Genomic DNA, 212,882 nt, shown 5'->3' with positions numbered 1-212,882 from the left:
TATTCGGGATTCATAAATATTAATACCTACGTTGCACGTCCAACAAACAAATTCTATCTGATATTCTGATCGAGGCGCTGCTGGGGACAAGTACAATAATGAATTGTTGTGTAGATAAAAAAAAATATAAATATATATTATATATTTAGGCAAAGCGACAAAGTGCTATTGAAAACCAATACGAGGTCGTTATTTCTTGAAACAAAAACATCCCTGGTATACATAAATATATTAAGAGGCTTAACGGTTGTTTATCTTAACCATATATTTAACTAGAAAATATTATATATATACATTATACACACAACATAATTGTTTTGTTGAATAGTATTTTCTCTTTAGTGTTGACAACACATGTATGCCAAGTACTTTTATGTTAGTACAACAGTGTGTAAACGTGAATATCATGTGTTAAGATGTTTTTTTATTTAAATTGTGTACTCCATGAATGGGCTAAATGAAATAATTGAATATGATATTACTGTATTAATATTTTGAAACTGAGACATGTTTATGTGATTTAAAGTAATAACATCTGCTGGTTGCTACCGGAACATCAAATGAAAAGTGCGTTTTTATTTAAATTTTTAATTATAAACGAGGTATCCAATTAAATTTATATTTTTATTTATAGTATTGTAAAATTAATGACAAACGTGGTTATACAGTATAACTTCGGTTAAATTAAACATTTTAATTTTTAAATTATTTTATGAGATATTTATAAAAATGAGAATCATACAATCATACAAGTTTATCTGTAGGTATACCTATTTTGTTTAGTAATAACATTATGAACTCCAGATATCAAGGATAGTTAAATAGGTAAAAATTTTGTAACTATATGAGGAAATGAAATAATTTTGTTACAGTTGGTGATTGTTATTGTCAATTAACTTAACTTAATAACATAGGTGTACCTACCTAGTGTAGTAGTGTAAAAAAGGATTGCTTATCATAAATAATTTTAGAAATTTAACCTTTGTATTCGTCCTTGTTTCTTACATTCTGGATTTAAAATTTTATGATCGCAATTTATAACTGTTAACAGTTTGGAATTATAATGTTACCAATAAATAACAATTAAAAACTCGAGAAATGCAATCTAATTAGATTAATTAATTAATTAACGGCGTAAACTTACTTTATTTGTGAGACAACTTACTGTAAAATATAATTGCCACATTTGACCATTTACCTCGAACAGACTTAGGATAACTTATAGTTATATTATTCCACGTATATAATAGTACTTAGTAGAAATTATATGAAGTTCAGTACTTTAATATAAATAACCCGTTCAATAGAATTTCATTACAATTGTTTTTAAATCCTGTACCCTTTATGCATATTTGCAACAAAAAAAGTCTTATTTAACTGAAAGTAAGAATGTATTTTATTTTAAATTAAATTTATAAAGGTTCTAAAATTCAAGCAAGATTCAAGTCACAAGTTTGAGTTTGTGAAAATTGTAATTTGAACTTTATTAATGTAATTGTCTCAGTACCTAATGATTCGAATCTATGGAAATCATTCACTGAGATAAGAGAATCAATTAGAAAAAATCTACAAGCCACACAAGTTTCAGCAGACATTGTAGGTATGTATGTAATGAACTAACGACGTACGTAACGTTCTTTCAATTTGTTGTTGTAATTCTGTACAATTAATTAGAAAAAAATATACTCAAATATCTTCATTCATATTTAGAGTAATATTAATTAATTACTTTAAATATATCTATTTATTTATTTAATATGTATATAATACCATGACCTCGTGGTTAAATACGTAATCAACAACTATATGGGACTGCAGCATCTCCGTTATTTTAGTATCCTCATTCTTCATGAACGAATCACTTATAAGGCACATCAAGTAACGTACTAAATTATAATGGATCTATACTCAAAAGGTAGATTGTTATATTCCACTATAGTTCACTTTAGTAATAGTTCGTCATGAATAATCGAATAAGACCGGTTTTAAAATTTAACGATATACGTAATAACATAAAGGTACATGAAATCTAATTTTTAGCCATATACTACCTATTACCTTTAGTGTGAATGTAATATGTATGAGAGGCATGTCTGTAAATCTGTAATAGAAATATTCAATAATGTACAGGATATTATGTTTTATTTTCCATTGATATTATTATTGCCTTATAAATCATTGTTAGTAGGGTATGTGATTCGTATTTTTAGATTTATTATCCATAACATTTTTTACTGGAGAATTCGAATGTAAAATGTATATTTGTATTTTGCACCCGTGTAATGACTACCCATCAAAATTTCATATTATTTGCATAAAACTTATCCAGCATTCAATGGCCAGTGGGTAGTGACCATTTCGAATTCTGTCATATAACTATTGTAAGCGAATGAGAAATATTATTTTACTAACTATTTTGTAAAAAAAAAACCTAACGTACCTAGTTAATTAAAATTATGTTTTTATGTATTATTTATCGTTGTAATCGTATGTTTTTCTTTACTGTTGGTACCTTCAACATTTCAAATTGTTCGTATGTATAATTGTATAATGTATTGATATGTAAATACTTTGATAATTTGATCTGCATTACGATACTAAAATATGAATAAATTATATATGCCACAGGGGTTTTAAAAACGTAAAAGTATTTAAAATGTACGTATTGGATATTCTATATATTATAGACATAATATTATAGTAATATACTTATATAATAGCTGTATGAAATAATATGATTAGAAAATATTTGATGTATTGGTCGGTTAAAACCGTTAACAATATTCTAATATATGTATGTATTACAATGATTTTGTTCAACAACTCAATTACAAGTATGAAATTACTTTATACAAAATAAATACAATTATGATGAACATGAACAAAAATTATTTTCAGGCATTCAATGTGGACATAATAATATATACAAGATCTCACGGATGATGGGAATAACATGTGTGTGTTGACGCCATTTGGGCACCAATGTTTACGTCACGGCTCAAAAGTCAGTTTACACTATTATTAAATGCACATTTTGTGTACATTATAATAAACCGTAATTATACTATCTATGACTATGGTTGTCAAGTGACCGTGCAAAAGTCCTTAAACATACATATTATTGTTTTGTTAGGAAGGTAGATAAAATAGTATTTGATATATTTCGATGGATTAAACGCTGAACTTGTGGTATTCATATTAGTTTAGTGATTATTGTATAATTATAATACAAATACTGCTAGATTTATTTATAGTAACAAAATTCATAATAAATTAATAACCAGAGGAAATAATTCATTAGTATAATTAGACATAATATTTGTATATAATATTTGTTTTAAGTATAGGTTATCTCTTCAACTCTCTCAGAACGAAATAAATACCTATTACATTGGAATCTACCTGTAACATGTGAAATTTTAAATAACCGTCAATCTTCAGATGCCTGAATATCAATTATTTAAGTTGGTTTCGCATTATTGTTGTTGGGTTTAATCTAATATAATATGTACTATAGCATGGACATTGAATTTGGAATAGTTTGAAAATATGACTGGTTTTCTTTTCTCGAAAATGATTGCATAAAATCCTTGGGTATAATTTATCAAACCTAATATTTAGAGTCTGCAGGCTCAAGCTCTTATTATAATTTGAAAACTGATTGAATTATTTGAATTCACATATCCAAGTATTTTAGTAACATAATCTTTTTTTACTTTTGCTTCGGTATCTTTTTTAAAAGTAATCATATAATCAAATTTCAAATTATAAGTGTATATGTTTTTTACAAGTATAAATTGATTTCTTACTTGCTGTAGTAATTTATCTCAAGAAAATATTTTTGTAATAGTTTTGAATAATTTAATGCGCATCATAATATCTAATAAAATTAAGCCTACCTACATCATAACTATTATCATGAGTATTTACATTTTATGCTATTTAATATATCATTTGGATAATTGTAATACTTATTATATTATTTTGAAAAATTCATTTTTTTTATCGAAGTATATTTGGTAAAATATTTACTGTTATTACCAATCTACTATGAAAAGAATATGAATACAGATAATTAAACCTAGTAATAAAGATAGCTAGTATTGAATATACTTATTCAAGGCTTAAGTTCCATTCATGATATTATTGATTATTGCACTAAATGTTTAACAAAGAAAGCTGATTTCCAATGGCTTTCAGTTAACCTTTAGCCTAATGACAGTTTGACTTCATCATGTTGATCCGACATGCATTAAAAGTCATACAACAATTCCTCATTACCCTGAAGAACACATTTTATTTGTACATCAATCCGGATTGATAAACACTACATCGAACATCAAACGATGGTTATCGGATCAACTAAAAATGTACCGGCGTCTCTTAGAAGTTGGACATAATATAAGAAAACTACCCGATGTTTATTGTTTTTGGTAATTTAATTTCTGCTCAAGTCAATCACTATTCGTTGTTGGGCTCAAGAACTGTTATACTAGATCTTTTAGTTTGATAAATCCGACGATTATCTGTATTAAACAATCTATTAAAATGCCTAACAAGATGAAAACCTTGGTTTATTGAGAACGGTTTACAAATCGTCGTATGCAAAACAAAAACATTTTATTATAGTATATTATAAGCACGTAATTGGAAGCTGCACTCCGTATAAAATATACTGTTGAATATATTAAATAACTATACAAATCGTTGTGAATCAAAATCATTTTATGAAGTTAAAAAGTATAGACGTATAAATACCTACGAATTATAATTATTTACTTTATATATTATAAAGGATAAGAAAAATGTAATAGACAATATATTGAGATTTAGTAGGTACCTATGTTTTCGATTGGAATATGATAGGTAATATTTTCATGAATGATGTATCTATATTTTTATTAGACATTTATTCGTGTAGGTACACGTTCAAAACGCATAGGTGTAATTTAATTGAATTATCTACATAACTGGCGGTATGATTGTGCTATTTATAGTGGATATCAATGCAATAATAAAAAAATCGTTTTTTAATAGTTATAATATTTTGTATTGTATCTTTTTCATTATGTTTTGTTCAAACAAAAAATAAACGATCTATAATATTTAGTTACTGATGTCTGAAAGATTTCCGTTAGTGAAAGATTCAATGTTTATAATTTAATTTGATTATTCGCTTGGACTTCATTGATCAATACCAATACACATTTTATATTAGATTTTTTTTTTTAAATTTTTATAATCAGTAGTCATTATACGCAGGATATAATTACTAAACAAATATATATGTATATTCATTTGGTAATCTTTTATAATGCTAGACACTTGTAAATTAAACGTTTGATGAACGTTTGAATAAAATATTCTATATAATATTTCAACAATTTTTGCCATAGATATTAACTTAATAATGTATTATTGATTTATTATTATTTTATAGCAATAAGTGTTAATAATAGAGTACAAATAATTTTGTAATGGTAATTCAACTACAAACTTGAATTATGTAGACAAATTAAGTCAAGGACATAAATCAATTAATGTGTTTTTTACTATAAATAAAAAGGCATAGAAACTAATTTATAGAGACATTATATCGTCTGTATTTAATATATTATGATTAATAATAAATGTATAAATAATCGATATGTAATATGTATATTCATAAATATTAAATACGTATATATATATTGTTGATAAGTTATTAAAAAAAAAATTAGGATGTGTAGACAACTACGACTGGAGCAATTTTAAATTTCTGTTGCTATACTTTATGTCTATAGTCTATTTATATTTATAAAAAGTAAGCATATATTTATATTAGGTATGTAACTTTTTTATTATAAAATATTTATCTACAGTCACAGACAAGACTTCCATTAAGGTAACAAAGTACCTCTGTACTACGTTTCTATAGCAGAGCAGTAAAAATATAACGGTGCTAAAGAACAAAATAATATCATGTACCCATGTTGTTTTTTTTTTTTTTTTTTATCGATATACTTTTTTAAGTCACTGTATAAAATATATGCACAACAAACATTTTTCAGCATTTGTGCACAAAAAAAATGGTCTAAAAAATGTTAGCTCATTATTCATAATATACTTATCCGTTATAGGTATTGTATAAAACTACGAAAAAACATAATATAGTATACACCGAAATATACCATGTAGGTACATATGGTGAAGTATGTGTGTTTGTTTAATTCAACTACTTTGTTTAGAATACATAGTCACATCACCGTTCGTGACCAATGCATTTAAATTATTACAAAGAGTCATAAAATCTATAAGTTGTTTTTAGCTATTAAAATAATGTATCTTGATATACCTGCATATATTTTTATGGTCATAACTCATAAAGAACCCACTCAAGATAGTGATTTCATACAGTTGGCTGAATATACATGTTGTACCTATATGATCCAAGAGTATGTTTTCAAACAGTAATAATTAACTTAGAAAAAAAAAATGACCCGAGATCGTTATGACTCAAATTTCGTCCGTACACCCGTGTGTGATTATAATGATTACGTCTTTATTAACGAGGCGGGTAAACGATAATTAATAACTTTTCAGAAAAAATTAAACACTTGATATCTACCTACCTAATTAAATGTCGCATTCGTTATGACCGAGCTCATACTTTTATTAAACGATTTGATCATTATTGCACGAGATATTATAAACGTAGGAACCTAATATTAATAGTAAAACTAGTCTAACGACTACGAATATTTTAGTAATGAGTGTATATAATTGGGGTGCGATCGTCGTAATGTAAACTCATACTGCAATGTTGAGTACCTATACCTTGGTATAACTGTTAGGTATGTCTTCTTGGTATGTAGGCAGAAGGGCGTCGGCAGGGCACATATTTATACTATTGCCTACATGTACCTACCGTGTTTATACTTGGTGACGACATTTTTTTCCCAAGTTGAAATACGAAATAATATGTTTGTTGAATAACGAGTACATTGAAATTGAAGAAACGAGTGTATAATAAACGAACATTAAACGAGAATTATATTGTACAATTAAAACGCGGACACTGGTTATTTTCATGAAACTGTCTCCATTACTTATCTCGGTTTATCATTATTCATTATGTACATACACGCAAACATGACCGCTTATAGTAAGTTGTATGTATACTGTACAATGGTATACTATTTCATTCGCACACAAATTGTAAGGAATTGTGATATTCACGGTTATGAGTCTATTATATTTCAAGTGTATAAAAAAAGTTTGCACAAATCGTGATAACCGCGAATCGCGATAATAGTTGAAATTTATATCGCCGATTAAATGCATCTTTATATTATAACATTTATTATGAAAACGTATTTTTTTTTTAAACATTTTATGTTTAAGAAGTAAAGTTATAACATATTATGATAAAAATAATATGGTAGGAATATTATGTTAAATAGGTACATATATACCTACTTTAAAACAATATTAACAATACTTACAAAGTTTAAAAGTTTAAATATTTTCCTAATTGTATTATTTCTTTATAAATAATTGACGTTATGCATATTATAAGACATTAAAACCATAATAAGCTGTTTAGATGAAATGTTCAAAATGTTTAAGTTTGCTATCGTTTTAATATGCTTATATAAAATAACAAGCACGATGAGCATAGTACTTTTTATTAGCATATTATGCCAAGTTCTGGTATATATATATATGCTTATTTTGCCAGTCGAGCCTAAAGTGAAATATATAAATATAAGTAACAAAAAATAATTATGGTAAGAATAATATTATTTCTTAATGAAATGCAATATTTATGTTCGAAATATGTCTGACTAAAATTTTAAGAATGGATGCATAAATAATAGGTTCGTGTTATACAAAGTACTAAATAGACTGTATTGAGCTGAACTACAAGAAAAATCAAATATAGGTGTCTATAGTTAGGTACCTAGTAGAAGTATAAAATCAGATACCATATTATAATAAAATATTGAATTAACACTTACACTTAATACCAGTGTAAAACACAGTATAGTTTATTTGTCTACAGAATTTTTTTTAAAATTAATAATGTAATAAACGAAAATACATTGCTAGTCGGATATTTATGATATTTATTATAGGTATATGAACTACAAAAACCTAAATACATTTTATAATGTATTAAAATAAACTTAAAAAAAAAAAATTGATTACATTGTTTTATTTATTACTAAACCTAATTATGTGTATTTTTGAGTTACACTATTTCACCATTAATATATGTATATATAAATATATAATGAAATATATTATTTATAATATTAAATGTTTGTGTTGTTTTACAATTTTATTATTATTGGTTGGACATTTCTAGGCATTTAATATGTATAATGTATATTATAATTTCCAGGAAAACAAAATAATCATTACTATTATCATTCAAATTGAATGTAGGTAATAAAATATACATTAACGATTATTATTATAATTAAATATTTTAAGTATTAAAAGAAATTAAAAATTAAAATGTTTACTGTAAGAAGTAATGAAATATACTAATTATTTGATATGTACAAAAGTATGTTAAAATGTTAATAGGAGGAAAATAAATAAATGCTCATTGAATGGTGTTACTTAGGTACACATAAAAATATTGTACGTATATATTATGAATTTTTTTACATTAATTGGAAACCAACAATGAAATTTTCTTTTTACTTCTTGGAATTAGATTATTAGAAACAAAATAACAGACCTTCAAATACATTTATAATATGTAAAAACATTTAGAATAAAGAATGAATATAAAAGTAGACAGTTCTTTAGATAAGAATTACTATGGAAGCGACTAAATGCACGTTGTGGAATGATGGCATGATGCAGTTTTGTCTTTGTAATATAATATCGAAACCGGAGTTCTTTATAGTACCCGCGTTTCCTGTTTCAGATTTTGGGTGCTACAAAAAAAATAAAAAATAAAAAATAAAGAGTGTATCGTGCATTATTGGTGCTCGAATTTCAAATCAGAAAATTAAACTATTATAGGTGTCTTTGTGTGCATAATAATAATTAATTTATAATTCATAGATAATTTATAAGCAACTGATACCAGATGTGATGATAGATTATTGTTGTATTTTATAGATACCATCATAGGTTGATATTTTGCTAATACTGTACAGTGTACTTACAACTACTAATAATAAGATGCCCATTGATTAAAAGTTATATTATGAATACGAATTGTTACTAAGATATTCGAAACATACTCATAATAATATAATGTATATAATAATTATCTGTGATTGAAATGTTGGTTTATAAATTATATATCCTTTGATTCTGGTGCTGTACATGAAACACGCGTGGATTTTCTTGTTTATAGGTATAATATATTTATAATATACTCTTGCATGGGTGTCTCATCTAAATAACATAGATACGGTCGCTTATAACGGCTATAAAATAATATACATATTGACAGGTCCACTCAAATACTACGGTCACCATATAATAACCGATTGGCTTTTTAAAAAGGTATATAAGTACTGTATAAATAAACTTGTAGTGTCTGGGAATTTTTTTAACTAACGTAAACTTTGCTAACACTTCAAAATATGATTCAATGGTGTTATAAACATTTAACGCCTAATAAAATATTTAATAAATCTATATAAACCCACAGTTTACGACTTTAAGTGGTAGATGACTAGTTATTTTAAAAATAATAAATTTCGGATTTGACTAAAATTTGGGAAAATTGCATTTAAAATATTTGTATATCGTATAAAATGAATACATTTTTTGATAACGGTCTATTTAAATTGATTGTATTCAAAATCATTTAAAGTTGAAAATCGTACAACTGCAGTTATTGATTTTTACAAAATAAATTCAAATTGTGGGTCAAATCCATTTTACTAATATACTCATATATATAAATATTTATTTTTATTGATACAAAAATCTATTTATAGTTAGATATAAAAAATATTTTTATAATTATTTGGAAAAAGCGAGTTCTCATCACAAACAATAAAACTATGAAATTTATTTATATGTATTTTAATACTATATGGTCGTATAATATATATTATAAACCTACCACTAAAATTAATTTTAATGAATAATTATAATTCATTACACCGTGTGATTGAATAAGTAGTACCTAAATATATATATACATATATATATATATATATTATGACAGTTATTTATAGTGAAGTATTTAATAAATAATTAAGTACTAAAATATAACTTCATGAGTAGCTAATTCTAATAATATTAAATTTTATAATTTCAATTTTAGGAATAGAAAATATGATATAGTTATAATATAGGTAAGTACATATTATATACTTAAAGAATTAAATTTCTTTATAAATACTAAGAGTTTAAAAGTGCGTTAGGACGTTAGGTATCCATTACTTTTAAACTCATAGTATCTATTTATTAAGAAATTGTTTGTGACGAGAACTTGCTTATTCCATAGAATTATAAAAATATTTCTGATATCTTACTATAAATAGAATTTTTATCAATAGAAGTAAATATTTATAGGTAGGTATTAGTATATTTATTTTATAAAATGGATTTACATCACAATATGAATTTATTTTGTCAAAAATCAATAACCGAAATCGTACAGTTTTCAACTTAATATGATTTTGAATACAATCAATGTAAATAGTCCGTTAAAATTAAATTTAAAATAAATGTATTCATTTTATACGATATACAAACATTTTAATTGCAATTTTACTAATATTTAGTTATAACCGAAATTTATTTATTTTGGCAGGTACAGTAAATAAAGTATTTTCTGTTTTCAAAGTTCATACAGTTAAAGAAAACGATAATAAAATCACTGTACTCATATTCTACGAGTATTCAAGTTTTAACCATAAACACTGATTAGATTATATTTATTTAATATTTTTGATAATCGATTTTAATGACGTATAGAAATCAAAACAGCAAGAGTTTTAAATCATTGTCGATTTTCTTATTGAAGTTAAACTTTAACGATAAAGTCTAAACGACAACGGCTGTGCGCATGTATACATCTTATATAATATTATAATAATAATCTGTATGAAGTAGACATAGGTATTGTAAGAAGACGCGAAGTAGAAAATCAATCGACACGTATTATAAACATTGTATACCTACTCATTTAGTGTGCGAGTCGGTTTCGTTTGAAATTTTTACACACGCACACATTTAATGTTATTTTCAGCATTTCGAATCAACCATGTGTGACGGCGGCGGATGGAGAAAATAAAGCACAAGGAGTTAAGCTTACCGACCAGGTTTTGATAACCACTGGATTCGAAAAGAGCAGGTGGTTGTCGTTGAGCACGGCGTCCGCTTGGCAGCGCAACGTACGACGCCCAAGGGAAGAAAGGAACCAGTCCGCGTACCGAACGAGAGCAGTTCCTCAGTTTTTAACTCGTTTTCGTGTGTTTTTCGGATTTTTTTTTCAATTTTTCACTGCTGTAGTGCTCGACATCGTCTCAAGCTAAATTTCTGCGAAAACTGTGATAAATTCTGACCGATAATTTGTCGATCCATCCGGTGTCCTTTGCCCCCATCCCGCGGCGTACGAATACGGCATCGGTATGTTTCATGGCGGTCCGACCGTCTGCCAGTTTCAAATAATCCGTCGTGTCGTGCGCTCCGTGTAGTTGTCTGAGCCGCATTTACATTTTTTATTTTTTTTTATATAATTATTAGTAATAATACAATTTGATTTGATTTTTAATCCGAACCGTTCGTGTGTTTATAAATAAATAAATATATTTTGTATTATTTCTGTTCCGTCGGCCGGCTGCGTATTATTGTTGTTCGTGTGCGAAAAAAAGTGCGTGCGAGACGGACGGTGATCATGTGTTCTATCGAGTTCGGATAAATCTCATAGGATTTTTTTTTAATTGTTAATTTTTAATTATACCTCGTATTGGTGCGCCGATTACGACGTTATTCGACAAGTGATACGACGAACCATGAGGAGAAGAAATCCAGGCCGGACTTTCGTCGGTACGTGTTTACTATTGGCGTTCTGGACGTTAGCTGCGGGACCCGATGGAGCATCAGGTAATTAATAAAAAAATAAAAGAACAATAATATCACTAGATGTAATAAGTATATTTTAAGAAAAATGAATTTGAATCAGTCATTTGCTCTCGATTAAAATAATTCGTGAGACCGTGTAGGTTATGCAAGTTTATTGTGTAACATTTGACCATAAATCCGTCGTTTACCTGGACTGACCTGGACTTGGTATTCCTTGTCCCTATTGTCATTGAATGGTTTCCTGCTGTTATGGGTTCAATCTCGAATAGTCGAACCTTTATTTTGATGTTTCTTCCAAGCATTATATAATATTTTCATCGTGTGTATTGTATAACACTTTTTCAATTTCATTTATCAAAAATGTTACCACCTAAATTCTTACGTGGGCGTTTGGGAAATGAAAATATTGATAATTATAAATAAACGTATTTTTCTATAGTTGTTAATATTCCAAATTTCAATTTAACGTAATTTTCGGAGACCGGAACGGCAAATGTTTGTGAACGCGTTATGCAACTTGCGACTTTTGACCTTAGAGATTTGAACGCTGGATTTTAGACGTTTCCGGTGGTGGATTTGACAAAAAATACGTCCACCATAACTTTTAGAATATTACGAGACATGCCGTCGCGAGTTTAGACCGTTATCAGATTGAAATTTGGACTGGGTTATTGGCGTCGCAAAGACGCAAACGCTATCGCTATACCGTTTGTGTTTGTTGACATTTTCGGCGTGTAGGAATAATAACAATACCTAGCCAAAAGTTAATGTCAATAAATGCGTATTATTCGGTTTAAAACGATTATCGTCCAATATAATACCTACGTTTAATAATATTATTATAATATGCAGTCTTTGATCAACAAATCGCCTGTGTGACATCAGCCTCGACGTGCGCGTCGTTATATCGATCATCTTTGGGCAGACCGTGTGTGGTGCACCTTTAATATCATCATTATCCAGCTGGACCATAACGCAACCCAAAAAAAAAATATATATATATAATACATAATAACTTCTAGGACTCGGGTGTTCCCAAAATGTGCGCTAACGACGCGAACTTTTCAACGCATACCTACTGACTCGGTGCGCGAAATCTTTGGCAGCGCGGTTGACAAACCGTTTTACGACTACAACGATAATAATATTATTATAAATTTTACAATGAACCGTGACCACTCGGCGTTGGCGTCTGTATAACATCGGCTATTTAAATTGGTTCATTGGCTTTAAATTAGTGTGCGGTCGTTGGTAAATTGCACGCCAGACCAAACACACACACTCCAGTCCGCGTAACATTGTTATCGTCCAATTAGCGTTTATTATTATGCGTCTCGTCGGACGCGCGCTGAGCGGTATTAATGTACATTATATTGTATAAAAGGTTCCATATTATTTGATATCAGTGATATTACGTTTGTTTACACGGCCGATCCGATCGGGGACACCTAACCGGCGACAAATCTCATCGCAAACGACTCGACCGAATGGAGGTTTTAAACCGTCTGACATCATCCATGCGTCGCAATATAATATTTTGGCCGCGGATATTTCGATTCGTATAATATCGTAAAAATATCATAATAATACAATATTATTAATATGCCTATTGGATATTCGTGAATCGAGTGCACTGTGCTCGTGTCGACGCATTGTATCGTGTACGGTCGCACGCACGCACGATGGTATAATAATTATTAATAATCATATCGACTCGCGCCCGCATTAGAAATTCGCGTTTTGCTGTTGGGGCCCAGCCGTAACGGTTTTTCGGCCTCCCCCTTACTGCACACCGGCCGAGTGTGCTCGTGTCTGGAACGCTCCGGTCGGCGGGGCGCTGCAGTGCTTTGGGTATCCCTGTCCGCCGTCACCGCGGCCGGGTGAATGTTGTCGTCACGGTCGGTCGGGGCGCCCGAAAAACCCTCACGCGCCGCGCACACACAAAACAACCCCTACCCGCCGCCGCCTTCGTCGAGCCGCCCGTCCGTCGGAACATCTGCGCGACGGCGACGACGAACTCCTCTTTCCCTCTGTTCCTCTCCCTTCCTCACCGCAGCTCTCTCCGCGTTTTTCACTACTCCGTCCGGTATGTGTGCCGTAACCGCCGCCAACCGGGTATGAAGTTGCAGCTGTTTCGTATTATGTATATACACTGTATTTTTCGGGCGTCCGCCCTACACGCGTTCGGCAAACAAGTGGCCTCATGCGGAGCGCCGCAAAAACACAGGACACGAGACCCAACCGAAAATCGGGAGTCCCGAGCTAGTCGGTTCGATCGGTCGGCCGAGACGTCTTTTACAATCTATATGATAGTATTATATTATCATACGTCGTTTAAATGAGGATAATACAATCATATAATGTTATCATTGTGATAGGTAGACCAAAAAATTGCCACGAAAATGTCATCGCGTTTGTGGAACGGAAAAATACATAGTGTAGTGGCGGTGGTTGGTGGTGGTTTAAGAAGACGTGCGCGCTCGTGACCATGCAATTTTTTTAATTTATCGTATATCAAAAACAAAACGAGTACGCTGTGATCGGCGGACGAATGCGATGACAACGTCAAATTAACTCGTCTGAGGACCCAATTTTCCGCGTTTTAGTCTATTACCTCTATGACCTAGCCACCAATCTCGTGCATGTTATACGTCTCTGTAACCCGGACATCCAGTCGCGGATGTCAGCGATTTTGAGTTAAAAATATAATTGATTCCCAGCCGTAGACGTCAACAGTTTTATAATCGCGTAATATGCCTTATTTTCATTACCGCCGTTCAAACAGATAAAAGCCGATTAGAACTGAATCATTTCAGATTATTTTTATATTCCCTGTTTACACAACGCATTTTTGCCTGTATTATGTGTGTTGTAACTTGCGAGAAAGCAGAGCAAAGACATACCTTGTGACCGACGATTTAAAAAAAAAAAAATAAGAAGAAAAAAAAATCACTTGATATAAAATGACATAATGATATAGGTATTAAAATAATCTATACGAACAAACAAATTTTACTTTGGGTTACGAATTGAATGGTTTGATTTTGTTCTCACGAAGTTGTTACTAATTATTAGAGATTTGAAATAATTATTAATTCAGTTTTTTGAATTTACTTAGTTATTTATTCTATTACTTACGTCTACTTCTTTTTAATTAATTGTACGAGTATAATGTACGCACATAATATTATGTTAATATTATGTCGTTCCCATGTACGAAGTTGTTGATAAATAAATGAAAAAATCAAATAATTGTGTACCTATGTTAGAATTATATAAGGTACCTACTTACTTAATATTTTTATTTTACATTTCCCTAGGGTTAATTGTTTAATTCAGCATATTATTTTAATAGTTGGTGGTTAAAGATTAATCATTCTTATGTTGTATTATAAATTATTATAGGTTGATTAATTAGGGCGAAAACGTGTTTACGATACTGAATTTTTTCAATAATTTAATTACCATAAAAATAGATCAGATAAAAACTACAAATCACAATATTTTTTTTTACAAATCTCTTCGTGTGTGTTCTCTTGGAGACTTAATTTGCCATTAGGTAGATACTCATTAGTACTTATTTGATAACAGCTTTATTAGAGATGAAATCATTGTGTCTCTTAATTAATAATCCGTATTAAGATAATGATTATGTAGATATTCCTACGTATAAACGTATTGCACGGCTCGGCGGCATAAAAACCTGTTAGGAAAACATTAATAAAATATAGGTTCTGCGTACTGTTTATTGTATTATAGGCATACAGTATTCATTTTGTTACAGGACGTAGCCGTTGAACTAAAGTACACAGTTTTTACTTTTTATCTACTTAGTGAATTGTCCAAACACAATTAAATGTTTCATTCTGCAGTGAATATCGGACGTTTATGATTTTGGTAGTTTTTGCTTTTTTGAATTTTTATACAAATTGAGTCAATGACCTTTAGACCATTAACACCTACTCGTCACTCGTGTGTTTTAATTTCTAAATGATATCAATGATCGTTTTCAATTAACATTATTGTGTTATTGTCTATCAATCCGTACTAATTACGTTAATTGTTGTTTATAGTCGGAACGTGTTTTTCAAAGACAATATTTACGTTTAAAATTTAAATCTGTACAATATATCAAAAACACATAATAGGTACATACAATACGTGGGTAAAATGATATTCCAGTTGTACATCGATATATTATACATCGATGATATACATTATAAATTATAATATAATATGTTATTGCACTTCAGTATACAGTGAATAATGATGTAATTTAATCAAATACCTGTCGATCTAATACGTCTTCATCATATTATTTAGGAATTATTTTTTTAATGTCTCAAAACCGATTAATGGTCCTATAAATGTATAAAAATTAGCGTCGTATATTGGTTGTTTCGATATTTCGTCGATGAATGTGACGACGGATGAGCACGTGTGAGCCCAATGTGTCGTCGTCGTCGGCGGCGGCGAACAACAGGTAGTAATAGCCAAGGTTTTCGGTGGTCTCCTCGTAGCCGTGTACGTAATATACCTACGCGTCTTCCATCCGCCATGTTGCCAGTCCCGCTCGTATATTACATATTATACATATATAAGTGTGTATAATAATACTGTATTGTATTATTATGCGGTCACATCGGTACGTATACATACACTGACACACAAGTTCAATTCAATCCGGTCGGTTATTGCATGGCGGCCGTGTGTTCAACACAACAATACTATACATAATGTATAAAGATAGACTGTATGTGTATATATATATATGTGTGTGTGTGTGCGTGTGTCTGAATGTAGCCTCTGATTTTTATTTTTTAATTTCTTATTTTTATATACTATTAATGTTTATAAAACTGCACTATGTGTGTGTAGTTCGATGGTGGTTCATCAACAGCGCAATAAAACTAATAACGGTAGATAATATATATATAGATATATATATATATACACGTATAAAGAAAAAACTAAGATAATAAAGTACCACCGTGTATCTGTGTGTAATGATTATTGCGCTTGGGAGCATTGTTTGGACTTGGTGAATTGAATTGCGACCGGGCAATGATTCTTTGTCTTTTCACTCTTCTATAATAGTATACGTATGTGTATATTACTGCATGTAATATATATATATATATATTTGAGCAACTCGTTTTTATTTCATTCTATTAAGCCGCTGTCGCCGCTGCCACCGCCGCCTTGATGATATCATGGACAGTTGCCTAGCTGTTGGCGAATTAACGATCGCTTAATGGAATACTTCCTGCCCGGGCCTGGACCGGATGAGTTCATCATTTAGTCGAGCGCGGGTTCACTATATGATCGCGCGACACAATTTAATTTTCTTCCTTTTTTAAAAATTTTTATTCTGAGCTCGTGCTTACCCAAACACGCAACATGAATGTTGTCAATACAAATATACAATGACCCATTTTCGATAGATTTAGGTCAAAAATCACCGGTCTTCGTATGAAGTACCAATACCATTATTTACAGACACCCTGATACATGGTTTCTCACGATATTGCTCACCCTTTCTTGGAACATAACCAATTCGTTCCATGACGACCCATCATAAATAATATGCCCTCTTGAAATGCATTTTCACGCGTTCGTGGTATAAAGTTTTACAACCCTTTGCTTTTACATGCTGAGTGAGTGTGTCTATTTTAAAAGAAATCGTCGGTCAAACAGGAATTTTTAAGAACCATGTGTGTACATAATGTATTTAATATTTTGACTTAAAATAATAATCAAGGTGTTGTTTGACCGCAGAGAGGTGTGTCCCGGAATGTCCTCGTTTTTTTTAACGCTGAATAAACAAAACTCAATATGGTCTTTCAGAGAAATATGCTAATTCAGAATATATATATATATATAAATAAATATACACATATCTGTGTACACACACACAAAACGATGTCCAATATTTATTTTAATTATTATTTTTATTTTTAGGGTCTACCGGGATCGTGTCATGCTCGCCAAACCCATGTCTTCACGGAGGTACTTGTTATATGAAAAAGACCGGAGAATACGCTTGCAAGTGAGTACAGAAAAGAACAACAATTAGTTTTTAAACGTCAAGTCCCCATTGTTTTATGTGCTTACCATTTACCAATGTTCGTGCATGAATACTAGCTGAGATTGCTCATCAATTTGGCTTGAGAGTATACGAAAATCGTTTCATGGTTAATTATCGATTGTAAAAACAATTCAAATAACCGAAAAAAAAAACAGTCATTGACCGAACGTGTTTAAAAAAAATATACTTTATTTAAATTTTAGTTTATTTAAATATAGTTAAAAGCGAGGGCTGGACAAATATACCATTCAATTGGTTTTTGGGAATTATCGTGATTGCTTTTGATTGAAAATACCGTTGAGTTTTATAGCGTCGATCTAATATAATATATATATTTTTATATTGGAGTAACTAATCCAAGCTCTTTACGATGGTGTTTTAACATAATGTTATGTGATTTGCTTTTGTAACGCGATCTGATAGTTGTTAATTTCTTATCATTTTACTATCGTTAAGTACCCATGTTAAAATATATAATTATGGTTTCTTTTAAAATGTTTGAAGATAATTTTGATTAGGTATTTAAATTTTTTTTTTATAAATTATTTATATTTATGTTAAAGCCAGATGTGAATAAATATAAGTATATTATAATACTATCTTATTCGTATATGTTCCATGATGTCCAATCAAACTTCAGTAATTTACCGGGTACCAGTAGATATATATTGGAATGCGACCATTCATACGTTCTAATGTATTCTTTTATGGGTATAGAATTTAATGTTCAACAAATGTTATCATTATTTTTCAATTATTTGATATTAAGTTATTTGAATAGTTTGATGCCTGACGATTCGGTTAAATTAAAATTAAATTAAAATTATCTATTGTTTGGTCTGCTTCAAGAAGGAAGAAGGTGTATATAATTTACCATAAACATTAAACATCATATAAATCGGTCTGCAATTACTGAAAAAAATAGTTTGAATATAATCCATTCAAGACGATTCATTGTACTTATATGTTTAGGATTTCATTGATTTTCATGGGATCAAATAAATCGATTGATATTAATATAATAATTTCTATGTAATAAATTTGTTGTAGAGCACTTCGGTAGTATTCATAATTATTGTAACGTCGATGGTGTATTTTGTTACTGTACGCAAGTTTTATAATATTTTAGAGCATATTTATTTGAACTAACGAAATTTAATTATCTGTGCATGTTGGCATTGTAATCTAAGTTGTGTGCAAGTAGGGTTTTTCATATGTATATACAGTATACCCATATAGTACATCATATTCGAAAAATAATATGTGTAATTTAAATGTATATATTATTTTCCACTTCTTTGTCTGTGCTGTGTTTTTTTAAAAATCACTCTGTATTATAACTAGAAATAAAAAAATGAGGTGAACTCGTTTTGTGGACGGTTTGCTTTCCTCCAGGATAATAATTACCGCCGTTCTATATATTATTATACCTATGTACACAACATACATATAGTACCGTGGACCGTGTCCAAAGTCCTACCAGGATCACTAAATCATCACGGCAACGGCGTGGGCGAGCAACCTTGAATTTTTGGTCGTAAAACGTGGTAGTGATCAGTAATCATCTATGGAGGAGATCGTTGACCAAAGATAATACAATTTGTCACGGACGCCGCAGAGTAAAACACACATAGTGCTCTTGTTTACATTGTCGGGCTGTGGCTTCGAACAAAAAGAAAACCTGGATAGAAATTTAAATCGATTATCTTGTGCATGTGTCTTCTAAAGTTAATCGAATATTTTTTTTATCCCTTGCATAACGCCATCGGTATGGGAAAATAATAATTATTGGTTTTTCATTGACGGTCGGAACTATTGGTAAGAAAAAACTTCTATTACTATACCAAACTATTTTACGTTATTCGTTCTTATAGTTTTTTTTTTTTTTGAAATTGGAAATTTTTACCGTCTTAAAATTCGATCAAACTTTATCGAGTACCTATTCCCAATGGGAAATACATGACGTCATCCGATAAATATCGGGCCTGACCAGAGGCGACTCCAGGAGTTTTATGATTGGCATTCTTTCGTGGGAGATGGAAATTACATTATGCACGGTGTATTGTGGGAGCTAATAGGTAACTCTAACAAAAAAGAAAGAAAGAAAAAATACGTCACATTTTTACTACTAATAACAGCGCTAACAACAACACGATTTACATTTTGGGATGCGTAGTGTGTGCGAGTCAAATCGGTAATGACAAAACTCATATGCATATACCCACCATGATAAATTTTATTAAAAAGATTCTCTCACAAGACAGTAATAATAAGTCGTGTAAGTTTTTCTACGTTCTTCAACCCGACGTTTTATTGTCCTCGAAATCAATCTGGTGTAATCCGAACAGTGGCGTCTTACTGTAGCGTAGGGTCGGCCTTAATTGCAGCCCGTGCCTTTTGTTGACTTGTTAACGACATCGTATTCACAACAGCTATATGTTAGCGTATATATACTGTACAAGGTGTATAGCTGTTCCTATAAAAATATAAATCTTCAGTTTTTAGATTTTGTTATTTTATTTTTGTACATTTTTAATTATTACCGGCGAATTTTATGAGTAATAATGAGTTAAATACAAAATGGCAACGATTGGATATGTTATGTTATTATTATTATTATTATTTTTAATTTTGCTGCGGGGCTTTTCTTGAAGAGAAAGGGCACGGTCCGTGCGGTTCCCACGGAGAGCAGTCGGCCATAGTACCTGGTCAGGTGAACAGCAGCAGCAGCTACGCGCGCACAGCCTTCCGGGGGCTCTTCAGAAATGACTATGTACAGCGTTGCCATTCGTATTGTTTCAAATGCAATGCAATCTCGAATAATTAAGGTAGAAAAAAAAAGTCGATTTGACATTTTGCTAATACCTGTCAACATTTTCTGGCGCAATCAAATTGTAATATACTCAAAGTAGTATTTTAGTATTTGGAGGTTTAAAAACACATTTATATTTTTTGCTATAAAACTGGTTTTTTTTTACTAAAAACGATTGCGTGGATATAAAAATAAATGTACACCATGTCTGTGTCAATAGAATTTATGTTTATCGAATTAATGCGTACTTTCTGAAATATCTAGTTATTAAAAAATATATGGTTATTTGGGCACTTAATTAAGAAATAAAACTTTAATGTTTCTATAATATGAGAAGTTTTAGTTTGCGATTGAAATAAAATTGTCTAGGATATTAATTTATCATTTTAATACATCGATGAAGTTGTATCATCGATTATCTCTTTTTATAACGGATAGCACTACGCCAAGTCATCGGACCTTTAAAAATCGGTTGACATACGGTATGAAAAAGGGGCATTAGATTACGAGCGTTTGCGTGCTGGAATAAATGTGAGGGTTTTGGAACAATTGAAGTCTCTGAGCCGTAGCTCCCCTCCTGTGTATACTCCCCGGGGTTGATTCAACGATAAAAAATGATCACCGCCCTCGTGCACCATACACACCATTTGGCACTCAAACCCTACTGTGAAACCAGTTTTTTATACGTTTTCTAAAAGAACATTTGTAAAAAAAAAAGTATTCGAATTTGTACAAAGTATTTCGTTTACATAAAGTATAGATTGTTACTTATAAATGCGATGTGTATACCGAATTATCTCGATCCCGGACAAGTGCATTATACATAAACGAGTTGCCGAGTTGCGTGTCTGTTAGTGTACATTGTGACAGCACTAGCAGTTATGGTTACTCTTGGGTCCCTACATAATATACGTAATGACTCATGTAATTATAGTTATGCTGGCGAATCCTCGTTTACAACATGTAAACCGGCCGACTGGACGGAAGCGGACTGTGTAATTTTTCAAGAACCGACGAAACACTAGATTTCTACATATAAATATTTACATTTATAATTAATGTTACTATTTAATTAGCTAATTATATGGGTGGGAGGCGTCGGTCTCCGGGACAATAGAGATTCTATTTATTGTTATTATTATTATTATTATTTTACATGTTATAATCTGTAGTACCGTTGTTTGATTGGAGGCTATAACACGTCTTTTAGATTTTATGTTATAACAAAGTACAAACATATTTATTATTTGTAGTAAACCAAAAATATCATAGTATGCGAGACGCGTGAGATGTTCATTGTATCTGTCGCGTGTGTATATGTGTGCGTGTGTGTAGTAATATTTATTGTCACATACAAATATACAATGTGCGAGATTTTGGGTAGATCGACATCGTCTAGGTCCACTCTCCCCACCGTTTTTTTTTTACTGATGAAAGGGTGCAGTTTAACGTGCAACGTACGCCCTCAAGTACAAACCATCTGGTCACGGTTAACCGAGTATGTTTCGAAGTAATTAAGCTTGGTATTGTATTGCAGGACACGATGAGGTGACATATCCTAAAATGCATGCATATATTTTCAAATAAATATCCCAACTGTGACGGTTGTCTGTGTGTATGTGATTGAAAAAAAGAAGGTTTTAGGCAGGTGTATAATATATATAGGAGCGATACTGTATAAACGTCAGTAGAACAAAAACCATTACGAAGAGATTTCGGCGGCCCCTATAATTTCGGAAGGTAGTCCATTTCGCCAGAAGAATTATGATTGTATATGTATCCGTTAGAGGTCCTGTCATCCCGGTACCGCCTACTCCTACTCCGGGTTCGGAGCAACGTGCCACTTAAAATGAGCCTGATAGGAGGGGCGGATAGCTAAGAAGAAGAAGGAAAAAAAATAGAAACCACTTAAGAGCGGTTTGGCTCCGGGCGAAAACCGAGCCGACCCGGCAATTTGGTCGGCGTGGCCATTACCCCGCGCGGGAGAACCGGAGCGGTCCACACGCGTCTTTTTATGTGGTTGCCCTTACTCATCCCCGTCTTATCCGTCTGTAAAATCATTGGAACGTGACGTTATGGATAACTTTTGTTTGTCTTCGTAATAGCTAGGAAATACCACTTGAACCACTATGACAACGGTGCCGAAATGTTTTAACTTTCCAAATCAGTAAGTGCATCATATTGACCCATCAGAAATTTGTCTGTATATCACGATAATAATAATGTGGCGACTGCGTAGTCTGGTTTTGATTTATAAGATTTAGTAAGACTACGGATTTTTTTGCTGACCAATTGATTTTGTGAACTGAAATAACTTACATCATTCGTGCACCGTATATTAACGTTATCTGTAATTAATTTTGTAAATAATACATAACAAGAGTGTATTTTATCAATAAAAAAATATTCTTAGATTGTTACAAACAAACCAATAAAACGAATGTTGCAGTACGGAATGCTTAGCAAAATAAAAATATAAAAAACATTTGTTTTGAAGCATATATCCAATTTGCCAATGTATATTTATTTCAAATATTTATACCGATTGTTTATTTTATTTTATTTTCGTTTATTAACTATTCGATATGTAATCCAGTTTGATTCAAAACATTACGTCCCCATATGTGACACATCTAGATTTATCGGCAAGTTCTTTCTCACGGTCGGCCCAACAGATGGCGAAATTGTTGTATCCATCATACGAAATCCCTACCGCGTGTATTACAATCATATAGAGACATATGACGTTTTAGGCATACATAATATATAATGTGTATTACATATACAAGTATACGAAGAGGGGATATACTCTCGTGTTAAGTGACTTCTAACGACACTCTTGGCTGTATGATAAGTGGGGTTTGTTGTTTTTTCACGTTTTAAAAAATGTACGTTATAGTCGTAATAAATCCGGAGTGAGACATAACACACGAGAGCGCTTATGACCTCTCGCCAGATTACAAGAAAACAAGTACTCGTTGTTATTATTTTTTAAAGTTATTACTCTTTATGTCCCAGACTAGCCGACACGAACGTGCTGGAAGGCTAACCTGCAACATATCGAAAACGTTGAGCTGATTTTGTATAGACTCGCGATGGAGATTATATCATGCGCCCTTCTTTTAGGGTTTATTTAGTACGGAAGCGTGTAACAAATTAGTTCGAAAAACGGGTAAAAAACAAAATATATAGATATATAGACTTCGATTAATATTTTGTTTACTAATATTCCTTTCAAAATGTTTAGAAATCCATTTTACATTTTAGTTAGATTATTATTGTTCAGTTATAATAACGTTATGCATATAATCTAAATTCTTCGCACGGTCACAACTCGTAGTGTCCTTAGCGACCAATAGCTGCACGTACAATAATGTTTCGTATGCACACGGCGTGTTTGGTTTTTATTTTTTATTTAATATTTTTTTTTATTTTTGGGTATCACTGAACAAAGGATTTTTGCGTAGGATGCACACTAAAAGATATGTACGCAATTTTTTTTGTTGGTAGTTTTGTGCTTAGTCCATCATCACATTCTAAGATTTCCATTAGACAGCCATGGTCAGCAACAATATTGATTTATGCATAGCATCGATCCTTTAAATTATGCTGTGTCAAGCGTAATGTATTATAACCAAGAAAGGGTAGGACAATGAAGGCGCGGGCCCATTGTTTTACTTAAACAAATGGTTTTTGTGATGACCGAATTCTAAAGGGACAACATATTAAGTTACAAAATAAAAATGTAAATTGATCCTTAAGAAAATTTTAGTTATATAAACGTATACTTATTTAATTATCTAGGTATAAGTATTAATAACATGTTTTTAACTATAAGGTTGAATATTAGGTGTTGGTAAATTAATTAACATATAGTTGCAATATAATTGGTTTTTTAATGTTTACTTATATATTGCTGATCAGTGATTATGATGGCACATTTTATTGGCAGAATAAATAATTTTCGAATAAGTCGAATCAACACATTTGAAATTTTAATAATTTTAATTATGCTAAAAGAAAACATTTTATCATAACAACTGTCCCATTTTTCACAGTTATAACTGTTATAAATATAGTTATAGTTTATAAATTATATTAATGTTTTTTTCAAAATCATCAAGCTTAAATCAATTGTTTATGTAATAGATTTTATTGCGTAGGTTCAAAATAATAAATATTTTTACATACAATATCAATTAATAATATGCAAATATTAATTATTATATATTTTATACATGAATAAGTCAATAGTATCTTATATTATTATTTGCAGTTTAACTGATTAGTCGGCGATTTAAAATATATTTAAATTCTCAGAAATTATTTCATTATTTTATTAGCATATAGTTGTTTGTTTTATATACCTAATGAAGTAATGATTATTTGATTACCATTCTAGTTTATATTTTAAGGAGGTATTCTGCTCTTTGACCATTTGTTTAGCTGTTACTTATTATTACGTCGTTTTATTTATTTTCAGTCAGTATTATTATTTAAAGTTGGTTAATAATTATTATGATTTTTGTATTCAAATATTATTTATAGCTTGGTGTGTGTGTTATTCAAAATTAAATTTTTAATAAATAGGGTTACAGTTTTTGATTAAAAGTAAATCTTTAAATAAGACACGAGGCAGATGGGTAACTGAGGTTACATAGACCATTCGGGTAAATCGTTAGAGTAATTTGGATGAATATAATAAAAGGGGTTTTGTATTGGGTTATTCTTCAAGTCATTAATTTCCAGCTTCGACTTTAACTACTGCCGTCTTTTGTCCGGGAAACGCATAGCTACAATTTTTACTGTTTTTTTTTCATTTGCGTGTGGCCGCTTTGGTGGTGGCGCTTAAAAGCATTGATATTAACAAAAATATCTTTTTATATTATATTTTATATTCATTATCCCCAGGGGCCATCTAGAGGCATTAATCATTTGGTTGTCGTCATTACAAGTTTATTGAAATCGACTGTTGCGCGCGCGCTTCTAACGTCTATAACGCGGCAGCAACCCGACGGGACACGAACCGGTTTTTTATGATTTAAGTTTCAGATGGGTTGCTGGAGAATAAAAATTATCTTGTTTTGTCACCACCGGTAAGTCACTCGGACGGGTTTAATAAATCGTGCGGATTTTCTTTCGGGACGACATTCATAAATTCATAATGTTTATGAATACGTAATTGCGCTCAAAGGTAAAAAAAAAACATGGCCATCCACGAAATAAATGATTTTTATCAACTTGTATCGTATTATTTATATACGATGTTCTCAAAACACCGGGACATCGTTGTATGTTCGTAGGAATAAACATTGATGACCGTGCCTGATTTTGGCAGAAAAATATTATTTCCTAAATGACCACAGTTCACATACTCAGACGATTTAGTGTTGATTTTTTACCCGCATTTGTCATACAAGACCTGTATAGTGTGTATACTATATTATGTGTCTGTGTATGTACATTCACACGGGGTTTTTTTCTACCCAGTTTTTACATGTAATAAACGAATGCATGTGTTCGGCACATGTGATCGTTTAAATGTTTAAGGATTACATTTATTTTATTGCATGGGAAGAGTTAAAAAAAAAAGTAATAGTAATAATAGTAAAGTCGCTGAGAAAACAATGACTCGTATTTCAAAAGTCCGTTCTATTATTATTTCAATATCTAATCCGTCAGCAGCGATAACCGCTGCTTTCACGTCCCAAGTAGACGTCCATTGTGTATAGGCTACCATACACGTCCAAGAATTATGATGTACACTGTCCGTCTTCTAACCTCTGTGGATCGTTGTTCTACTACACACGACGCGTTTATACCAATTCGATAGGATATATAATATATATTATTCTATTTTACTGGCCGTATAACACTCGAACCGTGACGGTTTTTTCTACGTCGAGTGTAGACTGTACAGACTCGATAGTCCAACACACACAGTGTTTACATTGTGATCGTCTTGACATTGGAATTCTGTTGCGTCATCATTGCCATGTCCGATCGATCGCCGCCGCACGCCGGTGTCGCTCCAGATGATAATTTATCCGAAGTGTATTTAGGTATTATATACGCGTATAATATAGGGGTCGTATTAAAGTAACCGGTCTATCTTCACCCTTTTTGGTATTACCGAGCACCACGCATGTATTGCACAGCCCTTTTGAGGTTTTTGAGATTGAGAAGGGGTGAGCTGCAGAAACGGCAGCTGTTTTGCATTTTAACGGAAAAGCAAGACGGCCGCCACGTAGCGATAAAATATGGTTGATCTTCAATATTCGGCCGACCAATTCCGCGTGTCCTACTCATATAGTCATATGTAATGACACTATTATGAAAAGTCGAGACCAATGATCCATATCGATCATCACGATTCGTTGATTTGCCCGAGATCCTTTTTATTCTTCTATATATCTGTCGTGGGCTATAGAAAAAGAGAAAGTAATACTGTAGGAGTGCAGTTCTTTCTTCATTTCAAATCTGTATATCTAAGTGTGCTATCATCAGGTCTTCGCACGTCTGTGTTTTGGGTGTGATGCTAGGCTTATGAAATCCTGCGTATAGTAAACACATTTCCTATATTCTTTAACGTTGTAAAATATGCGATTGTATATTATGATATATTAATACGGCTATGTAGTTATGTTTTATATTTAAATGATTTATTGGTAAAACAAGAAACGTATAAATCGATGAAATATTGTGATATTTAAACGTAATATCACTTGGACTAATAAAAATATGAATGTATTATTATACTTATAATTAATGGTCAACAATCAATTTCGTCTTCGATAATTATGTAATTATTATTAATTGTGGTTATGATGATTGTTTTACAAAATAATTGATTTGTAAGTAAGGTATATAATATTAATATGCTGCGTTAGAATGTTATATCATCTGGTTATAAATACTATAAATATGTATTTATAATCAATGGTTAAAATAATATTTGATTGGTAAAGGCCATTATTTACAATTTCAAACTAAACATATTTTAATCGACAATGTTTGTATAAATAAATTAACTTTTAAGCTCTTATATTTTCTGTAGGTATATGTATGTTGGTATTGTTAAATATGGATTTATATTATTTACAATAACATATACGTCAGTCATTTATTTGAGTGATTGACTACCTAATACCTATTGCTATTAAAATATCATATTCATGCCGTTTAAAAACGTGTTTAATACCGAAAATAAATTATTGTTTTGAGAATATTATATGCATTGCAAATATAAAATAAATCTGTTAAAAAAATAACCCTATATAAACTTTAGGCCCAATGTCGCCACTTGTTGATCGAGCAATATTACAGTTTTGTAATATATTATCGTGTTGCCGATGGTGTTTGGTGACAACTGGTTTTCTTCTTCTCGCATTACCGACGATGTACTGAATATATAACGAAGGTTGTCCTTTCAAATCCGATATCTTCTGGTCGAATAAATACGAACCTTTTGGTTTTTTATCGTCTCCCGCCGGCATTATTCCTTTGTAACGTTTCTGTTTTTTCGTTCATGATTTTTTTTCAACACTCCAGTAAACAAATTTTTGAATATCGTATATCAATGCGTGATTTTGCATATAGTACATGTAAGGGGAGGGCTTCATAATGATAATAATAATAATCCTACGATTGTACTATATAATATGTACACACATATTTATCTGCGGGATTATTATTTGTATTTCGGACGGTCCATTGTTTGTCACCGAGATGAAAAAAATAAACATTAAAATGCATACCTATCGGTTACTCATAGTTTTCTGCACATTTTCAGATGTCGAGCATTTGCCTTCAGGCGGACATGACTCTATAGTCTTTGTCGGAGATTGTTTTGAAATAAGAAAAAACTCGATTTTCCCTTCTTCCACAATATCCATTAACCACTGTTCGCAGACAATAATTATTATCTGGCATTCCATTTTTCTTTCTTTAAACCGGCAGCTCGATAAAAGAAAACAACACCGTGCAATTGTTCCGGAATTTCAATCATTTGAACGATTACAAAACGTTATCCTTCTAGCCGTAAATTGGTGGTGATATTCGTTTTATTCTCAATATATACATTTGAAGCATAAACTGTGTCATAATGTATAAATGCTTTGATGAACTTTAGTGGCAATACTCTGAGATTTATATAATATTATTACACTTATGTCTTATTCATTATTTTAGTCTTGACAAGTAACGTCCGTTTTTATACGCTATGTGTTGTTGAATCGTATTCAAATCGGTCAATTATATTTTTCTTATAAACTGTTTGATGAAAAATAAAATGAACACTTGTTATTATTTACATAAGTACACCTATAAATTTATCTGATTAAAAAAATAGTAAGAAATACGTGTAGACGTATTATACTGTTTGGGATATGAACTATAATAACAGTTTGTACAGTGATTCGTTTTAAATTCGAGGGTTTACTTATAATGAATGAGTATGGTAAAGCGTTCAATATCTTTATTAAAACCGAACGAATAAACAACTTCGGTGGGTTTGCAGCGGGAGAAAATGACAGATGTTTGGTAATAAACGCGTCTTGCTTCTTTATAATATATATGAAACCTCCACCCCCCGGGTTTTTATATCAGATCGAGAACAACGACCAATAGGGTCTTTTACAATATGGGTAGGTACACGCACGAAATCTCCTGTAGGTTAGGTATATGTGTACCTATATGCTCAGAATTCGATCCCACCATAATATTATACACCGTACGCGTATTGTGTGCAGTAACGACGATGGCGTATGATATTATCATATTATATACATCATGGTTGTGACAAAACTCGTTGCTCGTCGTCCTGCTTGGTTCCTTATGGACAAAACTCGGCAGTCTGCTGCAACGTCGACGAATATTAATATCAATAACATCAGTACATAAATATTATTATTATTATGATCGAGAAAAAACTCGGCCGTTTCTCCGCATGTATAACGTCTGAAGAACGATTCGTTCTGTATATTATGATGATAATAATAATAATATCATATAGCTTCCAGTCAGACCGCTCTGGTCTCGCGTATAACGATAATAATGATAATAGTGCAGAGAGATGATTACGAGAACGCTCAGGGTTGGTATAGGAAAATGATCGGTTAGCCGCCGTGGCCCGTAATAATATAGCGTGGCGCACACGGTCCGTGGACGAACGTGGCTCGGTGGAGGCGGCAGATCGGCCGGTCTCCTCCGGGGGCGCACGTTCGACCGGCGGGACCCTTCTCGTCCTGTTATTATCGTTCCGCGCGGTAACCGACGGTACACGGACGCGCGGACGACCCCTGTGTGCACGAGACCGCGCCGCGCGCCGATTCGCCGGACCGCGGGGCGCGCCGACCGTCGCCGGCATTATAATGCTCGCGTACGCGTAAACGTATATTATTATTGTTATTATTATCATTATTATCGCCATCATTCGCGACGCAAAACTCTCCGGAAACGCGTATATTATTATTATTATTATATTTGCACACGACGTGCATAATGTGCATAAGGTATAACCTGTGCGAAGACCACGGTCGTACCGTTTATATATTATTATTATTATTATTGTCGCTTATCAACCGGCGAGCATCTGTCACGCGAGAGTATTTGTCACGACGCAACGCGCGCTGCACCGCTCTGTACGCGCTCGCGGTACCTACGCCGCCGCCGCCGCCGGTTAATTAATTAATTGGCCATGTAAATGCAATTACACACGCGGTGGCTGATTGTTGTATGCCTAATGAGCCAGCACGACGACCGCGATGTCTAGATAGTGTGTCGTTTTCCGCCGCGCCGCCGAAGTGCAATACCGAAACTCCTGTAATAATAATAATAATAATAATAATAATATGCATTATACAATAACCCACTGCATCGCGCCGAACCTACAGATATATTATGTACCTATAACATTATGCCGTACTGCAACGGTGTTGTATACCTAATAGTATATGATATTATATAGTAAAATCTTATGATGGTGTCACAATAGAGCACTATCATTGTGTATACCTATATGTATACAATAATATTATTTATGAAAATAATAGTAATAATAATAAACCTACATTATATACTGTACACGCGGTGGCCTGTGGACATATTTTTTTTTACCTGTGCGTGCGTATAAACGTAAAAGACGTCAACGAACCGGAGGCGTGTATACTATATTATATTATATCCATAGCAGAAGAATGCTAATAATAATAGTGGCAGCGGTACAATACCGGGAGCCCGAAGGTCTCTCTTGGATTGCCGCCGTCGCCGCCGCCGCCGCCGTCCGGGTACTTTGACCTAGCGCGGGCTAGAGATGTACACGGCGCGCGCTGTCTCTTTCCCATTTTACGAATGGCTCGCGCTTGCTCTACCGTCGGCCACGCCCACCACCCGTAATTTTTCGCTCGCCGGCCGTCCCCCTGTCCCCTCCAATACCTAATTGGCGACTGTGGTTAATTTTAATTTTTTGGCATTCGGATAAAATTGGCGGTTTAATAATATTATGACGAACTGTGCAGTACATCATAATATTATTATGATAAACTGCATGTCTGCATCATCACTGCTCATTATACAATGTTATGCGCTTTACCGGCAACACACGTTTGGAAATGACGGTTATGTGCTATTATTTGTACGTAGCTGCCCATAGGGAATATTATGCGCACTGCGATCGCTGCTATAGATAGTTGTACATCGTACGCATCATAGAGAGACATGTGGTCGAAATATTACCGACCGTTTTATCCGTTAACACACGAACTGTGACAGTCGCTCTTTGTTTTGAAGCGGGCTACATCGTCAGCACGCGCTCCAGTCGGTCGAGTTTAATAATGACATTTGACCATATGCGCTTCTGCACCAACGGCCTGACTGTTGGTGGTGGTTGTGTATGGGTATCTACTCCCAGCAGCATGTTTATGGGAATCCTTATTGCCTGTATAAACTCATCACGCGTTTGATATGTACTGTTTTCGATAATATTTTTTAACAACGCAACGTCGAATTAAAAAAAAATCAACAACGGTGCACGCCGAGTCTATTGAAATTCACTGCAAATATTCGTCATAAATCTATAATGAAGGTTTTGTTTATTTAACACACGGCAATGCCTGCATGATGTGATGTATGCTACAACAGATAGGTGTATTATACGCGCACTCGTTCGTGCGTGATGAATAATATATGACGGGTAAAATGGCATATTATAAAAATAAAAAACGAGCGGCTAAACACATGCGAAACATGCACTGGGCACGGCGTACGATTGCGGCATTTTGAATGTGCACAAAGATCGCTAAACGAGTAACGACTATTATATTATTATATTATGTACACGGCACTCTGTCGATAATTCGCGACGACTTAGGAGGAGAGACTATATTCACTGCCGAGGGACAGTACACACGGATTCCGGTTTTCGTAACCGTGCAGCAGCAGCAGCAGCAGAATTACGATTATGCATATTATGTTTGTGTAGGTAAAATAATCATACGGGCGCGTATTTTGCATATTGCAGCCGAGCTCTATGGGATTTACGGTATTCGTCCGTGTGGGGTGATTTAATGTCCTCATACGCAAATATATATACCGTGCATGTGTGCGTGTAACAAATTGGCGTCGTACACGCTCGTCGCTCGTACGTCGTCGTCTCGTATATTGTGTACCTACGTATATAATAATATACGTTTATTGCGCGGCACCTATGATATGGGCTATGGGTATGCGCAAGTCATTTCGTATGCAGAGGGCGTCCGGTTGTCGTCGAGACTGGGCAGAACTATCAGTGACGTCTCTGGCCACGACCATGTATGTATAATATATAATAATATGTTCATGATAGTATGTGTGAGTGTTTGGATCAATGATGTTTATGTATATTATTTAAATACTTGCACAAAGACTGAAAGACAACGCGTCGGAATTGATTATCGGAGAACGCGAATTCTCGTCAGCGGACACTTCTTTCGCGTCGTTAATTTATTAGAAGTCATGGCCGGACACGACGCCGTCGATCTGGAACTAATGTCACATATATATAATATTGCCGAACGGGGGTTGTCCGACGATTGCGTAAAACTTTAAAATACAATAATATGGTGTTTGTATACTTTTGTATAGTAATTTATAGTATAGTAATATTCTATGGTCAATTCAAAATGTGTGTAGGTATATATAATATGTAATATAAGTTAGGTACAATAAAATAAATAGATACGTCGTATCGTATATTTAAATCGACAGGTGCCAGACTAATATATGCTGCATACACCATAAATATTGTATTATTTATAATATATAAATCGTACCTGTGTACTGTTATTGACCGATCATTATTATTATTGGAATGTTTCTTGTTTTACATGGCGGCGCCCTATGCATATATATATTGTACATTCATACATAGGTATTACTATTATATTAACCCGTGCTTCGTAGTCGTTGTCGTAGTGTCATAAAATAATAACAGGTGGTGCACGGGTGAGGCGCGATAGAAAAAAAAAAACTATACACAGATGGATTGTGTTTTGATATCGTGCCGACTGCCGACAACGATGAGTGTGCGTTTAAGTCTCCGGCCGTTGTCGAAACGGGTTCAAAACCGAGCACAATAATTTTTCTTTACTGCGAGTTGGACGTGCGCTCGCTCTCGCCCTGGCTCGCGCGCGGAAGAAGGATGTGGAGGAGGAGTGAGGTGAAAATATAAAAATCATATATATAATATCGTTTGTTGTTAAAATATTAGGCTCGGCATCATTAGGCCGTTTCGTTCGACCGTCGGCCGTCGTCTCTATTCCATCGTATTTCTCTTCACGGTCGGTGAAACAATCCATTAACGCGCGAGCCACCGCGCGGTAATCCGACCCGCAGGCACAGGTTTGACGACAAAACGAGAATGGAAAAGAGAGGAATAAATAATATATTAGTTACCTACGAGACCGCCCGAAGGCTAATGGACAAAACAGTCAGCCTGCAGTATGCTTTCGTTGTGGATTTTGTGTTTAACGACACAACGGAAATGAATTCGTTTTCGTCGCGTCGGCAGTATACCGTGCCATAGACACCAGCTACCAGGTACCATACTGTTCATCATCGTATGCTATACCAACTATGTATCCCTATCGTATACTGCCGAGGATAAATGTTTCTGTTATATCGTTTTTCTCACTGCAGATGATCCCATCATAAATATACCATCGTTTGATTGTTGCAATCTATACATTATGTACACGTATATGCAATATATTATAAATTATTGTATTATAGGACGTGTATAATATACACGATATACTAAATTGTTTCGAAATCCTACTTTGACCCGGAACGATGAAGAATTTAGGTTCTTTTACATTTACCATGTGTAATACTTGTGGGTGTAGAACGTGAAGTATTAAAAAACCTCGGTTGTCGGGTATATACGGCGCGTGAGGGTTGTATGTGTGTGTGTTGCGCAAACCCTCACGAACCCATATAACGATGCGTCGCGATTATAATAATAATAATAACAAGACAGAAAGAGAGGGAGTGCGAGAGCGAGAGAACGCGCAAGCCGCCCGCAGGTGATCCACCGCGTGTATATACAACATTATATATACGAGGAGGTAGACGCGGTGAGGTTCTCTGCGGCGGTGGCGGCCGTGGAACCGGTCGACCGAATCCGAATATTATGGTCGGAGATACGATCTGGTTTTTTGTTCTAAACAATATTTCCAGTGGTCTTCGCCTCGCCCTGCGCCGCCGCCGCGTATAATATTTTATTTATCTCGGCATCTCGTGACCGCTCCTTGTCTACGACGCTCGCGCGCGCGCTCACTCACACACGTACACACGCACACGACCGACCGGGTATAAGAACGTGCTCCGGGCGGCCGATATATACGTGTGTAATGCACACACACACCCGCGCGCGATTGGATATTGTGTATTATATTATTTTGTAGTAGTATATCTCCACCACACGCGTGGTTGATATAGGTACCGCATATACCGTATTATAAATTATAATATATTGTATTATTGTATACGCTATCGATGTTCCTGCTGTCGTAAACATAACAATAATATCGATATAATAATATTTATACGCGATATGTCTGTACTGTGGAGTTTTCTGCAGCGTTTACCAAAAGTATAAACATTTGAGAGCGACCTCATCTCATGTTAGGACTTAAAGTAACGAGTAGGTTACCTATATTAGAATTGAAAACCTAATTTGCGTATTGTGAATATGATGGGACTTCAAGGGACTCTAAACGGTATATAGCTATTTTAACGAAAAATGCATTTTGCCCACGGCTGATCGTGAAAGCCCATATCGTATTTCGGGGGGGGGGGGGGGAGGGGTAGCGACGTCGATACATTCCTCACAAGTGTAATCATGGTATAACGAACAATTTGAGATGAAGCGAGTTAGCTACCGTGGTTATGGCTTAATGGCATTACCTATATATACTTGCTTTTGGATAAACGAAACGCACCGGAAAACGAACTAAAATAATAAATGCATCGTATAAATATTATATTCATTACACAACCGATTTTAACGTGTTTTCGTCCTGTTTGCAGCTGTACTGGACTGTTCGTCGGACCTTACTGTCAATGGAAAAATCCCTGTCACACTGGACCAGTGCCCCGGTGCCAAAACTCCGGGACATGCGCCGTCACGCAAGTGTCGCCTCACTCGCAGCCCGGATTCTCGTGCCAGTGTCCGCTGGGATTCACCGCGTCCCTATGCGAGATACCCATATCGAACGCGTGCGATTCAAAACCATGCCAAAACGGCGGCACGTGTTGGCTGCACAACATCAAGGAACATCGGTGCAACTGCGCCCCCGGGTTTACAGGTATGCATAACACAAGAACGTGTCATAAATCAACTATTTGAAATAGGTTAGTCATATAGTCATAGTGCGGCCTAGTCGGATCGCAGTATGACAATCGTCATGCGACATCGCTTCCGTCCTCGGACGACGGGAATGATCTGACGAGAAGTATATTATTACAACATACGAATTTTAGTTCGATCGATGCTTATTGGCAGGCTTATCCGTCATAATGCAAGGGTGCGTAAAGGGGTGGACCCGAGGTACTCCGATCCGCCCAGAAATACCGTTATATCCCATATTATTACACGTCATCATCACCCGACTTCTATTATACCTATATAGATCTCAAGTCACTTTTTGTCGAAGTCACCATATAGATTATAGATGTTTCGACTATCCAAGGCTATAATTCTATATATAATATTGTGATAGAGGTAATATAATATAGGTCCCTATATACGGTTATAGACGTTATATAGGAAACGAAGATCGTCGAACCGGGCTTGGATAATCGTATTGTCGACTCGTAAGGGGAAAAACAATAAAAATAATAGCAATGTAATATATAGCAGAGAAAAAAAAACATTCCGTGAACACGGCTTTTTTCCTCCCGATAAACTCGCACCGTATAACGCGGCGGCAGTGGTATCTATCTCTGTTTGAATATATGTATATATATATATATATATATATATATTATATTTCTATATATATATATATATATCACTATACATGTATATAATAGAGTATATATGTCGTGTGCAACGTTTTATTGCGTGGCGGCGACGAGCTAACAAATTGTACGTGTTCATACAACGTCGTTACGCCTCCTTCGCCGTCGTCGTCACCGTGTTATACCGTCGGTCATTTTTCTCGGTTATTTCTATTATATTACCTTTACAAAACCGCTTGCGCACAACGATTATTCTTTTTTTTCTACTAGCTAGCTATTATTTTTATATGTGCTTAACCGCCGTCATCTCTGGAGTTCCGGCGTAATCGATTTCCACGACACTACGTGTTGTGCGCCGCATTTACTGGTCGCGAAAACACATTTTGCATTTACGTTGTGCCGCTCTCTTTGCGGGTCAACCCTTACAGGAGTGGTGATGGTGGTGGGGAGGTGGGGTTAACCACGTATATTTTAAGCAAACGATAATGGATGACGTATTCGACGAATGTGTGATGCGCAATGTGCATATATGTGTGCACTTGTGGTGGTTACCTAACGTCTGATGTTGACCCTATACTACGACACGAGTATAGATATAGTAGGTAGGCATATTATAGGTTTAATATGTTAATGAGCGATAACCGACCGCGTTCGCTTGGCGCATCCTCTTTACCCGTTCTGAGATTTGTTAACAGTTTGACGATGTGTATAACATTGTCTGCCTACTTTCTCTACACGACACGAAATATAAATATATTAATAAACTGTCCATATTTTTATAACGTTCGTTGTTTATGAAAACCGAGTTCAAGCCATTATTCTGGTACTGCATAAACGGATAGAAATCAAACACATCATATAACGAGTATATCACACAACTATACTATATGTAGGTTATATATACTAGCTCTAAATCATGCAATGTCTTTGAAGACAGATAAATAATTAATATTAATTTAAGTTAATAAACGATGTTCTCGAATATTTTACAAAAAATATTGTTGTATATAATTCAAAATTCTATTCTTTTGCAGACTTCTCGTTTCCATTATTTAAACCTATTTTTGTCTAGACGTATTGACAATAATCATAGTCATAATTAATGTTGAGTTTTCTCTAGAAAACAGTTACAAATAAAGAAGTGTGTAATATACATATGTATAGTAATTAATTAATTAATTCGAAATTAGACATTCTGTGTCAATTGGTTTATCTCACCATTAAAATAATTTGTATATTCCTATATTATTATGGACATTGACCAGTTTTATCCAAATGGTTGTTTTTAAGTTTTCGATATAACTGCGTGAATTTCACATACTTAACTGAATCGTGTAAGATTTCTTTAAGTGTTAACCTTTTGAATGACATTCGATTAACGCATTTGATGATTTTTTGTGTCATAGGACCTAATTGTGAGTTGGAGGATCATTGCGCTTCGGGACCGTGCAAGAACGGAGCAGAATGTACCTCTAAAGACGATTCTTACGAGTGCACGTGCGCCCCAGGGTTCACGGGCACAACATGTTCCGAAGACATTGAGGAATGTTCAACAACCGAACCCTGCGTGCACGGACAATGCATCAACACACATGGATCGTATGCGTAAGTATATTGTAATAATTATGTATTATATTGTTCTCGAAAACTAGTTATTATTTTTTATGCCCGTGGTTTCGTCGCGCTGTGACACCGAATACACCGCACAGCCGCACGGGTGATATGATTAACTAACGTTTTTTGAAAATAAAATATTAGGCACAGTAGGTAGTGTATGCACCTAAGAAGAGTGCATAGATAATAATATTATATAATAAATATTGTCGCTGTAGTTTATGTATATTACATCCAGTTGTTATTATTAAACCGACGACGAGATAGACGATAACCTCTGTCGTCCGGTACATTTGGGTGGATAACGTTAATTAGAGTCAAAAACCCCTCGCAAATAAAAAAAAACCGGCTTATAAGAATTCCTAGTATATTATAATATGTTTATTCGAGTAGGAACATTCAAATCAAAAATGATGAAAAACTTGTAGACGAAAAAACATTCTGGTCGTGTATATGCATATGCATACGCATGTGTTTGTGTGTGTGTGTGTGCGTGAGTGTGAGTGCGTGCGCATATAAAAAAAATTCAACGCACGCAAACCGACGGTCCATAATTTTTAAGTCGTCCGCGGACGTGTAATTATTTCTTTTCCGTAGGCGTTCTTGACCATATAACTGCATAATGATCCACGCGAGCTAGTTTTTATTTTTTCCTCCCCCGTTTCTCTGAAAACAATATTTATGTACATATATATAATGTTATTATATACAATATGCATCATACCTCGTGCACAAGGAAAAACATCATATTTTATATTTTACAACGTTTAAAGTAGCGTACACAACAGCTTCACTGACGTGTGTACGCGAATCGCCTGCAGGAAATCCGAGTATATTTTTAACGCTCCGACCAATAATAATATACATATAATAATAAAATATATTAAAAACGATAGAGCACGCGATATTGTCTAGACTTCGGTCATCTAATCTTTTACACGGACGCGTTTCGGTTCACTGGTCACTCACATGCACAAACACACACATATATAATATATATAGTTTAAAGTGTATACAGTTCTTGCAAAATTCCAGTGTTGTTGGGAAACTGATGTTTTTGGCGTATTTGTGTGCTAAGGTTTCACTAAATCAGGCCATAGGTTACGTCTGTACCGTTTTTGAAAAAAATATAGCAAAATACTTAGAGAAAAAAACACATATAGCAGGACATTGTCGTGGGACAATTATAGCAGTGTATACTGTTTACAATATATAGTGTAATATATTATGTTTCTGTGTGTGTGTATTATTTTTATTTTAAATTTTTGTTTACTTTGTTTGTCATACCAAATGATAAGAAATAGCCGCCCACGCCAAATTCGTACACAATACTACACAACTGTTGTTTGTGTGCAAAAACGAGCGATAATTTTTTTGAATTTTTTATACTATTTCGTTTTTCGGTTCACACGATTTTTTAGCTAGGAACAACCATTCAGTGCGACTATACACAATTGGCCCATTGTCTCGGGACCATGTTGTTCTATCATAAAATACGCAAAAAAAACACAGTTTACCAACAATAAACTCGCCTCTCCGTTAAAATAAAAAAAATGCATTATAAATACAGAGTTTTGTGGAGGCGTTAAAAGTATTTACGTAGTAATAATTATACTCTATTATTAGGCACTATTAATTGTTCGTAATTTTTTTGTTGGGAAAAACTAGATGTATCTATCTACAATATTCTACATGTAATAACTACAATATGTTAAGAATTCCTAATTTTATGTTCTATTGTTACTTGAATAAATTACATTACAACAAACTATAATATGAATTAAATCATCCTTTAATCTGATTTAAATTTCACTAAAAGTAATAAGTGGGTACTTAAGTTTGGTATTTAAAAATAAATACTTCATCATATCGTTAGTATAATGATGTTTTATGGTATAGGTTGTAAACATTTTATAGCAATTACAATGTTATTAGTTTTGATCCAATAATAAAAAAGTTCTGTATTTATTATGCCATTTACCCGTACTGTTGAAATAATATATACATGATGATATATATATATATTTAATGCAAATACATTATATGGTCTTGGGTTCGCAACTGACGCGTTATAAAGTGATAAATCGGCTAGAAGTCTGCGTAAAATGAATTATTGTTTATGAAGTGTAATGTATGTATTAAACACAACTTTAACTTGTATTTCTGGTTTCAGGTGTATTTGCGAACCAGGTTACACGGGAAAAAACTGCGAGATGGTATACGTCCCGTGCGACCCGTCGCCGTGTATGAACAACGGCAGGTGTATGCAGATCGACGATCTCAATTACGAGTGCAAGTGCAAGTCGGGTACGATCATTTATCCTAGTAATACATAATATAATTTATAAATGTCTGTTTATTCGACCAAAATACGTAACACAATTAAGTACGGCCTGATCTTCTGAAAACCAACTGGGTATTAGGTATCTCTGTATATAAATGATATTTATACCATCATGGGTCAGTCGACGGGGGTTCTTCTATTACTCGTGTTGAGATATACTCATGCACGCTCAATGGCCCCTAAATCTCGCCGGGAGTAAAATACGAGACGAACGTGCTTTGGATATACGTACCTACAGTGGACAATGTAAATAATAATATTGTTCAGACATCATCAGTGTACCAACCGATGTCAAATTATTTATCTATTTATAATGAATGAATGATATAACTACACGATGGGTGGGCGACTAACGAAACGAACAAATGAAGAAAAATTCACAATATCGATTATTGTCAATATCGACAAGTTTAGCCATTGCGCCGTTTTGTGATTTATTGACGTCCTAAATATTGATATGCCATGTGTGCGCAAGTGTACCTTTAGAGTTTCGCACGATGAGACCAAAATAACGATTGATATATTATAACGTTTTATCCGAATAGTTTCCGGCTGTAACGGTTGTATTTAATTTTTAATCGCCAATAATGTGGATATTTGTCGGAAGTTGTGTGTGGTTATGTTATCTCGGCGGTGAATGGGTTCGTGGGAAAATACTGGCTATCAGACGACAGTCCGCATGAGAATTAATAGTTGACGACGTTTTCGAGAGGTCGTTAGTATTGATTTTATGTTTAAAAACTTTTTTTAACCCACTCTTTCCAATAACTAGAACACGCGAGATTAACATTAAAAATCAATGTTGAAAAATATTCGCGCATTGACCGGTTTCGTCACCTGCGTCTGTACATTTGATATCCACCTTGGTGGTGACGTAGTTGGTGTGGGGGGGATGGGTGCATTTGGATCGTTGACCCCGAATTATATCATTATTATTATTATTATTATCAATCGACGTGTCGCCGGTTGAGTCAAAATGGAATATAAATCTCTGCAGGAATGAAAAATCGCCCGCGTGGGTGTTTTACAAAACAAATATTTCCCAGGGGCCAGAGACATCACAATTCCATAGTATACCGCGAGGAGAATAGGAATTCGAACAAAAAAACAAATTAAAAATGTAATTCATTTTCTCCATTTAGCGAGTACAAAGAAATGGTTTGTCGTCGGTATCATCATATTATCCGTAAACTATAAACATCCCGGGCTAAATTGCGTTACGTCGGTCACAATATAACGGCGTCGACCGTATATTTTGGTGCATTGTCGGACGAGATTAATGGTGTGTACTCGAGTTGTAAAAACAGTGGAGCGCGTCCGTCCGTCCGCGCAAAGTCGGCAGTGTTTGTTCAACTGCAAGCCCGCGTGATGTCGATCGAAATTTAATAATAATAATAATAATATGTATATATTATTTTTTCATTACAATCGATCACACATGCACACACACACATACACCCATGAATGCATTACAAGACCTCTCGTGTCCCGTCAATCGGACGACGACGACGACGACGACGACTGAGCGTTTTGACGGTTCGGGCGGTCTCGTACCTTTCAGCAACGCGTCTCGCCGCCTGTGTAACGCGCTGCAGCATCTCACGAGATCGTTCGCATAATATATAATATCGTTTCACATCTGTCGACGACGTTATTAAGTCGTTCGTATTATTTGTACCGCCCCACCGCCGCCCCTTTTGTCCGCCGTGTCAGAGCCCGCTAACGGATCGCTTTGGCCGCCGCGCATGGTATATACCTTCGCCTTGTGTATATATATATATATATAGGTGCCTTACCTTACGAACACGCGCCCGAGCCCTCGCCCATACACATTATAATATTATATCCGATTCGACTCGCCGCCGATCCGCCGAGTTTTTATCTCCGTAATCGTGACCGGAGAATAATAATAATAATATACATATCTGCGTACCTACATGTTATTATAATATACCTACGTTCGTAACTATTTTTTTTTTTTTTTTTAAATGCTCTCCGTCCGACACTCGTCTAACGGATCGTCTCGACGCCGCACGCATTTTTTTCGTCCGTTTCTATTGCGCCACAGTAGTCGCATTAATAATAATAATAATAATAATATATCTGTGTACATGACTTACGCACAGCCGCCGTCCGCATTTATGTATAATATTATATCAATTGATGTGTGGTGGGTCGACGGGCCCACACGAATGAGATTCGCTCGTGTGGAAAAAAAATCAAAACGAAATAATCTATCGGACGCGATTCCACCAGATAATGACGTTCGAATCGATTAAAGTACCGATTTTACGCTGTATCGGTCGTCCTGTCCGTCGCTCTATACGTACATAATATTATCATAATATCTAAAGCATAATATTTAATATAAAATGATAATATTTTACACTCGTCGGGACTCGCACACCGGTTTCTCGCCCACCTACGCGCCGACATGACGACAGTACGACACCAAGCAATGTTTGCGTGTCGACGCGCCGACCATATAGTTGTCGATCGATTTGATAATAATAATTATTATTACATGCATAATGAATTACATTTACCACGCCTCTGAATATTGTTTAGCGATCCATTACGCCGCTTCGTCGTTGTGGTTATACGTTATAATGCTGTCATCGATTCTGCGATACATATTATAGATACGGTGACCAGATATAAAAATCCAAAAAAAAAGTACATTTTAAAACTTAGGTCCTCCTCTGTCATAATTAACCAATGCGTGTAATTTTCTACCCATTTTGCCCATAGCTATTAGCGGCCATAGGTCATCTCCATTTATATAATTTGTTTTTTTATCTGATTACTCTATTTTTTTTCCTATTATCAACAATTAAAACTTATTATTTGAAATTATGTCAACTAATTTCGTGTGTGTCTAAGATGAAAATACTTTAAATTTAAGATTTTTTAAGTAAACTTAAACTAAAGTATAAATTATTTTTTAAAGGTAAAAATACCAAGTGCAAAATTTTCTAAAATTATCTTCAGTTATGTTAGTTATGTGGTTATGTTCAATGTTGTAAATTTCTAAATGGTGGTAATATCACTAATATCCATGACAATAAATAGTCACTATCACTGCTAAAACAAAACAGATAATAAATTGAATTAAAAATTAAAATTAAACATGCTACCAACTAGTGTTACCAACCAATAACAATGCTTTATGCCGAACCATAAAATATAAATTAATAATAAAATTATAAAAAAACAGTAAAAACACATAGACACGTATTAGCTTATAATGTGTGCTTAAATTTTTTTTTAAAAGTGTACAATTTCATGTACTTAACACTATTGTTAAAAAGAGTACTGTCCTGCGAAAAAGAGTACCTCGGGTCGTTTGTAATTTATTGATTATCTGAATCAATTTAACTGATCAGTCGAATTATCGAGTTTGTTTAACACATTTTTTTTTTTACTGATATTCCTTCACAGGTTTCCGTGGCAAAAACTGCGAAGAAAACATCGACGATTGTATACCGCACGCCTGCTTGAACGGTGGTTCGTGCGTGGACGGCGTGAACAGTTACACGTGCTCGTGCCCGGCCCAGTGGACAGGCGATTCGTGTGAGATGGACGTGGACGAGTGCGCCATGCGGCCCAGCGTCTGCCACAACGGTGCTACGTGTACCAATTCGCTGGGATCGTACAACTGCATTTGCGTAAACGGCTGGACCGGTCAAGACTGTTCGGTGAACATCGACGATTGCGCCGGGGCCGCCTGTTTCAACGGCGCCACTTGCATCGATCGGGTTGGCAGCTTCCACTGCCAGTGCACGTACGGCAAGACCGGTGAGTGACAATCATTTTGTAGATCGATCACCCGTCGTGTTTGTCATACGTTTCGAATGTATACAACAGCGGTAGCGGGTGATGGACAGTATATTATAGTATACCGGTGATGGTAACTATAAATTGTCTGCCAACAACACATAATTTTGCTCGATGACTAATCACGAAATGTTCGCATTTTTCGCAGGTCTCCTGTGCCACCTCGATGACGCGTGCACATCTAACCCGTGTCATACCGATGCCATATGTGACACAAGTCCGATCAACGGTTCGTACACTTGTTCGTGTGCTTCCGGCTACAAAGGAATCGATTGTTCCGAAGACATCAACGAATGCGAACAAGGTATGATAAAAAAAAAAAAAATATAAAAAATTAATAATAACGATAATAATAAAACCACGTAATATAATAAAATAATATAATACGAATCCTCCGCCGAAATCACAAGTTCCCACACTATCGCATTTCCACTACATAAAACCACACACCGCCGTCGTCTCTGTTGAGGGAGGATGGAGGCGAAAAGAACAGCTACCTCTTCTTCTACTCGTACTATTATTGTAATCCATACCGTCGTCACAGGGCTCTTCAAGTCTCTCTCTCTTTCTCTTTCTGCCTGTTTCTCTCGATCCCCTCCTGTCACCCGATCACGCTCGCTCTATCTCTCTCTCTATCTCTAACTCTCTCTTTTACTCCCCATTATCCAAGCCGTCGAACAATGGCCTACCGGCTTCCTGTTCCCATGGCGTGCGTGTTATTTGATTGTGGGGGATAAGGGGAAAGATTATCTCGGATAAGAGACCGGTAATTAAAATTGTTACGTACGGCCATCGCGTAACGCCAGCGGTTTTTCCAGCTATATGGTTGACACCGTTGACACTATACAGCGTTCGTATCTCCGGTGCGGTATAGCAGCCGTACAGGTAAACCTGCACAGACACGTGTACAACGTGTGTCCAAGTATATGTGCGTATAGTAGAAGACGGCGAACACGGTTTTAACCGGTCAGACTGATAATATTGGTGACCGTGTGGACATCGTTGCGATCTTTATCTCTGCACACATACGCGTACTATAGTCCGCACTTGCTCGTGTACACGATCCGTGTTTCCCTCGACGTTTCAGGGCCATTCCAACGTCCGGAAACAGGAAGGTTGAGTGTGTGTGTGTGCGTACCTTTGATGGTCCTGGAAGGAAGAGAGGGGGGCTGTCGGTGATTGACCGTACGGTCAGCGGTTAGGTTAGGTAACTGAGAAATAAAAAGAAAGAGAGAGAAAGAGAGTGGTATGGATACATAGTAATATGGTATACGGTCGGTGGATGGATTACACTTCGTGAAACGTTGTAATTAAGACGTAGTCATCTTTTTAAATTGTCAAGTGAACAAACAGCGGCGCGCACACGCCTCTGTTAACGAGTCAATTAAAAATTGTAATAGATTTTTGGCTGCCGCCGCCAGTGAGTTGGCGAGCGATTTTTCATCACTGTCTTGTTATACGTATAATATAATAACTCCTCTCTTCCACTACTATGGCAATGGCGATGGATCGCTTTCACACGTCACTATTGTGAATTGTACACCTCACCAAGTCATTAATAAAATAAAATGAAAATAATTTCTATTTTTTCTTTCAACAGGATCACCTTGTGAACATGACGGAGTTTGCGTCAACACTCCTGGATCGTTCGCCTGCAATTGCCCGCAGGGTTTCACAGGGCCACGGTGCGAGACCAACGTTAATGAGTGCGACTCTCATCCGTGCAAAAATGAAGGATCCTGCCTAGACGATCCTGGAACTTTTCGATGCGTTTGCATGCCAGGTAAGCGTTTGTTACAAACATTTGTAGCGTACCGTCTTGATTTTTTTCCTCCTGTTAAACATACTAGAGGTTGCGTCTCGGTCGAAAGGTCCTACTAAAAATACTTCTTATATTTATCGTCTTTTTAATTTATACATTTAGATAAAAACTAGTCTACGTAAACGGATAATTTCAGCAGATATTGTAAAATAATCATATTGTAACATACCGTACGCTGCTACTCTTTAATTCGCTTACGAAGCAAAAAACCTACCACCGTGCTGGAATTATAGTATTGTAACGTGACGGTTGAGTACACGAATGTATATAATAATAATATTTTTTATTTGATGAAGTGACAATTTTTGTCTTTGAACTATCTCAGTGATAATCTATGCAAACGTGATTTCGTGGAATTCTTTATTTATACGTCAGTGCGTTATAAGAACTGTTAACGAAAAAAAAAAAGTGATTCACGTTCCTGATTTACATAATATAATAGTTCAAAAATATATTCATATTTTACATAATGGTTTTAAAACCGATTAATATAGATTTAACAACGATTCCGCGTGGGAACAATAGTTAGTTATTAAATATATAATATATTTTAAATGTAATAGTTAATTTAGGAATTTCATAATTTACGGTTATTAGAAAATATAACATGTCTGTCGTATTACGCGTGTACCTATGTTTAGTAATTGCAGTTTTTCCGTGTATAGAGGTCGTTGTATTATGTTGGAATTATAGGCAGACGTCATGTGCTCGCTTAAAAATAATTAGGCGTTATACATATGCGTCGAAAACAATTTTTAATCCGCTGTCCGAGGAAATGTTATTATACTGTACGTAATAATTATCCAATAGCTAGTATAAATAAATTAAGTCACTGAAATTCCATCTGTGTAGTTGGAACTTTTACCAAGAAGGTACAGATAGAGTGAGTGACAGTTGACAGATTTATATTTATTGTGATTTGAGAGGGAGGGGGTATTTGCGTACGTCTGCAGAAAAAAAATTGATTTCGGGTTTCGGAAAGATTTTGTGTGGCGCAGAGAGATCATTCGCCGATCCTATAGGTTGTGCGGGCCTAGTTGTTTTTTAATTTTTGGTGTCTTAACTGTGCAAACCGTCCTCGGCGAGATAATGGCAAAAACTCAAGTCTCTCGTCTGGCTATTAATATTATTTCCCGTTTCGGTCGAGTAGCGACGTCCGTCACTCGGGTCGTGCCCGACTGCTTTTTCGCTCGCGTTTGTCGGCGGCGACGAGCAAACCAACCGGTACACACAAAAGCTCTGTCGACGGCTCTCTCTTTATCTTTCAGATCTCGCGTGATCTTGTATATACATGCACCGCAGATCTAACCGGCCAGATAAACACATCCCAACGGTCGTTCGCCCCACCGCAGCCGTAGACTTAAACACCGCCGTTTCATATTTTTTAAGCGCACAGAGGGGACAGAGGGTAAATATATACGTCGATCGTATCACGACCGTTTATTTTTAAAGTTCTGCAGAGGTGATGGTCTGTTTGTGCTGTCGAACTGTGTCTATATGTTTAGCCAAACAGATTTAGTGGCGTTCGCTACGACAAGTACTACAATCGATTACTATTATTATTTCGAGAAAAAAACGGGTACATTAAAACACATATTATAAGTGGCGACACACCAACACGGAATCGACGGCGGTCGTTGTCATCAGGTATTTGTTTCAAGATTTACGGTCCATTGTATATTGTGTACGCGTTTCAAATCGAACAGGCGGCGGCGGCGTGCTGATAAGAGGTCGGTGGAGATTCGAAGCGGACGACGTTTTCTCGTATAATTTACATGGGCTCCACGGCGGCGACCCAATCGTCGTACGAAGATTGCGATCGCTAATGGATAGTAAAGTTCTCCTTTATTGGCGTAATACCGGGTGCCTCATTAACCGGACAATAATAATATTATATATGGTCCCGCTCTCTATATTATCATCGTTCTCTCTCTTTATCTTTTCTCTCTATGGCCGTGGAGTATATAATAATAATATAGGGGCTTATCTTCTTGAAGAGCACCGTTGTCGTCGGTGTTGCTCCCGACGGGGGGGATACTTTTCCTCTAACTATACGAGAGCAGACGGTATCCCCCGCGAAATCCGTCGACTAAAAAAATGAAAAAACCACACTCTTGCCCGGAATGTACCGCATACAAATATTTATCTCTACAATACTTGTGGCGGTACGAAACTCCCGAGTGTATACACATGCATACACAATGCACCATTGTTCCGGGATCGCCGTTCGTTACGTATATTTTATATTGCTACGTAGTTATTTTATTATTATTATTATTATCATCGTTTTATTATTATTATTATTTTTTTTTACCTTCTCTTCTATGTTTCCTCTCCGCTTTATACCAGCACCGTGTTTCACGTTGACCCTAATCTATTATCGCTTTGTTGTTGTCCGTATAATATAATATACGTACAAAATCATCACGCCCACGCCACGGAATCGCGTTGTTGCTTCGTTGTATAGTGAGCTCTGTTAGGCGCGAACGCTCGCGCGACCGCTGCTAACGAACGCGCTTGTTACCGTTTATTGAATGTTATTGCTATAGTATGTGTGTGTATGTGAGAGCGATTGTAGGCAATGCCGATTATTGTCGATCGACCCGGCCGGAAACCGTTAACGGATTTTTTCGGAACGCAAAATTCGGTGCCGCACATTATAGCGCGCAATAAAAGCTTCTTTACCATCGAGCAACTCGTAATAATTCGCATGTGAAAGCACTGAAAGCATAATAATATTGTATTATAGGCTATAGCACCTATTATAAGCGCGCGAGTTTTATGGGTGACATAAAAAATATAATGGGACTTGTACGATCGGAGTATACACGATGCACCGCGTCGCGTTGTCGATAATGATTCCGGACGAATCGGTTTCCGTTTCGACAAACGTAACAATAAAAAACAAAATAACAATGTTAATACCTTTTAAGGTTCGTTATAAATTATACAGTTTGACGCCCGGGCACCTGCAGCAGCCAGATCGTAAATATTTTATCGTTCCGCAAACAACTATTTTGAGGGAATCGTGCTCGGTCTGTCCGCGCCCGTTTTCGGGTGCATTAAAAGCAAAACGGGTTTCGTGTGTACACGACGACGAAAATCTTTCCGTTTGTTGTGGCTGCGGAGTGTGGTGGTGCATGGTTATTCGTAGTATTTCAATAGTATTGCTGCAGTTGCATGTTCTTCGTTACCCGTGCGCGTGGAGGACGTCTTATAAATCATCGCTTAAACACCATCGCACCGGTTAATTCTATTAATTGTTTTTGGCGTGGTGGGTTATGTGTTTGACCGCGCTGCAGCACATTCATACAACGTCTGTAATATTATAATAACACGTGATCAGACATCGTCCTACGTTTCGTTCGATGATAATTTTGAATAATTTCGTTGTTACGAATCCCTCCTCGACAATGCAGCTGTGTACAGGTGTTATCATTTTTAGAAACGCCAAGCACGCCGTGTTGTGCGAACCGTCACCGTGCCCGCGGCAGTCGTTACGGTATATCACGAATCGTACTCTCCGCCCATCGGACGTAATATTATTATTATTCGTTTATCCGCAGCCGTTGCGTCGCCGTCCCTCTTGCGTGCACTGCTGAGCCAGGTTAGCGCTTCGTGTGACCGGCGGTGACGGCGGCTGGGCCGTGCGTGTGCAGCGATGGAATATCATTTGTATTGAGTTTTCACGACGACGGACGAGCGCGGCGCTAACGATTAGCCGCGTCCGGCAGAATAAATGTGTATGTTGGATGCGCGTGCGTGTGTCAGATCGCCAGTCCTTTCAGTATGCGACAATTGTCGTAAGTCCTGGTGGAAAGTACAAACTGGTCCGGTCCCGGGGGCCCGAGTGGATACACAATTCCTAAAAGGGTCGTGCATAGTGATGGCGCGGAAAGAAAACGACGCGAAATAATAAAAATAAATAACCATTACCAATCCAACCGGATTCCGATCGCTTTATATTATTTATCATTATTATTATTATTATTCCCGCTTCTATCGTTCTCTCGGCGCGTATATTATGTATTATTATATACCTAGGTATAATATTATATTCCTTACGGCTACGGCTATTCCAGTTAGTAGGTATAGATATATTATGTGGCCAGTTGTAAGTGAGTTCTACAAATCAAACGGGCGAATAAATCGACAGACATGAGGACGACAACGGTTGCGTGTTACATTACCTTTTACGCGCGCGCCGGACGGCCACGGCGTGATTGACACTCGGCCCGCGCGGAGTGGAGTAGAAGAAGAACAACTGGTCGCGCCGGTCGTCGACGACGCGCACACAATAATAATAATAATAATAATAATATACGTACCGGTTGCCTGAGTACATAATATTATATTATTATACGCGAGTCTACAACATTATCATGCGCGAGTTTACAACGCTGTAATATAATATATACATATTATATGTGTGTATGCTCTTATATACTCTTGCACACACACACGCACAAGTGGACATAATGTTATATACGTACTAGATACTCACGGACACTCGCGTACCCGTGTTGTTTGTATCTGATATATGCCATTATACGGTATGTATTAGTCGCACTATACGGTATCGAACGCATATTATATGATACGCAGGTAGTGTGTAGTATATTATAATATTCTTCTCGGGCGTTATATTATCATCGTCGTGTAGGCACTGCAGCGGATTCTGTATAATAAACGATCATAAATTTCAACGCGTCCGTCGAGACTAGACGGCCCGCGCGCAGGAATGATATAGGCGTTATTCACACTTCGTGCGGTTTCGCGGCGCGTATATCATTGGCGCGGGACGGCCGTTTACCCGTAAGTAACCACATACCAATAACCACGACGACGTACTCGCGGCCCCGCTGGACACGACCGGGACCGGGCGTCACGTCGGCGGCGGCGGCGCAAGACTACGGCGACACCTGCAGCTCCGGTCGTAAAATATGGAAACCGGCGCGAAATATAGACCGCGTGCCCCGTTTGTGTAATATTATTATTATCATACCGTATCTAGTCGTCGTCGTCGTCTTGTCTTCGCCGCGGGACCGTCGTATGTACCGCCTATAATATACAATATGACGATAATAATATTATGTGTAGATGCATAATATAAGACCGACGACTCGCTGTCCCGACATAATGTCTGAAATGCCATAACATTATGTTATGTGAATGTGTAGGTAAAAACAAATGTTTCGCCGAGTTTTCTGCACGACCGACTATGGCGTACAAAATATAATAATATTACGTACAATATTTTTCACACACACTCACATAAATACGCGTTTCAGACGTTGCCGTGTATCGATATTGTACTTACGTGACATTATATTACTCGCATATCGTGTAATAACGCGTGCGCGTGTAAGCGCAGTGTATGTGTGGGTACTGGGTACACGTCCCGAGGAGAGACATTACATCGGTTTACTCGGGTTTTTCGCCAACGCGCGGTTTCTCATATTATGCGACGCTGCCACCGCCGCCGCCGCGTTTCTTCTCCGTACAATATTATTATTATTATTGCTATTATGTTGTATTGTTTCACTGCGATTTAACTCGTATCTTATATTTTATTATCATGTATAATATATTGTGTTTTCTACTCGGAACCGCATTCGAGATAAGGTATCGGTGATTACTCGGCATCAGCTGCAGTCGTCGTACAGCGTTGTTTTCACGACTTGGCCTGTGCGCGACGTAAACATTGGCCTTTTATTTTATCGCAGTAACCAACGGTTGAAGTTATATTACTACATAAAATAAGCACATGTAGGTATATTGACAACGATATATGTGTTTAAAAATTGGCCGTAACGGAGACTTTTTGTCTTTGTCTCGGCAAACGGTCCCTAAAAAACGTTTCATAATATTGAAATTCATTAACGCTAAGCAGACTCGACGAAACGAATCGTAGGACTAGTTATTATATTTTGTTCCCACATTGTTTTATATTTAGCCAAATGTGTAGAAGGATTACATCCTTATATTTTTTTAACACTTTTACACTACCGTTAAAAAAAATGTACATAACCCAGTTTCAAATTGAACCCATTAAACGAACAGATGGCATCGGGCTTTAGTTCGGTATAGTGCAAAGACAGTTTCCTCTCTAAATCATTTTTTTAGTAACGCAAGTGAGACGGAAAGGAAAAAAATATATTTTCATTACATATGGTTGCAGAGTTAGGTTTTATAAATATTAACATCGGCTGTGTTTACTTGAAATGCGAAACAATAATTCACACACCCATCATGCACGTCATAATTATTAGTAAAATAAGTGCATACAGAATCACAAAATACAATAAATGTTATTATGTGCTTTTGACGTTGAATGTAATTAAAGATTACGATGTAAATGTATTTATGATTTGATTTCTAAACTATAAACAAGTTACTATTTCATAAAAACTGTGGTATTGAATTTCAGGTAGGTAATCTAAACACGAGGCATTCAAATATTTAATTATCCTCATACATATAATATGTATAATGCAATAACCAATCTATCGGGTTTCAATTAGATTTTTCCATTCTGTTCAAATCTTAATCATAGAATCGTAACATAAATATTTCATAAAAACATGGTATTAATTCAATATGAGTGAAATAAAATTATGCTTTATAATATACGACACAATTACCGTGGGATTATTTTTTTTATTTTGAATTTAAAACTGAAAGTTAATTTTTGTATTATAAATATTTTTTGTAGGTTTTATAATTAAATACTTTTTTATTAGGTAATGTCTTCATTAACACTGGCTTTATACCAAAACTATGTTAAATAAAATTTAATTGTCGTCTGATGAAAAATAATCATAAAAAAAACGTACAACTATAAACACTACTTATTATGTGATTGAATATTTCGCGTGTGAATAATCTTATCATACTGCATTTAATAGTCGGGTAAAAAATAATACAGTAAATAAAACTTCTGTTGTCACCAGCAGACAGCTTTGTAATTTTCTTCATTTGTCGTATTGAATAACGTTCGAATCGAAGGAAAACGTTGTAATAATTTGCTGGTCTTTATTGGATTTGGTATTGTTCTTGTGTACCAAAACCGGACTGAGGTCTCTCCGTGGACGTGCGCGTAACAAATAGTCCTTGTCGACCAAACCTGGAGACAGATGGTCTGTCGAGCGACAGTTCTGCGTCGGATAATTGATTTCGTTCCCGCGCGATTAAAAACCAGACCGTCAACCTTTAATTACCAAACGTGGAACTGGATCCTGTCGATTCCTTGGAATTATTCATTTCCCACACACACACCTGTTATACGCGCTCTCTCTATGCCGTATGATATGATATAATAGTATGTACGACGCGATGTGTGACCTGCATCTGTAATCTGGAACGCACATTTGCTGTAACTTTTTATTTCAGCCGTATTTCCCATGATAAAATAGATATCTAGTACGTACCTGAAATGACGCACGCAATACCATATAGCATTGTTTTAGGTGTAATAATATAACATTATAACTATATCACTAATAACGACGGTGATTTTACACAGGGTTTACCGGCACGCAATGTGAGGTTGACGTGGACGAGTGTGAAACGAACCCGTGCGAGAACGGCGGTGTTTGCACGGATATGATCAATGGGTACAAATGCTCGTGTCCGGCAGGGTTTTCCGGGCCGCGTTGCCAGATCAACATCGATGACTGCGTGAGCAGCCCTTGCAAGCACGGTGGCATATGTCATGACTCGATAGCTGGTTACCAGTGCGAATGTTCGCCGGGCTTCACGGGTTTCAACTGCGAAAATAACATAAACGACTGCCTGTCGAACCCGTGCAAGCATGGTGAATGCATCGACGGCCAGAACTCGTTCACGTGCTCCTGTCATCCGGGTTACACGGGACTTCTGTGCCAGGACCAACTGGATGAGTGTGCGTCCGCTCCTTGCCAACACGGTGGTACGTGTGAAGACCTAATCAATGGTTACCAGTGTCGTTGCCGAGCCGGCACATCCGGCCCGAACTGCGAGGTCAACATAAATGAGTGCGTGTCTAACCCCTGTCGGAACGGAGCGAAGTGCATCGACGGAATCAATAAGTATGATCATCTTATATAATTTTTGCCATCCAACGCTTTTATATGTACTGCTCATACTAACCTTATTTATTTCCATACAGGTATTCTTGTGACTGTCTGCCTGGCTTCACTGGTTTGCACTGCGAGATGAACGTGGACGAATGTGCTAGCAGTCCTTGCGCCAACGGTGGCACTTGCGTGGATCTGGTTGCTGGTTGGCGTTGCGAGTGTCCTCGTGGTTACTATGGGCCTCGGTGTTTGTCCGATATCGACGAATGTGCCAGCAACCCGTGTTCCCTGAATGCATTGCGCTGTGAGGACGGCCTCAACCAGTTTATATGCCACTGCAGGCCAGGTTACACTGGCAAACGTTGTGACATTGATATCGACGAGTGCAGTTCGAACCCATGTCAACACGGTGGAGTGTGCACAGACCGCGTAAATGGTTACACGTGCCAATGTAAGCCTGGGTATTCTGGTCATAACTGTGACGTAAACATCGACGACTGTGCCATTAATCCTTGCAAAAACGGAGGGTCATGCATCGACTTGGTGAACGCTTACAAGTGTGTCTGTCAACTACCATTCACTGGCTCAGAGTGCCAGAGCAGATTGGACCCATGTACGCCGAACAGGTGTCGCAACGGTGCTAAATGTTCGCCTTCTAGCAACTTTTTAGATTTTTCGTGTGAATGTTCTATTGGATGGAAAGGCCGTTTGTGTAACGAAGACGTAGACGAGTGTGCATTAACTGCACCTTGTCGCAACGGTGCCACTTGTCAGAACACTGACGGATCGTATAAATGCGCCTGTGCTCCTGGATTTCAGGGTCGTGATTGTGTAATTAACACCGACGAATGCGCTTCTTGTGAGTTTATTTACTATTTTTAAAGTTTTTACCTAGATGTACCAAGTTTTATTTTTCTAATCATAACTAATTTTTGATTTTAGCACCTTGCCAAAACGGAGCTACATGTCTGGATGGTATTGGCGATTATACTTGTATGTGTTCCGACGGGTTTTCTGGTCGTCACTGCGAAGTAGACATCGATGAATGTCTATCTCAACCTTGTTTGAATGGAGCCACTTGTAAACAATATGTGAATTCGTATACTTGCACGTGTCCTGTTGGATTTTCTGGCATGCACTGTCTAACTAACGATCAGGATTGTACTGATTCATCCTGTATGAATGGTGCCACTTGCGTCGATGGTATTAATAACTACACTTGTATATGTCCGACAGGGTGAGTAAAATTATTATTTTATTGCTATATACTTGCATATATATTTTTCAATTTATAATAACAATTTCGCTTGTCTTATGTAGGTATACTGGATTAAATTGTCAAACTAGAATAAATGAATGTGATTCGTCACCTTGCGAGAATAGCGGCACATGTCTCGATCATGGAAAGTATTATACATGTCATTGTGCGTATGGTTATACGGGTAAAAACTGCGAATCGTTGGTAGACTGGTGCAGTGGTGGTGGAGGCATACCACAGCCCTGTGAAAATGGAGCAACATGTAAACAAATTCAGAACTTATACCAGTGCGTTTGCCAACCTGGTTGGACGGGCAAAGTATGTGACGTAGAGATGGTGTCCTGTAACGATGCATCTTTGCGTAAAGGTGTTCGACGGGATGCTCTATGTCATAATGGTGGTGTTTGTGAAGACATTGGCAATAGTCATAGGTGCCATTGCGCCGATGGTTATTCCGGTAGCTATTGTACGAAAGAAATCAATGAATGTGATTCAGCACCTTGCCAAAATGGAGCAACGTGTAGAGATTTAGTTGCGGGATACGCTTGCCAGTGTCCACGTGGCTTCCAGGGCCAAAATTGCGAACTCAACGTCGACGACTGTCATCCCAACCCATGTCAAAACGGTGGAACATGTCGTGATTTAATCAATAGCTTTAGTTGTTCATGTCCACCAGGTACACTGGGTATTATTTGTGACATAAACATTGATGACTGTTCACCTGAAGCTTGTCATAATAACGGTACTTGTATTGATCGAGTTGGAGGATTTGATTGTCGTTGCCCAGCTGGATTTGTCGGTCACAGATGTGAAGGAGACATAAATGAATGTTTATCAAACCCTTGCGATCCATATGGAACATTGGACTGCGTTCAATTAGTTAACAATTTCCACTGCAACTGTCGTGCTGGATATATGGGAAGACATTGTGAAACTAAAGTTAACTTCTGCGAGAGCAGTCCATGCCAAAATGGTGGTGTATGTTCTCAAGTGGAAGGCGGTCATACGTGCGTATGTCCAAAAGAGTTTTCTGGAAGGAATTGTGAATTCTTTGGTGTAGATTGTGACTCAAGTCCTTGCCAGGGCGATGGTGTATGTCACTCACTAGAACATGGAGGATATCAATGTGAATGTCCTCCAGGCACGGCAGGTATTCACTGTGAAGTCGATAGTTACAATGAATGTGAAAGTAATCCGTGCGAGCATGATGGTACTTGTCAAAATAAACTTGGGGACTACGCGTGTTTCTGTCCAACATACTGGTCAGGAAAAAATTGTAATATTTATGATTCCAAGTTTAAAGGAGGTCTAGGAAAATTCCCATCTAAAGGCATTATGACAAAAAAGGATTACGATTGGGAACGAGAGCTGGCTGCTTGTGTAACTAACGGATGTGCTGCTAAGTCTCAAGATAACAGATGCCATCAAGAATGTAACACAGCTGCCTGTGACTTTGATGGTGGTGATTGCTCTCTTGGATTGAACCCTTGGAGGAATTGTACTACAACCAAAAACTGCTGGCAAGTTTTTGCTGATGGACGCTGTGACGTGGAGTGTAATACACCTGAATGTTTGTACGACGGTAGAGATTGTGAAAGAACTCTAATGCCTTGCAAGTAAGTATTTTATATTAAGATGATGATTTGTATGTTTAATTAATACATTATACTAATATACTATTTTTATTTATTTTAGTCCGATCTATGACGCATATTGTCAAAGTCATTATGCTAATGGACATTGTGATTATGGATGTAATAATGCTGAATGTAATTGGGATGGTTTGGATTGTGAAAGAGAACCACCTAAAATCGCTGAAGGTGCGATGCGTCTTATTTTACGAATGGACTATCATCAACTTTTGTCTAATTTAACTTCTTTCTTGCGAGAGGTAAGTGAAATCATTAAAATTATTTAAAAAAAATAATCATTTAACAAGTTTGACATGAAAATAATTTGTTTAGGTTGGTCGAGAGTTACGAGCTACAGTCCGAGTGAAACAAGATGAATTGACTGGGAAACAAATGATCTTCCCTGCGGAAAGTCCTCCTGGAGCTGTCGTGGTTTACTTAGAAATAGATAATAGGAAATGTGAGATAACTAGAGATGTTGAATGTTTCTCGAGTGGTACAGGGGTAAGCTAACTAGAAAAAAATCAATTTTAAGAGAGATTTTACTAATTACATGTATTAATTGTTTTAGGCTGCTGGATTTTTGGCCGCTTCAGCCGCTAGTCATGCGCTATCGACATCGTTTCCTATTTACAGGGCAGAAGGTGTCGGTCCCGGAAGTCAAATTCCAATTGAACAACCTAGAAGTAGTACAGCGTTAGTGTTGACTGGCATGTTCTTGATACTAGTAGTTGGCCTAAGTCTTGGAGTTTTGATATCTACACATCGCAAGAAAGCGAATGGTATAACGTGGTTCCCAGAAGGATTCTTAAGGACTGGCAGTAACAGCAGTAGAACAAGTACACAAAGAAGAGTACCTGATGGACAAGAACTCCGAACGATGAAACAGAACAACATGACGTTGAGCTGTATGGACATGAATAGTGGTGTAATGACTATGGGAAGGGGTGCTGGTGCTTGGTCAGACGAAGACGCCGAGGGCGATATGCCACCAGCAAAACGACATAGACCAGCTCCAATATTATCACAACCTTTAGATAACCCTTACGATGATGTTTGGAGTCACTGTACTTTAAATTCTAACGATAATAAGGCAACTGTCATGTACACACCTCCATCTAGAGTAAGTTTATAAGAGTTTTTGATATTTAAAATGTATGTTACTAAACGGGGATTATTTATTTTTCATAGGAAACCGAAGTTAATGAAAGACTCCCTGGTGGGTTGACAAGACTGATGGATGTGACAGTAGCTGGTGGTGCTGGACTAGACACAAGCATTGATAATGAAGATGAAGGAGAACAAGATGCTACAACCAACATGATATCAGAGTTAGTTTCACAGGGTGCAGAGTTGAACGCTACGCTTGATAAGACTGGTGAAACTTCGTTGCATTTAGCCGCAAGATATGCCAGAGCAGATGCAGCCAAACGCTTGTTGGATATGGGTGCGGACGTTAACTTTCAAGACCACACTGGCCGGACACCATTGCATGCAGCTGTAGCCGCTGACGCAATGGGTGCTTTCCAAGTACGTTAATTTATATTAATTTTAGATACAAAAGAAAATTTATTGTAGGTAAAATAAAACAGTTTGATTAATGGTGTTTTTACTTTATATATAGATATTACTGAGAAACCGGTCGACAAATTTAAATGCGAGGATGCACGATGGAACGACACCGTTAATTTTAGCAGCCAGATTGGCCATTGAAGGAATGGTAGAAGACCTGATTCATGCTGACGCCGATATAAACATACCAGATAACAGTGGAAAAACGGCGTTGCATTGGGCGGCATCGGTCAACAATGTAGATGCAGTCAACATTTTGCTTGCCAACAACGCCAACAAAGATGCTCAAGACGACAAGGTAAAAATAAATTATTATTATTTTTATTAGAATTCAATCGGTTAATATGTTTTAGATCTTGCTGCCATTGAGCATAGGTTTTTAAATTTTTTTCTTAATGATACTTATACTTTATTTTGAATCCAGGATGAAACTCCGTTGTTCCTGGCGGCCAGAGAAGGCAGTTTTGAAGCATGCAAAGCGCTTCTGGATAATTTTGCGAACCGGGAGATCGCTGACCATATGGAACGGTTACCTAGGGACGTGGCCAGCGAACGGTTACACCACGACATTGTTAGACTGTTGGACTCGCACGTTGCTCACCCTAATTCCCAGACAATGGTGCCTGTCAACAACAACTTTATGAGTAAGTCGCAGCGAAACCGAGTCTCACGACCCTTAGTGCCACTACCCAAGAACACATCGACGACGATGACGAATACGACGACGCCGGCGACCGAGATTGACCTTGGGATGTGTTTGTTCACAGACTCGCAGCATATGATGTCCGCCCATTCAAACATAAACATACCCGGCATGAAGTTGAGCAATGGAGGCAGTGGTGGTGGCTCGACAAAGGGCAAGAAGAGATCGAAACCATCGAATCCGACGAGTCCTGCTGACTCAATGGACTCGAACCTTTCGTTGAAGCGAAAGGGTAGCGTCAAAAAACCACCTCCCCTGCCACCAACTTCAGCCATGTCATCCTCTGCGGCGGCACCTAGCAACAAAAAACCATTCGGGTTAGACGTGACGTGTGCCAGTGGTCCCAATAACATGGACCTGATGGCATTGGACGTGTCCAGGCTATATGGCGGTGGTGGCGGTGGTTTACCACAACAGCCACCTGCCTATGAGGAATGCCTGTCGCAGTTGCCATCCGCGTCACAGAGACCAATGGCCAACTACGGTGCGGCCATGCACCACCAACAGCATCAGCAGCAACAACAACAACAACAACAGCAGCAGCAGCAGCAACAACAGCAGCAGCAGCAACCCGACTACCGAGTCATTCATCAGCAGATGATGGGAATGCAGACGTCGTTCCAGGAACCGTCGCCGCCGCACAGTGTAGTAATGTCGCCGTCGCCAGGCAAGACACGACCATCGCTTCCCACGTCACCCACACACATGCAAGCGCTTCGACATGCCACCATGCAGGCAGTGGACCCGTTCAGCCAGTTCCATCATTTCTACGGCAGCGTTCAGCAGACGCCCCAATCGCTGCAGCTTCCCCAATCGCAGCATGTGCAGCAGTACCTGACACCCCCATCGGATGCGGCACCCGAGAGTTTCCCGACGCCGTCACCCGATTCTCCGTGGCATTGGTCCTCGTCCTCGCCCAATTCTAACTCAGACTGGTCAGAAGGCATATCGTCGCCGCCCAACAATAACAACAACAATAACGGTCACCCGAACAAAGTGTCTGATGCCGTTTACATTTAAAACAAGTTATGGGCGTGTCCAAGTCTTCATCCTTGTGCGTCTGTCACCTATCGTCACAGAGGTCCGAGCGAGTAAATATAACGTTGTTATTGTCATTTTACCTTGCGTTTGTCGTTTCGGTGCCATCGTCGACAGTATCGGCGACCGTCGTCACCAATACCAACCACATTAGATTACAATTATTATTATTTTTATTTTATTATTTTTATGTTTTGTGTTTATAACCTACGAATATGTTGAATCATTTTTTTCAATGTTTTTAAACAAATTCTCCCTTTTACCCTGTGTACATATATATGTATATTGTTTAAAGTACAGATTTTATTTATATACGCATATACATATTTTTATTGCTTTCGTGTACATTTTTATTTTTATTATGATTATTGACATCGAATACCATTCCTCTCCCCCACCCATTATTTATGTACCATAATGGCCATGGTGTCTACCAATTTTTATTATTATTATTATTATTTTATTATTATTATTATTATTATTATTATTATTATTATTATTATTATTATTATTATTGTTCTTTTTGAAATTAATTTGTCTCGTTGTCTTGTCGAGATATTGAAAACAATCTATCGAACAATCTTACAATAATCTACTAGACTTATTCGGTGGTTAATAAGCACAACGACAAGACTGCTAGGGATCTAAATGTATTTTTATTTTTATTTTTTGTACATAACATTTTGTATCATTCAGGGATTGTTCGTTCACGATCTCATCACATGACATTTTTTAATATTATTGTTATTGAAATATTATTGTAATTATTTTTTTCTCGTAATTTTATGTTGTGGACAAATAGATTAATTTAAAAATACATTGTTTATTTTTATTCATACAAAGTATACATAATACATGTAAATTTATTATATATATTATAAAATTCTGTATGTTACATATTTTAACAAATTAAAATAAAATCATTAGTCCTTTCCCTCAATTTTGTATTATTAACTTAGAAGAACTACTATATTATGGGTCTAATTTTTGTTCTGTGATTATAATTTAGCGAAATTCCCATTATTCCCTTTATTGAGTTTATACGTCTAAAACTAGGATTATTATAAAGTACTTTATATTATTATGATATAATATAAAGCAATATTTTAAAACTTAAAACAAATATATTGCAATTAAATTAAATCTCTATTTATTATTGATTAGTTTTTATCTCTAAAAATGTACTCGAGTAGTATTATAGTAGATATTTAATATCAACAGTCATATTATTCAATGATTAATACACATGAATTATTTTGGCACTTTCTTTACCTACTTAACTTACTGTGCCAGGTATGATACAAATATAAGAGCTTAAAAAGGTTTGGTTAGATCTGCGGAGAAAATTACAACTCACAAATGTGAGTGCATTTGTGTTGATACTATGTGTCCATTGTCATTTAGATATTTATAAGAATTTTTTAAGTTTTATGCTCACATACCTAAAATGGATTAATCCTTCGAAGATGTCAAGATGAGACAATTGTATACTTCTTCGCTTGTAGCCTGTATGGAATTGATTAAAATACATATTATACGATTTATTGTTAAATTTCACGGGTACTTAAATTTTATTTTTTATTCTATTTAAAATATAATGGCAGCTTATTCATGGATGCATACAAAAATAAATCATTAGATGGCCGTTTTTATACTATCTGTTTATACTATGATGTTGAAGATGATTGCCATTTATAATGCGCGCAATGTTTACATTTATTCTTATACATATTACATACTCATTACTTATATGTACATAATAAATTGTATCTTTGGATTGCTTTCTTGAAATGGCAGTCGACTTGCATTATTATCAGAAGTAGACCATTATGTAGTTGTATATATACCTACATTATATGAGTTTATTAGATGAACTATGTTATCTATTCGTCATAGATTGTAATTTGTAGCTATAATTTAGGATAGGATTCTTTCCTAGGTCTACCTAAAGCATGTGCTTTAATTTAATTTAATCATGATTTGATTTTTAAATACATATATATATATAAAAAAAAAAAAAAACTATATCAAAGATACAGTACCTATTAGGATCGTGTCAATGAAATATATTTTTATTACATTTTTATATTATTATATTAATTATATTTAATATATTTCAGTATGCCCATTACGATTCGCTGTGATTGAAAAAAAAATATACGTTTCGTACCAAAAGATGTAAAAATGATGCTTATTATCCATTAAATCTCAACAGTTTATATTTAACGTATTATAATTTGGTTTAGAGATTTATAGTGTTACATAATATTAAACTAATATTAAATAATATTCATAATATTTTGATAGACCACCATTAAAAATTTAAATATCACTCAAAAGACTGCCTTGGAATACCTAATAAATGTATTAATATATTATTATTGAATTGTTATTCACTAAGCATACTCAATACTCATTTTCTCTTGCATCGTTGCATCCTACAATATTACAATCCACATTTTTAAGAAGTATAAAAACCCATATAATGATTATGAGTTTCTATATTACCTTTAAAATACGAGTACCAAAAATAGTTTAATATTGAGTCTAGCACTTACTATACTCGGATATCAATTGATTATCTAATAACAATAATAATAATTAATATTTTCAGATCATCATACTTAATCTATCTTCTGAACTTCTGAACCTATTGTCATGGTTATCCTTAATACACCAAGTTTAAGAATTCAGATATTACTTGTTTGAATTTTTATTTATATAAATCCAAAATTTCAAAAATAAATAACGATAAAAAGCGCGTAGATTGTTTGGATAAAATAAGTTTGTATAACAACAGGATATTCCTTAAATTGTATAAGAAATCTGGATGTTTAAAAATCTCTTATGTCTTCAGGTAAACTTTAAAATTCCAAAAATTAAAATTTCAATAAATACATGGCTTTTATCACTAATACGTGGGTCGATAACTTCCGGGAATGTATATTGTATAAAGATAATATAATATGTTTAATGCAATCGGTATAGCTGAGTGGTATATGTGATTAAGGCTGCAGACGGAACGGACGTGAGGCTTCAACGAGAAGACGCCGTCGACCGGAAGTTGTCGTTGATACCGGAAATGATTATTTCCGATCATCAGTGTCGTTTCTATCTTAACCGGATATAATCGAGATAGACTTTTGTTTCGTTTTTATTTTTTCTATATTTTAAAATAATTTAGATAAATCGTATAACCATTAAAATTTTTTGGGAGGTGTCCTTATTGTGTAAGATTTAAAAATAATAGTGACGTTGCAAAGGATTGTGCAGGTATCCACTAAATGCTGATTATTCATACTTTAAACGATTATTCGCTTAAGTAATATTAATAAGAAATTTTTGATTAGTAGGTACCCAATATCGGCGATAATCAGTTAAACATAATATTATGTATAAATCAATATTTTTATACATGAATTTATGCGACAAATTTTAACGATATGCACATATATATTTCAGTTAATAATTACACAATGTGATGGAGTGAGCGGGAAGATATCTGTTTCAATAACGGAGCGTTATGATGATTTATTAGCTGAATGTATTATTGAATGAAGAGCATATCAATTAACACGTATATTAACATAGTCAATAAATTATGTATAATAATACAAACGAGGTTAAGTAAAAATATGCATAGAGGGGGGGGAATTCAGAATTTTTTGGGGATCTGACACTCTTAGCCTTTCACTACTTTATGGCTATAACGAAGAATATTGTTTTATAGCTATATAATTCGGGCATAGTCGTTTTCGACCGAAAACGTACCCTTCCCTCTTCGGCCGATTTACTTTTCGACCAAATTTATTTAAAAAAGACTGATTCCCTTTACGACCAAAAACAAAATGTTTTGTAAAATTATGGCAATTATAGAATTATGTAATTTTGACAAATTATTAAAAGTATGAGTTGGTATTGAATAGTACCAAGACATTTGAATTCGATTTGAAAAACCTTCAAAATTTAAATAAATGAAATAATAGGGATAATTTTTAGTGTGTGTGTAAAATTAATATCGTTTTGTAAATAACTTTGTCGCGAATTGTATTTTTACGAGTATTGTTATTTTACAACATTTTATGCAACTTATAAAAAACTATATGTATTATGTAGCAGCAATTATTTTATTTTTTTTACATATATTATATTATAAATTTTTGTTTTGGCCGAAAAGGGAATCAGGCATCTTTTTTAAATTTGGTCGAAAACGGTCTCGCCCTATAATTCATTGAGGTTAGGCGTTTTTAAGTCTTAACGAAGACTAAGATTTCTATATGATGGTAACTTATGGAATAATTTTCACAAGTAACTAGAATTCCAATTTCCAATTCAACATAATCAACATCATAGACAATGACTAAAATTTATCTGTTTTATGTTTTCTCCTATAAATTATATAGGTTTACCTTTAATGCCGTAATGGGATATTGTGATATATAAGAATAAGATTGGTATCACAAAATAATTGCTCAGGTATTAATGTACTTTAAGTATTTAAAAATCAATAACGTCTATCATTGCAGGTATATTATTGAAATAATTTCAAAAATAAAATTGACCCATTTACCGGGAAAATCGTTGTTTGTTTCAAATGAAAATATTGGTTTTTATTTTAAAATTGTATAGCCTAATCATGTATAGGCGTGCAGTCAATCAACTCTGTTAGCAATTGAATAGATTTTTTCCGTTGTTTCATACACAATCGGATTCATAGTATAATATGTCACTCGCGCGAGATCCCAACGAGCGACTTAAGTCTGTATAATATTACTTTATATGAACTGAAATACAACAGACGTCTGTTGAAACTCGTAATTTTAGGTATGGTAGGTAGGATGGTAAATTATAAATGTAGTAAAATCAGAATATATAATAATTGTGGCTGTAGAAAATCGATATAATTTAAGCATATTTCATAATATTGTATCATATTTTTTTTGTATTAGTACAGTTAATAAAATAAGAACAGGACCGGCTCTATCATTGCAGCGCCCATTGCAAATATTATTTCGACGCCCTTTACCCTCTTTTTAAACAAATAAACAGACAACCGCGCCCCCCCCTGATTTTGGCACCCCAGTGCAGCGCACTCGTCGATCGTATCTAAAGCCATGTGATGTATAACTAATCAGATTTAAAAATAAGAAAAATAACTTATTGTAATTTATTTTTGTTATTTTTATTATTTTTATTCGTGAGCATTTAATATTTACTTAAATATACAATATGTATCTACTTTTAATTTATAAATAATAAAAATAATCACCGACAGAATCAATAAATTATATATTAATTTATTTACCTTTCAAAATATTTAAATTTTAACTACAATATCATATTAATCCAAATTTTAATACATATTATGTGATATGTATATGCAAAGTTGCCCCTCTCCGATTTTGTTTGATTAATTCGTAAAATATGTAAATATTTTCCAAATTAATTGCAAATCGATTTTCAGAATACACGAGTAAGTATAACTGAAAACCATTACGGTGAGGGGGGGGGAGTTCATTACATTATGATTATACCGCAATGATATTATTTTCAACTTTAAGTCAATACACCATAATGTAGTATTCCATACAATTAAATTACTATTTTGGTCATACCTACAACTAATATAGGATAATATAAACAATAAAAATATGTTAACGAATATTTTGTTTATAACAGCGAGATGACTAAGCACGGTCAAACATTATACAGCTTGACGAATAGTTAATTTAATTTTTTTTATTATTTTATTAATAATCAACCAAAAATATGCATACTTATTCATAATAGCGTTTGTTTCTTGGTTTTATAATTTCACAAGAATCTATTATAATATACATCCCCGTTGGATTTAATTATACTGAGGCGTCTTGTTTGTGAGGGGTTATTTTAATTTTAATTTTCATAGTTTTTGAACAGATATCATCGAGCTCACGAACGTGCTGAGATCATTAGAAGTCATCATGTTTTTATTTTTATTATTGTTTTGAAATTTTCTTCTGGCTTTTGTGCGCGTACAAAAGCGTAGCACAGGAATCGTCGTTTGTTGTTAAAAAAAATATATATGTTAACATTTTGAGTTGATCTGAATACAACGTGTTTAATCACGTCGAAATTAAAACCCGTCCCGTGAGGCTGTAATATTTTATAATTATAGTAAATATATTTTTTATCTCTGCAGCAAAAGGTGAGATCAATACCGAATATATCAGTATAAACATTGCCAACCCATTTTTTAAGTTCATGTTAGAATAATTTTTACAATTTTATGTGGAATTAACAACGAAGTGAATCTACAAAATCAAAAACAACGCGTTCATTAATAAATACATTTATTATACAGGGTGTCCCAAAGAGATCTGACATTCTGACAAATGAAATAACTTTTGTTCTAATCAATATTTTTTAAAAATTTCTTTTAAATATAATCCATAGACACTTGCGCTACATTTTTAGAATACATTTTTTATTTTTTAATACTGAAAATAAAAAACTTAAAAATTGATAAATTTTTTTTCGAAATATCCAATATAGCCAATTTGTAAATTTGATTTTCAGTAAAATTAATATGGTAAAAACACTTATTTAAGTCAAAAGGCTGATTTTTTAAATTTTTTTTAAATATCAATATTTTCGTTAGGTAAATTATAGTAATTTATAGTTTATACATCATATATTATTAAAATAAATACAATAAAAAAAATAATTAGATTTTAACATGCACTTATTTAAAAATGTTCATATAAAATATTTTTAAAAAACTTTATTATTATTTGAAATTACAAGGTTTCTAACATAAACTAGATCGTAATTTACTTAACGAAAATATTGATATTTAAAAAAATTTTAAAAAATCAGCCATTTGACTTAAGTAAGTGTTTTTACCATATACATTTTTCTAAAAATCAGATATACAAATTGGCCATATTGAATATTTCGAAAAATATTTTTATCAATTTTTAAGTTTTTTATTTTCAGTATTAAAAAATAAAAAATGTATTCTAAAAATGTAGCACAAGCGTCTATGAATAATATTTAAAAGACATTTTTTTTAAATATCGATTAGAACAAAAGTTATTTCATTTGTCAGAATGTCAGATCTCTGTGGGACACCCTGTATATAATAATGTATTGTATTTCATTCAGACAATACAATTACAAACAATTGTACTAAATTGCGTACTGTTATAATATATTTATTCTGTCTGTACAACCTATCTCAACGTGATTGGATTTAATAAAACGTATACCGTCTATGCCTTCAAACTATCAGGAAAATTATCCATTGGACGGTGCGAGTGTAGTTTTATCTAGTTTTAAGCTAGATAGTTGATACAAATTATTAAAGACGAAAAGTTTATTTCTATTGTAACAAAAACAAACACGGTAGATATCCATAATAGGACCATATTTGTTCAATGCGTGTACTCTGTTTCAATCACGACATACTGATATAGGCATTGGATAATAATTCTTGTTTAATATTATGCGATTAATCTTTATGTGTGATGTAATAGATTTTTTAAATAATTTATCGTTGAAACGCTAACATTTAAAAATCATAATAATTTCCTTAGTATTGTTATAATTATTTAGTTATTGAACTCTAATTAACATTTTGTTAAATAAAATTATAAATATTTATTTATGAAAATGTTTTACCCCGGCTCGAAGCTGTTTAACATTAGTACAAACTTGGTATTCATACCCTGCAAGTCTCAATAATCATATTGAATAATGTTGGTTGGAATTTAAAACCCGTGATCCGATTGAACCGGAATTTTTCATGTACAGATTTAATAATACCGTGTGTTGTCATAATATTCCATAGTGATACAAATATACAATGTGCCTACTTTTTATGCCGTCTTACATGTTATGAAGTAGTCACTATTGCGGTCTTCACTTTGCTTAGCTCAGAATTGTTCTTCGAATGAGACGTTTGCTTTCAAATTTATTTTTCATTAGTGATCATTCCTTAAAGTGAGGCGAGGTCTTAAATCAAATCACGAGAATTACGCTTAAAGAAAAACCACGATTCTCTGAAATGTCAGGATATTCATATTACAAGTGTAGTAAAACGTAAAGAACGTGCTTGCGCAATTTATACGTATTTAGGTACCTTCTTTTCGTTTATATATACTATATTGCGCACACGGTCTGAATTACTATCCTCTTATATGTTTACATGCATACGCATGCGAGTGCATTTATTTTGCTTGTGTTTGGTCAAGCTTAATTAGAATATTATTATTTCACCCATCACGTAGAATCGGAATAGATGTCTGGAAAATGTCAAGGTTCACTAACCCCATTATTTATTTATTTTTAATGTATTATTTTGTTATTTTTATAAAATAATTAAATGTTTGATAAAAATAAATTGTTTTTTGTATTTGCGTTTTTATTCGTAACCATATTGTTTTTAAAATCAATATACCTATAATATCCACGGACACGCTGAATGTTTAAAACATAATTTGTGGTTTATAATTTTGTTTTACAAAAGTGCTCTACTTGTGTGCCTAAATCGATACATCTATTAGAATTTGTATTACATGTTATTAAAAGTCTACAAAATACAAAACAATGGATTTTGAAATTACTGAAAGAGAACTCATTCCTGTTTGGGAAGAAAGGTAAGTAGTATAATCGGCATATTATACTTAATTGTGTCCGAACGTTTAAAACTTCAATCCGAAGGAAATTATACACTTGTATAGTATAACATACGAGTATATTCTGTAACCTGTATAAAACATGAATTATAAAGCGTTTACTATTTTATTCATAAATCATTACATGGTGTGGTATTGTTTGCGAATAACAAAGAATTAACATTCAGAATAATATTTCAGTCCAGAAGTGTATTACGATCCTGTGATACTCGAGTTTGAGTTAAATAAGATCAAAAATGAATTCGCTGAACTTAAATACCAACACTCAGAACTTGCAGAAGAAAATAAACTATTAACAACAAAACTATTAACAAAGGAGAAAGAAAAAACAGATTTACAAAATTTATATAAAGTAGTTATTATTTATATATAAATATGAATATAGATATATTTAAATATTCATTTGAATACTACTTCTGAGAGTACCTATAGCCATAAACACCGTTATTTAGGTACTGTTTTAGCTACTTATTAACTACAAAGATTCTGTATTGATACAGTAGGTACTTTAATAATATTTCTTACGTATAATTGAAATTTTAAATCATGGTGATGGTGGCTAAGTTTGAAATATAATTCAGATGACATTATGACTCACTATCGATCTAACGAATAGTTGTTCCATTCAAACAAGTAGCTAAACTAAATTACTAAGCTGATTAGGTACTCAATACTCTGCTTCTCATTAAAAACAATTTAAATAAACAAAAATTATAATACTGTAAAAAAATATTTTGATTTTAAAGAATGTATAGCATATAAACATTTTGTTTTTCAAAAACATAAAGATTGTCTCAGGTGTAGCTATTATTTAGTTATATATTAATATATATATATTTATATATTTAGGAAAATGCAATCAAACTTCCAGATTGTCAATCAAAAGTTTTGGAATTAAATAAAGCCATTAATAAGTTAAACGTGGATAAAAAAAATTTATTAACGGCCAATAGCATTTCGAAAGAAAAGCGCGAAGAATTAGAAAAAAAATATAAAGAAGCTACCGATAGAAATACTGCTTTAATGGTAATAATATAACATAGTTTCTTCATATAAAATTATATTCAAGATAAGTATATTATGTTAAATAAATGATTATAGAATATAAACAGACAGCTTGAAAAGAATAACGCGAAATGTAAATTAGAAAAAAACCGAGAACTGAAGGATAAACTTCAAACAAAGGATGAATATGATAAAATAAAAGCTAAGAATGATGAAATTCAAGTAATTTTGATATTTTAAAAAGTAGAAAAATTATGAAATGTGTATGATTTTAGGCTGAAAATAAATCGTTGAAAGCTCAAATAAGTACTCATGTGGAGGAAATACGATCCAAAGAAGTTTTAGTTACAGGATTAACAAGAAACAATAAAATTCTGGTGTCTAAAATTGAAAATGCAGTGGTAAGTCAGATAACTTGTTGTATCCCAATTTTAAAATATCAAAAACATTATTTATTATTTTATTATGTTTGAAATATATTAAGCACATCATATTTCACAAACTAACGTTTACAGATAAAATTGAAAGATTCTGAAAAGCAAGTTATACTTCTGGAGAAAAAAATAAAAGCTATGAATAAAGAATGTTCAGAATCAATAATTAGATACTCAAGTCTACTTCACGAAAATAACAATTTAAAATCAAAATTGGTGATTATTTTATTTAAAATTTTAATTATTAAATATGAATGGAAAATAATTAACTGCTGACATTTTTATCTAGAATGACGTTGATGAATTAGCAATAACAGTTGATGAATTGAAAGCCAATGAACGTGGATTATACAGACAAATGAACATCTTTAAACGTTTAATATTGAAAGAGCAATTAGAAAATAAGAAATTAATCGAAATTGCTGTAATTAAAGAAAAAAAAAAAATTTAATATTTAGTTTTAGAACTTACTTATATGGCATAAAATATATAATAATATATTGTATTTTAGCAACAATTAGAGAAACAGAAAACAAAGTATATTTACACAGGAGAGGATATAACAATAATAAAGCGCAAATTAGAAGAATGTATGAAACAGAATCTTGATTTGTCAAAAAAATTCAGTAACCTCGATTGTCCTTTCGTAAGATATTATCCAAACAAGTTATTAGAAAGTAGAATTTATTATTTTATTAATTCATAAGGAATGTCTAGGTATATCAAGGCAAATGTATTAACCATCACATCCATTATCTAATTTTTCATTTTCTTTTAGTATCCCAGTGAGTAAGAGAGATGGATAGAGGTGTCGGATGGTAAAAAAAAGATATTATACTCTGTGTGTTTGGTAGTTAATACTCAATTTAGAACGCGCTGTTAATTAGTTTAAAGTATTTAAAATGTAATTTTTTGCTACTAAATTATCATCTAATATCTAAAAGTACTTTAAATACGTATAACTTATTAACCATTAATTCAGGAATAGATTTCCCTACATGGATTAATTTTATATAATTTTGTAATAACTTGAAATTATGTCAAAAAAATATATATGTGCGACATGCTTTTCGTCTTTTGAAATCGTTAGTGTTTATTGCTGAAAAAATCAAAACGAAGTTCGCAGTAGGTTATATTTGGTTATATCTACGTAATGTAAGTTCATAATTTTTAAACAAATCTATTTTTTGTATTTAACTTAATTCAAATGTATAAATTCATATACGAGTGTTTTAATCTTGTTATTTATTAATATTTTTATTTTATGAAGTTCACAGATTTAATTTAAAAGTAGCACAAAGTAAATATATTGCGTTTATGGTTTGATAAAAATGAATATATGCACTATATTTTATTTTAAAATACTTACTTTATTTAAACTAACCTAACTGTTATTTTGACAACTTTTAGTTGACTTTAAAATTCATATCAATCATGTAAACGATATATATGTATTTACGAGACACCCATAGAACAAACATCTAAATTAATTAAATTTTTTAAAACTACACTTATTATTGTTTCAAAAGTATACTTTTACACATTTTTTGTGATGGTTTCGACTCATCATCGCATGGTACCAACTATATAGTGTTAGTATTAAAATATGTGTGATCGACATATTTGGTTCACTATTGAGTTTTTCAATTAGGAGGTCATTTTTATTCGAGTATCTTTCTCATAATATAAATATAACATAGGTAGGTACTTAAAATGAAAATTGAAATTTAAGTATCATTAATACAAATTTTACTTTACAGTATCAGTCAAAATATGGTAAAGTTGAAGACAATGAACCGGTTATAAAATGTGGTAAGTTTTATAAAGTAACTCTACCTGTCTATTTTATCAACAATATTTATTAACTGGATTCGTAAACAACAATTAAAAATATTTAGGGCTGTAGCCCATAAGTGCAAAATACGACCCAAACGCAACCCAAAAGCGCAAATTAATTTTATAAAAAAAGTGTATTTTATTAAAACCATAAAGTAAAAAACATATAATTAAAATCATACATTGATTAATATACTATGCTATTTGTGATTATAAAATGTGTATTTAAATATAAAAATATATAAATAATTATAAAAATTGTATTTAATTTAATAGCAACAACTAATAGATGATTTGTTTAAGATCAATAAAAAAAAATAAAAGCGCTCGAATATTGCTGTATTTGCATATCATTTATTTTTGGCTTATTATATTATGCATTGATAAATAATATGAAAATATATTTAATGACTTTACATATCGTAGTAGTATATGTATATTATTTAACTTATTGTATTTTTAAACTATAATTTTAAGTGTGTATGTTTTGATTTTAAATCGATGGCTTTTTGGGTAAGGATTCAAAATAATATTTTTACAGTTTAAAATCTATCTATTTAAATTTAAAATAAACTTAGAATTATTTCCAATGCTAAAAATATACGAAAACTTATTAGTATTATATTATGTGCGTAAGTTGTGTATGTAACTATTTACATATTAAGTATTTTGAATGGTTTAATAATAGGAACTTATATGCATATTCTATGATTGTTGTGAGTTGTAGCGTTTTAAATGTTGGATTGATTTATTTTATTTATTTATTTTATTTTTTTATTTCAGGTTCAATAAAAGAAAAACATTATTTGGGTAAAATCTTTGCTTTAGAACAAGTGATCAAATCGTATAAGTGTTATTCTTATATCATTATACAATATACATCATGAAATACAATTAAATATAATATGCTATTTGTTTTGTTTAATAGATTACATTTAAAATATGAAAGGCAAGAGAAAAAACAGCTTCAATATCGAGGTGTAGTGATTAAAAGCATGTATGATGCAAAAAAAGCAGAAACTAAAGAAAAAGCGACGAAGGCATTGCTCGAAGAACAAAAATATCAAATAATATATGATAAACTAGAGGTCTTGTCTAAAGAGTCAAAAATTCAAAAACTAGAGGTAAAAGGATTGACAAATCATAGAAACTGTTAATAGTCAGAACAAATTTCTTGATTGATTTTTTATTGTAATCGTCTGAGAATGATTATATTAGTTACATCAAATCATTGTGTACTATCATGTGTTTTTTTAAATAGATTCAAAAAGAAAATTGTGATAATCAATGTAAATTACTAAATAGACAATCAGCTTTGCTCTGTAGACAATTAAGAAGAGATTATAAGCAAATAGAATCCATGAAAAAAAGCACGTATTACTTTGTCATTTAAACTTTAATCTATACTTCTATAGCATAATATAAGTGATGTGTGGATTATTGTTTATTTTTTTTTATTTTCCAGACACATTGAGAGCAAATAACATACTTGAAGACGTGGAACAAAAAAAAGAAGAATTACGAAATAAAACTGAACAGTTGCAGAAATTCAAGAGAATTATGAAAAAGCAATTAGATAATAATATTAAATGCCAAAAGTTTCAACAATCAGAAACAGACAAAATGAGGTCTTCTATTGAAAAGGTAAAACCTTTTTCTCAAAATAACATAGAGCTATTAACAAGATTATTAACTCACTAACGATTTCCGTATTTACTATCATTTTAATATCATTAAATTTTATTGAAAATAACTTTTTACTAAAAAATTATCTAAACAATATTATTCAAATAATTAGCAAATTAGAGGTCATACTTTAGTTTCAGACAAAAATCCATAAAATGCAAGAAGAGTTGAATAATGCTCAACAAAAAAACGTTGAATTGACAAACGCATTAGTGGAATTGAAGACTCAAAATGAATTTAAGAACAAAATTCAATTAAAAAATATTAACGACGCAAAAAGTGAAATTGAAAAATTGTCAATTAAAAACAAGACATTAGAGTAATTTGTAAAATTTATATTACACGCATGTTTGATATTGCTAATGATAGGAAGATGATTTCATATTATATTTTAAAAGCTATAATCAAGTAACAATTATTTGAATATCTATTTTTAGATTTGAAAACCGATGTCTTTCGAAGTTGAAGGAACAAAATAAACTATTACAATCCAGATTAATGACTGAAGAACGAAATTTAGCCCACCTTCAAAAGAAATTTGATAAACTGTACAACGAAAAAGAACATAAAATTAATTCAAAGAGGATATCTAATTATTTAAAAAAAATATAGGTTACAATTACCTACATTATAATTTGTAATGTCCAATGTGTGTTACAGATATATTGTAGTTTCAATGAAAATGCAAAGGCAATTGTCCATTTTTTCTTCAAGCAATACTTTCAATGGCCGGGTATATATTAAAAATAATTGAAGACCTTGGGGCAATAACCAGACATGTCCTTTTTTTATTTTTATTGAGAAAACAAAAAAAAAATTTAGAATTTAGGCAATTTAAACCTAACAAATCTACCATTTTTTTTTTTAAATTCTAAATGTTTTTTTTTGTTTTTTGAATAAAAAAAAAAAAGGACATGTCTGGTTATTGCCCTAAGGTCTTCAATTAAAGTTTTAAGAGTGACGATTATTTAATAAATAATACTCATACTAGAGCTAGTGGTAATGAGTTATTGATACCGGTATTTCAGTATTAAGGCTTATTACCGGTATGGAACGGTATGCCGGTTATTCGATATTTAAATATTTAATACAAAACCAAATTTATTAAGAAAAAAAAGAAAACATAATTAAATATCATTATCGCTTATTAATTTATTACGCTGTGTCACTATATTACAATAATTAAATAATTAAATAATTATTATTATTAAGCACTATAATTAAGGCTGACGGTATTTTTATTACATCAAAACACCGGTATACACTGGATTTAAATAAGTATATCGGTATATAACTGCTTGGATATTAAGGATTTTGAATGGTTTTAATGATATTATGCATATTCTATGATTGTTGTCACGTTTTAAATGTTGGATTAATTATTTATTTCAGGTTCAATAAAAGAAAGGTAGGTATGCTGAAAGGGAAATTAAATAATTTTTAATATATACCAGGTCATTGAAATTTTAAATTATTGCTTGAATAAAAAATAAGCGATTGACTTTGCATTTTAATTGGAAATATTATCTATCTGCGGTATATTATATATACATTGGACATTACAAATTATAATATAGGTAATTGAAACCTATTTTTTAAGTACTTACATATCCTCATTGAATTTATCTTTCGTTCTTTTCCGTTGTGTACATTTGTTTGTATAATCCACGTTCATTGGCTTTCAATTCTTCAACTGTTATTGCTAATTCATCAGCATCATTATAGGTGAAAATGTCTGCAGTTAATTATTTTCCGTACGTATTTAATAATTAAAATGTTAAATGTAAAATAATAACCAATTTTGATTTAAAATTTTTGTTTTCGTGAAATAGACTTGAGCATCTAAGTGTTGATCATGAACATTCTTTATTCATTGCTGACGACACCACATTATCACAAGAAAAAAAAGGGTAAAGAACTGATTGGCATCGTTATTGGCGAAATCGTTGATTTTAAATGGTACGGTAGTATAATAAAAATTTTAAATATAGATATGTATGTATATGTATATACCTACCGGAAAGATGACGCATTTTATTTTTTCACCGTATAAAAGTCTGAGCACACCTGGAGTCTAAAACAAATAAATAATCTTATCCTGAAATAATTGTCCTCATCTAAGAATGGCCACAGTGAAAACAAACTGCACATTTAGCTGTATAACACTTGGCACGTATAGTATGCGAAAATAGATTAAATTTTTTCTCGTTGTCGCTTTTTGTGTAATAAACACTAAAACTTATGAAAATGTCTCAGACTCTTGTTGTTGCTTGACGCTATATTACTGTTTTTTTTTTCAGACGTAATATTATTTTACGTTTTTCGAGTTATCTTGGCAATATCATGTAAAACCAACAGTTTTGTTTTACGTACATTCTCGTGTTAAAATATTACATACCATCTATGTTGAATATAACGATACAATGCATCTTATAGCCCATAGATGCTTCGTATTTGAGTTTGTGCAGAACTCAGTAATATTGACTGTAGAAATTCGTTGACTTTTTATTTCTTATAAAATGTATAAACCATTTTTTTTTTTGTACCTATAGCATGTCCTAAGAGACAACTGACTAGTTATCTTAGCTTGTTTAATTGGTCACTTTATTTTGAATAAATAACGAACAGGTAGCTACAGGTTCATTTTAATATAATTTATTGCAACAAAGTATTATTATAGAAGACAATATTATAATTTCCATTTTAAACCACTACAATATCTGATACTTCAATAGTATACGTCTTATATGTCTATTACATATACACTAATATAATATACGAGTATATATATATTATTTCGCATATTACACAATTATTACATAATTTTAAATAAATTACTTTAACATTAATTGGTCTTAGTATATAATATTATAGAGTTATATAAACACATAGTTTTACATACACATGTTGGATGTTGCGGTATTGAGTATATGGACTTAAGCGTACCCACGATATAAGAATATTTTATGCTTGGACGCGTTTTCCACATTCATCATAAAATTAATATTATTTTTTTTTCATGTATACAACTAATTTTTTGAATATTAATTTTATTTTTCAATTTTTTCTGACAGATTTCGGAATTATTGACAGAACCATTGAAGAAACTTATAAAATATTCTTATATTTTACAATTTACACGCGATATGCGTGTTACAAGTTACCTACAAGTTGCATTATGATCTGTATGTGAATAAACTGCATGAAGTATTATCTTTGGACATTTAATAATATGTTGCACTTACGTGAGTATTTTAATAATATGTATCCATATGTTATTTTGTAATTATATGTGAGTATATCAATACATTTGCGTTATTACTATATTATATAAAACTACTAGATATAGGTGACTTCTCTATTATAATATAGCCTGCAACGTATTACAATAAAGTTTAACGCCATAATATACTGTGTGCGGTTTGTTGTCATCTGTTATCACACATTACAGCCCTCCATATCGTACTACAGTCATGATTTATTCCAGATATTTAAATTAAAAATTCTTAACAGCCTAGAAATCCGGTAATCTCATTCGGCACAATGTAAATATTACCCATACGACTCATTGATAAGAATCAGTCGGCCATCTAGTTGTCTTATTATAACATATCTTTAATATTTTTTATATTATAATATATCATACAGGTGATTGCAGTGTAAAATATAATAACATTATGGTTTGGAATTTAACATTGTTTGCAGGATTAAATTTCTACCTCGAACGAATGAAATGAATATATTTTATTTTTTTGTTACCTAATGTTACTAATATACTATTGTAATACATTTAAAAAATCGTTTTCGTTGGTGCAAAAACATATTATTATTATTATTATTACATAAATTTATTAAATACAATCACTCGGAATAACGCCACAGGAGATTCAGGATTTCAATAAGTAAAATTTAATAATCATCAATTGAATAATGTGAATTATTATAAATAAAAATGAAATCAATCATCACAGCGGTAATGGTGACAATTTATTATATTTTAGTATAATCCTTTTATTATTACGTTGTTTATTGTAATCTTTAAAACTTTCACGCAATAACGAATGACGACGACGACGACGACGACCGTATCGCGGTGGTCCTACTGCAATAAATTAATGATTTTTCGGGTTGAACGCGATGTTCATTTTCTGTATTCATATTATAATCACAACATTATAATCGAAAAAGAAACGTGTGCCATATAATAGTATCATTAAAATGATTAACCCCGTTCGCGTCTTCACTCATCTCAGCGTGCAGCTTACAACTATTTCGATATAAGCCAATATTGTATTATAGTGTTATCAATATACCTATAGTGTATTGATTATTATGGTAACTAAGGGGTACATAATATAAAATCACTTTAACCGTATTTATATTAAATTTGTGTTGTATGATTAGTGTGACGTTTTTCGCGTGAATATACCTAATAATAATATGTATAATGTAAAATAAATATTTGGTGCTATGTCGACGTGATAACGAGTACCATATTGTATTTGAGTGTTTCGTAAAACGTAAAATGTCACCGGTGAATTATTAACGCACCAAATGGTGAACGCATTATACCACCTTTGCCTTAGAACGTCTGAGGATCTTCGTATCTTCGGAAGGAGAGTGTGACACGTTGAGACTTCTTGTACTTGCATTGAATATTGTTTTGTTGGAGTTTATTGGTTTTCACGTAAATATGCGTGACGTGATTTATTCTGACGTTATGACTATGTTGGCGGAGTTGTTTGGGAGAAAGGAAGATTGACGGGATTAGGTTAAGTATGCTGCGTGATCAATTTATGACACGAAATGAGTGGGGGGGGGGGGGGGGTAATCAAACACATGTCATGTGATCGCCGAAAGTAAGGGACGACAAAGAATATAATTCTTCAGCCAAGGACACACACTAAATATACGTCTACATAAGTAAAAATAAAAATGATAATAATAATATCGAAATAATTATAAAAATGACAACAATAAGATATAATAATAATAATAATAATAATAATTTAGTTATGACAATGCGAGTGTGGGGTCATTGAAATTACATCAACTCTGTGTACGCAGCAGACCGAGCGATGACGAACTCGTATTTAGGTGATCGTATAGTATAGGTATGCTTAAGTATGTGTATGGTGTATGTGTGTTTGTACATTTTCCATGTTAAGTGCGTACGCTGATCTCCTGTCTCTTCTTGCACCGTTGCCTGGCCAAATAGCACAGAGCTATCGTTATCAGTATGACGATGGCTATGCTCATGCCAATGCTGATCCATATGACTTCTTCATTGAAACCACCGGACGCGTGACCTGTGAAAAACACGTCAAACATATCTTAATAATATTATCTGGGTAAGTTACTTATAGCACGAAGTACAGAATTCGAATGACAGTGTCTCTCACTGCTGTTTTTAAACAAAAAATTAGGCCTTTATCAAATATCGGCTGATTATACCAGCAATCCAATAATACACCTACCCTAACTCTAAGACACCATATTTGGGATTTATTTTTTTGACTCTCCCAAATGTATATAATCCTATTAGTATTATTAACATTTAACAGATTTTTTTTTATTCGAGCCTGCGTATACTAAAAATTGGTTAAATTGTCTAACAGAAAGTAATAAAAGGTATAGTGACTTGTTTAAATAATTCGGTGAAATAAAGATTTAATGACGAAAACAAACGAGATAAGAGTTGTATATAATTTAAGATCATTATGTATTTATGTGGCTATAAAAGCTTGTTTTTTTTTCAATCGAAAACAGCGCTGTTTTATCATGAATTTTTAAGGAGATGATTTTTTATTGTTGATAATATTGTATGATATACCTAGGTGTAAGTAGTTTCTGAGTTATTAAAAGTCAAATCCCTACATAACATACTTTAAGGATTATGGTCCAAGATAATAAGTTTAGAAGGTATGATATGATTAAAGAATTAGAGTTAATATTAATGTAAATTTCTTAAGATTATTTTTTTTTATTGGAATAAAAGGCTTCAACATCCCATGTCATTAGCCTAAAAGTAATTATTATGCTAGTATCAAGAGTAGAGTTTTAAAATTTGATCAAATATTTAATTTGTGAGAAAAAAAAATTTTAATTAAAAAACAATATATATTGTTAAATAGGTAAGTTCTTGGAGTCAGGAAATTTAAAATCTAAAAGGTATGTTTATTAATTTATTGAATGAAACAAGAAACCATTTTTTATGATTAACAGATATAAGGATTGAAAATTCAAAACAAGGTTCCACGTAAGTTTAGTTAATTCTATGGCAAAAAAAAATCTAAAAACTATACAATCACTTTTTTTTTTATAGTTATTTATGTTCAAATTTGTATGAAACTAAATATTAAATATTCAAGAATAAAAATTTTAGTTACATTGTGGTAATTTAAAAATATTATTCATGAGTATTTGAAATTTCCAGAGTATACCTACTTTATATTCTAACTGTAATAGTTAATGTCGTTAATGACTTATATAAATACTTTATACATTATAATATATTTTATATACTATGAATGACCGAGTGAGTCGGATACATGATGAATCAGATTTGATTAATTTGGAATTTATTTTATGGATAGGTGCCTATTTTTTTTTTTGAAATAATAACAATAAAATTAACATGGGATAAAATATCCTAGATTGACAAAAAGTTTTCGCTCAGAATCGTTTTTCGTATATAATGATATTATATCAAAGAATTCAAATTAAATACCATCCATTACCATAGGCGCCATTTGGGGGGGGGGGTGCCGGGTGTACCTTGGCACCCCTATTTTTTTCTGTCTCTAATTGGCCTGGTTTAAAATTTAACATTGCACCTATAGGCAATGGCCTATGCTGCCTAAAAATTAAAATATATTATTTGTTATGAATACTTTAATACATAATATATAATATTGTATTATAAAATATAAATATATATTAAATTATTATTTTGTATGGAGGTAAACTAGGTAAAGCATATTATTATTTGTAGATGTGTATTATTGGTATGCATGATGATGGATATGCTTTTTTCGTTGGTAGGTATATTAAAAAATAGTTTATAGCTACGAATCGGTGTCTTACAAGCAAAAAATATAGTTGGTATGTATTCATTATTATAAAGAAAAAGTGGCCCGATGAAAAAAAAAATTGGCCTGCTAAAATTTTGGCACCCCTATGAAAAAACTCAAATGGCGCCACTGTCCATTACAGTAATCCACTTGTAACAGTTGTAACTTATTGTTTAGCAGAGAGACATCCACTTACTTGCTTTTTTTCAATCGAGATATTATAGTATTAAAACTAACAACAAAATTATCAATTATCTATTTCAAACATATTTTTTAAGCGTGCACACTATCTACATTCTACGTTTCTACGTATACTTTTATCGACCACTTACGCAAGATACAAGTATATCATGAGTTTTTATAACGATTGTGTTAAACTATGGAACATGATGTACCTACCTATTATTTGTGTTTTTCCCTAATTAGTAATAGTATCACCAACATTGTAAAATGTAAAAAAAAAAAAAAAAATAAGCGACCTGTGGAAAACTTTTTTATAGGCTAATTTTTTATAATAATTGCTGTAGAATGGTAATTAAAAAATGTAAAACAACGACGCGCCGTGTACTTAACGGACACGATAATATATTAGTAAATATTATATATTTACCGTCGCTAGATCCACCCGAATTGTGTACGCCGACACCTTTGCCGGCCACTCTTCCTCCGACCGGCATTATCGATTTCCAGAGGATGACCGCTGGCGCGTAACTTTTGAAAATCCCTACTGCGACCTTCCCCAGCCACCGCTGCCAGCGCCGAATGATTAATCCGTTATCTGAGGAATCAATAACAACAATAACTATGATAATAACAATTATAAAACTTAAAGTTAATAACATTTAAAAATAAAAACCGATAGATTGCACATTGTAACGGTGTATAATTAATTGTTTTATATTATATAGTACATAGGCAATGTATATATTATATTCCGAGCACCGTCGATTCATTTTCCATCAACGGAAATCTGTCTGTGCTAATATAATATAAATCGCACTCGAAGTATCAATATAGGAGTGATTAGGGTTCGGAAGTTATAGGAGCGTAAAACGGCAAAATGTGCATGCAAATATGCAAGAAAAAATTATAAAATATTCATGAAAAAATGTGAAATATGCAACAAAAAAAATGTATTTATTTATTAAAAGTGTGTTACTTATTTATACACGAAAAAAAATTCTAAAAACATATATTTAAAAAATTTTATTACTTAAAACTCTTATGTACAAAAAAAAAATAAGGCGCGTTACCAGTTGGCGTTTGAGATTTTATTGAACTGAAAAAATAGTTAAATAAATATATTTTCATTATTTTTGAAATACGAAATAAATATAACATGTTGAATAATTTCACGTTATTAGCGTTGTGTTATGTAACATTATTTAAAGTAAATTGGTTAAGAATTAAAAAAAAATTAATTTTTGTAGAAAATATTAAATATGCATACAAATATGCGAAAATCAATGAAAATCGATGAAGTATGTACTTTTTTCTAAAATTATCGAAACATGCAAAATATGCATTTTTAATTTTCAATTTTTAAACTCAACATTGTATAGCTCAGATTTCTAGCTTGATCTGCTATAATTCGACAGCATACAGAACAATTTGCAACTCCTATAACTTACGAACCCTAGTAATGATATAATATATTGTATTATGTATAATATTAGTATTGAACGTCCCTGATCTGATCTTTTTCCAACTTTACTATAAGTTATATAGTCATATTATATTCAATTTATTTTTTAGCACAAGGTCATAGGATTTTTGTACAGTAATATTAAATTGAGTTTCGACTTATATCCTAGGTATAAAATATTTAAACTTGGCTTTGAGAATGTGTCAGTATTACAATAATATGTATTTATTAAATAATAAATTGTGTTATATTTTTCAGATTATAACACTCTATTTTAGCTTCTACCTATTCTAATTTTAGGATGTGACCTTTTTCAGTGATGAGGTCTTATAAAATATATTACCATCCTGTTATATTATATACTATACATGTATACATAATATAAGTATAAAGTTAATTAAGTAAGTATTTAGTTGTTTTTGTAGTGATTGGATCCAAGGATTCAAATCAAAAGGTAAATTCAACATGAAACAGACTATACAATCATAATATAATACATCACATATTTAATCATAAACCTATGTTTAAGAATTCATTTTTAATTAAATAAAAGACAACTATCAATATAACACGATTCGCAGAATAGCAATCTTAGGTATTATTGGGTTCGTGATTTTGAATTTTTCAAATTTTATCAATTTTGAATATTGTTTAATCAGTAAGCATATTAGATTGACATAAAAAGCACGTGAATTGGTGGATGGGGTACACGTCTTATGGTATGATTATCATCTGTTTTTAAAAATAATTTTTTATATGTTTTTCCTTTTCGAGTGTGATGGTGCACTATCTATGCGATGTCACGTGAAATATATCCGTCACTGGTGATTTGTATGTACAACCGACCAGAGAGCGCTTTTCACATTGTTATTCAGTATATTTTTTTTATCCACCCATTATTATTACATCTGAGAGTATTGATGTATTAATTAATTTATAATACAATATTTTTAAAAATTGTTTGCCATTTCACTGTAGGTGCTTTTATTAGGTATACTTAATCACTAGTTACAATTTGCAATAACTGCCCCAGTGGAAATTCCTCGGATGCTTGAATAATACATTTATTAAAGGCAATAAAGTTTTATGCGTATAATTTTTATAATTTCTTCGTCAAGGTTTTTCAGCTAAAAAATGTTTTGAGTCATTTAAAAATATATTATTAATACCCATCAACGACAGCAAATCCCGGAAAAAAAAACCAACAAAAATAAAACCAAATTTTTTATATGATCTTAACATATTCCCCCAATTTCAACTATAAATCTTGACAAATTAAATGATTAACTTGTTAGACTTGTCTGATTACATATTATATTACTGAGTTACTTTTAATTTTTGAAAAAATAGTAAATCTACTGCGGGGAATTTATAAAACTAAAATCTAATTAATAATAATTTAAACCATTTTTTATATACATTGATCATAACTTATATCCTATCACATCATTTACTTATGCTCATTTGTATTTTCTCATAAAAAATATGTATCATTTATTTTATTTTTTATATAATAATATTATAGGTAGCATATTAAAACTTATACTATTAAGGCATATTATGTAATATTAATTATTAAATATTATAGATATGTATATTTTTTCTAAAACATGATTTATAAGAATAAATGATAAATGATTATAATACATTATAATAATTATTACTATAATATTATAAAACCTATAGCAGCTATATAAATCGGAGAAATAAATAAATATTTTTGTAATAAATAGGACAAAAAAATAATAATATATAATTGTATTATATTTAAATGTAGGTAGGCGTAATAAATTTATATAATTTATGATATTGATAGCAGAAAATAGATTATATTGTACATTGATTAAGTATACTTTTATTGGATCCTTAAATATCGATTTAGGTAATTTTTATCATTATAATGTTTTACACCGGTTTACCTGTAAATATTTTTAATACACTACCGATCGCTGATTGTATTGACAGTTAAATTGTGGACATTTTGTGTTTCAACGAAAACTGAAACTAAGTATATTTCAATATCTAATACTCATACAAACAGGCCTATAAGTCCTATAAGATCTATTGATATATATTATTTAAAAATACATCCGTATGGTTATACATCTTTTATTTAAATAATTGTTCTAACAAGGGACTCTATAATGCACATATATTTATCCACATATTATATAACTATACAAACTACTGGTCACGATGTATAATTAATTCATTAAGGCTTAAACTGAGCTAATGGATTTCCGGGAAGGTGGTTTTTTGACATTTACGTGAAACCATATTAAAGGCTTTTGCCGTGTGGAGAATTTCAATTAATATCAATATTATATTATCATACAAAAAATACCAGAAAATGAAAAAATAACGAATATCCAATACAGATTAAATGAAATGAAAAAAAAAATATATTCTTATCAGCTATCTAAACCAACAATTGTTCGAATAAATAAAAAAATATGATTATTCAAATGAATTCATTTATTTACATTATTTTTGAATATGTACTTATACGTGTACACTATATATTGCTCTTTGTATTTTTTTTCAGAAGTTGAATGTATTTTGTATTTTCAGTAGGAACCCAAGCTTGACTTATTTTATATCATGTATTTTGCCCATCTCTGAATAGTTGAATTATTTCGTCCCTGAGACGAATTTTTTACGTACTTATTATACGCACATAATACTCGACTATTGAATAGGTTCATCTCATCGTAAACCATTCTAAAGAAGTTCTATATACAATGTACTCTGCGTAGTTTCAGTTCAGAGCGATACCGAAAATCGCATCTAACATTATATACTTACTAGAAACTCAATAAATCGCGTCAATCTACACGCATCCCGAGTGACCCCGTTCCAAGTATAGTATAATATAATGGAAGATATAGGAATATCAGAATTTGATAAATTCACGGACTGCGGTGATTATATATTTTACTAACCAGAACGACGGCACCGAGAAAATGCCAAAAACACTAAATCACGTCTTATATTCCCAAAATGATTTATTTAGATTGAACGACCACTATTAAATTCACGCAGATAGTCAATGGTCAATATCATATAATGTACACATCAAGTAAACAGTATCACGTTCGTTCGTTCGGTCGACGTCATAATATCGAGTGGCTATACAAATATTGAATGTTCTGTAAATCTTGAACGTCTCAATATAATATCCTGCCGGCCCGCATATAGCTGGGTGTCGGTAACGTATTATAGATTATCCGCGGTACCAATAGAATCTATGCAGAGGACCACGAAAATAATTACCTACTTATAGTTTTAATGAACTATGTTATACTATACGATTTAGGTATGATAATATGTACCAAAGTTTGAGACAATTGTGTACAATACGGTTTTTAACTATGACTATAATAGTGTCGTGTTCAGATTTTGAAAAGAGTTGGGGATAGGTATATGTACTTCTTATTATCCTCAGATCGCGTAATTATATTGAATTAAATTGTTAATAATACGTGTCATTGCTTTTGTCATAATACAGGGTGATTTACGAGGCGTAAAACACTCATTATTTATAAAACCTATTTACTTTTTTCAAAATTTTAGATACACGCTGTTCTAAAATTAAATAAATTTTTAATATTACCACTGTCAACTTTTAATTTTTAAATGGCAACCTATATTAAAAATATCATAAATTAATAAAGGCTATTTTTTAAAATAAATGTTCACGTTTAAATTTTCATTTTTCGTCAATCCGCTGACGAGATATAGTCTCCCGAAGTTGGATGGTTTTGGGGTGATATATTGTATACAGAATGATCCATTTAAATGGGAACACTAATTATCTCGAAAAGTATTAAGTTCTTTTGAATTTTTTTACCTAAACTTTTTAGTTTATGTTTTCGTTAAATCGTATAATATTTTAATGTTTTTCACCCTTATATTTATTGGTGAAATCACCATAAACTTTTGATTTTTAAATGGCAAACTAAAATATCATGAATTAATAAAACCATTTTTTTTTTTCATAAATGTACGTGTTAATATTTTTATTTTTCACTTATTGATTTGTGAGATAAAACTTCTCAAAGTATTGGTGGTTTTTACTATTTTTTTCCAATAATTTTAAAGACCGGGAGCTAGTGATAAATTCAATATCGCTGAATCCAAGGTAACAAAATAAATAAAAATGTATTAATTAATTTACTCTTGTACTTTGAACCCTAATCATTTATTAAGTTTTGGGCTAATTGGGTAATTTAATTATATGTTACTATTTGAAAATCAAAAGTTGATAGTGGTTTCACCAATAAATATAAGGTTGAAAAAAACTAAAATATTATACGATTTAAAAAAAAACATAAACCTAAAAGTTAATACTTTTCGAGATAATTAGTGTACCCACTTAAATGGATCATGCTGTATATTATGAAAAAAATAGCCAAAATAAGGATAATTTGATACTCTCGTCTCCTCGTGACCGAGTCTCTGAAACTAACCATTGATCTTCACGGTATGACATATTAGGTAAGACCTATATATGAAATTACATTATATTAAAAAGTTATAAATTGTAGTATATTTGTGAAATACCTACATTTCAAAAGGTTATAACTTGTAATACAGTAAAGTTGAAATGCGTTGGCCCGATGAAACGAACCGCATAATAGTCTGTCGGTCTGACGGGTAGGGGACAAAGGCACCCATATTATACATAATATAGCACAATATCATATTATACCTTGGTAGGTATAATATGATATTGTACCAGTTGGTACTGGTATTTCGAATTTTTCGTTTCACTCGACAAGCAATAACCCACCGAAGTTTCTGCAGGTGACTGCTGTAAATGTTTCACACACGCGTGGAACCGCCTGATCCTTTTATTCTTTTGTTTGCGGATGGAATTTTTTTTTTCGTATCTCTCGACGACTCGTCGATCGTAAAAATAGCATGGGACACAGTGTGCGTGTTATTTACTGTATACTTCTGAATACCATACGATATGGATATATGAGCATACCTATGCATGATAAATAATGTGTTGAGTTCATAAAAACGACGGAATCGATATAATACAATTGTAGAACACCCACAGAAAATACTGTTTCAGAATGAATAGGAAAATAATATATAAATTATGGCTGGGACGGACGTCCGGATAGACAACGTTTTGCAGAAGGATTTACCCGCAAAACACGTAGACGATAAATGCATATACCTATATTATACGGAAGTAGCCACGTATCCAATTGAATTCGTTTCCTGAGGCGCATTGTGAAATGTAAATACTATATAAATAGCCGAATACCTATAGATATTACGCAGGTACCTACATTATTATAATTTATCGCATAATTTTTCATCAAGCTGGCGGAGAAAATTATTTTCATCGTCTCGTGTTGAATACTACGTTTTATGGCCAATGGCGTAGAAGTAGAAGACGCTACATCGGGCCATGGTTCGGACCGTTTTTAATATTATGCTGTTTGCCTGGAATGCGATATTTGTGAAAAATATTTTATATCGGCGCGTGATACCATGCACGTATTATAGTCTCAATACGTAACGCCTAACCTCCGGCCGGAACTGCTTTTGCACTTAAATGTTTGTCTACCTTATAGTTTAATCTCTTCGTCAACGCTGCTGTTGATGTAATCCAGCCGTGTAATACACCGCCTGTAGCCTTTATGTGTCCTATATTGGGATGGTCGTAGGGAATCTCGCAATTTAAACTAGATAAAAAAAACTGATGGGTAATGTCTCCATGATATTACAAACCGCATCAGATCAACTAGGATTTTATACAGTGTCAGTTACAAATATATACGCATCGAGTTGTGATTAATAAATAGTTTAAATCTCTATAGAACGTCGTGTGCCGATTTCTGTAAGACGTGAATTTAATACCTATTTTCGAGGCTCGTGAGATATTTTGGAATTATTGTCCAAGCAAATAGTTTTTTATTTTTAAAAAAAGAAAATCATTCAATATACTCGACAAAAATTGTGAGTGGTGTAAAAACAGTGTATTTTTTCTATATAAGACCGATTTTACTATTTTATATGTACCTATATATTATATACAAATACATGTATTACTGAAGGGTTCGTTAATATGATGCAGACAACCTGAAATAAATGAAAAATGTAACTTATGGTAAACGACGGGATTCACATATACATTTATACATTAGTATTATAGATGGTATAGGGATATAAGGTTGGTAGTATTGATTTCTCAGTCCCGTTATTTATCGCTTTCCGCAGTTTATTTTTTGTCACTGTTTAAGTTTTTGTTCGTCACTCACACAAACTATACCCTTGTGGGTTGTCCATCGTCCACTTTTATAGTTGACCATTAAAAATCACACCGGAAATGTTTCTGTAGGTTCTCTGCCTTAAATTCTTCTTGGTCCGCCGGTTATCGATGTCTAACATAAATATTGTATTTTCATTGAGATTTTCTTTCTTTCCGCTTTTTCGTCAACCCAACAAAAGGCATCCTATATTCCTATCTTAAGAATTCTCACCGCATACATATGTATTCGTCTAGAAACCAGCCAACATCCTATCTATATTATACTTGTTTCGACCACTTTGAGGTAAAAAATTCACATGACAGGCTTATTATAAATATAATATATAAGATCTAATAAACTAATAATTAACTGTAATTTTACCGTAATAACAAAAACAAATTAATATTTTTCTACAGATATTAATAATGGTTTCAAATCCAGCAAGATTATTTTATTAAATATTATTTTTATTGTTAAGAGATGATCTGTTAAATTTTTTTCCATGGAGAAATTTTTAATATTTGTAAAAATTAACAGATTGTGATATGGTTGACCATTTTTAAAAGTGAATGATCATTGTATCTTTTCTGATATTTATGACGTAATTTAAGTAAAGTATTCAACTGTGGCATGACCGAAAGTATCAGAATAGTGTGTGTGTTTGTTGTAATTAAGGACATCTTGTTTAACAATACCGATCTAACTACGGTTATGATACAACATCTCTAACTTTGTAAAACTTATAATTTAATTATTGTTTGTCGAAAATATATAGTGTGACATGTATACGAACATTGTAACTTACTACTCGAACAACTTAATTATTAAGTTCATAAGCGCATCTAATACGTACACTTTCCATTTTATGTTTACTTCGATCATCATCATACAACAATTTGTTTTACGACAGTTTAAATTTAATTTATTAGGATATTATATTAAATTCTTAGAACGACAAAACCACATCATACAATAAAATAACAACTTTATAATTATGAACGATGAAGATGTATATTTTCTCAAAATATATACACTAATCGCAAAAAATTGAATTGTGTACTTGTCCTATAAAAATATTATCATGATGATTTTATAACTATATAAAATATGAGATATGGAATCATAAATAACTCAGTATGTAGACATGTAACTATATAAATACCTATATTAGCAGTTTGATTCACATAAGGTGATAATATTTTCTCTGTAGATCACCAATTATGTGTTAATTAAGGCTCTGATATAAAATGCATAGAAAGTAAACCAATTTAGAACATATTTATGTAATTTTGTGTTAAGAGTTATGTGCAAATGTTATAGTTTTGATAACTGCAAAAAAAAAAACCTGTTACTTTGAACTTATTTTACAAAATTCTGTAATTTGTTATAGGTAAATATATACAAAAGAAATGATACATTTTTATGAATAGTTTAAATGCTCAAAAGCAATTAAACATTTTAATTCACATTATTTGTGTACAACACAGTGAAACTCCAATTCGGTAAGCGTTTCATGACATATTGTTTATTAATTCAGTATACGTTTTTAGAAATCATATTCAGAGTGATTTCCAGGAATTTCCACTATGAATATTCAATGCATAACACCCAATATAGCCTATGGCCGTCGCCGTTTATATATAGTTTCATAGGGTCAGTGAATAAAAACCAAAAAATAATCGTAGTTAGTCATAAATTGAACATTCAGTTCATGGATCATGGGCGTAGTGAAAAACAAAGGAAACCATAAAAGATTTTTAATTAGCACCTATAATAGATTTCATCAGAAATTTGATGTCTGCACTAATAATAATAAACCATAGTTCTATGTCGAGTTAAAATATTCTACCAAGGAAAAATGCTTAAACAGCGCGTACGAGGATTGTTTTGACTTTATCTATAAAATAATTAAAACAAAATTGAAAAATGATGAAAGAAAAATACCACAAATTGAATTTCTATCAATAGTTTGTAAATTATAGAGTACTTGTTAGTTTTTCTATAAGTTATAGTAAACTAAGTGTTCATAGAATAAGATAAAACACAAAACAAATAATTGCTATCCAAACTTTGAGTTTAAGTACAAAATGTATAAAGTTTATATTGTTTTTTTGTTTTAAAACATTTATTGATGTAAGCTATAGCGAAATGCCGATATTCCTATAAATAAATTATAATTTAGGTTATAATATTACTGCCATCAAAAGACAATAAATATTATATAGAATTAAAATCCATTAGTATTATGTATTTTTAATTTTTTTTTTTTTTTTTTTTTTTTTATTAAAAGAAACTGTAAACAATTAGCTTCGACAATTATGATTATAAATATTACATATGAAAGCAAGATTAACAACAAAAATAATATTACAGATAAATTAAATTTTTAAACCAGTCTGGTTGAAGAAGGATAAAAGTGAGGTAATAATTGGTACATTTGGTGAAGAGAGAATGGATTGAGTGTCGAGTTTGATATTAAAGGAGTGAATTAGGGTGAAGAGGGTATTGCGTTGGGGAACCAGAGAGGGACAGTGAAAAAGTATGTGTGAGATATCACAAATCATGGGATCGTGAACGTGGAACATACATAAAGGAGAGTCATTGAGAGAAAGTTTATAAGAGTGAGAAGGTAGTAAGGTGTGTCCAAATCTTAGACGTGAAAAAGAGGTAATTATTTTACGATTTAATTTGAGGTTGTGAAACCAAGGATGAGAGGGGATAGATGGTGAGATATTTTTGTACCAAGAGGCATAATTGGGGGCTAGATTGTTCCATTGGTTGCGCCATAAATTATAAATATGGTATTTTAATAAGGGACAAAAATCGGTCCAGGGAATTAGAGTTGGAGAAGGACAGCAGAACGAGGAGGTGGATTTTGCAATGGAGTCCGCTATTTCATTTCCTTTTATACCAGAATGGCCGGGCAATTTTTAATTTAAGCATTTTGTTCATATTAATAATTCTTTGTTAAATATCGATAGTAAGTTTAGATATGAGATATAATAATTTAGTATAAACTTTGTTATTTATTTTATGAAAATGTTTCTTGTTGTTTGACTTTAACAATAACTATTCAATATTTTTTATTTATTTCAGCCAAATCAATTACATTATTAATGAATACGCTGATGCGTATACTAACTGAGCTATAAGCTCATATCTGGTGTATAGAGTTCGTGGATATTATCATTTGTTGTATAGTGAAATACTTAAAAACTTAAAAATACTACTTCATTAATGAAATATAAAATAGTATATAGATATTTTAGAAACAAAATTAACATTAGTTTTACACAATATGGATAACATATAACGCTTAGGCATATTGACCTTTTTATAATTTCATTAATACACACATTCTCCTCAAATTCACTAACTATTTTAGTGATTGCCTTTTTTATTTTATTCTATTAATTATATCATTAATATTATTCAATTGAATTTTATATCAATTTTTTATTAGACTCTTTAATTTTTTGTTTATATTGTCGAATATAGTTTTCACCATGTAATTTGAAGTGTTTCTTGAACTTATTAAGAAATATATATATATATATGACGGTTTAATGTATGTCCCTGTTCTTTTGTCTATTATTTCTTCAGCATTAAGTGTGCGGTTTAGTATGAATTTTATCGACATATATATATATATATATTATTTTTAACAGATAATATATGTGTTTGTATGGGTATTTTAATGGTACAATAATAAACATATTATATTAAACCAATATATCAATACCTAACTACATATTACTACACATTTAATTCATACGACGGTTATATCGTATTTTGCTATTAATTGTTTTTGATTTTTGAACAATTGCAGCATTACATTAGAGAGAAGCAAATGTTGAAATATATCAAATGACGCTAAAAAATTGTTGATTTTATTTCTTAGGAATTAGAAATTATATTCTCCAGGGATAGAAGTGGCAGAAAAAGTTTGTTTTTCCAACGTTTTAGAAATTTGCTTGAAGATGCCCATGATACCAACAGCCATAATAGTAATAAGTGATATTTGCATTTGCGTTTTTATTTTGAAAATCCCAACTGCCATAAATTCAAAAGAACACAACATTTGTCATTTTATAATTTATGCGTTACGTGTAGACAATATGTTGTATTGTTGTTTTTACTTTTAATGCATTTCGTAGTTAAACTATACAACCAATATTATATTATCTTTCCAAAATTTATAATTCTAAAATACCTACTCTAAAACTAACAGTAGTGATTTTTAATGTATCGGGGTGTTGTTTTTGTCTATGTGCAAGTTATTGAAATATATTTACGATTTAAATATGGTAACTTGGGTATTTTATTTCAAAAGGTATTATGTATTATGTATTTATATAACAACCGATCATTACACCTTTGTGGTCAGATTTTCGTACGACTTAGGGGATTAATTATTTGAATAGGTATTTAGTGTTTGTGGATAATTTGATCTTCAGATTCTGTTAGTTTCATGATTGTAAATTTCTAACATTATCAAAATACAAATTATTTATACAAGTTGGTACAGTATAAATTATGAAATTATGCTTAAAAGACTTTGTAAGCTGTATAATGTATAAATACATATTATATTGACATTGTATACATATAATATGTATGCTATTTGTGATAACTACCTACATGCAGGTGACTACTCGAATTTGGGAGAATAATACATATTACTGGCCTACTTTGACATTTTAAGCCTCATCATTATTGCATAAACGATATAATTGTTAATTGGTTAAGTTATTGAAATATTGACATTCTTTATTCACACAACAACGTTGTTGATTTATTGTTAATTAATATTCTCGTGTTGCTTTTTTCTTCCTTTGGAAATTTGACTACCTACATCGAACAATTTCACTAATTAATATCCCCAGTATTATGATATTTAATACCTAATACCTATAGCATTTTATTTTAACAATATGCTCATGTTTCTTTTGTCTTTAAATATTTTTGTAAATTATTTAAATATTTGAAAAATAAAAATGCATTTTCATACACGCGTATGAATATTATGCAATTAATCATTCAGATAAAACCTGAAATATATGTATTCAAAAATAAAAATAAATTATATATTGAAGTTTAAAATTACAATATTATATTTATATATAGATTGTATATATATAGATATATATATATATTTAGTGCAATAATATGGTTGAAAGACGCATTATGTATAATCGTATAAATATAAATACAATATAACATTATAAATTCGAGAGTGTGCCAGCCTACCAAGACAGCCATTATTACCACAATAATAATTTAAACATCAAATTATAATCACCTATCAGTGTTATATAGTTTCTTTTGTTTATTATTGTCTGGGAGAATATGCTTTCTATGTTTCTAAATAACGGATACGAGTTAAGATACTTAATTTGAAAAGTAATTAAAATATTTGTTTGAAAATTCAGTGAAAAAATATTTGGGTACTTTCAAAAATATTTACAACTTACATAAAATGTATTTTTAAACTTTAAATTAAATGAACGGAGTTTTCAGAATTTTCTTGTTGTACATTATTAGGTAATTGCATAACATATCATGTTACATTGTCTAGTATGATTCAACCACAAAACTTACAGAAAGTTCAGTTTAGTATAAGTCACACGAAATCGATATTATTTTTATTCCGAGAAAGGACATTAGAAATGTTTATCTATTTATAAAGATATTTTCAATTTTTGTATAATATAAATGAGAGATATGATCTATGTTGCAATACCTATACTATACGATATTATGGAATTCAACTGATGGTTATGGTTAGTTAACCTAAAAGTTTAGATTTAGGATTATCTATAAATTTTGAAAGACCCACATATGAAAATAAATATTTTAACTATAAACTATAAGATTATATTTCATGATTTTTTTGGATATCAATATATGATTATTATTTGGTTTTAAATGCAATGAATTTAAATAGGAAATATATAAAATAAGAAAACAAAGTTATCTTAAAATTAGTATTTAATTTCAAATAAATAGATTTACTAGGTATTAACTATAAGCTTTGAAAATGTGTTTAAACATTACGTCCTAGTATATAAGTAGTTCAATAATATGATAATTAATTTTATTCACGTAAGTGTTTTGATACTTTAGATGCTAAATATTGTACATTTTATCAAAATTGCATTTTATTGGTGCCTAGTTACAAATTTTGGTTATATGGTTCCTGACAAAGTCAACAAAAATGGGAAGCAATGTAATATTAAACTTTTTTTAAATTAGATTTTTATGAATAAATTATAATCTTTTGTAAAACAAGAAAGTAGCTCATTGAAAATTAAAAATTATTATGTTACATTATTTCGTAAAAAATATATAAACTTAAATCATAATTGTTATTTAGCACTACCTTTTCGTAGAATATATTAGATTTATGTTTTAGGTATTGTTTGAATACACCGTCAATAAAGTCCCGAAATACACTTCTTTTTATAGGTGTGAAAAAATATGAGTATAAAACGTTATTGTTGATTTTTGTTGACTTAGTAGTCGCTGTAGACATATTACTGTTTGAACTGAAATAAAAAAGATGAAGATACAATCTAATAATATAAACATTTTGCAGCCATTTGATTTATCTCAAGCATAAATATTATGGTTTGTCAACTGTATTGGAAATATAAACTTAATCTTCTACTTAAATATAATTTTATATTTAAAAAAATAATTTAATGTTAATAAAATATTGACATTATTTTCATTTTTTTTCTCACAAAAAGCAAATTTGTATGGTCTCTTCTTACAAGTGAATCCACTTTCATTAATTAATTGTTATTAGTTTCTTGATGTACCCCGCGTAATATATCGTTTACATCTTCAAAAGAAAAACATTTAACAAGGTTTTCGATTAATATAAATTCTATGCGCGTATTAAACATATTATAGTATAAATGAAAATGCAAATATTTTTTACTAGTTATTTCAAATGAATTACTTTATTAATATTACAATTATTAAGGATAATAAAAATAATCATCTAACTTTAATATGAAATCACTGATAATTATGTAGTATACCTAACCGATAATAATCATATAATAGTGCATATAGGAAATAGTCAAATAGGTAGTGGGTGACACAAATATATTATTGAAAATCTTTACACTTTCATAACTGAATTGATTTACTATAGCTAGTAGTATATACTTTTTTGCGCACTATTACATTAAAATCTTATTTTTCATATTAACCTCATTTTATACGATTAGTAGGTACATTAAGGATTTAAATCCTATGCACCATGCCTTGATATAACAGTTACAATTATAAGATTGAGAAAATTATATTTACTAACGTATGTTAAAAATTAAAATACTAAACAAATAAATTTAACTAAAAACCGAAAATTACTTATATAAGTAGGTGTTTGAAAAATTTATAATTTATTCAAAAGATTACATAATATAAAACGAAGTATTAAAGATGAAAATACCCAAGAACATAATTAGCAGTAGCGTTTTATTTTACTTTTCTTAAGTAAATAATTATCAGCACTCGTTAAATTTTGTTATATGTATTTATAATCCACTTAATTTAATTTAATATGTTAAATTAAGGAATCAAAACGGAGTACTAATAAAAAATAATTGTTTTTTAAGCACTCGAATCGTAACTTACCTATATAATATTCTAATACTGTGTTTTTTTTTTAAATTATTATTATTAAACAACTATCCGCGGCGTCTATGGCCATTGGATGTAACAGTACATTATCTATTAGTATTGTGTGTGTTTTATTATTTTCTATCGACCATTATACTGTTCATTTCTATATAGTACCTAGCCACCTAGTACCATACTATTTGTAAACAATTATTTAATATTTAAATGTAGACCCAGACAGTACATTTTATTCGTTTGACAATTTTAACTTTGAGTTGTACCAAGTTTTACGTAAACCAATAAACCGTTTCTCGTTATACACACAGTTTTACAAAATAATATTTATGGTTTTTTACGATAAGATATGAAATTACTCTTGTCTTTAATTGTATTGATTTAAAATAATTGCATCCAGAATACAAATTTTTCAATTTCTTTTGTGGAGTAGTTTAATTTAACTTGTTCGTTTTATTCAAATGATCACAAAATTATATCACATATTTAATTGTAGTTTGAATTTGTATAATGCACAAATAATAATATAGTCAATGATTAAATTGTCATTACATTTTAGTATTTTAAATCTGTTGTGAGATTTCATGAATAATATTCATGCTCAATTTCCAGTATTTTTTCTGTTTTCTTCAGCACTTACGTTATATAATATATGATATACCATCGTGTTATATTATACAATCTACGCATGATTGATTATTATTTTTTACGGTGATACGTAACTCGTTTGGGGACTTGTCTTTTCGTACCTATACCTATACGTAAAAGGGACACGTTTGTTTTCTTTAATAAATTCAGTTTGAAGAGAAAAAAAACCTTTTGTAAAATATATGAAACTTTCACAGCTAGGGATCGGACTACGGTATCCAATCTGCCGATCCTATCATATTCAGACCGATTCGTTGCTATACGTAGGTTTAAAGTTTTCAACATTATATAGTAATAATATTATGACAATCTTCGACGTATCGGTGCAAAAATATGTATTGTAAAACTACGTGGATGTTACCAATATCTGATAACGTGCAAATTTTATCGTCCAGATTTACGTTGACCGATTTTGTGAAAGGAATATATTATACATAATATAATACTTCTAACTTCTAGTATTTTATCTTAGCGGTAGCTTCTACGTTTTGGTCATGTCCTATTGTCCAGTATCACTAAACAAATTGTCCTGGAAAAATTTTTTAATTTATGTGGATGAAAATTGCAATGCTGTAACGACATAATCTAACTTCTAAAAACTAAAATATTATAAATAAACAAATTTATTACTTTTAGAATATCGGTCTGATGTAATTTAAATTGGCTACACATACTAAAAGTTTTGTATAGTCAAACATTTGCTTATACTTATAAAAACATCGAATATTAAATTTTATTATAGAAGTTAAATGTTGTACACATTTGCGGGATACCAATCTTAAGATGCTTTTTTAAAATAAGTAATAACTTATCGTTAGCAATTAGGTCTCTTTTGAATGTGTAAGTGTTAAAAAAAATTCTGCTTCATATAATATTGTGTAGTTAAAAATAAGGAATAAAGATCATCATAAAAAAATAACAGCTTAAAAATAAAATTGATATTTAGGATTATTTTTGACATACGTTTTTAAAATTATGTAAGGAAATAAAAACAATGCTAAAAATACAAAAATTGAGCAAAAAAAAAAAGGTTTGTTGAAAGTCAATCAATATTGTAAAAATCATGATAATAATATCATAACATTTAGGTTAAAATATATGGGGGGGAGTTAGTTTTCTCACCATGGGTAACAGATCCTGGGCACATAGTAGGTATAAAACTCCTGAGCTGGGAAATGGGATATTCGTATAGGCGCAAGGCGCAACTAGAGGCCAAAAACTGGGGGTGCTAAAATTATGTATATGAAACAGGCCCATCGTCACATTCGTACATGGTAATATTGTTTTTCGCCACAAATTGCACTTTGACAGGACGGTCATATTATAACGTAAAAATATAATATTTAACAATATACTGCGTATAGACATATAGGTAAGCGAATACCATTATTGCGGTAAATTTATCGCAGTTGTCTATTCAAAAATATATCGATATCGTACGAGCTGCATCCTGCATCCGTTAGTTACATTTTTAGAACAAATAGCATAATATTTTTACATTGTTTCCGTGCATCGCCACAAATATTTTCTGACATTTGTTCAATAAAAATGTTATTTTTGTGTATTTAAATTTGAAAGCGAAATAAAGTTCCATTGGATTATATATTAATACACTATATCGAGTTTTGATTGAACTCAAAAATCGTCTTAATTTTGCCGAAAATTAATAGGTACCTTCTTACACAAATATTATTTGTTCTATTTTAAATTTTTGTTTATAAACTATTAAAAAATTTGAAAAATTGAATGTTGAAATGAATGTTAAGTTGAAATGTACAGGAACGTTTTATTTTATGTTAAAAAGTACATTTACCTAATATGAAATTCGCGTCAGTCGAATTCGTTTTAAATAACTTGATTTCACAATCGATTGGTAAAACAATTATGAGCGGAAATGGCATAATATGTACCTCATTCTCTCATTTCTAAGAATATTTTATATATTTTATATAATTTATTTATATTTTAAGTACTAACTTTTAGCAATTTATTTTTATATTTTTACTTTATATTGCAATAATTTTTTCGTTCAATATTTATTAATTGTCATCATATAAAATATAAATTATAATATCGTTGGCTATACGAGTATACATATGTAATTATTTTTTTTATCAAACTATAACTTAAAAATCAATATTGACATACTGATCTTAGAGTTTTTTTTTTTTTTTTGGTTATTATTGTGGTATGATAGCTTAAAATAATATTTTGAAAAGAATATAAAAATAATATTATTCGTAATGTTGAAAATCTTCAAGTGCCTACGTTAAACGCTTTTAAAATTTCAACAAAGTAACTAAAATCTTTATTTTTCGTTTACATATCTAATTTTTTCTATATTTGAAGTTAAGGTTTTTTTTAAAGTTTATATACACATGATAAGAATGTCATGCATCTGTGAAAGCACTAAAATCTGGTTGGGTAACCGCCGTTACCGATAAGTGTTAGTGAAGCTAATTCGTTGATTTATTTAGTCGATTCGGATTATCTTGAAGTTTGGAGTAGAGACGTTGTAGTAGATAATAGCAGTTTCGTTGATGGATGGTAATTTGAGATCGTCCTAAGAGTTAAATAATTATTTATGGATTAAAATATCTGACAGACACGTATGTGCTTTGAGAAAAATTATCTTGATTGTTTTATAGGAGAAAAATAATTTTTATGATTTGTTAGAGAATTCTGCAGGGGAGGAGCAGATGACTGATACCGATATAATGTTGAAAATCGATTTGTTCAGGTGAAAATACCCGTAAAATCGTAATTAGCTATGAATGGCTTCATCCGTTCTATATTATTATACCTACTGCAGTAGGTAGGCACATCATTAAAATTATGCGTATTGCTTGGAATATACTACATTAAAAAAAAATCCAATTATCATTAGCCCCACTATCGAATATTGATATTTCGGGTCGATACAACCTCTCCAGGGAAATACTCGACGTGTTGACTTTTGCTTTTGAGAATCGTTTGTAACAGGGCATTTCCCGCCGGGACACTCGAAACGAATAATTACATTTTTATCGACTCGTCCAAAACAGGGACGGTTATGGATGTTTCTACGAGGGAACACAATAGCAGTTCCTCACTTTAATTGTCCAAAAGCTTTTGCACATCTGACCTAGATGTGGAGCATACATAAGACCAGCGCGTTTGGGGGTGATTAATGGCTATGTACACACGAAAGAAAAAACAACATTTGACATGTTTATATCGTCAAGTGTTTCTAAAGAAATTTTGAGAAAAAAATAAATGCCGAATAAAATGTTGATATTTTATACATTAGTGACATTTAAAAATATTTTCGACCAAAGAAATTATATTCAATGCTTGATAATACTCGTTATAATGACATTTTATAAATTATAAATTTTCTAATAATTTTACATTTTGAGATTAATTTTTTTTCTGACACTTTTTCTAATAGAAAAAATGCTTGATTGTGTTTGAGATATATAGAAATATTTTATATTTTTGTTTTTCATAAACGTATTGATATCAATTGTTCACTAGTTACGACAAAATAATCATAGCACAAGATTCCGCATAAGTTTTAATAAAAACAACTAAAAATATTAAATATGCTATATCGCAATTTTGTCAAAATCTGTCATAGTAAAATAAAAAAATATTTAAAAACGCATGACATTTTTAATTTAAGACTTAAAAATGTCGTATAAGGTAGTACTACATAATATATAATTAATTCAAAACGATTTTAGTTATTTTATTGTAATTTATAACTGTGTTATTCGTGGGTAGGTACTTGAAAATTTTAACGTACATAATAAAATTATGCCTTATACACACAGTGAAATTTTCAAATGGAATGTCTTAGTGAAAATTATTGCAACATACTAAATTACTAGATAAGTAAATTAATCTTCTTCTTGTCATATCGGTCTTCATATTCCCTTCGCTTCCCAATAAGCCACAATTTGTATTGCTTTGTCTGGAATTTCAAGCGTCAAAAAATCTTCTTTCTACACTTAATCGGTAATAGTGGGCATACAAAAAGATGGTCTGTATCTTGCTCCCCACCACATTTGCATTTCCCATCCTCTTTCAGTCTTCATTTTTTTCATATTTCTCGCTGCCCTTCCACTTTCGATTCGTAATCTATTTAGTGTCTTCCATACCGACCATGGTAGATGGCATCCGGTTCGTAAGCTTTCCTTTGGATTCTTCCATGGCAGTGAATTATGCTCTTTCATTCATTGCTTCCATAAATCTATTCTTGTTGCTTCAGGCTTTTGCGAAAAGCTAATTGTTGTTTTCAACAAATTTTTTCTTGATTTGAGTCTGCTCCCCGTGGTTTTACCTCCATATAAAGAATGTCTCAAGTCTAATTCTTGTTTGGTTTTCTCTACCCTTACTGCCACCTCTTGACTTATATTAGGGGGTGCTATACTGCATAGTACTTGTACTTTCTGAACTTGTGTTGGTATCAGGCACTCCGTAATTAATCGCTTAGTTACATTTAGTGCCAAATTTACCTTTTTAAGTAAATTAATACTGTAGCAATTTAAATCAAAAGATAGTATACTGCTATCGTTGGGTGGCTTCTTCTCTCACGTTTTTCATGAAAAATAACTTATATCACATATTCACAATGTGCCCCAGCGCACACAGATTGTAAATTTATTTTGAAAATAAAATTTTAAAAAACCTTATAAAAGTTATGTAAATATATTACAAAATATATTAGTTATATTAACTGACAAATTTCTGTCGATCTGAATCGTTTTTTTTTTTATTCAATAATTTAATTTCGAAATTTGATTTATCACAAACACATAATTACAGTGATTCACTCGATGATGCTCTGTGCAGCAAAACAGTCACCTATATTACTGCTGTTTTTTTTTATCTTACGAGTAATTGAATAGTTAATGTAATTGCTAGATTCAGTATCACAGTATAATAATTATCACTGTATAATGCATATCATAAAATACGAGGCACGAGCCTATATTTACGTAGCTAATGGTATTTGATAATTACATAACCAAATAATTTAATTAATTTATAACAATTTATATTTTTTGTAAAAAACTTATAAAAAACATTCGGTTTTAATGCCTCATGAAACGGTATTAAAATTTATTTGTATGTGCAATTACATTGAATACAACTTGAGTACACTTTATTTCGTGTACCTACTTGATTTTGGTTAAACAAAATCTAATTGCAATTAGTGAATACAAGTTATTTGTTCTTCATTGTGTTATTTGTGCATTTTCTTATGAGTATAATATGTATGTATAGGTTCGTAATATGATATGAGAAAAAATGCAAACTGCCTAATGGCTGCAATTACACCAAGAAAACTTTGAAGGAATAATAAATTCGTAATCAACCGATTGTAACAAAAAACCAACTACAAACAAAATAAACCTTTGTATATGTGGGATAAACGCAGTTGGTAGTTAGGTATACAGTGCATTTGTAGAGACTTGACGAACTGCAAAAACGAAACGAGTAAACATACACGAATTTAAAAGTAAAATTTTTTGTAATAGTAGTTATAGAGCAGAAAACACAAATCGTGAAATCAACGAAACGGAAAAAAATATTGTGTATTTTAATAATTTGAATTTTAAATTACATCAGTACGTTACAACCCAAATGTATGATGTTAAAATATTATGCTGTAGAACATTATAGAATAATCGAAAATATATTATTATTATGATATTACTTATACGGCTATCACTATGCTAAAAATATAAATAAATGATAAAACTGTAGGATTTTCAAAAATATTATATCGATTTTGATGTATATGTTTTAACCAGTAATTTATTATAACTGTTTTTTATGACAAGAGCTATTCATAAATCCGAAATAATTATTCTCCTATACGATGAATGTTTTTTTTTTTTAATTTCATAATATACCACGTGTTAGAATTAAAATATCGAATTTCATTCATTGATGAGTATATTATGTACCATTTATGAACTCAACAGTTACACAAGAATATAGAATCCCCAAATGTTGTTTCCGCATTAACACCAACACTCTTATTCTAATCAGTAATTATTTATTATGCACAATGTATAAATATTCGTCTCATAAAGCTCATTATTGTAACATTGGCATTTGACTGTACTTATTCGTTATTTCAGTTTACATTTTAAGTGACAATTATATTTACACGATTTATCATAATATTATCATGCGATGACACTTAATATAATATCACAACTCTCACCTTCGTCGTCAAGATCGAAACATGAAAATTATGTATTCAAAAGTACGGCACACGTGTCCTAAATGAATTTACATCGCTTGTCAAATCGGATTGACATTATGTTATTATTATTATTATACGTACCTACATCGCTCTAGGTGCACTCGACGCTCCTCCGTTGGTTTCTGATGATCGTGATTACAACTATACCGCACACCCTCGTACTTAACGTCTTAAAACGTACAATATAGCTGGAGGGCAATAATTTAAATTTCAAATGCCACGACAGTTATTATACTTTAATGGAAATGCGAGTAATATCATATAACAATATGGGCACTCGATATATTCATATTTCGTATACGGTCGGTGGTAATATTATTATTCATCAGACTGCGGTTAATGTGTATTACACAGTTTTATTATCAATTATACTATCTATTCTTTATGCGTCTCGTCTTTACGTCGTCGTACCCGGGATCATTGTCTTCGTGTTTTTTACATATCATAGAAATCGGCACTGTCGTTTTTAACTTACACTTAATGTTCAGTTTAAAATTATTTCATTTTTGTTACGACTAAAACCGAACAGCGATTAGATACCATGCAAGAGTGTATGTTATGGGACGATCAAAATAAAATTATAAATTATATGAATTTAATAATGTAATATGTTTTTGAAAAATATGAAAATACTATATTTCGTCAGTATTTTTTACTATTTAGGCATTTTGAAATGTATGTCAAGGATAAGCTATTTATTTTGTTTAAAACCCATTTTGTCTAGGTGACTAGACGTAATAACGACTATTTATTATAGCTGGCGCGGATCCAAGGAGGTGGTGGAGGGAGCGAATTATGTGCGCCAAATCCCTAAAAATACGTACGTTTGTATTATGTATTATATGTATTTAATTTAATGGCTCCAATGTTTTCTTTTTTATATTTCTGAAAGCCAAGTGGTCAACATATTTTTTGTTACTTTTACGTATCATATTATAATTTAAGCACCTTAGTCGTTAGTATAAAGATAATTTTGTGTGTTATGATAATAATGATAGTATAGCATAATCGCATGAGAAAAATTGCGAATTATTTAACACCGTAATGTTATCAAACATGTGACCCGCCGCGTACTCATACGACCAGCCGAATATTATAATAGGTAGTTATATAATCATGTTTTATTTCTTCAAAACTAGAAAAAATATTAAAAATCAGAAAATTAATGAAAATAAAATTTTGAAACGTTGATATTTTCAGAAAAATAAACTCTACAAAATGACTATCTTTAATATCTTTAATTTTTTTTGGAAATAATTAAATAAAAAAATATATTTTTCACATTTTTACAAAACATTAAAATAAATTTAAAAATGTAATAATTGTAGTTCTTATCCCTGTGAGTCTTATTACAAAACTAGAAATTTAATATCTCTATTATTTCGTGAGATATCGCAATGGGTAAATCCTCGCGGGGCATCCTGTATATATCTATTTATAGGTTAAATTTGTTTAAAAGCAAAAAAGTTGAATATTATTTAAGTATACCTAACTGAATTTCATAATAGTTACAACTGCTTAGTGTAATAATTTAATTTACAATGTTTGACGTTAGCCACCCTCTCCACCCATCATACCATGATATTTTTTTATTTTATTATATTTTTGGTTACATTTTTAGTATTTTAAGTATTTACATTTTTTACATTAAATTAAATTGTACAATTCTGTTTTTTTTTTTTAAGAATAAAATTAAGTTTCTACATCCTGTGGGTTTGGTCCAAGTGCTTGACAGATTTGTTTGGAGATGTGAAATTGATTTCGATACTGGTTGTATTTTTGACATTCAATGATGATGTGGTTGACGGTTAAAAGTACGCTGCATACCATGATATTGTGGTATCATTATTATCTACCTATATCGTTAATCTTAAACGGTACCTGTAGATTAAAATTCTAAAGTAATTGTGTTAGGTTTTACATCGATTTGAGTATAATTTGTTTACAATTGAAGAATAATTTTCTGTTTTTATCAACTGACTGTATGCAAATTTAATAAGAGTTATTCCTCTAATAAGATTAAGAAAAAATAAAAAGAGAAAAAATGTATAATGAATGTATAGAAATACATAATATTAATATTAATTTATCGTTTGTTTTGTTATTTTGATTGTTAATTAAAATTGAAAATATTTTCAGATCTGATACGCTAGCTATTATCCTCAATGCACAAATTCGAATTAAACAATATAATATCATGGTCGTTCAAAGTTCAAAGTAGTATTAGGTACCATGCAATTGAAAAAATATATTTTGCATGAAACTCATATTATAACATTTTCAGTCGCCCAAAGTGTTAGACTATTTAGTTTTATGTTTAAATAACTATGAGTAAGTAATAATTGATATGAAACTACATCTATATATTATTTGAATTAAACGTTTGCTACTGAAACGTATTTAATTTAATATTCAGTAAAATTATTCGAGGTTTAATAATTGATCGACTTTTATAGTATTCTGCGTAGTACCTACCAGTATTGGTGACGATTTACGAGAACTGTAAAAAACACTTATAAATTATGTTATTCGTTTGAGCTTTCCTATTGTGGCATTAATAGAAAATGGTTTACAACACTTTTGTATAAACAGGTTTCCCGTGAACACGTAAATCGAAATGCTGCGATCGTCGGAGTTGGCGAGACAGACGAAATTCACTCGGAAACTCCTTTATACGTCTTTACGTATTCCCATAAAAACACGCTATTAGAGCAGATATTACGTCGTAGCAGGTATGAAATAATGTAATGGGTAATATGTGTTTTGCCGCGCCATAACAGATTTCCATCGATCTGTTAAAATAGCGATTTCGACATAGCAGGCTTCCCGTGAGTGTGGAAGCGTGTTCGGCGATCATCACCGAAATGTACAATAATATATATATATATATATATATATATTGGAATTCCGAGTAATTGAACCGTGTCCCGTTGCGTAAGTGTGTAGCGCACATACCTAGTATACATATAAGTATATAATTTATATAAAGTTATGGTAGGTATATTGGTATATACCGTATGGCTGACGGTTATTTATTTTTATTTTAAGATTTCCGCCCTGCAGAACGGCGTCGAGACGTTTCACGAGGTTATATCGCCGACAGCGGCGTGGAATTCGTATACAGACACAAAAAAACCCCAAAGGCCGACCACAGCCTTTATTGCTTTGGTCTAAATCGTATACTTACTTTATCGGTAGGTACCGTTTTGTTTTGGACAATGCAACGTATAATATATATAGTGTATTATAACGACGGTGGTCCTATATACAAATCCCTTTCAATCAATTTGGCAGGTCACGTCACGGCGTACATTATGCGGCGACGAGGGACTTCATCGAACAAAATGGCAGAATGTCGAGCCGTACGACCCAAACACAGAAAGGATATACTGTTCTGCGGCCGCCGGGTGAATGCATTTACTCGGATGTGCGTTAATGCGCGGTCCGATTGATAGGTACCACAGATAATGAGAATATTAAGGACATACCTAATTATACATATATGATATAAACAGCTGTAATATAAAGGCGAGTTATAAAAATAAAAATTTTCCTCTCAGCATCAACGGTCGAAATACGCAATAATTATTGCGAATAACGTGCCTACTCGTAGGTAGTGGTTGGTTACTTGGTGTGATGCTCATTCGTTCCCTTGACTATACCGGGATATCGCAAATATAACACGTGCAACATAAACATGAACATGTCAACATTATGCAGTCACTTATAAGTACAATAGGTACATTTGTGACTATTAAATGAATTCGCATTAGAGATTAAAAAATAAATAAAGATGTTAGTTTTCGTTTTTATTTTTATGTTTAGAAAAACAAAATACTCACGCAATTTTAGACGATAGACCACTCGAATCAATTAACAATTATTTTTAATCGAAAATTTTCGTCTAGCTATGTGTGCGACTTAACGAAATTTAATTTTAATACACACGTGGCTATAGTGGCCAACAATCGACAGATGTGAATAAATGCGTAAAATAAGTTCTAATGGCGACTTGATTATCGATTTTTACAAACAAAAAAACACCTGTGACACCTGTTGGTTTAGAACATAGTGCAAAAATGAATATTATAATATAATGTAAGACTACATATATATATGATGTATAAATTCTTACTCTATTGGTTTGGTTTGGTATTTGTTTAAAATTTCGTCTGACACTCAAGTGCAAATATCAATAAAGATTATAAAATATTATGTTACAGTTTACTTTAAAAATAGCATGCAAGTTAAATTGAGCAGCAGTCCTATTTATTTTTAATTGTGTACCTACAGGTATTGAATACTGAAACACAGTAAGTGAACAGTAAATGTACACCGTGTAAGCTGAATATAAAAAGTGTGCAGTCATAAAATATACGTAAAAATTTCCCAAAAAGTGATTATATTTTTATTACCTTTCTTCCCACATACTATGAAAAATTGACAAGTATGCAGAAAATAATATGCATAGATAAGATTTTATTTTTAAACAGCGGCTACTGCGTGAATTAATTAAATTGATATTATAGATTCTGACTTGGATATCTGAAATGTCTTCTCCGACAACCTAGTGACAATTACCCATAGTAAATTATGAGTATAATATTTGTATGGTATAAATAAGTCACGAATAGGATAGTTAAATATTTTGGTTCATGCAATAATGATTGCGTTGAATTAAAATAAATATTTTTTTCTAAAATATCAATAGATTTTATAGGAAATAAAGTTCACATAGGTACCTACTATTTTATTTTAGCCATGAAAAGGTAAATTGAATCCGTAGAAACTAATATTATTTTCCTGTACAATATTTTGTTCAAGTGTCTGAAATAATATATTGAAGTATTGTCGAAAACATTGTTTATGTTACAGCAGCTAGTAAAGTGAAATATATAACATTATAATATTATGATATTGACGGAGAAAATTTTATTTTTTACGCGAACAATTTTACTTGGGTCGTACAAGAGATGTTATTTATCATTATATATTTTTAACGTCAACTGCAAAATATAAACGCATATACTGTTCTATAAAAAAACCAATAACAATTATTCAAGTCGTTTTTTTCAATACTATAAAATATATTTTCCTCGTTGAATTTTGGTTATAGTAAATTGATTTAATTTACCGTGATTCAATCTAAGATATAAAAATCAGAATATTTTTCAGAGCTGTTATTTATATTGTTTATGAAATAAAATATTTTTATTGTAATAGATGGCTATAAAATATAGATACTTATTTTTTGACAGCTTTAATCGCTTTTTTAGTTTCATCAAAACAAGGAAAACAACATTTTGCATTAACAAAATTTAATAGGATTTTAAATTGAATTTCTAAAAGAAAATTTTAACGTCAGTTTTGACGATAGCGAACTTTTTGAGCGATGAAATATTATGATTTTTGAAATGAATAATACGTATAATAGTACCATAATTGAATATTTCACTGTTCTGCTGTACAAAGAGCTTTTAATTAAGCATATAATTCGTAAAACAAAGTGAAGATAAATTCGTTAGAGTAGGTACAATTTAATTACAATAAAATGATTAATCGTGTTTACGAATACTTAGTTTATGCAAATGCGCATTTTAGTGTTCGTTTTATATTATATTTGTTATAACTGTATTCGTTAACAATGTTTTTCATGATTTTATAAAAATAAGTTAATTTACAAATAAAAATGTCTCGTTTTTTAACTGTTTACCGCAAACGCGTGTATATATGTAGGTACCATTGCCCCAATATAGGTAGGTACCTACTAAGCTTTGTTAATTTTATTCCTCCGTTGACCAAATAATTAATTAAATCGTATGTAGTTGGCACACTGCAAAACAAATTATTCATTTAATTGTGTAGTGTTAACTGGTAAAAAACATGATACGTGGGTACAAAAACAGTTGATGCCCATAGCCCATACCTTTTAATTATCATGAAAAAACATTCCCTAAATCTCCAACTCAGTGTTGTTAGATCCTTTGAAGTCAAGATCAGATCTAACTAATCTGATTTACATTTTTCACAAATATTTTTGTTATTTTAGATTCCAAGCTGATACTACAATGATGTTTATTTTTTTGTGTACTGGATATCAGCTTTTGTATTAACTCTGAGAATAATTTCTAGTAATAAATCGGATCTGGTTGGTACATATTTGGGGGGGAGGGGGGAGAAAAATGGGAAAAACAGAAAAAATTTAATTTGCATTTTTTTTTTTGTATTTAAAAAATGAAAAGTTGTGTAAAAAATTTTTATCAATCATTTATATTCGCATTATCCATTTTTCAGCCTTTAATATTACTACAACGTTTAAATATGATGTATGTTTGACGAAACGGAAAACTGGTACGTTCTTTATAAATGTGGAATACTGGTACGATCCACAATAGTCATCGTTTCCCAAACTTAGATTTTAGAATAAGTTATGGATGGTTAACGCTTTAGAATTTTTACCCCTTAGTGAAGATGGAATGGCTTATTTATATACAACGACACTTGCAAAATTGTTACCATTACTAAATTATTTTGACGAAACTGATGTTAGTGGGAAGTCTATATATATATATTTTTATATTTTTTTTTTTGGAGGGAGAAGCAGGTGGCTACGCAGCCTCACCAAATTTCACCACTATTTGGTATGGTAACTCCGTATCCCCATCTGGCCCGACACCTCACAATACGCCTCTGCATCAGTTTAAGTACCTATTAAAATTAAGTATAACTGTAAAAAAATGTAAATCCAATTTATGTGTATAAAACATATGAAATCGTATTAAAAGATAGTTATAAAAAAAAATGCATTTAAATTAAATTTATATTAATTATTTTAATTAAAATTATCAATGAATTTACTAAGCTTTAGAGAACCGTAGTTAAATAAACTAATGAACCAAAATTACTGATAATTTTCCGATCAACAAAAAAAAAAAAAAAATTCAACAACATAATATAACACTGTATAATTTAAACAATCAAATATCCTTAGAAATATTATATTGTGACAGACTGTAATCACTATGTTTTTCACAAAGACAATGAAGTATTAAAAATAAATTACTGTGACCTAATTTATGACTAGGTACCTATACTTTATTAAACAGCAGAGTGACTTTCCTGGTTTTTACTATTAAACTAATGTGAGGACACATTTGAATGATTTTTTTACGACTTTCAGTTGAATATTGCAATATGTTAACAAAATAATTGAAAAGCAAAATGTGCGTTTTAATTTCCACATTCAATAAACATAGGAATACGCATTTACTTTAATTAAAAGCTTTCACTGCAGTTGCTGTGACAATTGGGAATAATTTTATTTTTCCGAAAAAAAGAGCAATTTTATTGAATTCCTCTAATAAGTTCCTTTCACGAAATTATAATATATCTTATACAGAAATTTCAATAACTATACATTATTATATTTTTAGTTCCAGTTTTTTTTTTTTTTTGAAATGCCGCCGCCGTGTAATTATTAAGAAAATATTATAATAAAATCTTTAATTTGTTACAAAAAATAATACAATATCTATGACGGTATATTAAAGGCAGAGTTGTACATTAAAAACAAAATAAGGTACTAATAGCCTACTGTATGATTTATATTGAAATCAAAAAATTTACATTAACATTGAAATTTTATCAGACATTATATTTTCATAACTATTATTAGATAGACCTATTATGTTTTCGTAAAAAAATGTGAGGTTTATTAATTATTATGGTATCATGATATTATGTAAATTAAATTTTCTTCGATCCTGAGTGATTGCTGGAGGAGCTTATGTTTTTTATGTGACAAGCAATAAAATTGGTAAAATAATATTATAATAATTATTTAATTATAGTGAAATCCAAAAATGAATACATAATATTTTGTTGCCTTAGTGTAGTGTAAACAGTCAACAAAACTTTGCATATCGCGGTGCTGTAAATATTTTATCTTAAATAAAATATGTGTACACATTATCGCTAAAGCAATATGCCGAGGCACACGACGGACTTGCAACAATTTAACGCATAACTTAATGTTTTATAGTTATTCAAACGAGGCATATTATTTGTTGTATAAAGCGCGGCGGCACGTTGTCGCGGGGAATTTTTACGACGAAAAATTTGAATAAAACTTTTAAAACGAAAACTGTTCAACGTTTTATTTTAGGCCGTTGAAGAATAATGTTGCTTCACAACATGAATATTTATAAAATGCTGGAAATTGATGTAGTCTTCGTTATCTTTATCGTCGTCGAATAGGTATTACGAATATTTAACTGTATACTTATACTTTTAATATACACTATACACGACGTCCACTGCAGCCTCTCATGACCGTTTTAAGGTCACGTCCTGTATATTATAATATATAGTCATAGTCACTTATGGAGTATTAGAAAAAATATAACTTTAAGTCGTATTATGTATTATTTGGGTACGATACTCCCTTGTCACAAGAACATTGATACTAATAAATATTTTTATTGTAATTTAATTAATAATAAATACTTATACTTTATAGTATATACCTATAATTTATTTTACATATTTTGTAGGCAATACGTTTATACATATTTCGTTATTTTTGATATTTCATAATAATTCCAATTTTTCCAATACCTATGTTTAGATAATTTTAATTTGTAAATCTATTAATAGATAACAATGTATTAATTAGTAGCTAAAGTATAGGAAGTGTTATGTATTTTTAATATTATGTATGTTTCTGGTAGTGTGATATCCGAAAAACCAATATAATGTGACGATCCGTAACACATGTTTTGCGTGGTATTAAGTGTTTGGTATGTCTTAAACAGTATTATATTTTAATTTGCAATAGTGCCCTAACTTCTTGTCTGTCTTAATTACCTAGAAAATTTTAATTTTCAACTAATATATATTTTATAAGTAGTTAAACATAAATTAAATAACATGTTATTTTGACGTATTTATTTCATATCATTTTAAGTCTATGATCATAATCCAAAATAATATATACACATTTTGGTTGTATAAATACACTAAAATCGAATTCCCTTGCCATAGTACTACAAATTACATGGAGTATGGCCGACTATAGGAAACAGACACACACAAAGCGGAAAGAACATAATATACAATAAAAGGATGAAACGAGTAGTAGTCGGCTAAGCGTTCGTCACGTCAAACCTTTTGTCATTAAAATATATCACTCATATGTGTGTGTACTGTGTGTCGTACGACCTACGTATAAAAACGTAGGTATACTTCAACAATAATAACAATAAAGTAGAAAAAAATCTTTTAGAGAATACAGTCCATAGTACATGTGTAAATATATCTAAGACGGTCGACTGAACATTATGTTATACTAGCGGTGGGGATGTTTTCGTAGAAGTGATTTTGAAGGAATAAAACGATCCCAGTGTCTCGAGTTCGTAACTTAAAACCAAAAGACTCGTAAACATGTTTAAGTTCGAAATATTACTCTCTCTCTAATGACGTGATTTATATTTTAAACTAAACCCGTTAAAATAATACCACACGCCTATACCCTTTGTTCGTGTGATAGGTATAATAATATCCGAACGACGCGACGGTTCATAATAATATTGAAAAGTACACGTGCCACTTGTTATCGCTGCCCGTCAAAGTGGAAATAAAATAATTAATGAATTCGGTGCACCCATAGGATCGATTTAAAAATAATTATATATGTATAAATTACAATAGATTTTCGATAAGTTTTATTTCCGAATTCAACATTGTAGGTCATACGTGAAATACATAACCATTGTAAATGGAATATCCTACCAGCCATGTCACACATACTCCAGTCTACATATCAATTACTGCACCGAACGCCTGATAAATCTATCTGAATTCAAATTTACATATTACAGATATATATATATATATATACAGAGCGATTCATTAAGCGTAATCACTCGTTTTTTCTTCGATAATACAGCTATTAAAAATCTGATTTGTGGAATTTTTAATATAATATATAATACTACAACCATATTTTCAAATTATTGAGATTTGTTGTAGCCTGTATATATACAATGAGTGTCCTTTAATGATACAAGCTCTTCTTTTACAAATAAGAACACTAGCTGTTTTCAACTGTAAATTATAGAGCGAATAATAATTTTTTTGAAAATGTTGACGCATCAGAATCAAAAAACGTACGAGTAGTTTTTGAGTCATTTAGCTATATTTTTTTATAAATATAATGTCCATATTATGGGTTTAAAAGATACGGGATTTATGCTGATTTAACAGTTTTAGTAATTGATAATTTTCCATCGATATTATCTATTTGTAAAAATAGCTTAAGTATAATTAAGAAACTACTCATTCGACTTATGAGGTAGGTATATCAAAATGTTCAAGGATATTATCCTTTAAATTATTTACAGTAAAAAAGAAAAAGAATCTCAATTGAAAAAAATAAGTTTGTATCACCACTTAAACTACATACAAAAAAATTCAGAAATTTTAAAATATTTAAGAATTCTAAAAATTTTAATCCGAATAAATTCATCATTAAAAGGGAAAAAATAAGAGTGAGCATACTTGGTGTATCATTCTTTGTATACATATAATGTATTATGTGTAATATGTCAATATGCGTATATATGTATATAACATGACATATATTTCTAGGTTAACGGTCAATATTATTATAAAAAATGTTTCTGGAAATTGAAAACTGAATTAAAATTGAGATTCGAAGTAAGAGATTTTTTCAAGATATATTCTAAAAAATTATTATTAAAAACTATAACTTTCAAGTTACCTAAAAACATCGTTGTTCAATATAGGTATGGTTGAATTCCAGTTTATAATTGTATAGATATAGGTCGTGATAACATTATGATCTGAAAAAGGTATACTTATTACTTACACAATAATAATGTTCGATGCGTTTAAAATAACTATAATTTAATTTACTTATTATTATTATTATACCTCCTATATCTGTTAATTTGTTTTGTTTCATTTTTCCAGATAGCAAATTATGATAACTTGTACGTGTACCCATATAATTTTTCGAATGATGAGTGTGAATATGAACACAGACCTCGCCCATACAACATTTATGTGACTGAATATGATGTTTATAATATTATTGGTACCTATAGGCTATATTTTAATAAAAATGATATTATCTGTTTATTCATATATTTATAGGTTGATGTTTAAATACTTCGTTGGTATAGCATCAATTCGTAGAATATAATAATTAGTCTCGTTCGTCAAACGAGTGAAAATTAATAATACTGGAGCATTTTATTTTTAAGTCTCCGAAAGCTTGTCATTAATAACATTGTTATTACTGCTAACGGATTGGAAAATCTAGAGAAGAAAATATATTAAAATAAAATCAATATCATTTTAAAAGTTTTTGAGAAAATTATGACAGTGATAAAATAATACGAATGAAAAATGAAAAAAAAAAGAACAAACAATAAATAAGTTATCTGAACAACAATGTTACAGGAGTGAGTTTGATCGTATTCGATGAATCGAGGTGATTTACAAAATATATATTAGAATTTCGTTTGTCCATCGTATTACATCGTATTAATTATACTGTAAATTACGATCACCACCGTTATTCACACAAGAACGTATGAATTATAGTCCCTGTAAACAAGTGCCTGCCATTGTTACATACTATCATTTTGAAGATGTTTCCACCCATCTTGGCACCTACGCGTGAAAATGATAACGGAGTTATCTTTTTTAAGAACGCTAGCGGTAAAACAATGACGTTCACGAGCTTGACATTAATTATGAAAGGAACAATCGTTTTAAGCAACGCCTACTGGTTTCCAAAATTCAGATACCGTAGCGTTATACTTAACGTCTTGTTTCTGTGGTCCGTTATTGAAATAGCAAGAAAACATAATGTGTACATAATTAAACATAACAATATTAATACATTATAATTTATAATGTATAATGCATAATATATATTATATATCGTACATGTTAGGTCGGATTAAAGTGCATAGTTGGATAAGTATCCATAAGATAATAATAATATAATACATTTGCGAGATTATTATAATATAGACAAATTAATTAATCACGATGATTTCTGTAAAACCCTTTCGAAATAATAATATTATATAGCAAAGACTTACTAATTTAAATATAAATTTATAAGCGTTTAAATGTTATGTATATATCTTGATTACAAAAAAAAAAAAAATGTTCTTATATTATAATTCAGTGTTCATGAAATCTAAGAGTATCATTGCCTGCAAGCATACATTAAGCAAAGGCCAATGCCTCTTTTATGTATAGTTTATAGGTGCCAATGAAAATCACGAAAAGTAAAAAGATTATATTTGATACATTTTTCTTAAACCCTATAAAAATAAGTTATTATCACACCATGGTAAAATAACATTCAAATCTGTTATGAAAAATGAAATATAAAACATTATCATCACAACACTATAATATTATAGGTACCTATACTCTATTTAAATATGATAAATTATTTTAATATTTTAGGTATTATGATTATTTTAGTTTAATGATATGTTCTAGATTGTTATTGGAACCGTGTAGGTACTGATATATTATTATGTTTATTGATTTTACTTTTATATGTTCTATCTATACTTACTTCATAATACAATTATTATGAAACTATTTTTATGTTATTTTATTTTATATACACTGAATTTATAAATGTACTTTAAAGTCATGTGGTCTAATTTAGACACATCGAAATATCTGAATCGAGAATAACGTACATCGACCCAGTTATAAATTGTGTACTTTTCACGTGTAAAAATACTATAAACAATAAATAATAATTTTGCGTTTTCCTTCTCATCCTGATTTGTAAATCCAAATAATACGCAGAAATATGTATATTATATAATTTTTATTGGACCAGAACTGTAATCACTATTTTCTTCAATGTATTCTTGTTATATTATATGTATGCAGTTTTGTATAGTTTCGCAATTCGTCGTTGTCTAACATTCCCAGTTTTCTATCAGCTAACAATCATTTAAAATTAATCAATCGCGTCCTACAACTGGTATCCTTTTATTTGTTTTGTTTACTAACATGGTGTTGTTTAGTAGATAACTGATCATCCAACAAGTAGGTATAGTCAAATTGGCTATTGATACAAGAATGAATATTCTTAATTTAAAATTATTATTAATATTAAACTTAATATTCAGTTTGTTATAATAAACTATATTAAATAAATGTTTCTCGACCTTTTTTTGCCAATACCACCCTTCAACCCTAAGGTATTTTTGAACCAATCATCGCTGTTCATAATCCTCCTTTTTTTTTCATAAGACACAGCACACAAACAAGAGATATAAAAATGCATTAATACCGTAGGTTAATAATAATAATTAATTTATTGACGACTTTACAACTATACCATTATTATAATATTATTAAATTTATCATTATTATACGTCAATATTAGTCGAAATCTCAAATACCTATGGCATCTAATTTATCAAAGATTATAATTGAGATTTTAGGAATTTATACTGGAATGTCACTTTAGATCCTCAGATAAGTTCTTGGCGCATAACATTCGCATTAATTAGATTGAATAAAGTTTTAAAATTAATCAACGTCTAAATATTCTAAAATTTAAAGGTTATTATTTTTAAAAATTTATTTGAGAACTAATTAATTTTTATTTCTTTATTTAAAACGTTTAATACTGTAGACTTTCTTGATAATTAAATATCAACATAGAAATATTTGATTTAATGATTTAAAAGTTTATATTCCATTTTTGGTTGTATGTTAATAATATTCTATATACTTGAAAGTTAATGAAAAGTAAAATTGTATCACTCATTTTGATGTACTTTTACATTTTACTTTTTTGTGTTTATGGTGTTTTTAGTTATTTTTCCTCGTTGTTTGCCTATGTATAATATTATAACTTTTATATTTTTTAGTAGATAATACAAATAATACATTGATATTTAAGTGTTTTACTTAGCTACTATAAAATGTATCGAATTTCCGAAAATATAGGGGGTACCTTCTAATTATTTTAATTTTCTATACAATTTTATTGGTAATTGAGTACGATTCATAATTCAAATGTGATTGCTTGATAACAATGATTAAAGTTATGTAATAATCACAAAGAAGTGGGAAAAAAATTAAGCATTTTAATACTAAATAATATATGTATTATAACACATATATTTTTGCAAGTACTTAATCACAAGAAGAAATAGATCATCAGATAAAAAAAAAAATTATGTTTATTTTATTTTTTTGGAAAAATTAAAAATACCATGCATTTCATTATTAAGATTTATAAATAGGATGTGACTTGGTGCGTTTTTTATGAATTGAAATTACCTTACTATTTTACACATTTAAATACTATGGTTTTTTTTTATATTTTTGTAAATAATTAGATACTTTCACTAAACTACACGTGTTTTAGAAATTACTGTAATTAACACTTATTTAGAAAGTAAGTTTAAGTGTTTTAGTCTCATTATAATATAAATAACATGGGTAATGAATATGTGTGAAGCTGTGGTCATATAGAATATTAGGCACATGTTTAAATGTTTTACCATTTCTTAATATGATATCGCACAGCTGTACATAAGTGTTATTATAACTTAAAATATATTATTATGTTTTTATGAACTCAATAAAATATACATAAGCGTGATATCTTAATGTAAAAATTATGATCTTGACTATTACGCACTTGTGTGGTATTGTACTAATTTTAAATGCATATAAATATGAAATTTTATGTCCAAATTGTAAGAGAATTTGATCATTGGGCTGAATCACTATTTTTTTCTTTCTATTTACCAGTACTTACTGTATATATTATATATGATATTGAAATGTGTGATATATGACATATTATACTGATATTCATAGGCTTGGTATGTTTTCACTATTTTAACAAACTATTTCAAATACTTCTATGAAAAACGTGATTAAGGGTAATGGATATTTAAAACAATTTTGTCACTGGAATATAGTAAAGTAGTTGGGTAGGTGTGGGTGAAATAAATGTTTAGGTGATTTAAATGCCAGGATTATCTTCAAGCTTGTGATGGATTGCTTTTTCCAGTTGTCATGATATTACTATATCCTATTATAGATATAAGTAAATTATTTTCACAATTAAAAGCTACAGCATATTTGAGTACCTACGTATTTTATTATTATTCTCATCTAATTTATTCAAAATAAATAGGTAATAGTGTAATTTATAATGAATAATAATAGATCGTATTAATTTGTGCTTCTATAATGCTTCTATTTTGAGTATAATTGTATGTATAGTATTAAACTACAAAATGACAAATGTATATATAATTATATTTAATTCATAATTAATTAACATTCATTATCATTATTTCACCTAGTTTGGAGAGCCAAGTCATAATTTATTACATTCGATGTAAAATTGAATCCACGGAGATATCTTGAAAATAATTACAGTATATATTCGGGAGATGTACTGACGACTTACAACTGGGGGTCACATAAATGAGTTATCTAAAATGACAGCCGCAGACCATAATCCATATTACTTATGACAAGTGAAATACAATAATCATTTCACTTAGTTATATAGCTAGAGGACAGTGCTAAATGTGTTTTGTTCAGTAGGGATAAAGTTTTTATATTATTATTGTGTCTATCACGGAATTGTTGAGATCATTGGATTTACGGAAAGAGTAAAAAAGATATAAAATTATGTTTTTCTTTATTTTTGTTATTAAATTTATCATAATAATGAATATTATAACGAATACAGTTATAAAGATTGCTTTACTCAAAGAATGTTTTATTTAGTGAAGAATATGCATTGTAAATATTTATTGCTCCCTTTTCGTTGTATTTTAATGAACAACAAAAAAAAAAAAAACTCGCGATTTAAATTTGGATAGAATAATTCATATCAAAAATAGCGAATCAATTTATGATTAGATACTAAAAAAATATATATGAAATTAATGTTATAATAAAAATACGAATAAATAAATAAAATTACATTACATTTTTCAAATATGTGAGCAGAATTTTACAATAGTATAACTAATTAAATTTATTGTTTATTAATTATTATAATATATATATATTATATTATGGCTAGGTTACACCATTATATGGTGACCCCTGGTATATATATTCTAATAAACAATCCTTTACGTATCAATTACGTTATCGTGTAACGTCTCATGATAATTACTAATTTAAATTAGATAGTCGGATAATGAAGGTTTCAGTACATTCGTTATAAATTACCTATGTAGTGTAAATATACATTGGAATCTCGACTTGCCGTAAGGGTAGGTAATATGATTAATTTATTAAAGACTGAGAGTAAGTTAATATAATATTATATACCACTGAGGCCAGCCAAACTTCTGTTTTAGGTATATGCCTTCTAACTAACTAAATATTTTATAGTTTTCGATTATATTAATACCGAATCTTACCTTATAGTATGTATCTATAGTATGTAACTAAACACATTATATCTAAATCCTTAACAGTAATATCATCATTCGCTTCCTTATAATATAACAATTTATCAATACATTTAAAAACTAAAAATAATAACATGGTAAAATATATTTTAAGATGTATTGTAATAAATAATAATAATTAATTAATAAAATTATTATAAAATAAAATTATTTATTTATTATAATTTATTATTTTAATAATAAATATTAAATTAACCTTATATGTGCATATATTATGCTTTCTCGACACTTATATTAATTACAGCGTGTTATAGGTTTATTTACTTTGCAATGTAATTCGTAGGACAACAAAATAATGCTATAGCGATATTAAGGGAATGGTGTAGGTGTTATATTGATTTTCCGTTATAATAAGGGTGTACAGTATAAAATGTATATCTTCTATGTATACCACGACATAAAATATTTATTAATCCTATTTATGAACTCTTATTATGTTTATTATCACAATTATTATATAGCACTGAAATCAAAGGATTCATTTTTCTTTCTATTTTCTTTCAAATGTATATCGTTTTAAATGTGTAAAATCACTTAAACGTTTAGTGTTGTTTATAATATAAAAACACATCGGTGCATTGGTAAGTGGAACGTATTGTTCGATACTGACTCTATACATTCTAAAGTTTTTATATATTTTAATAATATTAAGTGCAAATATATAAAACGTGTCTATTGAATTGAAACTATATACAATTAAATTAATCATTTTATATGCCTTTATTTTCTTTATATTAGTTTGAATAATAATATAGAAAAAAATATGTGGAAATTAACGAATTCATTAATTTTTTTACTTTCTTAAGATAACTGGTAATATTTTTGAAGTTATACCTGAATTTTAATCAATGTACTGCAACTGTTAAATTTAAAAATAATCTTTATCTGGAGATATTTAATTTACCAAAAAATTATACACATTTACGCTGTATATGAATAAAACCGATGTAAATCCTAATAAACAACCTACTATAACTATTGTAATATTAATTACTATAATATTGATAATATTGTTATTGGCATTGCGTGTTGAAATAAATCAGGTGAATACGTTATTATATTATATAAAAACAATTTTTAATTATAATTTTTATTTGACAACCTATTCCGTGGGAATTTTTGCTGATGATTGATATTTCATTCGTTTTATTTATTTTTCGTGATTAATACTTACCATTAATTACTTTTGTTGATTTTGTTTAAAAGTATGAATTTTGAAGTGTATTGAAATATAGAAGAATTCACGGAAACAAGGTCACGGATACACGATACAAAAAATAACAAATGAAATAAAAACACTTTTAACATACAATACGTGACAAATAATATTACAATTAATGGAACATTTTAATTCGTAATTTAATCAAAGTATTGATCAATTTTAGTTTTATACCACAAGCAAAATATTTTTTTGTTGTTGTTGTTTTAATTAATAGAAAATATCATTGGTATACATTATGTTATTTTATTTTTGCAACTATATTTGGTAATCGTCCAGAAGACGATGGTTCATTTTTAATTCCTACTTGAAAAAATATTCTCATCGTGGTAGTTAGTTTTCAATTATTATTAATATTTGGCATATTTACCGTGGTAAAACTAAATAAAAAATTAATTAAAAATTTAACTTTTAGATCCTGACTGGAGTTTGATAGTTGAAAGAAAGGATATAAGCTGTTTTTATAGGACTTAAAAATATTGAAATACAGTCAATAATTATTTGAAAAGTTTTTAAACTCAACGTTTTTACGAAATTTGTCAGAAAACAAATATCTATAAATTGTTTTGTAGTTAAAATTCATTAAATTTATTTTTAATATACAATTTAATATATAACATACAATTCTTTAACAGTTTCCGAAAGTTTTTGATTTTTATGACATGTCATGCAATGCACGTATTTTCTCACACAAAATAACGATTTTCCTGAAGTTAAATTTTCTATGTTAGGGTTTAAAAAAAAAAAAAAATTATTTAGAAAAAAGCATTTCTCATAATTCTTTAAATAATTATTTCATATACACAGTGATCTAAATATATTATTGATATTTTAAAGGAATTAACAAATTTAAAATGTATGGTCTTTTTTATAGGTGTCGATAAAACAATCTATAAAAATACAATTTTAAATAAGAATTTTGATTTGTTTTTTCGAAAATTTCTGAATTATTAATTGCCAATTAAATATCTATACAATATATATTAGGGTCCTCCTAATTAGTGCATATTATAGAAAACTAAAAGTTATGTATACAAACATTTTTTTATAAAGACATTTAATTCAATTCTGTAAATATTATATACTTAGATACTTGACACTTTTTATTTCAATGGTATTTTTAGAATATTTAGATACATATTTATACTATGAAATGGTTCACACCGTCCTTCGGTACGTCAGATATAGGTATAGCTTATTCGTTGCATGATAACAAATCGCAATATTGTATGAAATAATATTTTAGTCTTTAAGTTTTAGTCTGCTTGTACAGAAAGTTAATTTTTTGTTGCCAGTGGACATTAAGTAGTTTTTTCTACTCTATAGGTGGAAAAATAGAAATCCCTAGTTATGCAGTGGTCGGTAAATTCACCGTCCAAAACGGATTGATATAATATTATAATATGAACGAATAAATATATTTTGCTTAATATGTATATTATCAAACATTTGCTCCTAGGTAGGTGTGTTACTTTCGTAGTGTCACGTTGTTCTATTAAACTAGATATCTAGATATTTAGAACAGAAAAATATTTCATTATGGATAACCGTAATATAGATAGAGGTGAGACAAAAAGAATAAATAAAAATAGCATGTGTGACTCGTGTGGAAAAGTAATCTCGTAGTCTTAGACAACTTGTAGACCTCGCCTGTTACTCGTGTCGTACATCACCACTAAAATAACTCACTTCACGCCACACAATATACTGCGCATAAGAATTTGTAATTACTGTATAATATATGCCATTGTTGTTGTTTTTGTTGTTGGTGAAATTTAGTTGAACCCGCTGTTTTAAGAGAACGATAAATTACAAATAATAATAATAGGTATAAATAGTATATAATAAAATTAACGCTCAACAGATCACATTAAGCTCTATTAGTTTAAAAATTAAAGTTAATCGATGTATAACGAAGCATGGTTGTAAGAATATTATCTGTGTTTGTATATTTTTAAGATAATTCAGTTTTTAAGTGAGTTGTGAGCATTTTTAACTAACTAAAGACTCATTGATTGGATTTCTCGTGGTGTGCCGAATGAGGTGTTTACAAGGTTGGTTGTCTGGCTTGCCTCAACACCAGGCGGTGTATTGAACAATTTGAGACCAGCACCATGAAGCAATTAAGTTGTAAATGCAGACTTGGAGATGTATATGAAATAATTTGTGGGCACTTGACCCAGACCTGGTCGACAGCCCGACTAAGGCAAGGTCGTGATCTAGAAAAAACACTGCGAGTAAGGACGGAGTTCCGTACGATGGCGTGGTTCATCCGGTTGTCGAAGGATATTGAATTTAGTGCATGGGAGTGAGAAGCAGAATCAGATCACATATGCGATGTCCATTAAAGCTATATCTATAAGTTACTTATTGCAATTCATAATAATATGCTCACACGTCATTATAATAATATGTAAACTAAAATGTAACAGACTATAATAAACAACGGCCAGACACTGTCTCACCTAGTAATCGGACATACCTACCCAATAAAACCATTGTCACAAACAGAAAGAGTCGATTTATATTAGGTATATACGATCATGAATTAAGAAATCGGCACGTTACCTACTTGCAACGATAAAGCATAAAGCATGTGCTTTCTTACCAGCCACTTGAGTAGAGGAATAGTCAAAAAAGTTCTTTGCCGCTGAAGAAATATCTAGTTCCCATAAATACAAAACTCTTTCGATAAAGCCGTCTTTCACTGTCTAGTTATCAAAACTGTGTCATGAGCTCCAGCCATCTCAGTAATAACATCCCAATGTAAAATCCTGACAATGACACAAATGTTTGATTTTCAATAAAAAAAAAATGCATTTAAATTATTCGTAATGGTGTAAAATTGTGTATTATTATTTACCATTATATATTAGAATATGAAATATTAAATAATATACCTATATCGATCTTAATCAAATGTATAATAGTTTTTACTATTTTCATATTAACAATATTCAAAGAATGTTATATTTATTTAAATTTTATCGTGGTTTTTTTTGTATTATGTACAGAAAATGTAAGTTGTATTAAAAAAAAAAAAAAAAAAAAAAAAAAAAAAAAATGTAATATTGTGTTTATTTTAATTTTTGAGATTTACAGACAGAGACTAGTATGTTTTACTTTATGATCACTTCTCATACCTCTATACCAGAATGTACAATTAGTTTTTATGTTTTTTAAAATATTGTTAAAATGTGAGTTCAATAACAATTTATAGACGCGTTGTAGTTAATGTATTTTAACCTAATGGTAGGTTTTAAATTGTTTTGGTCGCATTAATTGCTTTTTCAGAGTGTGTAAGAGAGATCAATAAAGAAAAGAGTTCGATGAGGAAATGAAAAAAAAAGATTTTAACAGATAGTTGACATTACACCTACCATAATAAAGATAAATCACCATGGCCCATTGGGTTTTATTGTCAGTCAGTTGCAATGGGCATTGGGCGTAACACGATTGGAACAAATGTGTGTCCAGAACAGTTATTTTACATAGCCACAATATTTTCCAATTATTCACCCCATGTGGTAGATATTTCTGGTCCAAAACTTAAGTTATCCGAGCGAGTCACCCTTATCAGTCCTTGTAAATATCGAAAAAAGGTCTTTATCTTTTATGTCTTATATCTACTAAAAATCCGACCAGACGCAGTCATAAAGCTACAGAAAAGAGAAATACAACAACATTTTTCAGTCCAAATTGGTTGCATTTAAGATAAAATGGAGCTGGCTCGGGTCCGTTTCGATATTAACGAGCATTTCGCATACCACTGTAATTATTTTATTCTTGTCTGGTGATCTAATGATATCATAAAATAGAATATGTCTTAAAGCGTTAAATGTAAAAATGTCTCAAAGAATAAATGATATTAAAACAATAATTTATGTCTTTATTGTCTTGTCATCTTGATGCAGACGAAGCATTATTGGTACAACGTGACATTAGGAGTCGCTGAAAATGCTAATAATTATATTAAATATTATACGTAGGTCATACAAGGCTATTCTATTCGCCGTTCTATACCTTCTGAGTAAATCAGTAAATTATGAGTAGGGCCTATACGAAGTTTCTGACATTTTAACATCAAGTTATAATTATTGTACATAATATTATGTAAGAACGATAATATACATATATATATATAGGTACTATAATATATATTTACATTGATTCGGGAACAGTATAATTTTTGAGCATATGTTCATGTCATTCTTAAAATGCGTAGAAATTGATGTCGCTAACTAGTTATATAATAGTACGAATTGCGTTAACTCAATAACATAATATGATTAGTTGTTGTGATAATATGATACAGTTTTGTAAAATATATGGTTATGTTAATAGTATTTTTTATCAATTTTTTTCATTATTCTATAATATACCTATACTATTATGTTTACATTTTTGAGCTGTGCATAATATTTCTTTGACTAGATTTGTTTTAGTAATAGTGTCTATACTTTAAGCTATAGTTTTTTGAGGAGTTAAATTTGGAGATCGGACTAAAAACAGCTTCTAAAAACACGCAGAAGCAGTATTAATTTAATTAAATTTAATATGATAGGCATATAATGAGTTACACCAAGTAATAATAATACTTTACAAACTGTCATAATTTTTTTTTAGATATTTAACAATATGGAGAAATCTATAATATATAATAATATAAGATACACGTATTCTTAAATATAGGGATTTCAAATAATTGTTATGACAAAAGTTTTTATAATTTTTAGTACTAAAAATCTAGTTAATATTATGAGCAACGTCTTACAATAATATTGGTAATGTTTACATAAAAGTTGAGTCAGTTACGGTGGTCTTATCGATCTTAAATCTTAATGTATATGAAATAAATATTTTAAAAACAAAACTATACTACCTAATCAAACAATGATACCACAAATTAAATTTATGCAATTTTAAAATTATCAACGAATGAAAAATGTTCTATATTTAGGGTTGAGGAAAGGAATTAGTTTGTTTCCTTAGTCCATGGGCGAGAAATGATTTAGTTTATTTTCAACAAAATTAACGTGAACGTGACATTTTTTTTTAAAGGCACTTTTCACGCGCTGTAATAATATAAAATTATGTTGAAGATTCAGTCGTTTCACCCGGTTAAAAATCAATTTTATATTATTGAAAATGGCTATTGTTAAGGTTAAGTTAGATAAAAAATATTAAACATTGAGTATACCTACATATAATATTTAAATGAAAAATATAAAATTTCTTACTATGTGATTCTTATATTTTTATATTAGAAAATTTAAACATGTATATTGTTACATCTGTTGTATGTAGTATTGTTAACATTGTTTTAGTTTTATTACATCACTTTGAAACTTGAATAGATTTATATCACTATAAGAGATTTTATACGTCATAGTGAGTGAGAGATTAACGATTTAAAATTTTGTCTGCATCTTTAAAAAAGTGATATCGTGTATCTAATGCTGTCCTATTTTTCTTGGAATGTTCAAAGGTTTATAGAATGAAAAATTAATAACAAATATTCATAAATACGTATTATATGATTAGTTCCAAAATGAGTAGTTACATATAGGTACGATTATGAGTTACGACTCAAACGAATTGGAAACGATGGATGTTAACAATCACACATAATTTTGTGTTCGTAACACAAGGGAAACTAGATAGTATTACTAAAAGCGGATATTACTCATTAAAATAGTTTCCTAGGAAGCTATTGTGTTATAATCGTAGATATTCTGTCATCTATTGTGGCACCAACGATCTTGGTGTTAACGCCTCGCGTTACTCTCAGATTTCAGTTTCTATGACCCAGAAGTAGTGGAGATACTGGTGTATTAAGCTACGTCCAAATCTATTGTTTCGTTTCATTGTTGTCAAGTCAATTATGACAATGTCAAATCGTTGAACTCGTTTTACGAATGTCATGGACATCTTGACGACTGCATCAGCGGCGAGCCTCGATTTCATTGCTGAATATAATTACAATAATATGTGCCATGGTATCAACAATAATCGTATCTAAATACATAGGTATCTAATGTGATGTGCATATATCTGAGCACAAAAATGTGATTCAACACGAGTCTCGCCCAAACATTCAATAAGCATATTTTTGGCCGGTGAATCGGCTCTTTACTATAGTACCTAATATATAGGTAGGTATGCCTAACAAAGTATATTGAATCTCGGCCATTGTTTCTTCTGCATATGCCATATTGTTTTTTCTTCGTATTGTAGAGATGGCGGTTTTGTTTATGGGTACTCTTAAATGTATGAAAACGTTAAATTTTCGCCAAAGCCGCAGCCGTAGCGAATTGATATAGCCATAGCAAAGTATGCGATTAAACTTTATCAGACTCTCAATTAACGCCCCGCTGTTAAAGTGAAATACCAAAATAGTGTTTAGTAAAAATAAAGTGCTGGCTCGTTTATATAGTTTAAATATTATGCTTTTTATTACGTAGAAAAATATGGTTATACATTTTTATTAACAATTTAAAACGGCCTAATGCTTTTACCGAGCTGTAACACATTTTAAGAATTTGAGATTTGAATTAGATTTTACCCTTTATATACAGCATTATTCCCACAATAACACTAAATATATATATACATTAGTCAAGTTTTGTTTACAGTATATAGGTAGTCATATAAAATATCCCAAATAAACATTGTGAACTCGCGATTTATTTTATGCTATTTGTTTAAAATATCTCAATAATTTTGTGTGAAGAAACTATACATGTGTCACAATTTATATAAAATATTCAATTATAATTTCGAACGATGCATTCGAAAAAACCTTAAAAGTTAACTTGGAATAGTGAATATGAAAATTTTTGTCGTAATAAAAAAAAAGGTTTTAAAATAATATAGATATTTATAATTTACATAGTATACAATAAAAAGTATATAAATCCCTTGTAAAAATACTATTTGTTAGTAATGTGGGCACATTTTATTATTATCTATTTATTTCCGTGAAATATATTATAATTGAAAAGCATATTATGCCATAACGACGTTTTATGGGTGTATTAAATAGGTACTCTATTCATGAACACAAAATAGTTTCACCGAGAATTCGTAGAAAATATATCCTCCCGCGTTCCGCTTTTTTTTCATTAATCGCTATAAAACACTAGGAAATTTGTTTAAAACGACCTCATCCTTATTCCAAACACGTTTCAGATACTACTCTAAGCCATCTCTTCCGAATTCTAAGATGTTAACGTTCAAAACTTCAAAGCATGAACTAGCTTGTATGCGTGTTTTAACTAGGTACGTCCGACAAATAACTCGATTGACCAACAAATAAACGCGAAACTGTAGACCGTAATTCTAAAGCGTATCCATCATTATTTACGATTTTCATTAATTTTTTTTATTTTTTATTAGAAATAAACAATCTATACAAGTATGTACAATAAGCTTATGTGCTAAGAGAAGAAAAACTTAGCATGAATTATTATTTATTTATGTATAAATTTTTTTGTTTTTTAATTATTGATGGTTGGAATTGTGTGTGTATATATGTCGCATCCACTTAGTGTAACCGTATTTTTCATGAAATGGATATCCATTTCATGAACTACGATCATATCGTGTAAGTCAAATTTTAGTTCATGAAATGGACATATGTTTTATCCATTTCATGAAACGTAAACTCTTATTTTACACTTTGTGTAATATTTTAAATTAATAGGTAACTTTTCGTGAAATTTAAATCTTTAAATACTGCATATTATATTAAACTCTTATTTGTTATGAAAAAATACAATCAGATTATTATAATATAACAACTATATAATAATATAATTATCTTTATATTATAACTTTTCTTGAAATCGAAATCTTTAAATACTAAATATTATATTAATTTATTCTGATTTGTTATGAAAAAATAAAATCATTTTAAATTAAGTTTACTTTTTAATCTATTACATTATTATAATTATTTATAAATATAATAAAAATAAATTATAAATTATATAAATATAAATAATTATAAATTATAATAATCATCACAATAATATTATTTATATAAATAATAAATATTATAACTTATTTTTACAAATATTAGTGTTATGGCAACGATTGTACACTTTACAGAAGCTTTAAAACAATCACATCGTTTTGATTCACATTAGCGTTTACAAGTAGGTACAACTTAAAAAACCTTGTCCCCCAGAAATATGAGAAACTGTTTCACGTAATGTGAGTTGTTTATCATTATTAACTTCAGTAATTTAAAAAAAAAAATAGATGTCGCGGGTTCCAAACTTGCTGAATTGTACCACCCTTTTACTAAACCATATTGAGTTCCGAGTTGGTAAAGTTTATGTTTGTTCTGATAAAATATGTAGTATTTAAAGATTTCAATTTCACGAAAAATTACGTATTGATGTAATTAATTTAAATATTACACAAAGTGTAAAATAAGAGTTTTCATTTCATGAAAAATATATGTCCATTTCTTGAACTAAAATTTGACTAACACGATATGATCGTAGTTCATGAAATGGATATTCATTTCATGAAAAATACGATTACACCAAGTGGATGCGACATATATGTATATTGTATATTTTAACTTGGTAATTGTAGGAGGTCACGAGACTATTTCCTTTTTAGCCTGCGCCTTGAATTTCTTGGGAGAGTTAGAGAGGAGAGGTTTTTAATAAGAGGATTTTGGTGGGACAGAAGTCGCATGCGGAAGCGCGAGTAATAGAATTGAGCTTTTTCATTATTAATGGTTTTCATGTGAAAATCGTTATGTAATGTTAGGTTTGAGACGTACGGTGGTGCATCATTGGAGAGTCGTCGAATGCAGATTGGTAAAATAGAAGTTTGACTCTTAGATTGGTGTTATTATTTTTCAATATTAGAGGGCTAAGCATGCGCATACGGGCGTTGAGAGTCATTCTTTTGGTTCGTATATGATTTTTCCACGTTAGTCGTTTGTCGAGATTGAGTCCCAGGTATTTTATTGTATCTGATGTGGGAATAGGGATGTTGTTCAATATAACAGTTGGATTTACCCCCTTTTTGAGAGTAAATGTATAAAATTTGTTTTGGTTTATTTTGATACGCCATTTGTCGTACCAGTTATAGTCATTAGGTTGAGGTGAAATTGTAGTTTTGATGAGGCGGTTACCGTTCATTAAATTTGATTAAAATTTGGTATCCTTAATATTATTTACGTACAATACACGGTCAGAATAATAACATTTTTGATTGAATAGTTAGGTCAGATTCAATTGTTCTGACAACGATCCGAGTGGGTCGGCGTATCATAATCTCTTTCATTTAATGCGTGTGTGTAAAATATACTTTTTGTGTTTGTTTAGTATCATATTATTATATATTCCTACACACAGTTAAATATTGCTTATTCATTCCCGATACTATAATTACGATTCGCTACCTATAACTGTCGTTACAGGACTCAAAACAATAATTTAGTATACCAGTACTAGTAGGTATGCACTCATCGACGATCATAATATGTATTAATTATCGCCAGAGTAATGGATTAAAAATTAATTATATCGTGTAGTTTGTATGTTACTCTTTAATCAACTTTGTAGTTTTCGCAGCTGCAAATTCAAACCAGTTTATGTCAACAGCGAAGAATATGCATACATTTATCATCGGTAGCAGACAGTAATTTTTGTCAAAACACACCACTATTTTGTAATTTGTCCATCATATTATAATCGACCTGGAACGCAATAATACGTTTTAAAACTGATTTGAATTTGTTATTATGTCTGCTTGAGATTGGCCAGTCCACTTTTCTTGATTTCAAGGGTCCATCCATATTATATTTTACGTCGAACATTAACTAAGAAAAAGTATCTTTTTCTATAAAATTATTGTTGTGGTATTTGGGTTGTAAAATAAGTATATGGGACCTTCAAAAATATAAAACTCAATAAGAAATAAATGTAAAAAATAATTTGTTGGAAAAAGTACTTTTAGTGTAAAACAGTTGTGTTCAGAATAAGGAAAATTCATTTTAAGTTCTTAATTGTTAATATTTTACATTTTTTTCTAGGAAAATATAATATAGCATTAATAATTTATAGCAATTAAACATTATAAGCAATATTTGTATTTAATATTATTCAGTTGATATAAATAAACCTTCCTTTTAAATAATTATATATTTGTTGTTTTGTTTTGGTTTTACATAAAAGATTCATTTAATTAGTTAAGGTGCATATTTTGAGCAATATTCAATACATAAGCAAGTTTTAAACAACAGAGTATTCTATTATATTGTTTGTAAGTTTGTTAATTTAATAATAACAGAAAAAAAACAAAAACAAAAAACTTAACTATTAATTATGTTAATTGGAAATAAAAATTAATAAACTTCAGGAAGGATTCCAAAACGTTGCAAAAATGTTAAATGTTGAGCCATAACCTTAAAGTTAACTTGGTATAGTGAATATAAGACTATTTGTCAAAATAAAAAAAAGGTTTTAAAATTATATTGGTATTTATAATTTACATACTATACAATAATAGCTATCTAAATTCCTTGTAAAAATATTATTTTTTAATAATGTAGGCACATTGTATTATTATCTATTTATTCCCGTGAAGTCTAAAGTGTAATACAAATATAGTATAATTCAAATAATTTTAAAAGTTATCAATAATATTATTATTATATGTTAATAATTCAATAGGCATAAAATTCATGGATAACAAATATATATAGTCCATGTGTTTAGTATAACTAATATTTGAATTTCTATATTTATTAGTTAAGCTGTCGTTCATACTTGTTAGTATTACCAAAGTAAATACAGAATTTGTAATACTCTATCAAATCTCATAACAAACATTATGTTATTCAGTTTCAAAACAATAATTATTGTATTGAATTATACTTCTTAATAATAGTTTCAAAAAAGTGGTAAAAATTACATCGTATTTAAAAAGAAATAGTTAAATAGTTATTAGGGTTATTTAAAAAAGCAAAATATTATTTTTTGATATTTAAAATTATTTAATTTTAGTTTTTGGTTGTAAGCGAAAGTTATAGTTTATTTTACTGTGAGTAGTGAGTATTGCAGATTTTTTTGTTGTCTCATAAAAATTGCTACTTTATAATATTTGATTTAGTAAGAATGTATAATAATGAAGAAACTAAACAAAGAAAAAAGAAAAAATATATTATAATGTGTTTTTATCTGCTATTAATATTTAAAATATTATATAGGTACTCATTTATAAATCAATGCTATCTTATATTGTTCATAACCCATGAGAGATATACTTTAGTATAAACCATAGTTATAAAAGATGTAAAATTAAAATATATCTGATAATATTTATTTTTTATTTTAACTAATGATTTTTTTTTTTTTTTTTGTTATGTTTTTCAATATATAACTACAACCAAATTATTATTGTTATCTAATAAAAATTAAATTTTTATTTTATTTGTCTAGAATTGAAAGATAAAACGCGTGTTAACTATATTTGATGTTATATTAGAATTAATTATAAATTTTTATGAGCTCAAGTTTTATGTTAAAATAAAATAAAATAGTTTCCAAGATAAAAACAAATATTAATATAATTTTATGAACAATGGAAATATTATTTATGCTTTCCTTGAAGGAGAGTAGATGTTTTTTTTAGCTGAATTTTATTTAAGTTTTAATAGCTTTTGAAGTATGATAACAACTTAATGATATTTAATTTTTTTCACACTTAGCATCATTTTTTGTGTTGTATTTCCACTATTTTTTTATTTGTTTGTTGCGGTTGGGCTTCCACATGAGTTTTTTTTAGTAAGGCCCAGTAATATTTTGATATCAATTTAAATAAAGAAATGAAAATAAAGTTATAATAGTTAAAAAGAATCACTAAATTTATCGTCATAAAGAACTTTCATAATATTTTCTAAATTTTTAAACCATAGATACCAAAGAGGCTTTCTATGCTTAATACACTGTTGGATTAAGCAAACTATACGTAGTGATTTGTTCACTAAAAAATTATTCAACATTTATGGTATTGATAAAATGTATGTTTGTTTCTAACAAAATATATGTTATGAACTAGGAATTTTTCTTATAAAAGTTTTGTGTATTTTTTGCGTGGTTGATATCACGAGGTGGGCATTGAAAATCATGCCGAAAAAAAAATAGTAAAAATGTTTTAAAAATACAAAGCTTGAGTTAAAATTTAAAATCAAATCATGTATAGTAGCATTAGAATTTATCAATAATAGCGAACTGCCAATAAAATATGAATGAAATAAATGTTAAATTTCTATTGTTAATGATGGCAACCCAATCGTTGATAGTTTTTGGTAAAAATTCTCCATAATATATGATATGGATAAATAATTATTAAATGTTATGGTTTTTGAGTCAATTAACATATCAACGTTACTAGTCATTATCAAGATAGGATTTTCATATACCGGTGTTGGATACAAGAAATCGGAAGCTATACCAAACACCCACAGTAAAAACAATTTATCCAGATAAAAATCCTTGAAGGTAAGCACTAAGCAGGTGTCTAGTGAAATCCAATTTCTGGGTTAGAAATTTAATTTGTATTTGATGAAAAAACTGGATTGGTGTTTATTATTTAAAATTAATGAATAAATAAATAATTTAAATATAACATAATATACTGTCTAAGTTTAGATGTTTTCATGTAATATTAAATTAATCTATAACTCTGCGTGTCATGATTTAAAAGATAAGCAATTACATAACAACTAGTAATATATATTAAATTAAATCATGCAACGTGAATCAGAATAAGCAATATACAACATAATTTACTGATGGTGCTTAATTCGTATGTGACATGTATAAATTGTAGCGGAAAAGCGCTAATACAACAAATACCTAATATTTATTGTAGTATTCTATTATGAGCATTTTTGAGTTATTATGGATATTATATATTTTAATTTGATAATAGAATTAAGTTATTATGTTCCAAAAAATATCTACAATGAAGAAAACGTTTATATTATAACTGAACTAACTTATATTAGAAATTATTTAAACCCAAGCTTAAAGCTTAACTCATGAGTAATATCTTTGAAAAATCCTTAATGACATGCCTGTAACACTAATGGTCTAAAATATTTCCCTTTCCTACTCGACGTGTAAAATAATATCAAAAAACCTTTTTCGAGCAATTTAGACTCACCGAATGAGCATTGACTTATCGGAATCAGTGGACTCAATCAATAAAATTTCACACTCGGAAACTCTTAGATTGTATTATATGGATACGTTTCGTAATATATATCACGATGAATACATTACGTACGTCTGACGACTGATAGTACGTTATACAAGCACGTTTTACCAATGTCATATTACGGTTAGGTAAATTACGATGAATGGCTTTAAAGTCTCTAATCCTCCCTGGTTTATCTGACTTATTTTACAACTCTGTGGTCATTTATCATCAGTATGACCTTTCGTAAATTTAATATATTATGACCAACCCCGATCGAAATAAATTAATAGAGTCATAACGGGGCCATCGATACTAAATAATAGAGAAAAAGTATAAAATATAAAAGTACCTATTCTACATTAAGTATACTGAAACGCTAGTTTTATAATAATAATTTTAGACTTAAGTAATTTTTACCATACATCAAAGATATAATATATATATAAGAATATAAAGTTTCTAAAAAAATATCTCAGTAAGTTGTAACACCATCAAAGATTTTTGCAAAGACACAGCCAACAGTTTATTCACAATAAATATGACTTTTGACGAAAGTATTATAGTACAAAATATAGGAAACATATTATAAAAATAATTTACCAATGTAATCTATTGTTATTTATAAGATTAAAATGTATTATAAGTTATTTAAAGTTTTTACAACGAATATTTATTCAAATTTGAGGTATTTATAAAAATAAAATAAAAAACGAATAATAATGTATTGGGAGTATTTATAATACGTAGAATAATTTGATTATTTAAACCTTATGATATTATTATCTGATGTAATATTATAAATACGTTTTTAGGGGAAAAAAACGTCTTAATAGGTACATTATTTTTGTTGTATATGACGTTGTTTTGAAGAATGCGTGATTAATTTATTTTTTCACATTAAATTCTAAGTTATGATATGAAAAACTATTAATAAAAGTTATAAAACTGATAAAAAGTGTGTCGTTAATGAGAGTTTTAAAATTTTTTTTTCCAGTATTTACCACACATATTATATATTATGATGTGACTTTCAAATATTATATAAAACAATAAGTCCGTTGTAAATAATAATAATATTAACGATTTGTATTATTTTAACGATCAGCAAGAGTATTTGCTACGTAAAATATGATATTAAACAAACGCTTATTTGTATATGATATTTTAGTCATGATTTATAAATAAGATAATTTTAATATCCAGTCATACCATTAACCGTGATATATCATTATTATTATTATTTTAAATCAAAATTAATCAAAATTAATTGGACTATTTTGAAGTTCATATTATGTCTATATATATAACTCAAATACAATCGATTTAAATATAATATAATATAACATAACAATAAATCCACTTATTATATGTATATAATATCATACACGATACAAAAAAATTGTAAATATTTACCACTTTATTTCTCTATAAAATGACTACACATGTCCAGGAGTTTCTAATGTGAAACTCGAATTATTCAATATCTTTTTTTTCTTTCAACCCCTTATTTTATCTTCATTATCACTCATTTACTAAAATATTCATTGTATACAGGGTGTCCCACAGAGATCTGACATTCTGACAAATGAAATAACTTTTATTCTAATCAATATTAAAAAAAAAATTTTTTTTAATATAATTCATAGACACTTGCGCTACATTTTTAGAATACATTTTTTATTTTTTTATTTTTTTATTCTGAAAATAAAAAACTTAAAATTGATAAAAAAATTTTTCGAAATATTCAATATAGTCAATTTGTAAATCTGATTTTTAGAAAAATTTATACTGTAAAACACTTATTTTAGTCAAATGGCTGATTTTTTACAATTTTTTTAAATATCGATATTTTCGTTAAGTAAATTACGATCTAGTTAATGTTTGAAACCTTGTAATTTCAAATGATAATAAAGTTTTTAAAAAATATTTTATGAGAACATTTTTAAACAAGTGCATGTTAAAGTCTAATTATTTTTTTTATTGTATTTATTTTAATAATATGTGATGTATAAGCTATAAATTACTATAATTCAAACGAAAATATTGATATTTAAAAAAATTGTAAAAATCAGCCTTTTGTCTTAAATAAGTGTTTTAACATATAAATTTTCTGAAAATCAAATTTACGAATTGGCTATATTGAATATTTCGAAAAAAAATTTATCAATTTTTAAGTTTTTTATTTTCAGTATTAAAAACTAAAAAATGTAGCACAAGTGTCTATGGAATATATTTAAAAGAAATTTTTAAAAAATATTGATTAGAACAAAAGTTATTTAATTTGTCAGAATGTCAGATCTCTGTGGGACCCTGTATATTGTAAGTTTTCACTAAATAAACGAATTTAAAATACCAACTATACAAATATGTATTCGTCTCGTGTAAAAAAACAATTAAATACCATTGTTTTATTATATATATATAATGTTAATTTATAAGTTGTAACATCATAAGAAGAAAAAAAAGCAAATCCCCATAAACGTAATCATCTATTCTGGTTAATTCCAGGTAGATAGCAAGGAAATAATTTTAAATTTATAAGTTTATAATATAGCCGTAACATTTAAGCAAATTCATTTTACACTGGACCGGACAGCAGTTTATAAGTTGAAATGGTCATTCTGAGGGTATGTAGCTATACAGATATAATTTATGGCAGAGAACCCAAATGCCAGAAGGTATTGTGGTTGTAAAACATGCACAACTTACATGTACGTTTAAAAAAAATCACTGACAACACAATACACCTCATTGGATAGCTATGAAAATATCGCTTAAAATAACCTAGAGGTATGTTAAACGTTTAAATCATTCCAGAATGATAAGGTGGGAACTTAAAAAAATTATTCGATTCGAATTATGATTATTAATTAACTGCTGTATTTATGCCCATGTTTTAATTGAAATACAAGTCTTAAAATTAATTAAAATTATGTGTAATATTATGTAGACATTTGAGTGTTTGTAAATGATTTTAACACCGATATATTAAAAACTAATTAAAAAATTCAAAATTGATTCCATACACATTTTTTTTTTTTTTTTTTGGACTAAAGATTAACATTTAAGCATAAAGCAACTTACATTATTTATGAGTGGTTGTTGTTTGAACTTATATAACATTGTTTATTCAACGTTTAGGATAACGATTGTTGTTATTTTGTAACATGGTCCATGTAACAAACAAATAAGTCACAATTTACAACAATTCAGAAGATGTGACTTTCCTATTAAATCGCTTCAACGGAAAAAATACCTTTATATTGGTATGCCAACCATACAAATTCAATGATGACCTTCCAAGTTATTATACATTCCATAAAATATTTTCTGTGAGTAAAAATGGGATGATGAATTTTTAAATGGCAGACTGAACAATTTCAAAATATGACTTGTCTGGTTATTTCAGGGAGCATCTTTATTATTCATAAAACATTAAACGTATAGTAGCCTGAAACATTCCATTGTTATTTAAATAATTATTTTCTAGATGATACTCAATGACAATGATAAATTTAAATTGTATCCAACAACCATGTAACTAATTTAAAAATAAATACTTATAACAATATTGAATATACAATAAAATATCTTTAGGAATATAGACGGTTTTTGCTTAGTATCTGATTTTAAAGTACATAGCTAGTATAATAATGTATCATTAAATTTAAACACAACACATCCATTACACTAATACACTATCTATAATTCGAGGTAAACTCAACACCTTCGGTGGATAGACTTTCTCGGTTAGGTTAAATATTAAGATATTCAAATGCGAATTAATAGTTTACTGAATTTTAATATTGCATACTAATAATAGATTTGGTTACCATTACATTTACACCAATAATAATTTCCAGAGGGAAAAATATTTATGTAATTAAACAGGATAGTTGCTTAATTACTTTGCGTTAAACAAACACAATAAAACCATAAAACCATAATAATATATAGAATAGTTTTTTTTATTATTATCTAAAATATCATGAAACCACTGAATTATTATCTTAATTTGTGAATAAAACACTTATTAGAGATTTTAGTACCTATACTTTTCAAGCGTTCCGCGAGGATAAAACAATTAAAAATGGTCAAAAGAGTTTCCTTTGTTTCCCAATGTATCTAAGCGTGTAGAAAACATCCGTAAAAATGCATTTTTATTCACACGCAAATTAATTGGTATGATAAAATGTTGTCTTCTGATACAGATATAACAGTTTATAATAATATATTTTAGTTAAATTATTTAAATTAAATTTTATTTGTTAGTTTGATGACGAAATAAAATTATATTACTAGAATTATACAGATCATAGAATTCTTCAAATATAATTTTTCAGCTCTATTTTTTTTATTATACATACATTTTTATGGGGGGTTATGCTTATACAAATGTACAAAAATAACAACACAAATGCATATTATTATCATTTGTGTTATACTGATTTTTTTTTCTTTAAAATTCAAAACAAATATGTTACCACATGTGTCCACATGGTACCATTGTACCGAACGGTAAATGTGTTTTAATCTAAATTTAAAAAATTTGAACAACGAGGTAAAAATGTCATATTGGAAAGTGTATATTTAGTATTCTAAGTTCAAACTTGTCTGTATTAAATTTTTGGAATAACACGTCAGTTATAAACATACATTAATGTTTTACATCTTCTTCAATTGCAGGGGCGTATATAGGATTTTCTTGAGGATGGGAATATCAACATTTTTTTAGTGTTGATGCAACCTTTTGTTAGTTACCCCATGTAAGACTAACTATAAAAGCAATAATATTGATTTTAATTTTCTCTGTTTTATTAATTTACATAATAAATTCTAGTTTTCTATTTTTTAAGCAAAACTCATCAATTACTTAATCTGCTGTAATTTGGACCTCCCTGTGACAAGAAAGCATAGCCAACCCATTACATCTAGTCTATAATCACATAACACATACACTGTAAAAAGTTAGAATAAATATTTTTATTGAAAATTGAAAGATATAATTATAAAGTCTTTATCTCTTTCATACTATTCCTGAGGTAAGACTTTATTCTTTTTAAAAAGAAAATGAACGCTCAGGAGTAGCTTTTGACACTGGAAGGATGCAGAAGATTTTTAATAGCATGTTTATACATATTTGGATAGAACTCTTTATCACAAATTTCAAGTGCCTGTAGGCCTGACCTGAGAACAATGTGACTTCTGTAACTAACTTAGTTCTCCACATATTTAATTGCCGAATATGGTCCTATTTTAATTTTTTTGTTATTGTTGGGTAATATCACTCGCAGCCCACAGGATAACAAAATTATAAATAGCAACAGTACTGCAGCTTAAACTTTGTACTTAAACTCAAAAAAAAGGGCAAGGGAGGGGATATATCCATCATATCCCCGCCCCCATAAATACGTTACTTTTTGATTGGTGCAGTTGTATATATATATATATATATATATATATATATATATATATGTCCTTCTATCCTCATGTTAATCATAAACAGACATTAATATTTTACGTATCCTTTGATCGGTGTAATAGTAAATATCTAAAGACTACTGGAATATTAAAATATCAATAACTTCGATTGAAGAAAAAAAAACCATTAATAATACTCGTATGATTCATAGTATATACCATTAAAATTATAATACCTGAATGTATGAGACTTTGAGAGATATCTTTTGCTTTTGAAAATAGTAACATTTTATATTATCTATATTTTTATTTGCACTATAAGCAAAATATGATTTGTAAAATAAAATAAGAAGTCTGAAATAATGCTTGTACATGCTTCAACAGTGTTTATAAAAATATGCTTTTTAATATTGCATATGATCAACTTTAGTTACCTAATTGGTTTTGCTTACTATATACTTAAGAAGTAAATTAAAATTACATTTTAATATTTCATATTTTGAATTCTAATACACTCGAATATTTATATAAATCTAAATAGATTCTGAAAGTACTTTTAATGTATCTTACGAATTACGTTTAGAGATTCACTTTTTAAATATATCTGGACTAGTGATATACTGATATTTAACTTGTACAAAGTAAATAATATAATAATTTAATTTATTAGTAATTAACAAGACTCAGCAATAAAATAAGTTAAAATATGTTTTTGTGATATAAAAATTTATTTAACTATCGTTCATGTATACTGTATAAATGTATAATATTACTGACTAAAATACATCCCGTAAACAAGAAATTCGTAAAAATAAAATCATTTTAAAATGTATTTATCACACAAAGTTAAGGATAACAAAAACATAAATTTTATCTTACTATTCAAATTAAACAGAGTCATTCTACAGTTACAATTCGAAAATGTCTGAAACAAAAAAAATCAAAACAAATATTTTAGAACTTTGTTACGGATTGAAAAATATTACTTGGAATATGATTTTATTAAATTAGTACCACAATAAATATTAATAATTTACTAATAAACTCAAATTTTATCTACACGTCAGTTTTATTTTTCATATTAAACAGAAAAACCACCAAGAAATTAACCAGGGAAAGTATTTTTGCCATGTACTTATTTTATAGGTGTTGAATATATTATATCGTCATTAATTGGGATTTGTAAAATATGTGTCAAATTTGAATTTTATGATAAATCATTGCATATAAAAAGGGATTCTAAACGGTGATTATCTGTTAGCATATATTTATATGGATATTTTTTATTCTAACACGTTTAGAATACTATTAGTAATGTATTTTTATGTTAGTTATACAACAGGTTGAAATAATTTTTTCTAATAACAAATCACATTATATGTATATAAGAAAATTATTTTTATTAATATGATTACTATTTCATATAATACTACTACTAAAGTGTTATAGTTATTATGGCGGAGAATTAGTGAGGATAAACTCACCATAAAAATGGTTTAAAATCGATGAAAATTTATTGTGAAAATACTTTGTGTATATTATTAAATGATGATATAAGTTGAGATAACATTTTTAAATTTATGTTTTATTGTAATATTACAAAATTACAATAAAATAACTTGAATCGTTATTTTTCATTCAAATGACCGGAAAAATATGAACATAAAATATCCATAAAAAAATTATTATTATTTATTTTTGATATTTCCAAACTGCTGTCAGTACAACTTACAAGGAACATTGTATAATATTTTCAAACTTTTTGACCACACATAAAATGTAGTTTTGCAACATTTCTAAACAAATAATAATAAATTTGAAAGTACTGCAAGATGATAATTTAAATAATAGTTGAATGCTTAAGTTTCTGATATTTTTTAATAACCACAAATTTCTTTAAAGGATACAGATTTATAGTAAGTTTGAATATCCAATAATATTATCAAATTTTCAACTTAAATCACTTCAAAATTGAACAAAGCTTTATGCTAATTTTGTTTTTTAAATTTCCGAAACAAAACTTATGAAGAGGCATGAACTCAATTTTCATGTTTAGAAAATGTAATAATCGGAAAAATATATACATTTAACAGCACTAAAAGATCTAAATTACTTTGAAAATTATATAATTATGTATAGAAATACTTATAGATATTTGGTGAAAAACCCAAGTTTAAAAATCTACACAATTTAAATCAAAATCTAGGCTTTTGTAAAGATTCTTGTTTCTCTTGATTTTTTTTTTTGTTTTTCACGATTAACTTGAGAAGTACTATGAATATTTTACTTTTAACTCCTCTAATGTGCCGACAACTTGATAACGGAAATTACGCTTAAGGTTGGATATTGAATTATTTATAATTTTCTAAAAGGCGATGACAGGCACACAAAATAAAAGGATATTATTTTCACTTCATAGAAAAATAATGAATTATAGATAATATTATGTTTAAGTGAGATATTGATATTTTAGAAATAATTGAATGTTTGCCGTTCATCTATGACATGATTATGTTCAAAATAGGATTTCCGTCATTCAGAAATTGAAATCATACTTACAAATTTCAACAAATAAAGATAAGTTCTAATTTAACTACTAATAATTCAAATGAGTAAAATTTAATTAAATTTTAAACGAGAAAAACGAGAATGAACATATTATTGTTAAAGAAATACAGTAAAATTAGAAAAATGTAAACAATTTATAAAGTCAATTAGCCTAAAATTTTAAATTTCTTAAAGGAAAAATTACCCAATCAATGAGTTGAACTCATCTAGCTACGAAAACACTACGGTACCCATAAATGTGTTGAAACATAAATTTTGAAATTTAAAATAGGAACATAAACAAAACATTTAAAAATGATGTAGTTTGCTATGCTACAAAAAACATTATTCATAGTATAAGTATACGATTTGAATTATTAGTTGATATAACATTAAATAGATAATATTCTGTAAGTTTTCCAATTATTACAAAATCACTTAAAAGATCGAAAAAACTAGGCTTTTTTAGGATAAGAAAATTTAAATATTTAAATTTGTATATGCATGAGTGTACATAATGTAATTCATATTTTAAACTAATAACTGATAAACAATTAACAATTACTATTACTGTAATAAAAAATATATCTGCTGGTTTTAAATTGAATGAAAAAATTATAATAAATGAGAAAATCATTTCATTTTCACTTAAATTAACAATATTAAATGTTAAATTTTTGTATTTTCTGCAGCATTTTTCAAAAAAATCATGGTTTTTTTTTTTTGTGAGTGTAATATATTTTATTAAAAGATAACATTTTTAACAATATTAGTGAAGCAAGCATACAAAAATTGGTAGACATATTTATACTTGGCTAGATAAAACAATTAATTACGAAAACACTTATAAAAAAATTGTTTTGTTTAAATTATATTATATTTTTATTTAGTTTTTTGTCTTATTGTTCATTGATTTTTAATACGTAAATAATATGTACTTATTTGATATTCTAAATAATAGTGCATACATTTTCAGTAAAACGGTGTGTTATAAGTTATTAAGCACTATGTTTTTATTTGTTATAAACTATCAAACCTAATATTGATACCTTACGATTTAGCTTAAAGGATATTACCCATATTATATTTGTGTTTATGGAATCCCAAATTTTTCATACAATCATGATAATATTATATGCCAAAAATTGTTATATGATATGTATTAATCGTTATTATTGTTAAATGATAATATTAATTTATGAAACAAAATATTATCCGTAAACACGATGCTTTTTTTTATAACAGCGCTAAAATTAGGTATGGTAATCTTTTGTACCACGCATAGACGTAATAATAATTATAATTCGTATGACCACCGCTATTGATTTCATTATCATACTAAAATTATTTATCGGTTACGTATATTTTCAAAAATTGAGTAGGTTTCAGATTTAATAACACATCACAAGACACAAAGGATGATTCATTAACAATATATATATTTATAATATATTATGTGGGAAAAAATAAAAATCCGAAACGGTCGCTTAATCATATTACGACGAATAACTTATTATTATAAATCACTATATTATTATGATCTCAAAGCGTGAACATAATATAATAATTATTATTGGCGATAAAAATAACATAATTTACCTGAACGCAGTGTAACAATACGGATGGTTAGCTAAGCCGTGTGTACCTCGGGACGGACGAACGTCGGAGCGATATAACCACCGGAGGAGTGCGTTTGGGGGATGCTGCGAGACGACTGTCGCCCACGAGTCCACCGCCATCATCCCGCCCACCCACCGAAGGGATCCCGTTCCGGCACCAACAGTAAAGGCACGCATGACCCAAAATACGCACTATATAACAACAACAACAACAACAACAACAACAACAACAACAACAACAACAACAACAATATATTATTATTGGCGCTTAAGCGTTATAATATGTTCCAGCGCCGCAATTTACGTACCTACCTACCACCACGCGCGCAGTATCACATAATTTCTGCGTTTTGACTGAGTTGACATATTGTTATAAGATGGTGTCGTTACTATAGTAAGATTTCTTTTTGTTTAATCTCGCATTGTCATTTTACGTTATTTATTTATTTGTTTTTACGATTTTGACCGGAAAACCACGAATTCCATCATGGCAGTTGACGGAATTCGATCGTATTTTTTGTTTTCGCTTGTCGTTTGTCTAGCTTTCATTATCGACTATCGCCATCCACCAAAATACGCTTGTATCGTACAATACATCATGCCACCAAAGCTTATCAAACGAAACAAATGAATACCATTCGAGCGCGTATCCCATATCCATATCGTCCTATTAAATCGTTTGGAAGTCGTGTATCATTAAGGCGAAACATCACGATTTACCCACCAGACAACGCATTGGATCATATTATTCAAGGGGTGATACAGCCACGATAAAAACCATGGAATTCGTATACACTCATCACTGAGAATATTGGAAAAAAAAAATATATATTTTGTTGACAGCACTATCGTTTTTTTTCACGAATATCTTTTTTTATTAACTGGGAAATGAATATTCAATAACCTTAAATTGTATAATACGCTGACCATTCAAAATAAATTATCGAATTCAATGTTTTTACAACTGTCACAAATTAATACATAATCGCGTGATGTGGTAATCAAAGTTAGGGACTATTTTTGTTGATCACATAATATATGGAGACTGATAGACCGAACATTTTAAAATGCAAGGCAAACAATTTTGATTACCCACGTTTTTTAGTGGTGATGTGACTATTAATATTATACATTAGCACATTTATTATAAAAATAAGATCAACAATTTCCAGTTTTACCGGCTCAGAATTTAGCTCTATGAGAATTTATTTATGGGCCCAGGTGCACTTTATTTCAATTGGAATTACCACCTGATTTAATCTGTTAGGTATTTGAAAACTTCCATGGTTAAAATTTAAAATAATGTTAATAGGTTCAATTATTCATTTCTGATTAAAGATTGTATATTTCTTGATAGGGTTTTTTGTTATTAAATAAAACGAAAAAAACATTTTAAAGTTGGTAGGTAATTACGATATTATTAAATTTTGCTCAGACATAAGTGTATCTGAAATGTAGTAAGCTAAAATTATATGTATTAGGTAATACTATAATAGATATTTATTTATTCAAATGCATTAAAATCATTATTATACTATAAGTAGAATTATTATACATGTAACTGATTGTTCGATTTAATTGGCCATGATATGAATATTAATTATGTCAAATACTAGTTAGTAATTAGTTATGTCTAGGATTTTAGTACAGTGGGCTTGATAACTGTTTTAAATATTTCAAAAATTTCATAATGATTTTTAATTTGGACTTTTATCGCTTTGGCTTAAATATTAAAATTTTTAATCAGGTAGGTATTAAATAATATGATTTAAGTATTAGGTACAAATAACTGAAATAACCCAACCAAAACGTTGTATCATATCAATTTACTACAATGTTATTTTTGTTTTTTAAGAATTTAAAAATAAAATAGTTTTCAGCGTTATATAGCATTTGAACCTTCATATAAAAAATAGCATACTATGCGAATAAGCCATTGTAATGATAGTAAATACCTACAGCTATTTATTTAGTAGCTTGTACAACAATTAATTGATGGAATATGTTAATATATGTATCAAATATTTTTTATTCAAATGTGAATGAATTATTATTTTGTTTGTTAATTATGACCAACCATTGTATGGATGAAACCATGCGAACTTTATATTTTAGTAATGAATGATAAAATACTGTTATTTCAAAATACATCATTTAATTTTAATTTTAAAATTCCACGAGCTCCATTGACTGTTTTTTTTGAGTTCAGTTTCAAAGTTTATTCTATTATTTATTAAATTTATTATATAATAAAGATTACTACATTTCTCATCACCGGCTGATACGTCATATCACATATGGAGAATTTTTATCAAAAACTGTCAACTATTAACAATGGAAATTCAACATTAATTATTTCTTTCATATTTTACTGGTGGTTTGCTATTATTGACAGATTTTAATGCTATTATACATGTTTATTGTATGATCATTTATATTATACCGATAAATTTGATGATTATAAAATCCTTTAAATAAGAAATAATCCAAACAATATTCGTAAGGTTTGTCAATTGTAACATGTTAATTATACTTAAATAGGTATTAAAAAACATTAAAATGACACAATGCACTTATATTATCCTCTCAAAATGTTAGGTGTACCATCCATTATTTTGTATGTATTAATCTAATTCTAGAGAATATATCGCGAATCAATAAAAGACTAGTATAAAATGTTCTAGTAGAATCTAAACAAAATAAATGCTCTTTAAGTGAAACATAAACCATAATGTTTTGTAATTATTGTAGGTACCTTTTGTTTTATTATTATCGGTAAGCATGGCCATAAGCATTTTTTAAAGGGTTAACGGTTGGTTGAACATGAGGAACACGAGTATGTGGAGAGAGGATTCGTCATTAAAAACCCGAATAGTCATTCATCCATAGGCGCAATTTGGGTTAGATTTATGGGGGTGCTAGATTTAAGTTACCAAGGTGATACATTTATTTCCTAATGCCTATGACATAAAATCATAAGTTATAAGTTTATAACCAATACAAATTTGGGGGGCTATTATGAAATTTGGGGGTAAATAGCACTCCCAAGCTAAAATTTAAATAATATGTTAAGGACATTTGTATACGTTTTAAATTAATTTAATTATTATTATAATACGATGTATCAAAAACTAGGTAGATTTGTTCTATTTTAATATGTAATTAAAAAACATTCTCCATTCAAATTTTATAATTTTGTACATTATAAAAGTTCTAAACCCTAACTAAATTTTATTCATGTGATGTCTTATAAATATCACTATATAATTAGATGATTTTTGAAGTGGTACGTGCACAGCTGACTGTTGTATACATTATTTTTGGTTTTACACAAATATTAAATAAAAATTTTTTATTATTATAGTTATATTGGTAACTATAATAAAATACAAAAAGAAAATAAATTATTTGATACATAAAAAAAACTGCCGTATAATTATAAGTAGGTACCTAATAAATACTTCTAGCAACCACAATTATTCTATAAAAAATATTATTGCCGTTAAATCTTATATGTTATAGTTATATAGTAGGTACTAGGTAGATAGATACTCACTATAAACATATAACACTTATTTAACATAATATTATGATAATATTATAATTATAATTATTTTCATTAATAAATTATCGTATATAAGATATAAAACTATATTATTATATTAACATATAATACATATCATTTCTAAACTATGTTGCACACTTGTACTTACTGAAATTAGTTTTGGTAATTAATGAGGTAAGTATTTTTAGTAAGTGTGATTTAATATAGGTAGTGTTCTATTAAATTAATGGGTTTTCATATATGAATAGTTTTCGGTAAAGGAAGCTTTATATTATACAGCTCTATAGTGAAAAGAATATTTCTTCGTAAAGGAATTCAATAGAACTCATAAGGAGTTTAGCTTGTAAGTGGTCGTTTTGAACATAATGAAAAATTGAAGAAGATAAAATGCACTTTTCTTATTTTTTCTAAATAACTTCGTTTTGGACGTTTTAATATGGCTAGAAATTAGAATAACTACTAGTACTTTAGTATAATATAGACTATAATAGTACTATAGGTATTATATAGTTTATAACTTACCACCTATACTATATTTTATTGCCTGGCACTGAATTGGAATGATATTGTTTGATATTATTTGAGAATGATAAACGATGACCATATCGTGAAATCGACTTCAAACGATACGGCACGCGTATCTCAAGTTTTCGTGTTACATAAAAATAAATGTAAGCATTGCACGGTGTGAAACGCGGAAACCAGTACTTACCACGTGTGTATGGAGGAACAGCAATATTTTGTCTATTGCGTGTACACAGCTTAGATCATATATTATGGATGTAGCCACTCGGTATATGCTTGTGTACAAACAGTCGGGGCTCTGGGTAATTCTGGCTTCAAGAATTAGCCCGATGGCTTCATCCATTGTATATGATCTAAGGTACACAGTGTATACCTACCGCAATTAATGGTTTGTAAATCACGTTCCATGTGAGCTAGTGACCATGCCGTTCATGTCTCTTGCAAGTGGTTAACCGCGATGTCTTCGGTTGGTTAGTAGGGTGGCCGCCGACCGTATTTCTTCACGTTCGACATGTCATTCAATATTAACGATTTCTTTAAGAATGACTAAAGGTCAACGGTATGGAGGCTATTTTTAACAAAAGCCACTTATAAGTATAAATATTTAAAGAAAACATGCTTAATGATAATAATGTTGAATCTGTTTTATAATATCATCTAGTATTAAAAAGTTTAAATTAAATTAACTTTTCAACGCGTTAATGCTCAGCCTTGGCAATTGTGATCAAAAATTTAATGTTAATCATAAAAATAAATAGTTAAGTTAATAATATTCATCTAACATAAAGTAATTAACAATATTGGTGATTATTTATCATTTGATAATAATTTTTAATTAATATATTTTTTAATGTGATTGTTATCAAAAATGCAATGTTTATCATAACAATAAATAGTTAAGGTAATAATATTCAACTAATAGATTAATCAAGAAGATTGATAAGATTAGAAAGGTTTATAATATTATAAAATAAAAACTTTTAGTTTATATTGCCAAAGCTTTACTAGGTAATTCTCTACAGTCCGAGAAATGTTTAATTTTGCCTACATTGCCCGTCATAATCAGGCAGTACCATAATTTCCGGGCAAAGTAAACATTGCCCGAAAGTCTACTTTGGCCGTAACTTATACATAATGACCATTCCGTGTGGCACTTTTTTGCGTTTATAATAATTTTTTGTCACAAATATTGTGAGCTTGTAGGACATTTTATTATTATTATTATTATGTTTGTTATTGTATAACGTTGAATGAGAAAGCATTGTTTCTTGAGTAGGTACTATAATTATGATTCTATTGATGACATTTACAAGTACGGGAGAGGAAAAATAAAATAGCACAGAGAGTGAGAATTTTGAAAAGGTATACTTTTCTTTTGTGTTTGAATAAATTCATTATTACTTAAATAATATAATACTATTATTACAAAATTATTGTCATTAAGTGGTTGTTAAATAGTATATATACGGTACGAAAATCAGATACTTGTACCACGAGATACCGAGAAATGGGTCTTATTACTCATTATATTTTATTCGTGACCTGGTACATAATAAAAGAGTGGCTTATCGTTCATTCGGACAGCTATCACCTGTGTATAGTTTAAAATCGACGTTTAGTATGAGTCTATGACTCTGTTTTATGTTATGTGTTTTTTTCCAGGTTAACTTATTTAAAAATCATCGACAGTTACGGTAAAGTTTATATTGCACTTTCATATTATGTTAAACGTTGATGTATTAAAATGCATATTTAACTAAAAACACTTTTACATAAAACCACTAAATATCGTTAAAAATTACCATTTTAATTTCACAGCAAACCAAATAACATGAAATTAGATTAAAATTAAATGTGTGCAAACAATAGGAATGTAGGATATTGCTTGAACCAATAAATTTACATCATACAATTAATGACAATTGGGTTCTAGTTGGCTACCCTGAAATATTATTATTAGTTTTATGTTTAAATAGTTAATTTTATTGTTTTGATAGTTGATCTAACAAACGGTAATATTATAGAACACGGTAATTACTAATGACTAAGTACATTATATTAATTTGTTCAGTTATATTATTATTTGTACGGTTATCAACTTCAAGTCTTCAACTTATCGAAATCGATTTAAACTTTAAAGATTGGTGTAAACTATTACTAGTTTAACTAGAAATGCAATTGAAGCCTATAGAATACTACTTATTTACTAAATTACAAAAAATTAATTATCGACTATCGTTCAATTCACATATACTGCTGTCACACTACTGTAACCTTTATTTTATATGGATTTTTGAGTATGACCATGTGTTATAGAATAAATCATCATGCAGTATGAATTGGCAAAATAAGGTAAATGCTAGCTTGGAGTTAACTAGTAAATAAAAAAAATATCAAATGCTATAAGTCAAACAAGTTAAACTTTAATTGGACTTTTCATGAAAAAACAATAAGTAATATTATTGAAAATAACTTTGTTATGAATTCTATTGACGTATTACATGGAAGTAATATAACGTAAAGTGCTAGCATAATGTATACCTAGTAATTACCTATAAGAATAATAACATATCACTTATTTATATTTTGTTTAAATTATAAACATATGTGTGTTGTGTGTACAGTTACAAATTAAATTTAATAAATAAGAACGTAGATAAAAACAAAGCAATACATATTAACTATTAAGTGATACATATAGAAAATAGATTTTAATTGCGATTAGTTATTATTATATTTTAGAAATTAAAAAACAAAATGTTTTAATTTTCTGTTTGCATAAACGTTTGGTTACTGGTAGGTAACACACACCTAAAAAAATGTATTTATAAAAAATATAGAAATCACACTTTAATATTTTATATATGATTATAGGAACTAAGGACCTTATTCCAATTATTGCATATAAAATATAAATATATAATTTTATGTCCATCGTCTCATTCAAGTATAAGATATAAGTACATTGAAATATAGCTGAGTGTGGTTTATGACATTAAAAATTAAAACGAAAAAACTTTACAATAAAATATGTAATTCAATTAAAACAAAAAATATTTTATTGTATTTTTATTTTTTCATTTATTATATTTTAAAATATTTTAAAATAAATCAACATATTATATTTTATTAATAAAATATTTTATCAATTACCTATAATTAAGTAATTGTAATCAAATCAAATTAATTAATCAAGACTGATAAAATAAATTGATTTTTGGGGTATAAAAATGAATGCCGTTGAAAAATTTCGTTTTATATTTTATTGATTATAAAACTTATTAAGTAAGTATATTTTTTTTTGTATCAATTTTTACAAATATCCGATCATGCACAAACTTCCAAAGTCAAATTTCATAAAGAGAAATTCATTATTCTAAAAATATATAATAGTGAAAATATAATTTCATAAACTATTAGTAAAACAATAGCTATCTACTATTATATTACATAAAGTCATTATACATTGTATTGTTAAAAAATAAGTCACAATAAGTCACCTACCCAAATGTTTTTTGGTATGTATCATAAAAGTATTAAGAATGTACTATAGTAAAAATATGTTGATTAAATGTAAATAAAATTGTGTGATTTAAATTTTAAATTTAACTAAGTACACTTTGATTCAGTAAGTACATTACATTAATTAATTTTTCTATAATTCTTAGGAACTTTTTATAAATAATGTAAGAAACTTATATAAATTAAATTATATTAATTATTCTCGTTTATTACTAAATCGTTACCACCAATAAAATATATTTTGCGTTTCTTACAATAATTTATTTGCTATAACTTATCATGTGTTTAATTAATGAAACTAAGTTATCTTGACGAATTGTATTGATGATTATTTTTAAAGTTTAACTACTTATTGTATTTTGCGAACATTTATTTAAATTTTTAAGTTCAGTTTTTGTAAAAAAACTGATTTTAATTTTTGTTACGAACATACAAAATGAGTAATGTTAGAAATTCCAAAATAAATTAGCACGTATAAAAGTGATTAAAAAAAAAAAGTTATAACAATAATAATTCCATACAACTAAGGAAGTAGGTACTGATAAAAACATTCTACCATTGAAACGTTTAAAGATGGAAGACTATAATATTATCTCACCTGTTCTTGAAATCCCCTTAAACAATTAGTTAAGTGGTATATTTTTTAATAACTCTTTAAAAATAACTAGGTGTCTATTTACTTTTCTATATAATATAATAGTGTGGAAAGTTTTGAATAATTTTACCATTATTATTATTTTTTGATTATAATGCATATTATATTATCAGATTTAAAGAAACCATATTATCATCCTTTGACTCCGCTCAAAATTCAAAAGACATGCCAAAAACGATTACCATCCATCAAATATGATATTAACACCTATACAAACGTATCGACAGTAGTATAATATACGTGCACATCATACTAGCTGCAGTTGAATAAAATATATGTAAATTGCATGTTATTATGTTATCTCACATTCACATATTATTATAAAATTTCTGCAGGTACCTACCTCAAAAGTTCGACACCATTATGACTGTCGTTTATTTTTTGATATTCCATTTCACCCTTCGTATAATACCCCCATTTATATAATAGATTATACTAGCATGGTAGATATTATAGTACAATGCTGTGTGCAGAGTGTGACGTTCGACGTTCCGTTATGGTTTTTATATGTTAGTCAAATAATCTGATTTACCCTATTCTAACCTATGTCACCCTCTCACGTTTTCATCGAACGTACTGTGCACCAGATAAACCAGTGTGCATGCACAACTCTGCAGGTAAATCTGAGTTTGCTAAATTCCGTTTTTGTATTATTTATATTGTTTATTTGTAAGTGTATGACTTTAATAGTGTTATGCTCTTGCATAGGAGACTAGAGTTAAGACTTCAACAGGAAATCACTAATGTTTATCACTACAATCATTACTATTTACACAATTTATGTATGATTCTTAAGTATACATACTATATTCTATAGCACGCGTGCCAAAAGTGGCACATTTGTCACATTTCAACGGCACGCGAAAAATTAAAATTAAGAAAAAATTACGCTATTTTAAAAATGTCGCTTGTAAACATTCAAAAAATAAATTATAAACTTTATAAAAGTTATAATATTCCTATATGTAAAATTGATTATATTCTATTTATAGTGCTTACAAACTTTGGACACGTGAACGATTTTCAAACACTTGATTGCAAAAATTTTTCACTTGACCCAAAAAAAAAAAAAGGTTCACCACCACTGTTCTATAGTATTACTAACATATATTTTATAATCCGTACGTGGTTAAAATTTCCTGACCATGAGTGGCGTCTACATCCGGATCTGCGAGTGCGTATCGCCCAGGTAGATGGCAATGTCGGTAATAATAATAATAATAATAATAAAACACTTTCCACTTTATTATATTATGCATATTCCGTCCGATTAGCAATAGAATCGACCACTACAATATGTTTCACATATACGTCATACGTTATACCACAACAGGTATATATACAATTATACGAGCCCAGACAAAAGACCACAGATACATGCGTAATATATTATAATATCAGAACCGGAGATGGATGCTGTATCGTTCACGGATGAGAGAAATAAATTAAGGCGGGATTGAAGACGCACGCAGAATCTAGGTTCGAATCTGAATAAGTGGCAGTGGTGTCGGTGGGTGAGACTCTGCGTGCTATAGTGTGTAGATGCGTGTACCTACCAGCTTGAAATGAACCGTTCAAAACATAAACGAAATGGAAAAAAAAAAAAAAGAAAAATTACGGCCGGAAACACATAATGCGTACAAATTAACTGTAGGCAAAATCATTGATGTACGAGTGTGTGTGTGTCCGTTGATTGCTGGGACGCGTACCTGCGTGCATGTAGATATACATAATATTGTATTATACGATATAACATTACAGCCGGCTCTCCCCCCGTGGTAGAAAGTGCGTCTGGGGCGATGTGTTGTATTATATTGTCATCACTACTTATACTATAACACATGCACACGCACACACACACACACACAAACATTATCGCCGGGTGTGAGGAAACGGCGCGGGGGCAAAGGCGTGTGGAATCTTAACAAGGAGGACGGCGGCTTGGTTATTTCGTTTTGTTTTGTTTTCGAAAACCGCGGGGCGAGGCAGTTGATAAAAACAGCAATGGACGGCACTCACAGCCGTTAGTGTGTTACCGTGAGCTTTACCGTCCGGTCACCACAGGACGTACACATAACAATCACCAAAGTCAGGTCGTATGAGTGAATGGCTTCTGTAGCCGGCATCCTAGTCGTACAGCAACAGCATCCGCATAAATTCGAACCACTACCCCGGTCATAGTTCGTCCTCTGTGAAATATCGTAATAAACTCTCCACCAGTTTCCATTTTCCGTTTAATATATTATTTTAGTTTCAAATACGCGACCGAAAAACCCGACATCGAGCATTGAGTGCAATAGTCGTGTCTCGCAGTTGACTCCAATCGAGCAACGAAAAATATTTTTTTCGAGGCGACTACTTTGAACCACATCACAGTCAGGTAATTATATTATAAACACTCATTAATACGGTTTTATGATTTCGGCTAAAGCACACCTGGTTAGATAAATATCTTAAAATTAATTGTGTGGGCCCGTGTCGAGTTTTAAACGTACAATATTGTTTATTTCAGTTGCTTAAAAGAAAATTAAAAAAAATTGCATTTTGTAACGATGCGAGTTTGACATACAACCACAGTAATAGGTACCTAACTTTATTTTAGCTTTAATATAGCTGGTAAAAATCAATTACTTTTACGTGGTAATTCTGTTTAACGTTAACGAAAGTGTCATTAAGCACTAACATTTGTGCTTTTCACATAGGTCGTATTACATATATATATATATATATATAATGTATATGGGCTCATTGTTTATGTTTATTGGTAACTCTATTCGCATATTAAATTAATGATTTTGTGGTTTGGAATATCGTGCGCACATTTTAGTTCCTGTTTTATGGTTTTACCTAAGATGCAATTTAATTACATATATTATATATTTACCAATATAATACTATGTAGTTTGTTTTATAGAAAATTCGATGTAAAAATAATACACATAGTGATTCACAACGGTTGCTTGGTGTTCGGCTTCTTTTTGTAATTTTTAACTATTAATTAATTTAAATTATAAATATAAACACCATAAGTACCATCGAATAATCAAAAATGGTTAAAAATAACTCCGATGACATTATAGTTACATTGTAAGAGAGAGAATTTTTTTATTCTAATGCTGCTAGTATAAACTATGATAACTTAACAGTTACAAATATTGAGAAGATAATTTTATTAATCGTTGAGTTTTCTTTCAATATTATATATATATATAGAAAAAAAAACTATGCTCTAAATAGCACAATGTTTTATTATTGCATAAAAATGTATATGTATTTGATTAAATCATAAAAAGTTCGCAGTACTATCCTGAATAATAAATCATTTTCAATTAAATAAACTAATGACTAATGAGCGGAGATTTTTCTTAATTATTTTATAAATATTTTCCATGGTATTAAAAATGAAAATTCTTAATAGGTAGCATTGTAGGGTATACTCGTAGTTGGACAATTTTTTATATTTTAATAAATTTATAAATTTATATATCAATGAATTATTTATGTAATTTCTGAAAAACAGTATTTTCCACCGTTAAGAAGTTAAAAAAAAGTTGTAAATTTATATTATATTCCTAATACCTATTATGGTATAATATCAATTTACAACACGATTCTGTAAAAAAAGTAAAAATTATAATTTATTTGAAGGAGAAAATTCACTGAAAGTTTCATTTGATCCTACATAAATAACTGGAAAAAATATTGATATATTAAAAATTCGTTTACACAATTGCTTTTTCCTTTTTATATAAATGGGTAAGTTTTTATACAAAGCGTCTAGTATTGACAATTGCAATTAAAAAAATAATCTTTTTTTTTTTCTGAATGATAGTTATAAATTATAATTTTATTAATTCGAGCAAAATAATGATGGAAAATTTATGTTCCCCTTTCGAAGTCCATAATTCAAGCCTTAAACGCTATTTATTTATTTATTTTAACGTTATTTTTATCTTGACATCTACTCTGTTTATTTTATTTTCCATTTAATCATGGTTCTGTCTCATAAATACGTCTACAAACTGATGGAATACTATGAGTAAACGACTTATTTTTCACATTTACTCATATTTAAAAAAAAAGAAAGTAAAATATTTGAGATTCTCAGTATTTATTTAAAATAAATATTTATTCTTTTAAAAGCAATAAAGCATAATCTAACTAGGAATATTATTTTAATTTCTGTTTTTGACACATTGAAGTTTATGATTAGTATATTATATAAAACGCAAGCCATATCCATATGCAAGAAAAAAAATAAAACGCAGTACAACATTTAAAGATAACTGATTATGAGATATTGACGAAGTTAGAGTATATAAAATAATAATATACTTTTTTTGTTATCATTATTTATTTTACAATATTTCAGAATGTAAATATTTTTCTCGGACGTCTTAACAAAAATTAAGTAGCAATTTATTTCTCTTAGCCGTATTTATTTTATTAATATTATTTATAATTAATTAATGAATGTAGTCGATTAGTAAATATACATAAATATGGATTGAAAAACACTAAACATTATGTTATTATAAGGGATGTGAATTGAGAGAAACACTTACATGAGTACCTAAGTGAGATCTTCACAATTTCTGCACCCTCAAAAATATAAGTTTGGATGCACCTATATGAGGGATCAGTACACTTTCCCGACATTCAATTGCTCGACACCATTTGCCCCACAACACATTTGCCCGACAATATATTCAAAAATATATTATTATTATTAGGTATATATTCAAAAATTCATACATTTGTCCGACAGGCGACAATATCAAGTTATATTATACATAAATGTGTGTCGAAAATTATTCAAAATGATACATATAACTGATAATAATTAATAATAATACATTTGTCCTACAGTCGACAATATCAAGTTATATTATACATAAATGTGTGTCGAAAATTATTCAAAATTATATAACTAATCCTACAGTCTAAAACCTACAGTCGTTAATATAATTCTACTGTCTATCTATTACCTATCTATTTGGGAAAGAATAATATCTTATCGCAAATAACAGTTCATACAAGTCTACTCGCTGTCTGTCCATCCCCTATCGGTTAATTGGGGAAAAAGATCTTATCGTAAATAGCAATTTAGTATATCGACCACATTATTACTTTATGTAGTTTTACATACCTACTTTAATACTTTAACGCAGAACAATATTATTGTCTGTTTAAAAAGCTATAATAATAAAATAATGAAAATAAAAAAAGATACCACCTATAGGTACTAATATTAAGTACTTACAGTAAAAAAATGCAAAATGTAATGTCAAGCAAATGTATTGTTCGGAAAATGCATTGTCGGGCAAATGCATTGTCGGGTAAAAGTAGTGTCGGGCAAATGGTGTCGGGCAATTGAGGTATCGGGCATTTGAGTGTCGGGCAAACATACCCCCCTATATTATGACAATATACTATACAGTATGCATTCGTCCAACCACTTGCATTACTTAAGTTAAAATGTACGAGTTACACGTGTGACTTTTTACGTTCGTGCACTGTATTTCTTTATTTTTACTATTTTTGTTTATATATTTCTATGCCAAACTGCAATTAACAAAATATAAATGCATAAATGTTGGTAAGTATTAAAGATAACAAATTTGTATGTATAAAAAACAATAAAAGTATATAACTAAAGTACTGAAAGACATGAAAATTCAAATTCAAATATAATTAATATACATATTATTATTATCAAGTAAAAACAAAACGTTGTGTGGTCCATGTCTATGATTTATTCTAATCTTCACTTTTGACTAAAAATTAAATTGCGGTAGTCTACAATATGATTTGATACTACAAGTCTACAACAAACAACGACTACTACTACTACTACTACTACTACTAATAATAATAATAATAATAATAATAATAATAATAATAATAATATATTCTAAAAGTGTGGACGTCGACTGTCGAGTGTGGAGCACACTGCGGTGGCGGGCTAAAAACAATGCCGGAAACTTATTCACTGGCGGCGTTATTGTTCTATCAACCCGCGCGTCCTAATATTTTAATATAATAAATTAGCATATGTGTCGCCACACTACCGCAGAGAGATTTTCGCCGGTCGAACGTTCGCCGTGTGATGTATAACATCAATGACAACAATGACAAATCAGCCTTTATTCATAGCGTTTTTCAATGGAGAAGAGACGCCCGGGCTTCGCCGATGTTCGGCAGATTTAAATTTTTTTTTCGTTCTTCCCATTCATCACGAACGATCCGTTTAGTGAAATCAACAGAAAAATTGGTCGTATGATGATGTGATCAGAACGTGCGCGCGTGTGTTCTACGTGCGTCCCGTCGTTACGGATTTTTTCATAAACCTAATATGTACAATCTTAAATTGTTTTCTAAACAAACGGCGTGTGTTGAAATGATGGATGGTAAAATTGGAAGTCTTTACAAAACCGGAAATAAATGCTAACATAGTATATTATAATATTTCGACAACCATAAGTTTTAGATCTATGTATATTTTTAAATGTCCTTTTATTAAGTTGTTTCAGGTGAATTCCGTATCGATGTTATAATAAATATTAGACCGTAGTCAAATGTTATTGTGACTTTGATCTTGCTTATACTTTAAAGTGTATAACTAATAATATTTGTAGCCGTAAAATATTATAAGGAGTTGGTTCTTTTATTCTTTCAAATATGAATTTATTAATATTTAATATACACAAATATACGATCATATTAAATAAACAATTATTCAAAACATTTTGTTTAGTATTATTATTTAGAATACGCATATCTGGCTTACAACATTGTTTAAAGTGTAATTTTATTAATATTTTTTACGCATAATATAATAACATCGGTATAAAATAGGCATCTACATACATTATACAAAATATTACAATACATTGTTCCATTATCTGACGGAAGAATATTTAATAAGAATAGGTTTTCTTTTGTTTATAAGACACTTCTGCAGTATCAAAACACTAATTATTTATGTCCTCGAATACTATATGTTATTATCTTCACTTAACATAATGAGTATTTCAGAATTTCAGGATAAAAATATAAAATAAAATAATTTAAAAAAGTTTAAAACTAAGTTTAATAAGTATACGTAAGTGTATAAAAGTTATTTATTTTGTTAGTCATATAGTTCACATGTCAAGAAGTTTTAAATTTGGTTTATCTAACCTCAACCACTTGAATTTAATTACGAAAATATTTACATGTATGATAAAATATACGATAAAATAATATATATAGTAAATTTGACTGACAGTTTTTAACCGTCTAGTCATTGATATACTTGTGAAAATTTTACACCGACGGAATGTTTAAAGTTGTTTATCCTTGTGATGATATCATAAAATATAACCTAACCTAAACCTATACGCGGTTTCTGGGCAGAAATTTTCATCCTAAAAGGAAAAAACCGACGTTTAAAGCCAGTAGTTGTTTTGTTTATTTGTATTTTATTCCTTACCATATTATAAATAGCTCCTGTACGCAAATGTGGATAATTTATTACGTACGGCGTGTGTGCTTCTCGGCGATACGCTTATGAAATGTTTGGCATGTTTAAAAATATGTTTTATCTTTATAATGTTATTGTAGTATAGTAGACGGTATAGGTAAAATGTGTTGATTGGGTCGATAAACGATTCAAATCGATTTAAAAAGTTCACACCGGCAATAGCGTCGGTGTGCTTTGTAGCGCAAGCTCGTTGGCGAATAGGCTTGTAAAATTATTCTACAGTTATATGTAGATGATAGTATCATCATAACCACGTCTACCAGAACACGTACGCTCGCCAAAACAACCGTCACGACAAAATGCGACAAACTGTAATGATAGTTTTGCGCTTAATTTCGTTGAACAACTCAGGCGGGTAATAGGGAAAATTAAAATAGATATCCAACAATATTTTACAGTAATAACAATAATGATATCATGGAATATTGTACGTTATAGTGTAATCATTATCCATAAACCTATGTTGAACCCAATGCAAATCAATGTTCGCTTGTGTTTTAAAATAGTATTTCAATTGTAGTGTTATATAGAACGAAGTATAATATCTTTATATTTTATTGTTGTAAGGCGTGCATGCATCGTTATATATATTTTACGAAAATGACTGTGGATTAAGTTTTTATTTTTATTTTTTAGGTATGTATATTGAATAATATTATAACATGCAAATATACTACTGAACAAATTACAAAATTCAAACATTGAGTCGAATACAAACCAAAAAAAAAAACTTATATTATTATTTATTTACTGAATTTTCCTATCATATTACTGTGATTATGTCATCTATATGACTATATTATTAATCAACGTGTTTCGATGGTATAAGTAAACGAACACGTTTAAGTCGAAATGTTTGTTTTTCAAATTGTATGAAATAAAAAAGAGAACGCAATTTATTTTATTAGTTTAAATATATTGTACTATGCAATTCAATTATGCAGTTTCTTTGTTTCGTGTAGTATTCTTAACTCGTTATTTTTTTACCCTCGACGGGGAAATATACAGAATGGAAATAATAAAAATTCAAGATCGTTTTATTTTTGGGAAAACGTGATCATTAACAAAATATACAGCAATCAGTTTGCAAATATAATATTACTTTTGGTGAAGTAAAAAAAAAAATCCAACACTAGACATTTAGAATAATAGTAATTTAAGAAGGTATTACAGTTTTATTTACTAATATTTGCATTTAGGTTTTACAACGTATATTCTTATTCTAAATGGTAGGTACCTATACCTAACATCCATATATCAGATATATCATTTAAATAATAGTTGATTCCAAAATATATATAATTATACTACTGCAACATAATTAACTTAAATGTTTGAATTTGCAGGACTCTTATCGATGATGATCCCAGTGGCGATAGTGTTTGTGGCGTTATTGGCGGCCGCTAGTTGTCAGCAGCAATTCAGTGTAGTCGATCCGAACTCTGGTCAAACGGGATCTGTTGGTTTTTTGCCGATGAAAGACGATCGTCGTACGCCCGAGACGATTCCCGATCGCCGGGCATCCGAACCAGCTCCTGAATCGTCGTCTCCGCAGAGCAGAGATTATTCGGGTGGTCCAGAATTTTACGGTTATAATAACTATCCGGCTAGTTACGGGCCACCAAGCTCCAGTTATGGATCGTCAGGTACAATAAAACGGCTGAACTTAATGTCCATATGATAAATAATAATGCATGCATTAAAACAAAATAAAACTTTATAGTCTGTAATTAATGAATAAAAAATAAATTATCAATAAATAATAATAATAATAATAATATAATGGTATAGGTTATGATATCGATAGTTGATTAACTTGCTTAAAGTAATAATTTATAAATATTAAAAATAATAGATCAAATAGTAATATCGACATTTCTGACAAAATACATATTAGAATTCTTTTTCAAATTGTAATATTAAACGTTTTAAGTCACAAATTATCAGACTTCATAAATATCCTGGAACATAATTTAAGTTTTAGTTCAGTGAAACACGAATAAGTAGCTATATAATGCAGTATTGTACATAACGTTAGCAACCTGAAGTTGCCCACTGCAAAAAAAGCGTAGGCACGTGTTGTCAGTAGAAGAGATTTTCTTTTAATATTCTAATGTAATATAAACAAACCATGTAAAAATATATATCAGAGACGACCGTTAATCGTGCTTATAAATTATAATATAATATAATATAATGTGATATATTATAATATTAGGTACAATAGGTACATACAGATAAACTATACATCGAAGTAATGAAAACTTTTCTATTGAGTAATATTTCACTAAGACAATAGTTATAAGATATAGGAATAATTATAGTTTGCACGTGTTTCTATTAGATATTATCTGATAGCATGATAATGCTATCATTTAAAAGTTCAACGAATCTAATTTCCACATTATTTTCAAACAATATATACAAATTAAAATCCTGATAATATGATGCATAATAATATGAATTACCTATCTACAATGTACTATGCATATATTTTATGATTTTTTAATAAATACGAATTATTGTGTTTATCATGTATCAATCACGTATGAAACACATAGGAAATAAATATTAAAAATCCGTGATTATATAAAATGATATTATGGAAATTGAAGATAATTTAAATGATAAAATTATATTCATGATTACTTACCACAACAATTTATAGTAGGTACAATATATAGGTTAAAATGAAGTCATCATCATAACTGTAAACACACATCAAGATATAAATATATATGAGTGAAAATAGAATATAATGCACCTATGAATATATTAACACAAAATTATTTAATTATTATTCACAATTGTGTATGTCCTAAAAATATAAACTCTCCCCTAATGACGGTTGACAGTCATCATAAAAGGTAATATTATTTTGTTGCTATTATTATTAGTATATTTTTTCTTCTTAAAGAATGCTGTATTTCTGGGACGGTCTAAGTACACAAGAATGATGCAGAGTAATTAGAGTGGTATTGTAAAACAAAAATGGATGCGTCATCGTAAAAAATAACAAAACCGACCTGGAACAAATGAGATTTAACAAATGATTTTCTGTGTATTGTCTACATTTATGTAAATACAACTTTTTGTCGTAATTCAAGACTTTCACTGGGATTGATAACAAATAATATAAATTAATTAGTAAATACGATGCATACTAAGTCACAGGAGGGAAAGTTGTAATTATTTATTTTTATTTTGCTTAAAAGATTTATTTTATTTCTTGGTTTGAATAAACAATAACTATTTAAAATTCAAATAAGATTCTATTCAATCTGACTGTCTATAATTACGTGTAACCGATGACTGAATCTGGCAGCCTCGAGGAACAGCGGGTTATATACAACTTATTAAACATTTGAAATACAATAACTCATAAAAAATCATTAAGTCCAACAATTAAAAAACATAATTAAATCACACAAGAATTAATACAAATTGAAAGTGTTATCAATAGGTGGCTTCTTTCCACAAATTTTATCGCAAATTCCAATATTTTTTTCTCAAAAATATAAAAGGTATGTCTATATAATTTCAATAGAGGAAACTACAGGGCTAATATACATATTCTACATATATTTTTTCCCATCACTCCACCAGCTTAAAAAATATATGTTTTAAAAATTTTCAATCGCAGTTTATTGTTTCATAAATATGTAATAGCTATTAAATAGTACTTAATTGTTAATAATCATTGTAATGGTAGGTACACCAATTTATGAGCAAAAATTAAAATTAAAAAATAAATATATTTGTGTCAAATAATGAGGTTTGTCAGTAAAATCGTTAAAAATTAAATGTCCTTAAAAATTGAAATGTATACATATATATAATTTTATTTACAGACACATAGATTAATCATTTTAATATAAATTATTTTCGTTAAAAGTTTTAATTTGAAGTTATACATAAACAATTACTGTTTTTAAAAACAAATTTAAAAATGTTCCTTTCTTATAATAATTCTAAAAAATAACTTAATTCGGATAAATATTGTTTCTAATGTACTATGTACAATTGAAAGATTTCACGATTGATAAAACTAAAAGTAATCTGTGAGATTAATCTGCATCGTCATCCAAATTCCAAGTCATATAATTATGAAAAATAATCATGTCAATTTCCCCCCAATTATCTGCGTCAATCAGCCTAAAATATAGCTTTTATTGATTAATCAGCCTATTTGAAAAGGTTAAGTTTTTAATTTTCACAATTAAATTAGTATAACATAATTTACGATTAGTTGCAGTTTTGTTTTTATTTTAGGTAACTTGGAATTTGAATAATTTGATATACAAGTAATTATGTACCTACAATAAAATAGAGTTTTTATTTCCTTTAAAATAACTTTGTCTACGTAAAGGGATTTAAACACATAGTTTTAATTTTACGTGTGACGATATATTATCATTATATTATGTTTGATGCATAATATTTGCCAAGTAATGTTGTAGCGCAGCCAACTAAGGTTTCAAACTTGAATTTGGGGCGTGGTATCTTATCTTTATTGATGACTTGACCCGGTATCCCTTCATTTTAGATTCTTAGGGGTTTAGTGTATTGATTATTCTATGATGTATTTTATAATTCGAAAATATACGCGAAGAATTTATATGTAATTATATTTTAAAATGTAGTATATTAGTATGTAGTTATGACATCTTGGATTTTCAACACCTTATTTTGTGTTATGTAATATGAGCTATCGTATAGCTATCGTGAGCTGTAATAGTAAAATGAATTACTACGATGGCAATTTAACTGTATTATGATAATATACAGTATATTACACTTATTAATAATATGGGCTGAAAAATGGTCGCCATTATGAATTCTTTTTCGATAACAATCATTTATCACTAAATTCAAATTTAATACGTCTATTGCAGACTGCAGTGACCTTTACTCAATGGAGAGGTATACTCTACGTATAACTATTCTATACAACAATATTAAGATAAGTCGATATATGCCTACTTACATATTTATTTTTATTAAAAAATGTACTTGTTGAACCAAATTTTTATGATAATATATTAATATGTAAATATAAAAATCATAAATAAATTTAAAAAAAAATTAATTGAACTTTGCAATTAATTAAGTATTATTTAATATTATTTACATATTATAATGTTTAATACTAACTAAAATACGTTGTTTCAAGAAATCAAAAACATACTATTATTATCTCCATTTTATAATATTACTTTAGGCCATTACATTTAGGCAAACGTAATTATTTATTGGTTCTAAAAAGTAAACTTTAAAAATGAAGTTATTAGTGTGAAATATAATTACTATTTTAAACAATTTCAGATATAACTTTTGAACCATCTGCGCCAGCTGATATCCCGTATAGTGCTTATTCCAGTCCCGGGTACAGTCCATCATACTATTCTGGATATGGAGAAGATACGAAAAAAAGAAAACCCAGTTACGCTACACCCTACTATCCACGTATGTAAATTAATTTAAGCAAATTCAAGTTATATATTGATGATTGCTCAACATATGAGTGTATAAATAAAACCGAGAAACCTTCTGAGAAAGTTCAAAAGTATTTATATGATAAAATATACAATTAACAAATAATTAATGATAACGAATAAGTAACATGCATTACATTATGGTTGATAATTTTGATTTTTTTAAATTCGTTTAAGCTTCAATCTGAAGTTAGATATAATAATGATTTAGATCTATCATTCGCTCATACCATTACACTCTCAAATCAAATAACATTTATATAATGACGATGTTAAAGTCTTTAATGGATTACTCTTTAGGACCATAAATCATTGTCGTTTGAGACGTCAAAAAAAGTTATGTGTGTGTACATATTATTATACTATAACATATAAATATTTATAACGTTATTATTATTATTATTATTATTATTATTTTTAACAAAATGAATTTGAGTATTTGATACATTATCCTTTTGTTAAAAACTGTGTTATTAACATCAACGATTATGGTACAAATGGCGCTTTTTTAAAATAAATTCTAAATTTAATAAATTTTAAACTAGTAGAATAATACACTAAATATCTTTTCAATGTGTTATAATTGAATACAAATAATAATATAAATACATTTAATTAGAATAAATATAGTCAACAGCCCTTATTATTGTAATTAAATTGTCACCTAAAACATGTAAATTTTAAGTAATAGTATAATGTAAATTATGTATAAAGCTAATGGCCCATGTCACCGAAGCTATAAAGATCAATAAAAAAATAATAATAATAATAATAATAATAATATTATTTCATAAAATGATATCAATTAATAAAAATTTTAGTTATTTACTTATTTTTAACTAGTATGATTATAGATAAAAAGATATGACATGAAATTGTATGATTAAAATCAGACGATTCAAGTAATAAAGTAGAACAACGTTTTTTGGTTGTCTCAGTTTTTAGTTTATTTAAAGTTTTTTTACAAAGATATTTTTATTTATCTCAACTATTGTTGTTGGGCGATTATGACATTTTTATACAGATAATCCTGGATAAAAGCTTATAGTTAAATGTATAAATTTCATTAATATTTGCATGAACTCCTTTTTATGCACTGTTATTGCAGTACAGTGAATATACTTTATACGAAATTTAATTAAAACAAATTTGGAATTAATGATAATATTCAACTATGAGGTTTATTTACTGAGCTACATAACAGTATATTAAGGACAATTTACAATAGAATACTATAATTATCAACTTACTTTAAGATCAACTACTGAAAGCATGTACAACGTAAAATATATGGCTGTAATGTTTATGTTTTTTGTCTTTCGATATCGTGATGATCATAACTGTCTAAAATGGTTTTCAATAATTCGATCAAATAATATCTAATACGCATACCTACTTCAATATATTATGTTATTGTGATATATATAATAAGTAAACCATACTCAGTTTATTAGAAAGTGTATAATATCATTACATTATTACAACACTGACTATATAAAATATGTTTATGATCAATTTTACAGTAATTATTTTTCTTATTTTTACTGAAATATCACTGTGCTTCACTATATTCTATAATAATATGCACCTATTATGCACTCGTATGACATTTTACCATTTTACGATTATATTATTATTAAAAAACTCGAGATGAAGCGCCGTTGATTGAATTATAGCAACGATTTGAGCCGAAGGAAATTGGAATATAAAATATAAAAAACCGCGAGAGAGAAATATGACGTTCGTTTTACGCAGGCGTGCGGATGAAAAATTGAAAAATATCATATCGCATGCGTTAAACGCTTATTATTGAATAAACGTGCGCGTGAACTCCAGCGCAAGTAGTTATACTATCAATCTGTAACGAATTCCCGGGATGAAGGTGCGTGAAAAATGATATTTTTGTACGACTGCATCGGAGTAGACGACGACGCATATAAACGGTGTACGCATATTATTATTTCACTATGTGTTTATATAAAATATTATTGTATTAAACCTTTTGTAAGTCCACGGTCGACTGATCGATTCAGACATTCACGATGATTTACCGTGACTTACGTGGGTGTGTCGATCGTGGGGCATGAGCTGATGGTTGAATCGGAGGGTAGTAATATCGTATCAATATTGGTATGATAATATTATTATGCTTGCATCACCGTCATCGTAGGAAAGAGAAATCAGTCAGTGGTCCCCGTGCACCGCCACAGCGGCGCTCCATCAATTTAATTAACTCCCATTGTATAATATATGTCTGTAACGAGTATAGTTTGGCTGGCCCAATTACAACGCAACGTACCCGCACGGGATCGGAACAACAATGTATATATTATTATTATTATTATTATTATTATTACGTACGTACGTATAAGCACCTACATATTTTATATATAATATTATTATCCATTTGCGATAAAAACGAAAATGAAAAACAAAAGCAATAGTAATATAATTTGATTAAACCGTTGGTGGCGAGGATAAGCTTAACATCACAAGCACACACTCGGGTTATAATAATAGGTAAGATAAGTTCATATGCTCGGCGTCTAATTTATGATGATGATAATAATATTATTAATATTAGTACAATAGGTGCACGTACGCCAGTTATGATTTATATTATTATTATCTTAATGCAACATTGCATGGACAGGCGGGAGAAATTTTATTCATACGCTTACAATAATGAAATTGATTAAACATTGTTTAACGGCAAACCGGAACACCAATAGACGCGCCACGGCTGTCAACGCTTGATATAATAATATATCGTTAAGACAATAAAACGATATTATTATATGATATTTTAATGTATGCATTTATAGCATGTTCATATATTATATTTAACGTCAATTCATATAATTATAATACATATTATTATCATGCGCATAAGTTGCAATAGTGAAGGCCCGCGCTCATATCAGTTTATACAAAAATCATTACATACGTATAATAGGTGCATTGGCTAATGAGCTTTATTTTTTATTTCAAGATTTTTTTTTAAACCAAAGACAAAGACTTAGAATGGTGAACAATTTTATATTATAACACAATAACATTATAAAATGGCTGAGAAGCGGCCGAACAATAAAATAGTTTTGTAAAGTCACTGGCCGAATGCAGGGGCGTAATCTTACCTGGCGATTAATTCAGTGGGCAAAAGTTCTGGTTCTTTCACTGACATTTCACTATTTAAACGTTGTATATTTTTCAGATATTAACGTCACGCCACTTCGGTATCTATTGTCTTAATATTCTATAACCATATTATTCTATATACACCACACTGGAATATAAAAATATAATAATATAAATGTATTGCCTCCGGCCTCGTGGGCCTTGAAAGTTTTGAATTTATTTAAATGAATTCATCGTCAACTCTGTAATTTAAGTACATATTACGTATAAAGGTGAGTTTATTAGGTTCCCCGTTTAGCTTATTTTACAGGCTCAATTCAAGATTCTCATTCATTTGCTCGCGTCCCAAAATTTCACGACTGCTAATCCGACTTTGTATAATATTATAACTTGTAATTGAATTAAGTTTAAATTGGTTTCATCGTCTTACGCATTTACCAGAAACTCAAAGCTGGCGCATTTTAAATTAAAATGATTAAAATATCGGAATACCTACATTAGAGGTCACCAATTAATATTTTTCCACGGGCCACATTAAGAATTCGGAAAATTCTCGTGGGCCATAAAATTTCAAAGTACATAATATTTATTATAATATGCCGGTTGGCCAAAAATATTTTATTTCTAAATAAAAAAATATACACTTATTAATTATTTAACTAAAACGAATGAAAATATAATTAAATTATTGGCTTTTTCTCTCAGTCTGCGGGCCGCCATTTGGTGACCCCTGACCTACACATTCAAATCAAAATTATACAAATCGCCTTAACGCCCTTTACATGATGGATAACTAAAAACCTATATTCCTTACACTGCCTTGAATCATAACAGTAAATTTTTAAATTCACTCGAAAAATCCATGTTTATTGTTACTAAAAACTTAGTTGTAATATACATTGAAATATGAAATCTTCGTTTAATTATCCCTAAAAATCTAAATGTAAATGAATTTCAATGTTTAATTTAAATTAAATTAGTGATCTGATCAATGAATATCTAGTTTCAAGTTGAATTTCGATAAATATATAACAAAAACTGAGTTATAAAAATCATCTTTATTTCAACACCAACTATAAGCACATATTATAATATACAGGGTGATCCTTTTATCAAACAACACTTATATGGTGTTTGTGTGTAAATACCACCTAACATACACCTATAACACACAAACACCACACAAAACCACCCAACTTTGGGAGGCTATATCTCGTAAATGGATTAACGAAAAATGAAAATTTAAACGTGAAAATTCATTGAAAAAATAGGTAGCCTTTTTAGTTCATGAAATTTTAAGTATAGGTTGTCATTTAAAAATCAAAAGTTGATAATGGTTTACCTGATAAATATAAGGGTGAAAATATTTTAAAAAATATATAGTTCTAGAACAAGATGGATTTACGATTTTGAAAAAAAAAATTCGAAAAAAGTCACTAGTTTTTGAAATAATAAGTGTTGTTTGATAAAAAAAATCACCTTGTATATGAATTACAACAACCAGTGATGCAGATTAAATTAACATATTCCAATATTCTGAGCTGAGATTTTTAATGATTAATACAATATTGGGATTTTTGTTAAACTTCATGTTTTCGATTTTACCTTCTGTTATAATTTAAAAATTACAATTTTATTATCAGAAGTATGGTGCAGGGTGTGAGTTTTAGAACTATTATAATGATTTAACTTTATAATTAATAAAGTCCTATATTACTTTCATTTTATTTCAAATAAATTATAAAATGAAATGATTCGATCCAATTTGTTTGTGTTGACCGACATCGCCATCTATCCATTATCCATTGATGCAAATAACATCGATGAACCTCAAGAATCATGTTATACATAATGCGTTTCGATAAATTCTCTATAACAATATATATATATATATATTAAGTAGAAAGAATAATTAGTACAAAGATAACCGTTTCCGTTAACCATTACAGCCACTTCGGTGTCCTGCCCGTCGCCGTTCACTAACAACATACTGACCGATCTACTGAAGACCGGAAGTACAGCCAAGTTCGGCCTGGTCAAGTCCGTGGTGGCGGCAATAGCCACGCTGTTCCTAGCCAAGATACCCATATTGTTGGCCGTGAAGGCGCTCATGCTCAAGCTGTTCGTCGTGCCACTGGCTGTGGTCGTCCTGTCGCTGCCCGTGCTCATACCAGCCGCCCTCTTGTTGCAGCCACTGTGGAAGCGATGGAAGCAGTTCGTCGGCAGTGACACGTCGTCCAAAGAACCGCAAATGGTGATGATGGTGCCAGCCAACGACACGTCCGCGACGCCCGCCGCCACCAGGGCGCTGGAGAACAACTTGGAGAGTGTACTCAGCAATCTGCTCGAGTCTGAGAGGTGCATGGAACGGCTGGCTTGTCAGTTGGGCACCAGGGACGCTAAATCGGAGTACAAACAACAGGTGTCCTGGTAAGTTAAACGAGTGTATTTATACATATTATATGTTAAAGTTATTAAAAAAAGTACGATTATTTCTACCATCGTAATACCTTGGAGTCACATTAACAGGTTTTAGATTTTTGATATATCCAAGGATTTTGATTAGTTCCTTTATAAATTTGAAAAAAATAAAAAAATATTATAATAAATTAAATATAGAAACACTATGATATATATATAAAAAAAACTTTTTTGTTTATCTCCAAGAAATCAGATGAAATAGGTATCATTGGAATTTTTTTGTCATCGTATTAACAATAAAATATATATACATATTGTAAGGATCAGTTATTTAGGAAAGAACTGTTTAATTTGTTAACTAAGATTAATTATTCCATACCACTAATTTAGTGGTGTAGACAATATTTTTTTCAAAAACTAAAAACCACACGGTTTAATTTGTTGAAACCTAAAAAAAACATTAATTTAATAAATAATGTTTCAACTAATGTTATGCATATTTTAATATAAATTATAATATTTTATAATACGGTGAGATTAAAATATGAATTTACTATTCTGAGTTTCTTATCAGGGTGTGTAATTATTTTAAATAGCACACGACCACAACACTAAAACCAATGGACTGTGGTTTATGTTTTAGAGCCTTAATTACATTATGCTTCATACTATAGGCTATAGAAGTAGATTGTGTATAATATGTTTTGACCTTAATTACATGTTGTTTAGCTGTTGTATACAGTATACATGGTACTTGGTAAAATATAATATTTAATTGTTAAATGGTAAAACGTACTCCGTTTGAATACGAACAGGCAATACAAATTACCCACCTCGCTAGTTTTTTTCTCCTTTCCACTTTCTAAAATATTGTATATATATTTAAATTTTTCAATGTAAAATAATATTCAATTTCAGCATGACGTTTCATTACATTTAATGTAAATATTCGTTGCAAACTCATATAAAAAAACATTTTTTTTTTCAACAAAACCATAGTACTCGTATTATACATGTCTAACGCAATGTTTAAATATTTATAATAGTTTCTTTTTGATGTTACAAAAATTATTTTAAATTATAAAAATAAAAAGGTGATTGGAATGTTGACCCAAAAAAATAAAAATAAATAAATAATGTTAAGAAGATAAAAATAATATATTATTTTTTTTATAAACAAGCAAACTAAAATGCTCAAAGTATGTATCTTTCATCATCTAAAAGTATAAATATATGTGTTATGTAATAACCACAACTATTAATTCACTTGATGGTGGCTGAAATATATTAGAATTGACAAAAATGTATAACTTATAAATCACTATAATTGGTTTAGTTTAAACACGTGATGTTTTAATCAAATATTATTGAAATCGATCAGTAATACCTAAATTATATCAAATGTAACAATTATTTTAGTTTAGTTTCTGTAACATTTGTTTGATTTTTTAATGTTATATGGCAATACGAACCAGAAATTTATTATTATATACGGCAAGTAAATAAACGAATTCTGAGTTATCATTTAAAATAATTATAACAATGACGTAAAATTTTTCAATAAATAAATTCAATCTTATGTTAATTATACTATCTAGTTTTCTTCTAGTTTCATTAAGTTTTTTAACTTAATGAATTTTCTGCGAATATTTTTATTCTTACAAATTAACATAACGACTGTTATGAATAATATTATTATTATGATAAGTTGATTATACTCCATTAGTCATTACACCTATTACTGTTGTTGTAATCATTGTTGATGCATTTATATTCAAAATGTATGTGATGCGTTAATTATAAGAATGGGTTATTAATATAATTTTTAATTTAATTCAATTTTAAACAATTTACTCATTATTATTTACCATACAAGCACGCTCCATAAGTCCATTGTTTGGAAATAACTTATCTATTTCAAATTTAAAAAAATAAAATAAATAAATATGAGTACACGGCGATTTATATATGCAATTTAGCTACACCACTGTCATGTCATGTCTCCATTTTTTTTTTTTTTTTATTAAGGTTGAGGCATCGACAGCAAGGTCATTAGCCTGTGAAAGTGCGGGGGAGGGAACTGTTGGTTAGAACACTTGGATATTTTGCAGAATTTCGAATGGGCACCCGTAGGTTTCTGTCATGCCCTGGGGGGGGGGGGGGGGCGGTGGCCTCTCTTTCCAGACATCGCGAACTGCCCGGAATGCGATGCCGCCCATGACCGGGATTCGAATCGGCGACGGTGTGCATCACAACCTACTCCTTAATCCAACCTGCCACTACACCCTCTATTTTTTGTTCTATTCCAATAAGTACGACCATATTTGGTAAATCAGTGAAACTAAAACTGAAATTACCGATAATTTATGAAATTTTTGAATATTTAAAATTAGTTTATCTGTAGTTAAAATAATGCATGGAAAAAATACTGCTAACGTTCATGCAGAGTAATAGGTTCGATGTTAGTCTAGTGAAGTGGTCTTCTTTTTAGACTTATCCCTCTATGGATAAATTGGCTTAGGTTAACTTAATTTTGGGTATAAACCTTTGTTATGAACACAAAGTTGAAAAATGGAAATATATATATATATATATATATATTAAAAACTCTGAATCCACATATTATGCAAATTTGTAATTTACTTTATTTATATATATTTTAAATAATTAAATGTTACAAGAAAATTATAATTAAAACAGTGAATTTAAAACGTATAATAATACCTAATACTATTATTGTTGAATGTAAAATATATGTTTAGGTATATTATAAATTCATAATGTGGTAGTTATTTATTTATTCGCATGACAATAATGTGGTAGTAAAAATTTGTAAATGATAGAATGGCATAGTGCGTTTTAATGATTTAATAATATTGTTATTAAATTTGAATAGGAAATCTTTTTTAATTTGTAATTATTTAAAAATGTATGTAGGTTTTTAAAACATATACCTAGCTACAAATATTTTAGACTAAATGTCTTAAAATTTTTATTTTTAAACGTTTATAGAAACCTTAGGTGAAATAAAGATAATATGTACTAAGTACACTAGAAAGTTTTAATGAAACTTTCACTCAATGCTAACTAAAATTCTTAAATTTAATCATTAAATTGGGTATTTATGAACTACTTTTCGTTTGAATTTTTTGATTTATAACCGTGTATAATTAATGACGTTTTACTTTTTTAATTTTACTATATATTGAAAATAACGATATATTATTACATCGATACGTATGTTTTATTTTTTTACTTTTTTTTTTTTAATAAAAGAACATTAATCAATATTAGCACATAATAGACGTATATTTATTCCTGTATACGCCTGTATATACAACTGAACCATTTCTAATTCGAATTTGTAACGATGACGGCAGCATAGGAAGTACCACCATTCTGATTATTAAATTCTACTGTAGATAAAAAATCGTATTTTATAATCGGAGGAAGAACCACCTGATGAGTGCAACACAGCACGTTTTGTTGTCGAATGAGTTTTCACTTTTATAGTTATCTTATAACTTGCACTGTTTGGATTCGTTGGTGACATTTTTTCATTGTATTTTTTTTATTAAAATTTTGAATAATTTTTCTTCTATATTTAAAATCTTGACTTATAAATATTACACCGATGTAGAATAGCAACATTAAATAATGCACAAGTAAAAAAAAAAAAAAAATGACTCAAATAATTTGATCACGTCGATCACAGAAACAATTTTGTCTTAATGTGTATAAATTATACGATGTGTGATCGTGTATACATTGCAATCATTTGAAACATTTGGAAAGACAGTGAGAATAATAATATTGAACATTAAAAGTTAATAATAATTTTACATATTTATCGCAATAGAATTTGGTTCATTTCGTTCATTATCTTTATGAAAAAATTCATTCGTTTGAAATACTATGTGACTATTCACACATTATTATGCACATAATAGTTTGAAAATAATAACATAAATTAGTTATGTAACATTATTTAGAATTAGTTTTATATTTATATAAGGTCTTATTTAAGGTAATATTTAGGCTCTTTATAACACAATTAATTGAATCACAAAGGAAAATATAATACGATAATATTATATTCACTTGACATATTTTATTATATAAATAGGAATAAGTTAATTAGGCTTAGGGTGAAGATAATTCAACCATAATAGAATTGTAAAAAATAAATTCGTATATTTTGGTTATTTTAAGAGTGAATTTTAAAAATAATAATATAATAATAATAATGTACTTGATAATATGATATTATATGATTAATATGATAATAATGTACTTGATTGAAAAAGAAAAGTTATTATTTAATTATTTGTAAGCATGCTGAGTTGACAATATCCGATTCAAACAAAGAATCTAACGTGGTAAATTATAACTAATCTAGTTAATCTGCATGACAAGTGACGAATTATTCTTGTGTATTTCTATGATAAATTACATTAGTGAAAGTCCACAAAATAGTTAAAAATTTCTTTTTCAAAATTAAAAAAGTTTCTTCGAAATACCGTTTGAATGTATTAGTGATAACTGTTATAATTTGTTTTGATATTAAATTGCATAATTTCTAAAAATGTTTAATCATATAAGACACAAAATTGATCTATTTTATAGTAAATAGTTTATTGAAAATTAATCTACTAAAATAATCTTAAATTTCTAAATTAAAAATCTTATGATACTATTCTATTTATTTTCCAAATATAGAATGAACTAGTTTTGCATTGTATTTAGTTTCATTGGACGATAAAAAAAAAATAAAAAAAATAACTTGCTAAAAATATATATTTTTAACAAATTAATATATTTAAATAAATCAAATCTAAATATTTTTGTAGATACTCTACTAAATTTAAATGTTTTCAAAAATTCAAATTGTTTAAAAACTAAATTTGTATTATCGTTTATCACCTTCGGCTTTCATTGGTAGCTGGTGTTTAATTTAGTAAAATTTCTCATATCTTAAAGTTATCGATCTCCATACATTATAATATTGTGCCAGTTAATATATTATACAGGTGGTTTAGGGCAATAAATTATTTTATCAACAAACCTCTGAGTGTATATAGATATTAATCATGAAATGTATCAAACAAGACAAGTAGGTACTCACACTTCCATCCTATAATAGTTCCAGCTAATTGGATTTTCAAGTTATGTGAAAGCCTCTAATAGGTAAATGCTATCGAGCAGAATATTTTAAATAGTTTGATTCTATAGTTGAAACATGAGTTTATCTGGTCTGGCTTAACTGTCTCAATAGGGACGAATCTTTAATATTTTGACCTTCAATGTTTTCGCTGTAAATGTATAACTGTAGACACAATAATATGTATAATAATAAATTGTTTAACAATAATAAAAACAAAATCAAGATTTAATAATATTATGATCGAAATTGTTAATACAATTTATTAAATCAAAACTCTTAATTTAATACTTTAAAATTGAATAGTTTGGGAGAAAATTAAATTATTAGTCATAATAATAATATTTAAAATAATTATTTTATAATTCATAGCTTAATATCTACTGTTATGTTGTATTAAATGTGTTTGGGCTGTACAATATAATAATGGGTAAATGGTAGGTAATTAAAAAAAAATAATATTCATAATATGTTAATAAAATATTATTAATATGATTATATTTAAAAGCTAAATATTATGAAAACTTATTGAATCAAAATTAGAAGAAAACATTACTGGTTATGTTTGTTAAATGCATAAAATGTACAGTAAGTGCATAATTATTGACTGATCAGTGACACATAAAAGTCAAAATAGCATTGAAGATATACGAGAATAAATATTAGAAAGAATAAAAAAATAAGAATGTAGAATCAACTGGTTACGTACAGATTAATACGATACGAATATATTATTTAGTTATAACTTAGTAGCTACCATAACCCTTTTTTAATAATTTATATATTTATGAGAAACTTTGATTTACGAGTTAGATGTTTCTCAAGCACTGTTTATGGTTTTATTATTAAAATAATGGTACCATAGAAAATTTCAATTGTTTGCCGATGAAGCATGTTTGTTGTTTTGATATGATTATTGTAAAAGCTTTCTTTGTTAAAAATAATTTAAACCATTATATATAACTTGTAGATAAATATAAATAATATATTATATGCTTTTAAATATCGTCGTTAATATGGTTATTCAATTTAATTGAAATAAACATTAATAGATTTTTAAATAATAATTTAAGTATCTTTTTGGATTACATAATGACCCAGCAAAATAAATTTGAATTTTAAATTAGATGTTGAGTAGATTGAATATTGAGTTATGCAATCTAAAAATAAACATTGATGGTTTTTTCTGTAAAATAGTTTTATATATGATAGTACGACTAATACAGTTTTAATTTTTGAGTGCAAAAACAAAATAAAGAATTCATGGTTCTCCAAATCTAAATTAATATAACAGTTTTTATGAAATAGTTGAATGTATTATCACTTTTTAATAGTTTAACAATAATATTCGAAATGAAATATATATATATTATATTTTTTGAAAGCATTGTAACTTCAAAAACTAAACATATGTTATGTAAAGTTCGTGACTGAAGTAATCAATATTAAGATCACAATATTATGGATTTGTTTGAATTAAAAAAATATAAAAACATAGTATTATTATAGATTGATAATAAAATTAAAATAAATATTTTTTATAGATAACAAATTTGACTACATAGTAATAATCGCTCAAAAGTTTTAAAATAATTGAAAAAATAACAATTTTATAAGTGAGTTTAGTGAAAAAAATTTACATTACAGATTGTTGAAAAAGAATAGCTTTTTGGATTCACATAGCTGTTAACATTATTTTATTCATCAGATAAAGTTTTTGTTTGAACGTTTTCATAAAGAAAAAAAGAGAGAGTTCGAAATATTTACGTAGAAATTTTAAATAGTTTTAATACAATCTGTAGGTATATAAATTAATATTTTTAAAATCACTAACGAATAATATTTGGTGAATTTACGTATCTTAGGAGGTTTATTTTTATTTTTCTCGCATATAATGTAATTTTGACAAGATAAAGACTGCAATGCGAAACAGATAAGAATTGTATAACATAACAACAGAATATAGGATAAAATATGGAACTAGATAATAAGATATAATAATAGAATAAATTCAACTCAAGAGTTTGAATTTGCACAATAAAAGACGTTGCGTTTTGAAACAAAGCACTGAAAAAATTAATCTAAAGATCTGAATAGCAATGGTTAAAAGCATATAATACTTAATGTGTTATCTGTACCGTTATAGTTATGAGTTATCGTAAAAAATATGTTAAAACAGTTATGCAGTTCGTTCCAATAATTTAAAAATTAATAATATACATACATAACAAATTTAGATGACGTAAAAAACATAATTATTCATATAATAATTAACAATTAACATTATCTAGATTATTCAATGGAAGTTTCTAATTATAGAAATTATTATATTATACATATAATATATATAATATATAATATATATATATAATATATTATTATATTATACATTCTTCCAATCCTCATTAGATAGTACATTTTTTTTTTAGAAATTATAATTGTATGATAGTTGTTTAATACAATTGTAGTTAACAATACACATGAAGTTATGAAAATATATAAATCAAAAGTTAAAAGTTACGAAATAAAACAATTGAATAATCTATGTAGGGGATATTAATATTATTGTTTTATCAAGGAGGGGACAACATTTAGAACTCGGAAAAGTTGAGTTAACGTACAAGTAAAATAAAACTAGTCAATTAAACTGGATAATTTTTATTTTTTGTGTGTATGATTTTATTGTTTCATTTATACTATTTTTGGTATCACGTGTAAGAATCTATACTTTAATACATATTTTCGTATTGTCTTCCACAGGGTACTGAAGTTCTTGCAGACTCTCCGTGTGGTCCAGAACAACGAACCGATCAGAGACAAACTAAAGCAATACCGCGATGCTTACAATTACGGTACCGAGATGGGACTAGGTACAGGTGAAGACGAAAACCTCGTGAATTCCGTCTGTTCAGAGGTGCGGTATCCATGTCGAAGTACTCAAAAATCACTGCAGAGGAGCACGAGGATGTTAGTAGACTTTGCCGGGTTCTGATCGTGACGTCGGATTTGTCTAACGTATAATTGTTGTACATAATGATATTATAATAATCTATCAATACATCCGTGATAGACCTACACGACGATAAACACGTGCACTGAAATATTATTCATTCACGTCCGAAGAGAAAAAAAGGTCACAAATCTTATTGTGATCTCGCAAGACTACTATCAAATCATTTTGTTCTACGATCAAAATTGTATGATTTGTTCTTTCTGTTTTTTTTTTCTAATTTATTTTATATCGATTAAACTTAGAGTTAATTAGCGCGTTATCGCTTAGGTATTATATAACTATAATATAATATATTGATTTAAAATAATGCTATATTTAAACGTAAAGTTTGAGAAATTGTATTACAATTTACAATCTGAAAATTATGTATAATACTTTAAAAGGTACCCTCTATCTATATTTTATTATTTATTATTATTCTAAAAGAAAATTATCAATTACATAAATATTATGCTTTGTTAACAATTATAAATTTTATTTTGAATCCATTTTTTCCTTACTAGCATAAGTACCTATTATGTATTTTTATACATTTTTAACAAATCGTACCAAAAGATTTGGGATAAGTAACCATTATTTTTTTCTTACGATGATGAAAAATCTTTAGTAACCATAAATAATCTTTCCGGTCACTAGAAAGTGGGGCGTACGACTGATTTGATTGAGGTGACAAATGAAGAGAAAACCCCAAAACCGATAATTTCTCACCCGCAGTTTCCGAAGTGAATTTATCTCTAAAAACGCATTTTTCAACATTTTGACAATAATCTAATGTAGTGAGCCCACTGTGCCATTACTCTCACACCAATAATCACTTAAATGAATTGTCGTGGTTTTTCTGTTCAATGCGTCCATGATGGACTTTAATAATATATGATATGTTCCACTTCCATACCTCCAATAAATTATGTAAGATAGCGACGGCCCACCACGTGCTCTATATAATATATTGGTGGTCTCTTAATTGTTTGTTTTAATATTTAGATTGCAGTATTATGAATATTATTCAAAGTGTATAAATAAAAAGTTTTCAATTTCTACTGTACTACTTAGTATTACTTAATATGTCATATATTTGGTATCTGTTAATGAATAAATAATAATCTACATACACTACCATATCACTTAATAGTTACTATAGAGCACTTATGTTTGAGTTTTAATAAATAGTTAGGTGCAATATAAATCATCGAAAACAAAAAATCGCTTAATGTATTCTACATATACATATAAACTTATTGCTTATCCAAATATTATATTATGTTGATCCATTTGAATTCAATTTCTTCACTTCCTTCCATTTTTTCGCGGTTTTTCTCGAAAACTGATAAGAATTAAAAATTTCAGAAAATTAATTTCTTTTAAATCTGGTTGGATTTTTGGGTTTTGTAGATTATGTATTTGAAAATGAGTTACTTTTCATTTTTATTTATATAATTTAATACAAACTTATGAATGTAATAATAATTTTAACTTCAGTCAAAAACATTATCACAGAATGCAGATACACACAAGATGCCCAACAAAAATTCAACATGTCCACATCTGACCACGATGATTCCATTAAAACAAATTTTACTATATTTATGAAAGATATTCTATTCGATTTCGTCTAATTGATTTAAGTATCTAATACAATCCAATGGTCTGTTATTGATGCTTTAATTTCAATAAAAAAATAATAAATGTTTTATACATTATGTTTTATGATATTATTAAATTTAAAGATTGCGAAAATATTTTGTGCATATTTTTATGCAATTAGTTATTGGTAATTATTTCAAAATAAAAACATTACATACCTACCAAAATTATTTCAAGATTATGACATGTATATTTTTATTTAATTTTAGCCATTTAGGTACAACATTGAACATACTATAATATTATATTTTTTATTTAAAATAATAAGGTATTGTAATTTATCATAAATAATCTAAAATAATTATTTTATACAAAATCTATTATTGTGAAATAAACATGTGTGTGTGTCTTGCATAAATTTAGAAATTCGATAATACTATATTAATATACTTACTATTATAATTTAGAAAAATAAAAGCTATTTTTATTCTTTAAATACATATATTATTTTATATATTTAAAACACGTTTTCAAAATAATTCTAAATATAATATTTTGTTTAATGAATGACTTGAAATTTTTAAAATTCCCCCCTCTAACACTTTATTTTTCAATCTATTTCAGTAACATACCACATTCCTTTGCGTGTAACTTCTGTTTTAAATTGGAAGCAGTGTCACTTGGTGCTGCCTTACCTCAAGTTTTCACGTCTTGTGACTAGCATCACATTAAATTTACTTACTATATTAAGTTAGATATAGATTTTAAATTTCTTTGATAATTAAAAAAACTTCTGTTTTCCAAACATCTCTAAAACAAATATGGTTTTAAATGCCCAACTATTATATGTATGTGTGTATGTATGTATATTTTTAATCTTTAAAACCAGCAGAACTATCCCAAAAAATTATATAGCATAGAATCTAATATACAGTGTATAGACTCAAAATACTTACCAGTTGATATAGTATTTCTTCAAGAAGCAAAAATTGAATTTAATTGTATAAACAAATTTGCTAGTCTTTAAATAATCATAAAATAAGTATTTTCTATACATTTTTAATATTATTTGTATTCAATAATTATTGTAACGGTTTTATACCCATCCACGTGTCATAATTATATTACGTTCAATTTAATTTCCTTTCAATATAGGTACGCTGTTAGTGAGCACTGGTGCGGTTCAATTATTTCGACTTCACTCTCGTTTAACCCAGAGCACTATTCACAAAAATGTCTTCATTTTACATATGGTTAGGTTTAACCAATTTAATTCAATTACAATGAAAGAAAAATCGTTGTAAATATTTCATATTGTTCTAGATTCTAGCCAATTAAGTCGTTGCTCCTCCTTCATGGACACTATTGTCTTTGATTTTCATCATTGCAGAAAATCGACATTAGCAATGCCACTGAACTTGATCAGTCGCAGTTTGTTGTCATCGAGTGATGTGCATAGCTAAGAAGCTTTTTAGCAAACGTGTTTAGTGTTTTAATTTTTTTTAAGAACTCAGCTGATTACATTGCCTATAAAAGTTTATCTGTATTTATATTTGTTGCCATCATAATTATTCAAAAATGAACTCATAGATACAAAATTATAGACAAATATATGTAAGCATTTTAGTTTCTATACCATATTTTTTTAGTGTACTGTCAACATTTTTTTTAGCATCAAGTTGATATTAATATTAATATTACTTTAATAATCTGTGTTAATATTCCTAACAAAAACTTAATCATAATAGTAATACATGGTTTCAAACATTTATAGGCGTTTGACATATACATAATTGCACCACTCACGTTGTTTTGAAGGCTTAATACATTGAAAACAATTTATTTAAAAATATGAGTTTTAAAATGCTAACAGTTATGGCTGTTGCACTGACGTTGGTCGATGACTCTTTATTTATAACAACCACTCAGCTCAATTCAACGACCGATGCTCCTCTTCTGATACAAGAAAATCGGACATCTAAAGAACTGCAAGATAAATCTAAATTGGTTCATGATTTGAGCGTGGAACTCAAAACTACAGGTCGCAAGTCAAATACTGACGATTATAACACATTTTCATCTTTGAATTCAGATATTTTTGTCGAAACTTCATCATCAGTTTCCAATCCTAAATTGTACCCTTCGCTAACTACTAGTATGCCGGCATTCGTTACACGTGGCAGATATATCAGAAATCCATTCTACTTCAGTAAAGAAGATCAAGAAGTCGAATTTGAAGACGATCAACATGCAGATGTGTTGTTAAATGGTGGATTTCCAAAATGGAATAGGTATGAAAATATAAGTATAAAATTAATTACACCTATTTTCTGGAATTCTGGTGGAATAAATTATAGGTAGATACCTTCAAATATTGTTTTCAACTGATTTTTGAGTGTATTTTATCGAAAAAATTATATTATTATATATACCTATAGTGTTAAAGTATTTTACGTATTTATATATTTATATATTTTAAGAACCTCCGTTAAAAGTAATATCCATATTTCGAAATAAAATAAAAATTTATAGAATAAATTAAAATCAATTATATCATAAAATACGTTCGTTTTTTACAATTGATATTTTGTATAGAAAAATCACAAAATATACAATTAAGTACATATAAAATGCAATGGATATGTGAGTAGACGAGTGTATATAATATATATTTATGATATCTTACATCTTACTTAGTTTAAATTCTGATGTTTTTATTTTTAGGTATCTATATAATAATATAGTAAGGATCATAATACCTAAAATATTAAAATTTTCTTGTATGATCTAAGAAGTTTTCTAATGCTACAGCAACTTATATTATTTTAAAATAAAAATCTCTCAATTTTCTGTGAATTGTTATTTAAATTATATTTTAAAAATTTTTATTTTTTCAAATATAATTTTGAATGATTATTTATTCAGTTATTTAATTGTCTGTACCTATTAAGGATCAAAAGATAACGGATTTTGTATTTTGATGGGGCTATATTGATTATAGTAATTTCAAAATTATATGTGTTTATATATATATTTATCTATAGAAATAATATAATTTTAAAACAATACATGATGGGTATTAGATACATGCATTTATATATTTTTAAATCATTTCTATACATTATACAAAATTCATTTTAGAACTTAAGAACTAATAGTTCAAAATTTTAATTGAATACATCAACATTTTTGAGAAAAAACACGTTATTAACAATTTGCATTCAAAAATATTGGTCATCCTATGAAAAAAAAGCGGGTAAGTGGGCGGCAATGCTCTACTGTACATTACGAGCTTAGATATTAAAGTCACTGTAATGGATGCGTTAAATTTGAATCAATAATCATTGTATACGAAAAACGACTCTAAGTAAAGTTTGTCAGCCTATAAATTTATTAAGTGAATTGTATGATATTATTGTGATAAAACTAATTAAAGTAATATATTTAACTATTATGCATAAGTAAACAGCAGGTTAAATTTTTTTTACCAAAAAAATTGCATTTAAAAATTGCATTGAGTATATTCTTTATACAATTTAATAACTAAAATCGTTATACTTGGTTTTGATATATTATTTCACCCAAATTTGAAATTAAAAGGTTTGAAAAATATAATTGTGTTAATATATTTTTTGGTAATAGTATGAATTATTCATGAGAATCCTTGGAATAAATTTTCAATACTTAGCTATAAAAATTGAAAATTTTATTATTTTTGATTATAATTAATTTGAAAATGTTTAAGATTTTGATAAACATTGTCAACATTTAACTTAAAATAATTATTAAAAAAATCGTGTCAATGGATTTTTATAAATTAATTCATTGAAATTTTGACCTTTTTTAAATTTTCGAAATGTTTGACCCAACGAATATAACTTGAATGATATTTATAGAGCAAACATTTTGAATTAAAAATCTCTACAAATAACTCAAAACGAGTCAAAATATTTTTAAAAATTTTTCATGTATTTGAGAACGTTTAGTTAATAATAAATCAAGCATGCAATGAAAGTAATAAAGTGCCTAGGGTTATAAGTTTTTGAATAATAACAAAGTGAGGAAATCATTTTACCAGAATTTTCTAATTTACCGCTTAATTTAACATTTAATGCCTAACTTCAAACGCTGGTTAAAATTAATTTGACTTTCTAGTTAACTTTTTATTTGTAAAATTAGAAAAATATAGGGTGTATTTTGTATTTAAAGTATGTGAACATTGAGTAATACAGTGATATAGTGTAGTATAATATACATGTGTAATATTTATATAATATATATTTTGGATTAATTATTCAATAATTATAAGTTTAATAAAAAGGGCTGCGATAATATTATTATTTTCTGCCATCTTTTCAACAGGTATAATACTAATCACAGACAGTTGAATAAGTACGGGCCGACGCCTATTGAAACAGACATCACTGTCGATGAAGACGGATCAACCGGTTACGGAAGTGCGTTTGAATTTGGCGATGGAGGTGGTGTGGTAGGGGCTTCTAGTTATGATTCTGGCAACTACCGAAATCCAAACAGCGGATGGTCAGGCGGAGACATCATGATGGATTGGTATGGCGAACCAATACCTCAGGCGTCGCGCCCCGTTCCCATAATCGCAGAAATTCGGCATCCTAGCAAACAGAAAATGTCCATCGATGTGACCAAAATCGGTATATTTGCGTTAGTGAAGATCGCAATGGCTAAGTTGAAAGCGCTGGGCTTCATTAAAGCCTTCTTGCTCATGTTGTTCAAACTCAAACTACTCATACTCGTTCTTGCCATCAAGGCCCTGATCCTAATGAAAATTGTGAAAATGACACTGTTTCTACCAGCTCTCTTGTCAATATTTACGTGGCCGTTGATCTTATCGCGTTTAATGAACATGAACAGCTTGTTGAGAGATCCGGTTTTAGTACCGAACAACCCTATAAATAGCGGCGGAACCAATGGGGGACAGGATATGGATAACCAAGATGGAAATGGTGATGATACTAGGAGGAGACGTTTAGATAGTATTAAAACAACGAGAACTGGACTTGCTACCTTCAGACAAATCATGCGGTCAGATAAGTGCGTGGAGATGGTCTCTTGCCTTATGGCTGGTGCAGAAAAACCGAGTTTGACACTAATTTGGTTGAATTGGTAAGTTATTCATTCTGACATTATTATCAATGATGATCCAAAAAAAACTTTTTATTATAAACTCATGGTTAATTAGAGTGACTATATCAAAATAAAACACAGCATACAATTTCAAATGAACAATAAACAAATAAAATATTATGTAAATATTATTTATGTTTTCAGGGCTTTATCACCTATATCAAACTATTTACCAAGCAAAAAAATAAGGTCCTTTGTTTCAACGTTTACTGAAGTAACTAATTTTCGCTTAGATAATTTGTACACTAAACTGCTACCTAGTAACTGGACGGAATGGTGTAGTGAACATTATTCATGCGATGAAACTAAAAAAATGTATAAGATCTAAGTAAAAATCTTTTTTGTTTTATTTTTTATTTATTACTATTAAAATGTTTCAACATACATATAATGAATGCTATTACAAGCTTCTTTTTTTATTATTTATTATTTAATATTTATTTTGTATCCATACGATATGTTAAGATACATTTAAAATCACTTGAGCTTGTTGTATTAAAAATGTTAATATTATTGATGGTGAATAAAACAATTCAATTTATCATGTGTTTAATGTATTTCATTTAAGAAGACGTCATACACATGTGCGTTTTATAAACATGAAACAAACCTCATAACAAAATATTATATGTTCAAAATAATCAATATTTTAACTCAGCTATATTATATTATATTATAGCTATATTTAATACTAGATTCTTGGAGTGAATTAATCTATTATCAAATTTAAAACTAAAAATTGGACAAGTGAGTAAAGCTCTACTGTGGATTAGGTGTCTAGCTACTAATGAGTCACTGTCATAGACTAGTGGCGTAACCAGTGGTGTTAGGGATTGGACCCCCCAGAAATGTTTTCAAAAGTTAAATATTTCAAAGTGAAGAAATTTTTTTTGATAATTTTTTTTTAAATGCACACCTCTCCCTCTCCCAAAAATAGATCCTAGTTTCGCCGCTGATCATGGATGAGTTCAATTTCAATTCAACTATCAATGTTTGCGAAAAAATAATTCTGAGCGAAGATGGTGTATATTAACCTTAACCTTACTAAGCAAATTTTATGTTATAATTGTAATTAAATTATTAAAGTAATTTATTTCACCATTAATCTATACTATATACAGTATTATAAAGTATTCTAAAAGTCTTAGATATAACTACTAATAAAATTTTTGAATTATAAAGCACAACTTAAATCATTATTCTAGGTTTTAATATGTAATTAATATTAATTTAATATGTAAATTTAAAATTAAAAGGTCTGAAAAAATTAATGTGTTTATATGTTTTTAGATTTTTTCGTTACTGACTTACAGTTATTTATGAGAATCCTTGATTCAATTAATTTAATTCCTTAGCTAAAAAAATTGAACATTTTATAATTTATTAAGTATTAAACAACTTCAATAATTTCAATATTTTCTATTTAATGAATTTCGTCCAAATATTAACTTAAAATGCTCATAACAAAATAATGTGGATTTTTTTTTTTAATTTCCACTATAAAAGCTGTATTAAATATTCAAGTTTTCTGACAAACAAACAATATTTTATTGACAATAATTAAAATAAACAAATAAAATATGCATTTTTCGTGAGCTCTAAATAGCGCCAAAAGTCTCAATAATTCAAAAATTTTGTTTTGCTTGGAAATTACTAGTATAAAATTTCAGTGAATATTATGTACCTTAGTAATTTTTTGTTAAGTTGAACTAAAAAGAAAAATCAAAAAACTAATCCAAAATACCTAATGTTTTCTAGTTGTAATTTGTATATAAATATAATAGTATTCATCTCGTACCAACTTATACGTAATATTATTACTAGACTAATCAGGTTATTAAATAACTCATTAAATAACAAATTATATTTTAAGTTACCTACATCATGTTTTAAAAATGATCAAATAAATATTATAATAAAATTATATAGTTTCTCGCGAGGATTTACCATCCTGATATCTCACGAAATAATGGATATATCAAAATGTTGGTTTTGTAATAAGACTTACAGGGATAATTTATATAGTTATTTTATTTTTAAATTAATTTAAATTTTTGGTAAAAAATTTATAAAATTATATTTTCATTAATTTTCTGATTTTCTGATTTTCTGACTTTTAATATTTTTTCTAGTTTTGAAGAGATAAAATGTGATCATAACTATTGGCACACCGAAAGTGTTCGGACCGCCGTACGAGACGAGCGTAGCGCAGCGGGTCACATGTTTGAGAACATTACAGGGTTAAATAATTAGCAATTTTTCTCGAAACTATAAAAAATTAAAAATCAGGAAATTAATGAAAATACAATTTTGAAATGTCAATATTTTCAGAAAAATGAACTCTACCGATTGACTATAGTCAACTTTTTTTGGAAATAATTAAATAAAAAAAATTTATTTTTTAACTTTTTACCAAGACATTAAAATAAATTAAGATATGGAATAATTGTAGTTCTTATCTCTGTGAGTCTTATTAAAAACCAGAATTTCGAAATTGTGATAGGTAAATTCTCGCGGGAAATACTGTATATTTGTATAAATTTCTTAATTACATAAAAAAAAATTGAAATTATTGAAAAATCGCAACATATAAATATTCAATTTTTCCTTATATTTAAAAAACATACTTTCGATTATTTAGTGATATTACGGTCAAAGTTAAAGTATTTTTACAACTTAAAATATGATGACCAAAACCAATCTTTTAATTTTGGACACCTTAAGTACCATCTAAATTTGATTTTTATAGGAAATAATTATAAGTTTAAAATTACTTATTTGAATTTTGGTTTAGGTACCTACATTATAGTACCTAAAAAAAATTTCAGTCGGATAATTTACAGTTTTAATCTATAAGGGTGGTTACTGGTTACAATTTGAAAAACAAAATTTGTATCGCCACAGAATATACCTTTGATGATAAAAAATTCTCAAATATTTAAAAATATGATTTTCTATAAACAAATTCTAAAATTTGAAAATTATATTTTGAATAACTATATTTGAAAATAAAAATGGAAGTGAGCATCGTTGACAATACACACAGTTTATTATAAAAATTGTGATTATAATTCAGTGAAACGTTATATTTTTAGAAATGCATGTTTCGCCAACACCGGACTTACCTTAATTAGCTCGTGAATGACGATGAATCGTGCTCTAATAGGGAAAGGGTGAAGGATACAAATAATATATATGAATAAATAACACAACATAGATCATAATACAGAAAATATCATATTCATACAAGTACAAATAAATGAAAACTTATACGAGTAATAATATAACAATCAGGCCATCTTCTAATAGTAAATAATGCTTATTATATATGTAAATAATTATATAATAATGCAGACCACCTGTCCTTTATCATGAATTCTTCTTCTTCTTCTTCTATTGTGTGGTCAACAAGGTTGGCACTGATAACGGCCGTTTTATCCCGGTGAAGTGTCTTGGTTGTCCACCGGGTTTGGGAAGTCAGCGGGGTACGTTGTTTATCACTCCACATCCGACTTCCGTTGCCTAGAGGGTGCCCGATTGCTTAGTATAATATGGTATATCTCTGTTGGCACTGAAAGTATTTCGCTTGTAAGTATTTACTTGCGAAAGCAATCTTTGTAGAGGCTCTTCCCGTGCCCCCTATCATGAAAAATAATAAGAAAAAGACAATTAAATTAATTACGTATAATGGAATGGTACCATAAGGAAAGGGATAAGGAACTCTCTGGACCTCCTCTTACTTGATTGACCGGAACTGGCATTATGAAACTTTTATAATTTAGTGTCAAACGAACCGGAGCTATCCAAAACTGGATTGAACTGATCGTAGCTGATCGTACCGGAACTGGCGAATGGCGAGGCAATAACAAATTATTAAAACCGAATAAAACACAACTTGTAGTAAAAGGCCAATAATAAACTACACGTCATGTTTCTCATTAAATAAAAATATCAGGAAGTTGATGATTCCGTGAGCACTGCCCGGTAAGAAGTAACGGCAACAACGAACAACGATATGGATAACGCGGGAGTGTTGCCGTTTTCGAAACTATAATAAAATAAGTTTTAGAGGTAGACAAATAACCTAGAAATGGCCTGATCAATTTTTTTTTGATATAATATATACGAGGTCAAAAAAATATTTAAAAAAAGCTAGAAATGGTCAAATAAATTTTTGTTTTTAATTTAAGCTATATATAAGGGTAAAACAATTAAATGTATTTAATGCGTAATAAATTATAAAATATATTGGTATTTTGTGATTACAGTTGTTGATTACAATGCAATTTGTGATTAAAGTGTATATTTCATTGACAATCATGTGGTGTAATCAAAAGGTGAACCGTCTAAAAATTTTTTAAATAAACAAAAAAAAAATTATTATTATTCAGATATCCAATATAAAGTATTTCAATCTTTCATAAAATGTTAAATACACAAGACTAGATTAAAATATTTTATATTTCAAATATTGCACCGAAAATATACCACATTCACGCTTCTGATAAGTATAAAAACCATTGATAAGAAACTATATTGTCAAAATCTTAGATCATATACTGTCGATGTAATGCGCAAGCAGTTCCGGCAGCCCGGCAGCGTCGTCGATATCACGAAAAAAAAAAGGTAAAAATATAGTCCTGACTCTTGGCGCATATATGATAAGGTGATAAGAAAATACGAATAAAAAAAAAAAAATAAGGAAATAATATTATTTCAGTTTAATGGGTATAAAAAGCAAAGTTTCAATGAACAATAAGCTATTGGCTAAAAGCTATAATTTGTGGCTAGTTGGGTTTCTAAATAAGCTAGATCTGGCCATAAAATGGCTACAAAGGGCAACAATGTAACGCGGTGTCACTCGCAACGTCACAGTCTTGCTGGACGGCCTGGACGCCGCATTTTCCAGCTGAACGGTGGCGCTTAATTTCTCAACCAATGGGGGTGACCGTTTTTACTTATCGCATAACTTGCGCGAACATGCATGCTCAATGAATATAATATCATGTTATGTATTATGTTACTAAATTTTTTCGTACCAAACTTTTAAGGTTTTGAAGGGTACGTAATTGCTCAATATCGAATTAATATTTTATTTAACAGAATAATAAAATGTATGTTTAACCTTTAGGCTTTAGGTTACCTACATGATATTATTAAATATAATATCCATATATAGTTATATTTTATTTTTAACCATATTTTATTATAAGTTATAACTAGGAAACGGATTTAAATGCTCTAAAAAACAAGAAAAATGCCTTAAAAAAATACGATTTAATGCCCTGCTAAAAAAATGCCCTAAAAACTTTAAAATGGGTTTATATTCAATAAAAACAAAATGTTATATTTAAAACTTATAAAAAAACACATTATTATAAAAAATCTAATAAAAAATATTTAAACATAATACAACCTTAATTAATTAACTTTAGATAGATAGTTTATCGTATCTTATCTCTTATCTTTACCTTAATGTGGGTAATAATCTGTTGTAACTTGTATGTATATAATTTGTGTCTACACGTGTCAACAATAATTTCGTAATTTCGTAACATAATACTCGTGTCAACAATAATTTCGTAATTTCGTAACATAATACATATTTAGGTATTTTAATTTTTTTTTAGAATTAATGTGGAAAAATGTTGAAAAAATGACTTAAAAACCACAAAATGCACTAAAAATTTCAAAAAATGCAAAATAAAAGTTACATTTTTTAATTCTTTGATGTATGAAATGAACTTTTTGCTTGGAAACCAATGTTTTCGGACATTCAGAAAAAAATGCAATTTGCATTCAAATCCGTTCCCTAGTTATAACCTTTAATTATATAAGTTTTTATTTTTTGTTTATTCTTAACACTTAGAATATTTACGTAAAATCGATAATAACAGTTACAATAAACATAAGAGTGTGAGCAAAACAAAAACAATATACTTGACCTAAAGTCTTGATAACAGTAGCTATTCATTATTTATTCTAAGCATTCTATAAGCTAACTTGGAGATTTTCTAAATAATGGTAAAATTATAATTATTAATATTATTATGATCATAAAAGTATATAATTATTTGTCGAATGTCGACTATAGCTAATTATAGTTTGACAATAAATTAGAATAATGTACGCATACTTTTGGCTTTTGGTATTAGTTATTTTATTTTATGTATAATATCATAATATATTATGCGTATATATATATTTTAAAATATTTGTCTATTCTTAAGATTTTTATTAATTATTTGACAAACGATCGATTGCAAATACTAACATGATTAGTTCTAATTACCAATATTTGTGAGGTACATCTGCAGGTGTCGTTGAGTGTTGTGATAACTGTTCAAAATTGAACTTCATTAGCGTGACATTTTCCAAAACCTCAAAATATGTCTATTTTGCTCAGTAGTCGGTACATTTGTAAATCCAACTCCTAAACGATATTTGGGTTTCCGGTTTACCTACTCTTCTGTCTAACTAGGTCTTCTGACACATAAATCTAGAATTCCGTGTAGTTGTTATGACGTTATGTCTAGTAAAAAATAGCCTTTAACAGTGATAAATACGGGAATTGTTTCAATTATTTTTTGTGGTCTTCAACAAAATCTGTGGCATTACCTTGTATTCCCATAATGTCGGTCTACATTAAATCGGTAAGTACTACTACGTAGTCTCCAGTTCTAAAAACCTGTAACACCATACACACTACACAGTATATAATATACAATAAAATAAGTATGTTTTGTTACCTAATAGATACCTATGTTATTTTTAAAAGACAATGTGTTGAAAATAAAACTTTGAAAAATTTGTATTAAATATAAACATATAGGTTTTAGGTATGCTAAAATTGTTAGTAATGTTGTGGATCGTTAAGAATTTATTATGTTTATTATTTCACGTAAAAGTTTTTCCCATCTTAAGATATAAAAAATTATACTATGAAACAGCTGATGTCTATCAGAATCATATTTACTCATATCTTAGAAATGAACATATCTAGACATTTGCTTATGATAATATTATATAATTATATTTGACTATAAATATCTAACTATACGATGATTATAATATGGATCAGAATTAAAAATTTATTACCAACTATATACGAATAATATTGTTAGTAGGTACTAACTTTTTAACTAGTTGCATCAATTAATTATTTCAAACGAAATTCAAATTTCTGATAATCTAAAGCCATATTGTGAATATCGCAGTTCCTGAATGCATTGCATATTTTTGACACATGTCCATGAAAATGAGCTTAAATTTATATTTAATTTCAATGATAATTAATAAGTATCTTAGTGTTATAAGTAAAACTAATATTATATTATTATTTTTTTTATTATTATTGTTACAGCATCAACATCAAGGTTATCAAATCACAAATTATGATACCCAATTCTGAACATATTCATGAAAATTACCTATTAGCCACTTTATAATATTAACGTACGAGTACAAGTGCCAAATCAATAGTTTATTTCAAATTTCTCAGAATCTAAAAAGAAAAAAATGAAAAAAAATTTAGATTATGATAGTGTACATAATACCACGGTATATAAGTACAAAGCGGCTTATTGTCATGAATCGAGGTAACTGTTTTTATGTAGGTATCTACATAAATAATATAGGCCCATAGATATTATTTGACTTATACGTAATAAGTAATATCTTTCTTAATATTGTAATTACCCAGTAATTATATTTTACATACTATTATATTTGACTAAAAGTTTTAAATAGGATAGAAATTATTTTAGGATATTTGAACAAAAAAATGCAAGTACCTATATTAGTATATATCATATATACTCACATATATATAACTACATTAATACCTATGTACATATTTCAATAAGTATAAAACAGGATAAATATGAATGAAGAATATACGACAAAGAAAGAAGGCTATATCAAATATCCAACCACCTCACTGAAGCACTCAACCCGGACCCCAACAATATACACAAGATCATACAAAATTCAAACAAACGAATCTTAAAAACAAACTGTAAATTGTAAATAATACTAATCACTTAACTCCTAATTATTACTACTTTGTCTTGTTTTAAATACTAAATAACATGATAAATACTTTGTGTTCTTTACTTATATTGTAAATTTGTAAAACACTTTAATATTTAGAAATGATCGATGTATTTGTTAGATATATTTTCTACTATTTATAGCAGTGCTATACAAAAGTTTTTGTATACTTCTATTAATAAGCACTAACACATCCATTAGATTTTGTTTTTTAAATATCTCATTTGAAATTGTTGACCTTGGACTGTATTTAATTTTAAGATTAATTTTTTTTTACGTTTAGAATTTTATGCTAAATAGAAATGTAGTGATGAATTTATGAAATATGTAATTTTAGTATTCTTTGATATGTACTTAAAGGTTTTATAAACAAATAATTATATTATATTATATTATATTGTAGACCAAGTTACGTATTTTACCACAAAATACTATAGGAAATCATCTTTCGTTTTCTCATCAATGTCTAATAGTGAGATTGCAATATATATATTTCTTATATTACTACTTCCTTACCATCAATTTATTAACCTCTGGAAATACTCCATCTCTCCTCCCAGTTTGGAAGTAATTGTATTACGGTAGCAAAACACAAGGAGATTATTTTTTGAATTTACATCAACGACTGTTTCAACCACAGTACCTAGTTGATCTTAGTTACACACACGACTATCACGTCCGTTCCGCGAGAAGAAAAATTTCGTAAACAATTAAATAATCTAAACGATTTTTAATAATACAAACATTTTATTGAGACTTCGTTTCTTTGATATTTTTTATTTTATTTTTTTTGTGTTTTAATTGTTATTTCTGTTATAAAGTGAATTAAATGACATTCAAGAATTTTTCGAATTGATTCTACAATATAATACAAAATCAAACTATAATGGTAAGTAAACTCAAGTGTAAAGTAATTTTAAGAAACGCAAGCTAAATATTTCTTCATAATTTTCATAAGGTTAAATATTTTTAGTTATTAACCAACGTTAAAACATTTTTAAATAAATAAAGACGAAACTTTTGTTATAATATTACTTATAGTTATTGTTGTAATAATGATCTGCAAGAAACTGCAACTTTTCATACTGTTAAAATACTCAAATGTAGAAGATTATACTTTAATATTTAAATATATATTTAAAAATCATCAACTTAAAAAATCTATTACAAATGTATACATAAAATCAAAACTTATAAATGTCCTAATACATTTTTTTTGTATTGATCTTTATATATAACACGGAGAGTTATTAGTTAATCTCTTAAATCCCAAATAAGTGTATTGTTTATGTATATAGTGAATAATTATTATTTCAGAAATAATGGATTCTATAATAGCAGTTAATTTATTACTTTTCTAGTTTAGTTGTAATATCAGAAGCAATTATAATAATTAAGGGTCATTTACATACGTGGTTATATTTTTAACGCAAATTTAATGATATTTTTAAGATAAATTGGACATTATGTTGATGCTAAATCGTATATGGCCACATTGAATACAATTTTTAAATCCAATGTAAAAAGTTTCTTCGATTATTTACACATCATTGCTATAATATACAAATTAAAAACATTTACAATATTATTATAAATCCCATTTGATTATAAATTTAAAAATTTTTATTTTATTTTGATCTCTAAAACCAATTTATTGTACTACTACTTACTAGTGTTTCATTTTCTTTTCTAGAGTTTCATAACATTGAATTTCAACATAATTTTCGTCAATACATTATTAGATAATTTTGTAAATTATGTTTTTGTATTTATAGCACCATGTAATTAATAACTAAACATCATTAATTATATTTTATTTTTAAATCAATGGTTTATTAAATATGGCCAAAAATTAAACGCATATCGAAAAAATACATAAATCAGAATTATTAATTAAGTGATTTCTATTACACATTTAATTGTTGATAAGCTTTTATTACCATTAATTATTGGTAAGCATCTTGTGCTATCTCCGTCTTGCATATTTACAACATCGCAGAAACTGTTTTTTCGCGAAATAAAACCATCCAAGCTTTAGAAATAGAGGTAGTTAAAACTCCAAATTGATACACAATATAGTTGAAAACATTATCTGTGAAATATAGCCTTTTTTTATACACCATAATTTATTCAAAAAAAGTTCTTATTGATTCAAAATTCATTATTTTCGTATTTTTTCAAACTTGAATAGCTTATTTTTTAGTTCCGATGTCGAAAGAATAAAAACGATGTTTCATCGCTAAAGTTTTCATTTTTATGTGGTGAATATTTTGTTTCTTAATTACCACTTTAGCCTTTTCGGTTCTTTCCTGCGCAAAATAGTTTTTTCTATGTTTTACATTTATGAGACCGAGACACCACATGTGAGTATATAGCGTCATTTTAACGTTTTTATGATACAACTATACCTAAGATTAAATAATAATGTGGCTATAAAAAACAAATGAGACAAAATAAGAACATTTAGATGAATGTGTTAAACTACAATAACGAATATTGTCTTTTTTTATACTAAATAAGGGATAACGAAATCACTATCCATACAAACACTGTCATATCAAGAAAATACTTTAAAAAAATCAAAAATTAAACCTAAAAACAAACACCTACAAAATGGGTAATGATGCATTACTGTAACAAAATTTTATTTGGAATTTAATGATTAAATTTATTACCGCGGAGAGCTAAAGAAATGTATGTAATAAACTAAAAGCACGGTTCTGTCAATATAATATATGAAGGACTAAAACATCATACTTAGTAGTTTAGTGAAAATTATTTTGTTAGTAATGTAGTTTTTTTTTTCTGAGCACAGTGGCACACTTGATCATTCTCGTTGTTTACTATTATATAATATGTATAACAGTATTACCCATGAATTTAAGTATCATATAACCGAGTTTTACAGTAAAATTATTTAAGATACTAAGACTCCAATTATTATTAACTATATGTATATGTGTTATAAACTAAAAATGCATAATATAAAAAAAAACAGCTTAATATTTATAATTTTTTCTAAGAAAATTAAACTGTTACTGTCAAATACTAAAACATTGATTACATTTACATGTACAGTTCTCTTGAGTATCCAAGATCGATAAACCACTCTTATTTAGTAAAATACACAGACCACATTTAAATTGGAAATAAATTATTGTTTCTACGTTTTTTCTCGGTTTTGAAAACAATCCGATCTTTTCCAAATTTCCAAAATGCTAATTAAAAAAATTATAGCTTAAACATTAAAATCTAATTTAAATGTATAAGTTCTCAATGGACATAAACAATGTGGATGAAGTTCAAATAGAAGTTACATTTTTAAGAAATTTCGATATTGTTACAACTAAGGATGCGTATGACTAATACTAATAAATATTTGTTTAAGCTTAACATTTATTACGGTTAGTAAATTATTATGTATTCTAAAATTGGTTTTATTTTACCATGTTATACGCAATACAATATTTAAAAAATTAACTCTGTTCCAGATTTGTCGTAATATTATAATAATACCCACATTGTTGTATATTATTATTATTATATTAAATTATAATAGCTACGTATACAAATAAAATATTTTTTTTTTTTTAATTCTAAATCTGATTATGGAAACTTAAATAATCTTATTTATTAATTTAATTACTATTCTAGTTACGCTTACATACCTATTACCTACCTATCTAATATTAAATTACAACATAAATTCCCAAATTGTAGTAGGTCTATCTGAGTGTAAAGTGTTACGAACTTATAATGAGTAAATTGACAAATTGTTTTATTTTTGTATAAGACATATGAAGTATTTGAAATTTTGAAACAAATAACATTATAATTAAATATATGTTATGTTACAATATTGTTGTTTTCATTCATAATAATAACTTTTTGATTTCATAAATAAATAAACAATTTACTTTATCAGAATTCCGAAAATCATAAAACTTTTGACTATTTATGAATACGATTTAAATTAAATATAATACCTAACTAAATATTATTGATAAATGTCTACACAATACATTATTAACATAAGTTTTGTCGTTTAAATTAATTAAATCCATCACACAAAACGCTTTCAGTTTTCATAACATAGTTAGGTATACGTGTTTATATTACATAAAAAATCAAGCTCTGGTTTTTTATTACATTATATTATTTAAATATGTATGTTTGTAATAGTGAATTGTATTGGAAAATAATATTCTTATAATAACATAATTCTTTCACGACATATTTTTAATAAAGCTTAAAATATTTAAAATATACTGCAATATTTTAAACGTTGCGATCAATTAAATTAGATGCTGATTTATAATTGAGGACAATAATATTTTAGCCTATTTCAAAATTACATGGTTATTTCTTACTTATTAATTATGAGTTTATAACCTATAATATTATTTGTATGTATAAAAATATTTGACATCTATTTTATCACTAATTCGATTATTTTAAGATGGACAAGTAACAACCAATGGCAATTATTTTTAATGATCTTTTTTTTCTTTTTACGGTATTTTATAGAGTTACCAACAATAAAAAGAATACATAGGTAGATATATATAGATATATAGACATATATAGATACATACACAAATCGCAAAAACAAAATATTTTTATAGTTTTTTTAGAGTTCGGATCTACTCTGATCATTTCTGTAAAAAGTCTAAAAAAATATCGCTATAGTCAATGCGTAGTTACAAACGATTCCGACCCTCGTGTTTGACCGAGTTTTACAAATACAGAAAAGCACCATTACAAAATATATATATATATATATATATATATAATATATTGAATGATTGTTATTTCTATTTTCCTTATATAATGGGAAAGTGCCTATTGTTGTTGGACGGTCATGTTCGTGAAAATTTTATATTATTTTCCTCAATCGTGAGGCTTGTACAATACACTATGCGCTAACGAATAACATTATTTATTTTTATACACAAACAAATACACTGACAAAAATATACACATTTTTTAATTTATATATTTTTTATTTTATGAATGGACTTACACATCGACCAATGATAAGTTCATTGTCTATTATGGATAGAAAACGGGTAGGTAACTAATAATATAAATCTATATAGTATAATTATTATAAATACTAAATATAAATTAAAATTTTTTAATAATTCAATTTTAGTTAGTAATTTATTCATATTATAAAAATTGTAATGAATACAGATCGTAGGTTACCATTCAAAATAAAGGAATCACTTTAAAATTAATACAAATATTAAAGGTATTAATATCCTTTATATTTTCTGGTGTGCGCTATTTTGTAGTCAATAATAATAATAAAAAAAAACCATAATATTTAAATTCAAATTTTTGTTCTTTTGGCTGAATGATTTCCATGATAATTACAAAATTTTAACATACGAATTATATAGTTTATGTGTTATATTACGACTGGGATGTGATATAATAGGTATTATGCTAGTGTACAACATTGATTATGAGCAATAATCAATTTACCTGAAGATAAACTCTCCCGAGTCTATCACAACATCGCTTATGCATTATAATATTGTATCATTATATTGAATATAACACGCATATGGTAAACATTTTGAAATTGTCGAGTATCATCATTATAGTAAATGATAAGAAAAATAATAAGATAAGTCAAGTTTTTTAGTTGTAAGCTATAAATGCTCATGAGAGTTAAATAGTTTTAAAAACCAGGAGAATTAACCACAGCCCACTGATCACACGACTAAGGTTTCAGACTATGGTCAACTACGGATTCAGTAATGGCTCAACCGATTGTCTTATTACGCTATCCGATACCTAAAAGTACAAAATTATCTACTTGAAATCGTGATTATTCAATTAAAGCGTAGATATTAGTACCTGTAGTACAACTGCAGAGACACACACCATTTTCTTACAATTAAATAGTATCATTTTATCGCTACTATAATTGATGTATCTACGAAAAGAATTTCCTATACTTTCGGTACTACTGTTTTCAATGTAAAGAAATTTCACCATTTTTATTTGTTGTGATTTTTACTGGCACACCGTATATTTTAATGAGATAAAATCACGAAATTCCGATAAACTATTTTTGGAAATGTGTATTTTAGATATTATTATTATTATTCTATGAGTATCATGGTTATTAAAAAACAAACGTTCCTAAGACCCTGTTTCGACGTCGTGAAACGTAATCATACGGCGGAACATATGGTAAAAATGCATTAATATCATTCGGTGATTAATTAAACGGTTGTATTGTTGTATACGCGCGATAACAATAGTTGGACGAATTTCGAACTCTACAGACTGTGTCAGCAGCGTTCATGAAAAACCTCCGTTGCAGTATTATTATATATCCTATATATATAGGTATACTGTAAGACGGAATCAGCTGCAATAATAAAATATTATAAATTATGATTGTTACTATTAATAATGATTTGACTGTACTTTAATGTTACAATTAACGTCGTCAAAATATAATAACTGTTGAAAAGTTAAACAGTTTTCACTTTCCGCGTGACGGATGTGCCTCATTTATATTATGTGTGCTGTACTTATACGTTATATTATTTACTTGTACTTAGTACTTACCTATATCTGTATACTGCGCAACGTGTGTTGTTTTTGTTCTCAGATCGATGGTATCAGATATTAACGGTCTGACAGAAACATAATAATAATGATAATATATTAAATTTTCGATGGTCTTATGAATATTTCTCATCCCAAAGATTGTTGTCCGCAGGCTTGAAACCGACCGACGAAGAGGAGTTCCGTCCCTTATTGTTAACCATGTACGTCGTGAAGATACTGGCGATCGCGGTGGTGACGTCTGTCGTTACTCTCCTGTGCATCCGTTCCGGTCAAGCGATGTCCAAGACCACTGGAGCCGTTTACAACAAAACCAATGACAAACCGGAATTCCGGGACCGAGGAAAACTGTCGTCGACGAGCGAGACTCCCAGCAAGCCGAAAGCTACAGACGACCCGGTAGACGAACGGCCGGAAGTTCGGACGACCGTCCAGATCGTAACGCCGGAACCGAATCGAAAAAGATCGAAGAACGAAAACGGAACAACGGCTACTTCTACTACGATTACTGCTCAACCCTTGCAGCTGGCCACCAGCCGGTCAATCAGTGACGACAATCGCATCACGTTACTAGGACCTGTGGTGTCCGGCAGGAGAGCGATACCAGTAGTAGTCCGCGGAAAGTTGATAGAACAAATACCGCACCCGTCCAATCACCGAGGTAGTAACGGCGTTACCGTTGTGGAAGACGTTGACGACGACGAAGAAAATGAGGCCAATTTTATCGTCGATGCCGATGTGTATCACAACAGGTATGCAAATATCTAGAGTGTTAATAATAATTTGTAAAGTGCCCGTGTAGGTGTATATGCTGTACACTTTTTTGTTAATAAAATAAAGACAATATTCTAATGGGCAGTTCCAATTGAACGATATTTATTTTAGCTATAATATTATTATTAAAATTATTGAATATGTAAAATTAATCATAAATAGGTTTAGGTATTATTTATTATGTTAAATTTATTAAGTAGATCCTACTTTCTTTTAAAATTAATCAGGCATTTATCCCTAATAAAATGAAGAATTTCATTTCCAAAACACTTTTTCTGTCTCGATTTAAAATAAATGATGATTTTTTTAAAAATTTTTTTTTAAGTAATTTACAATCTATACAACATTATGTACAATGGGCAAATTCGATAGTAAATTATTTAAATATAATAATTTTATAATATAATATTATACCCAAAACTCTTAGGGCTCAGGCATAGAGAAATATACCGAATTGAAGTATATCTGCAGATATTTAGGATACCTGTTTACCTTACCCTACTACAAGGCAGGAAGTGTTAAACGATGGGAAGGCTAAACATATTTTGCAGATTACTGCCATTTGTCTAACAACAAAGGATAAGGCATACTAGACAGTGGGAGATTGGGGGGGGGGGGCGCATTCTGGGTTGGATAGTTTTCCAGAATTATTTTATCGTGTGCTGCTGGGACAGGGATACGATATATATATATTTTGTAGCCCTATATATATAATATATGCCGTACATTTCGTTTGATCACGATTCGTAGGTAATATAGAATTGATTTCCTGGTCAAATTAAGTGTGCGAATTGGTTCTCGATAAAAATTACTTATCGTTTCACAACTGTTCGGATTAGTTCCCTTATATACAAATCGGTTTTCTAATGATATTTCATTAGGTTTTACAATGTATGAGAATATATTTATAAAATAATGTAATCTTACATGACTGAAAATGGAATGTTGGTGAAAACATTTTAAAAATTATAAAAAATTATGTTGTATATCGGATATCCATACCAAATTATTTTATTTTATTTTTTTGTAAATTATTCTTCATTGCAATCAACTGATCTATTATGATTACCATATTATTCCAATTATTATTAGCATTAATAAACACGTATAGATAGGATATTCTAACAGTCCTAAGTCTGTGTAAACCGGTAAGTAAATTGCTGGTTGAACATATCGTTGAAATTTCAAAAGTTAACTTAACATGGTATTATCACTGTTAAAGTTCTTCGGAATCAATGCATTAACGTAACCTTAACACGTGACATAAGTACACAACACGTAATAATAAACCATCACATTAAAGCTACACATATCTACCTTAATATTATTTCAGACAAATGGGCCACAACGATTATTCGGCCGTCGACACGGACATATCGGTGGCCGAAGAAGACGGTTCGACCGGCTTTCACGATTCGTACAACGTGGGCTACAGCAGACCGGTCGGAAACCCCAACGACGGGACCGGATGGAGCCCGGCCGGCCAGTCGGCGGGTTACGGCGGGAGCGTGTGGCCAACCAGGGGCCGGCCACCGTACGACATGGCAGCCCCGTATCCGCATCCGGTCGGTCAGTTTATGGCGCCGGGTTACAAGCATCACGCGACGTACAACAGCAACATGCCGCCGGCGTATTACGCGAACACCCACCGTCCCGCCGAACAGTACAACATGCAGAGCAACTTGCAACAACAGGTGCAGATGATCTACGACAAAGTCGACTGGCACAAGGTTGCCATGCTGATTCTGGTCAAAATCGGACTGGTCAAGCTCAAAATTTTCGGGTTCCTCAAGATCCTGTTCTTGCTCGTGTTGAAGCTCAAGCTATTCTTGATCGCTATGTTCTTCAAGTTCCTGTTGATCTCCAAGCTGATGAAGCTGTTCAAGTTACTCATGATACCGCTCATCCTGTTAACGCTACTGCCGATACTCTTGCCGCTCTTGGCGTCACCGATGCCCATTACCGGGATCCTGTCCATCCCTAGACGCATAATTGAATTCTTAACAGAACCTATTCCCGTACCAGTATCGCAGACCTTGGCCTCCAAATTATACACGGATCCCACCGCACTTCCGGGCACGGCGGACGGAAAGAACGGACTGCTGCCGCCGTCGCACAATAATAAACCCGATAACTCGCCAGTGCACGATAGACGCCGGTTGGAGATGTTAGAGTTGTTCGACCCAGCTCTGACCGTATTTCGGAAGGTGTTAGACTCAGAAAAGTGCGTGGAAAGAATAGCGTGTCGTATGGCTGTTGTTGAAAAGGCCGGCATACTTCCAGTTTGGATTAATTGGTAATAAGTCTATTGATTATAACAATGATTTTAACATGTTTTATGACATGAATGTTGCGTAATTAGCCGAGGAAGATTTCTAAGCCGTTTTTTTTATTACTATACGAGTATCTATATAATATAAACCTATTATTTGGAATTTCAATTATTTATCCTTGAAATTCAAAGATATTATCATGTTCAAAATCCAATGTCTTCTCCAGTTGCGAAATGTATGTTTTCTTAATTTTTATAACTACTTATCCTAATTACCCAGAATCTTACATTTGAACAGAATGTATAATCAGAAACGGTTTCGTATTTTGAGTTTTTTGAGTTTACTCTTTTCATACTTTCATTTTTCTATAATTTCTTTTTCTTTCTTTTTTTGCCACTTCATGTATGGAAATAACGCCAAAATCAATCTAAATTATTTAAGCTTATAATATATAGCTCTGCTTAGAATCGAGTGATTAGTAGGGTGTCACTTCCTGTAAAATAGGTAAACAATATTCTTTATACCTAACTTTACTTTTTACCTCAACTAAATATCCATCTCACCAAAAAAAATAAAACTAATTACTTCAATTTATACTACCAATGTTGACATACTATGCCTCATCAAATTATCAGGTCTGAAAACTGTATGCCATACATCAGTTTGATTTTATATAATATTTTTTTTTTTTTTATTACCATATACCTTATTCATATTTAATTAAATAATATTTTGTTTTTATTCTACGTATAATTTAAGAATATCTTTGACATAAAATCCATTCTGCTAGGATTACAACGAATATTAAATTTTAAATCCAAAACATAAAAAGATTATAATTAATAATTAATTATTATATTTGTTTATTAATTATTAAAATACATTTTTTTTATTTTAGGATGCTGTATCGAGTAGCAAAGGTCATTCCAAATGAAAAACTAGAATCTTATCTCAAAGTATATTCCGATGTAAATAATGTGATTTATAACAAGTCGGATAATCCTGAAAATTGGGTGACATGGTGCTCAGATCGCTACGACTGCAATATTACTAACATTACGAACATGACAACAAATATGATAGACGCAATATAATAATAATATATCATCATTAGTATTCAATGTAATCTTTTTGTTTGATTGATAATAGTTTGTTGTGATATCTACGTAACTTCTAAGATTTGATTTAACACATGATGTTTTGTACATATTTAAATTTTAAATTCGATACAAAATATTTTCTTGTGAAAAATATTTATTCCTATTAGATTGAGTTTGTAATTTTATTGTAGAGTTATGTACTTAAGCTGTTAAATTATAATATATATATATGCTCATAGTTGTACATAATGGTATTAGTATATACTCAATAAATGCTTAAATGTACATTGGAATTGTTGGTATCTTGATTTATAAAAAAATCCAAACCAAATGACATATTAGTTATAATCAGTTACAAAAAGGTATATTTAGGTAAATATATTACAAATATACTTTTAAGAAACACTAAAAAAGATTGATAAAGTTTTTATAAGTAAATCTTTTAGATTCCAAGTGATGTTAAATTCATTTGATTTTTACCATGGTTAAAAAAAATGTTCATGTTTATTTTCACCTTTTGGAGCTGTAAAATTGTTTTGATAATCAACTTTGAGAGTGATGGTTTCTGGTTAAAAATTGGATCTAGTCGGTAATTTAGGGGTAGTAATGATTTAGCATTGAATTCAAATTTAACACATAATGTAAAATAAAGGTATATTCGTGATATAATATGTTATTTTTTTTTGACATTTCATTCAGCGTTTGTTACGAACATATTAATATGTCTAGGTATAGTTATTTACCGATAAACTTCTAAATAATGTCAATTATTACCCAAGGTAACACCGGTCAGTTGAATAGAACCCACAAAAACAACAGGGTGGTTAACACATTTTTTTCTACAACTGTGTGGTATTTTTATTTTACATATTATATGTATATAATATTGTAACATCCATTAACCTTGCATATAACTGTAATTCAAGGAAATTCCATAAAGACTGCCAAAAAAAAAAAGAAAAGAAAAGCTGTTAATACACAAATGCTGTACCTTTGATATACATATTTCTAAAACTGATTTCATTTACGCGATGTGATTGTGGTAAAGTTAAATACAGAAATATTGTTTCATGACCATGGCTACAAAAAATAATAATATAAAATTAATGTCAAAAGTCGTCTATGCTAATAATTATATCAGATATAAAATATTTTATAGATATATTACATATTTTATTGTATTCTAGAATTATTTTAATACTAGTTAATTTGAATTTTTTAAGGTGTACCTATGATGTAAACACACATTAATCATCATTAAATAATTTTATACCAATAGTTATTGTTATATATTTTTTTGTGAGATAAATAATATTAAACAATGAAAACAGAATACGGTATAACTAAAAATTAAAATAACAATTTTATTGCCAGTTTGCCACACGTGTAATGGAAAAACTATAGTTATAAAACACCGTAGGTATAATATATTTATGAATACAAAACTTGCCTATTTACAATAATATACTCAAAATCTTATTGCTAAAATTTATTATTTTTTATGTTTGAATATTTGATTATGTGTTTTATATGGCATATTGACATTGTATATTAAACTATATAATATTATTATTTATTACAAATCACAGCATATTTTACATTATTCCACTTTCGTATATTATAGCGACATCTACCGAATGAATTGTTTAAATTAAATGACAGGAAAAAAAAACATGAAACATTTATCAGATTTTAATCACATTCAATATTTGTATGATAATAATATTAATAATATAAATATAATATGTATACAAAATTAAAATAAAAACACAACAATGTAATAATATATAAGAAGAATACTTAGTTCGGTTGTACCTACTCGTATGTTTAATAATGGCTGATTTTTCAAATATGTTCATCTATATTTTACCTTTTAATAATTAATGTATGAAGTATGAAATGTTAAAACGTGAAATATTAACATTTTTTTTTTAAAAAACAAATTTAATGATGATTATCTTTCAATTATCTATTAATTATAATATAGTCAATGAGTTTTAAGTTTAATAGCTTATATTAATGATATGATCGCCGTGGTTTACATATTACAAGGTATACACTATTGTTACATGGTTACACTTGTTTTCGAATATTTATTTATATTTTCACTAGGAAATAGCTTATCTTTGATGACGATGCAACGATAATACTATTTATGAAAATTTTACACAAAAATAAAAATACTGAAATATTTCAGAAGTTTCAATTTTAAGAAATTTGCAAACAAAACCTTAAGTGAGGAATTTTTTCAAGTTCTAATAATAAGAATTATAATAACTATGCGTATAAATACCATAAAATTCTTAAGAGCTGTGGTGATATAATTGTTTTTAAATAATTATCACTTTTTTTTACTGTAATTTGCTTAGCAGATAATTTTTTTGAACTGTTCATGTATCTAAATTAAAATTTATAGTTTATAAGTCTTTAATCATTTTATGTTAAGAATGATATCCTGTTATTAAATGGAATCTAGGTACATTACAAGATAACACTTCTGAAATTTATTTTGAGTTCAGAGTTAAATCTAATTGAGATCGGTCGAGGCACAATTTTATATATTTTTTTTAAATACTAGTTAGTAGTTTACTAATACAAGATTTAATATTTTTCAAGAAATTTAATCAAATTTGTGAAATTTTAAGGGTGACATTATGAAATGTAATCCATCCGATCACAAATAGACTTGATACAAAAATCACATATATTTTCAGAAATCTTTTGATCGATCATTCAAACTTTTGACGAAACAAGTTGAATACTAATTTATGAATTATAAACGTAGATGTAGGCTATATTTACTTCACTGTCAGCATATAAATGTTGTAAACAATTTATTAATTAGGTATTTCAATTTGAAAATAATAATAACAGTAGCTAATATAACGGGTATTGACCACAGCTATCGTAAGTTGCAAACAAATAAGCCGTTACAAATAATTGATTGAATATTAATAATCCAATTATCTATAATATATTGGAACATATTTTGGTATTCTGTAACATTTGTAAATTTATGATAGCTTGTTAGTTATGGTAAAAATAATAACATCAAACAATATTTGAGTGGGAATAGTTTTGAGTTAAAGTATAGGTAGGTACACACATTTATATTTATGAATGATACAGTAATAGTTAGATGCCGGTACAATAATCCAAATAAATAATTTACTTATACTATTTAATTACTGTGAGTGAAATTGGATATATGTAATTTTAATGTTTTTATAAACTAGTCTAATTTCAAGGAACACAATGGCAGAACCTGAATAAAATATTAATTAACAATCATGTAAGTAAACATGTTTAATTTATATATACGTATAACGTTTAAGTAAGAACCACTTAATGCAGTTTTAATAATTTAAATGCAATACATTATACTATAAGGATATGGAACTCAAAGATAACTCCACGTACTTACCAGAGAGTCAATTTTTAGAACATTCTTACCTAAAAAATCGGAATATAGAAATACAATTTTTAATACAAAAATAGAAATTCAATTAAACATTGGAAAAGTTTATACTTTTTAACGGCTATTTTTTTTCCAAAAGCGCATAATTATCATTGTTTTTCACAGACAAATAAAGATTTAATTGCACGTCATATAATTCTAATTAAAGTTAAACACCTTGCTTATAATTTCCACTATCATACATTAATTATTCTACGAGTTTATAATTATTTACGAATTATAATTTATTACGAATTTATACAAACAACGCGATTTATAAAAACAGATAATTGTTAAAATTGTATGAAGTAATTTGGAAAATGTGGTAATGTGCTAAATAAAAAATGTTTGTGAGCTACTAATATTCCGTTCTTGGATATCAGTCCATACAGAATATAATAAAATCTAAGATTTAATAGTAAAAGTATGAGTTATAGAATTTATAAAAATTATAAATTAACATAAATTGTTTAATAACAATAAGTTACCATAACTATTGCGATTTAAAACTTTTTAAATACTATTACTGTGTATCTGATAAGTAAAATATTATTTAACTATAGGTACCTTCTTTGCACTACCGACAAGACCGAAAATCATCTAAGACCACGATCCGTAGTTGTCAAATGTACCGTGAAGATATTGACGATCATTATCATTACTATTATGGTCGTGACATTCTTGTGCACACGTTATACGTCCGGTCGGTCAGATATTTCGGAATCGACGATTATTCATCGTCACACAGATCATGTCAGCAATGACAGAAATGGCTTTTCTGAAAAATCGATTGCATCCATGTTCGATTTTAACGAGTCGGGCACGTCTGCCGATCGTGGCCAATCGCGAATTGGACCGACCGAGTCCGTATTAGACTCGGCCAGCGACCAACTATTGTCAAAATTCCGTTTGGACGAATATCCCATGACCGATGAATCTAGCAGCCAACTTTGGCCGTTTGTAAGACGAGGTAGATTTACTGCCAATAATCTTTACGCAACCGATTCCGATCGAGAATACGTGGCTGACCGCATCGCAGAGTTGAGGGACATCAACAGGTTAATATTATTATTTATATTATGTTGCAAGTAATATAACTATAAAGTTTAATAGTATAATCATTTTTTGTTACGACAATGTAAAAGTGCTTGATATTCTACGTTATAAACTTATATGTTTAAATTTATCGTTGAATTTTTTGACAGTCGATCAAATCGCTACAATCACCAGAACATGAAGTCTGACAAATGGGATGGCCACCACGCTTCGTACGACTTAACTAATAGTTTGAACCACAATGATGCATTCAAACATGTAGATAATAATCTGATTAACGGAATCGGATTAAGACCACATTATTCATTTGATAATAGGGCTTACTATAGACCAATCACCGAAAGCTCATCGACTATGCATTATCGACCACCTCCAATTTATCCAATCCTTAGTCCTCAAACAAATATGACGATATTAAAAAACAAAAATTTTGATTGGCGTACAATTGCCTTATTGACACTCGTTAAAGCCGGATTGATTAAATTAAAATTATTTGGAATTTTAAAGGTCTTGTTCTTACTTTTGTTCAAGTTAAAATTATTTCTGATAAAAATATACATCAAATCTCTTTTACTTTTAAAATATTCGAAGCTCTTTAATACTCTATTTTTACCACTGTTGATTTTACCATTATTTCTAACACCGATGACCATTATTTTGCCAACTATTATAAGTGCAATGTATTTGCTTCCAGTACAGTCACTTAATATGATGTCTCCAGCTCCTAAATCCTCCTTATCAAATTAACTGAGTAATTTATTTTCAAATATTCCAGGTAGCTCCGCCTAGTTTAATATAGAGTTTTACGAGTAATCAATTTTTAAAGATTTTGAAAAATATACGAGATAGCCGATTTGGAACCTTTAGATTCAACGATTTAACTTCATAACAAACAATTTTTTCATTAAGTACTTCAGTAGAAATATAAAAACCAATCAGGTTTATTTAGATTCCCTGTGGCTGGCCAATGCCTTGTAGCTGATTAACTAGATTATATTTTTAAATAAAACATTTAAAAAATAATTTAATATATTATTTACATTAGTCACCATATATACATTTATTTTTAGGTTAATTAATAGTTTATTTTCAATGTTTATTATTATCTTAAAAGGAAAAACACATGTTAAGACGTATGGTTATGACAATAATTACATCCTAATAAATTGTTTAACACCTGATGTTGCATCACAAGGAGCGTTAAGAATGCAATAGAACAAAGTAATCAAATACGACAGAAACTGGACTATAATAAATAAAATATTTTATTATTTTTATTGGCTTATAAAATGGAATGTATCTATTATACAACGTATATTAACTAGAGTAATATTATTTTGGCATTTAATATTGATGTTTTAAACTTGAATAATATGTAATATTTGTTTATAGAATATAATAGTTTGAATAATAATATTATATGCATAATTATATATATTATCACGTAGGTACCAACATATTTTTTTCGTATACATACCATATATAATATATATATATATATAAAAATGTACTTCAATTAAATCCTCAAATGGAAAAGATCAGTAGATTTAAATTAATATAACCATTTAAAATTGCAAGTGTAACAACAAAATTGATATTTCAAACAATAATATTTGTATTAAAATAAAATACATAAACTGAAACCCCATGTGCATTAAAATACCGTTTTTTTAACCAAGTTATTTGGTTAGATGAGCTGATCGCATACAAGCATAGATCCTAGCGTCACATAACATATCTAACAGAATTCGATTAAAATTCATCATAAATACCTATCCTAGAAGTTATTCGTCATTAATTAACATAATTTAATTTGTCACTATAGTTATCTTTAGCAGTACTTAACATTTGAACATAACTAAGTAATGAAAATTGAAAACGGTCTGTCTTGCTAAATTGTTTACTGATTTTGATAGAAATTATTATTTGACTAACAATTGTTATTGATTACAACAGTAATATGTACCTACTGTTAGTTTGACTGTATATTGTAACTTCACTTGAATTTGATACTTGATCTTATAACAAAATATTTAATCAGTATGACAGTACATGCTTAAAAAATGGACAGGTACCTATAGGCTAAAATACCAATAATTATTATAAAGAAAAATATTATCATTACATACATTGTATTATTATTATATAATACGTATAAACATTATTTTAAACATACATGTTTTTAACTTGTAAGTAAGTGCATACTTATATAATATAATGTATCGTTATTGTACCTATAGTATACATAAATCTGTTGTAAATTCAATTATATGTCTGGCAGTTTTTCGTTCCAAAGAAAACATAACATTTTAAGTCATATTCAAGATTTATAATAAATACGACGAGAATCCATTTAAGCATAAGTATTCTAAATGTTTATTTTATACAGAAAGCACATAAATGTAGTAAATCAAGCCAATATGAATATTCTTCTATTCTTTGCGACTCTTTTAGGGTGGCTGACTCTTCTTGCATTGAGAGAGTTTTTGTTCTTTGGCATCATTTATTTTAAATATTCCACATCCATCGCATGATAATATGCCCGTTATGAATTAACTTGGAATTTTGTGCCTGGCTGATAGCAGAGTAGCAGCTAATATGGCATTTTCGCATAATCTTATTGACGAACGTGTGGATGTTCCCTTTCTTCTTTCTCAAATTACTTTTAAAGTTCCCTCTCACTTTACTAAGTCTAATTCTCCCTTTGTTATTCTCTTCCACAGCACCAACTACGGTAGAAATAATCCTATTCACCGTATGATGCGCACTTGTAACGAGCGCCTAAGCTTCTTTTGAAACGCTTTATTACTACTATTTTAGCCTGTTTTTTTTTTTTTTTACATAATTTCCATTTGTTTATTTTATATATTGTTTTGGCGTTCGTTTACTTTATTGTTATATCTTTCTTAATCTTGTTTATTATAAATTGTGTTGTACTTTTGGGCTCAAAGCCCGTTCACAAATAAATAAATAATAATAATATGTGTTATTTAAATGTGATAAGACACTTTACATTGTACTAGATCTACCAGCGGGTAGTAATAAGATTTTTTTTCTACGTAATACAATCACGAGAAAAGCAATGTCGTTATATCTAAGTGAACCATTTAATACACTTTATTGAATTTAAAACGTTTATTTTATGGTGCAAAATATATTACCTTAAATAATATTTAGATGAAGATTATCAAAGTATACATATAATAACTAGTAATATTTTATACTTTATACTAGGTAATTAATAAAGAATATCTATAATTCCAAAAATACTTATACAGTGATACATTTTTCATTCAATTAATTTTAATGCACCTTATATCACTTTATTTTCTTGTAAATTTGATCAATTTAAACAACATAACAATACCTAGAGTCCTAGACAACGCTGTTGAAATTTGAAGGAAACATTAGTTTATTAATCATGTAAGTAACCACTCCACAACAACACAATTTTAAATTAGCTATATGAATAAATTAGCTAGGATTTCATAGGTACTTTTTTTATTATTGTAAATTTTAAAACCGTTAGTTAATAATAAAAATAATATTATTATAGCAACATGATTTTCTTGGAATATTTTCACATTATATACGTGTATTAGAATTGCATATTCCATAGCGCCTTATTAAAAATATCTAACTAATGTACATGTCATATAATATTATTATAATTGGACAAAGGTTTTTCATATTAACCTAACTGATACGAAGAATAATTATAGTATAT

General features: G+C 29.5%; 6 protein-coding genes across 9 annotated transcripts; 5 read left to right on the top strand and 1 right to left on the bottom strand.

Moving 5' to 3' along the window:
- Positions 1-11,466: 11,466 nt before the first annotated feature.
- Positions 11,467-61,265, top strand: N (neurogenic locus Notch protein). 2 transcript variants are annotated; one of them, XM_015520138.2, is made up of 19 exons: positions 11,467-12,072; positions 18,013-18,100; positions 35,517-35,794; positions 37,856-38,054; positions 40,237-40,370; positions 43,849-44,205; positions 44,393-44,548; positions 45,845-46,027; positions 53,592-54,135; positions 54,216-54,982; positions 55,066-55,360; positions 55,444-56,997; positions 57,077-57,272; positions 57,346-57,516; positions 57,584-58,135; positions 58,204-58,542; positions 58,637-58,882; positions 59,009-59,228; positions 59,352-61,265. In XM_015520138.2, the coding sequence occupies exons 1-19, from the start codon at positions 11,982-11,984 to the stop codon at positions 60,305-60,307; spliced, it is 7,326 nt and encodes a 2,441-aa protein (XP_015375624.2). In that variant the 5' UTR covers positions 11,467-11,981; the 3' UTR covers positions 60,308-61,265. The 2 variants fall into 2 exon arrangements, with proteins under 2 accessions (XP_015375624.2, XP_015375618.2); XM_015520132.2 differs by having other exon boundaries at positions 59,009-61,265.
- Positions 61,266-68,914: 7,649 nt separating this feature from the next.
- Positions 68,915-74,775, top strand: LOC149057861 (uncharacterized). The gene is made up of 15 exons (XM_089224005.1): positions 68,915-68,964; positions 69,184-69,355; positions 69,853-70,029; positions 70,105-70,230; positions 70,284-70,409; positions 70,524-70,658; positions 70,732-70,866; positions 70,954-71,088; positions 72,203-72,254; positions 73,062-73,122; positions 73,207-73,402; positions 73,540-73,648; positions 73,744-73,922; positions 74,099-74,283; positions 74,402-74,775. Exons 1-15 carry the CDS (start codon positions 68,915-68,917, stop codon positions 74,574-74,576), a joined length of 2,013 nt encoding a protein of 670 aa, XP_089080131.1. The 3' UTR covers positions 74,577-74,775.
- A 1,822-nt stretch (positions 74,776-76,597) lies between these two features.
- On the bottom strand, positions 76,598-144,183 carry LOC107169906 (uncharacterized). Of its 2 annotated transcripts, XM_089224003.1 has the most exons (4): positions 144,066-144,177; positions 140,799-140,844; positions 81,648-81,815; positions 76,598-79,273 (listed from the first exon to the last, which is right to left on the bottom strand). In XM_089224003.1, exons 2-4 carry the CDS (start codon positions 140,818-140,820, stop codon positions 79,128-79,130), a joined length of 336 nt encoding a protein of 111 aa, XP_089080129.1. In that variant the 5' UTR covers positions 140,821-140,844; positions 144,066-144,177; the 3' UTR covers positions 76,598-79,127. The 2 variants fall into 2 exon arrangements, with proteins under 2 accessions (XP_089080129.1, XP_089080130.1); XM_089224004.1 differs by lacking the exon at positions 140,799-140,844 and having other exon boundaries at positions 144,066-144,183.
- A 10,178-nt stretch (positions 144,184-154,361) lies between these two features.
- Positions 154,362-179,589, top strand: LOC107169915 (uncharacterized). The gene is made up of 5 exons (XM_089223869.1): positions 154,362-154,732; positions 161,224-161,523; positions 165,203-165,343; positions 170,460-170,940; positions 178,853-179,589. The coding sequence occupies exons 2-5, from the start codon at positions 161,235-161,237 to the stop codon at positions 179,082-179,084; spliced, it is 1,143 nt and encodes a 380-aa protein (XP_089079995.1). The 5' UTR covers positions 154,362-154,732; positions 161,224-161,234; the 3' UTR covers positions 179,085-179,589.
- A 2,302-nt stretch (positions 179,590-181,891) lies between these two features.
- LOC149057860 (uncharacterized) lies at positions 181,892-186,227 on the top strand. Its single transcript, XM_089223680.1, has 4 exons — positions 181,892-182,303; positions 182,464-182,980; positions 185,052-185,831; positions 185,997-186,227. The coding sequence occupies exons 2-4, from the start codon at positions 182,541-182,543 to the stop codon at positions 186,178-186,180; spliced, it is 1,404 nt and encodes a 467-aa protein (XP_089079806.1). The 5' UTR covers positions 181,892-182,303; positions 182,464-182,540; the 3' UTR covers positions 186,181-186,227.
- Positions 186,228-194,579: 8,352 nt separating this feature from the next.
- Positions 194,580-204,798, top strand: LOC107171371 (uncharacterized). 2 transcript variants are annotated; one of them, XM_089223093.1, is made up of 4 exons: positions 194,580-194,793; positions 200,650-201,247; positions 202,603-203,565; positions 204,441-204,798. In XM_089223093.1, the coding sequence occupies exons 2-4, from the start codon at positions 200,697-200,699 to the stop codon at positions 204,634-204,636; spliced, it is 1,710 nt and encodes a 569-aa protein (XP_089079219.1). In that variant the 5' UTR covers positions 194,580-194,793; positions 200,650-200,696; the 3' UTR covers positions 204,637-204,798. The 2 variants fall into 2 exon arrangements, with proteins under 2 accessions (XP_089079219.1, XP_089079218.1); XM_089223092.1 differs by lacking the exon at positions 194,580-194,793 and having other exon boundaries at positions 200,637-201,247.
- The last annotated feature ends 8,084 nt before the right edge of the window (positions 204,799-212,882 follow it).

This window comes from Diuraphis noxia, unplaced genomic scaffold, assembly GCF_037042655.1.
Source record: "Diuraphis noxia isolate RWA-SAM2 unplaced genomic scaffold, SU_Dnox_SAM2 contig0003, whole genome shotgun sequence".
Classification (NCBI taxonomy): Eukaryota; Metazoa; Arthropoda; class Insecta; order Hemiptera; family Aphididae; genus Diuraphis; species Diuraphis noxia.
The sequence above is the reverse complement of the archived record's forward strand: the minus strand, read 5'-3'. Positions and strand labels throughout refer to the sequence as shown.

What these genes read in the sequence shown, in the direction of transcription:
- N (XM_015520132.2), top strand. Translation starts at nt 11,982, where the DNA reads ATGAGGAGAAGAAATCCAGGCCGGACTTTCGTCGGTACGTGTTTACTA. An exon ending in CTGCGCCCCCGGGTTTACAG is followed by an intron (nt 35,795 to 37,855) that starts GTATGCATAACA and finishes TTTGTGTCATAG; the next exon opens with GACCTAATTGTGAGTTGGAG. An exon ending in TGTACACACCTCCATCTAGA is followed by an intron (nt 58,136 to 58,203) that starts GTAAGTTTATAA and finishes TATTTTTCATAG; the next exon opens with GAAACCGAAGTTAATGAAAG.
- LOC149057861 (XM_089224005.1), top strand. Translation starts at nt 68,915, where the DNA reads ATGGATTTTGAAATTACTGAAAGAGAACTCATTCCTGTTTGGGAAGAA. An exon ending in ATTTACAAAATTTATATAAA is followed by an intron (nt 69,356 to 69,852) that starts GTAGTTATTATT and finishes TTATATATTTAG; the next exon opens with GAAAATGCAATCAAACTTCC. An exon ending in ATTAAAAACAAGACATTAGA is followed by an intron (nt 74,284 to 74,401) that starts GTAATTTGTAAA and finishes ATCTATTTTTAG; the next exon opens with ATTTGAAAACCGATGTCTTT.
- LOC107169906 (XM_089224003.1), bottom strand. Translation starts at nt 140,820, where the DNA reads ATGACTCTGTTTAATTTGAATA. An exon ending in GACTCTGTTTAATTTGAATA is followed by an intron (nt 81,816 to 140,798) that starts GTAAGATAAAAT and finishes TTGATTCCTCAG; the next exon opens with ATAACGGATTAATCATTCGG. An exon ending in TTCGGGTGGATCTAGCGACG is followed by an intron (nt 79,274 to 81,647) that starts GTAAATATATAA and finishes TGTTTTTCACAG; the next exon opens with GTCACGCGTCCGGTGGTTTC.
- LOC107169915 (XM_089223869.1), top strand. Translation starts at nt 161,235, where the DNA reads ATGATGATCCCAGTGGCGATAGTGTTTGTGGCGTTATTGGCGGCCGCT. An exon ending in CTCCAGTTATGGATCGTCAG is followed by an intron (nt 161,524 to 165,202) that starts GTACAATAAAAC and finishes AAACAATTTCAG; the next exon opens with ATATAACTTTTGAACCATCT. An exon ending in CGCTACACCCTACTATCCAC is followed by an intron (nt 165,344 to 170,459) that starts GTATGTAAATTA and finishes TAACCATTACAG; the next exon opens with CCACTTCGGTGTCCTGCCCG.
- LOC149057860 (XM_089223680.1), top strand. Translation starts at nt 182,541, where the DNA reads ATGAGTTTTAAAATGCTAACAGTTATGGCTGTTGCACTGACGTTGGTC. An exon ending in GGATTTCCAAAATGGAATAG is followed by an intron (nt 182,981 to 185,051) that starts GTATGAAAATAT and finishes TCTTTTCAACAG; the next exon opens with GTATAATACTAATCACAGAC. An exon ending in ACACTAATTTGGTTGAATTG is followed by an intron (nt 185,832 to 185,996) that starts GTAAGTTATTCA and finishes TTATGTTTTCAG; the next exon opens with GGCTTTATCACCTATATCAA.
- LOC107171371 (XM_089223093.1), top strand. Translation starts at nt 200,697, where the DNA reads ATGTACGTCGTGAAGATACTGGCGATCGCGGTGGTGACGTCTGTCGTT. An exon ending in GCCGATGTGTATCACAACAG is followed by an intron (nt 201,248 to 202,602) that starts GTATGCAAATAT and finishes ATATTATTTCAG; the next exon opens with ACAAATGGGCCACAACGATT. An exon ending in CTTCCAGTTTGGATTAATTG is followed by an intron (nt 203,566 to 204,440) that starts GTAATAAGTCTA and finishes TTTTTATTTTAG; the next exon opens with GATGCTGTATCGAGTAGCAA.